The 288,358-nt window shown below is 41.6% G+C and overlaps 1 protein-coding gene and 4 long non-coding RNA genes across 16 annotated transcripts; 1 reads left to right on the top strand and 4 right to left on the bottom strand.

Annotated features, from left to right (window-relative positions):
* Nucleotides 1–61,053: 61,053 nt before the first annotated feature.
* LOC111771168 (uncharacterized) lies at nt 61,054–69,111 on the bottom strand. The gene is made up of 2 exons (XR_002804843.2): nt 68,950–69,111; nt 61,054–67,118 (listed from the first exon to the last, which is right to left on the bottom strand). It is a non-coding gene; the product is annotated as an uncharacterized lncRNA (long non-coding RNA).
* A 7,001-nt stretch (nt 69,112–76,112) lies between these two features.
* LOC138921463 (uncharacterized) lies at nt 76,113–104,595 on the bottom strand. Its single transcript, XR_011434053.1, has 2 exons — nt 104,488–104,595; nt 76,113–76,389 (listed from the first exon to the last, which is right to left on the bottom strand). It is a non-coding gene; the product is annotated as an uncharacterized lncRNA (long non-coding RNA).
* On the bottom strand, nt 93,498–95,215 carry LOC138921462 (uncharacterized). Its single transcript, XR_011434052.1, has 2 exons — nt 94,204–95,215; nt 93,498–94,088 (listed from the first exon to the last, which is right to left on the bottom strand). It is a non-coding gene; the product is annotated as an uncharacterized lncRNA (long non-coding RNA).
* Nucleotides 104,596–113,430: 8,835 nt separating the features above from the next.
* NRP1 (neuropilin 1) lies at nt 113,431–260,885 on the bottom strand. 12 transcript variants are annotated; one of them, XM_070255428.1, is made up of 18 exons: nt 260,451–260,885; nt 258,240–258,766; nt 254,778–254,952; nt 203,564–203,745; nt 196,736–196,963; nt 190,457–190,612; nt 188,483–188,649; nt 164,331–164,486; nt 160,987–161,131; nt 152,938–153,269; nt 138,857–139,001; nt 135,511–135,615; nt 130,941–131,000; nt 125,378–125,515; nt 121,149–121,423; nt 120,559–120,655; nt 118,397–118,447; nt 113,431–116,293 (listed from the first exon to the last, which is right to left on the bottom strand). In XM_070255428.1, the coding sequence occupies exons 2-18, from the start codon at nt 258,310–258,312 to the stop codon at nt 116,004–116,006; spliced, it is 2,775 nt and encodes a 924-aa protein (XP_070111529.1). In that variant the 5' UTR covers nt 258,313–258,766; nt 260,451–260,885; the 3' UTR covers nt 113,431–116,003. The 12 variants fall into 12 exon arrangements, with proteins under 12 accessions (XP_070111529.1, XP_070111532.1, XP_070111536.1 ...); XM_070255431.1 differs by having other exon boundaries at nt 121,149–121,420; XM_070255435.1 differs by having other exon boundaries at nt 121,149–121,420; nt 135,532–135,615.
* Nucleotides 258,921–265,732, top strand: LOC102149357 (uncharacterized). The gene is made up of 3 exons (XR_289718.4): nt 258,921–259,060; nt 262,863–262,927; nt 265,585–265,732. It is a non-coding gene; the product is annotated as an uncharacterized lncRNA (long non-coding RNA).
* The last annotated feature ends 22,626 nt before the right edge of the window (nt 265,733–288,358 follow it).

The following is a 288,358-nucleotide window of genomic DNA, read 5'->3' as shown; positions in this document are numbered from 1 at the left end:
TAAAATCCCAAATCTGTTCTTCTGTCCGTGACCATCATAAATGTAGAGGGGTGTTTGTTAAGCTGTGGAAACCTAGAGGGATCCCCTTCTCATCCTAGACCTTTGCATACCCTTTGTTGGACAAAGCAAAAGTGACCCTGTACGTTGGCTAATCAAGATAAGTAATTCATTCCTTTGAGTCCTTACCATGTGCCAGGCACTGTGGGAATCACAGGCACAGAAGCCAGCGTCGGTGGGGCAGGTCGTTTCAGCACAATGCACTTCCCGCTCTCCTCACACTTCATTACTGGCTGCTGATCCCACCTCCACACAAAATCGACCTGAGAAAAGGATTGCAGCCTTGGATCATTTCAGGCATTAAGAGAACTTGAACAGTCAGAAGACTCACTCCCATGATTCTTTGCTGTTTCCACATTCTCATCATGTTTCTGTAACTCTACGTAATTGACTGTGGAGTTTTAATTGTAGGATGGTGAATTTTTAATCAGGAGAAAATAATTATGCATAAAAGCAGGAGAAAGGGGGGCTGGCCCAGTGGTGCAGTGGTTAAGTTAGCATGCTCTGCTTCAGCAGCCCAGGGTTTGCAGGTTCAGATCCCAGGCGTGGACCTACACACCGCCCATCAAGCCATGCTGTGGTGGTGTCCCACATACAAAATAGAGGAAGATTGGCATAGATGTTAGCTAATCAACAATCTTCCTCAAGCAGAAAAAGGAAGATTGGCAACAGATGTTAGCTTAGGGCCAATCTTCCTCCCCCCACAAAAAGAAAGTAGACGAAGGAAGAGATTTATGAGGCTTTCAAGGAAACTTCCAGGAAAATCCCCTAAAAAGTCATCATTTGTTATTCTTAGTATTGACTTGCTAAAAGTGAATCTCATTACCTTTGTTTTATCTGGCATATTTATGGAATATGCTTATTTATTAATGAATTTTTCTAAAGCAAATGTAACAGAAACATAGCGGCATTCTCATAATCACTTAGCTATATGGCTGTGTATATTTATTACTGGTCTTCAGAGACTGTTCAGAAATGGACAGTTCCAGGAAAACAACCAAAAAGCATTCAATTCCTTAAAATGCATGTTTTCCATGAATCATTTATTCAAAAGAGTAAGAAGAAAGTATATTTCTGAGTTCGTCTGTGATCAAAAATAATCCTCCTCAGCATCCTTCCCAGAATTGTTTAGAAGAGTTTTCTTTTTCTTGAAATGGTCAGATGTAGCTAAGTGGCCATGGTACAAATAGGTAGGTGCGCCTGTCAGGGGTTTGCCACCAAAGTTGCTCTTCATAAGACGTGGTCCAGGGAGAATGTGGAGGAAGTCAATTCTCTTATCTCCATCCTTGGGCCTTTGTACCTCCGTTACTTCCACTTTTGCAGATGCTGGCGAGCCTCGCTGAAGTCCACAGGCAGCACCTGAGGGAACAGGCGGGAAGACCTGTGAGGCAGGTCGTGTAATCAGAGACTGCAGCCTTTCCATAATCAGCTCCCTTATTCTACAGATTTGGAAACTGCGGCCCAGAAAGGGTCAGTGATTTGTGCATGGGCACCTGATAGTTACCAGAAAAGTCGAGCTCAACCTGGGGCTTTTCACCATTCCACACTGAAGTGTGAGATTTCAGAGAGGGCATCTAATGTAAATGTCTCTTCTTAAGTCTACACATCTGCAAAAGCAGCAACCACACACCGGGCCTGAAGATCTGTGACTACGCCAGGCACCCAGAGGGGCGGGTCAGTCACACTGTGTCGTCAGAAATCCCGGGAAGTGAAGAATACGTGTTTGAATAAAATATCTCCATAAGCAGTAACAAGGATATGCACGTCAATTATGAAGAGAGTATGCTGCAGCCAGCTCGAAGCAGTGTTTCTGACCTTAACATTGCAGGTCGAGGACTTATGTAGAGTTCTGGTATCCGCGGTCATCCTTGGGCGACGCTTTGAAGCGAGGGCTGCATTTTCCCAGCACTCGGGTCGGATTGTAGGCCCAGTCTGCACCAAGCTGTGATGTTTCTGCTCTCATTTTTTTTTTTTTAGCATGGGGCCAACATGGATATCCTCATTAAGCTGTGTGTTTTACATGTGTGTGTGTTCCTGAAACTGCATTTGACTTCTTCCCTTTTTAAATTCTGATGATTGGGCAGTTCAAGTTTATTCTATTATCCACCTCTTCATGCCCTGGAAACCAAGGGAGGCTGAAGAGAAAACAGCAAAATGGGAGCCTTGGGCTGAATTTGACTGGCAGATAAATTTGATTGGCTAGAACACTATTTAAAATAATTGGAGACAATATCTAAAAACTGGAGGCCTCATATGAAAACTTGGGTTTTGGGTGTGTCTCTTTAAGTAAAAACTCAGAAAATCTGGCTACATTGGGCCCAAATTCCCTGTGGCAACATCGTCAGGGTCTGATGGGCCTCTGTGCCCTCTACCCCAGCCATGCGTTCTCTTACTGCGCCTCCTGGCACTGCGGGCATCCGGGTTTGCCACCCGTATTGAAGAGGAAATAATAAAGCCAGTAAGTCACATCCCCAACAGAATTCATTTATTCTTCTATTCAGCACTCACACACATTCACTGAGCCCAACTCTGTGCCAGGGTCTGTTCTGCTATCGGGGGATCCAGCATAGCGAGTCAGGTAGGATTTGCAGCCCAGTGAGGAGATGTGCATTTTACTCTAAGTTGGACACAAACCACGGCAGGATTTTATACAGGGGAGTAATGTGATCTGCTCCAAATAAGGTTTCTGCAGTGGAACTTAGAAGCTAGGAGTGGAAACCATGAAACACAGTCATGACACAGAAACAGAAGGCACTGAACTGTGCTGTGCAGAGAGTTAGAACAGGGCGAGGGGATGGCGACGTTAGACAGGGAACCCAGGCGGACTTCTCTGAGGAGCCGTGTCTGAGCTGAGATCTGAGTGTAAGGAAGGTTGGGAGAAGAGGGTTCCGGGCTGAGGACAGAGCGAGCGCAGCGGCTCTGCGGGTTGTTCAAGGATGGGAAAGAAGGCCCATGTCGCCAGAGTGTGGACAAGAGGAGGTGGGGAGAGGCTGGCGGAGCCACGTGGTGCTTTGAAGTCCAGTGAGGAGAAGCTGTGTTTTTTCTAAGTTGGATGCAAACCATAGGGGGATTTTATACAGGGGAGCAATGTTATCCACTTCAAATAACTACTGTGAACGTGTACATTTTCATTTCAGAACAGAGAAATTAAATCTTAGAAGTCTAAAAGAGGTAAACACTTCTCAGGAGGCTTCAGGTTTTTTTTTTTTTTTGAGGAAGACTAGCCCTGAGCTAACATCCACTGCCAATCCTCATCTTTTTGCTGAGGAAGATTGTTGCCGAGCTAACATCCATGCCCATCTTCCTCTATTTTATATGTGGCATGCCACCACAGCATGGCTTGAGCCGTGGTGCCTATGTCTGCACCGGGGATCTGAACCAGGGAACCCCAGGTTGCCAAAATGGAGCTTGCAAACTTTACCACTGGGCCACTGGGTCAGCCCCAAGATGCTTCAGTTTTATTAAAAGGAATGACTTATCCTGTGTAAACGTGTATTAGTCTCCTGGGGCCACCATAACAAATTACCACAAATTTGGTGGCTTTAAACAACAGAAATGAATTCTCTCACAGTTCTGGTGGCTGGAAGTTCAAGATCTACTTCATTGGGCTTAAGTCAAGGTGTCAGCCGGCAGGGCTGCGGTCCCTCCTGAGAGTCTGGGGGAGAGTCCCTTCCTTGCTTCTTCCAGCTTCCGGTGGCTGCAGGTGTGCCTTGACTTGTGGCCACAGAAGCAGACCCCAAGGCAAAGAACGGATGCAGGTAGTTTACTTGGAAGGTGATTCCAGAAAGCACTGGTAGGTGAGTGGGGAAGTGAGACATGGGAAGGAAGGCAGCAAAAATGTGTTGTTGAACCCAAGAGCCCTTCAACAGATGAATGGATAAAGAAGGTGTGGTGTACACACACACACACACACACACACACACACACACACACACACAGTGGAATACTACTTAGCCATAAAAAGGACAAAATTGTCCTGTTTGTGACAACATGGACGGACCTTGAGAGTATTATGTCAAGTGAAATAAGCCAGACAGAGAAAGACAAACACCAGATGATTTCACTCATATGTGGAAGATAAACAAACACGTGGACAAAGAGAACAGATTAGTGGTTACCAGAGGGGCAGGGGGTAGGGGGAGCGCAAAAAGGGTAAAGAGGCACATATGTATGGTGACACATAAAAACTAGACTATTGGTGGTGAACACGATGCAGTCTATACGGAAACTGATATATAATAATGTACACCTGAAATTACACAATGTAAAAAAAAAAAAGAAGTGTTGTTGAGCAGATTGCCGCTCTGGGCAACTGAGGCTTCATCCCACTGCGGAGCTTGGGGAGACCATGCAGAACATACCTTGGTGTTATCTCATCCGAGAGGTGAGAGGGCTTAGGTATTCATCCTAATTCCCATCAGTCACTGGCAGGGCTGCTCTGGGAGGTGTTAACTTCCTGGCACGTCTGCACTGCCCTGGGCCAGTCGGTGGCCAGAGAAGCCTTCAGCAAAGAGTGGAAACAGCTTGCAGTTGGGAGCCATGGGGTTGCACACACGGGAGTGGGCATTGATGTGCTGTGGGCAGGGCACTGACTTCTGCTGTAGTCCACAGCGTTTTTAAGAGTTCTCTTGTCTGTTTCATTTTCTATTTAAAACTAATGAATATATTCCTAAAAAGATTTCCTAAAAAGACGTGTGAGAAAGTTTATAAATATGCTACTAAATAAATGATTCCTTTTTTTTAATCCTTAGGATTTATTCCTGGAAATAGAATTATTCCACAAGAACAGTTGCCAGCCAAATACTTCATCTTTTTCCAAAATATTTTTTCACTTTTTTTTATTGCTGTAACATTGGATCATAACGTTATATAACTTTCAGGTGTACATTGTACTATACTTCTAATTCTGTGTAGATTACATCATGTTCACCACCCAAAGACTAATTACAATCCATCACCACACACATGTGCCTAGTCACCCCTTTCGCCCTGCTGCCTCCCCTCTTTCCCTCTGGTAACCACTAATCCAATCTCTGTTGCTATGTATTTGATTTTCATTGTTTTTATCTTCTACTTATGAGTGAGATCATACGGTATTTGACTTTCTACCTCTGACTTATTTCACTTAGCACGATACCCTCCAAGTCCAATTATGTTGTCACAAATGGCTGGATGTCATCGTTTCGCATGGTTGAGTAGTATTCCATTGTGTATATATACCACATCTTCTTTATCCATTCATCCCTTGATGGGCACCTAGGTTGCTTCCAAATCTTGGCTATTGTGAATAATGCTGCAGTGAACATAGAGGTGCATGTATCTTTATGCATTTGTGTTTTCAAGTTCTTTGGATAAATACCCAGCAGTGGAATAGCTGGATCATATGGTAGATCTATACTTAATTTTCAACTTAAGATCTATACTTAAATTTCTGAGAAAACTTCATACTGTTTTCCATAGTGACTATACCAGTTTGCACTCCCACCAGCAGGATATGAAAGTTCCCTTCTCTCCACATCCTCTCCAACACTTATTGTTTCTTGTCTTGTTAATTATAGCCATTCTGATGGGAGTGAGATAATATCTCATTGTAATTTTGATTTGCATTTCCTGATACTTAACGATGTTGAATATCTTTTTATGTGCCTGTTGGCCATCTGTAAGTCTTCTCTGGAGAAATGTCTGTTCAGATCTTTTGCCCATTTTTTAAGTGAGTTGTTAGTTTTTTTGTTGTTGAAAAGTATGAGTTCTTTGTATATTTTGAATATTAACCCCTTATCTGATACATGGTTTGCAAATATCTTCTTCCAATTGTTAGCTTGTATTTTCATTTTGTTGATGGTTTCCTTTGCCTTGCAGGAGCTTTTTAGTTTGATGTAGTCCCATTTGTTTATTTTTCCTGTTGTTTCCTTTGCCCGGTCAGACATGGTATTTGAAAAAACGCTGCTAAAACCAATGTTGAAGGGTGTACTGCCTGTTTTCTTCTAGAAGTTTCATGGTTTCAGATCTCACATTCAAGTCTTTTATCCATTTTGAGTTAACTTTTGTGTATGGTGTAAGATAATGGTCTACTTTCATTCTTTTGCATGTGGCTGTCCTGTTTGCCCAACACCATTTATTGAAGAGACTCTCCTTTCTCCGTTGTTTGTTCTTGACTCCCTCATCGAAAATTAGCTGTCCATAAACGTGTGGGTTTATTTCTGGGCTCTTGATTATCTTCCATTGATCTGTGTGACTGTTTTTGTGCCAGTACCATGTTGTTTTGGTTACTATAGCTTTGTAGTATATTTTGAAATCAGGGAGTGTGGTACCTCCAGCTTTGTTCTTTTTCCTCAGGATTCCTTTGGCTATTCGAGGTCTTTTGTTCTTCTATATAAATTTTATATTTGTTTTATATTTGCTCTATTTCTGTGAAAAGTGTTGTTGAAACTTTGATAGGGATTGCATTGAATCTATATATTGCTTCAGGAAGTATGTACATTTTAGCTATGTTAATTCTTCCAATCCAAGAGCACAGAGTATCTTTCCATTTCTTTGTGTCTTCTTCCATTTCTTTCAACAATGTTTTATAGTTTTCGGTGTATACATCTTTCACCTCTTTGGTTAAGTTTATTCCTAGGTATTTTATTCTTTTTGTTGTAATTATAAATGGGATTGTATTCTTAATTTCCCTTTCTGCTATTTTGTTTTTTTTTAAAGATTTTATTTTTCCTTTTTCTCCCAAAGCTCCCCAGTACATAGTTGTGTACCTTTAGTTGTGGGTCCTTCCAGCTGTGGCATGTGGGATGCCACCTCAGCATGGCCTGATGAGTGGTGCCATGTCTGCGCCCAGGATTTGAAGTAGCGAAACCCTGGGCAGCCAAAGCAGAGTGCATGAACTTAACCACTGGGCCATGGGGCTAGCCCCAGCTGTTTTGTTTTATTATATAGAAATGCAACTGATTTTTGTATGTTGATTTTGTATCCTGCAATTTGACTGTATTCATTTATTATTTCTGAAAGTTTTTTTAGTGGATTCTTTAGGATTTGCTATATATAAAATCATGTCATCTGCAAATAGTGACAGTTTGACTTCTTTCCAATTTGGATCCCTTTTATTTCTTTTTCTTGCCTGATTGCTCTGACTAAGCCTTTCAATACTGTGTTAAATAAGAGTGGTGAATGTGGGCATCCTTGTCTAGTTCCTGTTCTTAGAGGGATAACTTTCAGTTTTTCTCCATTGAGAATGATATTAGCTGCGGGTTTGTCACATACGGCCTTTATTATGTTGACGGTATTTTCCTTCTATACCCATTTTAGTTAGAGTTTTTATATAAATGGATGCTATATCTTGTCAAATGCTTTCTCTGCATCCATTGAGATGATCATGTGATTTTTATTCTTCATTTTGTTAATGTGGTGTCATGTTGATTGATTTGTGGATATTGAACTATCCCTGCACCCCTGGAATAAATCCTACTCTATTGCGGTCTATGATCTTTTTAATGTATTGTTGTATTTGATTTGCTAGTATTTTGTTGAGTATTTTTGCACTGATGTCCCTCAGTGATATTGGCCTGTAATTTTCTTTTTTTGTGTTATCATTGTCTGGTTTTGCTCTCAGGATAATGTCGCCTTCATAAAACAAGTTAGGAAGCTTCCCCTCCTCTTCAATTTTTTTGAAAAGTTTGAGAAGGATAGGTATTAAGTCTTCTTTGAATGTTTGGTAGAATTCATCAGGGAAGCCATCTCGTCCTGGACTTTTGTATTTTGGGAGGTTTTTGATTAGTGTTTCAGTCTCCTTTCTGATGACTGGTCTATTCAAATTCTCTACTTCTTCTTGATTCAATTTTGGAAGGTTTTATAATTATAAGAATTTATCTATTTCTTCTAGATTATCCCATTTGTTGGTGTATAGCTTTTCATAGTATGCTCTTACAATCTTTTTTATTTTTGAGGTGTCTGTTGTAATTTCTCCTCTTTCATTTCTGATTTTATTTATTTGAATCTTCTCTCTGTTTTTCTTGGTGAGTCTTGCTAAAGGTTTGTCAATTTTGTTTATCTTTTCGAAGAACCAGCTCTTGGTTTCACTGATTTTTTCTATTGTTTTTTCAGTCTCTATTTCATTTATTTCTGGTCTGATTTTTATTATTTCCTTCCTTCTGCTGATTTTGGGCTTTGTTTGTCTTCTTCTTTGTCTAATTCCTTTAGGTGAATTGTTAGATTGTTTATTTGGTATTTTTCTTGTTTGTTGAGGTAGGCCTGAATTGCTGTAAACTTCCCTCTTAGAATTGCTTTTGCTGTATCCCATAGATTTTAGCATGTTTATTTTCATTTTCATTTGTCTCTAGGTATTTTTTGATTTCTCCTTTGATTTCTTCATTAATCTAATAGTTGTTCAGTAGCATTTTGTTTAATCTCCACATATTTGTGGCTTTTCTGATTTTCTTCCTGTAGTTGATTTCTAGTTTCATACCTTTGTGGTCAGAAAAGATGCTTTGTATTATTTCAATTTTAAATTTATTGAGACTAGTTTTGTGGCCTAATGTGTGGTCAATCCTGGAGAATGTTCCACGTGCATTTGAAAAGAACGTGTATTCTGTGGTTTTTGGATGGAATGTTCTCTATGTATCTACTAAGTCCATCTGGTCTAACATGTTATTTAAGGCCAATGTTTCCCTATTGATCTTCTGTTTGGAAGATCTATCCGTTGGTGCAAGTGGAGTGTTAATATCCCCTACTATTATTGTGTTACTGTCTATTTCTCCTTTTATTTCTGTTAATAATTGCTTTATACATTTAGGTGCTCCTATGTTGGGTGCATAGATAATTATAAGTGTTATATCCTTTTGTTGCATTGTTCCCTTTATCACTGTGTAGTGCCCCTGTGTGTCTTTTGCTACAGTTTTTGTTTTAAAGTCTGTTTTCTCTGATATAAGTATTGCTACCCCTGCTTTCTTTTCTTTGCCATTTGCATGGAGTGTCTTTTTCTATCCTTCACTTTCAGTTTGTGAGTGTCTCGAGGTTTGAAGTGTGTCTCTTCTATGCAGCATATATATGGGTCTTTTTTTTTTTTTTTTCCAATTGGTCACCCTTGCCTTTTCATTGGAGCATTTAGTCCATTGAATTCAAAGTAGCTATTGATAAATATGTACTTATTGCTATTTTGTTGCTTTTTTCTGGGTGTTTTAGTAGTTCTTCTCTGTTTCTTTCTTCTTTTATTGCTCTCTTCCCTTGTGGTTTGATGGCTTTCTTTAGTCACATGTTTGATTTTCTTTCTCTCCATTATTTGTGTGTTTATCATAGGTTTCTGGTTTGTGATTACCATGAGATTCATATGTATTATTCTATGTATATAGCAATTTATATTGAGTTGATAGTCTCTTTAATTTGACCTCTTTCTAAAAGCACTAGTCTTTTACTCCCTTCCTCCCACATTTTATGTTTTTGAAATCATATCTAACCTCTTATTTTGTGTGTGTGTATACATTACTCTATTTTCATTGAAATTGGTAATTTTTGTACTTTTGTTCTTTAACCTTCATATTATCTTCATAGGTGGTTGATCTGCTAACTTTACTGTATTTTTTGCCTTTACCAGTGATTTTATGGCCTTTTTTTTGATAATTTTCATATTCCTATGTGTGGTCTTCTCTTTTCCACTTAAATAATTCCCTTAAGCCTTTCTTGTAAAGCTTGTTTCTTGGTGATAAACTTCTTTAGTTTTTGCTTGTCTTGGAAACTCTTTATCTCTCCTTCCATTCTGAATGAGAACCTTGCCAGATAGAGTATTCTTTTTTTTTTTTTTAAAGATTTTATTTTTTCCTTTTTCTCCCCAAAGCCCCCCAGTACATAGTTGTGTATTCTTCGTTGTGGGTTCTTCTAGTTGTGGCATGTGGGACGCTTCCTCAGCGTGGTCTGACGAGCAGTGCCATGTCCGCGCCCAGGATTCGAACTAACGAAACACTGGGCCGCCTGCAGCGGAGTGCGCGAACTTAACCACTCGGCTACGGGGCCAGCCCCCAGATAGAGTATTCTTGTCTGTACTTTTTTTCCTTTCAGCACTTTAAATGTGTCTTGCCACTCTCTTCTAGTCTGTAGAGTTTCAGCTGAGAAGTCAGCTGATGGCCTCAAGGGCTTTCCTTTGTATGTCACTTGTTGTCTTTCTCTTGCAGCTTTTAGGATTCTCTCTTTATCTTTAATTTTGGACATTTTAATTATAATGTGTCTTGGTCTGGGTGTCTTTGGATTCATCTTGTTTGATGCTCTCCGTGCTTCCTGTACTTGGATATCTATTTCCTTCCTTAGGTTAGGAAAGTTTTCAGCTATTATATCTTGAAATAGATTCTCTACCCTTTTGTTTCTCTCTTCTCCTTCTGGGACACCTGTAATATGATTGTTAGTGTGCTTGATATTGTCCCAGAGTTCCCTTAGATTGTTGTCATTCTCTCTAATTCTTTTTTCTTGTATCTCTTCAGCTTGGGTGATTTCCTCTAGTCTTTTGTCCACCTCACTGATCCATTCTTCTGTATCATCTGCTCTGCTATTGAGTCCCTCTAGTGAATTTTTCATTTCCGGTATTGTAGTCTTCATTTCTGATTGGTTCTTTTTTATATTTTCCAATTCTTTATTGATGTACTCACTGTGTTCATCCATTCTTCTCTCAAGGTCAGTGAACATCCTTATGAGTTTTTGTTTGAATTCTTTGTCAGGTAGATTGCTTATTTCTGTTTCATTTAGTTCTTTTTCTGGGGTTTTGTCCTGTTCCCTTGCTTGGAACATATTCCTTTGCCTCCTCATTATGCCTCTTTCTCTGTGCTTATATCTGTGAATTAGGTGAGTCAGCTGTGTGTCCTGATCTTGTAGAAGTGGTCTTATATAAGAGATGCCTTCTGAGGCCCAGCAGTGTGCTTCCCTCTCATCACCAGTCCAAATATTCCTGGAGTGACCCCCATGTGGGCTACGTTTGTCCTTCTGCTGCAGCAGGGTTGCTCTTACTGCAGGTAACCAGGGAGTCTAGGCTTTCCGTCCTCAGCTGGCTGTTTGTAAATCAGATCTGGGGAGCCCCAGCACTGCTGGCTGCAAGGTCTAATAGCACACTGCTGTTGCAGTTTTTCTGTTAAGTGAGCAGGCACCCAGTGTAGCTGGTTACTAGGCTCAGGGGCTTACAATTGCTGTAGGCCTCAGGCCTGCAAGGCTGTTGTCAGCTCTCTTAGGATTGCAGCTGAGTGGGACTGGCCCCAGGCATGATTGGGTAATTGTTCCAGGCTTTGGAAGGAGGGTCGGATCCCCTATGTGGCTGTTTGTGAAGCACAGGTCTTCCGCCACTGATAAGCCTCACCCCCCACAGCTTCACACACCACACTGGCAACACAGTCCTGGCTCATGCACATTTCCTGACCCCCTGGAACATACCCAGTTGCCCCACTGCAGAGGCCTCCATGATCTCCACCAATGTCCCCCACAGTTCACCTGCTCTTTGCACAGGCCCTGCCCCACAGAGGCAGATACTCTTGTGTACCTGTAGAGGATAGAGGCACCCAGTCTATGCAGGCTGACAAGTAGCCTGAGGGCTTGCTGTTGGGTGGGGCCAGTCCCTAGGGTGGGTTGCCTGTCTTGGCTGAACTGTACTAAATCCCTACTCTAGTTGGTGGGGCAGACCCCTGGGCTAACAGGCCAGGGGAAGAACTCCAATGGTATCTGCCAGTGTCTGTGTCAGCACACTTGTACTTGGTCATAACAATGGCTGCTGCCAATGTCTCAGTCTCTGGAGAGGTCTCACCTCTCACTGAGAAGCATCCAGAGCCCACCAGGTGAGTCTCTTTTCACCGAAGGGCTGTTCACCTTTCTTTCTAGTGATTTTAGGTTGCTCTCTGAGACAGGTGAATTTGTGCATGGGTCCTTTATGAGTCGGCTTTTTTCAGCTTACATCTGATAGCTTTTCTGGAGGTATTTCTGGTTGTAGTTAATAGCCAGTGAAGCTAGATATTATGAGCCTCGTCTCAGTTGTACTGAGTCTGAAGGATGCTTATAGCTATAATGTGCCCCTGCTCAGGTGCCCATATCTTCAGGGAATGCTATGTACCTTAGAGTGGCTCCTGCTCAGCTGTGAAGGTCCACGGCTTGCAAAGGTGGCTTTTCTTCTCTCCAGAAGGAATTTATGCCTCTTCCACCTCAGTCAGGACTGTCTCTTGTTGTGGGAGTTCCTTTTATCCAGTTTTCAATTCTCTCTCCAGGGTAATTTTTCCAAGAATAGTTGTAACCTTGTTATGTTCATGGGAGGAGGTGTGTCCAGAGCCTGCCTATGCTGCAATTTTGACGAGATCTCATAAATGATTTCTTTCAAATTTACACTTATCTGTGGGAACAGAACATTTAATTTAAAATCTATGAGTAGTTTGACTATTAGGTGCATGGGAGCATGCATCTAGTAGGTTCTTTCATATTAAGAGCATCTAAGCATGTACCTATTAGGTGTAGTGAGTATGTAAATTAGAACAAGATTTGGTCCCTTGCTCAAGAAGCTTAGAATCTAGTGGGCAACAAAGAGATGCAGAAATCATTTTCATGATAGTCGTCATAGTACAGGTTAATGAAATAGAACACTCATCCTTGCATTCATCAAATGTTCATGCGGAAGGGCTCTTCTAGGTACTGGTGATGCAGGTGTGAACAGAGCAGAAGAGATCTCCGCTTTCATGCAACTCACACTTTTGCACGGAATTCCTCAGCATGACATTTCAGTTCTCTCACCCTCTGTCTCAGCTGCTTCATTTCCTGCCTCTTCTTTCAAGGTTTTGATGCTTAAGCAGCATGTGCAATTCATGAATTATTTGGTCCAAGCTTACAGAGCTTGTGAATGGCAAAGCCAGGTCACGTGGAGCCTGTGTCATCTCTGCGCCCACGCTCTGCGCTTTCACCGCACAATCTCGGAGATTGACAAGATACCGGAGCCTCCATCAATGGAGGCTGAAAAGAAATGTTCTCAGTAGTTTGCTTATGACATTTCCTCTTTTGACATCATAGTAGGCTGAATAATGACCACTCCTCCCAAAGATGCCTATGATCGGATCCCTGGGCCCTGGGAATATGTTACCTTATATGGCAAAAGGAATTTTGCAAATATGACTAAATTAAAGGTTTTTAAATGGGAAGATTATCCTAGATTATGTGAGTAAGCCCCATATAATCACAAGAGTCCTTATGAGTGGGAGGCAGGAGGTCAGAGGGGAGAGAATATGCTGTGCTGTTGACTTTAAAGATGAAGGAGGCAGACAACAGCCAAAGAATGCAGGCAGCATTTAGAAGCTGGAAAGGGAAAGGGAAGGAATTCTCCCCTGGAACTTCTGGAAGGAACCCAGCCCTGTGGACCTATTTTAGACTTCTGATCTCCAGAACTGTAAGATAATAAAATTGTGTTGTTTTAAGTTGCTAAGTTTATGTGATTTGTTACAGCAGCAATAGGAAATTGATACAGATGGCAAAGCAGAAAGATGTCCTCATCTTTAAAGTGGGAGCTTTGGACCAGTTTACCCCCAAGGCCCTTTCTGGTCTGTGATCTCAGCCCACAGGGTGTGGGTCCTCAGCAGCAGGCAGACAGGACCAATCAAGGCCCCCAGTACCTATTGGGTATGTTTGGAGTTTCTGAGCCCTCTGTCCTAGGATCCCAGGAGTTAACTTAGGGAATGAAAGCTTTCAGTGATCAGTGTAAAACTCAAGCAGCATTTTACTGGCAGCCTCTTAAAAGCACATGACTCATTCAGAAATATAGCATTTGGTCGATGAATATGTCAGACTTTCAGGTAAATTTAATCAATGGACAACCACTATTTTATTTTTCTCCAAACCAGAATTTCATATTACATTTCATTCCATTAGCCTTGATATAAAGTGGCAGTTGATTGCAAGCCATATTGACAGGCCCTCCTGGGCATAATCTAGTAGTCACCTTAAATCACTTGTTCACTGCGTGATTCATGGCACACAGAGGAGCAGGTAGTCACTGAGTATTTCAATATAAAGCTAAAATCATAGAACACTCAGAATCTTTTCTTTCGGTTATTTAATCCACCTTAATTAATTAGAAGGCATTTGACTGCCCCTCAGCATCTCGAATCGTAACGCATGTAGTATTTGTTCTTACCACAATAAAGGGCAACAGGCAGGTGATTCCTGGGTGTGGAGGTGGATGGGGTGACGGTGTCTGAGTTTGGAAGTCACTGTCCCCAGAGGCAAGCCCCTGCAGTGGGTCCCCAGTTGGGACAGCTGTCTTCCTTTGGTGCAGGAGATGATGCAAATCATTTTAGATCCACAAATATTTCTTGATCACTTGGTAAATGTCAGGGTGGTCATTCGAGCTATAAAGATTCATAAGGCTCAGACCCTGCCCTGGAGGGGCCTGGTCTCAGAAGGAGGAGCAGAAGTTCTAACTCAGAGATTGTCTCTGATGTGTTTGAGTTATTTCCCACTCATGAGTTATATTGGTTTAGAAATATTGGTGATGAGAAAACTAATAGTGACTTAAGAAGCTGGTTTCTAGTGGTTCTTTCCTTATAGGAAGCTAACAAAATAGGTTTTGAGGTTGGAGAAGGAAGCAGTCCTGAAGGTTTTTCCTGGTCACTGGAAGGCACTGTGAGCAGAGTTGTAAAGGAGGCAGAACCCAGTCACCTGAGTCCAGGAGAATAGTTCTGGGTGGTCTTTGCCTGGTATTAGATTACTGTTGGGCACTATTTAGCTCATGGCAATGTGCAGTTTGAGAATCTTAGAAGGATTTAAATCAGAACAATAGAAAATCCAGCCATGAATGAAAAACTCCATGTGGGCACACACTGAGAGTGAAACATGAGTATGTCACAAAGGAAAACAAAGCAGACCTCTGTCAGCAACACAGTGAAGGGGGGGCAGGGTAGAGTTCCCCCAGGTTCTGCTTTACCAAAGCAGACAATACTGCAGCCATTTAACCCATACTTAATCTTACAGTATGTGAACTCTTTGCATTGGTCACATGAGTCTTCTTCCCATGAGACAGATGCCAGTATTTGTGAGAAGACCAAGATATGAAAAGATTAAACACCCCCATTGCCTCTCTTCCCCTGACAGAGTGTGTTAGAGCCACAGAGCAGAGGCCAGTCAACAACCTGCATCAGAGAGAGCAACGCTCCTCCTAAGCAGCGTTCTGTGTGTGCAGCGTAGGACCTGAAAGTGGGGGTTGACGAGGTATGAGGTAGGCTTTGCCGTGGAAGAGTTTACTGACCATTCAGGGAGACCGGCTATACCCGTATAAAGATAACCGTGTAAGAGTTAGAAAGCAAAATATCCGTCAAGACTACAGTCAGTCCTGCAAGAACTGAGGGCAAGGGATTTAGCCTTTCTGGAAGAGGTGGGCCTTGGGTTGGATTTTGAAAGGACAAATCATAAGTTTTTGGACTGATAGCTAGGAGAACCTGTACCCCTCTTTTTGCACGTGATTGTACACTGGCTGCTTAGTAGTGAGGTAGCACAGTATGTTCAAAGAGTCTGGAGTCTTGAAGTAAGATAGACCCAGATTCAAATCACAAGTCCCAGCTCTGATATTTCCCACCTTTGGGGGCATGACACTAAGTGTTTCTGAGCCTCCGTATCACTATTTATAAAACAATCAGAACAATACTTATCTCAAGATGTTTTTATAAAGATTAAATAAAAAATAGATAAGGTGCCTAACTCAGTCTGGAAATGAAGGTCTGTTAGGGTGATGGTTAAGTGGCTATAACAAAGACTTCCAAAGCTACACTGTCTAAAGAATAGAGACATTCATGTCTTTCTCATATTAATCAGGCCCCGGTCATGGTTCAAATTGGCGGGGTGGCTTACTCCAGGAAGCCCATTGGGGACCCATATTTCTTTCATCTTGTTCCTTTGTCCTCTCCTAGGGCAGGGATCTGCAAATTATGGCCCCCAGGCTGTCTTTGTAAATAAGTTTTATTGGAGCACAGCCGTGCCCATCTGTTAAAATACTGTCTATAGCTGCTTTCATGGGTAGAGTTGAGTAGCTGCAACAAAGACCAAATGGACCACCAAGATGAAAATATTTGCCATCTGGATCTTTAAGAAAGAATTTAGTTACCCCTGCTCTAGAGCACTGTCCTCATGGTTGGGTTGTGACCGTGCCTGTGTTTCAGCTCACTAAAAAAAAGAAGAAAAACAAATTTGATGGCTACAACTTCCTGTTAAGGTGGAAGTTGTGCACATCGCTTCAGCTTACACTCCAGCCAGGAGAACTTGGTCACATGATCATATCTAACTGCAAGGGTAGCTGGGATGCGCAGTGCTTAGTTGGGCAGTTATATGCCCAGCTTAAACCATATTACTTTGGAACAAGGGATGAATGAACTTTGGTGGAAAACCAACAGAATCTGTTGCACTATGAACTCCCTTTCCCTCTTTCCAGGTGTCAAAATACCTAAAAAATCCCCAGTTCTTGTTCCTCAACTACAATGTCTTTAGCTTCTACTTCTTGCTTTCCAGAGCTTCTCTACTTATTTCTTATCTCTAATGTCACCCAGTTCTCATATAACCTTAGAATATCTGGTTGACCTCTTCTAAAACTGTCCTATGTTTTCCTTCAGGGTTTCTCAAACTTGGTCCTTGAAATTTGGGAATGGATGGTTCCTCATTGTGAAGCTGTCCTGGACACAGTAGGATCTTAAGCAGCACCCTTGTCCTCTACCGAGTGGATGCCAGTAGCCCCTCCCATTGTGACAACCCAAAATGTCTCCAGATGTTGTCAAATATCCCTTGAGGGGAAAGTTTTCTCCAGTTGAGAACAGCTGATTTATAGGATGGTTTGGAAAAAGAAGCCAAGACATGTGGCTTAAGACCGAGGCTTCCACCATGTGCCTTGCATGTGTTTAATAGTCACCAATCTTTTGGCTCAATGAGGATTTCTCCTTTATAATGATGATCTTTTCTTGGTTTTACAACGCAATGTTATTTGACTAAATTTAACTTCTTATGTACCGAACACTTAAGTCTCTGTCTCTATGTGTGAAGCCTTTTAACTCTGAGGAGCTCTAGGTAATTATTCTACCCAAGTAATCTCATGAATGCTAGGATCTGTTCTAGAATATCTGACATGATCAGATCCAGGCCCTGGGTTAAGAGAGACTCTGAGGCAGAGAGAAGAGAAACCATTTAAGTTAGTCATCAAAAAGTAGGGCTGGGAGGAAGAGACACTCACTGAGAAACAGCCAAAGAGGACTTACTAACATTCTTGTACTTATGGTGAGGAAACATCTAACTATATTATTGTGGGCTACATATGTTCTAGACCTTGAACATCAGGATACATAAAAATCACCTGGGGAGCTTGTTTAAAATTCAGATTTGTGTACCTCAGGAGATTCTGATGCCAATGATCCACGGACCTCAATTTAAGAAGCACTGCCTTGGATTAACTTTTCAGAAAACTTTAAAATATTTCTATTTTCCTTTAAATAATAGCTGGCAATTGTGAGTGAAGGATTACACTTAGTGTTGACGGTCTATTTTGTCACTTAGTCCAGGTTCTAATGGATGTCATACATGCTGGAGGATCAAGGGCCAATGAGGAAAGAAGTATAACTTTGTTAACTGTGTGACAGCCCTCACACCCAAGCACAGACCTCTCGTAGAAGCTGGACTGGACAATGTGCTTTAGGCTGGAGCCAAACTCTAGCCTTTAATTTCTTTCTCTCTGAATTTCTGCCTATTTTATCTCTTGTTCTTCCCTGGAGAATAAACGAGAGGCAGGCCCCTGCTATGGCAATACGACGCGAAGGCTACTGGTTACACATACTAGTGTCCTAGGAAAGGGAGCAAGAAAGCAAGAGACCAATCTGTGTTGTAAAATTGTGACCAAAGGAAGCAAGTTTCAAACAGTTCCTGATGAGGAACCTTAGAATGATGAGAATGATGTTTTTTGCAAGCAAAATAAGTGACTGTAATGGCTTAACCTTAACATATGAGGCGTAATTTCATTTTTGAATAGTGTCAATGACCGAACTGATCAGTCTAGACCCCTTAGTTTTTGGTGAGGCCAGTAATTTGGGCCATGCAGTCTCCTCTGGACACCAGAGAGGACATAGTCAGTCCTCCAGTCCCAAGGCAGAGAATGATACTATTTCTCTTATTGCGCCAGCTGCCGGAATCCAGAAACGGCAAGAGAAGATAAAAGTCATGCTTTGCAAGTGGACTGATCTTTAACACAGCAGTCCTGGCCCATGAGTATCAGGCCTCTTCCAGAAAGAGAAAATGAGAGGATGGTCAAAGTGTCTAAAACGTGGATGAGAATTGGCTCCTCTGTAGACCAAATCTGAAATAAGATGCTGGGGATAAAACCAGTGACCTTCAACTCTTTGACCTTGCTTCCCTTCCTTCCCTTCATTTCTCCATCCTTTTCCTTCCTTCCTCCCTCCCTTCCTGTTACTTTCTCTTCAAAAATCAACACATATTCTTGAAGACCAACCTTAAGACAAGGTCAAGGAAGTTGCATTGTTCATATCTCTCCTTTTCCATATGTTCTGATACGACTGACTCCTTCTGACACTTGCTCGCTCTTTCTGTTACAGAAACTGGTACTGACCTAAACACACAGTAGGAGCTTCGTTAAGCCACAAGGTCAGATGGAGGGCTCAAACATGCTCTTCCCAGATGGGTAAAGGCTCTCCTAAGATGAAGAAGTTGTTGTCTGAGGGGACACTCAGCATGCCTTCCCTGCCTGATGCCTCCCCTTGCTTTGACCACAGACCTGCCCTCAGAGGGTTTCTTTCTTCTGACCTCTCTGGCTCTGGCGTTTGTTTAGGGTTACCATGTTCTGACCATAATTACAGCCGTAATTCCAAATCTGCCTCATTCTCCCTACAATGAGCCAGATTTTACCTCCCATCCCTAACCCCTTAGTGTCAGGATTTGGCTTGGTATTTGCATCTCTGTGCTGAGAGCTGATATGGTCTTCCCTGGCTACAAGATTGCAATGGGTCACTTCTGACTGACTGATGTGGGGGTGCTGTCTCTCCTTAAGGCCAAGGATAGTGTATTAGTTTGCTAGAGCTGTAACAAAGCACCACAGACTGGGTGGCTTAACCAGCAGGAATTTATCATCTCATGGCTCTGGAGACCAAATGTCTAAGATCCAGGTGTCAGCAGGTTGGTTCCTTCTCAGGACTACAAAGGAGACCCTCTTCCATACCTCGCTCCCAGCTTCTGGTGGTTTGCTGGTGATCTTTCTTACAGGTGAACCACCCGATCTCTGCCTTCATATTCACATGGTATTCTCCCTGTGTGTGGGTGTCTGTCTGAGTTTCCTCTTTGTTTTGTTTTTTTTGTGATGAATATTGGCCCTGAGCTAACATCTGTTACCAATCTTCCTCTATTTTGTATGTGGGACGCCACCATAGCATGGCTTGATGAGTGGCGTGTATGTCTGCACCCAGCATCTGAACTCACAAACCCCAGGCACCGAAGTGGAGCACATGAACCGAACCACCACACCCCCGGGCTGGCCTCAGGTTTCTCCTTTGTATAAGGACACCAGTCATATTAGATTAGGGGCCCACTCTACTCCAGTATGATCTCATCTTAGCTAATTACATCTGTAATGACTCTATTTCCACATAAGATCACATTCTGAGGTGCTAGGAGTTGCGTTGGGACTTCATCTTTTCTGGGGACACAATTCAACCCATAAGAGGTGGTGACTCTTCTGTTAATTGTATCTATTAGAGTGAAGCGAGCGAGATGCTTAGATGGAGCACTAAATTTAGGGGGGTATAAAATAGCTCAGCAATCAAGATAAATAATATTTTAATGACATAGTTTTAAAAAATCAAAATGAATGAACAAGTTGAAGGTGGACAAAATATCAAAATTTTAAATACAGGCAGCATCTGACCCCACACTCGCCTGCCCCTGACACTCGCTCAGTGCCATACTGCCCTCTGCATAGAGCCTGTGCCTCTCTTTACCCTTGAATATAATCTTGCTAGATTAAGAACACAACTGAAGACATGTTTTTAGATTTTGGAATTCAGAAGGCTCATTTAACACCAGGATTGAAATTTATTAATTTCCAACTCCAGTAATTCTCTGCCAAGTACTTAACACTTCTCTCAAACTATGTGTTTAATTAGAATCCCTTGATTTCTCAGACTCACTTACACACTCCCTGGAGGGGGTCTCTCTGCTTCAGTTTGATGTCGTGTGGCCCTGTCACTGTTCCTTAGTCTTTGGTGTTTTGTTTTGTTCCCTTTAAGTACCAAAAGCTGGTACACTTCATTGAGCCGGGCAGGTCCACGACTCTTTCGGAGCTGCGCTCCCTCCCTGGCCACCTCTGGGGTGGACTAGATCTCTCTAGATGTTTATTCCTCTTCACGCCTAGGGAAAGGGCAAATCTGGGGCAGGATGATGAAGCAGCAATTTCCCTGAGACTTGTCAAACTCACCCACACACATGCAAGTTGGCAACTAGAGAAACCGCCTCAATTCCAGAATGAGAAGATTAGCATTAAGCTTTTGTCAGGGGCAGACTGGGTTGAGCTGTTTTGCCCAAACAACAGAGAGAAAAAGGTAACAACAGCAGGTAGGTAAGTTTTATGCTAAGAGCAAGACAACTCTATTGCAGACTGCATCGTTTGTGGCTTACTTTCCCTACGGCGAATTGGGCAGATGAAGTGGGTTATGTGGGCCATTCATTATCTCTGTTCCTCGTCTCTTCCAGCCTCCTCTGGAACCCTGCTTTTCCTTCCATCTTCTGTCTGACCCTCAACTTCATTCTGACTTAGATTTTCATAACATACATTCCCAGCACACACATTTACATACCTGCACCAAGTTCACTTGCCAGCCCCTAATTCAGTAGCTGAGAATATTTCTTTATTTTTCCTGTGAACTGAAAATATTGACCGGGCTAGTCTCTGTGGTTATATAGAGGGGGAAGATGTTCTGTGCAGTGGGTTTCTTTTATCAGAGTTCTGATATTTTTTCTACGCCATTCACTAATACGCTGCATTTTATAGCTCCCAGGAGAATGATACCTCTCTCAGCTTGCATGGAGCAGCACAGTCGAACTGACTTGGGGGTTAAGAAGTCATACTTCTAAATTACATATCCATAAAGAAAGTCTAGGAATCATTTTGCTCAAAGTAAGGAAGTTTCACAGGGCCAACATTTGGGCAATGTGCTCTATTTCAATAGTAAGAAGACCAACATCCAGAAGGCCACGCAGAGCAGGGACAAAAGCCTTACACAGGGGTCAGAATTGCTAAGAGCTGATTACAGCTCTGCCGCCGGGTGACTAGTTAACAAGTAACTTAACTTCTCCAGGTCTCAGTTCCCTCATGTGTAAAATGAGAGGATTGGAACAAAAGGCGGCCGAGAACCCATCCCGCTCTAAGCCTGTGACCCTTTGATCGCTCATGTTCCTGGATGAAGGGACACACTGGGAGAAATTGCTTCCTCTGTAAGTCAGTGGATTGGAATGAAAGCCTGTGATTCTCCGTAAAGGTCGGTGCGGCCTACGGTCACAATTCTCGTGAACTCAATAAACTGGGCAATATTCTGGAAACAGCTGCCTCTCGGGAATGGTGTTTAAGTCATCCAATGGGGAAAACAGAGAGCAAGAAATAATCGTAAAATGCTTTCGGGGAGACATAAGATGACGGAAATAGAAGCCGTGCTCTTTATAGAATCATACGCTGTTGCACAACTATTTGTGCGAATTGAGCCTAAAATGAGTGTCTTTACTTTTGAGGCTCTGCTTTTTTTTTTTTCTTAAAGAGAAAGGGAAATAGGGAAGGAATAGATTTCTTCAGAAATCAAAGAGAAAGATGTGCTATTTGCAAGACAGGGAAAGACAAAGGAAAAAATTAAATGGAGATGGCGTCACGTCTGTGCCGTTCCCTTCAGCACCGCGCACACTGTGACCCAGTTTGCAAGCTCTCCCAGGTTTGTGAGGAAGACGCGCTGCTGTCTCTTCCCATTAGTTTCCTTGGAAGCAGGACTGGCTGGGAGAAATTGGCTCAGTAGTGCATCCGTGGTTATATTACACAACAGCTGTGGAAAATTATTAAACTAACGGAGAGACAAATGGCTTGGGAGCGAATAAAGTTGGCAACTCTGGAAACCTCAATAACACTTCATCATGTTGGTTCTTCTCCCTCAGTTAAGATCCCACTCCCTAAATGAGAATCCAAATTGAAGTAAATTTTGTACTTTACTCACCTCCCTGTTTTTAAACTCTTATTTTTATTTAGTCAGTTAGAGCTCATAGTACATTACCTCATCGTATTCCGTTTCTTTCTCTGTGCTTGAATCGTCCTGCCTTTTGTACCACCACCCCACAAACATGCACATTCACCCTTGTGTAGCCCTCACACACACAGACACACACCACACACTCATGTGCATTCCCTCACACGCACTCTCCACTTGTACGCACATTCCTCACACTCACGCACACACACTCATGGATGAACACACACACTCATGTATGCACACATTTACACACTCTTGCACACATTCATGAGACTCCCAGTTTGTTACCGTGCATGTCTGGGCTCTGGTGAGAAGGCGATTCTCTGAATTTCTTCCCACTTTTTGAGGTAAGTGGAACTGAGTATGTCCACTCCCGAAAGCAGCGAGTTCACAGTGTTTGTAAGTGTAGCTGGCTGATTAAGTGGCATGACTTTGGTGAGGAACACACATGAAGTGGTTTACTTTTTCTCCAAATATGACCTTCTAATCTGCTTTGTTGAATCTTTGTTTCCTTTTCTTCATAATGGATCCCTTAGCTTCTCAGTCATGGTCAGGTATCCACAAATGCAGTCCGGTCCAGATTAAAATGTGGTACAGTACATTCTCAGACTTAGGGCTCCTGCCAGTCCCTCCCCTTCCCCAACAGCATCCGGGCACTGAGTGTCTAGGGAGAGGAGGGCGGAGCGGTTGGCTTTTTCATTTCTTTCACCTTTTCCTTCTAGCCTCTGTGTAGTTGAGATGAAGGGGGAGGTGTGATTAGAGAAAAAGCACAAAAGCTTTCATCTAGCTGTTGCTGTTGGAGCTCCCCGCTGGCTGTCGATGGCCCCAGTGTGGAGGCAGCAGAGGGCTAAGTCTGGAAGGGGCAGGTGGGTGTTTGGAGGGCGATGGGCTGCCTCCTCTGGCACAGTGTCCGGACGCGGGATACTCATCCAGCCTGATGTCCTCTGACTGTAACCCGCAGCTCCCACTGCCCGCGGCACGCCCACAGCAAGCGGCCTCCTGGATGCTGTACTGGGAAGCCTGTTCAAAACTGACTGCATTCTGCAATGTTCCCGGGCAGCTGGCACATTCTGGCCATGCCAAACGGTGGGCCGCAAACCTCGCTATTGCTTCCCCCGGCAATCTTGCTGTCTCTCTGAAAGGCAGTAAGGGCAGATCAGCAAGTCTGCTGCACTCTGAGGAGTATCCTCCAGTGTCTTCTTGTGTTCAGTCTTAATCTTCACAAATGAGCCTTTTGGGGTATCCCTGTGCTTGGCTTCTTGGAGGGAGTATCTGTGTAGGGCAGTATTGCCAGACAGCCCCAAGAGCCCCGCCCCTGGTGTGTGCATTCTGCATCATCCCCGAGATTGTGAATATGATGGGTTTTACTCCATCATTGGGTTGCATCATAAGGCACAGCTAACTTTAAGAAAGGGAGATTATTGGGATGGGCCTAACCTAATCAGGAGAGCACTTAAAAGGGATGGTTCTTCCCAGAGAGAGACTCTAAGTGTGAGAGAGATTCGATGCGGGAGCTCTGTTTCTGGCTTTGACAATGGAGGAGGCATGTGGCAAGGAATGCGGCTGGCCTCTAAGAGCAGCCCCTCGCTGACGGTGAGGAAACAGGGACCCCAGTCCAACAGCTGCAAGGAACTGAGTTCTGCCATAACCAGGTGAACTGGAAGAGAACCCGGAGCGTGAGGCGAGAACACAGCCAGCCGACACCTGACAGCTGATTTCAGCCTGTGAGACCCTGAGCAGAGAACTCAGCTACACTCCGCCCGGTCTTCTGACCTACAGAACCGTGAGCTAATGCACTTATGTGGTTTTAAGCCACTAAGTTTGCGGTGATCTCTTACAGAGTGATAGACAGCTGAGATGCTGATGCTTCACCTGCCAGCAGAGAAGAGGGGAAAAGATTCCAGGACTCTTCATTTAAGTCAACAACCCCCAAATACAGGTTGGAGACAGGTGGTAGATCGGTGGTTGCAGGGTCAAATAGCCCTGGAGAATTGGCTGCCATTGGGCTCAGCGTTCTTTAGAACGTGGGGGCACCTAGTACTACTATTTGCAACTTCAGATTTTAGCTGCGATTCCCGGACAACGGAAAAAGTCCTGTTCAATAGCCTGCTACCTCAGGGAAGGGCAGTGGTCCCAGGAGCTTCATCCTTTTGTAACCATTATTGATGCAGGCTTGGCTAGCTGAGGAGTCGAAAGAAAGACTTCTCGGACTCTCAAGGTCTGGTAGTAGTGCTCCTTTATTCAGCTAGAATAGCATGGGGACAGGACTCATGGGCAGTGAAGAGCTACAGGCGTGGGGACAGGACCCATGGGCGGTGATGGGCTGCAATGTGTTGAGGGTTAGGGCTAAATTTCTAAGGCGTGGGTATGTGCCTTATTTTTATTAGACAAAGGAAAGATGATGTAAAAAGTCATTAAAATGGTCTCAGTGCAGGTGGGGTCTGGTTATCGGGTGGTTGTATAACTTTAGATATGAATCGGGTCATATAGATCGGCATGTAGGCCAGAAAGCCTTGGGCTTCTCTCCCTGGGGCAGCGTTGATCCACATCAATTATGGTGAGCAAGTCCCACTCCAGGGTGTAATTATTAAGCAAGTTGATTTTTGTTTCCCTGTGTTTTGTGGAGCTAATTAGTCTCTAGCTCCTCGATGACCATGACTTTTATGGTCACCTTCAGGTAATAAAAGGTCTTCTAATCAGTAATTAATACTTTTAATTCAGAGTAAGAACCAAAACTTTCAACTTCCTTCAAGGTTATAGCTGCACCGCTTTCCCGGCTGCTGTCGCCAGTTACGTGCAGTGGGAGGGAGGGGAGGAGCTGATTTCTTAGTTTTTCTCCAACTTATGCTTTCACCCATCAGTTCCTCTCCCCCACACTCTGATTTCTTACCTCTGTGAGGTTAGAGGAGAGAAGAGAGGAAAAGGAAAGGAATGTTCCAGGCTTGTCTTTTTATTTTTTTAAATTATTTTATTGATGTATATTATTATATATGAGTTTCTGTATAGACTGCATTATACTGACCTCCAATAATCTAGATTTTATCTGTCACCATACATGTGTGCCCCATTACCGCTTTCGCCCTCCACTCACCCCCTTTCTCTCTGGTAATCACAGTTCTGTTCTTATCCATGTGTTTGTTTATCTTCCACATACGAGTGAAAACATGGTGTTTATCTTTGTCTGGCTTATTTCACTTAGCATAATACCATCAAAGTCCATCCATGTTGTCACAAGTGGCATGATTTTGTCTTTTTCAATGGCTGAGTGGTATTCCATTCTATATATGTATACTAAATCTTCTTTATCCATACATCTGTTGATGGGCACTTGGGTTGCTTCCATGTCTCGGCTATTGTGAATAATGCTGCAATGAACATAGGAATGCATAAATGTCTTTGAATTGCTGATTTCATGTTCTTTGGATAAATACTCAGTAGTGGGATGGCTGGATCATATGGTATTTCTACTTTTACTTTTTTGAGAACTCTCCATACTGTTTTCCATAATGGCTGTACCAGTTTGCATTCCCACCAGCAGTGCATGAGGGTTCCCTTTTCTCTGCATTCCAACATTTGTTATTTTTTGTCTTGTTAATTATAGTCATTCTGATGGGTGTAAGGTGATATCTCATTGTCATTTTGTTTTGCATTTCCCTAATAATTAGTATGTTGAACATCTTTTCATGTGCCTATTGGCCATCTGTGTATCTTCTCTGGAAAAATGTCTTCTTCATATCCTCTGCCCATTTTTTGATCAGTTGTCTGTTTTTTTGTTGTTGAGTTGTTTGAGTTCTTTATATATTTTGGAGATTAACCCCTTGTCAGATATATGATTTGCAAATATTTTCTCCCGGTTAGTGGGTTGTCTTTTCATTTTGTTCATGGTTTCCTTTGCTTTGCAGAAAGTTTTAGTCTGATATAGTCCTAATTGTTTATTTTTTTCTTTTCTTTCCCTTGCCTGAGTAGACATGGTATTTGAAAAAAATACTGCTAAGACCAATGTCAGAGTGTACTGCCTATATTTTCCTCTAGGAGTTTTATGGTTTCAGGTCTTACATTCAAGTCCTTAATCCATTTTGAGTTAATTTTCATGTACGGTGTAAGATAATGGTCTACTTTCATTCTTTTGCACATGACTGTCCAGTTTTCCCAACACCCTTTATTGAAGAGTCTTTCCTTTCTCCATTGTATGGTCTTGGCTCCTTTGTCGAAGATTAGCTGTCCATAGATGTGTGGCTTTATTTCTGGGCTTTCAATTTTCAGCCTTGTCTTTACTGCAGATAAAAGATCTGTAGTATAAGAGGATGTCTCGAAAGAACCCACAAAGAATAAAGCACCCCCATAAGAGAATCTGCTGTAAACTCTGCCAACCCCAGAGAGCGAGAGGTCCGGCAAAGACTGACTTGGAACTTTCCTTTCCCTTCCTGCCTTGTCCTCCCTTTCTCTCTTTTACCCTGATTTCCCCAGCTTCCCCAGCTTCTCCACGCTCCTGTCCTACATGTTGCCTAATTTCTGCCTCCTCTTCCCCCTCAAGTGTGGGTGTTTCTTAACCTTGTGTCTTTGACCTTCTTCTCATGTTTTTCTGTACTCTGGCTATTGTTTTTCATGTGCTCCCGAGGCTTCAACTCTTACTGTGGATGGCTGCCAATCTGCATTCCCAGCCCTCTCCGTCCTCTGAGTCCTGGTTCTGAGTTCCTGCTGGGAATCTTGAACTGAAGGTCCATAGTCTTCTGAAGTTTCCCATGTCTCAAAGTCAAGTCATCCCTCCTTTGTCTCTCCTCCACCTTCCTCTCACTTCCCAGTTTTTCTTGCCTGCACCACTGTTCTCTCTCTATCCAGGCTGCCTATCACCGTCTGCTTCTCCTTCTTCCTGACTCTCTGCTTCAAATCCGCCACCAGCTCCTTACATTCTGCCTTTATAATAGCTTTTGAATACATCTCCTCCTCTGCGTCACAGCTGCTCCTCCCCTAGCACCGCCATTCAGAGGCAATAACTGTTAACATTTTGATGCGTATTTTTCCAGCTTTTTTTCCCTGTCGATATAAGTAAATAAGTAAATAAATAAATAAATAAATATTATACATGTACTTTTACAAACTATTATCATAGTGTTCACATTATTGTATAAACTCATTTTTTTCGCTTAATAATGTATTGTGAAACTCTTTCTAAATAATTTCATATTCGTCCACAATAATTTTCAAATATAGTGGCAGTTGAGGACTTGGGGTTTTGTCTTCTGTGTCTCAAACAGAGTCCTCATGGCCTTTTTCTCCTCTTCAGTTAATGGTGACCTAAACTCCCATGGAAGAAAGAGGAAAAGAAAATTATGCTTAACGTATGGCATATCCTGTCCCGGTGCACCGAACTTATTAGGAACTGGGTATGGCATGAGGTGGACCCAGACGTCAGACTTAGGATGAGTGTGTAACAGATGTGTGTTGAATAGGGGAAAGGTGACATAGGAGGTGGGACTCGAAGCAGAGTCTGGTCAGGTTGACAAAAGCCATCACCTGGCCTGGCCCTGGACAGGTCAGAGGGCCACTCCCCAAAGGGCTTGTGCAACATCGATGAAGACACCCCAGCAGACTTGTCTTCTTGCTTTCACAGTGGAGAGGCACTCGGTGATCAGGGACAAGCAGTCCCAGCCTGGGGTTTTCCTGGGGACTTTGAATGCTAAAATGAGACAGTCTGGGTAAACCAGGACAGTTGACCACCCTACTCAGTGAGTCCCACCCGAGGTTCAAATTCTCCTCGTAAAGGATGTGGGTTGATTCCAGAACCTTTGAAACCATCATCTCACCTCTACAGGAACCTTGAGTGTGGTGTCTGAGAGGAGAGTTATAGCTTCCAGCCAGAATCCTTTTATATGTGAGAGAAATAAATGTGAATCATTTTTATATCGCTGTTATTCTGGATTCTCTGTCACTAACAGTCAAACCAAATTCCTACTGATAAGACTGTATAAAAGTAATACTAATTAAATTCATTTACATAAGCCCACCAATTTCACTCTTAATTACTGTGATGCGCAATAATGAAGTACACACCCCAACATACCATTGTAAGTTTTATTTGATTTCAGCACTAAACTTAGTTTATAGATATGCTTGGCTTCTTTCAACAGTTTGTTGATTACATAGTATAATCATCCACTGACAACTTAAAAAACATGGGAGGAGACATATTTCTTCCAGTGTGTGAATGGAGGCCCAGGGCACCACGCCCCACTGTTGAATTGGAATAAATGGATCAATCCTTTTTGAACAGAGTCTGAGAGACAGCATTAACACACACCTCATGGCCAAAGTACATTTTATTCAGCCTTTGCCGCATGCAGTTGTTTTTGGGGACATGGTGTGACCCTTGGCATATCTGCATCTGTGAAATAATAAGCCATTCTTTAAATCAAGATTTTGCAGCATTACGAATGCTTGGAGAGGGTTTTCAAAATTATTATTCTAGTGCTAGTCTGCTTCCCTTCTTTCTCTTAAATAATCTGCATTAGGCATTCAAAAGGTCCACTCATCCCAGGACATGACTAGAGCTAATTTGCTGAGAGCCTCTGAGCACCGCCCAGCCCTGCTCAGGACATCTGCTGGGAACTTAAATCATTTTAAGTGGAGGAATTAGCCTCCTGTTTTCTGCTGGGAAAGAAACGTGACTCTGGGTATTCCGCACCAGGCTTTTAATGGTGGAAATGAACTATGCTGCAGATATACAAAAGAAAAATAAATCCATCTTCTTTTACTAGGAGCTTGACACTTTTATTTAGAAAATTTACATTTCTGAATGCTTCCTTCGTACATTACAGATGCATTTCAAATGTGACTCTGTTAGGTTAATAGTCTACGCCTTAAAAACAGATCAGGATGAAAGTGGGATTTGAGGCCACTTTGAAGGAAGAAAGAAAGAAGAGAGAGGATTTAGCTAATGATAAGATGAATCAAAGAGCATAACAAATTCTTTTCTTGCAAAAGCAGAGAAATTCTGATAAGCCTGAAAGACTCTGAATAGAGAAACATGCTCTTGTAAATTACTTTTGCATCAGCACTTACCTCCCCAAGACTTTAACATGGAAAATCTAAATGGGAATTCTATATAATGGACCATCATCCACAATATATCAGTTATGGATGTACATACTGTGTGTGTTTTTAATATGCTTTTCTATCTGTGGTTTCAGTGTTGAATGCTGTTTTCTCCGCACATAGAACAAACTGGTGAGTTGTGGTTATTTGCTGGAGGCAACGTGGGGATTCTAGCTAAGGGAATAAAAGGTAGCTGTAGGTAAATTCTGACTGGTTTTCAAATAAATGCTATAATGGGGCTCATGATGCTGAGAGAGATTGTTTAGGAACTAAGTAGGCAGAGTTATCCATCACCATTTACTTCTGGACCCTCATGAAATCCATGTTCTCCATACATAATCATGTGTGATTTTCCCAGGAAATATCTGGGGAACCCGGGAGCACTGTCCACCTCTGGCTCCAGACAGCCTACCTTGTTCTGAGGAATTAAAATGTCTTTGAACAAAACGAAACCTGTCCTTGCTAGTCTAATTGCCTTTGTTCTCTTCTATACAAGCCCTTGCTCTGAATCTCAGTCTCTGACATGGAATACCGTAAACTGAGACATTTAAGTAAAATATTCACAAAGTGTGTGTTCTCAAAGCTGCATGTTCTTTTTTTCCAGAAAGACAGCTTGGAATTGACTTCTGCACATTGCCACACCACTACGACAACGGGTGGGTGAGCGCTCCACTAGTTGCTCCTGGCTTTACTAGGCTGTAAGATCTGATTAACCTCCTAAATGTATGCGTGGCCAGGAGGCCAGGTCACGGATAAGACTCCAGTCCTGCTGTGTCAGACACTGGGACTGCTTAGGGTAACTGTGAGCTCATCTACAAAATAATGATTCAGAAAGATCATGAATCACTAGCTGAGTCCTTTGTCACTGTGAATAAGCATCATATTATCCCTCCATGCCAGGTAGCATTGTTATTTTTCTTAATGTCTAGCTGGAGAAGGATGGTGCCAAGAAAGTTTCAATCTTGTTCTCACAGAGGGCACCCCAGTGGGACCATGAGCTCATTCTTCCAGGGATGGCCTATCTTAGCATGTGTTTCTTGATCGTGATTCATGGTCCTGAATCCCTGTGACCCTGTAGTACTCCTTCTGGCTTCTGGATTTCTCTACTCAGCTAATCTAGAATGCAGAATTTCATCTTGAGACAAAATTCAACATTTATTGTCCTTTACTCACCCTCCTCAGGGTGACTGCAGTGGGCAGGCCAGCAGGCTTCAGTGCTTTGTTTGCATGACTACTATATTTATCCAAAGAAGAATATAAAATACGCAACATTCTCCAACCCACACACTCCCCCACCAAAGAGCTCTCAGAAAAAGTAAACTTCATATTACCCTTAGAAAGATCTTAAGCTGTTTTGTTTTGTTTGTGGTTTCTCATTTCCTGAGACTTTGAGAAAGTTTGACCTAGGTTTTTTTGCCTTTTTAATATATTTTATTGGAAAGAGAGAAGGTGGTACTCTTGTTGCTAAGCAACATGAATAGGGAAGAGCACCCCTGGTTGTTTGTTGTATAAACAGTGCAATAATAAAGATAAAGAACTAAAATCCTGACCTTTTTCTGTTCCTTCATAAACCAGCCCGAAATGTCAGCGCAGTGTCTGAACACGTTAATACAATGGGAGCGACACCATTCCCACCCGGAGCCCTGACCTTCACAAACAGAGGGGAGGAGCTGGTACACTAGTTGTTTTACGAGAGTGGCCAACATCCTTTTTATCAGTAGGTTGGAGGCACAATATTCATGTCATCTCTACTTCAGATATTTATTCCAGGGTTTTATTCTCTGGCTCAACTTCAAAGGCTACTTGACCAACTACTTTGTGCCTGTAATTTAAAATTTTGTCTGCTGTTGTTTTTCTGTATAGCAAGGCGCTTAAGAACTGAGTTATGTGGATCTGTTTTCTTATTTAACAGATGAAGAAAGAGAGAGATTAATTGGTTTGCTCAATGTCACCACATGGAACAAGCTCCAGGGCTGTCACTAGAATTTAGTTCTATTAACATGCAAAATTGGAGTGCCTAAATACCAATATTCCCACAGTAAAGTTTCTTCTCTAAAATGGATGGTAGACATGGACATAAGAGAAAGAAAAGGCCTTAATCTGATACTTATTCTATAAACTTTTATGGAGTGGTCTTCATATGCTATCTGGTAACTAGTAGAAATAAGATCTTTTGAGTTCTTAGCATGGTCTTTGGGGAGAGGATTTCCCTCCTTTGCATTAATGCATGTCATTTTCCTTCACCCATTCATTAAGTCAGTCATTCATTCACCCAAAAGACATTTATTGAGCACATACTATGTGCTAGGTACTGAGCTGGGACCTGAGAATACAAAGATTCTGAATAGGTTAGTCTCTGTGCAGGGAGCTCACAACAAAATGAGGGAGGGACAGATTGTTTCCATTTGATATGCAACATTAGAACAATGTGCAGGGTGTTCTGGAAGCACAAAACCCTGTGTTTCTAATGCATTCCCAGGGTGGGATGGTGATTTGGGAATACTTTCTGGGAGAGATGATCTGAGTTTGGTCTTAGCAGAAGGAGTTATCTATGTGGATATTGAAGGATGGAAGAGGAAAAGGCATTCCAGGCTGAGAGTTTGGTGTATACAAAGCCTGCCAAAGAAGCAATGGTATGCTGTGTGAATACGCAGCCCAGTGTCGGTGAGACAGAGGCAGAATAGCGTAGCTGTTGAAAGCATACCTTACGAGGACTCATACAGAGATCCTGGAGAAGAAGGCTCTGTCTCTCTATTTCAGTGATTGCCAAGGAGGGAAAGGGATAGTGGAGAATTGTACACTGGCTCTTAAATCTTCCACTTGAGAGTGATGATTGTTTTTGCTTATATCTTATTGGCCAAAGCAAGTCACATGGCCATGCGTAAATTCCAAGGGGACTGGGAAGTGCAATCCGATTCGCACAGAAGGAGGAGAAATAGGAGAGCTGCGATTATCACAGCAACTGAGCTACTAGCTATATACTACCAGGAAAACTCAAAATTTAAGCTATTGTATTTCATGGGTGTTGCCTACTTTTTATCTGGTCCATAAGAACTCCCCCACAAAAAGTAAGCCCATTTTGTTCCTTGGGTCATATTTTCAAGCAATTCATTTTGGAGGGCACACAGGGAGCAGTCCTGCTCAGAATGAATCATTCTTTTGATCTGACTAGTTTGCCTGAAGTGATCATCTGGTTCTACCTATTTTATAAACCGTGTTCATACTCCTTCACTAGAGTATTGAAATGGGAACCGTGATCTCCCATTTCTAGTACATCTACAAAAAGATATCAGTGAAACTCCCATCTCATCCATAATGGAGGATGGAAATACATTGATGACCACACATTTTCCAGGGAGTATTTATTACTGCCCAATATTTGTGCAAAACTCAGTGGATCAAAGTATGCCAAGCCCATCACTTTCCTCAAATATTTTCAAATTCACACCCTGGATCAAGCAGGATTAGTTGGAACCTGAAGGCTTGCCTTACACTGTAATGGTCTCCTAAAGATTGCTTCTTCTGAAGGATGTTGTGGTGTAATGCCATAAGCATGGCAGATGGGGGGTACTGGAAAAAGCAGGCTATTGTAAGATGTAGCCCATGTAACTTATTATGAGCCTGCTGTCAGAATGTTGTCCTACTTAGAAGGACCCCTCCCACTTCCTGGGGAGAAAATTTACTTCCCCTAAGCAGTGGTTTGTTTTTAATGTCATGGACACTGTGAGTTACCCTTTTGTTTTTAACTACTGGAGAACATAGCATCTAGATTGTAGCCCAACAGTTGTTAGTGAAGAATTCATTATAGAACGTACATTGTCATCATCCCTGGTTCCATTGATATTACTCTCTTTGTTTTCTTTTTTCTATTCTTCCCTCTTTTAATTTCTGTTACTTTGTATTTAATATTTTTTCTTTAAATACTTTCTGGAAAAAAGAGGACCATAAATATGTAACGGAGGGGAAACATCTTTATATTTCTTGTAATTAACCTCTTCTCTCTTGGTTCCCCCATTCTTGCTGATGGTGAAATAACTCAATTAAAGGTAACTCAGCGTCTTTTAGCTAAAAATAATCTTCCTCTGGTAGATATCTTGTATTTCAAAGTACAGATTAACTCTGAGGGATATTTCTCTCATCTCGAGTGATCTTTCTCTCTCCCATCTTTCCTCAAATGGTGTCTAGGAGCAAGGAGAAGCTGTGGGAGGTGGGTGGGAGAAATAGGTGTTTACCTTTGGTTTAATGCATGTGTCTATGTGTGTGTTGGGGGGTGGGTGGTGTGTAGACAATGAAATCAGATAGGGGTGTATTGAGTTGGACTTGCCTGTGAATTTATTGAGCACATACTATGTGCTAGGTACTGAGCTGGGACCTGAGAATACAAAGATGCTGAATAGGTTAGTCTCTGTGCAGGGAGCTCACAACAAAATGAGGGAGGGACAGATTGTCCTCCATCAGAAGGCAGATGGCTGTCTGAGCCTGAGGTTCAGCAAGTTCTCATGAGGCCTATTATCTTGGCTTGTCAACTAGTATGATTTTGATTATCTGGGGTTTGACTAGTGGAAGAAAGAGACAGCCATCTTTGAAGTCCTATACTTCATCTTGAAGAGTACCAGGGGTTCTCCAACTTCCAGATGGGCCCCCTGCTCTACCTGTGTAGCTTTCAGTTTCAGGTCACTGATTCATATCTCAAAGCTTTGGAAGAAACTTGCCTATGAAAGATGTTTTTAAAATAGAAATACTTGAGGTTAACACATATGAACAAGTCAGCACAGCAAGGTATTAATTCCTGGAGAAAACTGACCAAAGTTAATGACATTCAGTGTAGCTAGGGTTATAGTGGGGACATGAGTGTTTAGGGGGAGTTTAGACACAGGCTTTGTTGGTGAGGGGCTGTGGCAGGGGCTCCTCCACATCCAGAGGTCAGAATTACTTGGTTGGAAAGGGAGAGTTTGAGAAAAGGAGGAAGAATGTTGAAGGGAAAGGCAAGAGTTGCCAATTTTGTTGAGGCCCTGAGGATGGTGACTGACCCTATGGGTTGCTTTCTGGGTGAAACTGGAAGGCTTTTTGGCAAGAAGATGTATGCCCTCTGAGACAAAGAGAAGAGGGAATGTTATACCTGAGAGATGTATCACTGTGTGAATGTCAACTCTTGGAACATCCAAACTCCATCATTTTCTTGAAGGAACCATATCTGCTTTCACTTTCAGCTCCAATCTGAGTAAGATTCAGGAGTGAAATCGATGCAAGGAGCTCCATGGAAGTAGGATTGAATGCCTCTGGTCTTTTGGCAAGCTGTTTTCATCAAGTCATAGCAAGTATCACGTCTCAAGCCATCATATGACAAGACATTCTGTAAGGAGTTTACTCATTATTTAGTGAGCATGTCAAAGTGTTGGCTGCCTCCAGGGCTCTCAGGGGAGCACATATTTGCCAGAGTATTTCTGTGAGAAATACAAGCAAGAGATAAATTTGCCACTCCTTTTCAGGACTGCCACTAAGAACACATAGTCTGTTTGCTCCCTCTCCTGCAGAGGTTTCTGGGTACAGAGAAAATACCATTAAGAAATAGATGTAACATCAAGGTATCCTAGGCTGGGTGACTGCTATGAACTGTCCCCATACCCACAGTGTAAATATGATCTCTTTTCTTTTGTGTCTTTCAACTAATGACTTAAATTCCATGTACTGTATCAACAGGAAAGCTAATATCTTCTTCTTGAATTTTATGCCCCCTTAGCCTGAATTATGAAAAATCTCTGGAAGTTTTGTACAGATTATCTTTGATTTTCACTGCCACACAGAGTTGCTGTCAAAAGCTTGTTCTCTGGAGGATGACCAATGATGTTGGTCCATTTTGCAGTGATGTCTGGGTGGCCCAGATCCCTGTACAGGATGCTCTGGACTTTCCAGGACCATGATCCCCTTGCTGTCAAAGCTGGGCCAAGGCTACCCTGCGCTTCGGCTCTCCAGGTTGTAACTCTTTCTGTTTGGTTTATTTAGTCACCAACTTCCAGAGTGTCAGCTGCCCTAGGAGCATAGGTCAGGACTGAGTTGAGTATCTGCCCTTTGCACACATGAACCCATAGTCCTCTTTGCCTCTACTAGGAGTCACCCACAGGGCCTCCACTAAACAAGAAGCTCCAGGTTCTGAGGATGTAACAGTGCCTGAGGCAGACATATCGCTGCTTCTTGAGGCAATCTAGTGAGTAGACAGGATTACAGAGGAGAGAGGAGAAGAGAAATGGGTCAGCATGGAAGGGATGGGCAAAAGAAGTTGAACCTACAAATAAAACTGAAGTGAAGTGTAGGAGAAAATCTAAAAGGTAAGAGGAGATAGGAAAAAAATTAAGAGAATATGATCAATAAAAAGAGAATATTTCCCTTTAGAAAGAAGAGATGGGCAACATTTGATAAATACTGCAGAGGGCTTAAGCTAAGGACAGGTAAACACCTGTTGTATTTAGCAATAAGGAGGCCAAACCATAGTGAGAATGTTTTCAAGAAGCAGTGGAAGTGGCAGCTACTTGAGGAATAAGTGGGAGGTGAGGAAGTAGACACAATAAGTAATGATAATTCTTCAGGTTTTCTGTGGAAGGGAGAACAGAAATACAATGACAACGGAAGAGGATATAATGTTAAGAAGAGTTTTTGTTGGTTCTTTAGGAGCGTTGGCAGCATTTTCAACGCTGTTGGAAGAGACTCAGTCAAAGGTGAGTGATACAGACGCAGGAAGAGAATAATCAATAAAGAGGGTCCTAGACCCTGAGAAGGCAGATGTGATTGGGAATGGTGGGCAAGTTGGAGATTCATTTATGGAGGAGGAAGTAAGTCTTTCTTTGTAACAGGAATGAAGAAGAAGAACGTGGATGCTGATGCAGGTGCTGATGCAGGTGAGGCTGCGCATTTGGCATGTGAACGTTGAGGCGGTTTAAATACTTCAGCAAATAGGAGACAAAGTTACGTGCTGAGAATGAGGGGTGGGACCAGGCAGGGTAGTGGACTGGGCTTCATTTATGACACTAATGTGGTTAATTCAGGCCCAAACGCAGAAGCTCTGTTGGTGATCCTTGTCCATCGAGTTCAAGTCTCCTTGGAATGTGAGATGGTTTATTCTGGGACTTATCTTCGGATCCAAGAGACAAATTCCGAATCTCATGTTTGTTCTCTGACTATCCCATGTCATACACACACCTGACAAGAAATACTTTGGGCTTTTTACTTAGTAAATTCAGCTCAAAAGCTGTTTATAGGACATCTACAATAGGCCAGGATTTGAGGATATGAAAAGGAATAATTAATGTTTCTACCTTCAAGGATCTGTCCTTCAGTGACATAAAATGCAATTCGAAGAAGAGCTGACTTTTCAGAACTGACTTTTGGATTACCTGCTTTCTTTGAATATCCAGTCTATGATTCTTTTCAATAAATATAAATGTTAAGTAATAGCTTCTTTGGGAATACTGTGCTCTACTAAGATGAGCAAATTAGGACAAAATTTAATGAATGTGTATAATAATTAATAATGAAACGTCCCTGCTTTATGTAGTTTTTTAGCTTTCAAAAAGCTTTATATTTAATGTTGCTCTTTACATTATACAAGACTTTCAGATACGTTATTTTAATACTTTATACATCTTTTAATAACCACATTAATTCTTAAAGTTAAGTCTTAATACTTCCCTTTGGAAGACAAGGAAAATGTTAGAAAGCTAACATTTTGCACCCCTAATGTGCCAGGCATCTTACATATATTACTTTATTTGATCTGCTCAAAACTCCATGATGCTGATGTTATCCTTATTCCACAGACAGAAATGTAGAGGCTCAGATCTTGACTGAGGCCCTTTAGCTGGGAGATGTGTGGGATTGAGAGTCAGGTCTGCTGATGCTATAGCTCTTGTATTTTGCACTGTGCACTATTTTCTTAGGGTGGTAATAAGCTAATCTCCTACATCTTTGTAGCCACTCTTTGAAATGGGCAAAAACACTGAAAGGTTAACAGTCTCATCCTAGGCAGTGGGCAGGCAGGCTTCTAGCTTCCAGCTCAGTGCCCTTCCCACTACCCCTCACCCCCAGCCCCCACCCCACATTGTGACTCTGTGTTAAACCCAATGGTCATCCCACCTAACATTACCTAGTGACCTGCTAGAGTCTACAGCACTTCTGGGAAGTCATCGCCAGTCTGACCTTAGGGAACAAGTCAGTTCTTAGGAGAATCTAGCTCACTGGCTTGTTCTGTTTATAGCACCCGGATCTTGCTGCATTTCTGTGCTTGACAGGCACTAATATTCAAGCTTCCTTCTTTCTTACAAAACAGACAGGTGAGTCAAGGAAAAAAACAAATGAGAGGGGTTTGTTAAGGGCTGGGAAATATTGACAGATTTGTGGCAAATTTCAGGAAGAGGCACAGAAGTAATAAATGATCTGAAGAACAGATTCATGAGGGGAAAATGTAAAAACAACAACAATAATAGCAATAAACAAAAACAAGCCAAATCTTAATGACATATTTCTTGACCAGTACAGGGAGTGAAAATGGTCCCTTCTGAGGCAAAGTGCCAGCAGATTTGAAACACAGTTTAGAGGCCTAAGCGGTAAAACAAATAATCATAACAGAATATTTAGATTGAGCATTAAAAGAGGCTCATCTGAAACTCTCAGGGCATAGACTGATCTTCTAATGAATGGATCTTTAAATGCAAAATGGCTTATACCCCTCATATGTGGCTTTTCACTCTAGAGCAAATTATTACTAATTGGAGTTACACTACTTTAAAATGGGTAACAATTCTGACGTCAACTGACCTGCCCTGTGCTGGCCCTGGGCAAAATAGTGAAGGAGGTTGAGTTAGCTTTTTGCTTCTACCCACCTGAAGATCTTTCTTTTCCTCCCCCTTTCCTCTCCCATCTCTCCTCATGTGTCCAGGGTCTTTACTCTTTCCCCCTGGGGCCCCCAGGCTGGGACCGTCCCTTGGATATTTCTAGCATTCTTCTTTCAAACATGACTTCCTTCTGCCCCATTTCCTCTAACTTTCATAATGAACAGCAATCAAATTCCTTACCATTATAAGAATACATCAGTTATCCAGGAATATTTACTCCTCTCTACTTCCCCTCTCCTTTGCAAAGGAATCAAAACTGTAACCCAGAAAAATAGTTTGAAAGGGGAGACTAGCTTGATTTCTCTCACACTGTTTTTCTTAAAGAGAAATCCCAGCCTCTGAGGTTCTGTTTACTGAATTAGCATCACAAACAAAATAGGCTGTAGGATATTTATAATTTCCCAAGATACCAAACTTTCAAGATATTCTTAAAACCCTAAGAGTGGCTCGCTGTCAACAGGTAATTTATTTGTTAAACAGAGCTTATTTTTAATGTAATTTTTTTGCATCACGTTCCTCTAGGAACTGGAATAAGCTCATTCCAATCATTTTATGCATTTAAGAGGAATAATGCTGCATTTAGAAAAAAACACATAGCTCAGTATTTTTATTAGTTCAGATATTGTCCCACCTCTGAGTTATGATTTACTCTACATAGAATAAATGTTACTATGGAAACAAATGGTGCATTGGGACAAAACACAAATTTGAGAAAAGATGTATCTACAGTATGCTTTCAGGGCTTTTGATTTTATGTAAGAGAAACAAATTCTGCTTGACTTAAGCCAGAGTGAAATTGATTAGATGATGTTGGAGAGTTTTCACAATCCATGCAAAGACTCAGAAACTGAATGACTGATCACAACCAAGGCCACACCCCGGCAGAGCTGTGTAGGCTCCTAGATGCTATTGCTGCCCCAGCACTGCCATCCTGGACACTGGCACCACCCTGGAACCCCACCAGAACCATGCTGGTCGGCCCTGCGCCTGCGTGAGTTGGTGGTTCTGGGCTCCGCTCTGATCACTGACTTCAGTTTAAAAACCCCATTGGCTGAGCCCAGGCCACATGCTTGTATCCTGGCTAGGAGGTGGGAAGCAGAAAACTTGTCCCTTCCAGTTTCAATAGTGGGAGCTGGGCCCGCTTCCCACCAACACCTAACCGGGGAATTCCCCAAACACACAAAAGGGTCTTAATGCTGCATATCTAAAAATACACAGAAACTTAAATCTCACTCAAGCCACTCAGCACGCTTGAAACGGAAATTCTCAAGCAAGTGCAACCAAAAGTGAGCTTGTTTTAATAATTAACCCAGATTTCAGCTTCCTTTACTATTTGGAGATAAACTTGAATATCTCCACCTTATGTACCTTGGTGGCATTCTTGCTCTTTTCCCAAAGAAGGCAGTTCCACACTCTACAGGGCACATGTGCAATGGGATACATGGTAGGGAGAGAGCCAGCAGGCTTTCCTAAAGCCTAAGATCGAAGTCTTGCGTTTAAAATCTTTCCTCTGGGCCGGCCCCGAGGCCAAGTGGTTGAGTTCACACGCTCCGCTGTGGCGGCCCAGGGTGTCACTGGTTCGGATCCTGGGTGTGGACATGGCACCACTCATCAGGTCACGCTGAGGCGGCATCCCACGTGCCACAACTAGAAGGACCCACCTCTAAAATATACAACTATGTACTGGGGGGATTTGGGGAGAAAAAGCAGAAAGAAAAAACAATCTTTCCTCTGGAAAATTGGGAGAAACATCAAATAATGTTACACAAGGTGAAGTAAAGATTTGGACTGAAATATATGCACAGCACAATTCCTTTATGATAATAGGAATTTTTTCTGTTACATCGATAGAGAAGCACTTCGGAGCATATTTAGTTGGATTCGTGATGTTAACAAATCAATGAAATTCACTAAGGGTCTTTGCGATGGAGTTTTGCTCTTTAAACTAAATTATAGAAATAAATATCACACACATTCAAATCATAATTCAATTTATTCTATAGCATAATATATGTTACATATTAATATATAACACATAAATCATAACCCTCTGGAATATATAGCACATAATTAAATATTAAACATGACATACAATTACGTAATGTATATAACATAATATAGTACAGCATATAGTTTGTCTTATTTCTCCTGTTGCTTAATTTTTCTCTTTACCTCTTATTATTTGTTTGCCCATTTTGAAACTCAGTAAGTGACAGTCTAATAGAATATGTATTATTAATTGTTAAACAGGTGGTTAAGAGAGAGGGTTAAAGTAATATTTGTAATGATTTATTTCGAGTCTTTTTTTGTAATTAGTCTCTGTTTTTGCCAGCATAATAGGGAAATTGAAAGTTGGCTGGATATCATTTTAAGCTACTATTCATTCTCATTTCCCCATTTTATTTTTATGACTATTTATTGGCTAGTTCAAGATACTAGATACATTTAATTAAATCATCAATGAGCAGTCAGTGTAAGAAGAATATGAAGCAGAAGAGGAGAGTTGGAAAAGTTTTCAAAAAAGCAGAATATAGGAGAATGAGTAGGAAAATGAATGGGTGAATGAAACAGAAATGCCTCCATAAGGGACCTGATAAACAAAGCCAGGTGTTCCAGAAGTAAACCCGCTTCCTGTTTCTTCCCCTCCATCCAGCTGTGCTCCATGGGAGGCCACTCTTTCATCTGGGTGCCCTCCTTTTGATAGTTAAAATGGCTACTATGGATTTAGGAATAAACATGCACACAGTATTACTTTTTCACAAGAATGGCACCATTCTCTATTCTGTTAGCGGAGATGGTCTCCACCTACCTGTTTGTCTAGGGAGGGGATTTGAAGACCCACTTTATACCAGATCTACTCTACATGGGAGCACTTTGTAATAAGTTCTAGCCAGCATCACATTCCACAGAGCTTGGAAAAGCCAATGCAGTGGGGAATCCGGCCTCCTAAGGTGTGGATGCACCTACTTATGCATCCTCTCATGCATACATCACAGGAGAAGGCACTCTTATGCAATGCTCACAAGTAAGGGCTGTGGAGTCTGAGAAATGTGGTGAAAACCACAGCCCCACAACATGCCAGATATATGCCCGTGAGGAGATTACCTAACGTCACTAATCCCCGCTATGCGCATCCACAGTGTGGGCGAAATCACAAGACTTACCTCACAGGCTGTTGGAAAGAGTACATGAGGAAAAAGCTCTCAGGATGCTGCCTGGCACGCAGTAATTGTTATACTCAGAATATGGTTACTTACTTACATGCCTTATAGTTTTATAAAAAATTTCATGTTTTTTCCCATTTGACCTTACTACATACTATGTTGTAGACATTTTTAGTATTACTATTTTATATATTTTATAAAAATTCTTTAGGCTCACAGATGTTGAAATAATTGATTACAATCCTTCAGAACAGTAATTGTTGGGACTGGAGTTTTAACTCAGGCATTCATATTTTAGGACATTTTCCTGGACTGTTGTCAACTAATGATTTTGTCTTCTGCTCCATCATAATACTCCTTTCATCTAACTCATCCTTTAAATATAAATGGACTCAGGTATGCTTCCAGTTTTTGTGGTATAGTAGGTTAATGTCACTATTTTTTGATGTCTCAATTATGATTTCACATTTCATGTGGGTACACACTGGAATTTTGAATTAAAGTAGAAATTTAGATCTTGTTGTAATTTAATAGTGGAGACTTTGGAGATATGGTCATTTCTTTTTTAGAATGCTATCTTAATATACAATATAAGCACAACAAACTGTACGTGCATAAAGTGTCTAACTTGATGAATTTGGCATATGTGTACTCTCATGAATCCATCAGCACAGCCAAGATAAGGAACATTTTCATCACCCCCAAAAGTTTCCTGTTACCCCCAGTAACCCTCTGCTTTCTCGCCTCTCACCCCTTCCTCACCTTCAGGCAACCACTGATCTGCTTTATAGCCCTCTAGATAGGTTTGTAGTTTCTAGAATTTTATATAAGTGAATCATACAATATTACTCTTTTTTGTCTGGTTTGTTTCACTCAGCACGATTATTTCAAGATTCATCCATGTTGTCACATGAATTGATAGTCCATTCCTTCTTTTTGTTGCATAGTATACCACAGTAAGAATATACTACAATTGTTTATCCATTGATCTAGTGACGGACATTTGAAGTGTTTCTGTTTGGGATATTACAAAGAAAGCAACTCTGAACATTGGTCTACAAGTCTTTGGGTGGTTATATGATCACATCTCTCTACCCAGGAGTCGAATGGCTAGGTTATATGGTTGGGAAGGTGTATGTTTAACTATGTATGAAACTTCTGACTTGTTTTCCAAAGTGTTTTTACCATTTTACATTCCTACCAGCAGTGCATGACAATTTCAATTTCTCCACATTTTTGCCAACACTTTGTAGGTCAGTCTTTTTAATTTTAGCCATGCTACTGGGTAGTAGTAATATCTCCTTGTGGTTTTAAATTTTCCTTTCCCTGATGACTAGTGAGTATCCTTTCATGTACCTAAATGCCATCTGTATATCTTCCTTTTCAATTGGTCATTTGTCTTCTTCTTATCGAATTATAAGAATTTTTTCTATATCCAGATAGAAGTCTTTTACTGGATATGTTTTGCACATATTTTTCTCCCAGTCCACGGCTCACTTTTCATTTTCACGACAGTAAAGCAGAGGAATTTCCACCCTGAATATTTTCCCTCCCGGGACTTCCTCTTCTTTGTCTTGAATCTCGTTGTCAACTTCTTGTCCAGACATGGCTTGTTGCTGAGCCCCCGGCACACCAGCTCTGCTTCTTAGACGGGACCTTCTTGCTGTCCTTCACAGTGGTCATTCTTCCGATTCTATGTGTTTAGTCCCCTTGGTGCCCTGCATCCATCTGTAAGAAGAGAGACCCTGCCTGACTGGGTACTGAGGTAAGTGACACACCCTTGGAGTTTTAGCTCCCAGAATCACGGACTTCAGTGGAGTAACTGCATTTGTTAGAACCCTCACACACTCAAACAAAATGCAGCCATCTGGGACAAAACCAAATATTGACTAGTTAATGATGTTAATGAAGAATCTCATCATTTCTGCTTACTTATCAAACAGCCACTAAGTGTGAGGGCCTTCTCTATGAGTCTAATGGTCAAGAAAGAGGCTCCATACAGCTGACTACAGATTTCTGGAAGACTGACCCTGCATGTTAATTCCATGACATAGACAGAGGTTGCGTGAGTGTGGTTATAAAAGACATAAGTGATGCTCTAGATATGGAAGCCCTACTATTTCGTTCAGGAGACTTTCCAAGATGGATGAGCTATTTCTCACCAATCCGGGGCTTTTCGCTCCTCCACTGTGAATACATGTGAATTTCTTTCTATGACTTATACACCTTCCAGTGCTCTATTTCCTTCTGAATTCACACAATTATTAAAGGGAAATTGTTTGTAAAGGTTAAAGAATATCAACCTACTGATTATTTTGTGTCAAATTTTCAGGTGTCCTGATTATAGACATTGAATCCCCATTGATGAGAGTGTATCTCAGTTCTAGGTAAGTGTGACTGAAGATTCAGTTAGTACTTAGACCCATCCACTTTCCCCATGTTCAGGAATTTCTCAGAATTCACTTCTGAGGCTTGTCCCCTCACCCCTGGCCTTTCTGAAAGTTAATTCTAGAATGCTGCTTCTAAATGCAGCAATTGCCTCCTCAGCATGGATCCTTGGCCCATTTTCTCAGTGGTGGGAAAATTCGAAAAGAATAACTGAGAAGGATCAGCTCCCTTTTTGTTGCCCCTGCAGCCTGTCCTGTCAATCACCACTCTTGGAAGGCGCTTGGTGGGTCCTGATAAGGACAAGTTCCTCCTTGTTTCCCACATGGCCTCTAGCTGGGGACAGTCATCTACGGCCTTTCCTTGAGTCATGGGCTGACATGCTCACACTTGGCTGTCTTTTTGTACAGAGTTAAATAGTCAATTGTTCCTTGCCATCTGGACACTGCTCACTAGCAAATCATTGAAGAGACAAAATTTCTATTTTTAGTTTCTTATTTGGAAAAAAACCCCACATAAGACACCATTATAATCAAGTGTAGTTTCTTTTTTAAAACAGAAACTCTGTTCTTTTTGCTTTCAACTCTCCTTCATAGATGTCTATCCCATGATTGAGTCAAGGTGAACACTGTCATTTCATCCCATAGAAATTAGCTGGTTTTCGTCACAACTTCAACTGTGCATTTTATGGTGAATTCAGGTTTTAATACAGGTCTTTCTAAGAATTAAGTAACTGAATAGAGAGAAACTTAAAGAAAAAGCTAGTATTTGGCTTCCTGAAGGGAGAAAGCTTTAACTTGAGAGGGTGTGAATCACAGGAAAGGCTGGTAATAAAATGGGGCGTCTGCAGGAAGGAGTCTTGGAAGGTTTTGAAGGTAAATTCCAATTAGAAGATAAAAGAAAAAGAGACCAATTGCTAAAACAAGGTTGTGTGATGATATTTGCAGCTGGGAACATGATTAGAATGCAGAGGTGATAATAAAACCCAAGTGGGGAAGGGAAACTTTAAAGAACTAGATGAACAAAGAGGTAAGGTAAAATATTTTAAATCATGTTTAATGAGCTTGTGATAGAACAAGCCAAAAAGCAGAACTGAAATGTGCTGAAAAAAATGAAAAAGAACTTAAATACACCTCTGCCCTGTAATGAGGTGGGGGATGGAAAGAGACGGAGGATCCTTCTCACAAAGGGCTGCCCGGAGGGGAAGTCAAGGCACAAGCGTCCTGTGAGTGGAAGGTGGTGAGGAGTAGGAGTCCCCCTCCTCTTACCTTGCCTCCCCGCCCTGTTTTACCTGCTTTTCTGGGTTGATTATACACATCTAAATGCCTCGAGTCATTTTTAGCCACAGTCTCCTGGCATCCTGACTCATGTCATTGTGCACTGAGCTGTAGCTGGCAGACCAGTGTGCAGATTAACAACCTGACACACCATTGATTGATCACCTACTCATCCGGTACTTAATCATACACTGCAGCACATGCACTTCATTTTTAAGGTGAATGTGTTTTATCAGCCGGATTATAAGCACTGTGAGGACAAGGACTGTAGTCTATTTGTCTTTGCTTTTCTCATGGCACCCAATTGATTGCTGTTGGAAATAGAAAGCAGCCAAGAAATCCATGCAGGATGGAGAGCTCTGTCCCCTACCTGTTGGGTTTTCTAAAAGGTCTTCAGGAAAAAGACCATCTAGATGTGGGGGCCATCTCCAGCAATTCTGAAGTTCTCAGACGAATCCCGATGGTTTTATGTGTCCAGGAGCTGAAGAGCAGTCAACAGACTTCTGAGCTGCCGTCCTTGCTCCTAATCAGCAGTTGAGTTGTTGCTATTTCTCTTGGTGATAGAGGAACTGAGAGGCTATCTTGTTTATTTCCTTCTAATTGTGTATGGTCAGTTGTGCCTCAACATTAATGGATTCACATTGCAGAGGACCTGATAGAGGAAGGTGAGAATCAGTGTTTGATGGGGGTACAGTTGGACAGCTCACGTCTCTGCACCTGGACCCCTGTTAGATGAGTTTCACCATACTCAGTGTTTTGGATTCAACAGGGATTTTTCACTTAGCAATTTAGAAAACAAGTGTGCTAAGAAAAGCCAAACGTTTATCTGGTTAAACTATCTAGAAACATGTGGTTTATTACATATGTAACGTTCAGATATGTGTTCTTTTGTAACCAGAAATTCTTCTTCATTATGACTCTCTCCCATTGATCAACATCTTACTCCAGGTCTTCATCTTGGTCTTAGCCCTGAATATTTGTTCTCGGATTTTCGCTTTCCTAATTCTTGAGTCTCATTCAGCCTTTCCTGGTTTTTCATACGAGGGCCTCTCAGGCCCTTTATTAGCCCCAGGCCCCTTCAAAGTGGTGTTGGGCATGCTGCCATTGTTACATAAATGGCACTTGTTGATATAGATGTTACTGTTTCTCTTTATGTTATCGTATTCCCTGTCTTGATTCTTACTCTTTCAGTTGTCTCAATTCTGGAGTCCTCTGACCATAGCACAGCTCAAATGATTGCTGGGACAGTGGTAGGGATTGTCAGAGAGGAAGGAAGAAGGTTTGTCTTAATTTGGGCTGAATGTAAGAAGGATGAATCGGACTCAGATGGGTGGAAAGGAAGGGAACACAGAGGCACTTTTCCAGGGTTGCAAATGGCCCAGAGAGACTGTGTAGTGAAGAGATTGGAAAAGTGGCTGGGTTTGAGCTAAATGGTAGGCTGAGGAATCTGGCTGTTCTCCCATCACTGTGACAGCCTGATGAAGACATGAGCTGGGGCCTGGGGTGATAAGTGCTTTGTTCAGGAAGAAGATGAAAGTAAATTGGTGTAGAATTTGCCTCTTTAGATCCAACACTGCCCTGACAAAATGTCCACAAATTAGCCACTTTTTCAGGTGATTTTTCTGCCTCAAATTCTGAGCTGATTTGAAAAATTTGCCATGACAACCTTTGCTTGTTTTAATTCAATGTTTGAAACATAGAGTCTTAAAAGCTTCAATTGGTCATTCCCTCTAAGATATTTTTAAAAGATTTCCCCAAATTAATAAGTATTTGAACCGTGTATGCTCGTGTGTGTTCCTGAATGTCCACGGTGGTAGTCATTCTAGGATGGTCCTAAAGGATCTCTGTCTTGTGAATTCACATTTTTGTGTGATACCACCTGAGTGTGGGCTAGATATAGTAACTAAGTTCTAGTATATAGAATATGGTAAAAATCATGGTACATCATTTGCTAGATTTGGGTATAAAAAGACTGTGCCTTCCATTTGGGTGCCCTCTCTCACATTCTCTCTTTGGAGCTCTTGCTCTGGAAGCCAGTTACTAGATTGTGAGCAGCCTTATGGAGAGGCCCACATGGCAAGGAACTGATGTTTCCAGCCAAAAGTTAGTGAGGACTTGAAGCCTGTCAACAGCCACCTGAGTGAACCTGGAAGCATATTGTCCCGTTTGAGCCTTGAGATGACTGCAGCCCCAGCCCGGACTCAGACTGTAGTCTTGCCAGAGACCCTGAGCCCGAGGACCCAGCTAAGCTGTGCCTGGATTTCTGACCCACAGAAACTGTGAGATAATAAATGCTTGCTATTTTAAGCCACTAAGTTTTGGATAATTTATTATACAGCAATAGATAACTAACATATCAATTAATTGTGAACTTGTGGAATAAAGTTATGCTATGTCTATGTGATAAGATATAGTTGAGTCATTAAAATGATGAAGATTATTTAGTAATATGGGAAAATATTCACAGTATACTCTTATTTGTCAAAAGCAGATTATTATTAAACAACTTGTACTATGTGGTCCAAGATATATGTGAAAAATAATGGAATTATATTTTCCAACATATGTGTAAAATATGGATTATGGAATTTATGGCAGGTATATTTGTTATTTTACAAATTTCCTGCAGTGAATGTGCATACTTTTAGAACCAACTATGTTTTAAGAATGTACTCTTTAACATACTCTTAAACTCTTAAACTTAAAATACTCACAGGGTGGACCTGAAGCATGGTCCTAGTGGAAGTGTACTTGAAGGCACCGGGACATTTGGGAGTGGATTTCTAACAAACAAACTGATGGCTAACATTGTTGTAAGCTCAAGTTCAACATTACAAATGAGCAGTTTATTTAAAATAAACTTTCATTATTTATTAGGATCGAGGAATGCCTTCTTCCATAGGCAACATTCAGCACATCAGATATGTCCTTGATGCTTTGGTTGCACCAGTTATTGCCCCAAGATTCAGGCACCTACACTGGCACCCTGCTAGAAAGCTTATGTGGCTCAGGAGGAGGGCACTCAGACCACAGCTGGTCAGCGAACTAGAACCAGAGTTCTATGAAGATTAAGTGCTTAGGAGTTTGGGAATTGGTTTTGAGACTGCTTCTTGTAGTTGATAGAAACTTAACATTTTCTATACAATTCCTGTGCTAGCTTTCTCAAAGAAGAAAGACACTGGAACCCATCTGTTCTAGACGGAGATGAAACCTGTGCACCACAATTAAATATCTGCCATGGCAAAGGGAGATAATTTCTGTGGTTTGCTCATAATAATGGTTTTAAGTTCCTGTAGGACCCATTCAACTCTGGGGAAGACCTATTAGCTTTTGGAAGCAGACACAATGGTAATTTGGCTCAAACAGAAAAAACCTTCTTTCTGAGAATTCTAGAATTTTCTTCAGTTTTGCATCCGTTCTAATTAAATATAGGTGTAACTTAGAAGTGAAGTAATCTCATACTCATCCTTTGGAAAAAAAGCAACCAAAACAGTATTTTTTATGGTTTGTTTTAGTTTCTCTGAAACAACAATGCAGAGCCCACCCCAGCAGCAGTAATTGCTGGGGAGGATGGCAGAGGGAGTTCAGGCTTTGATATTAGATGCCCTGAGTTTGTTCTGCATCCTACTATTAGGTGCCTCTATGATCTTCCAGTCCTCAGTTTCCCTTATCTGCATCAAAAGTACTTATTTTATACGAATGTTAGGAGGATTAATTGAGATGACACTCTTAGAACCACGTCTGATATAAAGTATGTTTTCAATAAAAATACTAATTACTTTGGAGACCTATCAATAAATTCTTAGGAGAGCCCTTCCTGAAAAAGGACTTGGTTTTAATGAGCAATTTAATCAATGGGAAATATTTTGTAGAAATAGAGGATTTAACAGATTCTCAGATTATCAAAAAGTGTATAATAAATTGACGGAGCTGAACAGCAAAGTGCAGGGAGGGTAATGCAGCCTTGCTGGATATTTGGTAAAGCTCAAATTCCACAGTCCTTTGGAAATGGGAAGTAGGGCCATTAAAGCTCATTTCCATGGATCAGGGAGGTTTTTAAAATTCCCAGGAAGGTTCAGAGGAAGGAATGGATATTATTGTACCTGACCCCAGGCGACCCTGGCCCAGGAAGTTAACAACAGTCTTCCAGTTGTATCAGGTCAGAAGGTCATGTTTTTTTAGGAGAATAGAAAAGGCACTAATGTGGGAACCGGTTAGGAGAGGATGTGGTCATTGCCATTCTGAATTCTTCGGGAAAGAGCGAGCTGAACAATTGAATCACTTTAATCAGGGTTGCAAGTTTCAGAAGTTAAACCAGTTTCTGCATCTGGGAGCGCATGCAGAGGGCCCAGGAGGTAAGGAAAGAGGTCAGGAAGGTAGATGGGAAAATAGACTCACTGTTTGGGTATTCATGTAGTCTGTTATGTTAATGTTAGGATCTAGCCTTCCCTTTGTATGCTTGTGAGCCTTCTTTCCAATTTTCTTCTAGGAGTCTTCATATAAGTTTGAGATGTGGGGGATCAGAATTGGCCAGCCCAAAATGTGTCTCTTTGGCTTCATTATTTTTAAAGACAAAAGACTCTGGAAGAAACTTTGACCTTCCCCTCAACTGCCTAAAAGAATTTAAGATAGAAGGCCAGTCCCCAGACAGACCATCACCATAGATAACTCTGGGTTTGATAGACTGGGAGGATCCTTGCTAAACCCATTTTTATCAAAATTCTCTCTCTTGCGTTGCATTGCCTATAGATGGCCCAGCAAGCATTTGTTTACCAAGCATCTGCTTTGCCATCTCCATGTAAATTGTCTTCTTCCTCTCTGAAGTCTCAAACCTCTACCCCCGACATCCTCCTTTGTGCTTGGCTTAAAATGGTATTTAAGGTGGTGGCTTCTGCCATTTTGGTGTGTTACTCAGTTTTCCTGGGTTTCTCCCATGTATAAATATTATTAAACTTTGTTTGATTTTCTCCTGTTATTCTGTCTCATGACAATTTAATTCCTAGACCAGCCAGAAGGACCTAGAGGGTAGAATAATAGTTTTTCCTCTCTACAGAGGCTAGGGCATGTCCTTACCAATGAACCAAAAAACCAACAATAGTACCAGGTGCCGCTCTGCACCACGTGCCTCGTATATATCATCTCAATTGATCTTCACAGCAACCTTGTAAGGAATAGACTAGAACACTTATTTTTACAGATGAGGAATCTGAGGCTCAGAGATGGTGACAATTTGTTTAAAGTCAGACAGCTCAGACACGGGAGGTTGAAATTCAAACACAGAGTATGATGGCTAGACACTTTTCTCTACTTATTCCAGGGTCTCAGAGGAGAAAGGGGGAGCAATTTATGTCAGAGGAACTCATTTGTCCCAAAAGTGTCTAAGAATTTGTTTTAGTGCTCTCATTCCTAAAGCCTGGGCCGTTCTCAGATAGCTGGGTGCTATCTTCCTGCCTGACAGATAATTAGAGTAACTCTTCAAAACCACCTGAAATGTAAGGGACTTGTAGAGATGGAACCTTGAAATGGTTTGTGGTTACCAGTAAGTGTAATAAATAAAACAGTGAAGCTCATTAGTAGAGAGAAATGAGAGAGCTTCTAAAACACAACTTGTGAGAGTGAGAAAGGCCTAGAAAGGCAGTGTAACTAGTTCCTTAGAGATTTCATCAGTCCATTCTCAGCCACAACGTAGTCAGTTGTATTGATGGTTCAGATGTGTATGCCTGCACACTTTTGAAAAAGCTCAATTGATTTATTTGCGGAAAGGTCTCCCAATCTACAAATGTGCCAATTTCCATTTGGGGCTGAAACAGTTATATAGAAATTGCCTTCATTTACTCCATTTGCTACGTAGCCAGAGCCTGTCTATGTCAAATTTGGTGTTCAATTTTCTTCTCTATTTTTAGTTCTATATTTAGTTTATCCCCTTCCAAAGATGCATAACCAAAAGGAAAGAAAGATAGATAGGAAGAAAGAAAGGAAGAAAGAAAGTAAGAAAGAGAAACAGCAGAGAGAAATTTTGTCTTCTCTGTGTGCATTTTATCAACACAGCCTCAGCTTGAGATCCCTTGGGAGAAGCCTTTCAAGACAGGCAGAATGATGTCCTTCCTGCCACAACATAATTTTCCAGCTGCCAGGGGAAAACTACATATTGTGCCCCAAACAACAACCAAGAGAGGATAGATAATAATCCTTCCCTAAGGACGCTTGCTTCAGCTTCCCTTGGAAAGGGCTGTAGAAATGATCTGGAAGTTACTATTAACTGTATTTTAAAAGAGACAAAATGGATTCTTTTATTGGAATGGCTGTACTGCTTTTGGCAGGCAGGTCTCCATTTTTATTTAGCAAGCTATAGCACAACTGGTCTAAGGCATGGGAACAGCAAGAGTGGGCAGAGCACATCTGGGCTAAGATTAATTTTAATGGGGAAAAAAGTCTGCAGAGGGGTTCAAATTTCTTTCTTGGTCCTCCTCCCGAGATCTTCTTGTAAGCGCAAAAATCCTGTGATGTCACAGCAATATGTGTGAAAACCACATGTTTGATGCAATACAGCTCTACACAGACCTTATCCGGAAGCTTATAAGAAGCATGTGCAACTTTTTTAGAAGCCCCCGATTGAAAGCAAGTGTGGCCTGGGGAGGCTCCTCACTCAGAATGCTGTGGATCAGCAGTTACCAAAACGCTCAAGGTGCTGCCATGTGAAAACTCAGGTTTCCTTTTCAAGAACTGCACACACCAACGTCCTAAGGGTGTCTGCCAATGGTGCAGAGCGGCCCTGAGCTCTCAGGTCTCCTCTAATGAAAACATTTTCGGAGGACTCACCATTGAGCTGTTGCAGGCCCTGCCAAAGCCTTCCACCATCCCTGCCAGTGGGTTCTGCTATAAAACCAGAAGTGGTTAGCAGTACTTTTATCAAAAGCAAATAGCAAATAATAATTTCCTCAGGATATACATCCTCTCAGAAAAGAAAAAAAAATCTTGTTTTGACGGAAAAAGGAAATGTATAAACAGAGTCAATTGAGAGCCCTCCTCGTTTTCACATTATCTGCTTTCCTCCAACCATAGCAGTGGGGAGATTCTTATGCTTGAAAAAGGTCCCTTGAGGTGGTTCAGTTCTGTCCCTGTAGCTTCAATTCCAGCAGCTAAGAGTCTCTCTAATCTCTAAACCTGCCAAGAATGGAGATTGCCCACCCTCCCTCGGCACTTTGTTCCAGTGTGTAACAGTGCTCACTGTCAGGAAATGCTTCCTGGTGCCCAACACGTGCAGGTGGTGCAGTTTGCATCTGCTTTCTCCTCACATATCCTCCCACTATCGCCTGCGTGTCAACGTCCTTCACAAACTTGAAGACTCAGAGTCAATCACACCTCACTCTTCCCTTTTCCAGGCCAAACCCACAAAATTTCTTTCTTTACCTTTTCCTTTGGGGTCCTACTTTCGAACCCGTGTCTTTGGCTTGCCTCTGAAGCGTCCCTATCCCGAAGAGAGTTTGCCATAGTGGGAAGATCATCCCAAGGTCCCCCGGGCTGCAATGTTCAGATTTATATTTTGGGTCCAGAAATAGTTCAGTGAACTTAGGGTCACAGTGAAATTTTTTGACTTGTTCCTAAAAATAGTACTGGGAAAAAATGTTTCTCAATTTTGTGTACCTATGGGAAATTAACTAAAAAAATCCCCCATAGGATGTGCTAAAAACAAACAGAAGGCCTGAAGCATCTATATTCTGATCTAAATTATGGCTGGGTTTTCAAAGGTGAAAAACAGTTATGGTAGAATTAACATCAAATGAAAAAAATCATCAGTAGCTTCATATCTTGTTCTGGTGACATTAATATGAGAGACATAATTTATTATCCTGAAATAATTTGACATAAATGGGTCCCCACAAAGATTGATGAGTCAAGTCAAACAGAAGGAAAGAAACCAAACAGTTGCTGAAGAGTCTTGTGAAGTTCCACGGAACCGTTCGTGCTTTTCATTAGTCACCAGTTAAGGACCAGAGGTCAGCCACCAACAAGCTACGGTGGAGATGCGCCAGTCCTTCACCCAGCCCTGAAATACATTGGGGTGTTCCTGACTCAGGAGATTATATTCTATGAAATTTGGTCTTGCATGTGTTGAACAACTGCGTGGCATTAACTTTTCATACTTGAAATATAAATTACTGCCATGCAAAGAGACCCTTCAGGCATCAGGTCAGTTTGGGCTCTTGGCTGGATACTCCTACTCCAGAAGTGAACCAGCAAGACCATTCCAGATTTTTTAAGCATCTTAAATAAAGGAAATTCCAGCTCACCACATGAAATCCTTTGGCAGAGAGAAGGAAATATGGCCCAAGCTGCTGACTTATTCTGATAAATACTTGTAAATTCAGAAAAAAATCAGAAGGATCATGATTGTAAAGAAAAGTGGTAATTGACTCCCGAGTCATAGTGCACTCAAAATATTCTTTTGGGGGGTTTTACGTATATATGACAGCAAAATAGATTGTTTACATGTTGTTTTAAAAAATAAATATTAGTTACGTTTTTAGAAGATTTACTTCCATGGAATAAAAAATGTAAGATATCATCTAACTAGCTTTTATAAATGAGACCTAGTTGGGTCGGGGGGGGTTGGTCAGACAGGTTATCACCACTTACAAAGGGATGAAAGTGAAAGGAATTTGAGTCTCTCTCAGGTCACAAGTGGCTCAGGGGTGGGATGCTTAATTCACACCCACATGGGAGTAAGGAGACTAACATCCTATTCCTCTTCTGAAACATGCCGTCCAGGAGCCCTCCAACGGGATCAAAGTCTCATGAGGGATTTTTGATGTCTTTTGGTCCCTACTGTGAGGTGGTGAAGTTATTCATCCAAGACAAAATCACGGAATATAAGAATTCAGTGAATCTTGGAGATAGTTTAATCCAGCTTTCCTCTTTCTACAGATGAGGCAAACCAGGCCTCTGCAAGTTTATCCAAAATCAAGCATGCGTGCTTGACTCGAGACCACAGCACAAGTCTTTTGGCTCATGGAAGAGCCAGAACCAACTGAAAGCCACAGGGAACTCGATTTCGTTTATGGAGCAATAAAACAAATTCAAAGTCCATTTAGGCCAGAATGTTCTTTTCTTCGCATATTTGACACTTCAGTACCTATTCTGGGGCTTAGCATTATGTGCTCATAGACTATACATAAGGTACCATGTGTTTCTTCTGGTAAATCAAAAGTAGTTTTTATGTTATATTGGGAGGAAGGTTTCATCTACTAGCATAAAACATTATAATAAACTTCCAGTGCACCCTTCCCCCTGCAAAGGCATTCCATTCTGCATGTCATAGGCAACCGCTCGCAAGGAACACGCGCCATGTGAAAAAGCAATTACTGCCTTGCCTAAGGAATGAAGCTGATTCTATCAGCATGTCTAGGCTTTTGCAGATAAGAAGAGAGTGAAGCCATGGATTACTAAGACTACTGCAGTTTTTTACGTTTTGAAAATTCATTCTTTGCTAATGATTAGTGACGGAAAAAAGTAAGTTAAGTACTGCTTGACAGTTTGCTCAATAGGAGCTCTGTAATATCACCTCTCCTAGTCTTCTTTGGTATAGAACCAGCCATCCATATTGACAGCTTCTTTCCCTTTTTAATAAGTTGTAAATTGAGCAACATAATTCTTCCCGTGTCCAAGACTAGTCAGCCAAAGTACTCAGAAATTGGCTGGCTGTACATTCTAACTTGTCTGTCATCACTTTCTTTCATTACAGTCCTGTGGTTGGCTTTTGTACACTTTAAGAACCTATTCACTAGTGGTTCACTTAATTTGGGTATATGCTACATGTTATTCTGTGCTTGTGTTAGACCAAAATGCCACATGGCACAACTGTATCCAGATGATCACTGTGCAGATAAAAGGGTTGCTTTGGGGTTTGCCAAGCTTCCCTCTATAAGACTTCTCTTTTCACCATTGATAAAATTGATGAAGTCTATCAAATTTTGTCCATTGTGCTGTTATTTCACAGAAATGGCCTATTCGTGAGTCTCGTAATTCCCTCTCCTCTTACTTGTGAACATATCTGAAAGGAACACTGATAAGATATTAGGTCCCGTGAAAGAGAGGCCCTTCCTTTTGATTATCCTCTGGTAGAGCTCTTCAGAATGGAATGGACAAGCTTTTAAGGAGAAGGCTCTTTGTCAGGGGAAGTATTTATACAGAGAATGGGATCCTATGTGAACTGGAAGCTTGGGATGGATATTTTCTAACACTCCTTCTGGAGTTGAGATTTGTTGACATGGTCCTCAAACAGCTCAATGTAGGGGAGCCAAGGGAAGCTGAATAAATATAAATGGAAGGTTTTTGTTTTATTATTCTTAGTAGTTTTACTCGAAAAAGGAAAAACGTTCTTTATTGTTTCTTTGTTGTTGAAAGAGTCGTGGGGGATGAGGGTTTTGTTTCGCAACAAGAGAAGAGCAGTTGAGTGTGTTTGGAGTGTGGGAAATTATCCTAAACTGTGACGCACGTTGTAGATTCTTTTGCAGGAGCAGCCAGAGACTGGTTTCGCCTCTCCTTAAGGAAGGAGGTACCACTGTACAAGCTAAGGCAGAGGGAAGATGTGCTAGTTATACAGATCGTCTCCCCGCATATTTATGAGGCAACCTTTTTCTAAAGCCAGCGAAAGTAGGTAATCATTACATCTCCTGGGTGAGGTGGTAAACAACTCACGCTCCGACCGGCAGAGCATATCTGTGGGCTCACAGTTCAAGTCAACCGTGCAGGGAGGAGGGAACTAGAGGAAATGCAGTTTCGTTTCCCAGTAACTCCCCCCACCTGAATTAAGGTGGGAAAGGAGGAGAACATCTGTAAAAATAACAGCATGCAAACTTCAGAAGGACGGGACCATGCCCGCTTAACAGCAGTTTGAGTCCTACATGCTTAAAAAATCCGCAGGGATGAATCACCGTTCTAGAATTCTGGATAATCTCTGCATATGGCAAAGAACGACACCAGCTGAATAAAGCCAAGGGACATCTGCCTGCCTGGACACCAAAGACATTAGCAACTGGATGGAAAGAAAGAAATCCAAATGTTCATTCTCAGAGAATCATCGTTTCATTGACTTGATCACTGACAGACATCTTCAGCATGATTACAAGAGAATTTTGAACATATCAAAGACTCTCAGGTTACCGCTGAGATTTTCTTCTAAGCCTTTGTAAATATAGTGATTAATAAAGAAATTTCAAGGCCCCACAATCATGGGCTGTGATCACACGAATGTGAATTATTAACACCAAATAACCAAAATGATTTCTATCTGTCATGTGGTCACATAGAAAGTGGTGGGAGCACAGCTGAGCCACTAGGGAAGACCCAAGATTTCATTGTTTTCCTGTGAGTGTCTGAGTGTTAATGTGAATTCCGAGGATGCTTTTATGTGCAGCACTGTAGGCAGAGCTGCCACTTGCTGTCCTGTGAGTCCCAGAACTCCCCTGACTTGGCAGCCCACAGGGTGCCCCATGTCCACTGAGCCCTGCCAGCCCTGCGGTGAGCAGGCCTATCAAATACAGACATTGCCGGTTTCTGACTCTCAAGTGTCTTACAGAAAATAGAGCCAGGAGCTCCATCTGGCATTCTGTTTGCTAAATGTCCCATTGATGTCAAATACCAGGAAATGTGGCTGTTTAAAATCCCAGGGAAGAAGATTTCCACTCAGCAGCTTCCTAATGGACACACACACTCGGTGAAGCAGAAGCCCTCAGCTGTAGTCTAGTCACAGGCTCTTGCACACCAGCTCTCGGGGCCTCCACTGTGAGGTCGGAAGACACATGGCTGAGGGAAATGGACTCTTCAGCTTCGGCGGCTTATTCTATGCTAGAAGCCGATAGAGGGCAGTGTTGCAAAAGCCTGCAAAAGGCCACACTCCACAGCCTACCAGGACCACCACAGCGCTTACCTCCGGCCTTCTTCCACACTCCTGTACCAGTTTAATGATGAACAGGAGCAATTAAAGCAGCTATTCCACAAAACATACGGCTTCTGGTCAAAGCTTGTTATTGCTTCATCACCTCTTTGATATTACAAATGGCCTCATAATAATTTTTAATCATTATTCCTCACCAGTGCTTTTCTGCAGAAGGCCACATCCATTAGCCTCACTTTTCAGAAGACTGAGATCCAGAAAGGTGACCTGGATGGCTTGAGTTACGCAGTCCAGAACCAGAAAGGGCTAGAAAGAACACTCAGGGTTTCTGCACTATATGCTGGGGAGTTCTCAAAATATGCATACTTTGCTATCTTTGAGTGAAAACCATTAACAGCCTTCATTTGCTCCTGATTAATTAGGGATGGTTGTCTGGTTTGGCAGTTAATAGACAGGACCCCTGTCCCCACCGTCCCCTAATTGCCCTTTATCTCAGTTGAAGTTGATAACTAATGACCAAACCAGCTAATTAGGCCCATCTGCAGCCCAAGAAAGGCATTAGGGAGGGATGGGAAACCGACACATGAAATCAGGCCAAATAGTGAAACTGATCCACGCATTTAGGGGTATCCTTCAGTATTCCTCCCTCCTCTTAGATAACCGAGAACAGACTGTCCAGAGCCTGGGAGTTGTCAGATCCCTCTCTTGCACTCTACCGCCGTTGACCCCTGACTCCTACACGATCTCATTTTGCATCCCACATTCTGAAGGCATTGAATCATTTTTGGCTAAGCACGTATTGGCTTTGGTGTCACCTACATGCATAGCCTTGCTGCTTCATTTGAGGCCTGGTGACACATTCTATTATGTAATGTGCTGGCAGTTGAGTAAGATTCCAACCCTCCCTGTTATGTATGAAATGTCAACTCTAAAGTGGAGACTATTTCTTGCAAAATGGTGTTGATAAATTGATAAATGGAATCAACTGACAAACAGCCTGATAACAATGCAGTATCCTTTCATTGCCAATTTATCTCTAAAACACTGTTAGGCAAAAGAAGGATTTACGGCCTAAGTACGTGACATTGTATATTTCGGAATGACGGATTAAGATGACAAAGATTTGCAGTCAGACCTTGACAGTAAATGTGCACTTGTCACTTGTTGCAGTGCAGTCTGGCGGAGCATAAAGGTCAGGCCTGGTTGGGTGGCACATCAGGCAGCAGAAGCAACTGGTTTGGGGCTATGAAAAATTCATCTCTTTGGTGGCAGCTCTCTGTCTGGCACCTAGAAAAGACTGTTGGCCCCCAGATAGGCAACTGTGACTTTCGGTCTTAGTAAGCGCTGTGCCAATCTTGGGGCAGTCGGAAAGGGTGGAGGAAAGCATGGTGCTTTGATGGCTCTGGCCTGGCCTAAAGTGACACACCCAAGTCTAAAAGGTTTGTGCCCACATCCTCTCCGCTGCAGCTGGGTCGCTGGTGGCAATCACCTTGCAAGATCTGGCATATGCAGCGCCAATTAGAACTCGGTTGGATCTTGATATAAATGGGCCGTATGCTTATTCTTCTCAAATACATCTTAAATCAGTCTGGGGGATTCAGAGACCACTATAAAACCATTTGGCCTAAAGTTTGTGTAAGTTTCTCTGATCCAAAATGGCACCTTGTGTCCAGGCGCTTTGGGTGCAGCCAACTGTTTCATCTCAAGTCATTGTCAAATGTCAGGCATAAAAGAACTCTTAAGGCTAATGCGGTGCAACCTCTCACCCTGTGCACAAGGACACTGAGGCTCAGAGAAGTGTAAAGACTTGCCACTAGGTTGTGGCAAGGTGGAGAACAGAGTCTGCTTCTAAAGTCAGAAGGGTTCAAGTTTCACTCCTCCAGTCACTGTTCAACAGTCTTGCATGACTCTGTAACCTTTTGAATTGTTGAGATGACATGAATAAACGCACATATGCTAGTGTGCCTCAGAATTTCCTGGAATACTTGTTAAAAATGCAGATTCCAGACTCCCTCCCACCCTCCAGCAGAGATTCAGATTCAGGTTTGCGTGGGGCATTCTTTGTGGAATGCTGTAGAGAAAAGCGTGAGTCTTTGCTCTCTCATAGTGACACAGCCTCGGGTCGATGTCTCTTCACTCTGCTTTCTAGTCTCAGCCCAGCCATTGACAAGTATATCCTGAAAATGTAGCTTCACTTTGCTAAGTAGGAATAACTGTCAACCTTATTCACATTACAGTCTACCTTGAGCATGCCTCTCTTCTGGATCACCAACACTTCTCTCCTCCCTTGGCTTTGTTCAGAGCATACTCTTCCTGCCTGTGTGTCTTATTATGCCCACCAGAAGGCCTGACATTGAGAATAAATGTGAACACATGCCTATTTTATAGAGCACAGGCCATCATGTCTCAACCTGCTGTGTTCTATCACCAGCGTAGCACTAGGCAAAGCTGGGACTTTCATTCAAGTGGCTTGTTGATGATGTTACACGGTATCCATAAAATCCTGCTCACTTCTTCATGGTCTAATACTTACATTGTTCATGTAATAGAACACATTTGTAGTTTAAGTACAAATATATATACATTTTTTAGGCCAACCCAGTGGTACTCAATATATTTTTGTTTCTGACCACCACAAATTTTCTATTTTTCTAGAAGTAGAAAAATTAAAGTCAGTGACAGCAACAAGAAGATAATTCACTATGTAGTTTCTGTTGTACCTAAAATTGGAGTTCTGTTTAAAATTACATACTTCAAAATATTTCAACCATGTCCAAACACTTTATTAAAGACCTGGTATTTCTTTTTAAAAAATGTCCTGATTTTGCTTATTGAAAAGACAAGATTATAATCAAGGAAAATTGAAGAGAAAATAATTCGCTATTCAAACACATCAGCTGGTTTTAGTCTTTGCAGTTTTCTTTCTATCCTTGTCTATATACTTGTAATTCAAGGAGGTTTGTTTTCTAGTTTCAACTCGGCCATTAATAAGTATGATCTTGAGAAAGGAACTTAACTTTAATGAGTAGGAATAAATGTCCATCTCATTTATGCCACTGGGTCGTTAGGGAGGCGGGGAGTAGGGAGGTAATACAGGTGAAAATGGTCTGCATAACGTAAAATACCTTAAATGCCAGAACGTTGCTATTTTGATCTAAGGCTCTTGTTTCATGCTGATACTCTCCATCTCTCCAAAAGCTGTTGACATCTGTTTTTAGAGGGTGACAAATACAAAGTAAAATGAAGACAGATAAAAGGACCTGCAAAGATTTTAGAGTATTTGACCCAAGTTGAAAAAGCTGAAAACTACTTAATATCTTTAAGTTGTGAAGGCCTGTGATAAAGTGAGAGCGGGAACCAGCTGTTGCCCATCTCTTCAGAGGTCGCATAAAGAAGTTATGGGCTTCAGTTGAAGAGAGAATTTAAGTTTTTTTAAGATCAGCTTGCTGACTGTGGGAATTTTTACCAACTAGAAGGGGCTGGCATAGCACAGGCTCTCCTCTCTTGAATCTGAAGACTGTTATGTTTGTCTATTGTCACGTGCAAACCACCCCCAAACTTCATTGTGTAAAAGAAGCAAGCACTATTTTCTAATGCTCATGGATACCGTGGGTCAGGAATTCAGATAGGGCACAGCAAGAATGGCTTATCTCTGCTCCACAATGACTGGGGCTTCAGTTGGGAAGATGCAAAAGGCCGGGAGTAACTTACACGGTGGGGCCAAAATCATCCATAGGTTTCTTCACTCACATGTCAAATGCCTGGGGTCATGTTGGGCATCTCCCTCTGGGTAACATCAAGGCCTCTCCATGCCATCATTGCACGTGGCTTCTCCACCATGGCAGCCTCAGGACATGTTGCATGTGGCTCAGGGCTCCAGAAGCAAATGCAAAAGCTGTATGGCCTTTTATTGCTTAGCTTTGGAATCACATAGGTGTCATTTCTGCTCAACTAGGGTGGTGGGAGTAGTCAGAATCCCATCCAGATTTAAGGGAGGGGGATGCAGATGTTACCTTTCAACGGAAGAGCATCAAAGAATTTGCAGCCACGTTTGAAAACCACCAAAAAGAACTGAGAACAATTCATTTATTCATTCAACCAACCAGCATTTATGAAGCACAGATACTAGGCTCTCAGCTGGGAAAACTAAGAATAATTCAGCATGTCCCTGCCTGCCTTGAGGAGCTCACGGTCTGCTGGTGGTGGAGAAGGTAGCCCATTGTTAAGGTGATGAACTCGTTTTCTATCACTGAGACCCTCCTCTCTGGGACTGAACACTCTAGGGGAAAATTCCTAGTCCTTCTGAATCCAACTAAGTTAGCAACAAGTCATTTCTCAATTTGTTTTTATTTCCACCCTTTGGCCTGTGCTTTCTGGATTGTGGGCACTGGGATTCCTCAACTTTGGCAACGAGTCCCATTCTAAATGTAAACAGATGGAGAAAGTGCCAGCGTGGCCGAGTGTAACATCTTCTACTGCAACAACATGCTGACACCCGTTGGGCAAATGGAGCTGCATCAAGCAACTGTGTTTGCCCAACCCTTTCCAGGAGGGCCCAGGAGTTTCACATCAGGGACATCACAGCTAATGCCTCCTTGCAGGGTCCGCCCGGGAGGGGCTGGGCAGCACCGTTTAAGCACCAGCCCGTGTATGAGATTTCAGGAGAATGTACCAGGTTAGCCATAGTGACTGTTAATCATTTCTGTTATGTTCTCCAGTTTTTGCATGTTTTGCAGGGCAGACAGTATAATTAAGCCACCTCAAACCAACCTCCTGTTGCCACCACTTAAAATAACTTTGTGACTGAAATTGGCCCAGTTGCCAGGTTGAGTGCATTTGACTCTGAATCAGTTTTCTATTTGTTCTGTCTCTCCCCACCCTGCCTCCTTGACATAGAGAAGGGCTGAATGAGTTCAGTTCACCTTCCAGCCCAGTAGCAGGCTTTCCTTCCCTTTGCTTTCCTTGGTCAAGGAGGTAGCATTCCATTGCTGGCACTGAAGGAGTATCTGTCCAGAGAATGAATTGTTCATAACTCTCTCTCCCTTTGGCCTGCACAATGTATCCACCATTAATTTCCATTCTGATAGCCTTGTGGTGTGGACTCTGGAAGGTTCAGTGAAAGTCAACTGTCCTCTGGTTAAGTGTATTAACTCGTGAACGATAGTGGCCATATTAACCCACATTTATTTTAGTGCTTAGTATGAGCCAGGCACTTTGCTGATCTCTTTGCTTGCAATATCTAATAAAACCCCTAGTTTATGAGTGACAACTTTATGATCCTCATTTCATAAATAAGAAAACTGAGGCTTCTGGAGGTTAAATAGCTTGTCCCAGGTACCAAGTATCAGAGCTAGCATTTGAACCCAGTCTGTCTTACTCCCAAACTCTTGTTTTTAACCACTGTGCAGTGACATAGTTACACAGTTGGCAAAATGCTGGACTCTGGGAGTTTGGGCTCCCTGACAGTTATGTTCTGATGGTAGGCACTGAGGGGAGAGAGAGGATGGTGTTCTTCCTTATGCAAAACACTTGGGACACTAAGAAGATGCAAAAATAGGATGGAGAGGATGCTGACCATAAATCTAGACATTCAGGATCCATTGAACTCCCATGTATAGACGATGCTACTAGAGCCTGGGGGCATGGGGTCAGCCTAGTTAACCTACTGCTCAACATACTTTGCACGCTCCTCCCACTTGCTGGCTCTGGGCTGAAAGCAGGAAGTACACAGGGGCTTCCAGCTTGAGGCAGCAGTTGCCCCATTTTAGTTCTCTTTGCTCCCTGGCTTTCAGCCCACCACTGTGTCTCCCTGCCATCTGCCAGAGACATCTCCCTGTCGTCGATGGCTGGGCCTGCCATGGCCTTGTCAAATAACTCTGACAATGTTACAAGAATAACAGCTCCTGTTTACTGAGCACTTACTAAATACCAGGCATTGTTTTAAGCTCTTGACATCTATTATATATAACCCTCTTTAATCACTCAGGATGGAGATGACCACTATTATCCCCAGGAGTTGAGGCACAGAAAGGGTTGGTGATTATAGAACTCTATATCTTTTCCTTGGTCAGTTGGGATCAGTGTTCCCACCATTTCCAGCACTATTTTCTGCCCCTATGACAGTGAGTGAGCTTGGAGGAATTACTGGCACAGTGAAGTCAGGAGTATTGTTTGGGGACCGGCAGGGAGAGAGCAGGAGTCACTTTTGAGAGGCAACAGGAAAACCTCTGGTCAGCCTCAAGAATAGCAACATGGGTACTTTCTCCTCTGGAAGACCTACCCACCTCCCACGTCACTCAAACTGCTCAGAGTCCCAGTCCTCTGGGGATCTGCAGTGGGCCTCCCAGAGCAGCTGCGCCCCCAATTGCCCCGACTTAGCCTCTGAGTCACAGGAGACCCAAAGAGGCCAGTCCTGTTTGTGTGTAGCAGGAACCCCTAGGTGGAAGAAGACAAGAAGGAAAAGCAGGACCCCAGAGGCCCGGGGGCCAGTAATCTTTGGCAGAGTGGATTGGAAACCCACAAGAGCCCCCAATGTGAGCACCAGGAGGTTTGCTAGTGACCCAGTGGATGCGGAGCAGCTGGGCTCACTGAATGTTGTCATCCTGGGCTTTCCCTGATGGACGGGAAGTACTCTCCTTAAAGTGAGCACTTAGTGCTGACTGAGAGAATCGATGGGAGAGAAGGGGCTTGGAGGTGCCAGAGGAATCATAAATATTTCATGCTGTCGAATCAAATGGAAAAGGCAAAGCTATTTCTTTTTCAAATGGAAGTGGCAGAGACTTCATTGCATTCAAGATTAATAGGTGCACTGCCCAGTCATCAGAGCTTGGAGACAAAGCAAAAAAGAACAGCCAAGACTGTGAAGCTCAAAAGTGGAGTTAGGACATTCGTGGCTGGAGAGGGGTGTTTGGGCATGGACACCGTAGGCTGTGAGGAAGGCTGATCTGCAGATGCGTCTCACTTCATCCATTCCTGGAAAGTGTGTATAAGCTGGGTCATTATTTTCACAGCACCAGGAAGATTCAGGAAATGCTTATCAAGTTACTTACACGATATGAATAAGAATGCTCAGAGAGAGTATATGTTCTGGTGAGTTTGGCTGGAACAACAAAACCACAGCTTCCATGAACAATCCTACAGGTGGGGGAACCACGAGGGGTGCCCTCATTCTTCTCCTGCCCTCAGTCAGGGCCATCACACCTTGAATCATTCCAGAATGCTGAGTATTTAGACTATTTATAGAGATCGATGGGGGCAGACATCTCACCTCTTCCTTTGGGAATCTCCTTTCCTGTTTAATAGCCTCTGAAGGCAAATGGAAGGTGATTTTCCAAGCCATTCCCTTTACTTGACCTATTTCCAAAGACCGTGTCCCTGCATCCGCTTCCTGCTCGTTTCTGTGAATGTGAGAATGTGGTGGGGCTTCCTTTAGCCAATATGCTCTTTCTCCTTGCAAGGTCTGACGTATTCTTAGGAAGTCAGTTCAGAATTTACAGTCAGGGCAAGAGGAGGATCAGTTAGTCCTTTCTGAAAGGGAGGAGAGTAGGTGGCACTGACCATTCTGGGGTTTTCCCTGGGCAAGAGACAGGCTTCCAGGAAACATTGCCATCCTGCTCTCCTTTTCTTCGTGCAAAATCTCCACAAATCTGTGTTGGTCACATCCTGTGTGTCTGTCCTGCCCCAGGCCTCATGAGGAACTGAAGGTAAGCTCACATTTCCGGCCCGCCAGGGGTGTGCAGACTTTCCACTTCATCGCTTGCCCGCAGAGTTCTCACCGATGCCCAGATCGCTGCTCCGCTCTCATTCCTCCTGGAGGAGCTGGGCTCTCCGGGACTGCCTTTCGCAGCTCTGGAGAGGAGGAGCATCAGGCAGATGACTCTTGGTCTTAGGGAGAGCATAACCGACTTCGGGAGCCACAGAGGAAGAACAATTAGCCAGCAAAGCAAGACAGAACATTTCCTTTCTGGGTCCCTCCAGGCACCATGCCCGCCGTGGCAGGCGTCCGCTGACCCTCTCGCCCCTTGGCAGCCACCTTCAGCCAGGGGCACGAGGACTCTCCCTTTTTCATTTGTCCCCTTTTCTAACCACATTCCTACTCACCAGCGGGAGAAATGCCATTGCGACCCCGAGGGGTGGGGGGGCTGCCACGGGGGCAGCTGCGTGATGCCAAAGGCTCTGCTGCTTCTGTCCCCCATCTCACCTGCAGGTCCTGGGTGTCACTCCATCACCTCAGCTCCTTAAAAAGTGAGGCTGGCCGCGTGTGGCACAAGGCTTAGGACAGTGTCACTCTTTCCTTTAAGTTTAACAAGTCCAGAAAACCTTTACCATCCACCACTCAATTGAGAAACAGAACAATGTCCTTTCCTGCCAAAAACCTCACTCAATCCCAGGAAATAATGGACATTGAGAGCTAGGGTGTTGGAGAAGATAATGTTTCCTTCCTCCCAGCTGCCTTTTGTTTCGTTTTGTTTTTTAAACTATACGGAAGATTCTTGTTTAGGTCGCAAAGAGAGAGGAAGAATATTACCATGTTGACTAGGATTACCATTTCTTTTATTTTTCCCCCAGTGCCTTCACAGGCCTTCTCAGCTCTCCTGTGCCAGGAACCCAGTGGGTATTCATAATGTGGGGATAGGTGGGTGTGCACAGATGCAGAGAAGGGTGGGCCCATGGAGCAGGGCCCTGCCTCAGCAAACCCACGAGCGGCAGGAGCAGGTTACTCCTAAATGGGCAACAAGTTTTCTTGAATGAGGTCATGTGTGTACAGTGCCTGGGACAGGTGTGATGCTCCGTTTCTGGAGTTTCCATTCCTATAGGAGCAGTGGCCAAGGTGTATGCTTCCCTTGAATGTCTCCAGCCGCTTCCCACGGTGCGTGTCCCACAGGATGGTCAGTGAGGTCACATGCAGGCCACATGCAGGGTGGTGAGCAGGCTGTAGATCATGGTCAGGAACGCAAAAACGTCCTACACGTCCAACACTTTATTTTCTCCTTCTGTCCTTTTCTTCTCTTTCTCTCCCTTCTCCTGCTTGCTCAATTTTTCCTCCCTGCCCAGTTTTTTGGGACCAAGAGGTTTGGCTTGCTACTACTCCCCTCGTGACCTTAGGTGGGGCCCTTTACTCCCTTGGGACTCATTTTCCTCGTGTGTAGAAGCAGGAGGTTGGGTTACAGTTTAGGGAGATAAAATCGGGGCTGATTGCTTTGAAATGATGACTGAGGGCCTGGAGCCCTTTCCCAAATGCCCTTACTGGCCCCCCAAGGAGTGGGTGGGCAGGGGCTCCCAGGGCCTTCTGGGCTCCGAGTCACCAAGCCCAGAGTCACTGAGTCGGCTCTGAAAGTCTTCTTCTCTCCTGCCCCCATTTGGCACCCCCAGGGACAGAAGGAAGGCAGCTGCCAATCCCACACCAAACTGCCAACCACTGTTTTCTCTCGGCTGTCACAGGGTGTGTGCCATCCTCTTTGAGGCACACCTCTGCATTGGCAGGGGGCTGGCCTTGGCCCAGCACCCTCCTTTGCCACAGCATCTGAACCGAATCAAAAGGGAGATAGAAAGGGGCTACAGGGGCCAATGAAGTAATGTCTGAACATGCTTGCGAGATCTTTCGGTTTCCAAAGCATTTTTCTTTCTAATTCTAGAATGAGACTGTCCCTTTAAAAAAACAAGGCCATTTGTGGGGTGAATTTAAATATACCATGCACAGTAATCCCATTGTCACACTGTGGTTGAATCCACAATCCTAGGCAGGGCCAAGATGTAACCATTTAAATTATTCGTCAAATTTTTTTTTCTCATCCCCACATGAATGTTGAAATGATCTCTAACACAGTTTTAAAAATATGCTCTAAGTTCACGACCTCAGCTTCGGGGAATCAGGACGTCCTCATCAGTAGACAGCTTCAGTAATCGGTGAGCTCCGGAAAGCATGGTCGCTTCAAAAAGCCTGACTCAGCCGCCGCCTTCAGAGGAGTCTCCAGCGGGACACAAGTCTGGGTTCAAACTGAGTCTGTCCACACAGGCAGCTGTCTGCAAAGTGGGGCTGGGCCGATGGTGCTGCTCTTGTGGTTAATCTCTTCCACAAAAGACTGAGCAGGAGGTTAACGTGGATTCCTCAGAAGCTGCCAAGAAGAGCCTTAGTTTTAGTGAGAATTCCGGAGTCAAGACCTGTCAGGAGCATTTGCCATCAGGAACATGACCCAATCATATTGATTTTCTTTTACTGTCCACAAGGCCAGGAATCTGGGGAATGAGGGAGGTGACGCCAATGCATTTTCTAAACTGTCCATAAGCTTCGAACAGTGTGAGTTTGATCCAGTGGAAAGAGTGGGCTCCTTGGAATGTTACTCCTTCGGGAGCCGACGTGAAGATGCTGATAATAATCACCAGCCAAGCTTCTTCAGCGGCTGCAGGATCTAGAGAACTTGTTAGGGAGTCTTGGACTGAAGCCTCAGATCCAATAGGATTATTATATCGAACAACATGAGACTGTCAATATTCAACTGTTTTTTACCTATAAACATGGCAGTTTCATATAGTGCAGCCTAATGTGTGCACGTAAAACTTGACTGTGACCTTTTTATTTCATGGTGGCAGAAAGACCCCATGTGGAATTTAGAATGAAGACCTGAGTGGTCCAGTCTGATTCATAAGCATCCTTAGCCCATGTTACCTCAGGCTAGAGAAGCCCCCAAGATTTGCCACCACCCCAATCAGAACTAATCTGTCCCATCCTGGGGTTTTGCTGATAGTTGGATCACAGTACTTATGAAATATATACCTTTAATTATAGTTATTTGCAGTCATAAATGCCCTTTAAAAATGCCCTAAAAAATGTGTAATGGATGTGAGGATGTGGGCCATCATACACATCTTTGCTTCTTCTACATGCCTTTTTACATAGTAGGCACTATTAATTATTTATTGGTTGGCTACCTGAATCTTGACACTATTACTAATGTGGCAAAATTGATGACTACCAGTCAGCTCTTTCAGAATTTATAATGGGGCTATAGTTTTTGCTTCATGGAACAATAATTATTATAGTCTTCTATATTAGGATTAAAAAGATTATTGTCTTTTTAATCTCATGAGCTACATGGCATTTCCATGATGTGTACAAATGCATTCTCCTTTGTGATTCAGAGAATACTCATAGCTGACCAGTTTTCCCAGCCCTGGACCACACTTACCCAGTTCATCCTGTTGTGTCCCTACTGAGAGCAGGGATGAGGGGTCACATAGGGCAAAGAGGATTTTATAGCTACCGAAACACGTGCAACTAGACCACATGCGCTCATGCCGCATATGACCGGAAATTGAGGAGTCCAACATGTCTCAAACAGAACTCATGGTCACTTCATCCTCCCTTCCCGCCCCACTCCTGCTGACCTGCTCCCCTTCTTGTGTGCCTAGTGTTGATGAATGGCTCTGATGTTCTTCATGATGCCCAAGCTGGAAGCCTTGGAGACCAAGTGCACCCCTCACCCCTCACCAACCCCACATCTCACCAACCATTCCTCTGCTCTGTCTCCTGTCCTCGTGACAGCACTACTTAGATTCTCCATTTCTTTCCTGATTTCCCTCCTTACTGCCCTGCTTCCACTCCTGCCTCCTCTGCTCCTCCACCAGACTGAGCTTTACAAACTGCCCTTCTGATCACTTTGCTCCCCAGCCTAAAATCCTTCATGCAAGTCACACAAGCTCTTCTTGATCCACTCCTGCCATCCTCTGTAGTTCACCATGCTTCTCCTCTGCAGCATATTGAACTACCCGTTGCTCCTCTCTCCTGTGGGTTTTCATGTTTGTTGCTCCCTCTGAACAGTAAGCTCACAGCCTTTGCATGGCCGATTCCTATTGAACCTTGGCACTTGACTCAAGGATCGCCTCCATCATTCACTCTACCAGGCTGGTGGATGTCCCTCCCTGCTTCCCACAACACCCTAAGCTTACCTCTAGCAAAGCCATTAGAGCCTTCCGTCCAGCAGCAGCTCTCTTAGCTGGTGACAATGTGTTTTCTTTGCCACAGGCTACTTTTCTTTGCGTATGTGATGTTACATGATTCGCAGATCCTTGTTCTTAGTCTATTTAGTCACTTGCTTTCCTTGGACAGGAAGTGACTAATGATGAAGATCAAGCTCTAGTTCTTGACATTCTAATCCTAACCTTGAATATTTCTATACATGGCATGTTACAATGGGCATTAATTTATGAGAGACAGAGGTAGACATAGAGCTTTTTAGCTAATTAAATAAAAATGCACCACACCACCACTGTCCTGCCCCCTTGGAAATAAAATACAAAGGGAGGAGAAAGATGACACACTGGTCATTGAAGGTAAATCTCCTGAGGTTTCAGATTTGGGATCCAGTGACTGAGTAAGGAAAGGAATAAACTTTGACTGTCAGACAGGACTGAGTTCTGGCTGTGAGCAAGGAGCAAAGGCACCCCTAGACTTGCCAAATCTTTATCAAAGATGATGAGGCGGAGGAAAAATCTCGCTTTCCCCAGGAGGTAAAATTGGCATCCACCCTATGCTGTGCTCAACTTCATCACCTCCTTCCTAATGGAGGAAGCGGGGATGGGCAGCCCCTGGTCCCCCTTGAAGGAGGCCTGAACACACAAGATAATAAAAACCCCAACCTGGGCCCATGCCTGAAAGCTGGCAGTGCCTGTGACTCATCCTACTTGTGCAGGCTTAGTCATTTCAAGAGGAACTTGTGCCAGCTCAACACTCAGTAATATTTTCCAGTTACGATCATCAATAAACAGGAGATAACCAGTCATCTCTAGATTCTGCTTAGAATCTTAGCACTGAGTCTCAGCCAGCTCAAAGGGACTTGAGGTGGCAAAGCGGCCACCTTCACTTTCAGCTTCTATGCCAGCTTACACATACTCCACGGTATGTGTTGCGTCTATCGCCAGTGCAACCTCTTGGCACCGAGATGAAATTGGGGGCTTTTACATATTCAATGTGTTTCAGAGTTTAAAAAATATTATATAACTGAAATAACATTTTAAACAAACCACGTGACTTTGTTCTACTGGGTGAAGCTAAAATTAGAGGCCAGCATTTGGCTGTGATATAAGCTACGGAAACTATCAGAAGAGTATCTTACATTAAAGGTCGTTTACAGCAGAAATAGCTAGGCTCAGCCCAGACTGGCCAGTATTCTCAAAGGTTGTGTCCAGAGGTGGCAGCAGCCAGGCAAGGGCTTTGAAAGTCCTGGCTTAGAACTTGGCACGGCCACCGTGGAGACTGCTCGTGGTACAAATTCAGGCATTGATGCAGGAGCAGAACAGAAAGGCGGGGGTGGGGGTGGGGGTCTTGCTGCTAATTGGTTTAGTCTAAGCTCAAGTCAAGCCTCCCTTGGCAGACACGGCAGTTACTATTAAGAGAGACTGAAACTAATCAAAGCTATTTAGGTAGATGTGCCAAGCCGCAGAGAAAGATGCAATTCTGGGCACAAACTCATGTTGATGAGCGGTGTGTGGCAAACTCCCTGCACGAGAGGGGGTCATGTAGTAGCAAAATGGGAGTGTTTTGAAGAGAAAGCCTGTTAATGTAAAATGAAGGGCTGACTCAGATGCAACATGACAGGAGACAGGTGTGTGCTCCCTGTGCAGCCTCTCTCCATGGAAACTGCAGGGCAGGCCTGGCTGACTGAGCAATCTGCGGCTCACTCACAGAACTCCTCCCAACCCAAACGATGACTTCCTCCACCTTCCATTAAGGACTATGTTAGAATTTTAACACAAGAATGCATGTTTCGTCTACTTCCTTTTTGTTAGAAAATGCAGTGAAATGACCAAGGGGCTGTGTGTGTGTTTGTGCATGGCAGGGAGGGGAGGGGACAGGGGAGAGAAGGAATACACAGATTAATTAGCAACCATTAAGGGACACTTGCCTATGTTCTGATTTATTCTCTTTTTTTTGGTTAATGTTTACATTGAGCTTGATGTTTGTAAGTACATTCCAACAAAAACCCTGGAGATGGTTATTCCTAATATCCTCTTTTGCAGGTGAGAGACAACTGAGAGAAGCTAAGTGAGTCACTCTACATCACAAAGCTAGGAAGAGATGGAGACAGATCTCAAACCACAGTCCGAGGTCGCCAAACCCAATGCTCTTTCTTCTGAAACACACTATCTTCCTTTGGAAAATCAGATAGATCATAGGGACAAGACTTTTCTTTTCCAGGATTCTTTGGGGACCCCATGTGCATGCTACCATATTGTCTCGGGGTCTCTGGGGTATTCAGCCAGAATGTTAGATCCCCCACAATTTGAGGTCCCACTGTCTGGGATAAGCTGTGAAGGGGGCTTTAGGATTGATTGCTAGGCCTCTGGGGGTGAGGAGAAGACCCATCAACGTCAGGACCATAATGTTCACACAGCTGTCCTTGTAGGCATTTGCTACATGCCAGACACTTAGACATAAGCACTCATGAAACAGGGGTTGCAGCCAGGGGATGCTCACCCCTACAGACATAGTCCCTGTCCTCAGGGAAGCCCCAGTCTAGTCAACAAGACAATCTCAGAAACCTGGGCTTCTCCCACACCAGGCCCCCAGCTCACACCTTGCTGAGACTCTCGGGGGCTGGGACAGGGGATGCACATGTGTTTAGACACCACCGATCATCCTGATGTTCCCTTGGGGTCCAGAAGTCCTGGAAGTGCTCACAGAATGTGATGGGAGCATAAAGGAGGAGCAGCTTGCCCATCCAGAGGGAAGGAGAGAAGAGTGTGGAGACCCCGGGCGGTTAAGTAATGAAGTCATTCATTCATTTATTCATTCAGGAAATATTTATTGAGAGCTGATTATGTGCTAGCCACTCTTCTGTTTGCTGGGCCTATGGTGGAGCACAAAACAGCAAAAAATCCCTGTTCTCATGGAGATGGTAGGCCTTGACCTCCTGGAACAGGATGCAGCTTGGTGGAGAGGTGGGGGCGGGAAAGGGATCCTATTTCCAATGAGACATTGAGGAAAATGAGGCTTTGCCATTTACAGTGGCAGACCCAAGAGGCGAATACAGGCCTTCCCAACCCCACTATTTGCTGCTTACAAGGGGATCAGGTAAGAAACGGGTCACAGAGCCCTGGCCAAATTGCACAGACGCTGGCACCAAATGTTGTGATTGTCTGTTCTGTCCTTTAATTATTTTGTCCTTCCTAACAGGAGTTTCTGGGGAGACAAGTGTTACGAATGCATCTGCCTTTTGGTCAGGACTTCTAGCCCCAGCTTCCAGTCCTGTCAGGTAGAGATATTCATCCACACAAATGACATGACTCCCTTAAGGAATGCCAGACGTTTTAGAAATCACAATAAAATTTGTAAAATAAGGCAAAGCAAAGCAGAACAAAAAAACCAATAAAAAAGTTATATAACCATTTTCTGCTATGCAAAGCTATAATTAAGAACCAGAATACACAGAAAGAGCATAGACTTTATCAGTGTATTATTTTCAGGACAAACTGTAGGAGCAAACGTGTATTTCAGGGAGGTATGAGATCTCAAACCAAGACTGAAGTTCCTGTATTAGTGAAATTCACCATCCTCAGTTAGCTAGAGGGAGAGAGCATGTAATAAATTGGTACTTTCCAGCAATTTCTTTCTTTCAATTCTGTACTAGAAAGAAAACACTTTGTTAAGGAAATTCAGCAACAGCTTGGTTTTCAGAGGCAAACTGAGACCCACAGATACCTGCCCATGGTTACTTTCATTTGAAGAGAAAGAAAACAAACCCCAGATGCTTGAAGTGGTAACCACAGTTGGCTTTAGTTCACACCTGATAACAATGTGCCCTTTATGGCCAAATATGCACAAACAGGGCCGTGTGTTTCTTCCCTTTCAGTGCATGGGCAGGTCCCTGGACTTCCTTTCTCTGATGGCTGCTCCTACCACCCTGCCCAGCAATCGCTCACTCCCATGAGCTTTACTCCACGTCAGTGCAGCTTCCCATGGTCACTACCTGGATCTTGTCATCAGCTGCAATGCAAATTCTGTAGCCCCTCGTCTTAACCTCCCTGTCCGCTTGGTTTTTCCTGGTCTTCCTCTCAATATTCCTTCTCTGCATCTTTAGTAGAAGCTTCAGTCTCTAGACTCTTCTTTTGCCTTCCAATCTATTACTCTTCCCTCTGTCCCTGCTAAGTAGAGCTGTTCTTCATCTATCACTTAAGCCTCTCTCATCTTGCACTGCTCTTCTCCAGCTTTAGAATACCTTTTCCCTCTGCCACTTCTCCACCAAGCTGGACTCTATTCAAGGACATCAAGGCTCATCATCTTCATGAGAACAGGACCTTTTTTAAAATTGTTTTGTTCACTGCCATAGTCCTAGCACCCAGAAGAGTAGCTGGCACATAATCAGCTCTCGATAAATGTTTCTTGATATTTCTATGAGCGTGCACATCCCCTGGGTCCAGCACCTTTTTCATAAGTGCTAATTTGAGTGCACAAATGACTTCAAGGTGGCTTTGAACAAGACATATATTCCGGTGTGAGTGTCTGCATCTGGGAAATACACTGGAGGAATGCTCCTCCTTCGTTTCCCAAGTAAGTCTCTAACAGTTTGTACATATGAAGTGTGCTAGTCAGGATGTGGGGGGTCAGATCTGAAACCTGATTGTAACTTGAAGGCATAAAATAATCACACAGCTGTGTGCCTGGGCCCTGAGCGGCACTGGGCCTAAAGCATAATGTGCTTCATCTGATTTGCTGGAGAATCTGGATTTGTCGAGGCTCTTGGCTCATTTGCTTCAGGCAGATGCTCTTATTTGCACAGCAATCCAAGGGGTGGAAACAGAGCTGAGGTCTCTAGGAAGGGAGAGGGCAGCACAAGTTGGGGGGCCACCCAGGGAGAACTCACCCATCCCCACATACTTTTCATCAGAAGTGGGGTAATGGCTTTACCTGGACCTGGGGTTTTGTGGGGCTACCATTTACCCAAAAGCAGATCAGGCTAGCTCCATTACTAAGAAGAAGAAGAGAGTTGGCAACAGGGGCCTGGTCCTTTAGCCTGGAGATTCAAAGACAGGGATGAGTGAAAAGAGGTTTCATAGGTTGACAAAGCTTTTAAAACCCCCAAATCTGTTAGGATCTAGTGAAAGATGGAGGAGGCTGAACATGAGAAACTGGTTTTTGGTACCTCTGGATCTCCCCAGCTGACCACAGCCACCAAAAGCCTTGATCGATCCTCGAAGGTCAGTAGTGAGTGATGGAGCCAACAGGGAGGGAGCTGCTGTTGGAGAAGAAGGGGAGGGCGACGAGGGGAAGACAGGAAGGAGAAGGGAGGGGTGGGCAGAGACAGAAAAAACCCAGGCAAGTCTGCTCCCAGGGGCTGAGGCTCTGGAAAACAAATTTGGAAACATTATCCCACAAGATCTCCATTGAAGACGTTAAGCTCAGAGGCCCGAAGGGACCCATTGAAGAGAGGAGGCCAGAGCTCAGAATCTCAGCCGTTCCGGTGAAATCAAAACAGCATGAGCCCAACAGCTCATGAAGAGATAAGGGATTAGTCCCAGCTTGGAACCATGTAAAGATGGGGGAATTTCTAACATTCTTGAGGTCCCCATAGAAAAGGGGTTTGTTCAACTTAGGAATGAACTGTGAAAAGCTGAATTCCACTCTGGGGTCTCTGTTGAAGCATAAAAAACAAAAAATTCTCCCACAGACCATTTGGGGAAATGACACGTGATCTCATTTCATACCATTCCTGGGCTGGCAACACGGAACAAGGCCCATGGACTCCTGTCTGTGAACGCACCCCGAGCTGCCAGGCATTTGTGAGTTCAGGGGATTTGGAATTCACTGATGAAGTGAGTTCTTATCGGAATTCAAAAAGTAAACATGAACCAAGGGTGTTTTTATTGTACTTTTCCATTTAGTGGTAAAGCTTTTTCATCTTGGATTGGGTTCCAATTGTTCCCTGAGCAGCTGCCATTCAGTTTGGAAAAAAAGAAAAATTAAAAATTAAGCAGAGAAGGCCCTAGGCAGCTATAAGTAATAGAGGTGAGAGACACCATCAGGAAGGAAGCTGCGGGTGGATGGGGGGGCGGGTCCCTTGGTGCTGGGGGGTGCGCAGGTCAGGGATCAGGTCAGGGCCAATGATATTTTATGCTGAACATTCAAAAAGCCACTTCCTGGAACACCATGGTTCACACCAAGTTTCCCCATCCAGGGTATCAGGGATACTATCTGAGCTCCCCAGAAGAATTCCTCCAATTCTTCCAAATGAGTTTCAGGGTAGGAAGTGAATTTGAAGACTAGACAGAGGGCAAGGACTTTGGGTTCTCTCAGCATTCAGAAATGCCGAAAGAGAGCCACTGAAGCTCATCATCCACCTCCTGTAGCACCAACTCATGTTAATATTTAAAAATGAACAGTGAGATACCACCTCACACCTGTCAGGGGGCTGTTGTGAAAAAGACAAGAGATAACAAGTGTTAGCAAGGATGTGGAGAAAGGGGAACCCTAGTTCACTGTCAGTGGGAATGTAAACAGGTGCAGCCACTATGGAAAGTGGTGTGGAGGTTCCTCAAAGAATTACAAATGGAAATACCATATGATCCAATAATCCCATCTTTGGGTATTTATCCAAAAAAAAGAAAACACTAACTTGAAAACATATATGCATCCCTATGTTCATTGCAGCATTAGTTACAATAGCCAAGACATGGAAACAGTCTAAGTGTCTATCAATGGATGAATGGATAAAGATATTGTAGCACGCATGCACGCACGCGCGCGCGCACACACACACACACACACACACACACTGGAATACTACTTAGCCATAGAAAAGAATGAAATCTTGCTGTTTGCAAAAACGTGGACGGACCTCAAGGGCATTATGCTAAGTAAAATAAGTCAGAGACAAAGACAAATACTGCATGATCTCTCTTATATGTGGAATCAAAACCAAAAACAAGAACAAGCTCATAAATACAGAGAACAGATTGGTAGTTTCAAGAGGCAGGGAGTGGAGGTGGGAGAAATGTGTGAAGGGGATATAAATTTATTTTTTAAAAAACACCCATAGTGCCCTATGTCTCCCCCACCAAAAAATAGGGGGAGACAATATTTAAACACAAGGAGCAGTCTTGGCCACAATGTTGAATGATTTTCTCAAATGTGACATTTGTTTATTCATTCATTCATTCATTCATTTTTTTTCACCCTCTCCAAAGCCCCAGTACATAGTTGTATATTCTAGTTGTAAGTCCTTCTTGTTCTTCTATGTGAGCCACCACCACAGCATGGCTACTGACAGACGAGTGGTGTGGTTCCACACTCAGGAACCAAATCCAGGACGCCAAAGCAGAACGCACCAAACTTTAACTGCTAGGACATTAGGGCTAGCTCATTCTTCATTTTTGCGAGTGAGGCCCTTCAGCCTGTGTGAGGAAAGAAGAAAGGAAGTGGGAAATAGCAATAAAAATTCCCAAATATCTCACTCTTCTTCTGAAGGCACCTGGTTTACAATTTCTAAGACCTGCTCTGGGACCAGGTCACCACATTGACCACAGCATCAGGTGGTGTGGACATGGTACCAGCAGAGCAACAGCAGGTTCCCCACTTGGATGGTCTGCCCTGCTGCATGGTACTTGCTGGCCAAGGCTTGATAATATTAATTTAAAAATAAAATACCATTTCCATATCAAACAATGAGGTTATACTATGGAATCCTATATTCGAAAAACAGTAAGGAATATTATTTGATATGATGAATTATTTGCAAAATTGGTTTAAAAAAAACAAGCAAGTCTTCCCTGCTTTTGTGCTACCAAGTGTCAGGAAAGATGCTCTGGGGCATTGGTTATTATTTGGGAGCATTTGGTGGCTTATGGCCTTCAGAACCAGGGAAGTAGGAAGATTTTTGTCAATGGAGAGCTCAAGAAATGAGCACTGGACCCAGATCCCTGAGGCCCGTTGGGAAGGCACAAGACAAGACACTGTGGGTACAGATGCTGCCCTGACCCTCAAATTGTGTTAGCCCTCTATCTGGCACCAAAGCCCATGGAAGCCAAAGATCCATCTGCTCCCTCCAAACCGGTACTGTACTAGGGTAAGGCCATCAATATAGTCTACTGCTAAAGGTCCGTGTGGGGTGATTTCAGCTCCCCATACAAGGCTGCTCCTGGGACAGAGCTAGGAGATCCAGTCTGCTGACCCGTGTTGGTTTACTTCTATGGAGCATGCTGATTCCTTCCCTCTGGTGTCCTGGGACAGTACTGCCCTTATCATTGAGGTGTTGAAGAAGGATAAGAAGGGTGAGTTTCTGCCCTTCCTTTGCCCTCTGCCCTAACGTCACCCAGGAGATTCCAAGTTTGTAAGTATTGTCCTTCTGATAGTACACAAGGTTCATCTATCGGTGTGAGGATAATTGAATGGAAACCCAAGGGAAACAGTTAGTATTACCCAGACAACTGGGAAGCTAAAGGAGGGGAAGATACTGGTAAGAGGAGAAGATTTGGGACAGATTAGAAAAAATGAATTGAATTAGTTAGGGTAACTCTAGATGCTGTAAAAATATAACCTCTTTAATTTTAATGTCTTAACACAATAGAAATTTATTTCTATCTCCTGAACAGTTTGATGCAAGTATTCTTGAGTGATGGAAAAGTTACCACAGGGTGGCAGTCGAGATAGGTGGCTCATTCCACCTTGTGGTCTAGCTGCCCCTAGGGCCTTGGAGATAGAGAGCGTATGGAGAAGGCATCCCTTGTTCTCGAATGACTCGTGTTGGAAGCCACACACATCATTTCCACTCACGTTCCTGTTCCAGTTCTTTACTGATGCATAACAAATCACCCCAAACTTAGTGGCTTACAACAGTGACATTTGTTTTGCTCAAGAATTTGCAACTTGGACAGGGCTCGGTGGCGACAGCTTGTTTCTGTGCCGTTAGGTGTCTCCTGGGATGGCTTGAAGGCTGAGGGCTGGAGTCGTTGGCCAACTCACCTCCCGCTACCAAAGGCTGGTGTCTGCTGGAACATCACCTGTGGCTGTAGCCAGAACATCCATACTTGGACTTCCGTGTGGTTGCTGGGCTGCCTCACGTTATAAGGCCATGTGAAGTGGGACATATTGGCCTGGCTGACTTTAGGTATGAGATCTGCCACAATCCCATTGGTGAGAACGAGGTGAATGAGGCCATCCAGATGCAGGATGAGCTTAGAAAATATAGCCCTAGCTGGGCAGCCACTTTAAAGTGACAATGATGACAGGAAAGCCCTCATTTTGGTTGTAGCTAGCAACCTCTGCCGCTTGCAGTAAGGAGCTTTTCCATTTCACGAATGGGCCCATTGTCATGCTCCCTGGTCTAATGGAAACGTCTGCAAAGACACTTTGTAGGGTCTTGGCAGAGAAAGTAGCACCATGCTGTGAGTGCTCAAGGTTCTGCTTCACGGAGAGGGCAACCATGTGGTGCCCAGATGGCATTCTGACACTCAACCTTGAACGCATCCCAGTAGAACTCAACCAGGCGAGACAGACCTTAGGGTCAGCTTGCTGGCTGCAGAAAAGAGGCCAGGCAGACCACCTGGTCACAGGTTCTGCCCTTACCAGCTATTCTCGCTACATATCCTCTGGCCCCTTCATTCATAGAGCTTCTCTGACTTCCTGTGCAAGTAAAGCATTGCAGTGATGAAAGTAAGGCTCTAGAACATCCATTCATCCATTTATTTAACAAATTTAATGAGCACCTTCCGTGTGCCAGGCACTGTGAGAGCCCTGGAGAAACACTGTAAACCAGACTGACGCAGGTGTGGTGTCTGGTTTCAGCTGCAGTTCAGCATGAGCATGCTGCATTGCATAAAGACCAGGTGGGTGGGTGACAGAGTCTAGAGACTTCCATAGAATATTGGTGTCTTCATCAATTGACCTCATTAAACTGCCTAACTGGTAAACGACATGCTCCCCGTGTCAGATGTGTAAATCAATGATCGAAGATCAAACGATAGGGGTATCCTTACCATACATTTATCTGGGGGCAATTAATTATAACAGTCTGGGATGGCATTTGTGCCTTGGCGTACGGAGGCAGCTGAAGAAATTATGCATGTACTGCTGCAACTAATTTGCATTTAATTGTAATCGGCATTCATTTAGGGTCCCAGCAGCCGAGCTGCACTGTGTGTCAACCAGACACTTCAGCAGATCACGAAGTTACCCTGTAAACGTTTCAAGGACGCTGACTGCATTTGTAACAAGTGGCATTTTGGCATACAAGAAACGTCCTTCCTCAGAAAAGAGACAAACCATGAAAGAAATATCAAAATTGGGAATGGAGAAAATCGCTGGGTGCCTTTGGAAATGCTTCTCCCCACCCACTCCTGAAAAAAAAAAAACCCAGACCCTCTTTTATCCTCCCTTTCAGCTGTAGCAGTAGAACTAAGGCATGTTCTTCTAAATTGGCAGAGAATGAGTGGGATTTAACAAAGAACACATCAAACGTGGGACAACTTCATAGGAAGAACTTCACAGGACGAATAAAGAACACAGAGCCCGAGCCCCTGACGGTTTGATTCCTGTCAAGGGAAATGACTCCATTGGGCGGTGAGGGAGACAAATCCTTGTTTTTTAGGAAGTTGGAAGCCACTATCCAGGATGTGCCTCATTTGACTATATAAGATGTGGCCATAAAATCAAAAGACTTAAAAAATACTCATAAGCAGGGCTTCCGCATTCAATTGTGCGCTGTCCCTTTTGAAGTCCTTATCTTGGGTGGCTCCAGACTTAAGCTGACTATGTCAGTGTGTAAAACACGCTTGGAATTCCTCTTCAGAGTCTGAAGCATATTCTTTTAAGTATTTTAGCTCTAAAATAATTTAGAGCCAAATCTACAGAATAAGATAGACATGCAAGCTGAGTCTAATATAGATGTGTGAGTGTGCGTCTGTGTGTTTGTAATCAGAAAAGAGGTGCATCATAATGCAGTGAGAATGGCTTTCTCATGTGGATTTTAAGCTGGCCTTGAAGGCATTTCTTTTTGTTATTATTTATTTATTTATTATTGAGGTAACATTGGTCTACAACATTATGTAATTTCAGGTGTGTATCATTATATTTCGACTTCTATATAGACTATATTGTCTTCCCCACCAACAGTCTAGTTGCCATCCGTCACTGTACACATATGCCCCTTTACTCCTTTCGCCCCCAGCCCCAAGCTTCCCGTCTGGTAACCACCGATCTATTCTCTGAATCTATGTGTATTTTTTTTTTAAGATTTTATTTTTTTCCTTCTTCTCCCCAAAGCCCCCCAGTACATAGCCATATACTCTTCGTTGTGGGTCCCTCCAACCGTGGCACGCGGGACGCTGCCTCAGCGTGGCTCGATAAGCAGTGCCATGTCTGCGCCCAGGATTCGAACCAACGAAACACTGGGTCACCTGCAGTGGAGCACGTGAACTTAACCACTTGGCCACGGGGTCAGCCCCAATCTATGTGTATTTTTAAAAATTATTTTATTGAGGTCATAATGGTTTATAACAACGTGTAATTCCAAGTGTATATTATTATTTAGGTTTAGGGTTTCTGTATAGACTGAATCATGCTCACCACCAATAGGATAATTTTTATCCATCACCATATACATGTGCCCCTTTACCCCTTTGGCCCACCCCCAACCCTGTTCCCCTCTGGTAACCACTAATCTGTTCACTTTGTCCATGTGTTTGTTTATCTTCCACAAATGAGTGAAATCATGTGATGTTTGTCTTTCTCTGTTTGACTTTTTTCACTTAACACCCTAAAGGTCCATCCATGTTGTGGCACATGCGATGATTTTTTCTCTTTTTGCTGAGGAGGATTTGCCCTGAGCTGACAAGTGTTCCCAATCTTTCTCTTTTTATACGTGGGCTTCCACCACAGCATGGCTACTGACAGATGAGTGGTGTAACTTCACACCTAGGAACCAAATCCCGGCCACTAAAATGGAGCGTGCCAAACTTAACCACTGGGCAACTGGGGCTGGTCTGATTTAGTCATTTTTATGGGTGAGTAGTATTCCATTGTATATATATATATACCACATCTTCTTTATCCATTCATCAATTGATGGGCACTTGGGTTGCTTTCATGTCTTGGCTATTGTGAATAATGTTGCAATGAACATAGGGGTGCATAAGTCTCTTTGAATTGTTGATTTTAAGTTCTTTGGATAAATACCCAGTAGTTGGATAGCTGGATCATGTGGTATTTCTATTTTTAATTTTTTGAGAAATCTCCATACTGTTTTCCATAGAGGCTGCACAAGTTTGCATTCCCACCAGGAGTATATGAGGGTTCCCTTTTTCCCACATCCTCTCCAACATTTTTTATTTTTTGTCTTGGTGATTATAGACATTCTAACAGGTGTAAGGAGGTATGTCACTGTAACTTTGATTTGCATTTCCCTAATGATTAGCAAAGTTGAACATCTTTTCATGTGCCTGTTGGCAATGAGTGTATCTTCTTTGGAAAAATGTCTGTTCATATCCTCTGCCCATATTTTGATTGGATTGTCTGTTGTATTGTTGTTGAGTTCTTTGAGTTCTTTACATATTTTGGAGATTAACCCCTTGTCAAATATATGATTTGCAAATATTTCTCCCAGTTGGTGGGTTGTCTTTTCATTTTGTTCATGGTTTCCTTTGCCTTGCAGAAGCTTTTTAGTTTGATGTAGTCCCATTTGTTTACTTTTTCTTTTATTTCCCATACCTGGGTAGACACAGTATTTGAAAAGATTCTGCTAAGACCAATGTCAAACAGTGTACTGCCTATAGTTTCTTCTAAGAGTTTTATGGTTTCAGGCCTTACATTCAAGTCTTTAATCCACTTTGACTTAATTTTTGTCTATGGTGTAAGATAGTGGTCTACTTTCATTGTTTTGCCCATGAATGACCAGTTTTCCAAACACCATTTATTGAAGAGACTTCCCTTTCTGCATCGTATGTTCTTGGTTTGTTTGTCCAAGATTAGCTGTCCATATATGTGTGGGTTTGTCTCCCGGCTTTCAATTCTGTTACATTGAACTGTGTGTCTGTTTTAATTACTATAGCTTTGTAGCGTATTTTGAAGTCAGGGATTGTGATGCCTCCAGCTTTGTTGTTTTTTCTCAGGATTGTTTTTGTTATTCAGGGTTTTTTGTTGTTTGTATCAATTTTAGGATTCTTTGTTCTAGTTCTGAGAAGAATGTCATTGGGATTCTGATTGGGATTGCATTGAATCTGTAGATTGCTTTAGGTAATATAGACATTTTAACTATGTTTATCCTTCCAACCCATGTGCATGGAATATCTTTCCATTTCTTTATGTCATCTTCAATTTCTTTCAATAATGCCTTATAGTTTTCAATGTATAGGTCTTTCATATCTTTGGTTAAATTTACTCCTAGATATTTTATTGTTTTTGTTGTGATTGTAAATGGGATTATATTCTTGAGTTTTCTTTCTGCTAGTTTGTTATTGGAGTATATAAATGAAACTGATTTTTGTAAGTTGACTTTGCACCCTGCAACTTTGCTGTAGTTGTTGATTATTTCTAAAGGTTTCCCAATGGATTCTTTAGGATTTTCTGTATATAGGGTCATGTCATCTGCAAACAGTGAGAGTTCCACTTCTTCCTTTCCAATTTGGATTCCTTTTATTTCTTTTTCTTGCCTAATTGCTCTGGCTAAACCTTCCAGTACTATGTTCAGTAAGAGTGGTGAGAGTGGGCACCCTTGTCTTTGTTCCTGTTCTCAGAGGGATGGCTTTTAGTTTTTCACCACTGAGGATGAGGTTGGCTTTGGGTTTGTCATATAAAGCCTTTATTATGTTGAGGTTCTTTCCTTCTATATTCATTTTATTGAGAGTTTTTTTTTATCATACATGGATGTTGAATCTTGTCAAATGCTTTCTCTGCATCTGTTGAGATGATCATGTGATTTTTATTCCTCATTTTGTTAACATGGTGTATCACATTGATTGATTTGCAGATGTTGAACCATCCCTAGATCCCCGGTATAAATCCCACTTGATCATAGTGTATGATCCTTTTAATGTATTGCTGTATTCAGTTTGCCAATATTTTGTTGAGGATTTTTTCATCTAAGTTCATCAGCAATATTGGCCTGTAATTTTCCTTCTTTGTGTCGTCCTTGTCTGGTTTTGGTATCAGCGTGATGTTGGCCTCATAGAATGAGTTAGGGAGTGTTCCATCTTCTTCATTTTTTTGGAATAGTTTGAGAAGGATAGGTATTAAATATTTTTTAAATGTTTGGTAGAATTCTTCAGATAAGCCATCTGGTCCAGGACTTTGGTTTTTTATTATTGTTTCAATCTCTTTATTTGTGGTTGGTCTATCTACATTTTCTATTTCTTCTTGATTCAGTTTTGGGAGGTTGTATGAGTCTAAGAATTTATCCATTTCTTCTAGGTTATGCCATTTATTGGCATATAGTTTTTCATAATATTCTTTTATAATCCTTTGTATTTCTGTGGTGTCTGTTGTAATTTCTTCTCTTTCATTCCTAACTTTATTTATTTGAGCCTTCTCTCTTTTTTTCTTAGTGAGTCTGGCTAAGGGTTTGTCAATTTTGTTTATCTTCCCAAAGAACCAGCTCTTAGTTTCATTGATTCTTTCTACTGTTTTTTATGGTTTCTTTTTCATTTATTTCTGCTCTAATTTTTATTATTTCCCTCCTTTTGCTGACTTTCAGCTTTGTTTGTTCTTCTTTTTCTATTTTTGTTAGCTGTAGTTTAAGATTACTTATTTGAGATTTTTCTTATTTGTTGAGGTGGACCTGTATTGCTATGAATTTCCCCCTTAGAACTGCTTTTCCTGCATCACGAGAGTTGATATGACGTATTTTAATTTTCATTTGTCTCCAGATATTTTTTGATTTCTTCTTTGACTTCGTCAATCATCCAGTGGTTGTTCAGTAGCATGTTGTTTAGTCTCCACATATTTGTGAATTTCCCAGCTTTTTTCTTGTAGTTGATTTCTCGTTTCATAGCATTACAGTCAGAAAAGATGCTTGATATGATTTCAGTCTTTTTAAATTTATTGAAGCTTGCCGTGTTTCCCAACATATGGTCTATCTTTGAGGAGGTTCCATGTGCACTTGAGAAGAATGTGTATTCTGCTGTTTTTGTATGGAGTGTTTTATATATACACCTATTAAGTCCATCTGGTCTACTTTTTTGTTTAATTCCACTATTTCCTTATCAATTTTCTGTCTGGATGATCTACCCATTGACGTAAGTGGGCTGTTGAGGTCCCCTACTATCATTATATTGCTGTTAATTTCTCTCTTTATGTCTGATAATAGTTATTTTATGTACTTTAGCGCTCCTGTGTTAGGTGCATATATATTCATAAGTGTTGTGTCCTCTTGGCGGAATGTCCTTTTTTTCATTACATACTGTCCCTCTTTGCTTCTCATTGCCTTTTTTATCTTGAAGTTTGCTTTCTCTGATATAGGTTTCTTTTGTTTGCTATTTTCTTGGAGTATCATCTTTCATCCCTTCACTCTGACCTTTTGTTTGTCTTTAGAGCTGAGATGTGTTTCCTGGAGGCAGCACATTTTGGGGTCTTGTTTTTCAATCCATCCAGCAACAATGGAAAATTCAATCCATTTACATTTAGAGTGATTATTGATACATGAGTGCTTAATATTGCCATTTTATCTCTTGTTTTCTAATTGTTCTATATTTCCCTTGTTTCTCATCCCATGTATTACTGACTACCATTTCAGTTGGTGATTTTCTATGATGGTTTTCTCTTTATTTATCATTTGTATCTCTGTTCTGATTTTTTATTTAGTGGTTACCATGAGGTTTGCATAAAAGATCTTGTAGATGAGATAGTCCATTTTCTGATATCCTCTTATCTCCATTAGCGGGTTCCATCTCTTTTCTCTTCCACTTCTGAGTTATTGTTGTCACAAATTATTCCATTTTGTGTTGTGAGTTTGTTATTGAAATGAAGTGTTTATAGTTATTTTTGACTATGTATAGTTGTCTATATATAGTTGTCCTTCCTTTTATCTTTAATGTTGCAATTAAGTGTTTGCTGACCTGTTCTGATAGAGACTTGCAATTTTCTGATTTTGTCTGTCTATATCCTTGCTCAAGCCTTTGTAAACAAAGCCTTTTTGTTTCAGATATGAGAGTCTTCTTGATCATTTCTTGTGGAGGGATTCTTGTGGTGATGGACTCCCACAGCTTTTGTTTATCTCGGGAAGTTTTTATTTCTCCTTTGTATCTGAAGGATAATTTTGCTGAATAGAGTATTCTTGGCTGAAATTTGTTGTCTTTCAGTATTTTGAATATATCATTCCGCTCTCTCCTAGCCTGTAAGGTTTCTGCTGAGAAATTCACTGAAAGCCTGATAAGGATTCCTTTGTAGGTTCTTTTCTTGTGCCTTGCTGCCCTTAATATTTTCTCTTTGTCATTGACTTTTGCCAGTTTTACTATTATATGCCTTAGAGTAGGTCTTCTTTTGCACTGATGTAATTAGGAATTCTATTGGCTTCATTTACTTGTAATTCCAGTTACTTCCCCAGGTTTGGGAAGTTCTCAGCTATTATTTCTTTGAACAAGCTCTCTGGTCTTTTTTCCCTCTGGAAGACCCATAATCCTTATGTTGCATTTCCCAATTGAGTTGGATATTTCTTGGAGAATGTCTTCTTTTTTTAGTCTTACTTCTCTCTCCTCCTCCACCTGAAGCATTTCTATATTTCTGTCCTCTAAATTACTAATTCTGTTCTCCATGATGTCATCTTTGTTTTTTAAGGTTTCTGAATTGTTTTTATCTCATTTGTTGTGTTCTTCATCTCCAGCATTTCTGTTTGTTTTTTTCTTCTTTAGAGTTTCAATCTCTTTTGTGAAGAATTCCTTATGCTCATTAGTTTTATTCCTGAGTTCATTGAACTCTCTGTGTGATTTTCTTGTAACTCATTGAGTTTCTTATGAGAGCTATTTTGAATTCTCTGTCATTTACATTGTAAATATCTGTGACTTCAGGATTGGTTTCCAGAGACTTGTCATTTTCCTTCTGATCTGGAGTATTAATGTATTTCTTCATGATGTTGGATGAAGTGGACCTTTGCTGGAGCATAGTAGTAGTATCTGATTGCAGATTCCATCTGCCACCACTAGCAGGCCAGGAACTGTTTTTTCTTAACCCGTCATATCTGCTGGAAGTTGTGCTCATCCACTGAAAGTTTTGTTGATGAGGATCTCTGCATTTACCTGCTGACCACCACTGCTTGTGAGGTCACACATACAGGCCTAGTCACTCTGATGTGGATCTGCTGCCCTAGCTGACCAGTTGAGGTAGTGCACCAGGTTGGAGGGGAGGAGAGGGGTGCTTTCTTTCACTTGCAGAAGTCCACTCGACACTCACTGGCAGCCCACCTGTGCTGCTGGGCTTGGTGGGAACATCCACAAGGTGGCTGAGCCCCCTTGTTGTGGAGTGTTCCCATGGGCTGGGGTGCAACTCTGAAAGCAGAAGTGCTCCTGTGGAGGCCTGCCTGTTTCCCTGTCTTCTTTTAGTGTCACACACAGGCCACTGCATGAGGTCTTATGCCCTAGGTCACTGCCACTGGGGAGGAAGAGGAGACTTGCTCACCTCCTTCTACTGCTTCCTAGGGATCCAGTACCCCCACCTTCCAACATACGGCTTCATGGATCTCTCAGATGTCCTATTGTGCTGTGTGGATGTCCTCCCTTGTATCTTTTTGATCATATCTTAGTGGGGAAAGAGTAAGGGAACAGCTCACTACACCATGAGGCTGACATCCGGTATCTATGTGTTTGTTTGTTGTTGTTGTTTTTTTTTATCTTCAACATATGAGTAAAATACTATGACATTTGGCTTTCTCAATCTGACTTATTTCACTTAGCATAGTACCCCCAAGTTCCCTCCACATTGTCACAGATGTCAAGACTTCATCTTTTTTAATAGCTGAGTAGTATTCCATTGTAGATATATATCACATCTTCTTTATCCATTCATCCATTGATGGGAACTTAGGTTGTTTCCAAGTTGAAGGCATTTCTTGAAGAGTGCTGCTCAACTTGTTTGAAAGATATTGGCATTGCTGGAAGATGTCTATGGCCTACTGTCTTCCATGCTTATTTGGCCAAAGGATCCTCTCATTACATACCTTTATTAACAGCCCATGTAACCACTGTTCCTCCAGACATCGTCTGGGAAATGCTGAACTACAGCAATCACAAAGAAAAGGACATGTAGGAATACTCAGAAACAGTGAGGACTTTGGTAAGACAAGGTAAATTGACCACACATATCTCTTTTTCTTCTCCCAATGTGCCAGCAAAGGAATAAAAAAGATATAAACTCTCAAAGGCAGTAAAAGCCAACAGTGGGCAAAGGATTACAATGAATTCCCAGGAAAGGAGAAGTCCAGGGATGTGACAACGGCTTAGGAAAGTGGTGGGAGCTAAAGCCTAGATTCCTGAGAGAAGATACTGTGGGGAGGTGAGCTGATTTGCCCTTTGCACTCAGGGAGGCTCAGAACTGGGAGGCATAAGATATTGCTTTCAAACATAGTTGATTAGATGAGATACTGTTATGAATTGAATATTTATGTCTCCCCAAAATTCATATGTTGAAACCCTACCCCCCAATGTGATGGTACTAGGAAGTGGGGCCTTTGAGGAGCTAATTAGGATTAGATGAGGTCATGAGGATGGAGCTCTTATGAATGGGATTAGTGCCCTTATAAAAGTTTGGAGAGCTTTCTTTGTCTCTCGGCTCTCTGTCATGTGAGGATACAGCATGAAGTTAGCAGGTTGAAACCTGGAAGATAGCTCTCACCAGAACCCAATCATCCAGGTACCCTGATCTCAGACTTCCAGCCTCCAGAACTGTGAGAAGTAAATTTCTGTTGTTTATAAGCCACCCAGTCAATGGTGTTCTGTTTTAGCACTCTGAGCTGACTAATGTGCTATAATAGGGAAGTAGAAAGTCTACATGAAGAAAGGTTAGGTCCCTGGGCACACTCCCATCTCTCATGCCCTTCTCCTATCAAGAACGGAAGGGTCATTCTTTGGGGAAATTGAACTGGAGGGGCTCTGAATGCCAGGACATCAGACAAAGATGTAAAGGGTAGGGAATGGAGAAGAACACACTTGAAAACAAGGAGACTAAGTACACATGTTTATAATGTACGATGGCTTCCAATATCCCCTCCCCCACCCTGCTTCCAGAGTACTGGTAGCCAGGTTAATGTCTCCAGGGAGACATGCCTGCGTATATTGACATTTGGGGATTCTTCCCTTAAAAAGGCTGTACTGCCATTTTATTGTCTTAAAGTCCATTATTTTATTCTATCACCACTCATGCCCAGTGAATCCACATCAGGGTAAAATTACCTCACATTTATATCTGAATAACTGCTAAAACTTAGCAAGCATTTAACGAAAACCTCCATCAACAAAGACAAAAACAAAAACAGAAACAGAAAAACAGAAATAGTGACACTGAAGAAAACAGAGAAAATGCAGGAAACAGAAGAAAATGTAAACATCACACAAACAAACTTGCAATTTGTACACTTGCTATCACATCTATGAAAATAGATACATTACTATTAAGGAAATAAGACATACACCAAAAGCACAGGCAACAAAAGGGGGAAAAAAAGAGAAACTAGACTTTCTCAAAAGTGTTGTTCATCAACAAACACTATCAGAGAGTGAAAAAACAACCCACAGAATAGGAAAAAAATATTTGCAAATCATGTATCTGCTAAAGATTAATATCTGGAATATATAAAGAATTCTTAGAACTTAAAAACAACAAAAAATCAGATAATCCAGTTTAAAAATGGGTAAAGTACTTCAATAGGCATTTCCTCAAAGAAGATAAACAATTGGCCAATGAGCACATGCAAAGTTACCTAACATCACTGATGCGCATCAGGAAAATGCAAATCAAAACCACGTTGTGATAACATTTCACATCTGTTAGGATGGCTATTTATAAAAAAGAAAGAAAATAACAAGTTTTGGGGAGGCTATGGAGAAATCGGAACACTTGTCTATTTAGAAAAGTAAAATGGTACAGCCGCTGTGGAAAAAACTATAGCAATTCTCCCCCAAATTACACAGAATTACCATATAATCCAGCAATGCCACTTTATGGTAAATACTGCCCCCCCAACCCAAATTGAAAGCAGGGGTTTGAACATGTCTCTACACCAATGTTTACAGCAGCATTTGTGCAATAGCGAAAAGGTGGAAACCACCCCAAAGTCCACTGAAGATGAATGGACAGGCAAGGTGTGCTGTACACATACTAGGAATCCCTTAAAAAGGAATGAAATTCTGACACATGGATGAACCTTAAAAAAAATTATGCTAGGTGGTGTAAGCCAGGCGCAAAGGGATACTGTATGGCTCCACTTCTATGAGGCACCTAGAGCAGTCAAATTTATATAGAGAGAAAGTAGCAGGGTGGTTACCAGGAGCTGTTGGAGACAGCGTTGGGGGTAAATTGGGAGTTTTTTAATGGGTAGAGTTTTCGTAGGGAATGATGAAAAAGTTCTAGAAACAGATAGTGGTTGTGGTTGTACAACCTTGTGAATGTACTTAATGCAACTGAATTGCACTTTTAAAAATGGTTAAAATGGGGGCCAACATGGTGGTGAAGTGGTTAAGTTTGTGTGCTCCACTTTGGCAGCCTGGGGTTAGCAGCTTCAGATCTGGGCATGGACCTATACGCACCACTCATAAAGCCATGCTGTGGGGGCATCCCACATTCAAAATAGAGGAAGATGGGCACAGATGTTAGGTCAGGGACAATCTTTCTCAAGCAAAAAGAGAAAGATTGGCAACAGATGTTAGCTCAGGGCCAATCTTCCTCACCAAAAAACAAAAGAAAGTTAAAATGGAAAATGTTTATGTTACATGTATTTTGCCATAATTTTTAAAGAAGGTAATTATCAGAGAACAAGAAAGAAATCATGGAAATTAAAACTAGGATACCCCATCTTCCAATATTTTATAAGAAAAATTAGAATAGAAGATAAGGAAATATCTCAGGAAAGGATAAGGGACTGGCCCAGTGGTGCAGCAGTAAAGTTTGTTCCCTCCACTTCGCTGGCCCAGGGTTTGCCGGTTCAGATCCTGGGCATGGATCTACGCACCATTTATCAAGCCATGCTGTGGCAGCATCCCACATACAAAATGGAGGAAGATGGGCACAGATGTTAGCTTAGTGCCAATCTTCCTCAGTAAAAAGAGGAGGATTGGTGGGGGATGTTAGCTCAGGACTAATCTTCCTCAAGAAAAAGAAAAAAAAGGATAAAAAGACAAATGGAGAAAAAGAAATGAAGAACTAGAGAATTAAAGATCAAATCAGTAAGTTCAGTATTTGACTGACAGGAGTTCCAGAAACAGAAAATAGAGCAAATGGAATTCATAGAATTGTTAAATGGTTAATACAAGAAAATTTACCAGAACTAAAGGACAGGAGTATCGAGATTGAAAGGGCCTATGACGTGCTCAGAATAACACTGAGGCCTGAAGATAGGCCCACACAGATGCATCCTGGAACTTAGGATAGTGAAACGACGCTGAAAGATTACAGAAAACAGGTCCCAGCTGAAGGGTTGGGAATGAGAGCACTGCTGGATTTCTCAATGGCAGCATTGTGAGCCAGAAGACAGTGGATCAACGGCTTCAATACACCCAGGGAAAATGATTTCGTACCTAAGATTCTATGCCAGCCACACAAGCAGTAGGAGTATGCTGGTAACCTTGTTGCAGACTCCACTGAATTCTTGTAAGATTGTTTCCTATCGAGCAACTGCCTGCCCTGTAGGCCAGTCAGACTAAGAAAGAATCTTCACTAGCAAAAAATTTTAAAAGTGTTTTCAGTTCATCTGTTCTTTTTTTAATTTCAGTTTTATTGAGTATAATTGACATATTTCATTATAAGATATTTAAAGAGTCCGTGGTGGTGATTTGATGAATGTGCATGCTGTGGCATCTGCTCCTTAGGTCAGCATTAGACCATCCGGTAGAAGAGAAGCAATTCAGGGGAGTGACTCAGCTTCCTTTGGCCATTCCCTTGGTTGAGATTCCTGTGTCTTAGGCCTGTGACTCCCTATTTCTTGGTTTACTCCCTCATTTGGCAGGAGCACACCCTCCAACAGCTGCCAAGGGAAATGGAAAATCCGAGTCCGGACACATCAGCAAATGTCTTTATTCTCTACTTAAATTTACTGGACAGAATGTAATCTAAGAAGCAGAAGACCTGAAAGTAGAGGAGTCCAAGGATGACAGCTGCACAGTCGGGCAAGCTCAGAGGGACCCAGGCTACGTCCAAACAGGATGGAGAGCTGTGGATGGGGTGCATATTCATAAGTGTATGACAGAGGAAAATTTAGATTTACACCAGAATTATTGGAGTATCTGGCGAGAAACTGGGATACAAAGAAAACCAGGCAAATGAATTAAATGGAGTAACTGTTAACTCCAGGAAAAGAATTGTGTAGGAAGGAGAGTTGACCTGTGTGCTGATAGGCTCAGTAGTGAATGGTAGTTGCTTAATCATATGCACTGACTATTGACGGAGCCAAATTCTGCGGTCACCCGTGTCGGGAGGGTGGGGGAGGGCAACAGTGACATGGGAGCGAGGTAAGTTCTTATGGACCGTGATAGGATGTTAATGGTTAATGTCTAAAGTGGACAATCAGGAATTAGAAATATCAATATATTATTTAGAAATGTGACTGTAAATATTTGCAGGAACAGCCAAAAGAGCTAATTATAGTTAACTGTGGGGACCACGCCGAGATCATTGGGACTGAATGGGCAGAAGACTGCCTTTTAGAATGGTTTGATTTTTTTTTTTTTTTTGAGGAAGATTCGTCCTCAGCTAACTACTGCCAGTCCTCCTCTTTTTGCTGAGGAAGCCTGGCTCTGAGCTAACATCCGTGCCCATCTTCCTCTAGTTTATACGTGGGACGCCTACCACAGCATGGCTGCCAAGCAGTGCCATGTCCGCACCCGGGATCCGAACCAGTGAACCCCGGGCCGCCGAGAAGCAGAACGTGAGAACCTAACCGCTGCGCCACCGGGCCAGCCCCTAGAATGGTTTGATTTTTTTAAAAACCATGCATGATGCAAATATCTGTGTTTGATAAAAGCATGAATTAACCCAAGAGGGTATTCCCAATCTATTAAATTTTATGAAATAAAGAGTTCTTTGAAAGGTAAGGTTGTGGGTGATTTGCGTGTTAAAATCAGAGACACGAGTGTAGGATGAGCCTCCCAGCGGCTTCAGTGACTGCTGGTCGGGAGGGGACGCAGAGGGGCCCCGCGGTGCGCTGGTGACTCACAGCCTGGGAAAATGACAGTCCGCTCAGCAGTGCGTTTTGGGAATTTGACTGTTATAATATATAGTCTCTGTTATTCTCTATTCTCTCCCACTTTCACTCCTGATTTTGCGTGATCACAGGGGGCAGCTCTGACCGTTTTTTGGTGCCTGACTGTTGAGGGACCAAGCGCATTTCAAGGACGGCACCAGGTACCTCTTGAGGGCAGACACTTGGAATTATTGAATTAGATGCACGCTTATTGAATTCCTGCTATATTGAAGGCATGATCCTTGGGCTGGGGAAACAAATATGAGCCGGGCACCATCCCTGATGGCCAGGGAGAGAGGGACACACAGTTATAAACCATAGCCACAACATTATTAACCAAATGCCAAAGTTAGACATCTTAAATATTTTGATAGACAAATTGGAAAAAAATGAATTTTTAAAAACTGTGCTAGAGACACTGTCTCATCCTGGGTTCCTCAGAAAGCAGAGCCTGAGGCAGGGCTCACATGCATTCTTGCTCTCCTAGGGCAGCAATAAAGAAAAAGGGACAGGGACAGACATCTCCTGACAGACAGGTCCTGACAGACGGGTCTGTGAGTGTGTGGTGGGACAGCAAGATGTGTCCCTGATGGCTCTTGCCTCTCTTGTCCCTTATTTGTCAAGGTTTGCCCTCTGTGGGACACTACCCACTTCCACTAGCCTTTGAGCAAGGCTGTGAGATTCTACTCACTACAGGGAGCATGCTCAGAGTCTGGAGGTGTTGGAAGAAGCAGACCCTCCAGGGGGTCTGGTCAGGTGGGGCCAAGGAATGGGAGCTGCTGTTGGTCCTGCCTCAGCTCCCACCAGGGCCGGTGCAATGGAGCCCGGGAGAGGCCGAGGCATCTGGCAGTGGGAGGGGATGAGGCAATGGCCCTGGCGTCAGACTCTACACTGAGCTATCAGCTGGGGTTCAGGAGGTGGAGAGTGGACTAGACTAGAGGGGACAATAAGAACTGAGGCAGCACAATCAAGCATATTTCTCTTCCCACTCCCCAGCACCCCATCCTCTGAGAAGTAACCCCTGTAGACAACCGAGCCTGTAAATATCAGCAAATGTGACTGCTGGGCAGAAAGTGTGCTGCCACTTTTCTTCCTTTTGGTCTAAAAAAAGTGAAACAAAATCTCTCTCAGATCAGGGCAAATGGTCTTGACAGATGAGTTTACTGGAAAACTGTAAGCTCCCCGAGCCTTTTTCGCTGTAGTTACCTCTGTACCTGGCCCTCAGTAAATGTTGGCTGAATGGACCAGTGAATCAATACGTTCCCGTTGATTTATTAGATGAGCAGAACTTAGAAAAGAAAAAAAAATCACACCGTCTGGATTAGCTGTTCTCAAACCGTAGTGCGCACAAACATCACGCAGGGGAGTGTGTGAAAGATGAAGACCCTGGTTTCCAGGGAGAGAGGCTCCAATTCGGTTCATCTGGAGTGGAGACAGGAATTTGCATTTTTAAAATAGCATCTCAGGTGACCCTGGTCCAGGTGGTTTGCGGACCGAAATAAGAGAAACGTTGCTGAAAGTCTTTGTTAATTTGTGGCCCAATGGATTTGAACTAGAGAGAAAGATCAAGCTTTATGTTTACTAGCAACAAGGGCCACACCTAGAAGGTACAGCTGCAGATACCACACTTTCCTTCCTATCCACACGATGTTGGAGTGGCACCTTCTACAGAAAAAGGAACTTGGCCATGGTAACAAACAATCCGTAGAGGCGTGGAACAGAGACCTGTCAAAAAAGAGTGGCCTGAGAGGTGCCCAAAGTCCCATTTCACTGCCCCAAACCTTCCCCCCCACCCCATTCTACTGGATTTAATTCCACTAAGTATTTATTAGGCTCTTACTTTGTGCCAGGCTTATGCCCGGTTCTGGAGACGAAAGGTGTTTAAGACTTGGAGATCTTAAAAGCTTTCACTGTGTCTGTACTGCCTTTGGGTAAAAATGCAACTGCGTTCCCTGCGAATCCAGCGGGCAGACCACTCAACGTCTGGTGACGCAGGTGCGGGTTGGTAGAAGGAGTGAAGCTGGAACAACTGCTTTCGTTCACGGGCGTCAGTTACGGTGTCCTGGGAAACTGTGTTTCCTCACATCCCAGACTTGAGCAGCTCTGCTGTCTGGGTCCCTCAGTGGGAATGTGCAGCAGCTCTTGCCTGGAGGCGCCGAGGCCATGGGTCACTTTGACACAAGGAAGCAGCTTTGGTTTCCAAACCAGGCCCTAAGGGGTTTGGACACAGCATTCCACGCTTATCTTAACTTGGCAGCTTCCAAGGAAACAGGACCCCGAGTCCACTTCTTAGTATCGCTGGTGGCCAGAATGTGATGTTCCTACAGAAGCTAAAAACATAGTTTCTGATGAGACTTGGCCAAGGCTACATAAGCAGGGTGTCTCCCAAGGCAATACTGCCACATCTGCAGAGTGACGGGCAAACTCTCTCCTTTTGAGCGATGACCACTTTCCCACCGAATGACCTCTTTCCCAGGGGCCCCCTCAGCTGCACTGCATTCTTCCTCCTCCTGAACAAGGACTGCAGCACACCTCGTTTCTAAACTGCCTCTGCTTCATGGCAGCCTCCAATGCAGAGCCATTCCCCCTTCCCCAGTCGCTCTTAAAAATCATTCTCCACAAGCCCAAACCCTGTAATCAGCCACTCCCACTCCCTCTTAATGAGATGCCCCACAGGTCCTGTGGTGTTCCATCAGCCTTGCTGTAGCAAATTCATAAACCTTCATTTGTCTGGCTACAGATGTGTTCTTGGTGGTCTTTATCTGATGGTCTTTATCAAAGGTTAGGGGTAGGCAAAAATGGAATTCTTCCCCTCCGAGTGGCGCACTGGTAAATGTTTTACAACTAGATCTCTGAAAAGAAAGGAAAAGGAAAAAACCCTGATTTTATGCCAGTTTGTGTGGTGTAAATATGTCCACTCTGGTTGATTTCAAGTCATCGATAGGACTTGAGTGAGTCCGGAGTATTTCGGGAAGTCTGTACAACTGGGCCCCAGAACCCCACTGCCATCTCCTCACCCACTTCCTCAAGCAAGAAGAATTTTTCCTCCTTGGGTTTTCTGGAATTTGTTTCTCCATGGAGTAGCCTATGATCTTTTCTTTCCCTGAATTGTGTGAGGAATCTGCCACCTCACTGATGTATAAGTAAGTTCTAAGGAAAGTTATGACTGAAATAGAAACTCATTGACAGAGAACTTACAAATAGCAGGGCCGGCCCGGTGGCATAGTAGTTAGGTTCATGCACTCCACTTTGGTGTCCCGGGGTTCACTGGTTCAGGACCCAGGTCCAGACACACACACTGCTCACCAAGCCATGCAGTTGGTGGCATCCCACATACAAAATAGAGGAAGACTGGCACAGATGTTAGCTCAGTGATAATCTTCCTCAAGCAAAAAGAGGAAGATTGGCAACAGATGTTAGATCAGGGCCAATCTTCCTTACCAAAAAAAAAAAAAAAAATTGCAAATAGCAAGGAACCCAGAGTTTTAGAGACCAGTAAATACCTATCCATATAGTCACTGTCCATTGCTTCACTGAAGGTGGCTTCATGGCTAAGGCAGAGGCCAAATGATTTCATCCTGGAGAAGAGAAACACTCCCTCTTGGAAATCTACACCAGCTCATCTTGTTTTGGCCTGGACTTAATCTACAAAGCCTACAGTAAAACCTGCCATTTTTACCCTTCAAAGAAATTATCTTTGCGGAATACCCATGAAGTAATTATAGATAATATTCCACGATCTGGCAGCTACAAGTTCAGCCACTTGGCTGAGAAATGAATTCCCTATCTGCCACTACAAGACCTCATTATGTGCTGTACTGGTGAATTGATAATGAAAAGACTTAAAATGTGTCTGATAGCAAAGAAGCGCCTTTCTTAGCCTGACTGGCCTACAGAGTGGGGCCCTAGGGAACAGATGACTGAAGTCAATGCAAATTTCAAACAGGGTTGCTAGCGGCTTCTTATCATCTTCTTGGAACTCTGGGAATGTGGAAACTTGTAAAAAGCCAACAGACAAAGATGGAAATACCATAATTAAAGGAAACAAAGAGAACTTTTCAATTTGATGAAGAGAAAGAACATGGTTTAAGGCAAGGTGAGAAGGTTGATGTTATTACTTTTTTTTTTATTTTGAGGAACATTAGCTCTGAGCTAACATTCACTGCCAGTCTTCCCCTTTTTGCTGAGGAAGATTGGCCCTGAGCTAACATCTGTGCCCATCTTCCTCTATTCTATATGCAGGACGCCTGCCACGGCGTGGCTTGATAAGTGGTGTGTTGCTCCATGCCTGGGATCCGAACCAGCGAACCCCAGGTTGCCAAAGCAGAAGGTATGAACTTCATCGCTGTGTCCTGGGCTGGCCCTTAATATTATTTTGCTAAAAAGGCATAAGCCCTTTTGACAAGAGTACAAAGAAAGTAGATCTCACTTTAAGTCAATACTTTACTCAACAAATTTATGTAGTATCTTTCTTGTGCTGGGGATACCAAAATGAAGCTCACTGTCTACGAGGGAGAAAAGCATTTGAGCTAGTCCCTCACTTCTTTACTTGCAGTTCCAATCTTAGATCTTTTCCTGAAAGCTGCATGTCCTAGGTCCCCTTAGCAACTGGCCTTGAGCCACGTTTAAGGCACGGGAGCAGTGGCAGGAGATTGGAGGATGGGCGTCAGGGAAAGACCAGGATATCCGCCCCATCTCTCTCTGCTTTGGGTGGTGTCCCAGTGGTCACAGGTCCCATGGGCCAGATCTGGCCAGGTAGCCTTGGCTCCTGGGCTCTGATATCAGCTCCTTTAACCTTTGTTCCTTTAGCTCTAGCAGCCTAGTGAGCAGCTTCCTGGTGTAACTAAAATCTGATTGCCTTGTTGTCCCCTCTTTGGCTTATCAACTCTCTCAACACTTTTGTAACTAGTTTAATGCATTGAATTTGTCTTATTGAAGTACCTGGAATGAGGCTTTGTTTTATTTTCTGTAGGCTGATCAATACAGAAAGTAAACAAATAGAAAGTTAATGTGATACTGCTATAAAAAGTGTCTGTGCGAGGCACTATGGGGCCCTCTCTCACTTGTGGGGACCAGGAAGGCTTACACTGAAAGGGAAATTCAATTTGCAGCTCCAAAAATGAGTAGGAAGTTCCAAGGCAATCAAGTGAGGGGAGAAGCAGGAGGAGGGAGAGGGGGCAGATTGCAATCATTTGCAAAAAGCATGGCAATGTGGCAGAATATGAAGTTTTAGAGGACTGTCGAATAGTCAAAAACCACCGAAGGATGGGTCAGGGACAAAACGAGTAGCCTACTCGGAGGTTAACTATTCAGATTCTAGTTTCTGTGACTACACATGTCACTACTGCCTCAGAAGCCTTAAGTTCCCCAGGACTCAGACGCAGGGAGGACTCACCTGGAAATAGCTGAAAAGATTAGGACTGTGTCCTCCCACTCACTCTACCAACGCAAAGGACTATTTGCCTTGTCAGCAACCATTGAAACTGTGTACTCACATATGACACCTCTGCTACCTAAAGGCTCTAAACTGCAAGGCACTTTGTTGTTGCAAATCGGATGGTGGCCGTCTGGAGAATCCCCTTCTTGCTTGCCTCCATCCTGCTGGGAGGTGGAGCGGCAGGGAGACTTCCTAAGTCACTGATAAACGAACGGGAGGAACCCAGGGCTTCGAAATGGCCCAGAACATATCTTAATTTTTTGCTTTGCTTGTAACACAAATGTGTCTAGAATTTAATCATCACCCCCTCCTCAAAACATGCACATACACAAGACAACAGTGGCCTTTCTGCTGGGGGGTCGAAGCTTCCAGTTTGGGAAACAGGCATTGAAGACTGCCCCCCACACCATTCTGATTGAAGCAGAGGATTTGCTTGCCTTCAAGGAGGATATTAACCTTTCTATGCTGCAATGCATCTTTCTTTAGAAGCAGAGCATATTTCAAAGATGCTTCCTGTTCACTCATCACTCAATGCTCTCCCATGAAATGGAGAGAGTTCAGTTACTTGCCCAAGAGCCTCCCGTAGATTCTCATCAAGACCAGGGATGCAGGCAGGTCTCTTTATTTTCGGTAGGGACACTTTCTGCCATTCCACAGTCTGTCAGCATGGCCACTCTTGTAAGTTTACACACTATAATATTCCATTAAAAACACAAAAGCTGCCCAGGGTGGCCCTTGTTTCTCTCTTGGGCTAAGTTTAGGAGACAGTGTTCAGAGAGAGATGTTCAACCCAGGTTAACGCCTGCAGGGCTTTCCTTTCTCACCACCAACCACCTGACCTCAGAGAGAAATGCCCTCCTGACCCCTGCTGGCTATGATGGCATATACACCGAGTGTAGAGAACTATTTCAGAGCTGATGTCAGGACACTCTCCAAAACACTCTCCAACTGTGATTGGACAAGAAGATTAAACATAGGAAAGGTTGACTCAGTTCTGATTAAACAGGCTGGAAAGACAGAAACAAATAATCACCCTGCATGCAGCAATAATGGAGCAACAAAGTAAATATTAAGGGAGAGGGCTGCTATCAATATTTAACTAGCAGATTAATGTACAGAGGATGCACCTTGGAGAATACGAGGGGGACCAGAGAGGCAAAAATGGCTCAATTATGATGCATCGTCATAGTCAGGGAAGAGGAAAGGGTTGCCTGCATTGTTTAACCTGAGGTTAAGAACGCCCAACAGAGGCAATCAAGGGTGATTAACCAAAGAGATGACGATGAGGGATAATGCCAGGCTCATTAGCATAAATAATTTGTTGAAAGAAGAGAATAGGGAACAAGCTGTAAATTCTTGTCAAGAGTTCTTGCCTAAGATTCCTGTACATCTGTGTGCCCCTTACTGATCATGCTCTTAGGCTTTGTGGTCCTTTATTTGCTCAACTACGACAAAGGATCTTAAGGACCACTTCACATCTTGGGGCAACGTTTCCAACATAACATCCCTGGCTGTTCCTCTTTCGTTCATGCAACCACATACATGTCTTAGTCTGTTACTATCTAACCATTTCTCAGAATAGGGCTATTATCAAAGTGTTGCACACAAAACATTTTTCTGTGGGTCCATAAGTGTGGAGAATTATGAATTAAAGATGAAAGTGTATGTCAGCATATCAAAGCGGCTGTGACTCTTCAAGAAAGATGTCGTTGTATATAGCATTTCCCAAAAACATTAGTCCACAGAGTCCTTCTCTTCGAAGTATTTTAAATAACCAAGATCCCTTAGGAGACTTTTGGTGACAGGCTTTTCCCTCTCGTTTGCCTTCTTCATTCAGCCTACTAATTTCAGTTCCTGTGTTCCTTCTGCAACATTTTGTGCCTCCTTCCTTCTTGTTTGGAGTGAGATAGCCACAAGCTGGTTTTCTGAGAGTCTTCGTAGCAGGGAAGTGAAAATGCCCCGCAGCATCGTCTAGAGCTCCGGCCCTCCCGTGTGTGAGGTGACTGCATACTCCTGAGTCTGCCCTACAGCAGCGATACAAGAATGGACTTTGTCCTTACGAGTTCGAACAGCATGCAGACACCTTGACACCTAGTAAATGAAAATCATTGGTCCTCAACAGGAAATGACAAATTTTAATCCCATGGGGACTGCATCAGAATATGTTCTGATACAATTTCTCTAAGAGCCAATGAAATGTGGACCTCTAAGATTCCAGGAACTCCTGTGATCACCTGTCCATGATTTAATATTACAAGATCCCCAAATCTTCCTCCTGGTTCCCCCTGAAATCCTGTTCTCCACTCCATCCTGTGCCTCACTAACAACTCCTCCAGGAGCTGCGCAGAAACAGGCATGATTAGTCCTTGAGACGGTGTAGGGCAGAAGGCAACTGAAACAAATGGTGGTGAACTTCAGGGGTCAGGTTTCTCTAGAAGGGACTGTGGTTCATTCCCACCTTGGCCACTAGGTATCTGGATGAACTTGGTCAGCTGGTTGCGACCTTTGTGCTTTCTCTGTTAAAAAGGGATTATAGCATCCACATGAGGTTGTTAGGAAGTGAGTTTGAAAAGTAAACAAAAGCCACAGAAACGTTAAGCCCATAAAAGAATTGAAAAGTGATGGCCAAAGACAGGAGTAGGATTTTAAAAGTTTTTCTTATTTCAAGGTTAATATATTGATTCTTTCACTGATGGTGAAAGGCACTGGTGTAGGTAAAATCCTTTTATGATAACCCTAGAGTCTGGCACATTTTCAGGTGGAAATTAACGGAGGACGTGGCTGTGAGTTACTCTTAATCAAGTTGTCTATTTTCAGATGGAAATGGGTGACAGTCTGATTGCAGTTATGGGAAAGTGGACGCCAAGGCACCTTCACTGTTCCCTGTGTCTTTTTTTTAAATTGAGGTCACATTGATTTACAACATTGTATAATTTCAGATGTACATCATTATATTTCTCCTTCTGTATCAGTTGCATCGTGTTCACCACCAAAAGTCTAGCTTCCATCCGTCACATTACAAATGTCCCCCTTTACCCCTTTCTCCCTCCCCCCACCCCTTCCTCTCTGGTAGCCACCAATCTGCTCTCTGTATCTTTGTGTTTGTTTATCTTGCAGTTAGGAGTGAAATCACACAATAATTGTTTTTCTCCGTCAGACTTATTTCACTTAGCGTAATACCCTCAAGGTCCATCCATGTTTTTCCTGTGTCTGGTAGCTGTTTGCTGACCCTGGCTTTGGGACAGAGGCCAGGGGGCTTTGAGGAGGAGCCCCTCCTGCCCAGGGAGAGTGGGAATTAGGTAAAAACAGTTCACGCTGGGAGAGCACCAGGGAGAGGCCAATGATGGCTATCAGTCAGAGGCCTAAGACCGTGCCTGCCTTAGAAAATCCTTCAGTGCAGGGCTAGTACAAGACAAAGAAAGCTGACATTTCTGAGCATCAAAAAATGGGAGGAGTTTTCAGTTGGGGGCCTGAAATGTCAGCAAAACAGGGATTAAGGGTCTCTGCTTAGGGGAGGCATAGCTGGCTTGGGGCGGCCTACCACAGGACCCTGGAGTTGGACTGCTTATCTCTGAACTCTGCCTCCACATGCTCGCTGGGCCGTCTTTGTCATATTCCTTAAGCTCCTTGTGCCTCAGTTTCATACTTTGTAAATGAGGATGAGATGATAACAATGATATCTAACCCATAAAATTGTTGTAAGGATTAGATAATACATGCATTCGAAGTGCTTAAAATGCTCTTAAATATCAATAATAATATCAATACTAAATAGATATCAGTGATTATCAGGGTTCAAATAGGGAAGGAGCAAAGCATGGAAAATGCAAGGAGGACGAGAATATGTTCTCACATGCCTTGGTAGCCTTGGAGCAGCCTGGGGTGCTGTGCTAAGCAGCCAGGGCCTTTCTGAGAAGAGAAGCCCATTGGAAGTTCTCACTGTTGGACATCGCTTCTTAAGGACTTTCAAGAAACGTATCCTACACAATTCTGTTTTGAATCATTTGACCTGATGTGGCTTCTCTGCCAGCTGTCTACTACCCCATCCCCAGCACACACACACTTTACTCCGAAACCTTAAATAAAATTCTGCTATAAGTAGTAGCCTGTGTTCATGGTTACTTGGGGGAAGCAAAAAAGTGATGAAAGGTTTTGTGCTCCCTACTTAGGTGGGTGTTGTGTGACACGGAGAGAAGAGATTTTTCCTAACAGATATTCTAGTCTTTTTCTCTTAACTCTACACCCCCCATTAACCTACTGCTACCAAATTAATCTTTCTAATCGATCTAAGTAATTCTTCTGCCAAAATCTCAAATGTCTCTCCACCGGAACAGATGAAAGTGATTTTTAGCAGTGGAAGAGGTGTTCAAGATCATCGAATTTGTTCTGTCCTTGCACCGAAGGAGATTCTGGGATCTGGGGAGTTTACAGATTGCCCCAATGTTGCAACAGTGGCAGAGGCAGAATTCGTACCAGCTCCTCTGACTTCAAGTCTAGAATTTTTTAAAGAAAAGAAATTATTGCACAGTTTTCTGGATGTTTTAGACATATCCCCAATTTAGTCTTCACAACCAGTCTTTGAATCAAATACTATTATCTTCATTTTTATGAAGTAAAGTGTTTATGAGTAAATTTCATTTTGATGAGTAAACTGAGGCTCAGCAAAGTTAAGTAACTTGAATAAAGTTACACAATGAGTGAACAATTAAATTCATACTTTCCTCTAGGGCTGTTAAATTTCAAAGCCCGTGTCACATCTTCTCCATCATCCTATCATTCATATTTCCCTACACATCTACAAATCACTTGAGGACATAAACGAGATCTTATATATCTTTTTGTCACATGACACCTTGTGCAAGTAGGTGCTTAAAAAATACTATGGAGAAAGGAAGGAAGGAGGGAAAGAAGGAAGGGAAGAAGGAGAGAAGGAAGGAAGGGAGCAAAAGAGGATTTAGATAAATACTCAGGTCTCCTGAGGTCAAAGCCATTGTCCCTTCCACTATACTAAATGCTATCTTGAATATTATTGATCAGAATGTGAAGTACAAGCCTAGATTGAATTTTTTGATGTACTTCTGGTTTCCATCCTTCTTTTGCGTGAGAAAATATGACTATATTGATTTAAAATAATCTGTGTTGGTTTGCAAGTTAGCATGAGTTATGAAGAATTAATGCAAAGTTTAACAAAGAAATTTATTTCCACTGCTTAAATAGAAGTGTAAGAACTTAAAAATAAGATTTGTACAATGCAGATCATTCAAGATATCTATTGCTAACTAGGTGGGAGAATTGACTGACTTGATTGAAATGTCACTATATAAATATTAATATTTTGCATGGTTTTACTTTAACGATCACTTATTTATTTCAGAAGTGAAATGGAATCATCTGAATTTCTTTAAGATCTATAGCACTCTAGCTTATTTAAATAATAGATGGTTGTGTTTGTAGCTTTTTGCACTCATGGTTCCTGCCCAGCTTACTGCCGAAAATGGGTTAAAGGGGCTTAATGGCAGCGTTTGACACACGTACTCTCAAAATCTGCTCCCCAGAGCTTGGAGTAAAGTGACTACCACACAGTGTGACAGATTGGCTGTTCTGCATTAGGAGGTGCACTTTACCTTGTGGTTTCAGAATAAGAATACTTTGCACTTGCAGATGTCTGTCTGTGGATCTGTATTTTATGAACATCTGCTCCGTCTCCCTGCCCCCCTGGGACTGACGAATGGCTCCCAGGCTGAGCAGGCACATTATGTGTTGGCACAGCTCTGTGCTTGGGCTACTCCACAGAGAGATTTCACTGAATTCAAGAGGAATTCTGAGCGTGATGGGAAAATTGGACCTAGTAATAATATTTCCTTTTTAAAAGCTCCTTTTCTAAGGTGCTCAACTGTAAAGTGCTCTGCCTTTGTATTTTCCCATAAGCTAAAAAGTATAAATGCAGGAACTTAGAACCAGGCGTTCTCAGCTAGAGTGACTTTGTGGGGCAACGTCGCCAGGTGAAGGAACAAATGATGCCACTTTAAAGATGACCCTGAAAGCCCAAAATGCTGCAGGGCCTTCACAGTGGAGTGAGGTTGACTGGTGTTGTGCCCTCTTTTGACCTGTATGAGAGCCCCAAGTGTCTGTCAGCCACAGGCTCCCAAGCGCACTGGTGGAGAGCGGGTGCCATGTTTCTGGGCTCTCATGTAGAGAAACACAGCCCACTCCATTCCGACCCACTGACCAGAGCATCTCCTATCTAGAGTGAGTCCCTTCTAGGGTGGCTTCCAAAACAGACATGTCCCTGAGGCCTTTAGCATTTGGGTGTTTTATAAGCATTTGTCACTTTCTTGGGATTGACAAAGGTCAAATCATGTTTGTCCAAACATAACCATCTAGACTGCACCCCATGGTACCTGATAATCTCATGGATTACAGAAGTTTCCAGTTATTCACTTGCCCATGTGTTTCTCAACTCACTGAGCTCCTACTTTGCGCCAGGCTGTTCCTATTCTTTGACCCACCAGTTGATTCCTGACTGTGTGGACTGACAACCTACTGGTTTGAAAAAACTCATCTTCCCATTGGGACTTGTTTTAGAAATGAGTATACGGCAATTTGTTTTTGGTTTTCCTGCCTCCTCCCCCTTTGTGGAATCTTTTTTCCCTCCTTGATCTTTCTTCCATATCCAAGCTGGCTTACCTCAGGGCTGTTTCTTCTTCCTGGCTTGGACAGCTCACCATGTTCCTGGGCTCCTTCCTCTCCAGCATGTGTCCTTGGTCTGATCTGTCTTCTTAGAGGCATCTTTTCCTTCAGTGATAATGGGTAAAACAAGGGTAATGAGATAAACTAAATCCTACGAATGTGTGCACTAGCCAGTACATTATCTTGTAGAAATACAAATGACTTAGGAGGAAAACTGACACGTGGAATTTAATCTTACAGTAATGCTTTTAAAGACGTTACTTTTAAAATACAATTTATTTTTAATTTAAAAAATAACAAATATTAATTTGAATTTTGTTTTAAAATTCTCTTGTGTTCCCACCCTCAGGGGGTGAGAAATTTTAGGCAGCCTGGGAGGGTCTCACCTTGCTTCTTAGGTGCTGCCGTGGGGTGTACAGAGCCCAGAGACCTTTTTTCCATTTCCAATCTGAGCGAATTTCAATTCTATGAGTCCTTGCCCCCCAAATCTTTTCCCTCTCCTCACTCACTGTAAGGTACTTAATGCTAATTTTTCAATGGATTACTGTCTTTGTAAAGTTGCCTTCACTGCTGTCGTCTAGCAAAAATGCTGGAGGCAAGGAACTACAAAGCTGGCTGCCTCTCGAAATGAGGGGAAAACGAAAAAGAGGGTAAAACAAGCACATGTACTGTTCATTCAATTGCCCAGCACATCAGCTTTTTTCATCAGTCAGATACCAGTTTCTTTCTTTTCTTATTGTAGATTTTAAAAAATACAGAAAAATACAGCTTAAAGAAAATTAACTCTCATTTGGGGCTGCCTGGTGGTTAGTGGTTAAGTTCATGTGCTCTGCTTCGGCTGCCTGGGGCTTGCAGGTTGGGATCCCAGGCACAGACCTGGCACCGCTCATCAAGCCACATATAAAGCAGAGGAAGATGGGCACGGGTGTTAGCTCAGGGTCAGTCTTCCTAAAAAAAAATTAATAATAACACATTAATATTCCTACTATGAGAGCAATAAAGATATAATATAGATTGATAAATGCATGGAAAGATAGAATTATTTTTGTATAAATGGGATTATATTATAGATGCAATTTTAGTAAAAATATTGAATTTAATTTTACTTAAAGATAATAGGAAAAAATTAAAGGATATGTTGAACTTTGAAAAATGATTCTTTACTGTTAGCAATGTTAATTCTAAAAGATCACTTTATGTTCAACAAAGGAGTTTGGGGAAAATTTCCAGGAGTTAGAGTTGTTTAAAAAAACAAACAGTTGTTTTATTCTAAAACAACATAGAGTGAATCCCAGCTCTGAAAAGAGAGAGCATTAGCAATCTCTTCCTTTCTCTTGCGTCACTATTCCCACATTTTGATATATATTACTAATTTTACATTATTCAAAATATTATTAAATTTGCAATATTTTATTATTTCAGCTATCGATTTTACATTATTAATAGCTGTTATTAATATATTATTAATTTTATTATTACTTTTACACTATTCCAATTTACAGCATTCACATTCTGTCGCATGTCTTTGATCCCCATGTAGCTTTTACTTTTTACCATTTTCTTTGTTCTTGGCTTCCTTATTTTCAGTTCATCTCTGAATTATCTAAATTTGAGTGTCCAGTAGCTCTTTCAATAGTAGCTCATGGGTACAGTAGTTCCAGAGTTTTCTCGTTTTTAAGGATGTCTACCTGTTTCCTTTGGTTTTGAATAACACCCTGGATTGGTAGAGTTTTCTTGGCGTCCCATGTTCTCATTCTTTGGAGCTTTGCAGACTTTGCCCCACTGTTTTGAGGGGTGCTTTGTATGTTACTCTGGAAAAGACTGAAGCCAGACTGATTGTTTTCCTTTTTTCTTAGTAATTTCCCTTTATTGCTTGGACACCTGAAACATTCATAATAGTCCTGTAGTCCAACAGCCTAACTAGGATATAGCTCAGTGTTGAACAATCTGTATCACATTTTCTTGAAACACAGTATTCTTTTCAGTCAACAGATTTGGTATCTTCTTTATTTCAAGGAAATTTTCTTGTATTATATCTCTGAATACTTCTTCTTTTCCTTAGGTGGGTTCCCTCATTTAGTGACACAAAATATCTGTTTATGCTGCATTGTCTTTTATTTCCCCATTAATAATAGTGTTAATCAAATTGTTTTAGTATCTTTTTCATCTACAGTTATCGTAACTATCTCAAACTTTTCCTTTTATATCAGTAATTCTATTTTCAACAGTGTTTTGCTTTTTCCTAAGTTATTTATTAAACCTCTAATTATGCTATTTTGCTCCTCAATTAGCCTTAAGTCTGCAAGCCTTAATTTTGTCATATCCTGTTATTTTACTTTCCAATTATAGATTTTATTTTTTCCTCTTTCTCCCCAAAGCCCCCCAGTACATAGTTGTATATTCCTCGTTGTGGGTCCTTCCAGTTGTGGCATGTGGGATGCTGCCTCAGTGTGGTCTGATGAGCAGTGCCATGTCCGCGCCCAGGATTCGAACTAACGAAACACTGGGCCGCCTGCAGCGGAGCGCACGAACTTAACCACTTGGCCACGGAGCCAGCCCCTCCAATTATAGATTTTTATTTATTATATTTATGTTCTGTATATAATATCAAGTAATTGTGAGTAACTCCCTTTTGTTTCTTGATTTATGTTTTCTTCTACGTTATTTTAACTTGGTTTTCTCCATGGTGTCTTGTGTTTTCTGTTGCTTATTTGCTGGGTGCCGAGATGCCTGTTTTTTCTTGCTTATGCTTGGCTCATTCACCCTGGATTTTGTCTTTGCTGTGATGTAGAGGGAGTAATTCTTGACTGTCTTCCAACTATATCTGGCCTATATATAGCAGGAGAAAATGAAAAAGGAAGGAGGCAAGATCATCTTGGTTGGTGTGCAGTCTTTATTAGAACATCTAGACTCAGTTCTGTCATCTAAGATCTTGTCAAATGTTCTAAATTAGATATTTAATCAGATATTGGCTATGATACTGGTTTAGCTACAAAGGCCAAACCAGCAGTGATTTAATTTACATAGAAATTTATATTTCTCTTACATAGCTGTTTGAACGTAAGCAGTCCAGGTTGGCGGCACAGAAATGGTGGCAGCTCTGTGGTGTCAGGGATTCTGGATTCTTCTATCTGGTTATCTGTCAAGCTTTCTATGCATTAGAATGATACTCAGCTCTTACCAGCACATCCACATCCAGCCAGTGTGAAGGGAAAAAGGAAGAAGGAAAGGTCATGATCTCTTTTTAAAGACGTGAGCCTGAGGTTTCAAGCATCACTTCTCTCATGGAATTATGTTAAGTGAAATAAGCCAGCGAGAGAAGGATTATCTGTGTATGACTCCACTCATATGAGGAATTTAAAATTATGGACTAAGAACAGTTTAGTGGATACCAGGGGAAAGGTGGGGTGGGGGGTGGGCACAAAGGGTGAAGTGGTGCACCTACAACATGACTGACAAACATTAATGTACAACCGAAATTTCACAAGATTGTAACCTATCATTAACTCAATAAAAAAAAATTTTAAAGCTAAAAAAAAGAAAAGCATCACTTCTCTCATATAATTGTCTAGAACATAGTCACATGGCCACACTTAGCAGCAAGGGAGGCTGGGAAATGTAGTCTTTCTTGTGGGAAGTCATGGGTGCAGGTGAAATTTGGGGATTCTATTATCAAAGGGAGAAATTGGAGAACCTACTGGCTCTGCCCCACCGGGTTTCCCTCACCTAATGGTGGATGTAGCTTTCCCAGGGTGAAAGGTGGTACTATGGGCTTCATATCCCTTTCCCAATTCAGATAGCTTCAAAGCACCCTCCTTTCCCCATCCTGCCAGTTTTTCTTTTATTTTGGGAAATAAAATAATTTCCAGTAGTTTCCACTTCTCCTCAGTCAAAAAGGAAAAAGATGAGACCATCCTTTCAGTTTGCATAACTCAAGATTTGGCGCTGAGTGAGGGTCCTTGGGGTTTCTGTGACCCACCTGTACATGTCCTCCTGGGGGTAGAATCAGACGAGAAGCCAGGCTGTGCTGCCCGCCCTGCTGCCCCTGGCTGCTCTAGAGCTGTCTCTTTGTTTTGTTTTAGGTTTTGAAGTTTATTGAAGTAGGTTGTAGTCATTTCTGTTTTAGTTGCTTTTGGTGATTATTTTTGCTATTTTAATTTTATTTTCTGTTATCAGAAGAGGGAAAGTTTGTGACATAGAGTTTTTTTATTACTGTTTGTCTCTATTTTCTTTTTAATCATTTATAAACCTTCTCCCAGCATTCCCTATCTCCCTTTTTGCTTAATTTTCTCCATTGCACTTAGGTGATACTGCTAAAACTATTCATTATTTTAACTGAAAAGCTCCATAGTCTCTCTTACTCAGTTTCTGTCTTCCTGTGCTTCCTCAGCTTTTCCATTCTGCTGCTGCACTTGTTTTTCTAGTTATATTACAATTTTCTTATTTTGAAAGTATCATGTTTGTATATAAAATGAAATCTTAGGAGAAGGGCAAACACTGGTTTATGCTTAATCTACTTTTTTAAATCAGAAGCAGAGTCAAAGCTAGGTTCTCGAGGCCTTTCAGTAATCCTCAGGCAGTGCCACTCGGGAAGACGTCTGCCTTGTTAACGGACCCTGTGGGTAGCCCAGTCACGTCCCCCAAATTGATCTCTAGTTTGGCATCTCACAGAGCTAAACTTATATGCCATTTTCATCCAGCTATCTAGAAAGTTCACCTTCCCACAGGTGCTGGAAGACGGGCTTCTATGAGACCACAGATGATTTCTCACTTAATAAATCCTATATGGGAGGATGTTGTCATTGGGTAGAGATAAGAAAAAGAGACATTTAGGAGGAGGATTGCTTGTCTCTAGGCAAGAGATAAGTATTAGAGGAGGTGTCATTCTGTTATAGAGAAATTCCCTAACCAGCAGGTTGCGAAAGAAATTTCTTTTAAGAAAAAGATCCTGAAACACTAACTCTCCAAATTCCTGCTCCAGAAGAGGATTCTCCTTCTTAGGGTGGGTTAAACCCCCTCCTAACTTTGTCTCCTCATCTCCCCTTTCCACTGAGGATCTCCTATTCCAGCTGCTTACTGTGGCTCCTTTATTCATCAAACATTTGTTAGCACCTACCACGTGCCGGGAACAATGCTGTGTGCCGTGGATACCATGGTGAACGAAACGGATGAAAATCACTGCCATTTTGGAATCTGCAGTCTATTAATGTAGTTGGATAATAAAATAAATAACTGAAACATATAGTATACTAAAATATGATAAATTCTATGCAAACAAATAAAATACGCAGTGGAGATGGGATCTGCTGTGGAGAGGGATCAGGCTCTGGATGCTGTTTAAGTTCCTGTGTTATGTTTTGGCCACATATGGACACAGACCTTTCCCTTGTCTCCCATTTGGATAGCTGAGATGCATGGGGACTTTAAAAATTACTAAATAGTCCTAAAATGACTACATATCAGGGGAAATTCAAATGGAAATAGGCAGAACATTTGAGAAGCTTAAAAGTTTGCTCCCAGAAGTCACAGAGCCTGTCGCCTTTCACATACTGCCTCCTAAGATCCCTATTCTCTGGGTGCAAAGGGCTGATATGATTTCGTAGGCCCTTAGCCCAGGTTCCTCGCTTCTTCTCCCCTGATCTATATCCACCTCCTTGCAATCCAATATTTGGGAGTCTCATCTTCAACATGAGACATCTTATCTCATTTGACTGCTCGCCCTAAGTTATTTCTCTCCCTAAGTTACGATTGGTTTCCAGTCTGACAGACATCTTCCTTCCCTACGTGGCAGGCATAGCGGATGACCTCATCTACCTTCTACAGCAGGAAGGTGGTTTGTTTTTTCCAGTTGTGGCCGGGATACCCACGGTTTATTGCATATACATGTGCTCCCCCAATTTTTGCAGAGCTCTTAAGTTTGGTAAGGCCCTATGTCAATCCCAGGCTGCAGTATTTAAGAGACAGTGAGCAACTTTCTGGTCCTCTGTTGCACAGAGACTAGAAGCCACACGTTCTGGTTGGTATTGTCCACATCACCTCTCTGCAAGATGATGGTGGGGCCTGGAAGAAAGGTGTGGAATTAGCTCATGTCAAAAATGATGGGAGGGGGGAGATGTCCACATCACTAAAAGGAGCATCACAAAGGACCAGGACCTGCTCTCCATCCTGGCAGGTTGTCTCATTCAAGCTTCACCAGGGTGAGGCTCAGTTGTGCCATCCTGGGATGGCATGTCCACGTCCAGCCTTACATTCTGCCAGAGCAAGCAACTGTCCAACTCCATTAACAGGGCAGTGATAAAATTAGGCAGTGGCTATGAATGCTACACATTTATTGAACTCCTACATCATAATAGGTACTAGTCCACTTAGATGTGGAGATGAGACAATCTCTCTGTGTAGAAAAACCCTTTCTCAAGAGTCACTATTTGACAACAAAACGCTATTATCGGATAGTTTCTCATTTGTAACAAGGAACTTAAGGAACAAGATTCGAAATCACCAAAGAAAGATTACATAGGGTTCCATCTAGTTTTGTCATTCAGGATCTTAACATCTTTGAAGAGCAGCAAATTGGGTGATGAAGAAGGAACTTCTGTTGGGTAGGAGGATTTGGCTTTTGGCGAACTGGTCTTCCCCTTTCTCAACACTGACCACACTGTGATGAGTCATAGAGTATTTGCTATGCTTCTTTAGCACTTTCAAATTTTCATCCAGCAAAATATTTCATCAGTACTATCCCTTCCCTCTCAGAAAAGCCCATGTTTAGGCCCCTTAAGGGCAACTAGGTAGAATGGCCACAGGGTGCTTCTGAGTGGGATTTCCAATTTACTCATTTTACTGTCTGTTTTCCAGGTTGCGCTGTGCTAGACTCTTCTGGAAAGTGCTTGTGAGACCTGCAGGGATGTTTCCCCTGTCTGTGAGCATCCCGAAACCACCACTGGAAGCAAGGCAAACCGTCGCCCACCTGGCTCCGTGTAACTGCAGACTGTGCTGGTGCTTCTCAAGCCCAAGTGGATGGGATTTTGTTAAAATGACTCAGCAGGTCTGGGGGATGGCCTGAGATTCCATATTTCTACCAGGCATCCAGGTGATGCTGCTGCTGCTGCTGGTTCTTGAGAAACAAGGCCCTGTGTGAGCACCTTGCAAGATAATGCAGGGCTCTGGAGCGGCGGGAGTAATGGAGGGGGAGAGGAGGCCGGATACATGCTGACTCCTCACTCAACCTGTCTGAACTGTGGATTCCTCATTTAAAACGTGGAATAATTACAAACCTTACCCCACAGAGCCGCTATGAAAATAGCTAATGCTCTCAGATTCAAGAAGGACAAAGCCATCACCACAGAAGATTCCCATGACGTGGCGTTTACTCTGCTCTCCGAAAATGAAGGATTGGTTCATAGGACCCTTACTGCTGGCTAAGAAATGACATGCATGTGACAACGTGATGCTCTTATCTGTATCATCTTGCAATGTTTCTTTGGAACATTAAAAACAAAGTCAGTTATCATCCTGGTCTCACACGCTCCTGAGTGCTCAGTTCTACTGCATTTGAGGCTCCCTTCACTCAGGCTTCTCAACCCCCAAGTTGAAAAGCAGCTAAAGATCCCTTGATGGATATAGTTTAGGGAAATAGAAGTAATTCTTGGCACAACTGCTTTTTAATGCAACACAAGAACTGTAATTGCCACTGGAAAGCAGAAACATTATGGAATGTTACAAGATCCATTTGATTTGGGAAAAAATATAGTACAATTCAGCCCAAGTGGTGACTAGTAAGTTAGCAGGGAAGACAGGAGATGGAGCAATAAATAATTTTCAGTTTTTAAGTTAAATGTTTCAATCCTCATGATATATTTAATTCCTAACTTTGGGAAGTATTGTACAGTGAATTAGCTCATTAAATCCAGTAAGAAAAGCCTAGCTTAGCAGCTAACTGGGGATAAGAAGAGGGTGAAAGCATCTATGTTTAAGGTCTTCTCAAACAATGAAACAGAGATAATATTAATCCATAGCCCTTAGCATTTTTCAGAAAGTATCTCTGGATTAATTCTGATAGACTCTTGCAAGTTATCACACTTTCTGGAAACATTCATGAATGTAGACAGAATTTAACTTCAGTAAGGTGATTACCTGGCTCTGTCTCTATTTCAGACTTTTTTCTCTAAGCAGAATGCACTCAACAGGGAAAATATCCTATTCTCGGTTAAATCTTGGAAGATGCAAAATGCATAAGTGTCCAGAGAAAAATAGGACTATTGTTACTCTGCACAGCCCACTCCTCAAGGCGTTCCCATGCTTTTAGAATCGAGTTTGTCTACAGTCAGAGGGAGGTAAAGAAAGAATTGTTGGTCTGTGGGTAGTGAGGATTAGGATAGGCCAGTTTTGTTTTAACAAGCCTTCCACAGGGTCCTACTCAGCATGCTTTGGCTCAACACTTCTGTCATCTTTGTTGTTGCTGTCATTACTATTATTACTATTATTTTGGTCCCAGATGGAATAGAAATTTTCCCAGAATTACTAAATAGCCAGTTGTAACGCCATGTTCAACTATGTCCTCTATCTAAATTTAGCACAGGTGCATGCGTAACCACTGTCAGATTTATTACCCATTTTCTACAAGAACAAATCATACTACCAGATATTTGTGAATTTCATTAAAAAAAAAAAGTCTACCAAATGGAATACAGAACATCTGACACAAGATCTGGGGTTGAAAAATTTTCCACTTATAAGGCCACATTCTGCATTCCTTCTCTTGACAGGTATCCAATTTGGGTTGAAATTCTACATTCAGGAAATGTCTTCTTAGTCTTCTCTCCTTATTAGGATGTTATTTTTAAAAGAGAACTTAAAAAATCTTGAGAGGTATTTGATGCTGGAATAATACCAATTTCTTTAACAATAACAAAGCTAATATAATAAAAGCCATCAGGTTTGGGATATTTTATGAAAATGTTTAATTCAACTGTTTCTTTGGAATGTAGTAGTCATAGTTGGGAATTTAAGTTACAGTTCAGTTCTGTGTGGTTTTTATGCTACTCAGTGTCTGAGAATACAAATGTCATTTAAAGTTAAGGCTTCGCTGTTCATTTTGAAACAAGAATTTACAAGTGTCATATTGTCATAGAAAATAAAAATTTCTGTAAAAAAAATTTGCACAAAATTTTATGATGGTACAAAACATGAAGCAATAATATACCAGTAAAATGAAAACATTTTACTACAGAAAGTTTCATAGATTTCAATAAAGAAAAAATATGTTATTTTACACCTTTAAAATTTACGAAACAATCTAAAACAATATAAACTGAACATTTTGTAACACTGCCTTTACAAATTAATAACTTTATAAACATATAATTTTTAAATATATTTATCAGTGCAAGATACTTTAAAATTTAAAGTTTCAGTATCATTTTTCCTTGGCTGAGGACAACTTTAAGTCTGTTGCCCTAAAGAAAAAATCAAATCTTACTTGGTGCTTTCGTCCTGGTGTGATTATAACAGCTGAATGAATGCCTCTGGAGACAAAACTACTCTTCCTTCATAGTGATCAATACTTTCCTGGAAACAAAAGGCGTTCTCAATCCAATTAAACCAAGATGGATGGACTGTCTCGTCCATGATGCAAATGTGACTCCCGCAAGTGCATCTGAGTGAGACCTATAACAATGCAGGAAGGCAGGAAGAGCTAAGAATTCTTGCGGACAACATGGCACGACATCATAGACTGGAACCAAGCAGAGCTTCTTTGGGTTAATTCACATACTGTCTGATGAAATGTTCACTTCTCTGAGCTGTTAGAAGCTTGGTCTTGCCAGCCCCAGGGCAGGTTTTTTCTTTGTTAGCCGTTGGAAGTTTCTAGAAGCATTCATTCAAGTCTCTGTTTCTACAGGATTGCTGCTGAATGGATTTTTTAAACATTTGTTTGGACTTTGGTCGTTTCCCTCCCACCCCTTATTCGAAAATACTTGACCCCCAGGCACCAGGATTTATAGCCGCTTTCTTAAATTAACTCTTCTTTCTTCCACTTCCCTTGTCTGACTCAATACCAAAACAAAAATGTTCTCATGGGCCATTTTTGCATATTTGGATGTAAAAATCTCATGTTTTGGATATTTGGAGAATTTTATTCAGTCTTTCCTTGGAGTCTCACTTAAAAGCCAATTAGCATTATTTCTTCCCTCAACTTATCAATATTTCTGTTAAATGCAAACATTTCTATCAAAGATCATTTTGATTGGAATAGACAGACAAATGGCTTAAGGAAAAAAGATACTGTCACTTTAACCAGTTAACAAGAAGACCAAAGTTAGACTTTGGAGGACAAAGTTAGGAATTTCCCTTATTTATCTATCTTTAAACATAAGGTCTAGTAAAATTGTTTGCCATTACCAGCAGGTTAAAGCTGCAAGTTTCTTTTCTGGACAATGGCAAATGCTTAAATTCTAAGAGAGAAAAAAGTCAGAGAGAGAAGAGAGAAAGAGTTTACATTTGAAAATACATTCCATTATGAAAGAACAATAAGAGAGAATATTGCAGCTTTATACAAAAGGGTCAAGAGACATGAAATTGAACTACTACAGAAAAAAGCAGAACAATTAAGCCACGTTGCCAAATCGGAGCCCTTGCCTTCCCGGGGGCTGACGTCACACTAAAATATACTTTCCTCTTAGTCAGCGGGCCACCCGGGTTTGATTAGAGTAGGGCTGTCACCAGCGAGAAACAGAGTGGGTTGTGAATGTAACACAATGAGAACCAGTACAAATAAAAAGGCACTTGAGAGGACATAGACTAGCCAGTGCCAAGGATTTTTCGTTGCGGTTGTCGGCAGCACACTCAGTTGCCAGCAGTGTTTGGTGATGGCACAGTTTTCTGTATGGAGTTCACAAGCACGAGGTTGAGTACAACACTGGAAAACATCAAGAAGATTTGACGGTATTGCTTCGTAAACAGAGCTGACACACTAGACTGGTACTGAGGCTACAGTACTTTAAAATAAAACATCCTAATCTTTCTTTACCTATGCACGATGCGGGCAATTATACACAAGTACAGCTTCAGGAGTCCACCGAAATGCAGGTGTTCTCATATACTCTGGGCACTGGGCTACAGGTAGCATGTCCATCAAAAGGGCCCCACCGAATACACTTGGTGCCAGCATCTTGGATTTTGCAGTTTCCAAAGAGAATTCATAAAAGGAAGAGGAGAGAGAAGGAGAAGGGGAGTTGAAATGAATTATTAAGTCAATCATACTTGGTCTCAACACCAGCATTTGATTATTCAAATTAAACCAACAGAAAAAAGCTGACTGTACATGATTCCGATTGTTAACACAGCTAACTTGTTCATGTCTGTCGGCCATACTCATTGAAGCTCCTGAGAAAAGCCTGGCTCAGCGTCATCAGCGCACTTCCCAGCCTGTACAGTGAAAGACTGACAGTTCCTCAGCACGCTCAAGTTACGTCCTTCCACTTCAATTCTCCGACTCGTCTTTTCATCTCTGTCTGCCTTCATGCCTCCGAATAAGAACTCTGTGTATTCAATTTGTCTTTTTTCAACTTGACTCCATCCACAAGTTCAAAGTTATAGTTCTCCAGGGCAGATAAGTTTCTTTCTGACATCCCGTTGTGCCAGCAGGCACAGTACAGCACGACCCCACAGACAGCACCCAAGAGGACACCGAGGGCGCTCATGGCTATGATGGTAATGAGGATGGGGTCCAAGGTCTTCAACACATTGCCCGGCTTCCTGGAGATGTTCTCGTCACCTCCTCCTGTGCCTTCATATCCTGGTGTGCTCCCTAGGGAGAAAAACAAAATTGGCTCCATGAGCACTGCCAACACACCAGATGGAAGTAGACAGCAAAATAGAGAAAAAGGAAAGAAAAAGGAATAAATCACATGCTGCAATTTTGTCTGTCATCTCCCATAAGCCTCTGGGGGATGTTTGAAGTGGAGTTTGATTCCCCATCACTAGGCAACACCAAGGTTTGTGCTTGACTCATTGTTGGGAGTCGAGGTGTGGGAGGCAAGGGTGTTGGGGAGTTGGTGCTGTGATTGCGACAGAGCTTAGCACATGGCAACGACTGATTCTGGGTAAACAGTGAGGGTTACCTTCTAACCTAATTCAGATTTCATGCAGCCTGCCATTACAATCCTGTGCTAGATTGTAATCTGTGTTTATAGTCCTTGGCCAGATATGTGGTCATTAAGCTTTGCAAAATGCTTAGTCACACATTGTCTAGCAGGTGTATTTAACCATTCCCTGTGCATTTGCCTGGTCCCCAAATCAGGCCCGAGGAAACCTGCCAGGCTGCCCTTTCCAGTGTCAGGGTGAGGTTTACACATGTTTGTTCTTCCACATGGAAAATCTTCAAGTCAAACAAGCTTTCCCCCAAGTCTACAGTGGTTTCACTCAAGAAGGAGCGATCTTTCAGAACAAAGGGATGCATCCTGCTCACATTTCAAATGGCCTGTGGCTCAAATCTAGAAACCGTGTCTGCATTGTGCTGAATAGAACGCATTCAATAATCAGCATCTTTGCAGCCCTGGTGGTTTCACTGGAGACGGTTACACTGCTCTGCAGTTCAGTCACTGGGGAAATGTATTCTTGAGAGTGGAACATGAGAAATTATTAACATGGGAGCTTTGAGCCTAATTACCTGGTACTAGAAATGAGACTAAAATGTTAATGCGCAACAAGCATGGTGTTTACTTAATGGTGTTCTGATCAACAAAGATTCCAATCAAAGAAAACTAAAAATATGAGATGCAAGTCCCTAAACAGGGGAAAACAAGCCATGGGGCATATTAATATTCTCTCCCTTGATGAAACCTTGTTTTGAAACAACCTCTAATAAAGTTTACATCTCGGTGTGGGCTACGTAACTAAGCTAAATGAGCTGTGTGACAGTATCACTAACAGCCTAGTATGGTGCCATATTTACTTGTCTCTTTCAAGCCCACGTCTAGCTACAGTAAGTCCATCTATCTAAGAGGTGCTGATGCTGATGGGCATGGTATGTGAAGCCAGGCAACTGTCCAATGACCCACAATTGCTGGCAGGGAGGTGCGGAAACTTCTGGGAATAAAATAACATTAGGCAAGGCCCAACTCTGATCACGTCTTGTATTTGATCATCAAGGAGTATTCAATGAAAAAACACATTTCCCAGCTATTTCCGAGTTAATCAGTATAAATCCGAGGCTACCACCTAATTAGCTATGTTTCTTAAGGCAAGTCACTGCTCTGAGTTTCACTCTTCTCACCTATAGAATGGGGATAAACACACCTGAGAGTGGCGGTGAGGATTAAAAAAGATAACGTACGTAAAGTGCTTGGAATATACTAGCTCCTTATCATCATCATCATTATCAAATCATCATTATCACAAATCTGGGGTTCCAGTAGAAGATGATGGTAACAGAGGGATCAAAACAACAGATTATCACCAAATTGGGCTCCAGTCCTTTAAAGATCCTATCTGGGTATTAACCAGACAAGAATTTGGGTTAGGGTTAGTTTCAAATTGCTGTATGAAAATCATTGTAGGTCCTTGGGTCAGTCAGTCTTCACTAGTTTCCTGTTTCCGTGGTGGTAAAATGAGAGATGATCCTCTAAGTCCTCTTGCAGAAAAGAAGGGCCAGGGTGAGCAGATCTCCCAGGGTTCAACCACTTACATCAGCGAGCCTGTCACAGCGGCTCCCCGAGTCTTCAGTGCAGCGTCAGAGAGGGCCCTCTGTGACAAGAGTGCAATCCACAGTCCCACCCCAGGGCCATGGGCACGATGCTTATTTTATCTGAACTGCTTTGATATATCAGTGTGTTAGAATTCCAGAAAGTATCTTCATAAATGAAAGCCACAGTAAATTAAAAACAAAAATTGGTCAGCAAGACAAATTTACCTGTTTCATCAATTTTGCTTTCTGGGTTCTTTTTATCCAGGTCGGCTGGTTCTGACAAGTCAAACAAAATTGAAAGAGATATTTGAACTGCCAACAAAATACAATATAAACAAACTATATAAACCCTCCACACACACACACACACACACACACACACGGCTCTGCTGGGTTTCCTTTGGAGTTTTTAGTACACTCCAAACTGCAGGGCAACAGAGAGGCGAGGTTAAAGGACTGTGAGATGGGGGTCACGTCTGAGTCCAGGTAGCATGGCTGTCCGCAGACTGTGTGTCTGAGGAGAAGAGAAGGGTGGAGAGAAATGGTTTCGGCATCTGGAGTGTGGGGCAATCTGGGGAAAACAGAAAATGGAAGTGGGGTTGTACATAGGGCTGCCATCCCGTGCTTGTGCAGACAACTGCTTCCCAAGCTTGAGGGGTGTTAGTTTGGTTTCCCAAATAGTATGTCAGCTCATTGAGGCAAGAGATTGTGGCCTATGTCTCACCAAAAAAAAAAAAAAAAGCCTGAAAGAAGTGGAGTCCTGGTGTTCCTTATGGTTCTGGGCAGAGGACAGAGATGTTGCTCACTGCTGTACCTCCAGCATTTAGAACAATGTCCAGAACATAATAGGTGTCTCAATAAATATTCTTTTGTATGAATGCGTGAATAATGAATAAATAGTTGATAATCTCATAGCATCCATGGCTAAATATTTGAGAAGACATATTTGATGATCAATGATTCAGTTATCTTAGGCATCTTTTTATGGGTACAGCAACATGAAGTGTTTTACTGGTGCTTTGGTAGTGACTTTCCAAGTACAATGCCTAGTGACAACTACAGTAAGTAGAGCAGTCACGTGAAAGCACAAGGCTCAGAGAACCTCCTGAGCCATCCCTGTCTTCACCGGAGCACGCGGCCACTGATTTGTGTAGAGTCTGTGGTCAGGTACAACTTGCCGAATGGAAGTTTATTTCTTTGTTTAGTTTGTGCAGTTTGTCTCATGCTCCAAAACCATCACCATCACTCTCACCTGGGAAGAGGAAAGCACTGACACGCCTGCGCAACCACAGAAAACATATACTTTAACAGCGGTGTGGACTTGCATGTGGGCAATGTGAAAGTAGCTGCAACCGAAATATCAAGCCTTATCATTTCCTGTGAAGATTTGCCAATTAGCGTGGCATTAAATAGAGCTCCCTACATAGTGCGAAGCAGCAGACCTGTATTCACTGCTCCTGGTTTTCCCTCCAATTTCCTCCATCGACCCTATCAAATTATGGCCACTTTAGGAATTATGGATATTCAATATATTGTATAATAAAAGCTTTGTAAGTTGCTGAAATGACCAAAACCCCATTATAGCTAACAGGCCTCCTTTGTCTTAAATTTGCCCAATAGACTTATTCCATTTTGTTGTAATTAACATCCTATTATATAATGACATATAACAAAAGTTTAAGTGTAGCAAATTGAGCTTAAGACTGATTACTGTGCTATTACATTGCCATTAGTGATGCTATTTATAATTATATATCAAGAACTAGGGAATATGAATTGGTTTTCTGTGTCAGACTATAATCCATATACACCAGACCAATAAAAACTACAAACTCTGGAATACTAGGCAAAGTCTGTAAGTTTCATTGATTCTTTTGAATCTGTTCAACTATTTTTAGAGTCAGAAACATCTACTTATTTGTAATAAAGCAAAGAATTATGGCTTCTATGATTCATTAACAATGTAATCTTAATTACATTCACTGCGATCAAAATTCTCAAAGGCCGGCTGCTTTGTTTATACACCCCAGTACTTGGAATTGCCCAGATGTCTGAGTCTTCCACTTTTATCAAAATGTTTTGGCATGGTGTATACAGCCTGTAATCTGTGAGTTTCTTCTTTGCTATGATCTTTGGATTTCACACGATTTATGTAGTTTTGTAGGCGTCAGCCAGACATTCTAAATGGACTAGGTCAAGTAACAGAGTAGCCAAAGGCAAAGTGATCTGATTTTATGCCCTGTTGCACCAGTATATGCATTTCCTATCATGTGTTTATAGCCCATACTGAAATTCTAGGTCTAAACGAGCAAGACAAAGACCATCACACGGCAAGAACTGAGCCCTGGGCAAGCGCTTCCCTGGTCTCTGCAGCCACTCATACTTACTTGCACAGTCCTCTTGTGAAATGTGGTTGTTAATACTAATGTCATCCACCGCAATCCCGCCAAGGTTTCCTTTTCCGATTTCGCCCTCAAAAATCACCTAATGAAATGAGATCATTTTCACAGAATTTAAATGTTCAGTCTCAAATAGTGGTGTTTACAAATGCTTGTTCAGCTCAAGCTATGGCACATAAATTAAATTCATGAGATTTCACATAAGCACACATTCTGCTCATCAATATATATTAACTGCCTGGTGAGGGCATACAACTTCTCCTCACCCTCTCTTCTTATAATACAACACTTAAAACTGGAAAAAGCAGCCAATAAAAGGAATGTTGCATTGTGAGAGTGCAGAAATAGATTATAAAGTAGCATTTTCCCTTCCTTCTCACCAAATTGGTTCTATTCCTGTAATCTAGGAGACCGTGAAATATACCACCGAGATTATGGTCCTTGCAGCATTAATCTCACGTTTGAGAAGTCCCTGAAATAATTTTTGGAATAATCCCATATCTCATTTGTATAACCTTCAAAACATTACCCCAGTGTCCTTGAAGCAGCTGCCCTCCCCCCCTGGGGAAGGGGCATACCTGATAGAGTTTCAGAGACTTGTGGAGCCAGACACGCCCCTCCTTCCAGTGGTCTCCTTGGTGTCCAATGGCCATCCAGACCAACTGATCATAGTCCTCGGGCTTCTGGTAGTGCAGTTTGACCCTCAATGTGCCCACGTGTGAACCAGACATGTGATACCAGAAGGTCATGCAGTGGGCGGAGTTCTGGGAATAAACCACCGGGCTCACCAGACGAGCCACTTTGCCCTTCTGATTTTCGTCAGCTTGAGAGTAGATGAAGTTGCCATCTCCTGCTGTGACAAAAAAATTGTGTTAAGGAGAGTGGCCAAATTTATGGCTCCTTCGTCTCTTTTCTTTCAAGTTCTGTTACTCAAATCTTCTCTCCTGGGCTGAGCACAAGAACGAAAACACACCGTGTTTGGAGCGTGTGCACTTGTTGGGAGATGTCCTTGGCACCTACGGCACCACTGTAGCTTCTGCGAAGGGACATCTGCTTGGGGTAAGGTGGTCAAGCAGCACGAGGTCAGGTACCACTTACTTGGAATGCACTGTCATTTAGACAAGCGCTATGACTCGAGTCAGCCCGCACACCATTGCAAACAGATTGAACGTCGGGGCAGACCTACTTTCATGCAACTTTAGATTGCTCCGGCAGCACCCATGTGAACACAGACATTAAATGGAACGATCTCGCTGTACTCTGACTCATGAGTCAGGCAGCAGGATTTCCAGTTGATGACACTTTGGTCACTGTAAACTCATTGCTTGATAATAATAAAGCTGTAGTTTTTCCAAATAATCTTTTTCTTTTTCCAAATTCAGATTATTTTTCTCTAGTTAATCTTAATGGCTTATAAATTCCTTAAATACACCTGAGAGCTTGACTCTCAACTGTGAGCCCTGCTCCTGTTTCGTGTGGGCTTCTGGCTCAAGGAGAGGCAAGGCTGTATTTTTGAGGCTCATTAGAACATGGCGCTTTGGCGACGTACACACTTGCGGAGGAGTAAGACACTGGCTCCTGGCTTTGCTTTTAATTACCCCCGGTGGGAACATCTCCTCCTGCCACCACCTGGTCTAAACACACAACTGGTGCTTCACTGTTTGCTCTGCAAATAGAAATCCCCTAATCTAACAGCTCACCTGATGGAAGTGTGAATCTGACGCTCCGGCCTCAGTGGGAGCGGAGTGTTTTCTTTGCTGCCCAAGAGGCTCGTGTATTTGTGAGATGCTTTTTCACTGTGCAAATGTGAGCACATCCTCGTTATCTGCTCACCTCTGTCAGGGTCCAGGTGGAAGTGGATGTGTCAGCAGGCAGCTTTCTTCCCTCACCTGGCTGCTTATATGCAATAGCCCCAAAGCATTCTTAATAAAACCGATTGGCGGAATAATACAAGGGGGCTGGAAATCAAAATCACAGCTCTAGCAGGATGTTGGACGCTCTGTGTGTTTGTGGAGTGTCCCCTGTGACCAAGCAGACTCAGTCACTCCTGGCATTTGTTCTACCCCACTAATTTACCAGGAGGTGGTCGCCTGTCTGTGTGACAGCATCGTTTCACTGAGATGGGTAGTGTATCAGTCCACCAAGATGGACAGGAAAAAACGTGCCCCTCTTGCCTCTAACCCCCTTTCACCCCAATCTTATGGAAAAAGACCGAAGTTGGAGATGCTGAGAGAGGAAACACGTTTACTGAGCCCACAAGGTTGAGTTGGTCTGGCGGTGGAGAAAGGTGGTAGAAAGAAAGGGAGCCCTGGATGTGGGTGGAGGGAGGAAGTCTGCCGAAAAGTCTGTCCTCCTCCGCCCTGCTGCCCTGTGGTCTTTGGAAAGTCTGCTCATGCCTCTCCTCCGCTTAAAACTCCTCAGTGGCTCCTCACGCACTGCCTTCAGCCTGTCCACACTTCTTCACACAGAACCCAAGGCTGCACGTCCCCCGTCACGGATCCAACTGCCTCACAGAGGGAATCTGTCCAAACCACGCCCCTGGCAATCCGTTACCACCGAGCGCTCCCTCCTCCATGCCTCTGTGCTTGCTGCTCCCCGGGTAAGTCCAACTCCGACTGTCTCTGAGAGAGCACTGCTTCCCTGCCCTCTCGCATGTGATCTGCGACCATCATGCTCGCCTCTGCCACGGGGCACCCTCACCCCAAAGCACTGTCATTGTTTTCCACCCACAACCAGACTGTGTGAGCTCCTCAAGGCTGGGGCCCCCTCCTTCACACCTCCATCTCCAGTGCCCAAGGCGGCATCTGCCACGTGATGGGGGTCCTCAAATAACATTTGTTCAATGGACCAGGGGAAGACTCAGGGTTTCAGGAGTCCTCTGTAAGGAGGTACGTAGCTTCATTCTGAGAGATTAAATGCAGAAACCCAATTGGGATTCCTTTAAATAAACTCAAAATATCTAGGATATTTTACCTAGATTGCGTAAATTTTTAAAAATCTCAGTGATTGACTTGCAAAGTGCTGCATACTGTCTAACGTCTGTCTGTCTGCACCCGTACTGTGTGGAGGGTGCTTTTCACCCAGGTTTTTTCATATTAACAAGTCCCCCCCTTTCAGACGTCGGGCCCACGCACTCTCTCAGCAAATGACTGTTTCTGGGGCTGCCGGGGCTCTTTCTAGGCAGGGCAGGCGTGGCTCTACGCCACGTTCAGTCCGAGCGTCTGGGAGAACAAAAGAGACAAATCCTTCGGAAGGAATGGCACTTCTCAGCTGCTAATCTAAGACAAGCCCTCCTCTTCTGATCCTCCAACACAGAAAGCGCTGATATTGTTCCTTTCAGGGTTTTTTATCAGAGTTCTGGGTCGGGAACTCTGCCTTCATTTTCTCAATTAGCACTTCACTTCTGCGAGCCTTTTAGCCTCTGTCTCTGGCTAACACAGCTTTTAACCTCCTTTGAATGTCAGATCCTGCTGAGCCATTTTGCTTCTCTTTGCATCAATTTTTCCACCATTACTGCCTTCATTTCAGCTAATTGCATTTGGTTAATTTGATGCCATTTATATGTACAGTGCCATTTACAGTCAAAGTATTTTAAGTTTCCTAAAACTGCTTGTCTTAAGATTCAATTGAAAGTGTCTCAGAATTGAAGGAGTCCAATTTTATCCAATTTCCTTGTCATTCTCATTAGGCAAAGAGGTAGCTGCGGTGGAAGGAAGCCGACTCAGCCCACTTAATCGTTACATTCACTGGGAAAAAAGGGAACAACAAAATAGAAAAGGCATGAAGTACCCTCTGCCCATCCATCGGCCCACTGACCCACTCATCCGCAGCAGCAGCATTGGCTGAACTTTGCTTAATGAGATTTCTCAGCACAGCAAATGCCACTCTGGGGTATCTTTTGGGCAGCCACTACTTCAGTAAGCATTCCTGTCAGTATCGCTGAGTGGGGTAGAAGTTTGTGTGTTGGGTGCTTGTTATGAGCATGTTTGAGTGTATGCATGTGTGTTTTTTGCAGGATGCTGCTGGTTCTTTATACCAGAACTCAGGTTGGGTGATGGAATCACTGGGAAGAAACGGAATGGAGGTGGATGAAAGAGTTCACTAGAGTGGGTGTCAGCTCCCTGTGTCCTCCAACCTACCCCTCCCCCACTAATTAATCTCAGAAGGAAAGTAAGACAGGAGGTGGGGTGGGTTGTGAGCTGGGGTGTGGTAAGCTTTCTATCTGCACAGAAGATTTCAAATGTTTCTCAAAAGAACAAGAATCCTGCCCCACCTTGTTGCACTTCCACCTCAAGAATCTAGAGGAGAGCAAGCATCAGGCTCATTTATTGTTTCTTTAGCTGTAAAATAGATGGCATGACAGCATATATGTCTGGACTTGCTTCCAAATAATCCAGGTCAGGGATGATAAGATAAAATAGGATTCCTAAGATTTGATAATTACTGAAGTTGGGTTATGGACATGTAGGGTTCATTTTACTATTTCTTTTCTACTTTTGAATATGTTTGAAATTTTCCATTAAAAAGTTCAGCAAAGTATAAAACAGGTACTAATTCACATATCTTTGCCCAGTTTGCTATTCTTCAGGGAGGCCAATCTGTTGCCAAATTTAATCATCATTTTCTGCTACTCAGCCTAAGTGTATCTCTACTAGGGAAGGAGATCTTGTTACTTACAGAAAATAAAGGCATGAGTAAATGTTCTGTAGTATTTTCTAAACCCTTTAAATTCAGAGACCCCAGAAACCCTCCACAGGAACTCCCTTGCTAATTCAGAGAAAGGAGGCCGCAGTGAGCTCTCCGTTACCTGTGTGATCCTGAATCGGTCCGGTTTTGCTGGTCAGCACACTCCACTTGAGCTGCACGTGATTGTCATGTTCCCAGTGACAGAACGTCTTGTGAGAACCCCAGCCAAATTCACAGTTAAAACCATATGTTGGAAACTCTTCAGTGAGTGGAAAGGAAGCATAGAGACAAACAGAGAAAGACAAATTTAATCATTTAGGTCAGAAAGGCCCTTAATTTATTCATGGAAAGTGCGATTTATATAAGTTAAGGTCTGTCCGAAAATTCTGGCAAAGCCACAAAATCCAGGATTACCAGAAAACTCAAAACATGCATGGAGATGTCAAAATGTTTGCAAAATCACGTTTAGTAATTTTTTTTTATCCAGCTTTAAAAAGATTATGGACTGCCTGTCAAATTGGTTTTACATAAAATTTCCAGGAAGGTTACTTTCCAAAGCATGTATATTACATCTGGAGCATTCTCCCCATTTCCACAGTACTTAATATGAAAGATACTCTGTTCTTAAGAGTGAATCATATAAATTGATATCCACCAATGAAAAGAATCTTAATAGAGATTGACCTGTCAACCTCAAAAGTCGAGAGACGTGACTTGGCTGAACGCTCATCTCAGAGGCTGTCTGTATTCTCGCCACACCAGCTGATGCTTCATGCAGTCAGATCTCTGAAGCATTTCTTAAGATTATTTTTCACTTCTGAGCTTTATATCAGGTCAATTAATTTTAAATGCAAGTTTCAGCTTTTTTAGTGAATTTTAAAATTTGCATATAAATTGTTCACCCCACTAAAAACTTTAGTGCAATGTCATGTAAGGCCAAAGCATATTTGAATAAGCTACTCGCTTTTATTTTTTTTTAACGTTCAAAATGTTTCTTTGGAATCTGAAAAGAAACTATGGATGGGTCCTCAGGAAGGATTTGTCTTGGGTGTTCTACGAGGGGCAATTTGACTATGGTGTTTTTTAAACCTCTATAGGCTTAGTTTTCACTCAATTCTTTTTTTGAAAGTAGCTTAACTTTTTAAGTATGGGGAAAATAAAGTCATTGATCCTTGGAATTTTTTTTTTTGGTAAACTTACGCTAACAAGAAAAATAATCCTAAAGGTAAAATTCTCATGCTCCCGCCGGTGCCACTCCTCTTCCCTATATAAAATGAAACACGTCAAAGCAGCTGTTTTCTTTAGTGAAGGAGGGTCATTGCTTCCCATGGAGTTCAGGCAGTCCACAAGATGGCAGCATTGAAACGGGGAGACAGGTGCTGAGGGCAGTTTGCCAACTGAACTGAAAAACAAGTCTCAAGACAGTCCCTATGTACAAAAAGGGAAGCGTGGCATTATATGCTGTGTCAGGGTCAAGCTGAGAGCATATCTCATTTTGATCTTTGCTTTAACTTTGCCCAAGTGTTTAACACAAAATATCTTGCCTGGGGGGCACAGTGGTCAAGTTTGCACACTGTGCTTCAGCGGCCCTGGTTCCCCATTTGGATCCTGGGCGCAGACCTAGCACCACTTATCAAGCCATGCTGTGGTGGCATCCCACATATAAAATGGAGGAAGATGGGCATGGATGTTAGCTCAGGGCCTCTCTTCCTCAGCAAAAAGAGGACTGGCGGCAGATGTTAGCTCAGGGCTAATCTTCCTAAAAAAAAAAAAAAAAAAACTTGCCTGGGTTCCACTGTTGCTCCCCCACTTTAACAATGGCAGGAGGAATTTTAATGGAAAAATTTATTGAACAGATAAAGATGATTTACTTTGCATTTTGAGATGATTTACTTTGAATTTTTAGTTTCCAGGAAAGTCTTTTCAAATACTAACGTAAAATTTTGGAAGGAATGCACCATATGAATTGTCAAACCTGAGCAGGACAGATTCTCCCTTCCAATGACAATGTGACTTCCCAAAGGGTGCACAGGGCCAGTTCGAAAAAGTAAACTAGTAAGCCATATGCTGTGTATCATCTGAGCACTTTCAGTTAGTGCAAAAGGGCTATATTTCACAGCTAGGGTGTCACTGGAGAGAGATATTTCATGTCTAGTCTATCATAACCGTGAAATAGGACTTCTTAAAGCATGAGAAAGCCTCTCCCAAATTTACCACACTTTTGTGCAGCAAGATCGAATTATGCAGATGAAGTACCGTCAACTGAGCAGCGACTGAACGACTGAGCTACTTTGGAGGTCAACACCCACGACCCAGGAACGCATGGCTGCATAATCTCATGTTAGAAAACATTAATATTGGAAAATGGTAATGTGTGTGTGGTTTGGGGTTTTCTCCTTAAATGTAGTTTATAAGACATGCAAATACAGGATGGCAGTTAGTTATTAGAACACACACATTTCTGGTTAAACTTGCCTTGTTAATACATTAAATTTATTGTATTGTACAGAAAACCACATCATCCATTATTTTGGCTATTAATATTCTGGTGATATCATAAAATATATGACCTTGGATATTTCTGTAAAGACCAGGACTGGGGCAGCAGTGCCTGAAAGGATGGTTTAGGCGTTTCCCCTGCTGCAGTGAAAGCCACTTCACTCTTTTCTTCCAAAGTTCTTTCCAATTCTACAGATTTAGCAAGGCAAATTGCTCTTTTTTGTATTTTAATACTCTTTTATTTTCTTGTCCCCATTTGATAACTTATTTTTGGTAATCGTGCTTATTTAAAAGAAAATTTTTAAAAAATCCATGCATTTTGTGGGGGAGGGGTAAGGAGTGAGAGTAGATCAATGTTAAAAATTCAAGCCTGGCTAGAAAGGCTAGTAAGCACAGAAAATACACATAAACGTTTATAGAAAGGAAAAAGAAAAAAAAATAGAAACAGAGAGAAGGACAGAAGAAGAGAAGAGAGGGTTGAGAAAGAAAGAAAAAGGAAAATGGACAAATGAAGTAAGTATATAGGACTATTGACCTTTAAATCTTCAAAATATTACCCTGGTCCTGTAGCTGCACAATTCTCATTAAATTCATTGGGAATAATCTAGCTAAATCCCTTCTTGACTCTTAAAAATAGCAGGAAACAATATTCTGAACTTAAAACAAATTTATGGCCGCTGTGAGCAAGCACCAGCTGCTCTCGTTGACCTCTCTTGCCTGCAGTTGAATCATTAGCACCATGTACGCACAAGGATTTAATTTTTAAATCTGATTTTCCAAAATTCTATTGAACGTTAACTCGCTTACTCATACACTACTGGCCTTTCAGTCCAAACAAGTGGAGGTGCTGAGATCCACGCACTCATAGGTTACAGATATCCTCCGGGCTGCTGTAGGAACCTTTGAGGGTCCCCAGAGGGTAGGAGGCTTCACCAGGGGGAGCTGGATTTAAAATGCAGGATTCTCATCAGTTCCTGGCAGAGCATTAATAGGCTTTTACGCATCTGATTACAACCCAGACAGTATATAACTATATACGCCCACTGAGTTTATTATATTGATAAGAATCCTCAAAATGAAATCTTGAGACTTGCTGAGCCTATCATGGCTTCAGCAAAATCGAATTATGTTGAAAGTTTAGGGGTCTGATTTTCTGCTGCTTATAAAGACGCCTAAAGAATCTGAAGCCTGCAGAACAGGTAGATCAAAGCATCAGTCAGATGGATCCCACCACTGGGGGAACAGCTCAGAGTCAGACCTGGCCTCTGGCTCAATGTGCTCTCAGGTCCTTGGAAAGCGTTCTGAGCACTGGCTTAGCCAGAGGGTGACAATGAACAGAACTCCTCAAAGAAGGTCAGACAGTCCATTATCCACAAACAAAGACTTGGAGCCAGATTTATGACTCAGACAATGGGAAACAGGAAACCATGGTGATTTGTAAGGACTCAGGGCTGAGCGTGGAATTCAAAACTGGACCCTATCAGTAAGCCCTGTGGTTTGACATGCACTTGTTCAGATGGTGGTAGCTATGGGTCTTACTGGTTGGTGATTTGTACATCTGCCCTCGCACCACAGCAGACCCTATGAGATGACTGTCTGGCCCCGAGCGCCTCTGTGAAGCTGCCACACCAATGGCCTTGAGCTCATAGTCAGGGAGAATTATCCTATTTTGGAGTCTGATATACCTTTCCATTTTCTCCACAGCTGTTGTTCACTTCTATTTTTTTAATGATCCCTAGCTCTTTTGATAGGCAAGAAGAGAGATGAGATGAAACAAGTTAGCTGGCAACTTCATAGTGGTTTTAATTAACTCTCTGGCAAGAGAAAAATCTAAAACAACAGTTAAAATGCTTGTTACATTGTAAGAACTTCATTTTTCCACCTCACCCCTCTTCCCTATTACAGAAGGTCCTAGAGAACCCGCTGGTGGTGGCTCCACAGAAAACCCACCGAGGGGGCTGAGAACTCTCAGGAAAGGTGAGAAGCCAGTGAGAGGCAGGCTGCCCTCCTCCAGGGAGCTTCAGCCACTGAGGTGGCTGCACAACCCTGAAGGCCACGTTTTATAGCTCAAAAAGATGTGGGTTGGACTACAGCGTTTCCGGAATTTAGGGGATTATTCTTGGTACATCTTTTAGCATCTGGGGGGTATCGAGCTGCTTGGTAGCAGGAGTTTTGTCATTCTGAACACACCGTGGGGAAACTAGGGGTTAAGTTCAACCGAACAGAAGTTTGTTCTGTAGTTTAATCAGGTCAACAGTGACAGCGTCCTTTAAAGAAGCATACTAATTAGAGCAGTCCTTTCTACTTTCTGCCTGGCTGGGGAGTGTCATACTGTTGAGGAAACATTGACATACACCACACGCCCCATTAATAAATGACTGCAGAGGCCAAGGCTGAGTGAGCTTCAATAAAGGAAATGGGAGAAGCTGGAAAACTGACCTGTTCACCTTACTCTAATGATTAACTTTAAAGTATTTAAAACCTCTGATTGCTTATACTGGCTGTTTCCCTTCGTGTGTGTCTGTGGGGAAGAATTTTACAGAATACGAACAAAATACAAAAGAGAGTGGGAGGGAGCCCACCATTTATCTGTGGCTGGCCTCCAATAAACAGCCAACCAAGGGCTTTAAAAGTCATTGCGCTTTTCTATTCATAAAAGGATGCGGAGGTGCGATCCTGAGGGTCCCCCCTCCCCACGCACAATTATAGCCGTGGTTTCCTGCTCCCCGTTTCGTGGCATGCCCACTGGAAACGCTGCTGTAAAGCTGCCAACTCTGTGGCAGGCAGAACTGACAAAGTTTGCCTGTCTCGGTTTTGCAGAATTGTGATGAAAATAAATAGGCTGCTGCCTGCGAGATCTCCTTCTCCTATAGTTTGCAAACATAGTCCATGTCCTAGATGTGCTGCGTTTAAACAAAGTATGTTACTCAGTTCCTTCAGTGGGGAGCTGGGATTGTCACCATTTGGCAATTACTGATGGAGAAGGAAATCGTACTCCTTGCTGCACGTACATGTGGATGAAAGGAAAGCAATATTTATGGCTCATGCTTGGAGACCAGATGCTGCATGGCATCTCCCTTCTAGGACTTTGAGGGAAACTGAAACTGAGAAGCCCAGCAATGCACTATTTTGGGGGGAGGAGAGGCATGTGTGAAATCTACTGCATTTTCTGTGTTATTTGATACCTGATTGTATTGTGCTGTCTAGTACCGTTGGCTTTTCTGTGGTCAGCACAGTGGTACCACCTGAAAAACAAGAATAGTAACATATTAAAATGAGAAAAGGAAACATTGTAGGTAACATGCTATAGAGAAAAGTATGCTTACATACGTCTATTAGAGAAAAACATTTTCCATAGAAAATCCTTCCTTTAATTCCAGCTACAGCAATTGCTTTAGTTAAATTTTGTTCACCACAAAATAAAATTCAAACAAAGCACTATTTTTTACCTAACACATATATTTATAAAGCATCCGGGCGGTGGGGAGGGTTTGAGGCTTCGTTCCAAGGGTGTTCCCTGATCCCCAGACTCCGAGTGGCACGCTATTGCAGCAGAGAAAAGCACGGGGTTCCAAATGCCCTCAGTGACTTGGGTATTAAACACGACCTAGACCTCTAAGCTTCAAATAGTGTCCCCAGGTTTCCGATGTGTGCCATCGGGGGAGTTGACAGGCTGGTCCGCACAGTCTATTGTAAAAACTAAAGGTTTGAAGTGGATGGCAGTGGTTCCTCCCTTCTTTTGCTGCTCTCATTGTTTATTTTTCCCAAGGACAAATATTCTGCCCCATGGGTGGTTTGGAGAAGCTGCAGGAAAAGGGGAAGGGAGAGACATTTCTTCACAGACCCAAGGAACTGGAAGATGGAACAAATAACATCCCGAATATTGTGAGCTTTCAATCGTTTGGGTCGACCTTGGAATTCCCAGTTAGGGGACCATGTGGAAACTTAGCTTTACCCTCTCTTCTTCTGTATCTTAGCTCTTCCATTTTCCAGTTTTCATCATCGTAACTTTTGTTTTAAAGTCATGTTCTTAACTTGACCAACCACAAGCATCACCTGAATGCTTGTTGAAATTGAAGTTTCTGGGGCCGGCCCAGTGGCCGAGTGGTTAAGTTTGCGCTCTCTGCTTCGGCGGCCCAGAGTTTTGCCGGTTCCGATCCTGGGTGTGGACATGGCACTGCTCATCAGGCCATGCTGAGGTGGCATCCCACATGCCGCAACTACAAGGACCCAAAACTAAAAAAAAATAGACAACTAGACACTGGGGCGGTTTGGGGAGAAAAAGCAGAAAAACAAAAAAGAAGATTGGCAACAGTTGTTAGCTCAGGTGCCAATCTTAAAAAAAAAAAAAAAATTGCAGTTTCCAATCCACTTTACCTCCTCAGACCTCACTGAGAACCAGAATTTCTAGGGATAAGCCCTTGAAATCTGTATTTTTGAAAGCTTCTCAGGTAAGTCTTATAATCCACTAAGCTTGGGAAACACTGGTTTGCTGTTTATTACTTAGGTGCTTGAGAAAGCCATTTCTCCTTCTGTGTGTCTGCATTGCTCATCATGGTCACAGATAATCCGTTATTCCAGGAGATGAACTCCTGGGCAGACTCAGGGAAAGGGTATGGGGTGGGCTCATGACTATCACAGAAAGTTCTGGAGGTGGTTATAAGGTGTCATTGTACATTTTCCAATAGTATCATTTAATAAAGGCTGTGATCATCTCTATTCTGGCCAAGCCCTGGTCCTATCCTGCAGCTCCCACAGATCAGAAATCATCCGGATCATGCATCAGAGAGCCATAAAATAGTGCTCTTGGAATGGTCTGAAGATTTCTGAGCTAATCGACTGTAGCACCAAGCCATGTTACCCCTGCTCTCCCAGTAAAGATGCTGGATGAGTGGTCACACGTGCATGGCCTCAATGAGGCAGGCACGAGGAAGAAGGAATTATATATATTATGGGTTAAGAAGGTGACTCTATAATAGCAGAATTGGAGGGAGGCCAGAATACATTAGCATTCTGTTCCCAGTGGTCTTATAGGAGAAAGACTCAAGGTGAAAATTCACTTTTTAAAACTGATATGCATTATCAGTTTTGTTACAGGTTGGGAGCCAAATTCCACTGTTGGGTACACACGGAGCCAATGTGAAATTTGGCCTCCTGGTGCCTTTGAAGCCAATTGTATTATCTAATGACTTCAAAGGCATTTGCAAATGAGTAACTTCAGGGGTGAATTTTCACCTTGGCCAGCAAGTATGGGAGAGCAAAATCTCTCCGCATTTCCATGCATTTGGTACAGTTCACCCTGGAATTCAGTGTTGTTTGTAAGAAATGAGCATTTTGCTAGAATACTTCTCTCTTACTATTTTCAGGTAGATCACCCCAGGAGGAGAAATTAAAGTGACACCATTTGCATTCAGGAACCAAACACCGTTAAAGGCAGCAGTGATCCCAATTTCCATGTTCCCACTTATCAGAGTTAAAGTGGGTGAGCTTTCAGTGTGGTTTCATTACACGGAACATTCAAAGTTTGCAGCTCTGACAGTAAAGCCCGTGACAGAATGAGCAGAGAGAGGGCAGAGTTGCGTGTGAGCCTAGGGGGTGGGTTGTTCACATGTGAAAAGATACCTGGGTTAGGTGAGGGTTTTGCTCCTTGCAAACATTTACAAATGAACACACCTTTTTTCAGAAAAGGATAGCAGCTTCATAAAGCAAAATAAGTTTTAAAAAAGGACAAATTGGCCGTAATGCAACAAATGAATATGAAGCATGAGAATGCCTTCTAAAATCACCTCTTATTGATGAGGGCACGGAGTGGGCACCATCAACACCTCCAGAATTTCTTAATATATGCATGTATTTATAGAATTACTGAGACAAATGCACTGGCCTGAGAAAATCACTTTTTTTTGGCCATGGTAATACGTAAAAAAAATTAGAATGAACTTTTTTTCTATCTGCAAAATAAATGATTTTAAATGCTGTAGCTCAACTATAACCTCGTACTTTTAAAGGATTGTCAGTGTTTCCACTACAAATGCCCCATTTTCTGTGGTTTGTAACTCATTGCCATACACAATCTGCTCCAGGCTAACATACTTGCCCTATTTCATTCAAAGGCTTTAGTTTCAATTGATTCAGTCATGAACTGATGCAAAAATGAGAAGGCTGGTTTTTCTGATATAAGAAGTAAATCTGAGGCTTTGTTTTGAATCAATATTCACTGACCACTTTGGGGTTTATAAAGAAAAGAACCCTCTCCACAAGAGGGTAATTGAAAATGGTATACTGTGATGACTGCGGCCATTCCTTTTTATGAGGAATTTCACTACAGATGTGTGACAGGGTCCAAAAAAGCCTGAGGTTTGTGGCAGAGTTTACAGGCAGGCCTGGGAAGGTTCCATAGGACCTGGTTCATAGAACAGTGCTCTGTTTTTAACATCAGCTGTAGAGCTTTTCAGCTTGAACTTAACATCTTACAAAGAAAATGCCTCTGTATTAATTAGGGTAATTTTTGTGGCTTGTGGCTACTTATATATAAAATATGTGTTCAAAAGCCCATAGCAATGCGACATTTATTGGCCATATGACCGTAAGCGATTATCCTGGAAATTTGGAGCGAGACAGTCTTAGGAGGTGGGATTTAAACGTAGACCCAGGTCACAGCACTAAATGTCGGAGCCCGATTTTACCCCTTCCTCCATCTCAGGGTGCAGTCTCCCGTACCTTCAGAGGAGAGCTTTGGAAGTAATTGGAAATGGACTGTGGGGCATTTCCTCCCAGATTTTACATTAAACGCATTAGCCAATAACATGGCACTATTGTGAAGTTACATTGTAACGTCTTCAGTTTCGCCCATGGAAATTAATTTTGTGGACTCTCGGAGTCCCTTCTGGGTAAAAATACAAACCTGCATCCAAAGGCTCATGTTTAATCTGAAATGAGAGTCAGATGCTATATGAAACTGCCTTTCGACTTGGGTAGCAGTGAAGGTCTCACAGTACCTTTTGCAACAATAGGGTGACAATTCTAGTGCCCTGGCCAATTTCCAGTGCTGCAATTCCATTTCTCCACTTGCTTAATAGTTCCTCTGCCATTCCAAGTGGAAGAGAAGGTCACTTGCTAGCTTCAGGGTTTTAGATTATTATGGAGTAACACTCTAAATTAACCAGTGAGGTATTTGGCACACCCCATCCCTGATATATTTGCTGGTCGGTGGTGATGTGAAATTACAATTAATGCTGCCTTTGTAAATTTTAAAGTGAAATGATTTACAAAATCCTAACTTAAAAGTTACATTTCAAAATTAAGCCTAATTTCATTAATTAGTTGGATAAAGGATCTGCTCAAAAAATTTTAGCCTTGTTAGAAAATGAAAATAAACATTCTAAAGAGTGCAGTTACGTGTGGTGGCGCACATGTTACGGTGGAGGGTTGAAGATGAGGATCGGTTTAGCACTTTTAGCCATGGCGAGTTCCCTGTTCAGTTAAGATAATCCTAGCCTTTGGCTCTGAAAATGGCTAAAATTATGGTTTTGAATGGCTGTGGCTATTCAGCACAATCTGTTTACATGGATGACATGACGAAATGAAGATGCACGTGTTCTGGCAAAGCTGCCTCTATTGCTGGGGCAGCTCTCCCACCACCCTGCACCCGCTGTCATGAGGTGTTACGCAAATGCAGACAGACATTAATTAGCTGGTCTCCACTACAACATGAACTGAAATGGCACAGCAATGGGATGAAGATGGTTTCTGCACCTGTGAGCTGGAAGTCATCACCTGTTCCGCTGTGGCAGTTGGCCTGGTCATCATCACATTCATCCACCAGGTTCCCATTGGGAGTGGTTGGTCCAGCTGTAGGTGCTGAAACAAGATCCAAGGATTATTATCTCACACCTCTGAAATGGATTCTCAAGCCTTTGGCTGTTGAATCTGCTAACGCTTTTGCAGAAAACTCTAATGTGTAGTAAGAAGGCCAGGAGCATGGTTTGCCTGTCTTTCAGGAGCTAAACATACTTGGATTTTGCAGAATGCATTGCAGATTGCTTTGTTTTGGTATTTGATCCATACCTGCTGAGTAGAGTTGGCTGCCTTAGCATTTTATACATTGTTATCTACTTAAACATCCTTCTTCTGAAAAGTTCTTGAATTCTCACTGGTTATTTATTAGTGACCCTGGAGTTGAGAACTTTGATGATAAAGATGTTGCTTAAACTGTTTTTCCTTTCATCTTCCAGGTGCTAGAGAACTCACTTGTCATGAATTCTTTTATATTCTGAGTATTTACCAAATTTGCCAAGTTTATATTATAATTTGTTCCCCAAAAGGAGTTCCAACATTCACTTTTAGTACAATATTGTTCTCTCTCTTTTTTTTTTTTAAAAGGAGTGACTCCATTTCCCTTTAAGTAAGTTTCTCAACGTGTGGTCCCTCTCCACAGCAGGTGTCTGGGAGGAGCTGTCTTAGATGTCCTGGGGTCATTTTACCTTAACTCCCAGAGGACTGCATTCCACTGTTGGCAGGTCTTCCCATATCTTTGACTTTCTAGTTGAAAGGTAGCCAACATTAATCAAAGATTGCTTTTGAAGTTCTTTAAATTTAGTTGGGTCTCTTTTTTTTCAGCCTGTTACTCATTTTTGCAATCTGTTTAATATTTTACAGTTTCCAGCATTACATTTCACTCTACAGGACTTGAGATAATGTACGGTTCTCTTGATGTTTGAGAACCAGACAAGATTCTGGGAGTGGGGGCCTCCTCTCTCATAGCTTCTGGCCAGTATGAATGTGCTGGTACCTGCTGCTTTCTCAATAAAAAATTGACACTATTTTTTATTGTTCATAAGTACCGAGCAGAGTTATGACAAATGTAGGAACATAGCTAGCTTCACTTCCTCAACGGCCCCCAAACATACAACAATAACTAGGAAATCAACATGTACAGATAATGTACACACCATTCAGCCATACAATCTGGACTTTGCAAAATGCATACACACATATTCTGGGCTCTATTTATTCCTGTCACTGAATCACCAGAATCCTCTCTGGCAATCCAGATTCTTGTCTTCACTAAGCTGTCCTTGCTCTTGATAATGTGCCATTTTTAAGTATTGTAAACTCTCTATACATCTTGCTGTTTTTTTTGCATTTCTTATGGTATTTATAAAGGAGGAGTACCACATTGGAAGTGGCCCAAGGTAGTACCTGGATTAAATTGGAAAAAGTAGAAAGTGAATAATTTTTATGCCCCAATTTTACTACTTGAAAATATTTTATCTTCGTGGTTCTCTAATTGTTTCTTAAATATAAGTACTAGCCCAAAGCAGGATGGACACCCATGGAAGGCTGAGTGGTACCTCACTTTATTTCTGTATTCCTTTAGGTATCTCCTGTAGAACAAAACACAAAGTAGATATTTAATAAGGGCCTGTTAATCATTCTAAGGAAGAAGATAAATACTCCCTTTGATATTACTTTCCCCGGATGTTGGTTTCTCATATGGCTCTGGGTAACTTCCTCATTTTGTGAGCGCTTGGGAACATCTGTAGCAAATCCCTTCACCAATAATTCCTACCTCACTACAGAGTTGACACTGGCAAACTGCCACCAGGCTCAGTCTTTTCAACCATCCATTCATTCCACCTCCTAAATCAGTGTTGTTTCCAGAATTCAGGCTGAAGACCTGCATCAGACTCCCTTTTCCAGATGACCACATTTCTCAGTAAATTGAACGAATGTGCCTGCAGTTGGTTCAATCTGCCCACCCCTTCTTTTTCTTGGCGTCTTTGCTGAAGTCCTGGCACATGGTCATTCTTGGTCTGTGTTGATAGTGACCGCATAATTCAGAGGTCTGGGACATGACTACACATATGGAAACAACCACACAATAAAGAATAGGAGACAATGGCCTATTTTTAAATAAACACATAGAAAAGTAGCTATGAATTATTCACTAGTGTGGTGATTTATAGCTTAAGATTCTTTAGTGCATAAGAAAAGCTTTATGATATTTAATGCGCTCAGGGATTTAATTATATTTGGGTAGTTTAAAACACAAATAATTTTGAAACCACAAGAAGGTGATATTAAAAAGCATTCTTCAAAACAACTATGAGCATATGCTCAATTGATTAACATCTGGGTACTAACAATAGCCATTCTTTGAGCAATGTGGAGAAAGACCTTTATGGGATGGAAAAGTTCGTATAAGGTTACTCATTTATGCCCAAATCTAAGGCAGATGGGAATTCTAATGCACAAAAGCATGAAATGGTACAATAAGCAACCAACACATAGATTTTGCAAACATTCGTCTCATTTATTCTGTGATTAAACAATGCAAAGGTGAGTGCAGTTCTGAGGTCAGTGTGTGAACTGAATTTGTCCTTGATATGCCCTGCACGTGATAACCTAACTTTATGCGGTAACATCCTTAAACAGACCTCACAGTACATTCATATTCATTATTTCACGTAAAGTTTTGTTTCTCTGAAGCAGCCTAAGAAATTCATCCAAGATAACGTCTTGATATTTCAGTCTGTCAAATATTACTTCCTGCTAGTATGTGATGGTAGTCAACACTGCAGACAGAAACTCGGATCAGACAGAGACCTCGAAATAACACTAAAAGTGGAAGGAATTGGCGGTTCCCAGGGGTTGGGGATGGGGGAAGTAAAGGAGGGTGCTTAATGCATGGGAAGTTTTACTTTGGAGTGCTGGAAATGTTTTGGACTAGATAGAGGTGGTGGTTGCATAAATAATTGTGAATGTACTAAATGCCACTGAGAATTTTACTTTAAAATGGTGAATTTTATGTTATGTGAATTTCATCTCAGTAAATTATTTTTAGAAAAATCCAAGGACATGACCCCGCAGAATCTGAGGAGACCTATGCAAACAGCCAGGACAGAAGCAGGATTCAGAAGGCACTGTTCCGTGGCGCGTGCTAGAATATTGAGCCTCATGGGCTGGTAGGCACAGAGAGATGCAGGATCACTCAGGGGGAAAAGGTGGCAATTTGTAACAGCACCATCAAGGGCAGAAATGCATGAAAAAGGAAATAAAAAAACCAGGAAACCAGAAGGGGCTCTGGAAACTTAATTACCTTCCACTTCACAGCCCAGCAGCTCCATTCTTAGCCCGAGTCCGCCATGAGTGGCTCTCTCAGGGTAGATCCTGATGAATCGCGTGGAAAGCGGTGGAAAAGTCCGTAGCTCAGGTGTATCATAGTTGTTGTTGCCTTCAAAAGACTGTGAAGTATGAAAAAACACCAGTTATTAATAAAACCTCCCTTTGGCAGAAAAGTTTCTCGTTTAGCACTCTTAACAGGGCAAAGAAATAAGGCTCATGCTACCACTTCGTAAATGGCTGACACGCTGTTCATAAATGAGAAAGGAAAAAATAATTAAACTTTCTCTAAGAAGTGACAGATGTCACTTCTCAGAAACTTCAGAGGATACACTGAGGCTATACCAGAAGATGAGGATTTAATGAGACATGTTTTTAATAATATACTGATGTGCCTGGAAGAAATGACACTTTTATCGCTTCCTTGAGGTGGAGGAAGATAACTAAGGAAGAGTAGTCAACGTTTTTCAGAGCTTATAATAGACACCACATTTCCAATAGCTACTCCTGTTACATTCTCTTCAATGAGGGGGTCCTAGTTTTGCTAAAACTTGGTCCTCTACAAGAGGGAGGAATTAAATTCCTGAAGCAAGAGAGAGTAAATTTAATGTAGTGCAAGTGCTGTTTAGTCAAGAACTTGGTTATTCCAATCCACTGAAATTGCTGTTTACTTAAGCAGTACCACCAGTTGGTGGCATTTGTAGATAAAATACATTCTGATCTCAGGAAAGTAAGAAGGGCTCTGTTAAGTGATGTTCTGATGCCTGGCTGAACTGCTGTATGAGTTGGCACTTCTTTTTGAAGCTCATTCTTAACTTGAAGTCACTGTGACATTCTTCATGAGGTAGGCTGCCTCTATGACTTGATGGATCATTTCGTGCCCATTTTTACATTGACAGGAAGGTCAAAATCCTTGAGTGGAATCATAAGAAAATGGAGAAATGATTAGTCCTGTTTTCTTTTTCAAGAAAGTGGTCAGCCTCCATATATCTTCCTCTTCTAACATCATTCTTAATCCTGTCCAGAATGGGAGGCGGGCTGGGAGGTTAGAAAAATCAAATTGCTTTATCATTTGGAGTGTCCTTTTATATATCAAACATCATATGATGTTTACTGGTGCAAGGCATTGTTCTATGTGCTTAAAATATATTAGCTCATTTAATCCTTGAGACAACTCCATGACGTAGGTTCTACTATTACCCTTATACCCTCATTTTATAGATGAGGCACAGAGATATCAAGAAATTTGCCTATGGCCACACATATAGTAAGTGGCAGAGCCAAGATTCTAACCTAGGCAGTCTTGACCGTGCCCTTCACCACACTGCTGTGATGCCTCTGTCCTCAGAAACAATCTAGTCTAATCTCCTCAGTTTAATAGATGGAAACACTCAAGTCCAGGAAACTGAGGCCTATGACCAAGGCCACACATTTAGTTTCATTAATTTTTCTTTAAATGTATTGCAGTTTGGACCACCAAACCTGGTAGATCAGACTGAGTGAATGGCCAGCCCCAGGCTGTGTCAGTCAGGAGTGGCACTCACGTCCAATAACTGGGCCAAGACATCATAAACCAGCCAAAGATGCCATCTTTCAGTGGTGGAAATATCATGGCCAAACAGGGGATACATGGAAGAGAAGATAGACAGATCGGGTAGGTTGTGACATAACCAGGGTTTTCTGAGTTCTAGACGTAAACTAATTGGCCTTTTCCAACTCAGAAAAGCCCCCGGAAATCTAAAAGTACATGGCTAACATAGAACTGCTTCTCCCAATTAAAGTTTCCTTTTATTATTTTCAAGAGTAAATTCACTATTGACATTCAACACTCTTGATAGAGCTGCAGTTGCTGCAAGTAATTGAGAATCTGACATAAATTATTGTTAGGCCCAGTTAAGTGTTGTCGCTAAGATACTACTTTATAGTGAAAATAGCATTACTACACATGCAAGTTCTGCCTGTGTTGACATATCTCCAACAACTGTAGGACAAAATCACTTACATCTATGGAATCCCAGGCTCTTCTCCTAATTTTAACTTAAGAATCAGCACAATGTAAATACATTATAAAAGCTGCCAGGATGAGCTGGGAAGAATATTAGCAATGAAGAGCCACATGGAAGTAGGCTAACTTTGCTAACGATAAGATTGTTTATGAAATAATTTTGTGTCCTTTCACTAATCATGTTTTAGAAGAAGAAGGCTTTGAGTACGTAGATCTTTATCTGCTACTTAAAAGTCTATTTAATTCAAAAACTCCAACATACCTTGTCCATTATGCACTATTTGAGGCTAGGAAGTGAGGAAAGGGCATAGAGGATTTTAAATCCATCAAAGTCCTGTTTTATTTCACAAAACAGAATACTCATATTTTTGTTTGCTGTTAGTGCCGTGGATTCTGGCTCCTAGCGCCCTGTGGACAGCAGAGCGGAACCTGCCCCATCCTTCTGCGCCATCCTCTCACCTTCTGGCCTGTATCAGACATGCTCCACTGCTATTCACATGGCATTCATGGCCAATGCTTTCGGAAGTGGGTGGCCAGGTCCTTCTTCCTGGTCTGTCTAGTCTGGAAGCTCCACTGAAACCTGTCCACCATGGGTGACCCTGCTGGGATTTGAAATCCCAGTGGCACAGCTTTCAGCATCCCAGCAACATGCAGCCGCTACAGTGTGACAACCACAGATGACAGACAGGTAGTATGGTTCTCTGACTGGGAAATGAACCGGGGCCATGGCGGTAAGAGCGCTGACTCTTTTTTTTTTTTTTTTCTAGAAAGATGACTTTTATTATTGCTATTTTCATAAGCAGGAAGATTTAGGCTCTAACAATGAAGCAAATTTTTCTAGATGACTTTACAGGTCAGTGACAATGAAATACCAGTATTCAGATGCTATTTACTTTACAGAAAAAGAGCTTAATTTATACAATATTATTAGATAAAATATAAATCCTTTAAAAATACCTACTAGACATTACTGCCCTGTAAAGACAACCGTTTATGTTCAATAGTCCAAAGAAATGAGCCTAAAATAGGCACCAGATATGGCATTTATTTCCATTTCTATGATCCACTTTTATCAAAGCATGCAACTGCTTGTGGTTAGCTCTCAAGACTATAAAAGAAGACTAACGAGAAGTTGAGAAGTTTGGCCTAGCATTCACCCACAATCACCTCCGGACATCCTTCCCCCGTGTTGTGAAACAGCTGTCGTGGGTTTGGCCAATCTGGAGGGCATCCATCCTGGCCGGCTGCCTGCAGGCAGATAGGTTGGTGTGGATTCCCGGAGCAGCCAGAGAATAGGCAGTGCTCTTGTGGACTAATCCACTAAGACCAGAGAAAGACAAAATAACTGTCAAGTCTAAATTTGTTAGAAAGCCATTGAGCGCTCCAACACTATCAGCTTCAAGCTTCATTGTGGCAACATTTCATTCTCTGTGGCAGAAGAGGCAGGTTTGAGATGGGGACCATTGGTCACTGATGACGTTAAACTCTTTAGGATTATTTTGTTGGGCGAATGTATTCCAACGCCAAAATTTTCCAAGGATCTTAAAACGCAACAGTTACAAGGCTTCCCAGGAGAATTCGTGTCTATTGGTGTATATGTAAAATTCCCCCTCCCATAGAGCTAACACTTGTCTTAACACCAGTGAAAATGATAGGCTGGCAGGAAAAGAGAGAATATGAGGTCCATGTCTCCTGGCTACTCTAGTTTTTGTTTTGGTCTTAAGTTAGGTAGTGTCCTGTATTTCCAGCTGTTAGTTTTTAATTCTCATATTCCTACCAATCCACTCTGAAGGGCAAAGGGTGTTAGAGTGTAGAAACTCCATCTGTGTTTTTCATTCAGTATGTAGAGACTTACAGCTTTTAATTTTTCTGTTTTTTTAAGAAATTTTTTTTTAAGATTTTATTTTTCCTTTTTCTCCCCAAAGCCCCTGGTACATAGTTGTATATTTTTAGTTGTGAGCCCTTCTAGTTGTGGCATGTGGGATGCCGCCTCAGCATGGCCTGACGAGCGGTGCCATGTCCGTGCCCAAGATCCGAACTGGCGAAACCCTGGGCCACGAAAGTAGAGCGCGTGAACTTAACCAGTCAGCCATGGGGCCCGCCTGACTTAATTTCTTTATTTGGTTTTAGGCTAAGTGATAGAATGTACTTAAGAATAAAATTATCCTTCTTTATATGCCACTTAGAGAGCCGTGATTAGCAGAAGCACACCTCTGCAAGAGAAGGGCTTGACAGGCACACTGGATAAAGGCCATGTTTTCAAATTTCATACATTCCTCTTTCAGAGAAAAATTAATTTGTTTTCAACATGACGAACATCTTCTGCAATCACTCCACATCAAATACATATTCTTCAAGATAAAGTACAAAAAGTACAAAACAGTGTGCATTTTCCAATCTTGTACTTCAAGGAAAAAGATAAGTATATTAACATTCTATAAAAATGAAAATACTTGAAGGTTTTATCTACAAATTTAGATACCAGTGAGTAAAAATCTTCCAGTATGAAACTCTGGTTTAGTTTTGTGTGAGGACAGACCCTGTGTGGCCTTCTATAAGAACACACAGACATTGGCAAGCTCCTCTCCTCAAGGATCTCCTCTAAGCAGGTGACACAGGGTGTCAAATTTATTTAGTTTACCTTGCAATATATTTCCAATAATAATAACAATGATAAAGTTTTATTGAGCACTCACCATGTGTCAGGGAATATGTAAGTCACTTTCCGCGAATCTTTTTATTTATTTATTTATTTTTTAATTTTTATTTTTTTCGGATGTACATCATATTTCAAATTCTGTATACATTATATCATGTTCACCACCCGAACACTAATTATAGTGCATCCCCTCACATGTGACCCTAATCACCCCTTTTGCCCTCCCCCCTCTCCCCTTCCCCAATGGTAACCACCAGTCCAATCTCCAATGCTATGTGTTTTTTTTTGTCATTTTTATCTTCTGCTTATGAGTGAGATCATATGGTATTTGACTGTCTCCCTCTGACTTATTTCACTCAGCATAATACCCTCAAAGTCCATCCATGTTGTCACAAATGGCCGGATTTCATCATTTCTTATGGCTGAGTAGTAGTCCATCGTGTATAAATACCACATCTTTATCCATTCGTCCCTTCATGGGCACCTAGGTTGCTTCCAAGTCTTGGCTATTGTGTATAATGCTGCAATGAACATAGGTGTGCAAGTATCTTTATGCCTTTGTGTTTCAAGTTCTTTGGATAAATACCCAGCAGTGAAATAGCTGGATCATATGGTAGATCTATCCTTAATTTTCTGAGGATACTCCAAACTGCTTTCCATAGTGGCTGCACCAGTTTGCGCTGCCACCAGCAGTGAACGAGGGTTCCCTTCTCTCCACACCCTCTCCAACATTTGTTGTTTCCTGTCTTGTTAATTATAGCCCTTCTGACCGGAGTGAGGTGATACCTCATTGTAGTTTTGATTTGCATTTCCCTGATAGCTAATGATGTTGAGCATCTTTTCACATGCCTTTTGGCCATCTGTATATCTTCTTTGGAGAAATCTCTGTTCAGATCTTTTGCCCATTTTCTAATTGGATTATTGGTTTTTTTGTTGTTGAGTTGCATGAGTTCTTTGTATATTTTGGATATTAACCCCTTATCTGATATGTGGTTTGCAAATATCTTCTCCCAAATGTTAGGTTGTCTTTTCATTTTGTTGATGGTTTCCTTTGCTGTGCAGAAACTTTTTAGTTTGATGTAGTCCCATTTGTTCATTTTTTCTTTTGTTTCCCTTGCCCAGTCAGACATGGGACTTGAAAATATGCTGCTCAGACCAATGTCATAAAGCGTACTGCCTATGTTTTCTTTTAGAAGTCTCATGGTTTTGGGTCTTACATTCAAGTCTTTAATCCATTTTGAGTTGATTTTTGTGCATGGTGTAAGGGAATGGTCTACTTTCATTCTTTTGCATGTGGCTGTGCAGTTTTCCCAACACCATTTATTGAAGAGACTCTCCTTTCTCCATCGTATGCTCTTGGCTCCCTTGTCGAATATTAGCTGTCTATAAATGTGTGGGTTTACTTCTGGGCTCTCAATTTTGTTCCATTGATCTGTGTGTCTGTTTTTGTGCCAGTACCATGCTGTTTTGGTTACTATGGCTTTGTAGTATAATTTGAAATTGGGGAGTGTGATACCTCCGGCTTTGTTCTTTTTTCTCAGGAATCCTTTGGCTATTCGGGGTCTTTTGTTGTTCCATATAAATTTTAGGATTCTTTGTTCTAGTTCTGTAAAAAATGTTGTTGGAACTTTGATAGGGATTGCTTTGAATCTATAGATTGCTTTAGGAAGTATGGACATTTTAACAATGTTAAGTCTTCCAATCCAAGAGCACAGAATATCTTTCCATTTCTTTGTGTCTTCTTCGATTTCTTTCAACAATGTTTTATAGTTTTCGGTGTACAGATCTTTCACCTCTTTCGTTAAGTTTATTCCTAGGTATTTTACTCTTTTTGTTGCAATTGTAAATGGGATTGTATTCTTAATTTCTCTTTCTGCTACTTCGTTGTTAGTGTATAGAAACGCAACGGATTTTTGTACATTGATTTTTGTATCCCGCAACTTGACTGTATTCCTTTATTATTTCTAAAAGTTTTTTAGTGGTTTTCTAGTTTAGTTTTTAGGGTTTTCTAGATATAAAATCATGTCGTCTGCAAAGAGTGACAGTTTCACTTCTTCTTTTCCAATGTGGATCCCTTTTATTTCTTTTTCTTGCCTGATTGCTCTGGCTAGGACTTCCAATACTATGTTAAATAAGAGTGGTGTCTGGTTCCTGTTCTTAGAGGGATAGCTTTCAGTTTTTCTCCATTGAGAATGATATTTGCTGTGGGTTTCTCATATATGGCCTTTATTATGTTGAGGTATTTTCCTTCTATACCCATTTTATTTAGAGTTTTTATCATAAATGGATGCTGTATCTTGTCAAATGCTTTCTCTGCATCTATTGAGATGATCATGTGATTTTTATTCTTTATTTTGTTAATGTGGTGTATCATGTTGATAGATTTGTGGATGTTGAACCATCCCTGCATCCCTGGAATGAAACCCACTTGATCATGATGTATGATCTTTTTAATGTATTGTTGTATTCGATTTGCTAGAATTTTGTTGAGGATTTTTGCATCGATGTTCATCAGTGATATTGGCCTGTAATTTTCTTTTTTTGTGTTGTCCTTGTCTGGTTTTGGTATCAGGATAATGTTTGCTTCGTAGAAGGAGTTAGAAGCCTCCCCTCCTCTTCAATTTTTTGGAAGAGTTTGAGAAGGATAGGTATGAAGTCTTTTTTGAATGTTTGGTAGAATTCACCTGGGAAGCCATCTGGTCCTGGACTTTTATTTTTTGGGAGGTTTTTAATTGCTGTTTTGATCTCCTTACTGGTGATCGGTCTATTCAAATTTTCTATATCTTCTTGGTCCAGTTTTGGAAGGTTGTATGTTTCTAAGAATTTATCCATTTCTTCTAGATTATCCAATTTGTTGGTGTATAGCTTTTCATAGTACTCACTTACTATCTTTTGTATTTCTGAGGTGTCCATTGTAATCTCTCCTCTTTCATTTCTGATTTTATTTATTTGAGCCTTCTCCCTTTTTTTCTTGGTGAGTGTAGCGAAGGGTTTGTCAATTTTGTTTATCTTTTCGAAGAACCAGCTCTTGGTTTCATTAATTTTTTCTCTTGTTTTTTCAGTCTCTATTTTCTTTATTTCTGCTCTGATTTTTATTATTTCCTTCCTTCTGCTGATTTTGGGCTTTGTTTGTTGTTCTTTTTCCAGTACCTTTAGGTGCACTTTTAGATTGTCTATTTGGGATTTTTCTTCTTTGTTGAGGTAGGCCTGAATTGCTATAAACTTCCCTCGTAGAACCGCTTTTGCTGTATCCCACAGATTTTTGGCATGTCATGTTTTCATTTTCATTTGTCTCCAGGAATTTTTTTATTTCTTCTTTGATTTCTTCATTGACCCAATCATTGTTCAGTAGCATTTTGTTCAATCTCCACATTTTTGTGGCTTTTCTGGTTTTCTTTCTGTAGTTGATTTCCAGTTTCACACCTTTCTGGTCAGAAAAGATGCCTGGTATTATTTCGATCTTCTTAAATTTATTGAGACTTGTTTTGTGGCCTAATACGTGATCAATCCTTGAGGATGTTCCATGGGCATTTGAAAAGAATGTGTATTCTGTGGTTTTTGGATGGAATGTTCTGTATATATCTACTAAGTCCATCTGGTCTAATGTGTCCTTTAAGGTGAGTGTTTCCTTATTGATCTTCTGTTTGGATGATCTATCCATTGGTGTAAGTGGAGTGTTAAAGTCCCCTACTATTATTGTGTTACCATCTATTTCTCCTCTTATGTCTGTTAATAATTGCTTTATGTATTTAGGTGCTCCTATCTTGGGTGTGTAGATATTTACAAGTGTTATATTTTCGTGTTGGATTGTTCCCTTTATCATTATGTAGTGCCCGTCTTTGTATCTTATTACAGTTTTTGATTTAAAGTCTATTTTGTCTGATATAAGTATTGCTACCCCTGCTTTCTTTTCTTTGCCATTTGCATGGAATATCTTTTTCCATCCTTTCACTTTCAGTTTGCGAGTGTCTGTAGGTCTGAAGTGTGTCTCTTGTATGCAGCATATACATGGATCTTGTTTTTTTATCCAGTTGGCCACCCTATGGCATTTGATTGGAGCATTTAGTCCATTGACATTTAAAGAAGCTATTGATAAATATGTATTTATTGCCATTTTGTCACTTTTCCTTTTTCTTTTTGGGTGTTTTAGTAGTTCTTCTCAGTTCCTTTCTTTTTCTCTTGCTCTCTTCCCTTGTGGTTTGATGGCTATCTTTAGTAATATGTTTGATTTCTTTCATCTTACATTTTTTCCTGCTTGTTCTAGGTTTCTGGTTTGTGGTTACCATGAGGATCCTATTTAATATACTATGCATATAACAGTATATATTTGGTAGATAGACTTTTTAGCTTGACCTCTTTCTAAAAGCTCTACTTTTTCACTTCCCTCCTCCCACATTCTATGTTTTTCACATCATATATAGTCTTTTGTTTAGTGTGTGTCTATCCATTACCCTCTTATCATTGAAATAGGTAATTTGAGTACATTTGTCTTTTAACCTTCATATTATCTTCACAGGTAGTTGATCTGCTGCCTTTACTATACTTTTACCTTACAAGTGATTTTATTGCCTGTTTTTTCTTGTTGTTGCTTTGGGATTTTTGATAATTTTTTTCTTTTATCGCTATTTGTGGTCATTGCTTTCCCACTTAAATAAGTCCCTTCAGAATTTCTTGTAGAACTGGTTTCTTGGTGATAAACTCCTTTAATTTTTGCTTGTCTGGGAAGCTCTTTATCTCTCCTTCCATTCTGAATGACAGCCTTGATGGAGAGAGTATTCCCGGTTGTAGGTTTTTTCCTTTTAGCACTTCAAATATGTCGTGCTATTCTCTTCTCACCTGTAGGGCCTTGACTGAGAAGTCCGCTGACAGCCTGATGGGCTTCCCTTTATATGTCACTTGTGGCCTTTCTCTTGCTGCTTTTAGGATTCTCTCTGTCTTTAATTTTAGACATTTTGATTATAATATGTCTTGTTGTGGACCTCTTTGGGCTTCTCTTGTTTGGAGCTCTCTGTGCTTCCTGAACTTGGATGTCTGTTTCCTTCCTCAGGTGAGGAAAATTTTCCTCTATTATTTTGACAAATAAATTTTCTGCCCCTTTGTCTCTCTCTTCTCCTTCTGGGACCCCTATAATCCGAATGTTAGCATGCTTGATATTGTCCCAGAGTTCCCTTACACTGTTCTCATTCTGTCTAATTCTTTTTTCTCTTTTCTGTTCTGCTTGGGTGTTTTCCTCTAGTCTTTCATCTAGCTCGCTGATCTGTTCTTCTGCTTCCTCTACTCTGCTATTGAGTCCCTCTAGTGAATTTCTCATTTCGAGTATTGTATTCTTCATTTCTGATTGGTTCTTTTTTATATCTTCCAGTTCTTTGCTGATGTGCTCACTGTGTTCATCCATTCTTCTCCGCATATCTGTGAGCATCCTCATTATATTTTGTTTGAATTCTTTGTCAAGGAGGTCGCTAGTTTCTGTTTCACTTAGTTATTTTTCTGGTGTTTTGTAGTGTTCCCTTGCTTGGGAAGTATTCCTTTGCCTCCTCATTATGCCTCTTTCTCTGTGCTATTTTCTTTGTACTAGGTGAGTCAGCTATGTCTCCTGATCTTGGAGAAGTGGTCTTATGTATGAGATGCCTTATGAGGCCCAGCAGTGTGCTTCCTTCCTGTCACCAGACCATAAGCACCAGGAGTGACCCCTTTGTGGGCTACTTGTGTTCTTCTGCTGTGGCAGGGTTGCTCCCACTGCAGGTACCCAGGGAGTCTGATCTTTCCTTCCCTGGCCAGCTATTTGTAAATCTGGTTTGGAGGGGCCTCAGCACTGTTGGCTACAAAGTCTATTAGCACACTCTTATTGCAATTGTCCTCTTAACTGGGTTGGTACCCAGTGTAGCTGGTTGCTAGGCTCAGGGGCTACAGTTGTGATAGGGCTGAGGCCAACAAGGCTGTTGTCAGTTCTCTTAGGAGTGCACTGAGTGGGGCTAGCCCTTGGCATGGAGGCACTCAGTTCTTTCAGGCTTTGGAAGGTGGGGCTGATCCTTTTTATGGCTGTTTGTGAAGCACAAGTCTTCTGCTGCTGATAAGCCTCACCCCCCACTGGACCACATACACTGTCAACACAGTCCTGGTCCATGCACACTTCTCAACCCCCTGGAGCGTACCCCAACACCACACTGCAGAGGCCCCCACCCCTGCCCCAATGACCCCCACAGTTCACCTGGTCCTCACACAAGCCCTGCCCCACAGAGGCAGACACCCTTGCCTGCCAGTAGAGGATCAAGACACTCAGTCAGTGCAGGCTGAAAAGTAGCCTGAGGGCTTGCTGTTAGGTGGGGCCAGTCCCGAGGGCGGGTTGCCTGCCCTGGCTGAACTGGATTAAATCTGTGCTCTAGTGGGTGTGGCAGACCCCTGGGCTAACAGCCCAAGGGATGCACCTCAATGGCCCCCACCATGTCCGCATCAGCAAGCCTGGACCAGCTCAGAACAACGGCCCCCACCAATGTCTCAGTCTCCGGAGAGGATCCTCCTCTCACCAAGATGCCCCCAGAGCCCACCAGGTGAGTCTTGTTTCACCAAAGGACTGTCAGCCTTCTCTCTGGTGATTTTAGGTTGCTGCAATGAGTGAGTTTGTGGGTGGGCCCTTTAAGACCCGGATCTTTTCGGCTTTCGGCCGATAGCTTTTCTGGGGTGTCCTCGCTGCAGTTAATAGCCAGCAAAGCCAGACAGTAACACCCTCTCGGTTGGGCTGAGTCCGAAGCATGGTTATAGCCATATTGCCCCCGCTCCAGCCCTCACTCCTCCAGGGAGGGCTCGTACCTTAGGGTGGCTCCTGCCTGGCCAGGTGAGAAGCTCTGCTGCTCCCAAAGGCGGCTTTTTTCCTCTCCTGCCAGAGTTACTGCCTCTTCTGCTTTGGTCAGGACTGTCCCTTGTCGTGGGGGTTCTTTTTATCCAGTTTTCAGTTTTCAATCCAGGGTGATTCTTCCCAAAATTGTTGTAACCTGGTTGTGTTCGTGGGAGGAGGCGAGTTCAACATCTGTTCACAGTGCCATCTTGACGAGCTCTCCAAAGCGCTGACTCTTAACCACTAGACCACCAGGGCTGGCCACATTCATTTCACTGTCACATAAAAGGTACTTGGCATTCTATGCAGGTAACCTTCATTTGTAAGTTTAAATATAGTATGTGTTAAACATCTTTATATAATTTATAAATACATGCTGCTCCTAAATTGAAGGTTTTACCAGTTTCCTTTTTCATCATAAGGATTGTATTTCTGGGGAAGGACAAGTTAGAAATCACAGATTGGGCTTTATACGAACATTTTAGAAGCTTTATGGTTTCAAATGTCATAGGAAGAATGATAATGATTGATAGAATCATATTTTAGGAATAAAATCTAACACATTCTGCCAATCTTGAACAGAGTTTTTTGTTAAAATTGGAAACCATGTGCTGGTTTCTTCTGGACTTCCATACGCAACGACTACAATAGAGAGAGCTTCAGACTGGACTGCAGAAACGCGGACTCCATAACAAAGAGTGCGACGCATCCGATGCCTCCTATCCAAAGCATATGGTGATTTGTTTCCCTTCTCTCTGAGAACCCTCGTGATGAAGAACATGTCACAACAGCACACACTGCCATGTGACAGCAGCTCCAGGAAGCTGTTGATTTGCAGCATATTCACACTCGGTGATAAAGTCACAAGGCTCCCTACTCCTCAGAAAGATTAGCTCTTAGGGGAACTCCTGTTTCTGATGTTTATTTTTACTTTTTCTTTCACCAAAACAAGAGGGGCGGGCATAACAGGGGAAAATGAAATGAACACAAGAAAGAATGTAGCTGCACATAGATTAAAAAAAACACTGGAAAATCTGCAGAAACCACAAATTAACTCGGGGTGAGATGGGAGAGAAATTCCTACCTTTCCGACCACATCAGCCCTGTCGGTGGCCCACTGCACCAGTGCTGACGTGCAGCGGGTGGGGGACCGGGCCGGCTCTGCAGAGCCCCACATCTGGACAGAGTGGGAGCTCACGGCTCCACCGGCTTTTGTTTCCTGCCTGCAACGCCTTTGGCCTGAGGCACTATATTAAGCCTCATTCCCACACTCACTCAGAGTGGGGGCGAGGATAACATTCCCTCCAATGAACTAAAATCTTTTCACAAAAGGAGTAGGTCTTGAACAAAGCAGAGATGGAGAGGCTGGGACCGAAACGCCAACTGTGTTGGAGTGAGAAGCATCATCAGCTGATTGTCTGTGGTTGTGATTTATTTTAATCTCAAACCAGCTGCCAGGCCACCCAGCATACTCCTGGGCCCCCTTTCCTAGTTAGTGTTGTGTGTTCCGGGAATGCAAATGAATTTAACCATCAGCCTAAGTAAAACATAATCACTAAAGAATATCTGTTTGGCTAAAAAAAATTATATCACATGTTTTGGTGAATGTTGGAATATTTCTCTTTTCACTGGATCATCAAGAACCAACTGCATTTTAAAAGGTTCCAGTGCATAAAAAATAGCCTTAAGCATTATTTACAATAGCCAAAAGGCAGAAGTGATGAAAGCATCCATAATGGATGAATGGATACACAAAATGTGCCACGTACATACAATAGAATATCATTCAGCCTTAAAAAGGAATGAGATACTGACACATGCTACAACATGGATGAATCTTGAGGACATTACGCTAAGTGAAATAAGCTGTCATGAAAGGACAAATACTGTATGATTCCACTTGTAGGAGGCTCCTAGAGATGTCGAATTCGTGAAGATAGAAAGTAGAATGCTGGTTGCTGGGGGAGGGGGAGGTGGAGGGGGAGGTGGGTGTTACTGCTTAATGGGTGCAGAGTCTCAGTTGTGCAAGACGAGAAAGTTCTGGAGATTGATTGCCCAACAATGTGCATGTACTTAGAACTACTGAACTGTACACCTAAAAAAGTTAAGACAGTACATTTTCTGTAATGTGTGTTTCACTACAATTAAAATTAAAAAAAAAATACACTTAAAGGAGAGATGGGTGAGAGAAGGGGAAAAGGGTGAGGGGCCTGATAAATTGGAATCTGCAGAGAACTGAGCTCGTCCTGGGCTGTGCTGTCAGCCCGCTGGCCCCACCCTCAGGGCTGCCCTGTGCTATCTGTGTTCCCCACGAGGAGGGAAAGGTGACAGCAGCGCGGGGTTCTTTTCCAGGTTTATCTCAGACATCATTTCAGCTCCCCATTCCCATCTTCCCTAGAATGGCATCTTACTGACAGCACCGCACACCTCCACCGCTCTCATGGCTGAAAGGAAATAAGAAGTTATGCTTCCTCAGGAAAACGCTGGAGGTCCTTGATTTAAGTCAAGGACATGCCAAAGGACTTCCTCACTGGGCAGGCGCTCCCTGTCCCTGGACCTCACCTTAGCCTTGCGCTTGCTGTCGTCCATGATCATCTTCCAGTCTGAACCGTTGTTGCTGTATCCGATCTTGAATTTCCTCATGAACACCTTGTTCTCCCGGTGCTTTCCCCCCTGAATGATGACGCCCCTCACAATCTTCTCCTCCCCCAGGTCCACTTGGAGCCACTCGTTTATGTATGGGTGAGGTGCCGGTGGTAGTGCCCAGCCGGAGCGACTGGTTACTAGGCGAATATTTTCAGGCATCCAGTTTCGGTCCCCTTGGTTTGAGGCTGTAATCTGGGAGTCAGAAATAAGTCCAGACACCATACCCAACATTCCAGAGCAAGGATAATCTAGAGTGGAATGAAATAGATAATGTGAAATAGTTTTCCAGAACTCTCCACGCTTAGAAAGAGAATACAACATATCAAATAAAAACATTGTATCCATTCATATACATTTTTAAATCTCTGGATTATTTGACATTACTAGAGCCTTTCCTCCCTCAAAACTTTCTTCCACTCCTTCAGAACTTCCCTCCCTGCACTCACATTCCAATAAAGGAAATCTTCAATAAGAACACACATTTCCCCCGTCTTGAGTTCTTTCAAGTTGAATGTCAAACTCTTGACGTTCCAGCCCCTTTGGTGTTGAAACATTATCACTACATGAAGTGTAGGCCCCGCTCAATAGGGTTCAGATTATGATAACTGGATATAGATAAATCAAGAATTCCAACAGCAAGACAGTTGCTAAAACAAAGGTAAAAAGAAGGGGACGAGGAAGTGCATAGAATGAAAACGCTTGACTCAGCCTGAAGGAGTAAGATGGGCTTCTCGGGGGGGCGGAGGGCCTTGGGACTGAGTGTTGAAGGAGAGTGCCCATCGTCCCCGACAGGTGCCCGCCCCATCCCCACTTCTAACTACATTAGAAACTTTCCACACGAATATCCCATTGTCCTCTCAAATGTACCATGTCCAAACTGAAACAGTCTTTTCCCCTGGGCACCGAATTCCTTACTGAGTTCTGTATTTTAGTTGGTGGCATTACTAATCAGCTAGTTCCTGCCTTGTCATCTTGTCTTTCCCTATTTTAGGTTTCCATTCCTGTTCCGCTACCAAATCCTGGCATGTTTTCATAAAAAAAAAAAAAGATATCTTGGACCTGGCTTGTGGTCTCTACTTCCTTTGGCATCATCCTGATCTGAGTACTCATGGCTGGGGTGCTAAATGGTCTCCTGGTTGGCCTCCCAGACCCCACTTTTGAATCTACAGTACACATAACTGCCGTATAACTTATCATAAGATTTTGTTTTTGCAATGTCATTCTGCGGCACAAAAATCTTCCATTGCTAAATAAAATAAGCCAGAGGTGAAAGGACAAATACTGTGTAATTTGCTGATATGAGGGACCTAGAGCAGTCAGACTCATAGAAACAGGAAGTAGAATGGTGGTGGCCTGGGGCTGGAGGGAGGGGGAAGGGGGAGTTAGTGTTTAATGGGTACAGAGCTTCAGTTTGGGAAGATGAAAAATTCTGGAAATGGATAGTGGTGATGGTTGCACAATAAAGTGATTGTACTTAGTGCAACTTAAGTTTGTACTTAAAAATGGTAAAAGTGGTCAACTTTAGGTTATGGATATTTTACCACAATGATAAAAGAGAGAGATCTTTAAAAAATTTCCTGGAGCCGGCCCCATGGCCCAGTGGTTAAGTTCGCGCGCTCCGCTTCGGCGGCCCAGGGTTTGGATCCTGGGCGCGGACATGGCACCGCTCATTAGGCCGTGTTGAGGTGGCGTCCCACATGCCACAACTAGAAGGACCCACAACTAAAAATATACAACTATGTACTGGGGGCATTTGGAGAGAAAAAAAAAGGAGGGGGGAAAAAAAAGAAGATAGGCAACAGATGTTAGCTCAGGTGCCAATCTTTAAAAAACAAAATTTTCCTTGGCTCTCTGTTATTTATAGGATGATATAAAAAATCTCTCTCTGGCTTTTAAGACCCTCATTTTGATTTCTTCCTTTTATCTAATCTTATTTTCTATTACTGTCAGTATATTCCAGTTAATCCATTTTCTTCTTATATATCATAGATATAATTCTCATCATTGCCTTTGCTTAGAATGTTCCTGCTGCCCCCTCATCCTCCTGTTAACAGAGGTAACTTCTGCCCAAACTTTAAAACCCAGCTTAAGACTCTTCACGAAAACTTCTCAAACGACTCTAACCTTTATCTGAGCTCTCCCTTCTCAGAAATAGGATTACATGAACAGGGCATAACACAGAGTTTAGCACTGAACGGTTCTCTCCATGTTTTAAGATTGGTAGTCTTGTATCCACAGCTAGATTATAAATTCTTTGAAGGCAATGAATACCATCGTAGATCTTTTCATATCTTCTACAGCCCAAGTAGCTTTTGAACCCAAGGAGACTGTCAATAATTGATTACTTGATTGGTGGCTTAATAAAAAATGTTCAACACCTCAATTATTCTCCTTTCAAAATTGTACACCTCAATCAAGGACATGCATAGGAATGATAACCAATTTTTCTTTGAAGCAACTCAATTCTGCACAATATAATCAGAATTTTGCCTAAAAATATAATCACCCTGAGAGGCATGTATCTAATGCAAATAAACTATGTCCATGTTATCAGCTGAACCTCATGAATTAATCACTCAGATCCTTTCCACATGAGTTGTACAGTTCAGAGCACGTCGTTTCTTTCCTCAAACATTCCTTGCCTGCTTGCCTAGGAATTATGCATGTACTTTCAACCAAGCAGGCCAGGCCTTCTGTATCATGTCCTTGCAAGGCCTCTCATTTACCCCTTTTGCTGGAGGCAACTGAAATGAAGAACTTTCTCGCCTAGGTGTGGGGCCTATGGGTTGAAGGAGTTGGAGGGTGGGAGGTAGGAGAGGCCTTCTCTCATTCTGTTCCCTATACTAGGAATTCCCCATCATCTTGCCTTTCCCACTATCTGTACCACTTAAAATCTTGACCCATTTTCGAATGTTACGTCATTTATTCAGTTTTCCTGATCTCTCCAACCAAAGGTGGTTTTCCTTTTCTGGGAGTCTTCCTGGAGCTTTATCTGCACTTCTCATCTTTTGGGGATCATATTCAGTTCCTTGGGTTGCTGCTTTATGCCTCCCCAGATTTTAAGTTCTTTCAGGGCATGAACTATGTCATATTTAAAAATTTTCTGTGACTCCTTATGCCCTGCTTTATACATAGTGTTTGCTCAACAAGTATTTGTTGAATGAATCAACTTATCGACACAAGGAAAGGCAGCTGTCATTTTTCCCAAGCACCCTTTCCTGTAATGCAGCCACAGTAGTTGCTCCAGGCTGGGATCTGGAAACCAAGAATAAATTCAATGGGGATTAAAAAAAATTTACAAAAACTCTTCTACTGAGGGACTCTGAAATTATAGTGTCAAAAATAGAAGTCACAGTTTTGGTCACTGTGGTCACACCTGCCTGATTCAAAACCAGTTTTTATAAAGAAAATGTTTAGCTGGTAATGAGGACCAGATGTTACCATTTGGAGAAAAACACAATTACCTTGAATACTGTAAGGAGCACAGAACCTTTACCAGATTGATGTCCTTTCTCTGACGCAGAGCCAGCTGGGGCACAGCTTACGTATCGGCAAACATAGTGATGCCCAGCCCCACTCAGCCGACACATCCATAGTGCTCCAGTGAGACTGTCATTCTTTTTGTGTGTCTGCCTCATCCAAAAAGAACAATGAGGATTTGCCTTTGACTGAAAACTATGTGACTCTTTTACAGTGATTGGGAGAAAGACTATATTAACAACCCAAGGTTTGAATGAGATGCTAGGATCTAACTCTGTTCTTCCATAGCAGGCTGGCTCAGATGCCCTTTAGCCTGACTTCATGTCAAACCCTTTGGAAAGAGTGCTGCCAGATTTAGCAAATAAACAATCAAACAAAAACAGCAGAACAAGAAACAGGATGCTCAACTAAATTAGAGTTTCAAATAAATAAGGAATAATTTTTTAGTATAAATATGTCCCATACAGTATTGCTGGGGACATACTTATACTAAAAAATTATTCCTTATTTATTTGCATAAAATTTAACTGGACATTCTGTATTTTACCTGGCAACCCTGTTTGCAAAGCTTAAAACCAACCCTTGATGGGAGGGAGAGATGAGTTCTGTGATGGGGGATTGAGGCGTTTATTTTCATTGATACTATTTTACAACAAAATCTTTGTATTCAGCTTTAACAGGAAAACAGAGATACACTGGCAAATCAAACACTCAGTTAATTAATTTTCAAAGAATGAGAAAGTAACAACTGCATTTGATGGGAGAACCTGAATGAGCATAATTTAATCTTCCCCTGATGACTCAGAAAGTACCTCTGGATGTTGTGGTGCCTGAGATCATCCCTGAGAACTTTGATTAACACAGGAACACACTGACGTGTGCAGAAGCACCAGTTAACAGACTTCCTGCTAACAAAGCAAGTTAACAGAGTTTATAGTGTGTCCTCATACATCACACAGTCACCTTCCAAGATTATTTTCATCAATTTCCATCTTTACCAAAATGATGAAGACTGGTTTGTCAAAATAATGAAAATGTTCCTTTGTCAATCACCTATAAAGCAGAATTCTTTGCTCCAATCTTGTTTTCTTTATATCTCTATGTGGTGACACACCATTGTATTCTCTGGATTTCCCAGGATTATATATTTCTAAAAAAATACTTTCTGAATATAAGAACTAGGTTAAAACTGGAGACTTTGGAAGTCAAGTGCTGTACTCACATGGTAACTTTTAATTCTATAGCTTTTTAAGAACCCAGATTGAGTTAGGATATGCCTACTCAAGAGGAGAGGGTGAATTTTTTGAGATCCATCACTTGTTTGTCAGAAGGCCTGGATAAAACCGCAATTCATTCATTCATTCAAAAATAAGCTCATGGAGCACTTACTATGCTCCAGGTATACAGGGCACAATAGAAAATAAGGCAAACATGGCCTCTCCTCTTGAGTAGGCATATCCTAACTCAATCTGGGTTCTTAAAAAGCTATAGAATTAAAAGTTACCATGTGAGTACAGCACTTGACTTCCAAAGTCTCCAGTTTTAACCTAGTTCTTATATTCAGAAAGTATTTTTTTAGAAATATATAATCCTGGGAAATCCAGAGAATACAATGGTGTGTCACCACATAGAGATATAAAGAAAACAAGATCTCACGGATCTTCCAGTCCAGCAGAGATTCTTGTTCTTTTATTAATTTTCACTCTCAGAGGACCATGGCCTCTAAAAGAAGAAAATCATCTGTGTCTAGTACCAAGAAGAAAACACTGATATCCTTGTCTCGTTAGAGTCTCTGCTTGCTAGGTATTATTCTAGGTTGAACTGATTGAGTACTATGTACTGTTCACTTGGTACCATTCGATGATCACTTATTCTAAGCCACGGATGTTACAAATATTCTTTCATTTAATCCTCATTACAGCTGAATATCTTACTGACCAGGAAATAGAGATCAGAGGGACTAAATATCTTGCTCATGGTCACACTAACCAAGTGGACAGTCCAGAGCAGAGCCTGGATGGATCTGTACCCCTTCCATCTGTGTGACCATCATCGTAACATGCTGGCCTCCCCAAGAGCTGCCTTGACCAATCATTTGTAGCTATCTCACCAGAAAGAAAGTGTCTAAAATATATTAGGGGTCATGGTTAAGAGACTAGCACTGTGAGCCTAAAAGCAGTATCTTATTTGAAAAAAAAAATAGCTACTTAAAATAATTGTAAAAGAGAATATGTGCGAAAATATCGGAATATGCTATTTTAGACATCTATGTTTAATAACTAGGTCATTTAACTATTTTCAATAATCTGATAAACTATTTGCCTTTGTTGTGTGTGAAGACACACTCCCAGAATTAACTTTCAGGGAAATTTTTGTGAAAATGAAAAAGAGCAGTTCAGATTTAAATAAGCATTTTATTTAACTAAAAGGAGAGCCTGGAAATTCAGATTTCGGACTAACACGTTTGGAATCTTTATGAAGTTTACCTCATTTTTCCCTTTTTTCTTTTGGTACAGTGACATTGAATTAGGTTGGAGGAAAGGGCCAGAAATTTTCACTCTGACCTCAAATGGCCTCGTTTCTTTGAATTTATGGGTAGTTTCTCAAATTTGTAATGCTCTGAACATGACTTAGATCTTCCTTTTATGTAATTGCTGATCAAAACTAAAGCCAAGGTTGCATCTAACTTTTCAATGTCCTTTCTTCCTCCAAACCCCTCTCTACCCAATTCCTGCTTCCAAGGCCTTGAACATCCTAAGTCTTAGATCCCAAAACAACAAACAAGTCTGTCTCTAGGATGGAAATAAATAAATAAGTAAATTTTGCTAAGAAATCAGATATCAGTTTTTACTTTCCAAAGTGCACTCTACTGTAAACTCTACTTAGCTCTTCTCCAAATTGTTTGTAATTTCATGGAAAATTACCCAGGTGATTTTTTTTTTTTCCCTCCAGAAGTCAGTATCTTCCTTCTCTTAAAATATTTATACCAAAGAGGATAAAAATAAAAACAATAGTGTTGGATTCATGGAGTGAAAATTCAATGCCCTGAATATGTATAATAACATAAGAGTAAAAGAGAGTTCACACACTTTTAAAAGTTGTTCGCTTTTAATTACCTTTTGATTAATCAGTTGCTGATTCTGTTTGTGAACTTTTAAGCTTACTCTGAAGTTTACCTTGTACTGCCTTTTTTTACAAATGAAAACTTTGCAATGTATTTAGGTAAACGGAAAGGAATTCTAATGTGACTGCCATTCACTTCAGAATACAGAGCAGCTGTGTAGGAAGATTGGGGGCAAGTCCCAGCAGTGCTGACAGCCATAGAAACACAGTGAGAATAACAGCCAAGACCGTTCTTCTACTTCCAGCTCTTTCCCAACCTGGCCCTAATCTCTTAGCATCACACATGGCTAATCTCTCAAATGGGTACAATCCATCTACTCAAAGAAAATTTAACAGAGACTTTTAAAGCCCTATTAATGTCAGAAGAAACAAACTAAAAAACTACAAACATTGATAAACTGATTTCTAATATTAGTACAGTGGGCCCTCTATATCAGTGGGTTCCGTGTCCATAGATTCAACCAAACACCGATGGAAAGGCTTATGATGACTGTGTTTATACCAAACACATATAGACTTTTTTCCTTGTATTATTCCATAAACAACAGAATATAACAACTATTTACGTAGGACTTACATTGTATTAGGTATTATAAGTCATCTAGAGATGACAAAGTGTACGAGAGGTTGTATGTAAGTTATATGCAAATAGCCATTTTGTGTAAGGGGCTTGAGCATCCAAGGATTTTGGTATGTGTTTGCAGGGATCCTGGAACCAATCTTCTGCGGTTACCGAGGGACAACTGTATATTCATTCAACAAAAGGTAGGTATATATTGAGACAAAACCTAAGAGAAAGTTGTCAGGGTAGACAGTGAATAAAAGGAGAAATTCTCTTAAGTTTAACCCCTCCTTAACTGTAGCTGAAACGGCCACCTCTAGACTTCAAAATTAAAAGACAAAGCAGGTGGGGAACGTTTCATACAACAGTTACTTATTGTAAATCTACCAAATACCAGTCAGTGTGCTGAGCTCCCAGGAAACAAGGATGGAAGGCAGATGCCTGTCTTCATGGAGCTTACCATCTAGTGGAAAGGCACCACTTCAATACCTACCACACGCCAGGCTGTGCCAAGTGCTTCATATCCACAGGCTAACCCATCATGACAGCAACCCTGCCTGGTGTACACCATTATGACTGTTTTCCAGGTGAGATAACTAAGGTTTTGAAAGGTAGTAGATTACCCAAAGAAATAAGCTAGTGAGAAAGTGCAAGTTGGACTTAAAACTCAGATTTGTCTAAATCCAAAGCGAGTGCTCTTAACTACTAAATGAAAATGACAGCATTTATACAAAATTACTCTCCCTATATTTAAAAGTTTAGACAAATCAAAACTAGGCAATCTTCAGGCCAGAGCTCACCTGTCATCTTGCAGCCATATACTTCAAATCTCAATGATATGCCAGTCTCCCAAGTCAAAGGTTTGATTCGGACGAATCGAGTTATCAGTGGTTTGGGGAAAACTCCAAACACAACATCTGTGGGGTTGGTGTTTCCTTGAAAAATCTACAGGGAAAAAGAAAGGGCCTTTTAATAACAGGCTTTTGGGATTTAAAACAAATCCAAAAATATGTTTTCATAATCACTTGTAAAAATTATTTACAATTTCAGTGTTGCCTATCAAAGTTGAGCTGTGTTAATAACTTATGTTATTTTTCCAGATGATGGCTATCAGAAAGGATCGTGTCTAATATAGAATGTTGTCCTCATCGTTTATTCAATTTTCTGAGTGACTAGAGCCTCCAAAAACACCATTACATGGACAACATTTGTTAAAGAATATGTGCTATTATTTTTTAAAGTGGGAAATTATTACTTTATCATAAGGACCTACAGAATACCATAGACATTTCGTGGGAACTCTCACTATTTTACTTTCCCAGAACCCCCGGAAAGAGGGCTTTCTGAGTTCAGCGTAGGGTCTGGCTTTTTGAAAATTCTAGGTTATGTTCCAGCTATGGCACTAGGTCAAGTAGCTTCCTCCCTTTTAGCCCATTTCTTGACGGAAGATCTCATCCCTGACATTAATTAATGACTTTAATCTTTTTTGGTTATTAGTAAAATTATGTTTTAGTGGTCAAAATGAAAACTGAGTTATAAATTAATGGAAAATCAGCTTTTCCAGGGCTTCTGCTTCTAGTTTTAAAAATGAGTCATCTTATTCTAAGAAAAATGAAGCAAAAGTAATGAGCACCAGTCACGAACCAGTTTCCCGCAAGCATCTGTCGGGGCCACTCTGCCAGGGCCTGGTGCCACAGCAGCTCTCTAGCAAGATCTCCAAGGAGTGGAGCCTGTGTGCCGTGGTGGACCACTGGCACTAGACCTGCCTCAGGTGGAACCGAAAGTCTTCACTTTCCTGGTTCTTACTTCTGCCCTGGGTTGGGGACAGCCCACGGAACATGCCTCAGTGGAAAGTGCTTGTACCCAGCACTGTCATAGAGCCGGTCTCCTCTGTCCTCTGTCCAGGCTGTGTAACTAGAGCATTACTGGTCCATCAGGGGCTTGGGGAGTCCTCCCCACCTTTCCCGGTAAGCTCATGGAAGAGGACCTCAGTTGTCTAATGCTTGCTCTTCCGCTGGGAGAAAGGGCTTCTAAAAGTTGGGAGAGTATTTTTACTTCATTTAGCTTAAGTGGCCTCCACGGTGGAAGGTAGTCAAATACTTCACAAAGTCAGCCGCTGGCCTGATCCCTCTCTGGAGACGATTTAATATCATAATTTATCCTAGCCTGTGATGGCTTCTGGATTTCTGTCTTACTTCAGCAAATCTCTCTGGGAAACAATCTGTGTGGGAGCATTTTTTGTGTGACAAGGAATAATGAGTAGCTGCCAGAAGGAGCAGAGTCCCAAACCATAGTGCATAAAGGGTCAGTAAGCCTACTTCGGGGAGAGACCAGCAGTCTGTCAAGATGGCTGCATGCTCCAACGTAGGTTGGAGGGGTGCACATTTGGCTCATTCTGAGGGAATTTTATGTTTGCTGAAAACCATGGAAGGACATACATTCCACTCCACAAAGAGAAGACTGCCAGAGTTGTAATTGGGGAGGTACGGCCAGCTCTCCAGAGGAAAGTGGGGCAGAGGGAAGAGCGCAGTGGTTGAAAGTCCTCACAGTACAGAGAAAAGCAGGGTGGGCAACAATAACCAGTCTCCAGGTGGACATCTGAATTTCATTTAGGTCAATGAAAGCACTCAGACAGATGCTAGCTCTAATCTCTGCTGAATCCTTCTTTATTCCTTCTGCCTCTTACTCTGGAAGCCCTTCTGTGTGCAGGGTGTTCCTGACAGTGGACCCAGGGCAAGCTGTGCACCATCAGACTCCCCCTCAGAACTGTGTGTGCTCTCTGACACCCCCTTCTGGGCCATGGAAACAGTCCATGGACAATGGCTGAAGAGGACATCTTGAAGAAGCAGCAGGCATTTTTTTAAAGAAACGGGCTGAAGGTCTAGGGTCAGTTCCTCCTACTCTCTCTGCGTTCTTTTGATTGTTCTTATGTGCTTGGCTTTAGTGAAGTTTTTTGATTGTTTCTTTGAAACTAAAGCATGTCTTCGAAAAACTACTCCAAAATAAGAATAAGCCATGAAACTCAGGGCCAAAATTTACTCGCTTAACCTCCACAAATGTTGACTGTGAGGCGTTTTCTTTCCCTGATGGAGGATTGGTTTCATGTCCTCCAGTGCTAGACTATGGCCTTGAACTTGCCTGTCCACAGAACTTCTCTTTCACAGAAGAGGAATATATCTGCTTCCATCTTGCCTGACCTAAATGAGTGGGGATTCGCAGCTAATGAAAGGGAATTAATAGTTCTCTCAGTTCACACCCAGGAGGCGTTTCTCAGATCCAGATCCAGAAGGAGAAAATCAAGACCATGAATGTTCGGAAAAGAGACAAGGACAGGTTAATTGGCCTCTTCCCAAACCCAGGATTTCCAGGTATCTGGATCTTTCCTACTATCTTCATCAATTCCATGCGTTTTACTCAGCCTCCAGGGCAAGCTTTTAATTTTTGGGAAACAGCGAGTATGAGTTCTCAGAAATCTTTTGATTAGTAAATCAGAACAAGCATAACTTCAAATAAACAGGCAGGCTGAGAAAAGCCTCTCAGTTTCAAACGATTTAGGGCAGAGTACCAGGGGGCATGGCATGGTCGCACGGCCTCCTGGCTGAAAACAGTGAGCAGGTAGCATGTCATTTGTGAGATCTGAGGGAACACGACAAACTACCTTCAGTTCTATTCATTCTCACAGAAGCAGCCAAACACGCTTGTAAATTAGCTTGTGAGCCACAGAGAGTAGAGGAAAAGGAGTTTTCTAAAACCAGCCCATTACAGAGAGGAGGAAAGAATGAATCCATGAAAGAGAATGAAGAAACACAGGGAAATAAGAAAACAGATCCTAAGGGTCTAAGAGGATGCTGTTTATCCTATGCACAGGCCACGTCCTGGTGGGAGGTTTAAAGTGGTTCTTGAGTCTGACACTTAATTTGGCTGGTATTGACTTTTCTTGGAAACATCTGTATGATTTCCTTTTGGCTTCTGGATCTGGTAACACGAGACCCCTTGGTCAGATTTTAAACCTCTAATTGCACTCTTCATTTAAAATCAATTCAAAAATAAACCAGGCCAGACAGAAAGCTCCCAAACAAACAAGTAAAAGTTAATCATCCATTTCAAAGACTGAATTGGTTGAGGAGATCGCAGCCAAACTTACAACAGGTTTACTTCCTTCTTTGATGGTGATCCAGTCTTCCCCATTGGAACTAATGTCTATTCTGTAAGTCTTGACGTAGTATTTCTTCTTGGTTTCTTTGGAAATGGCTCCCTGTGTCCCGACAGCAGTGACAAAGCGCAGAAGGCCCAAGTCTACCTGCAAGACAAGACAAGCGTGGTCATTCGCTCATCCCTGCACCACCATGACCTGGAGCATCTTTTCCTGTGGGCTCCACAGTGTGGTTTTCATACACCTGGCATAAATAGACCTAATTCCATCCGGCATCAACAAACCCTAATTCTCCATTTCCATTCCTTCTAAAGAAAGGCACAGACATGATAAGACAGCAATTGCCTTAGGTTGGCAAGCGCCGGGAAGAGACCTTTCTCATTGCTGCAACCAAGACTGCTTGATCCCTGGTACAAAAGAGAAAACTGGGTTCAATATCATGTAGGTGTATCTTCTAAGAGATTAAAAGTACTTTCCAAACAGCACATTAATATATGTCATTTTACAAAGAGAAAATCAAGACAAACTCACATATTAGATGCTAGAGAAGCCTGGACTAGAACTACAGTCTAACATGGACCTATTTCCCATCACCCTTCAGCATCCTGCCTCCTTCCAAATAGAATGAGACTGAAACAATACTGATTTTGAGAGCACTACAATTGTTGTGGTTTGGGAAGTGGGCTACAGAGTTGTAATATGGAATGGAGTGAAGAGGAGGAGGGAAGAGTAAGGATTTTGTTTCATCTACATTTCTCCCTTTTCTGTATCTTCCTGTGGCCTCTCCTCTTGCAGTTCAGCTTGAGAGGCAGGTGGACTCTGAGGCATCATCTGGGAAGGACTGATGCCTCCATGTGACAACTGCTAGGGCTTGCAAGCTTCTACCGCTAAGTGTCTAATGGAGAAGCTCCTCAACACAGCAGCCCTGCCTTCACTCTCACTAGCCTATCTCATACCCTGAAGGTGAGACACTTGCGGGGCACCATAGTAGTGATGATCAGAGGATGATCAAAGCCTCAAGGTCCGTGATTTCATCCCAGAGGTCTGCAGTGGCTGACTTGCTCCCATGGCCCTGTGATGTGAGAGGGAAGGACAAGGATCTCAGCATCGGGTGCTCAAGGTTCTAGTACTGGCTCTGCCACTAGCTGGCCATTGGGCCTTGAGCGAATCATTTCATCTTCAGGCTTCCAGTTCTTCATTTGTAAAATGAAGCTAGAAGGCCCCTTTCACTCTGATTTCCCATGATTCCATGTTTTCATAAAGTAAAATAGCTTTTTTCTTTACTCTTATTTCCATCATTAATAATCAAGAATAATCTTAAAACAAAACCATTACTAATTTCTATATATTAGAAGTGTTTTCTTTTATGGATACATTTGATTATTCCTATAAAATTATTTCCCTGTATTTATTATACCCTCTATCTACTGCATTTCTGTATAATACAGAAACTTTAAAGAAATGAAACGCATATAAATGGCAAATATTTTGTAAAGGACATAGAAAGAAATTGCACATTATGACTGATTAACAATAACAAGATATTTCAACAGTACATTCATTATTAAGAGGCAAGAGAATGCCATTTTCCCTTAAAATGGAAACAAAAGCCAAAAAAAACCCGCAAAAAAACCCCAACACCACCCCCACCACAACGTTTGAATCATGCTCTCCAGTTACTATATGACAATGCAATTTTCAGAAAACAATATTTCAATTAACGTTCTAGTGCCTCTAGGCCATGAACACCTAAAGAATATCTATTTTATGCACAGCCTGCCTCATGAAGAATAACTATTGTCTTTATGAATTGCTTTTTCCTGAGCGCCCTTGAAGTAGTTAAATCAACATGTTGCCCATTCCTTCAAAACTAAATCAGGAGGTACATACAGGAAAAACAGCAATATCCTTGGCACATGGAAGCCAACTTGAAGTTAGACAATTCAACAATAGGAGATTCTATCTAGAAAGGAAGGGGGTACCATTCAATGTAAAACAAATTTTATTTCATTTACTTGATTTCTGATGTAAATGCAATGCTCTGACTGCTTTTACCAGATTTAAGAGAAAAAGGAGCAAGACTTTAATAGAAATTAATATTTTAGGATAATAATGGTGGATGTTTTAAATTTTAATTTAACAAATAAATATTTACCCAACACATTTCTATCAAGTGTCTATACTTAACTGAAATTTGCATTTTTTCAAAAGTGAACCATAATGCTTTGTACAAGTTTGTGTACAAATTTCAAAAATGGGAGGCAATCTACATTTGCCAGATTTAGCAAATAAAAATACAGGATGTTCAGTTAAATTTGAATTTCAGATAAACTACAAATAGTTTTAGTATGAGTACTTCCCGGCAATATTTGAGACATACTAACAACTGGTACATTGCTTGTTTGAAATTAAATTTAACTGGGTGCTCTATATGTTATCTGCCACCCCTAAAACTAACTCTATTCCAGACAAATAATCAGGTGATTTTAAGTTGCTGCAAAAACTCTCTGATTTCCTAAGGCTGCAATCTGAAAGTTAATGGTACTCTGGACATGGCTGCACTGAGCAATTTCCACTGTTTTCAAATGCTCTCAGAACCCTTAGTGCTTTACTGACTATCCACTGAATCAAGCCCAATGCCATGCCCACTTTCAAGCTGAAGGGCCCTTAAAATCTTGATGTCCAAGGAAGCATGAAGCAGAGCTATTTAAATAAACTCTTCCTGTCAAACTTACAAATGGCTCTTCAGTCTGGAAATGATTAAATTCCCAAGAGTGCATATTCAGCTTAGGATGATTTGAAAGAACTCTAGAACTTCATTCTCCTTTTCCTATTTTTAAAATTTTGTTTGTAGGGTAAGATTTAGCTACTAGGTAGGAAAGAAGTTAACTGGTGGTCAACTGGAAGAATTCTAGGCACTAGAAAGAGCTGACTTTAAGGAAGGAGCAACTGACTAGAATTAACTGGGACCCAACAGAGGAAACATCCAAAGTCCCAGAGAGAAAGGCCCGAAAGCAAATGCATGAATCACTCCTAGAAAAAAAGATATTTTGTTTTCTCCACAGCAATGAAATGCATTAGCCACCTCCCCTGGTAAATGCGTAAAGCTTCCTGCTGTGCTTTACAACTGCAGATTCTCTTATCTATCACACTGGGATACTTGAAATTTCAATTCATTTTTCTTCCTAACATTGCTGCCACTGGGTTTTAGCAAGGATGAATGACAACCCCATAAAATGATTGGGCTGGGACCTGACCCAGTGCAGTTAAAATCGGATGGTATCCAGAGCTCTAACAAGACACAGCCTCCCCAGCGCTGTGGGAACTCCAACCGGCAACACTGGAAGTTCTTTTAAGTTCTTTCTTCTTAGGTTCCTTTGGGGAATGTCCTACTGCGACCCTCATATGCCTGAGAGTTTGAGAGGAGATACGTAACCTTCAGCCTCAGAAGCACCCCTGCTCATACTGCTGGTGTCTATGTTAGGAGACCCGGAAGGACTCAATGCCTGCGAGTTTACACCTCTCTCATCGGTAAGCCATTTCTGCTAATCATGATATTGGCCCCAATCTACTTTTCGGTCTCACCTGCTACACCTATTCCCCTCCAGCCATATCTTCCAGCCATATTAAACTATTTGTTATTCCTAACACAAGATAAGCCTTTTTTGTCTACATGCCTTGACATGTAATAACTTGACTTAAAATAACCTTTTCCTCTCTTTTGACTAGAAATGACTTTTTCCTCTTTCTGATCTGGTAGGCGGAGTAAGTCACTTCTCACCCCAGGATGTTTAGTGCATAGCTCATGTCTCCATCACTGAATTCACCATGTGTTTTTGCTTTACCTCCATCCAGGCTTTTAAGATTTCTTTTAAGGAATATGTACTTTTCTATACAGAAAAGTAATAGATGCCTATTGAAAATTCATAAGATGCAGAAAAGATTAAAGAAGAAAATAAAATCTCCATAAAACCACCATTAGGAAGTAGCCACCAATAATAGCCTTCTGGAGTTTTTTCTTCTATGCAAAATATATGTGAATATTAGCGTGAATGTTTTTTATTTGAAAATTGAGGTCATATTTCTTCTATGTTTGATAACCTGATTTTTTTTGTTTGCTTTTATGGATATACTTCCATGCCAAAAATATTTTTCTACATCATCATTTTCAATGGCTTCATGGTATCCCACGGTATGGTTGTAGCACAATCTGTTTAATCAGTCTGCTACCTGAGAACATTTTTACTCAACTTGATTGACATTCATTCAGTGGACACTTACTACTACTTATCTGCTAATTTCTGTAAGTGGTGAGGCTCTAAAGAGCAGTAAAGTGTGAGAAACTCAAACATATGATTACAGAATGGGGCAATGTACACAAAATGAGATGCAGCACAGAGGAAAGAGTAAACACTTTACAAGAGAATTGGAGTAGGGGCGTTGGAGACATTTCACACAGCTGACTTTGATGTCTAAGATAGATATTGAAGGACACACAGTAGGAGTCTGCAAGTGGACACAAAGGGAAAGAACATTCCAGAGAGAATGAGGAGCAAGAAATGCAGAGGCAAGAAGGAGGAAATGGATGAATGAAATAACATACACTAAACAATCTACCATGTTTCCCTCACCGTTATAGACATTATTTCTCAAGAAACATAGTGATCTCTAAAGAGCATTGTGCTCTGGTCATTTTGAAGCTAAAATAATCAGTTGTCATGAAAACCATTCAAAATCAGCCACTGGCCATCTTCTTAGTGGTTTAGCTTTTTGAATTGTGATGAGGTCTCAACAACCTCTCATTCTAATGGACAAGACTGGAGACCCAGACGTACAGCTGGAAAGACAAGGCTACAACCCTAGAGAAGTTCTACATAATGTCAGCCCTCTGTGTTTTAGCGGGTCCATCATCCTCAACAATACTTCCTTACTTTCCATAAACATTCAGACACACAGTAACCATAATTAAGTAACCTGCTTTTCCTAAATCCAATCAGCTGTGCTCCAATCACTATTTTCTTATTTTGAAAGAATATCATCATTTCACAGCTGCTTTATTTTTAATTGGAAGATGGATGTGATTTCACATCTGAGTTTGATATACTTCTGCTTAACATTAAGGGTGATGGTGAGGGGGTGTGATAATGGGAGGGGGTACGCACAGAACTGAACATCAAATGCATTCACTAAAATTGTTGAACGTTTCACTCCGTGTGTGTGACAAACACAAACATCTGGTACTTATCTGATGGTATGTAGACTATTTTACAGAAGTTTATCAAACTCCTTTTGAGTTCCAGTGGCCACTCTATGAGTTATTTTACAGCACCATCCACAGAAGTCCCCCAACGTGATATCCTGTTTCCAATATAAATATAAAATTTGAATACTGCTGGTGGAAAGTCTACTCCGTCTTACTTTAATTGTGCTCCGCACACAAAGAGAAGACACTGCTAGGCAGCAGCTACGGAAGAAGAAAGCTCAACTTTCATTTTGAGTGGGGAGAGCCACACTACTAGACAAAAATAGCTGTTCTCATCCACCTCTGGGGAAGGGGACAGTGTCCTCGCAGCTCCTGTGGGGTGAGGGCCCCTATGACATGGGTCCTGACCACGCTCTTGACTCCCTCTTTGTTGTAAAACGTCTACAGGTATAATCCACATGCATTTTATGGCCATGGCATTGTCTTAGTAATGACAGGAAACACATTCCCCAGATAAAGAGAAGCCAGGAGAGCAGGCATTTTCCTGGGAATCACTTGACAAAGCGCACGTTTTAGCATTGTGTAGTAAATCATGAATCAAACCTTCGCAAACTGCTGGTTAAACACCAGCATGCAGCCTCTCAGCCATGAAATGAATATCGTGGCTTTCTGTAATAATCCATAACCAGCTATTGGTAATGTCATAATGTGGAAAGCCTCATTTCTAAGATGAAAATCTGTCTTGCTCAATAAAATACTGCCCATTGAGCTAGCGTTGGCAAGGGAGCGTTTACCAGCTTTTAACATTCCCAAGGCAGGTCAATAAAAGAGCCTGAAAAAATAAAGGACAAAGAACTGACGTCTGATTAAAAACAGGAAAAATATTTTTCTGGGGGGAGTGTGTCGGAATTCTTTTTAGAGCATCTCTGATGACTCAAAGAGCTGTTTAATTCATTGCTAGACACTACAAGCTAAAGAAAATATTTTTAAGCAATTGTCTCATTTCCTTAGATAACACACATGTTTTCTGATAGAGCCTGAGCATGTGAACATCAATGCTGTTCTAGGATCTGTGGGCTTAATTTACAGCACCTTCCGTTCCTTAACTTAGGATCTTGGACTTTTTATAGTTACCAATCGGGAGACAACCATTTTATAGTCAGTGACATAACTCTCCATCTCTTTATACATTTTTTCACTATTACTATATTATATAGAAAAATTACGGATGGCTAAAATTACTGTTATTAGTAGAAAATTCATGGGGCAACACCTACATGTCAGACATTTTCTTAGGGGCTAAATCTACACACATTCGATCTTTCAATTCTCACAAGAATCATACAAGGAAGGTTTTATGGACAAACCAACTGCTTTGTGTACCTTGTCCAGTCATGTAACTTACCAGTGTATTGAGCCAGGAATTAACCCAGATCAGATCTGTGGCCCACGTACAAACCACGAGACCAGTGCCGTTCCCCAATTCGTATTGTAAAAACCATAATTAACAAAAGGTAATTTAGAATTTCTTTGTAAACAATAATTAAATCCTATATTCTTTTTGGAAATGAAATATTTTGCATAATTATAGAGAATATGAAACCATTTATAATTGCTTTGACTATCAGTTTAAAATTTACACTGGCTACTGGAAAGCAAAACTTTGCAAATGATTCAGAAAGGCTGTTGAAAAACAAGACGATGGTGATGGATCACTTTTAGCAAAAGATAATGAGGAAATGTTTTAAAATTCTGGTAAAGAATAAAAATATCCAAGTATAAGAAAAGTACAGTGCAGAAAGAACCTCACCAATTTCCATTCTGGTCTTAATTGCTTGAATGAATGTTTTTTTTCCCCACAGTTAATTAAAGTAAGCATTTTCCTGGGTAGAAACAAATTATCGGTGCAACAAAACCTGTGCTGATAGTAAGACAATCCCAAGTGAATGAGCAGATGCATTTTCCTATCTGAAGACGCGAGCTGGCCAGCCAGAAAAACATTAGATAAGGCTGTAACGGCACGGATGCAGGGGGGAGGCTGGCCTCCCTCACTGCCTCTGCACTCACAGCAGAAAAACAGCAAGAAAAGGGGCAAGAAGAACAGGTCCCCAAACAAGGGCTGCCCTTTGTCTTTTCTGGCCCATAGAAAGAGAATGCTCACATGGGCTCTGCTGCGTCTGGATTCACAGCACATTCTCTCACTCTTGTGTTAATTTATCTTTTTGCATAAATCAGAAGCAACTAATTAAAAAGAAATATTTAATTCTGATATGTTCTTTAAACTAGAGTTCCATCTGGTTCTGTTTGAATAGTAAAATCTGCTGTAGTTGTTAAAATTGGCAAGCAGCATTGGCTAAAAGAAACAAAAGGGACTCCGTTTTGTTGATACTCTAGCATTTCAGCTAGAGACATTTCCAGGATCCAGCTACTCAAATCACTCCAATATGGAAACCATAAAGACCGAACGTGGAGGAAAAGAATGCTGCTCTAGGATGGAGATACCACCACCACTCCGTATCCTCGCTTAGATGGACACAGCATTAAGCTTTGAAGGACCTTTGTTTGAAAGCAGTGCACACGACCATGACACGCCTTAATTTACGAAACATAGTTAAGAAAAATAGAGGAGGAATATTTCACATATTCTATGCAAAATCTAGGGGGTTTTTTTCCTTTCATATTTTCATATATAATTGTGTTGAGAAAAATCAGACAAATATTCCATTTTAATTGCTCTCTTACTTGATAAACCTGTAAAATCTGGATATCAGGACACAATATATTATGATAACAAAGGAGAGGGAAATGAAATAGTATTGGGGTTCCTGTAGACTCGAAGATACAGGTAATCAGCATCTAAGACAACTTAAAACTCCCAGGTAGAGTTAAGGAGAAAGGTTGAATAATCTCTGTGCTTTAGAAAAGATTGCTTACATTTTTAAGACATACATAGACTTGTTAACTCTTTTCTTCTTTAAAATGAAGTCTTTTGCTTCAATACCATGTGAACTCACAGATAGGTACCTCAGAAACCCTTGATAGTCAGTCAAGAAGAGGACATTTAAATGGTCCCTTCTTCCAACTGAGACACTCAGGCACTCTTGCTGGGCAGTAAAAGCCTCAGGGACTGAATATTTTTAATTAACACTTTTTGAATGCTTATTTGTAAGTTACATTAAATTGAAAACCTGAACATAATCCTTTGATCTGGAAAGAGGACAAGTACGCAGAACAGACCAAACGTAATCTCTAGAAACTTGGTTAAGAATTTAACTTCACAAGTCTACAATAAAATTACTTAATTGGAATTTCTTAAGAGAAAAAAATAAGTATTCTACAGTTTTTAAAAAAATGTGACCAGCTTCCAATATATATAAACACGCTGGAGATCTCCAAGTTATATGCCTCATAGGAGAATCGTAGCATGTGCTCTTGAGAGGCGTTTACTTGGCAAAGATCTATTACATGTAGCGAGCATCTACTACTTGGAGGGTACTGGCTGGCACAGGCTCTCCTGCTATAACTCCTAGTTCCATCTGTTAATTGTTTATGTGCAATATCAAAGAAAACTAGCAAAGACCTAAAGAGTAGGAATTGCATGGTGTAGGTAGGTGTGAGCAAGATGGCAGGTCAAGTGGTACTGATCTAGTTGGCCACAGTGATGGGACTCTAGATATCCCGTAAGATCAAGAAGATTGTGTATATAGATCTCTGGCTCCTGACATTGTTTCTGCCAAAACAATGAGGGCATGGCAATGAAAGAATGGGTGAAGGATGGTCTGGATGACATGAACACGAAAACGTAATAGCAGAACTTATTATCTCTGCACAGAATTTCAGTAGGACTGTATTATGTAGATAAAGCACTTATCATTATTGTTGTTGTTATTAAAAACATTTCGGGGCAAACTATCAACTAATAAATGGAGCCAGGATACATGCTCACCCAGACATGTCTTAAAGCTCACTTATGGCGCTTCACACATCATAGAAATTAAAGTAAACTGAAGGATGCCAAGTGTCTGGATAAAAACTTTTAATCCATTAAATTCAACACACATTTACTGTATGCCAGGCTCTGGAAGCAAGTAGGCCTATGCAGAAATAATGATGACGTTAGACTGAAAGTCAGAACTGGCTCCACGTCGAGAGATGAGGCATTATGGGATTCAGAAGAAGGAAACGTTACTTGCAGAAGAGGAAAGAATGGGCTTTATGGAAAAGAGGTCATTTGAATCATTCAAACTGGGCCTCATAGGATAGGATAAGACTTTGGCTGGGGAAGGAGCCAAGGTTGGTGAGCTAAAGGCAGAAGGAACAGGAAAAAAATCCCACTCAACTGCCCACATTTCATAATATCTGACATGATGAATATTTTCCTTCTAATGTCTCCCTGCGAAATTCCTTTAGAGAGCAAGGATAAGTGCCCCCGACCCTGCCCTCCACGCATCACCCTCTGTGTGGGCCTTCATGCAGGCCACAGTCTGGGCCAGGAGGCGTTTGGGTAGTGACAAAGAGACAAGGAAATCTTATTTGTAATTAAACTCGAAGCTCATGACCATGCACTGCACTGCTGAGGTAATTCTCCTAAAATGTACGCTTTCACTGCCTCTGGGAATCCAAGCATTCCTGGGAAAGAGAGCTAAACCTCCATCTGCATGAGTCAGAGACGTCTCTCTTGAGCCTAATGGCACACTCTCCAGTCCTACGCCAGGTTTATATCTACATTTAAAATAAAACATTTCAATGAAATGGCATTTAAACTGCGTGATGCTTTCTTCAGGAATTCACACTGCTGTCAAAATCATACTGTTTGCTCCTCAAACATTTAAGGAGAGGGCAATGAGTTGAGAACTTATAATATTGAGCTTATAATGGTGGGTATTTTTGTTTCTAATATCCATCGCACTGCGGAGGGGACTTAGTGACCAGCAATTATTCATTTATAACCCAAATAAGTGCTAGATACTTGGGTGAAAGAGAGGGAAGCTTACCAGATTCCTGCCCTCTAGTCAGTGAGCGAAAAAGTCAAGTAAACAATAAATCTCAATACAGAGTAAATAGACTGGAGTAAAAATATTCAATGAATTTTAGGACTAGAGGGAAACAATTGGGGCAATGCAGGCAGCATGTGGTGGCCAAAAAGCATAGGTACCAGGAGGACCTCAGTAGCTTTGACATTTTAGAATGACCTGGACAATGTAAAGGAAATTAATTAAGCCTTAGTCTCCTTCTCTCTCCAACAAAAATCCCAATGCTTAGCCCATTTAGTTGCTTCTCATGGTTATTATGAGGAGCATAATGATGCTGTTGTACACACATTAACCATCATAATGTGACCCTAATATTTTTTTCCCTTAGTCATTTGGGTAATTGGAGTGTGTGTGTGTAGATTTGCCTATAGTACCTAGATGACAACTCCTTTGAAAGAGGGAGAGTCTTCCTTAACTTTAAATTCACCTAGCCCCACATGCAGTGTCTAATCCACAGCAGATGCTCAATACGTTTGTTGAATTTAAATTCAACACAGTTTAAGTCGAGCATTGCTGACAAGATCTGAAACTCTTCTTCCAAACAAAAGCCAACTGCCCGTCATTAAAGCCAATATTAAAGCGTTTGGGCAACTAACTTGTAATCTTAAGCTAGGAATGTGATTATTCTTATCTTGGTATTTATAACTGCAAATATTGTAAATACTCATAAAATTTCCAGTCCTTTGAAAAGTCCACTACTTAAAGCTAGAGTCTGCTGAATGATGAGTTTCATTGGCTAGGTCCATGCTGTGTAAAGTATTCCTTTTCACTGATTTATCAAATGACCTCTCGTTAACTTAATAAGTATCCCTCTTCCAAGAAGTTACTACAGAGGGCAGCGGGGCTTAAATCATCTTTAGATTTTATCTACCATGTTCTCAAATACCTCACTCAAACCTCTTCTCCACCTTTTGATTTTAGAGCTAAGTTATTGCAAGCATGATGTCCACAGGATGTTTAGACATGAGATGTTTATGTATATGGCATCTTAGACTTTCCCCATACCCTTCCTGTATTTTTGAAAAAGTAACAACGTCAAAATGTCACGGTGTAACTATAGGTTTCCATGGTTTCATCTAATTAACATGCGATTTTCATAAGATGTTGGAATTCTAGTTTTGTGTGGTTAGGGAATGAATGCACATTTCAGGTCTTTTGTGATCTTTGTGTTTCTCTATCTCACGGCCTCTGAGAAGCAGCCTCACGAGCAAGCCTCCTGGAGAAGCAGTGGAGACAGCTCTGCACTGAGGCAGGCTGGCAAAACGCCCTTCCAAGGCCCGCTGACCTCAGTTAAGACACACGTCTTTCTAGTTTATCAGCAGCTGAAAGAGATTTTCAAACCTAAAAGACCAAGAAAGATTAAATGGCATGTACAGGTAAGGTATAGTTCTGTTTCAAAAGCTGTTGTTCTAGTCCCCGCATAAAGTTTTATCTGCACAATTGGGGAGATTCCTAAATGACTCAAGATAAACACACATTTGTACTCAAACAGCATCTGTCTGTTCCAGCACAAACAAAATGACTTGTTTATTATTAGTTTTGCAGTAAGTCACGCCTTTAATTTTTCTCCCTCCTCCTAAAAGCTTGGTTTCAAAAACAAACACAAGGGTGAATTTCTGGAAACTAAAGACTTGCAGATGGGGGTGATGGTCTGAATCAGTCTCCTGGCCCATAAACGTTGACAGCGTCCTTTTACACCGATTTTCCATGTATTTCTCAGTGCTCTAGGTGGGCCTCTCATGCTAATGAGAGTTTCATGTGCTGATGGAGAATCTGGATGTGCAGGTGGCCAAGAAAACTCTACTTGGCATTAAAAATCCTGCAAGGAGCTGATGGGATTACTGAGATTAAAGTTGGTCACCCGCCTAAGGTTATAACGAATGCTGCTCCAGAGACAAGAGAGAAGAGGAAAAACAGGCTCTAGGTACAGCTGGTTGTCAGAAAGCGTGTGTAAACAGTTAGTCTCTGAAGGGACGCCAATCATTCCTCATAACAGATGAAACGAACTTTGAGATTTAATATTTGGTCAACTGCGTTTTCCCTGTTGGAAGCTTACCATTCAGCTAGGAAGTATATACTGATTCTTTTTTGAAGATCCCTTCTAAAGGGAGTGGGGAAAGCCTTGAAAGCATGCATTTTCAAAGAATTACTCTCTAAGAGAATCACTTGTAATTACAATTTGCAATCGATGTCCTATAGTTTTGGACTGAGCAAAGGCCAGCCTACGGAAAGAGAAAGGCAATTAAGTTGGAGACTCTGTGGATGGAGGTGGAGAATGAAAAGAAGGAAGAGAGAAATGTTATACAATATCAGTGATTTCCATGCTCCTCCTAGAAGAAAGGAACAAGGTGCGACATCATTCTGTGCTCTGAAGACATGCAGCTTTGCCATCCAAATGCACTCAGTGGTCAGAACTGCAAATTCTTTTCATGTTCTGAAAAAAAAACTATCTATGTTGCGGTCGGCCCAGTGGTGCAGCAGTTAAGTTCACATGTTCTGCTTCAGTGGCTCGGGGTTCGCCGGTTCGGATCCCTCGTATGGACCTACACACCACTTGTCAAGCCATGCTGTGGCAGGTGTCCCACATATAGAGTAGAGGAAGATGGGCATGGCTGTTAGCTCAGGGCCAGTCTTCCTCAGCAAAAAAGAGGAGGATTGGCAGCAGATGTCAGCTCAGGGCTAATCTTCCTCAAAAAAAAAAAAATCTATCTCTGTTAATTTCATGCATTTCAGCCTGGGTCACACAATGGGAAAAACGCACGACTGCTTTCAAACCACAGGAGAACAAGCGCAGCTGCTACACTAAACACACCATGTGATTCCTCCCCAGCACCACGCAAAGTCCTTAACCTCATGGAAGCTAGGACTTGCTCGTACCCACTGGAACCAGTCTGAACACATGGTTGGACACATCTATTTCAACCACATATTTGGAGGTGACAAGAGGTGAAATTTTTTTTGGTGAACATGGCCACACTGTTGTGTGTGTGGTGAGGGGAAAGGGACAGGGCTTCTCAACCGAAAAAACAGAGCTAAGGCACGTGTTTGAAACTGCTGAAAAAAAGCATTCCTTCCATATAATCTTGCAGGTTTTCAGAGCAGCAAGAATCCTGCATGTTGTCACTATACTTTTAGATGCAAAATTAAGGATGAGAATGTATCACTTTGCATGGTTTTAATAAAACTGCCAGTGTTTGAAAAGAAATAGAATGAAATGGTTCTTCATCCATTTGAATTACTTTTGACAAAAAGATTTTAATTGAGATGAATTTTATATGAGACACATGAATATTCTAAATCTAGACACTTTAAAGAAAGATAAGTAGATAAACAGCTGTTCACATAAACTCTTCTGGAAAACAGCAAAGTTCTTAGACTAAGGGAACTGAATTATCATATTTCAGAAGGTGATAATCAGAGTTGAATTTCAGCATATACAAGCTGAACCTCAAATTACCTATTCCTGCCTCCTTTTCCTTTTTGTCCTGCTCCTCAGAAGACTCAAGAATGTCAGATGGAGGTCATGCAAGATGCTTTGATATTTATCTTAATAAATGAGATCCATTTATTTAGTAGTGGTTGATTTAGATGAAATATAGTGCTAAATGAACAAATGTATTGACTGATGTTTCTTTACAAGGTAAATAATTGTTAAATAAATGAATTTTTACCACCTTGGTGTGGGAACTTTCTAAATAAATAACAACATCCTAATAAATGAGTGAAATATTTGAAAGATAAGATAAAACTACAGAAATAATATAATGTATGTGCTTTAACACGTTGTTGATTGAGGATAGCAATGTCTAGTCTGGATTTTTAAAATAATGTTTAAAAAACTGAGCCAGGAAAATTCTGCCTACTCTATCTTTACTTTTTAAGACTGGGAAATTAAAAAAAAGCTCGTTTCTCCCCATGAGCTTTGTGTACCTCCTGAAATATCAATTTTTTTTTTTAAATATTGGCACCTGGGCTAACGACTGTTGCCAATCTTCCTTTCTTTTCCAAAGATTGGCACCTGGGCTAACAACTGTTGCCAATTTTTTTTTTTCTGCTTTAATTCCCCCCCTCCGTACACAGTTGTATATCTTAGTTGCACGCCCACTGCAAATTTTACATTTAATTTCCAGATCTTCAAACTTAAGGCTCTGTCCAGCGTCCTTCATCTGTAGCCATTAGCCTGTGCATCTCCCTGGGCTCGGTCTCTCTCTCTTCTGAGATGGAGTCTACCCGCATCCGCTGTAGCCCTACGTGAACATATCAAGTCTTAGACGCATAAGACAACTGCAATGACTTTCTTCATACAGCTGGATCCCTGGGGCTGCTTTTATCCCTTCACTTTTCTGGGTTATTATCATGGCCTGTAACATGCTCAGAATTGCACGTGATGTTTGTCTTCTTAAGGAAAGAAAAAAGACCAAGTGTTGGCAGGCCTTTAAGGTGTGAACAGTCTGGAATGGTGGGTAAGCCTATGCCTTACAGATATTTCCTTCAAAGGCTGGAGAGACATGAAAGATGGACTGGCTAGGCTTCGTCTTATCTCCCTTAGTGGGCTGCACTTTCCTGTGGGCTAGCACAAAGGAACCAAGGAAAACAGGCCCCACCAGTGAAGCTTCTATGTGAAATCCTCAGATAAGCCTCATGGTGAAGCCAACCTAAACTATTACTTGACCTAATGAAAAAAATCTTTTCAATTAAAAAAAAATTTGCTATGTGCTGCCTCACATGATTATCAGTAATATTTAAAACGAATTCCAGCGATGCTTCATATATTTATATTTTCATTTACGCAAGCCCAGGGCACCAGCTGATAGAGTAAATTTATTTTTAATAGAATCACAGAATCTTAAATGCTTGAAAGGACTTCAGAAGCTCTCTGGTCCAATCACCCATCCCCTGAAGGATTCCATCTATAGCCCTCTCAGGCTTGCTAAAAGAATAAAGGGGCTTATTTATTTTTCTGCTACATCCAGAAAATGTAGTTAGAAGTTCAAAGCATTAGAATTGCAAGAAAAATAAAACTTTGGTAAAATTAAGACCTCATTCTTCTGAAGGAAATTCTTTAGAAAAATGCCATAAACGCATTTTTGACCCCTTGAGGCAAAGAGAGCTGAAAAAAAATGCACGTCACTTTCACAAGCACATATGTGATTATTCTGAGTCCTAACACGTGCAATTAGTCTCAAATACTTAGCCTGCTCAAGAGTTGGAAATATAAAAAGCATAATGCATTTTATTACTATTGGGAGTTAGAGAGCATTTTGAATTTAATCTACTTTCCTCTCTTTATTTGAACATAGAATTGAATGAAATTCAGAAGGCTGAGGGGCGAGATGGAGAAAGGAAATAAGTGTGTATGTGAGTGTGTGTGTGTGTGACTGTTTGTTTCAGGTCAGTATCCCAAATTGCCATTTTGATGTGGAGCTTTCAAATGATGCATTAAATGAGAACTGTTTGAGGGCATGGAATACCCATCCACATCCCGGATTTGGAATTTCCAGGGTGATCTTTTTCACCTTTGGAGAAGGTTGCTGTGGTTGTGGTAGAAAAGTTTCAAACTGTGGGTTCTGCCAATTCTGAAGAACACACATTTTTTGCTCTGAGGCTTTCAAATTACAATATGAAAGTTATTTGAAGCTTAGGAGTTCATGTGTTACATTACACGCTGCATAAACGTAGCCATTGCTCCTAAATGTGAACATTAATGCACTCTGTAAAAGGTACAATTATTACCGCCGGGACAGAAATCAACAAACCCCACCAAAGGAATTTCTTAAAACTGCCATCATAAAATCTGTGCATGTTATGGATTTCATTAACATTTTACTCCCTGAGGATTCCCAATTGTATAATAACAAAAGTTCTTTAAATTTTAAATACCACAGACAGGAACAGCCTTTCACCCAAAACAGATGTGAAACCATCAACCTTGCCTTCTTATTGGTCCACAGATATGAAACTGGTTGGTAATTGATAGCTCTTAATGTGTTGTTGTTTAGGTTACTGAATTGGAAACTTAATAGTATTTTTCCCATGAAAAGATAAGTTCATAAGCAATAGACAGGCTTTTCAAACACAGTTCCTTACTCTTAATTACATTTGAAGTTAAAAAAAAAAAACGATAAAAAACCTTTGATTTACATACCGCAAAAAAACTAAAATAAGGAGGCAAAGGTCAGTGACACACAACATCCAGGTGTGAAGGAGCTCATTTCAGGCTGATTTTTCCTAAATCTCGTCAAGGATGATTTGTGATTGTTACCCTTGTGCTTCCTTTTCTTAATCCCATCCTTATCAGTGCCTTTTGAGACCCAAGCATGCAGTATTCTACAACAACATCTGTATTTATTTAGCTAAAAACAGTTCACTTTTGAAAGCTAAAAATAGTAAGCTTAAGATAAATAAGCAAAGAGGTTTATGATGCTATTTTCCTGTATAAGGTAAACAAATGCGTCTGTATTTTGGGAAAACAAAAGAACTACAGTTCCAGTCAAATAATATCTACGATAAGAGGTTGAAAAGTGACAGAAATCAACCAAGCAACCAGTTACTTTTTCTTCCAAAATGCTGACCAGTCTGAATATTTTAAAAAGTGACTTGATTAGGATTTGGATATCTTCTACACCAGTGGTTTTCAATATCGGGGCTGATTCTGCCCCCAGTAGGACACTTGGCTATGTCTGGAGACATTTTTGGTTGTCGTGATTGATGGGGGTGAGTGTGTGTGCCTGGCTTCCAGTGGATGGAGGCCAAAGATGTTGCTAAACATTCTACTATGCACCAGATGACCCCCACAAGAAAGAATCATCCACTCCACAATGTCAGTGTTGTCCAGAGAGATAAATCCTGTTCTAGCCATGATCCAAGCATTTGGTTAAGTTAAAACTTCTGCAGTTAACCGTTCAATTTAATAGATGTCATTTGTCAATCAACAACTAAACAGGGATATGCTGGGACTTCAACGTGTTTGCTTGGTCTTCAGGACACCACCTTCAAAAAGGGACCCAAGTCCGTTTTCACACACTATCACAGTTGAGTTGTAACAAAGAAGTAGGAGCAAGGAATCTAAGATTCTAGTCCAGGTTCTGTCACTAACCAGCTATGCCATCTTGCAAATCACTTAATCTCTGAGCATATGCAAAATAAGGAAGAGATAAAATGATGTTTGCATCTGCTTTTAGCCTTACACTTAAAGTTGAGATATCCTAGAAGGAAAAAAACTTCTCCTCTAGAATATAACTATGAATGTTGGTTCCTAATAGACACTGGCCTGAAACAACAAGAAACTAAAACTGTAAGCATAATGGAATGTGTGTGCTATATTAACTAATTAATTTTTAAGTGTAATTCTACCTAAACAGTTGTGGTTCTTTCAATATTGTCTTTCCAATGATGCTTCATCATAAAAATCTAAGAGGTTTCTTTAAATGTCATACATTTCCTTTAAGGTGAGTTGACATGAAATACTAATTACTGAAATCAATTGACTGATTTTTAAAACTGAATTAAGTGGTCAACTTGACCAAAATGGTTAAAATTCTCTTGGTATTTTCTGTATGACAAAACAATCAGTTAAAAATGTCTAAATAATTATGTCACATGTGTGTTCTGTTTTCCTCAAATTATATCCTCCTTAAAAAACAACAAAAAGCTCTGAATTTAACTGTTCCTATATACATTTCCTATATATAGCTCCTTCAAATGACTTCCTATAATGTGAAGAAACCAAGGTACCAGAGAAAGCATTAGGAAAAATTCCTTAGGAGACAGTAACTTTTGGAACATGGATTTCCTTCGTGGAAACCTAGTCACAGATAACAGACCTATGATGCATGAACGGTAGGATGGAAAGCATTTATTTTATGCAGATAGTAGAAGTCAACAGAGAATCAGAATAAGATAGCCAAAGGCTCACCTTGGGGACTTTTTCTTAAAGCAACTCATCTCCTTTCCAGATCAATGTTTTAGCTAAAATAGCATGGCAATATTAGCTGCAATAAATACACACACACAGCACAACTGAGGAACAAAAATTCACTTAAACAGCTGTATTTTCCCTAAATTTGCCAACATTATATTTTTACATGCATCATTCCACATTTGGGTAACCCAGTGGGCTATTTTTGTCAGTTCTCTAGTGACACATTTATAAAGTATCATTTTATTGCAATTTACTAACAATGTGAATGAGATGACACACCCCCTAAAGGGTCTGGTTTATAAGCAGAGTGTTTATAAACCTGGCTATTCAATATAAGTTCTGGATTAGTCAATTTAGCAGACGGAACCGATTTTGAACACAGCATTAAAGATTATAAACCTGCCAGAAAGTAGCAATGGTATGAAAAATCAAAAACTATTTCATAGGAGATACCTGTTCCATACTCAATACATAATATAAAAGAATGGAAGATTAGTTCAGAAAGTTTAGAAGGGAAGGAAATTATATATGAAACTTGTTAAAATAAATGACATTCTAAAGCTTTAAGATAAATGACTTCAGTTTCTACTTTCAATTTTGGGAGGCCCTAATATTAAAGATAAAAACAAGGTTTTCCAAATAACAAATTCTCCTAATCAAAGAAGCAGCACTTACTTCTCCCCTGTAAAATTTGATAAAAACATGTAATAATACTATTTGTCAGAGAAAACATTTACAACAATTAGTGAGTTATTTCATTCCATTTGGCACGTAAAGGACATCCAGCTAGCCCCTTCTTAGCCCCTGAAATCAAGTCCACGCCTTTAAATTATTTTTCGTCTCCACTCACAGCAAGTTGTAACTGAAAATTCAAGTTCTGAATCACGACACAGCCACTCTGGAAGCTGCTATGGCAACCACTCACGGCCCCGGATGGATGCTGGGAAAGCCTATGGGTAGGCAATCTCGAAGGACCTCCTGAGCTAAAGGACAGACTCTGGGGTGGGGGTTGGGAAGCTGGCTATTGGCATGAGTCTCCTCTGGGACCCGTGAGGTTTTCAGAACTCACCAGGCTTTGTCGTTTTTCTGTGTATAGTTGGCCTGGTCCAGTTTACCTCATTTGAAAGAGCATGAGGTGGAAAAACACACAATTAGAATGGCCAAAGAGCTATGCAAACGTCAGCTGCACCCTGGGCCTGTGTCAGATCTGACTGCAAGTGGTGAGTCACCAGCTGCTGTCTGCCATCCAGATCTCTCAGTGCCTACTGACTCGCTTCCCAAGTCTGAGGAAGGAAGGCCACTCCAACTGTGTAAGACTGATCTTTCCCACAAGTTGCATATTTTCTCCAAGTTGGGATATGGTGAACCACTTCACCTCTTCAAGCCTGGGTTTTCTCACATGAAGGTGGGGACGTAAATCTCTGGTCTGCCTAATGCACATTCTAAGACGAGAATGGGATGTGTATGAAAAGGTGCTTTTAAAGGAAAAGTGCTAGAGACATAAGGTTTTGTTCTTAGAACATCTTACAATTAACTTTAAAAATCCACAAAGCAACCTAAAGGCCTCTTGGATCTGACCAGTTTTACATGTTAAACTTTAGCAAGGGCCCCTACTTTTTTCGACACTCTACTTGTGAGCGAGTGAACATGATTGAGTGTGTGTGCATGTGTTGCTGTGGGTGGGTTTTGATTCGGTTCAGCCCACCCCCTTACTACACTAAGGCCTTTTGTCACTGGTATCTGCTTTCAAAGTTCCTTCAGTTAGAAAATGTGGAATATTATCCAAGAGAAAAATATAAGGCAAAAGGAAAACACAGAAACAAGCTTTCTCAGAAGGTTAGCACCAGCTCCTTTTTTCTGGAACTTTCCCTCTCCTGGTACCTCAGGATAAACATCTGTACTAGGAAATGTAGCGGGGTGGGAAGGAGCTTTCGCCTCAGGGGCTTGATGTATTCCTACAGCTACAGTATCTTCTTTGAGGTTTCCTCCTCCTGTGTGATTAATCCATTCTAGGGCTGATTTACCAAACCAAACAGGATGTGGTTTAGAAGCCAACTGCTTTCTGCTCCACTGGAATAAGTGAAGGCATAAATAATCTAGTACCGAAATTTTTCTCACAGAAGACAACGCCACCAAATTTGGAGAAGAGCAGAGTTTCAGCCTGAGTTGGCTTGCCACGTAATTCTATTTCTAGAGTCACTGGAGGGTGTGTTAATCGATTAGTCCCTGGTGCCATTTTTATTTCTTTGGATGAACAAAGTTCATATCCCATCCAGGCATTATGTCTCTGTCTTTTTTTTTTTTTCTCATCTCCTGGCATTTTAATCAGGGAGAAGTCACAGTTGTTTTGAGGAAAGCACTCCCAAGAGGTTTAATTAAAGCTAGAAGGATAAATCTGTTTACAGTGTGGTGAACACTATCATTAATAAAACACTGAAATAATTAACGAATTCAATTCTGCTCTGTGTGTGAACGGTCACACTTCGGATCTATGAGAACGTGTCTCCTGAACAGACACATACGCTAAGCACTTGGTTTGCAGAAAGGAATAGGGAACACCTGAGAGGCGTTTCTCCGGGATTCACGGTGTCACAGACTGCCGGAGCTTCCATGCAGGAGGCTCAGCACCTTATTTTACAGGAAAAGAAACTCAGTTCCAGGGAGGTTATGCCCTGGGCTCTAATGATGTGCTTGAAAATTAAGAATTTTTGTAGCACACTGATATACTCAGTCCTTTTTTGAATTCTTGATTGTCTAGCCAGAAACAAAAGGAAGAAGAAGATTAAATTAATAATAAGATAAACAGTTCTAGGACACAGAATAGAATGGAATACTCTGAAAAAAACGGGCCGATTTCGAAGTATGATTAACTCGGCCATTGACGATTAAGAAGGTTTAGGCACTCAGGATATGAAGTGGCCTTTTGAGCAGGATGTGACTGTGTGCAAACTTCCAAGTCGGGACTTCCTTTCGTGCTCCTTCTCACTAAAGTCCCTCTTGACTTGTTTTTAAGCTTTCTGGCAGACAACTGATCTTACAGGAAGCACCGATGTGGACGTTCCTATCGATGGTTAATGATGCATTGTTTTTTTATGTCACTCAGTAATTTCCTAGAGAAAACAATGGGAACTAAAGACTGTTCCTGTCTTGAAGGAAAGTCAGCTTCCAATATTGCCTTATTAACTTAACACATGCAAGTGTTTGTCCTTGTTGCTACAGCAACATATTTTGTGGAGTAGATTTCATGCAAAATGTGAAAAGCTGAAAAAGAAAACAAACGTCATCTACATACTGACGTGCATATAAATAGAAATGCACGTGCGCTCACGATCCTGTGATTAGAGGTACTGCCTCTGCTCACAGGCTCAATTACACTGCACTTGTTGGTTAATTTATAAAATATCTATCCAATGACAACAACAAGCCAACCACTTTTAAGGAGTTTCAGAAAAGCTGGAAACACATGAAATTATTCATAATTAGGTGATGGGTGTATGATAAGCGCTCCCACCGTGTACACAGACACAACAAGCATGTAAATGAGCCCACCAAGCTCCCAAAGGAGAAAAAGATAATTTTACTCAAGGTGAACTGATGCTAAGCTTCTCTGATAATCACCTTCCAGAGGGATGGAGGAGCAAGGGCCCTGAATTCTAGATTTAGAAACAGTAGGCACCCAACTCATCTCGGTGCAAGCCTTCTCAGCATGAGGAAAAGTACAAAGGGAGGTGACTGATGCTTCATAAGATATACCTGAGTTTCTATGAATGGTAATGAAGGATAAAGACAAAGCATACTGAAGCAGGAAGAAGCAGGTGTTGGAGGCTGACAGACCTTGTTTTCAAGTCCGTCACTAACTGTGACGCTGGGCATTTATCTAATCTCTCCAAACCTCAGTGTCCTCATTTTTAAAATGAGGATAATTGTACCCCCTTCACAGGATTGTTGTGAGGATTAAATAAAAATATGTCAAGTACTCAGCAGAGGTTGGGCCACATAGTAAGCACTCAATAAATGGTAACTATTCTATGAATGGCACAATTGTCATTCATGCTGTTCACCAGATATTTCTAGCTCTCCTCCAGCACATATCAAATTGCACCTCCCTGCCGCTTCTCAGAAGTTAAGGGTGGCCGTGGGATGTGCTCTGACAGTGAATGTGGGTGGAAGTGCTCCTTGAGGGAACCCAACAGCAGCACGATTGGCCACACTCTCTTTCTCCCTCTGCCTTGATGACAGGCAACATTTCAGATGACGGCTGCCCCCTCTGTGAGGGCCCTGGTGTGAGAAGATGTGGAGCAGACCCCCAGCTGACCGCAGACGGAGGATAGTATGAGCAAGTAGGAAACCTTACTTGCGGGGTTTTGGTGACCTAGCTTCTCCTGACTATGCTCTGATAGAAAGAGTAGGACCTTTGAGATGTGGTCTTCTGGAGCAATCTCAAATTGTGTCTAACTCCTGAGAATGATGTAAATCCCGTCCTGTTGACAAACGCCTTGTGAGAGCCCATTTTGTCTCTCTGTTTCTACTGACATGGAATTGCCTGGCGCAGAAGAATTGCTACAGTTGCAACTTCAAAACTCTTGCAAGACTACTGGCCCTAAATTATTGAGCGCTCTCCACATCACCAAGAATAGGACTACATTACCATGTAAACATGCTTAGCACTGCAAAATGTGAGCTTTCCTGTAGAGGCTCATCTGTCAATCATTCTGAACTCTTGTTGCTTTGGGGATGTGGAAAAACAAGTTACCAAGAGCTATTTTGACACAGGCAAATTCATTTCATTTCTGACTTCATCTACACCTGGATTCAGCAATCCCAAGGTAAAAGTCTCATCTTTTCTCACCCTCTACACATTTCTCAGTGTTATCATTTAGAGGTTAGCATGAGTTCAGTCTCCTGTAATAGGCCATTTCACTTTAAGTGTATGTTAAACTAATATTGACCTTTCCAAAGTAAACCAAAATCTGGTGTTTGTGCTCAAAGGACTAACGCAGCAATAGATGTGGAAAGTAGGAGATTAATCATCTTGGTTTTTTTCTTGCTGAGAAACTCTCTCTGGGAATTAGTCATTTTTATATATCTAGCAACGAATGTAAGACAGGCTCTGCCTTCTCTCCTGAAAAGGAAGCCTGGATCCTTCAGCAAATAACTTTGTATAATTTACCCACAGTTTAATCCACAGAGCCAGATATGGATGTTTCATTTGACAATGAGTGAAATCATCAGGAACGTGAGCATCAGGCCTTGGGTGGGAGTATCCAGACATCAATGTTGGGCAAGGTCAGGCATTGGGAGTGGTGCCAGGGATGAGTTAGGAGATGAGGGGGGAGAGGGTAGTGGTGCAGAGGAGGAGAGAGTCGGAAATGCAAGGGTGATGGCAGGGAAGAGTGCCGGAGCAAAAGGAGGAAAGCAGAAGCAACATTACTCATCAGTGAGGATATAAGCATGCGCATTTCATATACAGTGCTCTCCATTACACATCTTCTTGGGCATGTGCTATAGTGACCCATATGGAAAAGTAAACCTCAACTTCTTTCTTCCCTTCTTCTACCCTGAGCAAACAAACAAACAAAAACCCCTAAACTTGGAAACAGTTGTTTCACGCAAGTCTACAGGTAGAGTTAATGTATTTCATCAAAGAAATAAAAATCTGTTGAAGTAGGAAGCATCTCAACACAAAATGCGTAGTTGGGAAGAATCAGATCTTTCAGTTCTTACCAACATGAGACATCTGTGCCAAAATCCCAATAAGAGTCGTATACAAGTATCTGAGAAGATAAACGGATGTTCAGGGATGTCATCTGGGCATGCTTTTCTCTGATATTGTGGTGACATGATGATCCTACAGAGCGATTACACTCGGTGCCATTGTCCTTCTCGCTCCATATGAAGACGTTTGGCATGGCACTTTTTTCAACAACCTTTCCAGGTGACCAAAAGCTTCTTCAGCCCTAAATGTGCCAGGTCTTATGCTACATACCTGTATCCACTCTCTGTAGGAATCTTCGCCAGGTGTCCACCCGTTCTCAGGGTAGTTCAGGCGGGAGCGTTCTGCAGACCAGTTGGTGCTGTACTGGGAAGAAGCTGTGATCTGGTCAGAATGAATCTCTCCTGACTCCATGCCCAGAGCTTCCATACATCTGAAATCTGAAAGGAAAAAAATGGCCCAAAGTCTTCAAGACATAGGGGACCTAAGATGCATATCTCTTTTTGTCATCTGGCAGACTAAAAAGTTCCTTTTGATATTCAAACAAAGTCTTACAAAAGATGGCAGCAAGGAACTTATTAGAACATAGCACTGATACATGTATTTCCATGACAATAATTTTCAAAAGCAAAGCTGTGAAGATCTCATAGTGACTAATTATTTTCCCAGCTGGACATAGGTTGACAGAGATACTATTAGAAATTTATTAGGACATGATGGAAATTCTAATTTATTTTCAAAGTTGCATGTATGTAGATAATGTCATATGGGTACACACCAAAAGTTATATTTAAATAAAATTTTACTTTTGAATTATTTCTTCCAATATCTAATAAAAGGGGAAGATACATGTGTCCATTTACAATCCATATTTGGTGGACAGTCAGTACACCTTAACTCTCTGTTTCTCAGATTCCTTGCAATTGGCACCCAGGCCACCTCTCCCTGACTCTGTTTGTTCTCATGTCCTCCGCCGCCGGCCTGGTCATGATTATTATCATTAATTTATTTTATTAAAATGCAAAAGTATCTATCAAGGGTAAACTGCAGTATCACGTGGTGCCCAAACGACCACAGCTTTCTAGCATAAAATAATAATGCTCACAGTGATGACCACATATTCCATGAGGCCTAGGAGATTCAGTGAAACAGTGAAATATGATATTGGGAAATGAAGAATCAATTTTAGGAAAATGTAAATCCAAAGTAACAAAGTGAAAAAAATCTTTAGAGAATAAATAGAAGATTCTCAACCATCCAGAAAATCTCAATTAACCGAATTTTCACATTTTATGAATTTTCTCTCAAAACAGATAAAGTTTGATGGCATAAAAGGTTTTCTTTCCCTGGTTTCATACTTTTAAGCTCAGGTTTGTTATTTGCAATACAAAAAATATAGGTACAAAAGTATATAACTTAATTAACCAAATAAATTAGGTACAAATAAGATTTTGAAATTTAATTGGCCTTTTTATTTTCCAGTAAGATCTGGTAGAAAAGATACTAGCATGTCTGTAGGACAGGTCTCCGAACACCCCTGTTCTCTCCCTGTTTACTTTACAACCTGGCAGCTAGAACTGATGAAATACATAATCTGTTCACAGTTCTTTCAGGTTTTTTTCTCGAGCCCTTAAAAGAGCTGGAGACCACATAAACTTTGAGGAAGGGTTGACTGAGTTGAGTTAACAGGATACAAAAATACACTACTTTTTGTTTTCTTTTATGGAAAGGTAAAACAGGAATTAAAACATGCTTCTTTTACATGAATATCCACTTTGCTTCATGTACAAAAGAAAAACAAAATGGCTTCCTCCGGGGTCTTCCACAAACCAAACCACCACACACCATCCATTCTATATGACTGCCCTGTCAATGAACTACTGCAGATTTGTTCCTTTCACCTGAGATCAATGTCTGTCCTTTTATGATTCTCAGTCCACATATACATTTGAGGTGCCAGGTGGGTGGTCTGGCCATATTTCATTGTTTCAAGGCATTGTTTGGCCATTTCCCACTTTCTCCCATAATTTCAGAGGCTTACAAGCAGCCTTCTCATCCACAATTTTATTAAGAAAGCACATCAAATAGTCCTACCTATTGATATTCATAAAATCATTTAAGAGGGAAAGACAAACACTTGGCACACCAATTCACAAAACATTTCTTGCTTCATGTGGCCGCAGGTGTGTGAGGAGAAATAACGGGGAGTATTTACCACAGGGCTTTGCAAGATGAATAAATACTGACCTTCTGAGACACCGCTCTGCAAGATGCTGTAGTTTGCTGAGAAGCCTTCTTTTGCGATTGCACTGTCAGTATAAAAAACCATGGACAGAATGCCTGATGAGGAACGGATTCGACCTGGTGTTTTCTGGCCACAGTAACGCCCAATGTGAGGGCCAACTGGAAACAGAGAAATGCAGAGAACGTTAAAATATTTTTTCTTCTACAGCAGATGCAAGAATAACCATTTGCAAACATGGGTCCCAGCGGAACCCCAAAGTGTTTTCTTATCCAAAGCAAGCCTTCCCTGCTTAATTGATTTGCAGTGAACATATTGGATCAGGTTTGCCGAGAGGATTTTAAAGTGTGCTCAGAAGGGCAATAACAGACATAACCACATTCCCCAATGAGCAGGATTGTTTTCAGGAACAGAATCGAAAAGCTTGCTTCACTTGCAAAGAATGAGATTTGGGCTGTCAAGTGGCACCTTGGCATTCATCTCCAGGACCAAGCTGCACGTGCAGTCCAGCCCATAAAGACTCCAGCTAGGCTGTTATCACCGAGGGCTCTGGGAGTTGCCTGTCTTCATTCCTCCTGCCCTTGTTTTCAAGGAGGAGATCTGGGAATGGGTCCTGGAACCACAGCAGGACCGAGTGTCTGATCCTGCGCTGGATAACCCTGATTTCCTTCCTCATCCCATCTTCTTGTCCTGGAGCCTTGTTATGAGAAACATCATAGACTTGGACAAAGGACAATGATCATGTCCTACTCAGGACTTTATCTGAAGACTAATTAACAATTGTAACAATTTAAAAATTTATAAACTACAGATACCAAAAATTTACACATAATAGCAAGTTGTAATCAGAATGAAAGGAAAATGCATCTTTCTGACTTCTGTCCCAGTTTTTTCTCTCCCAAACCCAAGAGAAATGACCGCATTGCACTTGGTCCAGTGGCCAAGAGATGGCCCAAAGTAGCCATCTGACACCAGGAAAACAGTAGTACCTGAGGCCGTGAAAGACTGGGAACTCCGAACTCATTTGTGAAAAAGTGAAATTGCTGTTTGGCTTAAACTGGCTACCCCTTGTTGAGGTGCTTTTAGACAAGCTGCGGCAATTAGTAATTGTAAGTTGTCTTACAGACAGTGTTGAGGCCCTCTGGGCTTGGAGAAGCTTTCTCTGTCCCTGCCAGGTCAGCAGCAAAACTAAAAAAGTCCCTTTTCTCTAGGTTTTTTCATTGCACATATGGTAAAAACATACCAGATGGTTTGGGCTTAGAAGGACAATCTGGTGTGGACCATTTTCCCCTCCAAGAAACCCATGGTTCTGTGCATTTCAACGAAGAGGTATCACTTTGTTCAAGAAAGCACAGAAATGGACCTTCCCCTGGAGGAATGGGTCTTCAACAGAGTCCTGGTGCTCCAAGGCCTGTGCGTGCAGCTTCGAGGCAGAAGACAGCTGCTGAAGGCTAGGAGAAGCTTCAAGTGTCACTGGAAAAGTGAAGCCCACAAAAACTGATCTCCCTGGAGCCCCATGTACCCGCTGAGCTCCCAGCAGGCGGCGAGTCTGAACACTCTGCTTTTTAGAGCGCCCAGATCCTTGGCTGACAAGCTTTCAGCTCTTGGCCAATCCTCTTGAAGAAAAAAACTAACCCAAAGTGATTTACATATTTGAGTATTTGAGTTAGTGCAAAATGGTTACTTGGAATATCTGATAACTTCTCCATGCATTCAAAGTAACTCATGACTGAATTCAGAGTTTTCTCTCTACTGTAACCCCTCACTCTCCAGCAACCGAACATTATGTATGTGCAGATTGCTTTATTATGAAGAACCCAAGGAGGCTGACCCGTGTACGGGAATTGATACAGGTCATCTAGGGCATCGTGTGGTCATGGACAGTGGCTCTGCATTATGGGTGGAAAATTTTGCGCACTAGGCTTCCCAGTTAGCAGAAGAAAGCATCTCAGAAGATGAAACATTTGCTATGTTTTGTTTGTCTTCAGTCTTAATCCTGGCCTCAGATTCTTTCACAACAAGTGCTAGCTCTTTACCAGATTTTCTTCATCCTGAATGTGGCCCTATCACCAATTCAACACTTTTTTCTTCCCTACAGAGCACAAAGTTGCCCATAACATATGCATGAAAATATTTTGCTGGAACCATGAACTCAGATCTTTCCTTTCCTCAAAAAGAATCTGGTCTGCAATCTTGCTGGGAAGTTCAGAGTCCATTCATACTCCCTCACTCTTTTCCCTCATTTAAATTCCATTATTGTGGTTTCATAACTTTCTTTTTCTTTAGTTTGTGGGCAAACTTTTACAGCCTTAATCCTTGGGGTCGTCTCTGATCACCACAGCCACTGACCTTACCAAGAATATAAGCATACAAGGAAGCTGCAGTTACCCCAAGCTCTGCCTGCTGGTCCTCCGCCCCCAACTCTCACCCAGCCCCTCTGGGGAGGCTGGGAGGGGGAGACTCTTTGAAAGAGCAAACAGAAGAGAACTTGTCTAACGCAGACTCATAATTTAGAGAGTCTCCATGACTCACTGGCTTATAATGTTTAAGACATGCTGGGTAAATCTGCCTTCTGTCCTTTAGAACATTGCCCCCGGACAGCAGCATGCCACTCTCTTTAGGAGCCTTCAACATAGGAGAGAAAAAGGCTTTTTCGACTATACTACAAAGAAGTATTGAATTTTCCTGAACAACAGCGAGACCTCAGCCTAGCAAGCTAATGCAATATTGATCTGAGCGGGAGTGGATGAAGCACTCTTACGTGTGTGTGCTCATTTGTGTATTTACATGAACACAGCTATTGGATTTCCTGCTTCCGTTATGTGGGCCCAAAGGCCAGGGAGATGAATGGTAACTGTCACAGAAAGAGAAGCATAATTCAAAAATTGAATTATTGAAGAATGTAAGCAAGTGACACGCACTATGCTGTCTCTTGGGGGGCGGGTAGCCTGTAGGGCTCACATCTTCTCAGGTGTGAAGGTGATACAGCATTTGTGCTGTTTAAAAGATTTCCCCGCAACTAGGAATGGCAACACCACATTCTTTGTATTTTCCCGTTAATCTTTCTCAATAATTACAACGCTATCTCAGAGTCACACAGTTTGGCTTTCTGCCACCTTTTACGTGACAAAAAAGACAATGATCTACTACAAAGAGGTACTTTTGAAATGAAATATTTTGAATAAATAAAAAAGAGAATCATTTCCAAAAGGTACAAGATAGGCCACATATACTTTTCTTACAATAATGAATCTTTTGCTGGAGAACATCCGCACTTTGCAACTTTTCCCCAGGAAAAAATATTGCACATTTATATCATTTATATTTTGGAATATTTGTATTTTATATGTGTAGTGTTTATATTTTATATTTATATTTTAAAAGGTTAATTTTAATATAAAGATAAATTAAAAACAAACAGATCTCAATCTAGCTTTTATGAAACTTATTCCTAAAATTGGTGATAATTTTTGGAATGCAGGTGACAACTGTGGTTTCAGCCCCTTCCCCAGCCTAGCTGGAGACCTGACTTCATCTGCACCCATGTGGTCTGAGCTCAGCACGTGTGTTTGGCTCCACAATTCAGCACAAGTGTTTGCAGCATCAACCGGGGCAGCATGCTTAGCTCATGGCTCTCAAACCATGTAAACTTCCAACAATTTCTTCGCAGTAGCTCCTTGTGAGTCCACCGAGCTCCACAGAGAGTGGGAGGTGCCTGTGTGAGTCACAACACTCAGGCCTCGGATTTTGAGTTTGGGAGTAAATTGCTTTTCTTCAAAGTCAATCTGAATCAAGGGGTAGCTTTCAATTACTTAGTCATCTAATTCAATGTTTATGATAAAATGCAACATAAAATCACTTGATGGTTAAAAGCTTTCAGCGCCTTCTGGTTGTTGTTTTTGGAAAGGATATCAAAGACTAAAAGCAATTTGGCTGGCAGAGGAACTGTATGTGTTGAACTACTTATGACAAAAATGTTTCTAGTGCCACTGACAAAAGCCCAGGAGGATGCAGTCCCTCATTTTGCCTAAACAAGAGAGAGCCATTATGCTGGCATAGGCTGGATGAGGCCAGGTATGTATTAACAAATATAAAAACACATTTTTCATATTCCAAAGCCAGTTTGCTCTGGAAATAAGTCAAACGCACCATAGTTTAAAACATGGAATTGCAAGGCTGATCACTTTTATTGTTAATTGTTCCTCGCTTCAACTCAGCGATTTTCTAGAGCCAGAAAATTACTACTTTGAAAAACCCTTGACACTAATAACAATGTGCTTCTTTCTGAAAGTATTCTAAATAAGTTGGTTGATTGGACCTCCTTTTCAGATGTCAATTTAAATGTAAGTTCTAGAAAGGAAGGCTGCAAATTTGGGGTGTGAACAAATAAACCTGTTATTAAATGTTCCAACTATTATTACAATACTATTATAATATTGTTTTCCTAATTATTGGATTGAATGCTTGGAAATCAATCAGCACTCTGTTTGGGTAAATCTCATTACTTAATGAAGGAGTTTCGAAAAGATCATCATAAGCCTATTTATATGGTAAAAGAGCAAAGAAGAAAGTAAACTAAGGATAACTCACCCATTTACTCCAACGACAACATAAGCTTTCTCTAAACTCAGTTTTTCTCTAGTGCTGTTTACTGTTGAGGAACATATCTAAATTGAATTACATTGATAATTTTAATTTTAATAACCTTGATAACTTGTCATTTCAAAGACAAAGGCAATCCCCTTCATGTTATACTTGCTCTTCATTTACTATTTATTTAAGTATTCTCTCCTCCAACTTGATAATAATATGACTCTATTTTATAGATGGTCATACATCTCTAACTGCATGATTTATAAGAACTTCCAAGCCACCCTTTCTGAACTGTATAGAGTGTGTTCTCTAGAGAAATCTTACTATTAAACCAGACTAAACACAAGACAAGCAATGCAGCTGCAACAAATTATTTGATATTATCTCCCTCTGTTCAGAATTTGGATGTATATTTTTGCCATTCACCTTCCAATTCATGAGGATTGAAATTGAAACCTTTCATTTAGCTGTCCACATGGCTGCCTCCCCCACCTCTTTCAAATCTTTGCTCAAATGTCACTTTCTTAATAGGGCCTAACCTGACCACCCTATTTACCATTTCAACCCTCGGATCCTTCTCCCCTAACCCTAGCACTCCTCAGGCATGGGCTCTGCTCTACTTTTTCTCTCTTTCTCTTTTTTTTTGTTTATAAAACTTCTCACCTTCTAACATTCCATACACATAATTCACTTATTTGTACAGTCACGCACTGCATAATGATGTTTCAGTCAACGACAAACCACACATACGACGGAGGTCCCATAAGATTAGTAGCATATAGCCTAGGTGTGTAGTAAGCTACACACCCAGGTTTGTGTAAATGCACTCTATGATATTCACATAACCATGAAATCACCTAAGGATGCGTTTCTCAGAAAGCATTCCCACTGTTAAGTGTCACATGACAGTCACGTGCATTGTTTATTGTCTCAATCCCCCTGGCAGATCTAAACTCCACAAGGGCAGCCATCTTTGATTGTCTGGTTTACCAAGTGGCTAGAACAGTGCCTGGTACATGGCAGGTGGTCAATAAATATTTTTCAAATGTATGATGAATTTAGATGATAGGAACAATGAATATAAAGGATATATTGAGGCGATTCAATGGCCAAAGGTAAAAATTCCCTAGAGGGCTGACAAGGAATCTGTCTAAATTAGGAATGTTCAAATATTCTCATTTCTCTTCAGAATTTCTAAATTTTTTGATAGCATAATGGATGCACATTTCACCCTTAAAATTTTATCAGGTACTTAACTTCTCTGGTCCTTAGTCTGTGTATTTGTGAACTGAACGGTTTGATTAACTGACCTCTTAAGATCTCATCCTCTGACAGTCTATGAATTAGTGCCTAGTAGGCAGGTCAATAAAATGAACAAAATACTTTAGTCAGGAAAACTATGCGTTGGTTCCAATTCTATCACAAAAATAGCTATGAAACCTTGCATAATCTTTCATGGGCTCAATTTCCTCATCTATAAAATGAAGAACTTGGACTAGATAATTACTAAAGTCTTTCTGAGCTGGACTATTTCATTAGCACTCTGCATAAAGAGAATTACTGTTTTGCTGTTTTCCCTCCTCCTTTTGAGCTATTTTTTAAAATGATGCAGGTATCCTGACACTTGTCAAAGGATCCCAGTGCCCTTCCCCCAGATTCTTCCCTTTTAGGATGCTTCCTGCCCTTCTTACCATCGGGGAATCCATCCCAGATTTCTAGCCGGTCGTAGCGACAGAACATCCCCCCTGGAGGATTTGAGTCAGGCTCCAGGTCAAAGCTTTCAAATTCCAGGATAATCTCTGACATCTTTGGTGCAAAGATAATATAAGTGCATTCAAGGCTGTTGGGATATTTTTCAGGGAATCCAGGGGACTTTATCACTCCACTAGGTGTTGTGTAGTTCTGGGAACATTCAGGACCTATGAGTGAAAGAGAAGAAGCAGCAAAGTGAAAAATCCCATTTAAACGACTTCACCAAGAAATAACCTGGGCAAAGACCGCATATCTTTTTAACAAAAGCCCACGATGATAATCACTGTCCCGATCACTCCTTACTCAGCCTTTTCACGGTAGCGATAGGTATGGAAAGTCAAGTTCAGATTTACTGTGTTCACGTGAGTTTTCCATTTGTGTGGAGCAATTTAAAAACTTCTGCTGTTGCAGAGAAAAAAAAAATGACAAATAGAAAATCATGTGGGAACAATGAATGAGTAAGCTACAGAAATCTCGACAGAGCCCTAGAGAAATAATTATAGCCCCTGCAAGCTTAAATCTTTAAATCTTGAGGCTGACAGCCCTTTATTGGTGAAATAGAACATTTACAAAGGCAAGGGAGAGAATTCAGAAGAGGGAGTTTGGGTTTCAGATTCCTACACCAGTGACTCAGTAACTCTGCCAGATGTGACCTATGCCTCTTTGACAAACTAAATGTGAAAGGTAATTCGTACACGTACCCAGGGTGAGTGACTCATTCTGAATGGTGTTGACACAGGTGTGCTGGTAAAGTGTGGCTGTTAGTGAGGGCACGATAAACTGTGATTACAGGCCGTGTTGCGAGAAGGCACTTGATATCAATGTTGACATCCTAACCTTCTCCAAAGTCCCAGATACAGTACACTATGCCATTCTAAAATGATTTGTTAATATGTATGTGTGTGTGTGTGTGTGTGTGTAATGTATGTATCTATAATGTGTAACTTTAATGACTGCTCAGGGTTATCAAGACTTTACAGATTATGTTGATTTGTAATTTAAATTGGTCAAGCACATACATACATATATTGCAAGTTGACCTTATGACGATGAATGACCACAATTTCAATTCATGGTCTTCAGTGTTGACTAGCGTGATATTCACCACGCCCTCAAGAATCTGCCCATCTGCATGCAGGTGAGCCTATAAGTAAGTTCTCCTCCTCACCATCATCACCGCTGTCATGATTTGCAAAGAGCTCTTAAGGCTCTCTGGGAATCGGAGATGACTTGACCCTTTTGAAGCTCGGGATCCACCCTGGGGATGTTCAATTCAACAATTCTTTTCCTGGGCCATTGTCTTACTGATGGTCACCCTGTGACAGCATGCAAGGATTCCACTCTAAATAAGGAGGTTTATTGAGGTTGTTCTTAACTAAATATTCTCCCAAAGTGCCAAGTAATGTATTAGGTATCAATACAGATTAAATTTAGCTAGCAAATTTCTATTTTTAGTGGCTAGGGTTAGTAAGCTGAATCTCTATGCCAGTGTATCTGGCAGCCTATTGAGAAAACAAATCAATTGCTTTCTCTCCATTCACATATTAAATATCCAAGGCACTGGAGATGCCGAGGAATAATACTTGTTAGAAGGGCACAATAAACTGGTCTGTAGAGGTCTGACTTATTTAAAATACCTCCCAATACCTTCTCAGGTGTGGCTCACCCTTCACCATGATGGCTTCAAATGCTTATCTAACTGATTCTGGGTAAAAAATTATTAACATGTAGTGTTTTGCCATGTCAATTCCAGGTAAAGAGATTATGGAATGTGTTGTATAGTTTATAATCTGTTTCTTAGTTTTTGGTAGCTTCTGAGATGACAGCGGCTATGCCAATTTAAGTCATTAATTCACAAAGAATATATATATAGACACACATATATACACACACATATACAAATACACACATACACACATATAACATACACATATACACACACACATATACACACACATACAAAAACACATATAACACACATATATACTCACACATATATATACACACACATACACACATATACAAATACATATATACATACACACATATATACATTCACATATACACACATACACACCCATAATATATACAAACACACACATATACACACACACATATATATACTCACACATATATATACACACACACACACACACATATATGCTTTTCATTAGTGCCATCGAGTGGACTCATCCTCCAGCGACCCTCTGTGTACAGCAGGGCAGAACCCTGCCTGGCCCTTCTTCCTAGTCTGTCTCAGTCTGGAAGCTCCGCTGAAACCTGTCCATCATGGGTGACCCTGTTGGTATTTGAAATACCAGAGATGAGGTAGCTTTCAGCATCACAGCAACATGCAGCCGCCACAGTGTGACAACCAACAGACGGGTGTAGTTGTTCCCTGACCAGGAAACAAACCTGGGCCGTGCTGGTGGGAGCGCTGAATCTTAACCAGTATATACATGTATACGATATTGGGAACCCTTTAGAATTTTATTTCCAAAATGTAGGAACAGTGACCCTGGAGACCTCCAACCTCCTCCCTGGGGCAAAAAATACTTGGCTAGGTCCTTGTAAGGCAAAGCAAGCAGCAGGATTTAATGCAGGTATTAATATTTTCTTCTTCTTAAAAATGATAAAATTGAGGCCAGCCGGGTGGTGCAGTGGTTAAGGTCACACTTCGGCAGCCCTGGGGTTTGCTGGTTCGGATCCTGGATGTAGACCTACGCACTGTTGGTCAAGCCATGCTGTGGAAGGCATCCCACATATAAAGTAGAGGAAGATGGGCATGGATGTTAGCTCAGGGCCAGTCTTCCTCAGCAAAAAGAGGAGGAGTGGTGGCAGATGTTAGCTCAGGGCTAATCTTCATCAAAAAAAAAAAAAAAATGATAAAATTGTTCAGGTAAGATTCAGATTTAATGACAGAAAAAAAAATGACAGGAATTAAGGACATACATTCAAAATCAAATAAATTTTCATTGCTTTCCTTGTGCCCTTGTTATGTCAGATACCTTTAGACGCTAGTCCAGGTTTTCTAAGGTATTTTGACAAGACCTGGGGAAAGATCATGGGGTAATGGAAGAGAACTGGATCAAGCACGAGGAGATCTGAGTCCCAGTCCTGCCTTTACCACTCACCTGCCGCGTGGCTTTGGGTGGCCTCTTAACTTTTCTGGGCCTCAGACTCTGTGCATAACAAATGGGAGGTAGGCTTTAGGATTTGAGAAAAAAAAAATCACTTCTAATTTAAAGACTCTGTAATTTCCTACTTCCTCCATTATACATGAAAATTTCTTTTAATATTTTCCTCATTCACTGTTGCCTAAGTTTGCCACACTTGAGCAATCACTTCCCCAGAAAGGACCTTGGCCAGAATGGGCTAAAGAATTTTGTGGTGAGTCCACAAGCAAAAAACAGGAGGGAGGGCAAGCAGCTCCATGTGCCAAGGAGTGAATGAGCTGCTGGTGTGAGTGATGCACACACAGCATCAGGAGCCAGTGAACACAGGCTTTCGACATCATTTGCAAGACTGAGAGTACCTTGTGTAGCTCTGAGTGCCACACATCACTGTTCATGACAATAAGGATGGAGAATGACAAGAGCTAAGATACTCTCTTTAGAATTATGATGAAATATACCGACTCAGTCAAATAACATACTAAGTGACCAATCCTGTTCTCAATAAATGCCACCCCTCCCCCACACTGGGGCCCACACAGAAAACCTCTACAGCTTCTTCTGGCATTTGGGCCTGGATGACCCAGATCAAAGGAAGGACAGGGAAAAGGGGTTGGGGGGGCGGGGGTGAATTTCCTAGAGAAATTTCTCTAGGTGAATAGGAATAATTTTGGGGCTGATGGCTCAAGGTTTCAGCAGCTGGGAAGAGAAAAGTAGAAAGGGAAAGTGGGGTGCCTGGGGAGAGAATTAGGGTGTCCACGATGGCTCCAGGAAGCGTAGAAGAGGTGGGAACCAGGCTTGCTGACTGTCAGGCAAAGGTGGGCCTCTAGAAATGCAGCCCTTGGGATGCAGGGATGGCCTAAATCTTCCTCAGAAGTGTAATCTATTGACAGGAAACTTCTAAGTCAATGGATGAAGGATTAATTTATTGATTCAGCTATGATTATTTAATTTAGTGTTAAGAAAAACTGAAACTGCTGCATCCTAGAAGAAGTGCCATGGTTTGAAAAGAAGAAAGATTCACAGTTTCTGTAATATCATTAAATGGCTTTTCAGGAAGGAATGTCCATGAACTTAGATATGTACACACGAATGTATATTATATAAATGTATATGCATATACAATGTATATAAAGGTATATTATATTAGTTAATAATTTTTTATGGAGTACTGTAAGGACTATAGTATGTGCAGTGAGGGGAAAAAAAGATGTTTACTTTGCACATTTCAGGGGGTACCAATCTAGTCGGGAAATGAAACATGTATACAATGAAGAAATGTGAAAATACTAAGGAGAAACATAGTGCTAAGTGAAATATACTTCGTGTGTGTATGAATACAATATGCATATGTGTATACGTGTGTGTGTATACATATAGGGGACAAATTGGATATATGTGTAAGGAAATAAAAATAGACAAATTAGGAAGTGCTTCCTGAGAAGAATCCGTTTAAAGCCAGGTTTCCATGGAAGTTAAGGGCCATAAACCAGAGGAGAGCAAGGGTTATGAATACTGAAGGCATCAGCTTCATCCATAATCACCATAACAGCTAGTGTTTATTGAACACACCTTTGGTGACAGGCACTGGCTACACGTTTTCATTCCAACTGATCTTCATAACAAGGCTGTGCTAGATACTATTACCCATTTTTCAGATGAGCCTCTGTACACTCACCCAGACAGTCAGTAGCAGAATTAAAATTCACCTTTAGGTGTGTGGAATGTACCCAGTGTGCCAGCCTGAGGCAGGAAGCCAGGTTGTGCACTTGTGAGAGCTGAAGCTGGAGAAGATCTGGAGTGGTTCATGTCAAGCCTTGCCCTTGACCCAATGGGATACTGAGGATTGACCATCGATGATGGAGACCTGTGATACGCATTTTGGGGACAGTGGCTTGATGACTGTTTGAGAAGCTGTGTGTTGGATAAGAGCACGGGGAGAATCCCAAATCGGCCCTCTTCGGTTAAAGGCAGTGAACATGGAAAAGAAGCTGCAACTCTCTGAGACCTTTGGATGAAAATTCAAAAGAACTAGAAGGCATATCAGATGTAGGGAGGCAAGCAGAGAAAGAACGAAAAAAGGCTTCAAGTATCAAGGATGGCGTTGGACAGCTGGACAGGGAAATTACATCTGAGACTAACAGAAATGTAGGGAACTGAGTTCATTTGGAAGGAAGAGGAGGAATTCTTAATGACTTAGTGACAGATCTCTCTCTCTCTCGTCTCTTTCAACCATCTTCAGATCTTTGAGAAACAGTGAAAATAAAAGGCTATTCTTACCCCCTTTTTTGACACCTTTTTTCTTTGATGGTGCCACATGCAGGTAAGCAAGCAAATGTAGATATGTGTGTGTGTATACGCATATGTACATGTACAATATGATTTATATAACAAGTCAAACAGCTTTCATCACAAGAAATATGTACATATGTAATCATCTGTACATACTAATGACGTGTGCACACTATTATTTATACTAAAGGTTTTCTAAGTATGTACTTAGATAAATTTCTGAAGAAAGTTCTCTCTACCTACCCATATTTATATGGGGCAGTGTCAGATTTCTTTGAAATTTAAAGAAGTTGTACCAACGTTCCCAGAAACTCCTAATGACTCTCCTTTTCATTATTCTCAGTTGCCAGTGAACCAGAAGACCTCAGGCTTTTGTAATTTCTGTGGCTAGATTTTTTCTATTAAAAAAGCTCTTTCTCCTATATTCCAGGACAATACATTCAAGTCTTGAGCCTCTCTTCCTGGATCATCCCCCACACATTGATGTCAACTTAAAAGGGTAGGCTGTTTTTAACACATAAAGGGAATCTACAGACTTGGAAAAAACAGTGACATTCACATAAAGATACATTGTTTATCAATTGACATATATGTGTGTTTAATTCCTCAAGGCTGGGAGACTATGAACTGTCAGATTCCATCCCATTCCAGTACACGCCGTTATAACAGAAGATCAGTAAGTGACCGTCTTGCAGGAGCAGCTGATGCTCCTAAAGGGAACGCCATGCCGAGCATCACCACTTTGTCTCCTCCAAGAAGCCCCTTCCCCACCCCGCCCTCCATGAGCAGAAAGCCTCTTCTTCCCCCGATACCTTTAGAAATTCCAAGCCTAGTGGATTGCTTTGCTTTTTCTGGAAACTACCAGTTTTGAATTTTGCAATAAAATAAAAGGAACTAGATGTATGTGGCTTTAAGATAAGAGGGACTCACGCATTTTTAACAAAAGAACTCAAAGTTCAAGAGTTGATCAAACTTATTTTTGAGGAAGAAAGATACGAATAAATGCTCTTAAAAGAGTTTTACTGAGTATATACCTTATAAACACTGGGTAACACATTAGAATGATGTAATTTTGACTCCTGAAATACTACTTTCTAAAAAATTTTAAACACACTGTCTCCATACATTGGGTAATTTTTCTTTGTTTAAAGTATTTTCCAATATTTTTGAAGTGGGAATGTACGATATTTTTACAAAAGGATAAAGGCATAACCTCTTGTCTTTCTTTCCTCTTTGGCTTTCATGAAATCAAACAATGTTAATGAACGTTTAAACATACTTGTTCTACTGTAAGTTACTCACCTCTTTTGAAAATTTCATAACGAATGGAAAACCCTGCACCGTGTGTCTCATAGTCAGAGACAAATTTGATAAAAAGAAATGGCCCTGAAGACACTATAGGAGAAGGGGCAATCTTTCCACAGAACTTTCCCCATAAACGTCCGTTTTCATTTTCTCCATCGATGACTTCCACGTAGTCATACCTAACACATAAATATGGAATAAAACATTAGGTCAGCAAGAAATGCCCTTTTAATCTCAGTACTTTAGAAACCAGCATTGTTTATCACTGCCTGTTGGGGGGAAATACTGCTGTTTGCATTCGCCACTGTATTACACGGAGGGGGAAAAAATCTAGCAAAATGAAATAATTAAAATGGACTACATCATGTCTGTATACATCATCTGGCAACACAGAACTATTAAGAATAATGGTGTCCATTATACTTGCAGACAATGTCAGTTAAAGTAACCAATTAACAAGAACAAGAAAAATCTTATGAGCATAATTCTCTATTATTAAATTGTGTTCCTTTGTCTGTGGGACTGGGGTGTCAATATATAATGCTGTGCATTCTTTTCAAACTGTGAAGTTCTTTTATGAATTCAAAATGTCTCCTTGGCTGGAGCTCCTCCATGAACAATACTTTGATTTCTGTGAGCTACCCTCTAAACATATGGCCACAGAATAATAAACAGATTCTTTACTATTTAAGTCCATTCCACCAACTCCAGGCTTCTTAGAAAAAACTCTCTCAGTATCCACCGTGGTTAAAACACAGATCATCTTCCCCCAAAAACTACACTTGAATTGCAGACCCTAATCTCTCCAAAGAAAAAAGTTTATTTAAAAATGGAGAGTAACTTTGTTTATCCCTACCAGCCCGAATCTTTAAAGGAATATTGTTGTTTGCAAAGGAAATATGACACAGCTGAAATCACTAAAGTGATGTGATTTAAAATATTCAGGCTTAATAATAATACACTAAGGAGACAAATGATAAAGGAAGTGACAATAAAATATTACTCCAAAGACTGCACTGAGATAACAGATATGCCAGGACCTTCTTTATCTCTAAAAAGTGGAAAACCATCTCCAATAAACTAGCATCCCCCAGGAAAATAGGAGGATTTTTGTTTGTTTGGCATTATATATTTCTTAGTGTCTTGTTCTGCTCTTTATTTTTATTTACCAACTCACCCAGGAAGCAGATAATCTGATTTGTCTTCCATTTTTCTTCTAGAACCGACATGAAAACATTACAATCCATTCATTTCAAACCTTTATTTTATTTCTGTGTTTAACTGGTTCAAAAGTTCTGGGATGTATTAATTTCAGGAATGGTTAAAATATGGCAGCAACATAAACTGCATCTGGCAATTTAAAAGAGATCAAAGCAGGGGAAATCTTCGTGATGACCAATGTCATCTTTAACAGCCCTTTTTCCAACTGTCCAGGATGCATGACTTAGGTTTACATAAAGTCTCATGAGACAACTGCAAAGATGATCTCACTAGTTAAAGTGGACAGCTAAGGCTCTCTAAATTAAAAATGACATTACCTCATCAGTTAAAATCGTGTGCCAGCTTTGTGTATATCAAGAAGAAAATAAAGCTGACGTTGATGGAACTGAGTATTAACATATGTGCATTATTGTATTAACCGTACTTCCTTAGCTGCATCTGATGTTTCCAGTAGTAATCACTGGCCTGCTGGCCTCGCTGTCCCTTTGCAAGACTATGGAAATACACACAGGAATCCTTCCTCTCTCCATCTTTGGGAGATGCTTTGTATGTTAAAAGACAAAGGAAGAAGAGGAGGAGGATGAAGAAAGCATTATGTTCAAAATCCTCATTAGCCTTTACAGTCAGCGGGGGGCAATGGAGAGAACACCATCTCTGTATTCATTAAGCTTCCCCAGTTGGCATTTAGGTAGTAACTCCTTTTATCTGTACTGCTTCACTGACTAGACAGGTCTGAATGTTTTGCTCCACGCTTCTTATAATTTAACTTGTGATTTGAACTGTTGACTGTGTCTGGTCTGGCAACTATGCGTCCAGCTCTGCAATATAGGCTTTTTACTGGAATCCTGACATGGTCTGAATACTAAGTGGCCATATCCTAGTGCGTTTGCCTTCCAGGCACAAATAAGAGAGGTGGGCCAGGCTGTCCCGAGAACTAAGGGCACTTCTTTCTCCCTGGTAGGAGAGACCTCAGCTAATAGAGTGCCAGCCAATTGCAACAGAGAAAGAAGCCAGTTTTTAATTCATATACCTTCTAATGGTAAATACTAGGCCCTCCTCTTGGCACCAGTAAAAGCTATCTTTAAAAGGGAGAGAGGGATTAGAATCTCTTCCCAGCAAGAGATAAGTCCTTGCATCGTTAAGTGCCAATTTTAGGAAATTGAATTATTCAGGGATACAATAGTTACAATTCCAAACAGGAATGCTGCTATCGTCTTAGAACTTCCATTCAAAGTACCACCCAACAGGGTCCTGAAGAGTGTCGCAAATAGCAGTTCATGTAAATATTCAGGAGGGGGTATGCGCACAAGTTGCAAGGGGTGGTATTGCCAGAGAAGTTAAGAAAGCAGCTTGCATCTCCCTCTGGAGTTGATACCAGTTCCACTCCATAAGTTTCTCGCTGGCAAATGTGATGCCAGGAATGCAGCTGGTGTGCCAGCATCCCTCCCTAGAGACTAAATGTGTCACCACAGCAACGCACCCAGCCTGCATTGGCCCAAGGCCCAGGATACTGAGTTTGCAAATTTTGATCCCCTAGTCGGCTGCACATTGCTCTGTTACTGCTGCCAGTGTGGCAAACACTGCATTTCTTGGAATGTCAAGATCCCCAGTCTCCGCAGCAGAGACCCACCGAGGTGACAATGGAGGCTCCTGTTTGACTCTCATTCTAAACCGACACGCTCCAGCTGCTAGAGGGACTGGCAATTGTGTCTCTGGAATCTAATTCGTAAAAGCCAGAGGAGGGCTCAGAAGGCCCACTCTTCTGTCCATTTGGAGCCTGCTGTGGCAGAAGAGTGCTCCAGGTGACAAGGAGGCCGCCATGTCTGGCTCCAAAGTGCCCCAGCCTTCTGCGCAGGCACCTGGCAGCGGGGCGCCTCCTCGCCCTGCTCCGAGCGCAGACATGGGGCCCAGCTAAGGAAAGTCCTTCCTCAGACCGCACTCTCCCCGCTAATCATCACAGGAATGAAAAATGTCACCTGGACTTTCAAAATATTCAGAAGACAACCAACCATCCTCCCATTTCTTTTCTTAAATCTTCCTTAAAGCTTTCCCTTTCGGCACTGATTGAGCATCATTAGTGACGATTAGTATGGTAATCATGATGATGGTAAAGCCGCCTGCATTTCCTGGGAGGTAATAGATCTCTGCACCTAGCCCTTTCACAATTCACACTTTCCCAAGGCGGCAGTTTTAGGATGTGACACACTGGGTGGCTCTTCTCACGAGTGCCCCGGCCTCAGAGCTCAAGTTTCTTAAGCTAAAGGCCTTTGGGCTTACGTCCCCCTACGCTCACCCACCTTGGTATATACAGGTGGTGAAAACATTTTGAATCCTAATAGTAATCACGAGTTAGGTTTCCCATAAGAGTGATAAAAGAATAAGGATTTCCTTCTAAGAATTCTTGAAAGGATTACCCAGGGATTATTTTTTCTTTTGGAAAGTTTGAATTATGGTTTTAGGAAAATGGCCAAGGAAGGGGAAAAGTGCTGGGAAATGAGAAATGTGTTCATTCAGTGGCGAGCGGTTTCAGGGCTTTGCAGGTACACAGTGCTGAATAGACGAACGGTGAGCGTTACCTAAGTCGGGTTTTCTCCCGCAAGGACAAACGACCCCTGACGCTCTCTGGTGGAGCCCGTTAATGGAAAGGAAGCTGATCCCCTGCAGGGTGTTGTCTGTGTGGGGAGCTACTGTACCAGCCCCCTCACAGCTTCTGGACTTTCTCGCCTTGAGAAGGGGGATTTTAGGTAGTGGTGTCTTTTTAATCTCCTTCCAAGAGGATCTACCCCCATGTGAATATGCATATTAATAATGGAGAAATTTGATACCTGACATCATAAACCAGAGTGAGAAATGATGCTGGCTCACATAATTTTCACCTGCAAAAATGTGTTTCTTTGGATCTTTGGTTTATTTTGCACAAGGCATTAATGGCGGTCCCAACTGAACAACCTGTAAACGATAAATGTGCTGCTGTCCAAGAATTGCCTTACGGACACCCAGAAGAGAACAGATTTTCTCGCAGAGTATTAGAAAGAGGATTTGGAAATAAAAATATACAATGATGGAACTAGGAGGAGCCAATTAGTCTGCATCTGTGTTTCTGAGCGATTTTACACGAGATTCATCCCGTAACAGTTCTGGCTTGCTTGCAGTGTTCTAATCAAGAGACATGAAAAACCTTACAAGGTTCATAGCATCCTATCTAGTGAAAGCATTTTTTAGAAATCTGTTCTAAAGAAATGATTTGGAATAATGTCAAATATTTATGCAAAAGAGCATTGCCTGAAGCTTTATTTATAATAATGGGGAGAAATGGAAATAAGGCAGACAGGAAGGAAACAAAAAGGAATTTACATACATTCATATCATGAGATATTATTCAGCCATTAAAAAGCATGTTCAACAAAAGATCTTTTTCTAACATATGAAAATGCTTATGATATAAGAAGCAAAAAATCAGAACATAAACCCCTATATATAGTATATTCTCAATTTTTATTCCTACATAGTAAAAGAACTGAGAGGACATATGGGGAGCTGTTAATAAGTGGTCATCTCTGGGTAGTGAGATTATGCTCCTTACAGTCATTTCTGTATTTTTCAAAAGTTTTACAATAGACAAATGTTCCTTTGCAATCAGATAAAAGTTATTTTTAAAAAGCATTAACTACCTGTAACTAAAGTAGCAAATCAATACTTTATTGCCTAGCTAACAATTTTATATTTCTTGGTTAGATAATACTATCTTTTATGATATTTTATTTGGAAGTAAATCGAATGCTTTGCCCTTTTTTTTTTAAACAGCTGAATCAATGAGGTGCTCTGTGACTTTTTTTTTTGGTACTAGAAAGTTCAAGTGAATTGGATTTGATCTCATACTGTCTGAAATGCTGGCAATAACACTTGCCATTTGCACGTAATTTCCATGTTACAAAGTGCTCTCAGATGTGTTATCTCACATAGTCTCCACAGCGATCCCAGGAAGGCAGTTACCAGGTGGTACCATCCCCGGAGCCCAGAGCTGGGAGGCACTGGGTAAGAGACATGCAGGAAGTAGTTTGTATCCTTTCAACACTGCCTACTTTGGGGCAAATTTGGTTCCAATATCTGCTCTTGTTACTCCTTTTCATACATATTTTGGGGGTGTGGGGAATAGGTATGGGCTCTTATTTTAGAATTATTCATTATAAACTCGTAATTCAATTTTTCAACTGGTCATTCTTGCTAGAAAAATGCCATATCAAATAATACTTTACTGATTTTCTTAATGGTGTGCTTAGAGCTATATAAACAGACATCTTGGTGTGTGCAAAGGTATACGTGCATGTGTGTGTGTGAGAGAAAGAGAGACAGAGACCGAGACAGAGAGAGCTCTTGGCCTTCAGGGAGTCACATGAATTGAACGTTTCAGTGGGACTGATGGTGGCCATTGATGGGCTTCCTCCCAGAGCTGTCCTGGTCCTCCTGCTCAGGATGGATGTTCAGGGACCACACGACTGGAACCAAAGCCCAGCCTGGGCAATAGAGATGAAACAGAAGTGGAGGCTGGATTGGTACTGAATGGGAGCTGTGATTTTGTTTTCTTCCTAGCGCCAGCACCCTGGGCCTGAACACAGAGAGGTCCAGTAAAGATGGGACAGGGCAGCGCCTGGGTCATGCAGGTCCATCCACCCCCCATGATGAGTAAGTGGGAGGGGCAGGGCCCTCTGACCACCACCAGGGCTGGAGCCCGCCTGGTGCCCTCCCCCAGGATGGAGTCGGCAACGCCCTAGATTCAGAGCAGGGAGAGGGCAAGGGCCTGAGCCTAAGGCCCTGCCAGAGAATCCCTTGGCATTTTCAGAGGAACAGAGAGGCTGGGCTATGACCTGGCTCTTGTCCTCGCAGCTCATAGCCTATAGTCAAATGCCAATTTCTATGAAAGCCATTCTAAATCTGTATAAAATTTTAATTTTTATCAACGGAATATTGCTTTGTTTGTTATATTGTCATATTCTCCTTTGACGTTTGTTTCTAATTGGGTAATTTTCCTTCCTTAAAATAATGTCAAATATTTTTCCTAAAGATATATTTTTTCATATACATATTTTTCTCTTTCCCATATTCACTCTGTGAATTACAAGCAGGACTGTAGGACATTAGCCTTTGATCTGGGGCCCATTTTCACCTTTTATGACACTTTCTAAAATTCAGTTTTCCTTTCTTGTAGTAATCCTTTAGATACACAGCCTCCCAAGTCTAACTTCTAATTACTACTTCTATACTTGTTATGTGTTTATACATATTTGCACCAAGTACTATGCCATTGACACTGTCTGCATTTTTTTTCAGTTGGGGTATCCTATGACATATGGTTCCCCATTCATTTGAGGAGTAGAGTAGCATTTTAGCAGCATTTTCATCTTCCCATCGAGTTCCTTCACTCATCTTATCATCTAAACTTGGGTTCCATCTATGAGTAGACTGAGGGTCCAAGGGTTTTGCTGTCTGTTTAAGCTTCCAAATGAGTACAAGTTCCAGAGCCCACGTGTAACCGCCTGCTGGTTGGGCCCACGCCACAGTGTGGGAAGAGCACAGAGCTGAAGAGACCAGGCGGCTTTGCTCATCAGCTGCTGGACATACTGAAGCCAAACCATCTCTCCTGCCTCCTACTCCATGATCATCAATGGGACGCCAGACCTCTCACCTCTCTTGTAACAAAAAATTGCTGCAGATGCTTTTGTCTTTTGTTATGTCATCATCCTCTTGAAAGGCCTACACACTGTTACTCTTGTACTTGTCCACAGGCTTCTAGGTAATTCTCCTCCAGGAAATTCCAACACCATATCGTCCCCCTAAGCCAGCGCTGGTGGTCTAGTGTTAAGGTTAGGTGCTCTCACCACCACAACCCAGGTTCGTTTCCCAGTCAGGGACCCACACCAACCATCTGTTGGTTTTCACACTGTGGCAGCTGTACATTGCTGTGACGCTGAAAGCTATGCCATCAGTATTTCCAATACCAGCAGGGTCACCCATGGTGGAGAGGTTTCAGTGGAGCTTCCAGACTGAAACAGACCAGGAAGGACCTGGCCACCCATTTCTGAAAACATTGGCCATGAAAACCCTGTGAAAAGGAGTGGGGCACGTCTGATAGAGCACCAAAAGGTGAGAGGATGGCGCAAAAAGTCGGGGCAGGGTTCCGCTCTGCTCTCCACAGGGCGCTAGGAGTCGGAATCCTAACAACAAATAGTCCACCTACCATCTGTCCCGTGATGTGGCCCCTCTGATTAAGCTTAGTAAGGGCTTCTATATGCATCATAGTCAGACAACCTGTTCTCAAACAATCAGAGTACAGTAAAACTCATAAAGCTAATCTCACACGTTAAAATTTTTATCTTTAAGCTTTTGTAACGCCTCAGGGCCATAATAATAAATATTGATAATTTTATTGTAGCTATAAAAAACTGATGATTAATAGGTTAGATAATAACACAATAATATGTATGAGAGTTAACAGTCCCAGGAAATACAGTATTACAAAAGTGAAGAAAGAAAATATTAAAGAAAAAAGATTTACTGGAGTAAAATTAAAAGAGATACTAAATGGATTTCACTGTGGTAATGCAAGGGGGTTACAATTGACTGTGTGAGAAAATATGAGGGCTGCAATGAGCCATGGCTGGTCAAGACCAACTCGGAACGAGAGAAACTGAGATAAAAAAGGTGTAGCAGGTAACAGGTGAGTTTCTGATGCTGCAGCGCAAACTGCCACAAACCTGGGAGCTTAAAACAACGCACATCTATTAGCTCACAGCTCACAGGGCAGAAGCCTGGCATGGCGTGGCCGGGCTCTCTGGCCAGGGCACCACAAGACCAAGATCAAGGTCTTGGAAGGGCTGTGTTCTCATCCTTAGTGCTGTGTCCTCGTCAAAGCTCACACTGTTGTGGCAGATTCAGTCTCTTGCCGTTTGTAGGAATGTGGTCTCCATTTCCTCGCTGGCTGTGAGCTGAGGACTGCTCTCAGATCCCAAAGCCAGCAACAGAGACTCTCCCTCACACTGAATTCTTCTCACGCTTCAGAACGCTTCAAGAGAAACCGAGTCCCTTTTAAGGGTTCACCTGCTTAGGTTAGGCTCACCCAGGATAATCTCCCTTTCTTGAGGTCAACTGATTTGGTAACTTAATTAAATCTGAAAAATCCCTTTGCTCCAGCACCTAGGTTAATGATTGACTGAGTAACTGAGAGAAGGTGTGTGTACACCAGGGACTGAGGATCTTGGGAAGCTTCTTAGCATTCTCCCTACCACAGGCACCAAGTTCTGGTAGGACACACGGAGCTCGGAAGCTGCTGTGGAAACCAAAGGCAGGAGGGACCGTCCACTTACATCACCTAAAAGATCAAAGACCCGTAGGATGCAGGGTAAGACTAAGGGCAGGATTGGGAGACTGAGCAATGGTGGAAACTTTCTCACTGTTCTCATGTCATATTGGCTGTTGGTTCAGCAGCCCTGAGCCCACAGTCATTGCTTGCAGTGAAAAGGAAAGAAGGTGCTGGAGTGAGCCATTTTCTCCTGCTCTAACAAAAACAGAAACTCCAAGACTGTCAAACACATATGTTTAAAGACAGAAAAGGGATAATAACTTAATTCAGAAATAAATATGTAAAACAATTCAAGACGTGTAAAAGAATGGTTAAAATATATAATTTTAATGGCAAATGTTTGGAATTTGAATTTCTCATTTCTAAAGAAATTCACTTCATAATTAAGATTTATTGGCACGGAAGAGAAAAATCCTTCACATGCGAAAACATTTCTTTGATTTTAGTCAGATTACAAATCCAAAGATGCATTTTAAATGGAAGAGAAGGAATGCCTCCCTTAAAACAACTCTGCTCCAGAAGTGATGGAGTCTTCCAGTGTCAAACTTGCAAAGTCCGTATTTATAGAAAAATTCACATGCCTTTAATTACAATAAATTCAATTCCCAAGTAAAACCGTGACATCTGGAAGATATTAACATCATTTACAACTTGTTCACCTCCCTATTTCATAGAAAATTTTTACTTCTTGCCAACTTTCCACTATTCTCAGGAAAAAAAAGAATTACTTTCATGGATTGTCTCAAGATGGGTTTATCTAGCAAGTTGAGCCATCAAGAAGTGACAGAGGGGGTGTTTTGGACATGTTTACTTTCTTCTTATTTACTTTAAATCCTTATATCTTTATTTCAAAGTTTGCTTGTTTTTTAATAAAGAATATTCTCTTTCTTTCTGCTCCTCTCCTCTCAGACTTCCGAAGGGACTTTTTTTCCAAGTTAACTGAGTCTCTTTTAACATGGTTCAGTGGAGAGAAAGCAGGGGCAGTAAGAACTGGGTCCTGGTCCCAGCTCTGAGCCTCGGGAGCCACTCCTGCACCTTTGCTCTATCAGGAAGTGTCACCATCTTTGACCTCCCACAAGGTGCCAAAGGGAACAGTGAGGCAAGCATGTGCCACCTGCCTGAGCATCAGGCAGTCAAATTAGCCAAAATGGACCAACTCTGATTCGAGTCCTCACACTCTGCCACTGACTAGCTGAGTGCTTTGGGCAGGTCACTAACTAGCCTGTGTGAGCCTCAGTTGCTCACCTGTAAAATGGACAAAATGATAATTCACTTGCAGGATGACAGGGAGGACTAAGTGAAATAATCGACATAACAGCCTTCGCAGGGGATGACGACCCTTTCCAAGCGCGGTTGGAAGGCAGGAGAAGGAAATAGGCAAATACATAGAAGGCTAAATGGAGCACTGCTCTGTTCTCCAAAAGATAAATGACCCAGGTCCAAACAGACCATAGCTTAGGTAGTGCAGGAAACTGAGAGGTGCTATTAGCTATTGTTATCTCCCAGGGGCACCTCTCAGTCAGAAGACAACTAGCTCTCAGAATATGACCAGAACCCAATATTCTGAAAAATACTCTTTGCAATGACAGTAGGTCTTACCCCAGTACTACCACCAAAAATCTGATTTAACCGATTTAAAAATTTAACTGATTAGTTAAAGCCTTGTCAGTAATGGAGTTAAAGAAACCAATTTATATACAAGATAAGTCTTTTTTTAAAAAAAAATCACTAAACTGTTAAGCACTTCCATTGATATACCCAGCTGACTCGACGGCCTGCAGCTGGACCTAGCGCCGTGGGTGCTCAGGCCCCTAACTGGTACGGGGGAAGCAAGAGGCACAACTGCCAGTTCTGGAAAGGCAGTGACTCTGGCTTACAGCACCACGAAATCGTAATCCTTAAGTTTTTTTATAATTCTTTGGAAAAAGAAATAAAGCAATAATTCTGTTTTAGATTATAGGACCTAATGTGCTAACTTTAAGACTTAAAAAAAAAAATCCTGATTCATTAGTAATTATTCGGTGGGGATCTAGGTAGTTTGCTAATCAGAGCTGCAGGAACTCAAGTTGGCAAATACTCGTATTTTAAAGATTTCTGTTTTTTCTTTGCAGTAATTACAGTAGACTCTTTTCAGTGTCAGGCAGGTGAGATTTTCATTCTGGAATGGGGAAGACCCCTACCCCTGAAATGACCACCCATCTTTTCTGAAAAAGTGGAAAGAAAAACGCGCTGGAAAAAGATGGGTCTAGTGACACAGAATAGATGTCTCTTCCTTTGAGTATCACTAGCAGTGAAAAAGTTTGAGCCGAATTTTAGGGCGGGCCATGGGCACTGACCCAAGCAGAAACTGTGCTATTCTGGTCAGTAAACCCCTAAAGTTTACCTGAAGTAGAGACCTCTGAGCTAACCACAAGCAAGAAACATGAATCTTTTAGACGTGGGCCTAATGCATTTATGATAGTCGAATGCAACGCACGTGAGAAAAACAGATCACGTCATAGAGGGATCTTCCTCTGCCTTGATCCCGGATGATCACTGAAAGCAGCACACTGTCTGCTGCAACTCATCTTTAGAGTCCAGCGCGCCCATGCGTAGAGTACTTGTTCTTTTTCATTATTTAAAATTCTATTAAGTCAAAAGGCAGATGTACCAGCCACAGAAAACTGGGCCACTCGTAGTCCTACTAACCTAGCATATATTCTGTAACCCAAATCAGTTTGTAATATAGGGAATAACTTATAGAATGAGAAATGTTGGACATCAAATACGTCAAAGGTCACCTAGGGTTTTCTCTATATTACAACATGCAAATTGGTTAAAAAACAAAATATTCAGAGAATTATTGGTTATCGGCCTAACCATTCATTTACATGTTTTTTTCTTATCGCTGACTTGCCTTACAGACTGAGTAATTAACTTGTATGGAGCAAGCCTTTAACTATCTCTGTGCTGGGAACAAGCTCACGGACAGAAGAAAGGATTTACTGATCTCGGTGGCCTCATGATTTATATGGACTGTAAGGAGTAATTGTGTGTTTAGAAGAAAGGAAAGCAGTGGCCAAAAACATGACCCGTAGTCCAAGAGCAGGAGCGCCATATGATCACATAGCGGGTCAGCCACCGAAATGGCTCTGCGCTTGGAGCCTGGATTCAACTCAACCACAAGATCACTTAATCCCCATCCTACCATCTAGAGTACTCCCCAACCCCAAGATATCTTTATGGCAAGCTTAATAGAAAGGAAAAGGGAATATGGTCAAGTTAGCTACAACAAAATGTCGCCTAAAGGGAGCATTCCCAAATGCACTCTTCTTCTAAGCACAACATAAGCTAGAGAAAGGTGTGAAAAGTTCCCCTTGATAATACTAAAGCCTCAGCTGCAAAAACAAGACAGGTGGGCAGAGCAGCGAGGAGGCTGTGCTTCCCTTCCTTACCCTGACTCGTTATTCCATAAGGGAAGGCGACTATTTTTCACTAAAACCCAGAATACATAAAATGATTTAAACTTTCACTACATTTAAACAGCCTAATTTCTTTAAACACTCCTAATGTAGAGGGCTAAAGTTTATTGCACTTTATGTATGAATAAATGTTTATTAAGAGAATTGATAGTGTAAAGGAACAGAGAGAGACAGAAACAGGGCAGTTTTTTGGCATTTTAGTTCTTGAATTATTTTGGGGCAAATAAATGCTCACCTACAAATGTACAATAAAACAGCCCTTTGAGAATCCTTTCTGGGGGAACTTATTTAAAACATTGCAGGTTCTTGCAACTGTCATATTGATTTTAAAATACTCCATATTTCAGATATTTCATTCATTCTGATGGCTTTTTCCTCTAGTAATGGCACGTTATCTAGATTATATTACTATTGTTTTCATCACTTTCCAATCTGTTGTGTTTGCTCCTTTTTCTTAGTAGGAAGCAGTCAGAGTAGAAAAGTGATCTGAAAATGTGTTCCCCAGAAAACTAACCTTATGATATGCTTCAAGGAAAAAGATGGTTTTTTCCAAAATCATTTGGGAATGCTGCCTACAATGTTCCCTTTGTGAATACTTCAATTTATGTCAGTATATTAAAGGTTCTGAGAGGGCTCACAGGTATGAAACTTCATTTAACTTGGTTTAACCCAACATATGCCAATCTCATTGATCATAAGATCTTTTATTACATAATACCTGTGGAACTAGTGTTTGTCACCAAGTATTTTCCATGTGCTATTTTGAAAAGTCACTTACTTTGCACTAGCCACAGGTCAGAAATCAACAAGAAACTGAGGGAGGGAACCAACTTTGTAAATGATGACAATTTGAGAAGATGCAGATGAATTTAGCCACATAATTCCTTTTCCTATTCTGACTTAAACATTAGGAATTTAACTTGAATCAGTGCTTTGAAAAACTATTTTAGCAACTGTTTCTGGCTCAATCAGTATGAGGCTGATACCTAAGACTGTGCCTATACTTGGTAATAAAGGCTCACCAGGCTGACAAATGCACTTGGCATGGTTGACTTTAGTTTGTCTCTCTGAGGCAGGAGTCAGGAATGCCCTGTTTTTACTACCTAATTAATGTTAAGTGACCACCATGAATAGAACTAGCAAAATTTTGCTGTGGGAAGAGATCTAAGGGATAAAGACCAATATGGCATTTTACAGAAGAGAAAACTGAAGCTAAGGACACTTAAGGGACTGGAACTAAATTTTAAATCCAGTTAGTAGAAGAACCAGAACTTTCTCCTGTATTATGATGAAAGTATTATTTTTATTATGATGAATGTATTATTTTTTAGGATATGATGAAAAAAGTGTTTATGGTCATCAGAGTCTACTTCTCATCTGAGATTCCCACAGAGGGATTGCTCAGCCTTGCTCAAAAACCTATAGGAAAAGGAACTGCGGGCCAGCCTGGTGGCGTAGTGGTGAAGTTTGAGCACTCCACTTTGGTGGCCGGGGTTCACTGGTTTGGATCCTGGGCATAGACCGGCACACCGCTCATTAAGCCACGCTGTGACAGTACCCCACATGGAAGAACTAGAAGGACTTACAACTAGGATATACAACTAAGTACTGGGGCTTTGAAGAGCAAAAAAAGGAGGAAGATTGGCAACAGATATTAGCTCAGGGCCAATCTTCCTCACCAAAAAGCATACATTGAAAAAAAAAAAAAAAAGGAAGCACACTGGTCCGGACAGGGAGCACATCCTGCCTCTGACGCCCTGGTGATTAACTCAAGTCTCCCTTTGCCTTGGATCTGTTCCCTCAAAAATGTTTCTTCAGTATTTAATGCAGCTTCTACCCATTGACCCTAAGACCACATTTAATCCCTCTTCCACTTGAGAGCCCTTCAGTCATGAGGATAATCATCATGTCCCTAAAGTCTCTAACTTTTTTGGTATTGTAAGAAGAGAAGAATTTAAGGAATCCATTTATTAGACTGACACTTTAAAAAAAACAGGAGAAACACAGATAAGTAATGAGACCACTTCTGTAATTGCTCCAAGGTTGTTGAGACATCATTATTTTAGCAATACAGGGATGGTGAGCACTTTGAAAAGAATGCATGTATTTCAAGGACTCTGTAACAGTGTTTTGGGGACCTGGGGTAGAGTCTGTGCCACAAAGGGCAGGGTGGATGCTAGACTTCTGTTCTCCTCTCTGTTCCAAAACCTTCTGTGCTTCCTTCTCCCTCCATTCCGACACTTTCCACCTCTGCCCTTCTTATTGATTTGGGAGGTGAGGTCTTGTCTGGGAACAAAAACTGGCTGCGGAGCATGGATCCAGGAAATGGAGAGAGGTGCAGAGCAGAGGAGGGCTGACCCAGGTCTCGCTGTGGGCAGACCAGGAGCCGGAGGGACAAAGAAATGCTCTCCTGACAATTTAACAAAAGCATTTTCCACATCTACTTTGAGGGTTGGCTTTCTGATGCCCAAGAAAGAATTTAACTTATTCCACTGATTTTTCTTTTACAAACTAAGCATGCCAAACAAGAACTCCAAATTCTGGACAGAGAACATTCCTATTTTTGTAACTGTTACATTTCTATGTTGAATTTTCTCTTACTCCCTCTCTCCTCACAATACTATGTAATCTCATGTCAACCTATAGTCCTTTTAACATTTGTGTGTGTGTGTAATTGAGTAGGATTATCGCTGCCCTGTAAAAATGCCATTGATTCAGGATACTTTTCTTAATGACTCAGGTTGTAATAATTCTCCTTCCCAGACATACACAAAATACCCATTTTCACTAATTAAACACACACATAGACTTCATCATTTTTTTAACCTTAAAATAGGCTTTTGTAAATTTAGAAGTCAAATAGCCCTTATATCAATTACTTACTACTGAATTCCTCACAATTATTCACTGACGAATATTCACTCAGAAACAGAGGTTAACAGTTCAAATACTAACGAAGCGGCAGAAATGTTAGATTTGGCTGTCATTAAAAATAATAACTTCAACTTGATGTTTTTCTAATTTTTCTTCTTCAAAATCCAACGTCTTCAAAAGTACTTTCCCCTTAATGTGTGACAGGCATATTAAACACAGGCTGTGTAAATGTTTGAACAGTAATAATATTGATCTCTTCAATGGAAATTTTCAGTACAAATGGTAGAAGACCATTAGCAAAAGCTTTGATTTTTAGTCCCATTATGCTTTGCAATTAGGAGGAAAGTATTCTTAGCATGTGTGATATATATAATTTTTGGTGAAAAAAGTAGTCATAGCTTATATTTATGTAACACTCTTTTCTGAAAGGCTGACACGCCTGTTTTATGCCTGTTATTGTTTTACAGGCTTGAAAAGAGAGAGTGAACAGGTAGGACCCCGTGACACGACAATGTCTTCACTGCAGCTTTGTCCACATCGCTACTAGAACAGCCAGTCAATTTCGTCAAGCCACTGGTTTCACAGGCAGTTCTTTACTGAATTGACTAGTGAATCGACTGAATTCACTCCAGAATTGTTCACCCAGAGTTGCAGAGAAGTGCCTGCAATGGAATCAAGAGTATGAACGATGCCGTTCATACTGTAGACAGAGCCGGCTCTTCATCCTTGGGTCTGGACCTCGCTGTCAGTGACTGGGAAGTGAACCAATAGCATGGGTGCTAGAGAGAAGGCAAAAGAAATAGAAGTTGTGCCAGCAGAAGATAATTCAAGGACATTTCTATAGCAGGATGTTTTCAATGGCCTCCCGGACATGCTCTGCTCATTCTCCACTTCAGAGTTGTCTCAAGGTTGAGTCAAGCTTTTCTGGGGCAGCAAACCACACGGTGAATTTCCTTCTTGTTCTAACTCAGACTTTTTAAAACCAGTGTTTAATGTGGTTAAAATGAATTTTGATGATGGCCTTAAAAAAGGGAAAACATAAAATATAAATCCTAGTGGATAAATGGCAGCGTAAAAGGAAATTAGAAAGGGTGATCTGGAAGTCAAATGCATGTCCAGCTATTAGCTGCAGGGTTTTCATTTTAAGGCACAAACTGGAAGAGCCATCCCCCGGCTATTCCTTGGGGTCTCTGCTCCACACCTCTGCCCACTTACCACCCCTGGACAGTATTAGCTTTCCCAAAGGTCAGGGACAACTGCCCTGATGTCCCTCATCTGAGGATAATTGCACAGAATTGTGTTGGCATCACTTTCCTAGAAGTTTCTCTTTTCTTACTTCTGCTGATCCAAATTCATTCTTTTAAAGCGCAACTCCAGGTTCATTCATCCTCTGAAGCTTTTCTTATACTCAGTCACCTGTAAATGTTTCCTCCACCTGGATTCACAGGGCCCTCAGTTAGCTAGGACTGACCAAGTGATGACGAGTTTGCCCAGTGTTGCACTGGAATTATTTTTTAGGTGGTACCATGCCTTATTTATTTCCCTGATATGATTATACTTCCTGTAGGTAGAAAATATGTCTCTCTATTTATCTTGGATTTTTCTGAGAATCAGAAACAAAACTGTTTCCCTGGAAATAAGTTCATACTTGTTGAGAAAAAAGAATAAATAAGAAAAACTAGAACAAACATTGCATAACCTAGGTAGTCCAATTATTTTATATTCTAATTTTAACAGCATTTAAACTGAACCTTCTAAATTGTTTGCTAAACAGTTCTGGAAGAAAATATCTTACACTTTCAGAAATTTTTGCTACAGATGACATAAATCACTTTTGGGAAATCTGAAGGCACTGGGTGTTCTGCTTGTGTTCCAATTACATTAAACCTTATTAAAATAGCCATCATGACAACAACATCTCTTCAGAAGAGCACACCAAATACTTTGGGGCATAGCCTCATCTAGACGATCTGGGATTTAGGTACCTAACTCCTATTAGTGATAATAAGTATTACGTCTATAAATCCCCAGACACTTATGTCAATCCTGTCTGTTTCAGTTTCCACAGGTGGAATGGTAGTTCTAATGAGGTCCATGTCTTTGAGATTTCTATTTAGAAAATAAAGTGTTTAGATCTCAACCTTGCTGCGCTCTCTGGTAGTGTTACGGATAAGGGTGACATTTATGCATTTCACAGTGTTTGTTGAGGAGCTGTAATTCATTATCGTTTAAAGAAAGTTCTTCCACATAAAGTCTCAATCCAGCTGACGTTAGTGTGTTGTAGCAGCACATACAAATCGTAAGTTTTGCCTAATGAAGCTGTTAATTATTTTCTCCCCCTTAGTTCCCTCTCTGCATATCTCTCTCCTCTGCTTCCTTCAATTGGGGGCAAAGCATCAAAAGGCTTCATAGGCTTTACTTTATCACTAATCTTCTGAGGGCACTACACACAATCCTTCTCTTTTCTTCAGTGCATGAACATAAAAATTCACCGCCATTTGTACTTAAGGTCAGTATCTGTGGAAACCAGCATTTTAGACTATTTTTTTCATCACCTGAATTTCAAATTCTTATCCTCAAATGCTTTTTCCCCGCCTTAAATCCAGAGCCTCAGCAGAATAGTGCACTGTGTCTCATAATCCTGTTCTGTTATACGGCTTACAGATGGAAATTACAGGTTTTGTTCTTTTATTTCTCCTTTTTAGTATCTAACTTGCATTAAAATGGAATATAAGTCCAGCAGATACCTTGCAAGTGAGGATGTATATCATGTCTGTATGGGATATATTTATACGTACATATATTCACATAAACATGAGCATAAACACAATCTTATCTGTTTAAGGAAGATATTTACAAAATAAAAAGATTCTGGATCTATGCTGGTTTACACAAAATGTTGCCATTTGGAGCCAATTTTGCCTGCCTCTGCCACCAAGAGGTTTTCTCAGCCATAGGAGCCACCGAGGCAGGAGGGGATGACCGACCCCAATTAATCCAAACCACAGGACTGACAAGTGATTAACTCCAGTCGTCACATGATTAGACCTCGTCGGCAGGTCACAACCTCGCCTGTCAGTAACTTGCATCCAAACTCCTTCAGGAAAGGGAAGGAAATTTGAACACGGCACTTGTTAAGCCAAACTCAGTGCAATTGCAACAGAGCCTGTCCTCTGTGCACGCCTTCTCAGAGGAGGCCGATTTCCAGTTTTTGTTAAATTAGTTTCATATCAGTCAATACTTGTTTAAAAACAAGTCATAAGTCTCTGTGGCCTGTGCACGCTTCAATTACCTCTGATTATTACATCAAGATTCACAAACGAGATACCGGAGTGACTCTTACATACTACAAAATGCTATTGAGACAAACTAAAATTCAATTTCAGAACAGATTGCAATAACCCAGCAAAACGGAGCGGGGGGAGAGGAAGTTGGGCGTCGAGGTGTGCCGGGCATTGTTAAACGCAAGACGGCATCTCACCTAATAATTTAAACATGGTCTTGGGGCCTGACATTTTTAATGCTTTCTTGGTCTCTTTGTTCTGGCTCTGTGTGTTCTTGCCACTGTAGGGTGCCGTGCATAACGGGTTATGGATTAAATACCAAGCCTCTACAGCCAACAGCACTTTCTGCAGGGGAAAATGATCGGGTACATTTATAAATGGTCACTCCATAGGTGTCCACAGAAAGCAACCTTTATTCAGGGCTTTTAAAAGCTGCCTGCATTTTAGATACAAACCAATCTATAAAGCTGCCAAGTTCAAATTTTCAGCTATTATCTGGGTGAGACGTCTCAGGCACCTTGGTAGGCTGATTTGACATTTTCGTTGGCACAAATTAAGATCCCAAGCTTAACCGATGCAATCTGGTTCTAAAAATTAATTGAACTTACACAATCCCCCTGATATGCAGCCTATGGCTGGCGTTTACTTTGTGATTCATCGCATTTGGATTAATCTAGAGGGTTAAGAATTTTACGCTTGAGGCAGCTCTGACTCTGAAGAACAGAAACATACACATATTTCTCCTATCATTTGTTGCTTCAGGGCAAGAAAAAAAAGAAAGCCACTGCAATTTGGAGACAAGACTTTTCCAGACAACTGTGAACAAGAGCTGCCATAGTGCACTGCTAAACAGAACTGTGTTGTAGAAATCTAGAATGCAGTAAGAAATTAGTGGGAGCACACAAAGTGGATACAAATGTACAATTTTCAAAAGAGATAGTGTTGGCATGAATTCTAGAAAAAACTCAAGCTTGCAAACTCATTTATAATAAACAGTTAAAACACAGGTTATAAAAGTGTTTCTTGGAAGCAGAGAATCAATTAAATGGGGACAAAATTTAGAAGAGTTATATATTAGAAATATATATGTATGTGTATATATAATATCATAGAGAGAGAGAGAGAATTATGTATATCAATTTTCAAGGTGAAGTGAACTTGAAAATTGTCTGGTTCAATCTCCTTATTTTTATTTATTTATTTTTTTATTTCTTTTGAGAAAGATCAGCTCTGAGCTAACTGCTGCCAATGCTCCTCTTTTTGCTGAGGAAGATTGGCCCTGAGCTAACATCCGTGCCCATCTTCCTCCACTTTATATGTGGGATGCCTACCACAGCACGGCATGCCAAGCGGTGCCATGTCCGCACCGGGGATCCGAACCAGCGAACCCCAGGCCGCCGAAGCGGAATGTGCGAACGTAACTGCTGAGCCACCGGGCCGGCCTTCCTTATTTTTAAATATAGAAACTGATACCGAGAAGTTTAGTTGCCCCAGATCACAGAGTTAGTTTTAGCACCAAAGAACCCAAGGCTTCTGACTCCCTATCTAGAACTTTCCACAGCCTTACCAAATATGTTTCCCACTTGTATCAGTTAAGAATGCAAACCTTCTCTACACATTTTCTTCTTTCCTGATTATTCTTAAAGAACAGAATTCTACAGCTGTGGACCCTATTATATTTCTAGCAAATTTTTGGACACTAAGCAAAGTAATTTAAAAAATCTTCACTCAAAAAATATAGATCTTCAAGCGCTCTGCTGGGCTTGGTTAATGCTTAATTACAAGTAAAGGTAGAGAAGAAAGTAAGATTTCTCCGTGTCTGCCACATGCTGACTTTGACACTGAACTTCAGTAGGTGAGAGAAAAAAAGCATCTGAGTATCTAGTGGGAATCAGGATTGCAAAGGGCTTGGACAGGCTCCTTGAGTCATTTGTGCAACCCCCTCCAGTTCAGGCAGATGAGCAGATTTGTGTCTGTCCTGCCTTTGTTTTTTTTAAAGATTGGCACCTGAGCATACATCTGTTTCAAATCTTCTTTTTTTTTCTTCTTATCCCCAAAGACCCCCAGTACGTAGCTGCATATTCTAGTTGTGAGTGTCTCTGGTTGTGCTATGTGGGATGCCGCCTCAACATGGCCTGACCAGCCGTGCCATGTCCGCACCAGGGATCCGAACCAGCGAAACCCTGGGCTGCCGAAGTGGAGCTCATGAACTTAACCACTCGGCTACAGGGCCAACCCCCTGTCCTGCTTTTAAAACCCGGCAAAGAAACCTTCTCTAGCAACTTATACCTGTATTCCATAACCCCTCCTTTGAAGAAAATTGTAGAAGACAGTTCTAGTCTGTCTTGTTCCAGATTCAGACCATGTTTTCTCCTTTTTAAAATTTATTTAAATGTACATATGCACATATACTTAAAGACACAATCTGTTTTTATCCCAGAATACTTAGATTCCCTATGTCTTTTTCAGATGAGATAAGAAATGTTTATAAAATATCAACTTTAATACAGTAATCCGGACAAGGAGTTTTCCTAGGCTTTTCCTTCCCTGGAATATTTTTGGCTCAGTAAACTTTAACTCTAACATCCTTAGTAGATATCTTGGCATCCAGTGCAGAGGAAAACAGAAACAGTGCTTCCTTAGAATTTTAAAACCTGTTTGGACTATTACATCTTTATAATGGTGATAGTATATTCCATCACAAACAATTAATTTCGTTGTGCTAGAAACAAGGAAAACTAACACGAACTGGAATTACAAAAGAGAATTTGGAAGGCATCTTCTCTGATTGCTAAATGTTAATGGATAAGGAACCAGAGCCACTTGTAAGTGATATGGACTGCTACAGGTCACACAACTGACAGTCTGCAGCAGCGCTGGCTCTGGACTCTGGATTCCCTCCTCCGAATCCAGCACTTCTTCCATTAAAACACGCTCACTCAGTGTTCAGCAAAGGCGAGAAAACAGAAAACATATTCACCATCTTTGAAGGAAGAATGTTTGATATCTGCTTACAGCACACATACCCATACACACACACACTCAAAATCCACAAAAATCCCTTAAAACATAATAGAAATGTGGCACTATTACCAGACTGTAGACTTATCAATTTTTCATACCCAGGTGAATGAATAAATTTCTCTCATCCATACACAATGTATATTCCTTTATCCATCACGGTTGCAGTGCGGATAATATCCTTTTTTCAGACAACCCAAAGAAGTCACTAATACCAGTTAATATATTCTTTATTTCATGTTACCGTTGAATAAGACCATGAGTGAGCAAATTCAACTAAGTAGGACTTATATAATATCAGAGTGAGTTCGCAGCCTCAAGTTAAAATCAGAGTATTTCTTTCAATATAAGATGTTGACCGCTTACTGACTTTTAGATACGCGTGTGGTTCATGTGGTGGTGAGATTCCTGCATATCTCAGATGCCTCAGTGAGTGCTGGATTTGGAGCAAAGCTCCAGAGTGCGAGAATGTAGCATAAATCTAACGTGGTACCTGACTTCCCACTGATGTGTGTGTCACTCTTTCCGGGGTTTGATCTTTTTTACAGAGTAATGTTTCAGCAAAAGCTATTTCTAGTAACTGTGCTGAGAGATACAAGGGGCCAGAAAAGCAAGTATTTGAAAGTTAATGAGGAAGAAAAGAAGAAATATGCCCTTCTTGTGAAATCCTGGAGGGTTCACCCTGTAAGTGAGCCTGTGAGAGACCCAATTTCCATTTTTTATCTGAGCAATAAAAATAACATTACAAGGGTCACATTTCCGCAGTGCCACAGCTGCCAACCCGCTAAGCTGCTGGAGTTAGCTGCGTAGCTGAAGCAGGGAGCTGTGATGGGGACAGCCTTGGCCAAGAAATCAGGAGGGCAGAGTTCTAAATCAGATGCTGGTCACTTTACCTCTCTGGGTCTTTGTCTCCTCATCTGCAATCTAAGGGGATTGCCCTAGAAGATCTCTAAGTCCTTTTCCATTTACAACACACCTCGATTCAAAAACAGTCATGTTGTGCTCTGTTTCATCACAGCCCCTGATCAGAGTCCAGAGCCTCTGACTTGCCCTGATACTATTTCTAATATGTGGGCAATGGATCTCAACCTGGTCATTCTTCAAGCATCAAACAGTATAAAAGAATTTTAAAATTTTACATTCTCATTTTGATAATTATCTTTTAAAAACTGCAATGCAAACATATTCTAGATCATCCAGACAGCTGCCATATAAGGAAACCGCCGTGTTTTTTTGTAGCCATTATGATGAAATGTGTGTCAAGTGCAGACCACAGGAAAGCCTGCCTCCCTGTGTGGACAAAGGTTTCTCAGTCATTCAAACAGACACAAGTGGTGGGAGAGGCGAGTCATTCCTTGGGAACACAGGAGTAACGTGGAACTGAACTCTAAAGAGCTGGTATCCTGGCCATCGGCACCATGGTCTAGCCATCAGGAAACTAAGCAGCAGTTCACAACTTATGAGTAGCAGCTCTAGACATAACAAGATAGTGAAGAACTTTTCGTTGAATGGTTTTTTTCAACATAAGATTTTGGGGTACACCATTAAATTAATCCACCATAAATTTAAGCCACCATCAGTACCAATTAAATTAAAAAAATTTAAAGACCATGATGATGGCTAATAGAGTTGTTCATCATGCTGAAACTCAAAGGAAATTCAGTTAATAACAAGTAAAGCATAAAATTGCAAACACTCACTATTATCATGTTACCCAATAACAGGGATTTTGTTTCTACCAAATGCCATCGTTCATCACATCAAATTGATGTTGTTTTCTGAGTGTTTGGTTTTGTAGTTAGCTTGAGATTAATGTGTAAACTTGCATTGCTTTATTTATTCTATGGGAACACCAAGTATAAATAGGGTATGGATAACATTTTGTATATCTATAATAAGTAAGTTAATAATAAAAGTAATTTCCAACACTAAAGATCCATGGGAATGCTTTTCTTTAAAAGGAGGGCAGCATATTCCTCAAGTTTAAGAAACATTTTCTGTTCCTTCACATTTCCGCGGGCCTTTCAGGCAGGGCAGGAACCCACAGCCAGACAGGAAGGTCTGTTTGAAAGCAGGCTGCCTCCTGGCCCACTGACCTCTGTAGTAAGTTTGATTGTTCTGGAACTCTCCAGTCTCCTTTTCCCTTGAGTTACTTTAAGTGGACTTATGAAAAAGGACTCTTTTCATCTTAATCCTGCTCCTTACACCCAAGCCAGCCTGGAGCCATCTGGAAATCTCAGAAGCAGCTTGTTTGTTCTTTGACGAGGAGAAGGACAAAATGTTTCTGGACCCTCAGGGTAGGCCTGGATGCTGACAAGAGAGCTGGGGAGGGTTGATTCCAGCAATAACTGCCCCAGGGGCAGGTCAAGGGGCCGCTCCCTACTCTAGAAGACGAAGGATGGGATGGCAACAGGCAATTGGCAGCTGCTACTCCAAGGCTACACACCACGGATGGTTGAGGCGAGTCAGCCAGCTCCCTGGAAAGCACCCGGCCGCCAGAGCCCAGACAGGATTAGCATTTTAGTCCTAATAATCCAATCTAAACAAAGCAAACTCTTTCCTTCAGCACAACTTCAAATACTCTACAAATTGATTATAAATCATAAGTTGGAAGTCCACGCAATCTGCTGTGCAAACCAAACAGTAAACACTACCGTCTGTAGTGATGTCACACAATTCGTGGAAAACTCAGGGATGGCCATAGGCTTTGTGTCTTATTCTAAGCAGCAGCACACTTTTCAGGGGTAAATATTTCATTTGTAACCCATGAGTTAACAGTTTTCTCCAAGGATGTTCCTAGAAGCCATTTGCTATGAATTTCTTAGTTTCTTTAGATTTAGATTGAATATAAACAAGGATTCTGGAATATTTTTGGGCCCTCTGCAGTTTTCACTTCCTACCTGATGTCTCATTTAGGCAAAGTGCATTCCAAGGAGCCTACTTCTCCTTCAAACACTTTGGGGCTTCAAGGTAGGATTAAGTGTCCTAAATTATGCAGCCCTGCAGGGCGCAGGGAGGGGAGGGAAAAACAGAGGCTCACACTTTGGTGATTTACTGGGACCCTATAGTCAGATGGGGTATGGCCTCACGGCCCTAGAAAATCAGACTCTTGGTTGCTGCTTTAAGAAAAAATTCCTAGGAATTATATTAACCTCTGAAAACGGCTACCACATTTTCCTGTTAATACACTTATCAACTTCAGTTTACAGATAAAATTCAGTTATCCTATCAATCTTGCTCATTTTGGCAGGCATTAAAATATACGTTTTTCTGGAGCCAAGTAGGTCCCTAAGATCTTGGGATCCCCTGGAAATATTTTTTCAATTGGTGAAAGAGAACTTGCAAGAGAGTCTATTTTCAGCATTTGTCCCAGGAGCAGCATGTGAAAGTCACCTTAAACTTATTTCCTCACTAGGTGACCAGGGACTCCCCTGCTGGGCCATCAGAGATGCAGGTGGGCCCCCTGCAGGCTCTGCTTCACAGGTGCATATTGTCCAGGCTGATGAGAGTCTGGTGGGTCTGAAAGAGCTGACTGCACAGAGCCAGCTCCCTCCCTCCTACGTAGCCTCTGGTCCATTCTCCATAGCCATTCTTTACTCTGAGAAATGCCTCATGAATTTCCAACCTTGAAGTCGAGAGGCCCATTTAATGTCTAACCATATGTAGGGCCTGAATCCCCAAGATCCAAGTGCTCTTCACTTACTGCCCAGGAAATATCCACAAGAGTAGCAGTTCTACAGATGGGGACTCCGAGATCTCCATTTCACTGGTAGGGGAACACGAAGTCCCACAGTTGAGTATCTGGCTGAGCATCATCCAGACCATGTGGTGGTTTTGGCATCAGAAGGACCTGGCTTCAAACCCTCCTTCTGCCCCTTTAAGTTCTATCTTCTTAGGCAGATCTTTTAACCTTTTTATACTTAGTTTCCTCTTTTGTAAAATGAGGACGATAATATCTTGCAGTGTGCTTGTGAGGATTAAAGATTATGTACACACACCACTGGGCCACAGAAGACACCATGTGACTTGTAGCTGTTATTACTACAGGCCTAGGCTGGAATGTGGCCAGAATATAAACTCCATATTCATCCTCCTAATCAAAATACTCCCACCACTACAACTACTATTACTATTATCACTACTACTGTTACTGCTATTACTGTTACTACTACTACTGTTACTGCGATTACTGTTACTACTACTGCTGTTACTGCTATTAGTGTTACTACTACTACTGTTACTGCTATTACTGTTACTACTACTACTGTTACTGTATTGTTAGTACTACTACTGTTGCTGCTGTTACTGTTACCATTACTATTACTGTTACTACCATTGCTACTGTTGCTATTGCTACTGTTACACTACTACTGTTACTACTACTGCTGTTACTACTACCACTGTTAATACTACTATTACTGATACCACTACTACCTGTGATTCATGAGCATTTCCTTGTTCCAGGAACTCTGCTTGGCATTTTCCCTGCATAATCTCATTTACACTCCAATAACTCCACAAGGTACTACCTTTAGGTCCACTTTGTAGTGGAGAGAAATGAGGCTTAATGAGGTTACATTGCCCAAGGTCACAGAGTAAGTGGCTGACCCTGGGTCTGTTTGACCCCAAGTTAGGGCTCTGAAAACCATGTGATACTCTTCCTAAAGAATGAGCCAGACCTGCACTCCTCCCCCACCACCACAGAAGCTGTGCCCCCTCTCCCTCAGGACCACCTTCTTCCTACCCGCTAGGTGTCCCAAGCAGGGGGCCATCAGCCCTGCAGGCTGGGCACAGCACACCAGCCTGGGGGCAGAGGCCTGGATGCTGACCACGGGGATCTCAGTCTACTCTGCTCACCAGAATTATCTCTGGTCTTTGCCTGAGTGCCTCCCCAGGATCTTAGTTCAGGATATCCGAGGCAGAGCCCCGTTTTAGGTATTTTTTAAAAATTGCTGCAGGCACTTGAGTGTGAGGACTGTGCTTGGTTGAGAATCAGAAGCAGATCCTGGCTGCCCCGACAACAGCTGGAGAGCTTTAGGGCAATCACTGGGCCTCCCTGTTTTCCCATCTGAACTCTCAGTTACTGAAAGCTCTCTACTTACCTCGGAGAATCTCTGGAAAGGAAACAAATCATCTGTGTGACTCGGAAAAGTCGCTTGAAAAAACTCATGCTCGGAGCCCTCTGGCTGCCTCCTATTCCTACCAAATCAAGATTAAAAACTCTGCCCGACTTTCAGGACATCTAGACTCTCCATGGTCCTCCGGGTTCTGGCACAACCTGCTCCCTCTCTTTTCTTCCCTGTCACGGGGACCCTCATGTGTGTTCATTTTGGCCTGGATTTCCCTTCAAATCGAAATGTTCCCAATGACCAAATAATGTCACTCCTTTAGATTAGCTTTGAAAGGACAGGAAAATACCTTCCCCCCTCTTTTCGTTGACCTTGTAACAGCGTTAACATCTCTGCACACTTCCAGTGTCCACCTAGAAGGAGGATCATGAGGTCAAGGATGTAAATGTCCAGATCAGAGTGCATTTGTGTGGGGAAGAACTATGCTCAGGGATGAATCTGTCACCGCTTCAGATGAGATCACTGATGCTCCGCCTGGATGGCAGCAGGAAAGGACTTCAGAAGAGCTCCTACTGCGGGCCTGGGCCAACTCAGGCAGGAGCATCCGACAGGAGCATCTGCAGGTGACTTTTGGGTATGTGCCCACAGCTTGACCTTTCGTGCTGACTATTCTCCTTTCCAGGGGTTACTGCCCTGTTCTCCCCTCCACATGAATGAATGTAGTCCAAAGCAGGCGGACGTTTCCACACAAAAGAACACGAATGTGTATCATTCGAATAGGAGAGAGATGCTGCCCCACTTGGGCGACACCCGCAGTCGGGACGAGCAGCGTATCAGGGACCTGTGTGCGGGGAGCACTACGTTTAGAGGGTTTGAGAGTCTGTTTGGCTCCTCCATTCTGAGATTACATTCAGGATTTTTCCTTCAGCCTGAAGTTAGGGAGGTAGGCAGAACAAGGCTGACCTTTGGAGTGGGATTTTCATAAAATAAATAAACTAGATGACAGCATATAAAAGTTAAAAACCTCTTCAGAATGCCATATGTGAGCAACTTGTAAACAGTCCATAAACATCACCTGCTGGGTGCAAGTCAAGCAGGCCGATGTGGAATTCTGTACCAGCACAGTTTCGGCAACGAGGAGCCATCTGGTAATGACAATTTATTCTCTAGTTGGCACAGGACTATGATTATAAAACATGTCACTAGTGACTTGTGTCTGCAAACAGATGAGCATGGCTCACCCTGTCGCGAGGCTGTAGCGCGGGTGGGTGTGGCTCGGCGGTAACATACGTGCTGGTGGTGCCAGGAGAGGGATTAAAAAATTAGTAGGGCGTTGGGTGGAGATCCCCATTCCACAAGTGGGATTGAAACAACCACCACCACACCCAAAACAGTTTTTGAAGGAGGAAAAATTGTTCCTTTCATAGTAAATGCCTAATTTTTGAGCCTTTTTTTTAAAGGGTCACAAAATCTGTGTCATTCTTGGAGAAGAGAGTTAGAAAAAGCAGAGCGAACAGCAACTTCACCCTTTACACACTTCTCTTTTCAACCTCCTAACTACTAATTCTAGAATAATTTATTTTATAAAGGATAATAAGGTCTTCCCTAGATTCTATTTTTCATAAAGAATGATAATAATAAAAGAAAGAAGTTTGATTGTCTTTTCTCCCAGATAGACTTAGTACAGTGTCTCCATGTGGAAAAACTACTTCGGATTTCTCGGACAAAGAAAATATAACTGGAGAAAGTTGGACTGATGGCTTGAGTATTACAGACAAGTACAATAACCAGATATATTTTAATGCCATTACCCCCCACCCATCCAACACAAACCTTTCCAATTATACTTTTAATCAAGAATTCCTTCTTATGTTGTTACTTCCTGCCCTTCTGGGTTCCTATGATATGCAGTTTCCATCCTGGTCTCATCCTGTTTGGCCCCTTTGCATAAAAGCTAAGGAGCCTGGCCCACAGCCTGCCAGGGCTTTTCAAAGCCCAAGAAGTCTGTAAACAGGAAAGATTTCCTCTGAGGCAGAGGGCCCCTCCTTGATCAAAAGATGGCTTTTGGATAAGACTTCCCCCCAATTTTCAGCCATTAGCACTTTCCAGATCAGATGCTCTCTTGGAGGGCACATTACTAGCCATCCATGGCAGAGCTGCTGGGCATCTTGCCAGGAGTCCAAGGGCCACACAGAAATTGCAAGAAGAATAAGTTGCAGCTGCTCTGTCTGTTAATGAGGAGGTGGGGCCTGGAGAAACACAAAGATTTCCTCTGAGCAATGGCCCAGGCTGGGAGCCCCCTCCCAGTTAACAGCCAGGGAGGGCAAGCTGATCAGACTTCAGTTCAGGCTAGGAAAGGGGCTCAGGAGAGCTGTGTGAGGTGCCTCTGGCAGCTTTGGGGACCCCAAAGTTTGGAAATAAGAATAATGACTCTAAACACAAAGGTTGGTTTTATCCCTGTGATTAGTAAGTGGCCTGAGGCCACCTCAAAACCATTTTTGAGAAATAAGAGCATAGTCGATGACTTATTGGTGGGAGACATCATTCCATGTAAAAGTTTGGGTTATGTTTGTTTTTAGAATCAACTTTATTACTTGATAGTCTCAGCTCATGTTTTCAAAGTCAAGTACATTTTTGTCAAAGGCAGTTAATTCTGCCTCTGTAATTTCATTTTAATCTATCAAATTCAGACAAAATCTGTCCCCCAACAGTCACAATATTTTGCATTCCTTTTTAGTGAATCATTCCTGTCTATGAACCTCAATATGTAAGAACGGAGTGAGAGGGAGAGCAATCAATGCTGTTATCTTCTTTCTAAATTGGGCAAATAGATCAAAGTGTCCCCAAACAAACAAACAAACATTTTTAAAAGACCTTCTCTCCTGTCTTGGTCTGATCTATAGAGCTCATCCTTCCTGTTAATTACCTGACAGGAGAAAGGGCACTTTGACTCCTGAACACACGCTCCTCTGGAGCACTCAGCTGGCACTCACAACCTCCTTTGTTTCATTTGCTGTCTAATTATTTGGATAAACTCCATCTTCTGAAATAGATTATACACTTTTAAATCCCAGGGGATTATAGCATAATTCTTGGTCTCTCCCTTCCATGCTCCATAGGTACCAACAGATCAGTAACACTTTCACGTTTAAACTCTGTCTTATTTCATTTCCAATTGACAATGATCAGGGCCTTATTTCATTATCACAGAGAAATGAAGTGATGAGGCCGAAATCTGTCAGTGTGAATGGCTGTTTAGTCTCAATGTGTCTAAGTCAGAGGTTGGTAGTTAACAAGAAGACAGTAAATGTTAAATGTGATGGAGGTGGAAGGAGGAAAGTGAAGTTTCACTCACACAACCAAACTGAGTAACCACTTAGAAAACAGCTTATTTCTACTTCAGTTACAGCATTCGCCGTCTCAGAGTGTAAGATATCTGTTCACGAGTCCTGTCTGCCTCATGGACTACAACTCCTTCAAGGACAGTAAGCAAAGCGTTATTCATCTTTCTGTACCCAGTACCCACTGTGGTATTGGTATATGATATAGACTCCTGAATTTTTTTACTGAATAAGATCAAATAATATTGGCATGGTGATGAGAAAGAACAATTGAAGATTCTGACTTTTCAAATTTTGAGAATCTGATTTTCCCTCAAGATATAAATGAGGGATTCAACCAAATCACATGAGAGAACAAGTATTTCCTGTGTGGTGCTTAGCTGTTCTCGGGAAAGAACTAAATGTAATTTGGGTAACACATCAACAAAGGCCAAACAGTTGAAAATGACTGAAACACATTTTAATAATTAGTTTAGGAGTTGACCCAAGACACGTCTTCACTGAAATACTTTGTATTTTTGGCCTCCACTCCCTTTTCTTTCACTGATTTACTTTTCTTTGTTTGAATGGAACCCCCTCCCCACCAGAAGGACTATATCTTCACTGCTAAAAACTGAGAAAACAAAGAAGAGAATGGGGGAAGAAAACAAACACCACCACAAGAGAACCTTGGCAGCAATTTTCTCTTCTATCGGTTTCTCCATCGGCCACCTCTGTCTTGCTCTACAAGACCTCTCCTGGATGGAATGCCTTGAATCCATTATTGCCTCCCTGGTCCCTTTGCTCTTCAGCACCCAGAGGTACCAGAACTCTAGTACATGATTGTTCCCTAGCAGCCATCCTGATGTCATTATCCAATTCAAATTGACCTTTCAGATAAGCTGTGTCTTTCACTCCGTGCTCTGAGGAATGAAATGGCCATAGCGTGGGCACTCAATCTACTCATCTCCTTTTATTTGTGGCCCCAATTCAGTCTAGGTCTGAATCTTTACAGAAATGGATGGCACTCCTCACAGATGGCATCCGGCCACTGCTTGAAAGCTTCTAGGGGTAGAGGAGCTTACTGCCTTATGAGATAGTCCATCACTAGGGTGGAAATGGAGTAGCAAGCCATGTACCTTGAGTCTAAGTGATGAAACCCAAAAAGCAAAAGCATCCATATAACTAGATTGTTTTAAAGTAATGTAAACAATCAAATCAATTCTTTGTAACTGAAGAATGATCTTCTATAGAACAATGTGCACCATGATGGTGTGTTCTGCCAGGCTACAAATGAGCACCTCGTAACATGACAGTGGCCCAACCAAAACACACAGGGAGAGCAGTGGGGATCAATGGTTTAGGGAGATCTCACTGGTAACTCTGTTCTGAAGATTTGCTGTCATATATTTAGGTGGATAAAAACCAGTATAATGTGCTGAATTGCATTTGTACAAACAGATATAATGTACTAAAACCATTTTTTTAAATGTATGAACATTTCAAGTTAAAATAACTCAAGGCTGAATCTGGACATCCTAGGTAAATCATATTTTATGGAAGTTAGGTTTGTCATGGTATAGTAGGACGGTAATGTCTACCCATTGGTCCCTGGTATACCCTTCGAGATGAAACCAAGGAAGTTCTAAACCCTCGGAAGTAGCCCTTCAAAAGTAGTTGCCAAAGGGGTACATGCATCCCAAAGCACTACACTGTGAATATGCACCACCTGGAACAAACAATGAATAGGAAAAGCAACATGGCTGAAGAGGAAGAGATCATTGTCCTGGGAATCAGCAGAACCGAGTTTGCACCATAGACTCACTCACTGGGTAAGTCACTCACTGTTGAAACTCCAGTTTCTTCATCCATCAAACAGTGGGATTAAAATATAAATCTGAGGTTATCATCTCAACTAGCTGCCAAGCAGTATGTGTGTGTTTATAACATTCTACACATTTTTAAAAATGTGAATTATGCCTAAAAGTTTATGATGGGAACACAATTCTGGGTCTTTTAGTAAAAAAATTTTAACTCCAGCTATTATACATGTAAGGAGGGGTGGTGGGTGCAGGAAAGTTACTGTTTATATTAACTCGCTAAGGTCAAATCCATTTTTTTTTTCCCAACTCTTTGTTACTTGCTTGGGCTGGCCTGCAAACACATTTCTATTATTGGCAAAGAGCTGTCTACATCTAGCGCACATTGTTTCTCAGCATAAATAAGAGAGACAGGAACAGTGAGCATAAAACCACTGCCGGGCTCAGATGTGGTGTTTACCAAGGCAGCTGCTTTTGCATTCTCGGGGTCAGTAGGGTGTGTGTGATTGTGTGTGTATGTGTGTGTATTTATGTAAGATCCAACAGTCTCTGAAAACAACTTCATCCTCTTTTTTGCCATAAAGATTCTGAATTCAAAGCAACTTCAAAAATGATAAGGGAACAAGGAGGTAGGCGACCACTAAAACAATATGATAAAACATATTCTATCCCCATGCTGGTCAGTTTACAAGTTTCTTTGACAGATAATAGCTAATTATCAATGACATAGTAGCTGACATAGTAGCATTATTTAGCAGATTGCACTTAGTTTATTTCCTTAGTGTTTCACACCTTTGCTAAAGGTAGTCAAGGATAACTTAGCTGCCCTATAAAGGGTCACCTAAGGAAAAGCAATTGTATGCTTAACATCTGGGAAAAATATTCCCTGTAGGGCAGGTTTCAAGAGAACAACGTTATTTCTCAGAAGACTTTTTCCTTCCAGCTTCAGGATTTGTTTTTCTAGGAATTGTTTAGTAATTCTGGAATTAATGAGTGACAGAACTTTTGATTGAATCAATATTGACTGAAATTAGTTTGTATACATAGATGTGACTACTTTTGTGGGAGTTGGAGTGACTTTTTCGTTTTTTTTTTTAAGATTGGCACCTGAGCTAACAACTGTTGCCAATCTTCTTTCTTTCTTTTTTTTCCTTCTTTTTTCTCCCTGAATCCCCCCAGTACATAGTTGTATATTTTAGCTGTGGGTCCTTATAGTTGTAGCATGTGGGACGCCACCTCAACGTGGCCCGACGAGCAGTGCCATGTCCACGCCTGGGATGTGAACCAGAGAAACCCGGGCCGCCAAGGGCGGAAGCAGAGTGCGCGAACTTAACCACTGGGCCACGGGGCCGGCCCTGGAGTGAATTTCTTAAGAAAGCACACCAAGAAGAGATGCAGGGCACAGCTACAGCTGCCTGACAGAGGCAAACAGAAGCCTAACTTTATGGACTTCTCCATGCTCTACATATGTTGAAACAACAGGCTGATCCATAGCTTCCTTGCTTAGTTTCCAAATGACCTTGCGACAAAAGCAGATTTACTCCCTTCCCTAGACTATAGCTGGCATTCACCATCCCACAAGCTCCAATCTTCATAAAGGGAACACTGGAAAACTTAGCTCCCAATTCTTGACAGCTGCAAATTCAGATGTTTTCACAGAAAGCAGAATTTCCAGTTAAGACGGGTTGGCAAACTGTGGCCTGCAGACCAGATCTGTCTGACTGCCTGTTTTTGTAAATAAAGTTTTATTGGCTCACAGCCACGCTCATTCACGTGCCTGTCGTCTATGGCTTCTTTCACACCATAGTGAGAGAGTCGAGCAGTAGAGACTGCGATTGTCTTGATAGCAAAGCCTAAAGCATTTACTATCTGGTCCTTTTCAGAAAGTGTGCCAACTCCTAATTTAAAGTATCAATTTATATCATAAAAATTATCAATTTCTTTGAAAATGTAGATGTGGTTTTAAAGTAAATGTCACTAATCTCCCCTACCCCTGAGAATGACCCTCTAAAGCAAGTTGGATAATTTGTATCAAGAATCTTCATACTATCCTTATTGTGCAGTTCAGGAACCATACTTCCAGAAATCTCTTCTTCTAAAGAAATTCTCAAAGATACATAAAGACTTACACAAACAGATGTCCATCTCCACATTATTCAAAATGATTTATAACTGTGAGCAATTGAAAACAATCGAAATATCCTAAGCAGTTTGAATAAAAATTGTTATTTTTGAAAAGATAATGTGATTTTTAAAATGCATGTTTTAAAAACTATTTAAGGGCTTAATATAATGCTTAAAATGTAATTTTAAGAGAAAATGATATGATAAAAGTGTCCACGGAGCATGATCATCTCAATTTTTTTTAACATGCATATTTCTAAATGTGAAGGAAAAAGACTGAAAAAAGATATATGAAAATATAGATAGCATTATCTTTGAGTAGTAGGATTATGAGTGACTTTGTTATGCTTTTCTAATATTTATTTCAAGGAAAAATATGCAGCATGGTTCCATCATACATATGCAACTTCAGTGTGCATACATATATCCACAAAAACCTATTGTACAAAACAGAATGTGGGATTTGCCCAACCACAGAGAAAATTTTTATTTAGAATTATAAAAAGGAAAACAATTTTTTAAAAAAGAATCTGCAGACCTTGAGTTTTAAAAAAGTGATTCTACTGACTACATATATTAGACATTATTCAAAACAAAGAAATTAATCCAAAAATTGTTGTTGGGCTTATATAACAATTAGATTTTAAAGTTTATTTTCAATAACTCTGTGCTCAAGAAAAAGAAATATGTATGCCTTTTTACTTAATTAACAAAACGTTTGTTCCAAATAAAACTCTTCTCCACCATTCTGTGGTTAGCCTATTTCCAGAAAAGCCTGCTTCCACGTGTGGACTAAAGCTGGCAGATTTGTAACACCTGTGCAATCACTTTTTCCTCAAGCCCATGGCAGACCCTGCAGTCTATGATCCACCCCCTTCCAAGAAGTTTCCTCAAGAAAGGCCACTACTAATTTATCAGAAGTATCACGTGACATCAGACATACTTGCCATCCTTGACACAGCTACATAACAGGTTTGGCATGTTAATTCTAATTTCCCAACTTCCCTTAAGACTAAATGGTCAAACCCATTTTTATCAGCATTGATCTTGATCATCTTACTTCAAAAGCAATAGAATGTTGTGTATATATTTCAAAAGCACCTCAAAATGTCTGCAATGGACCTACCGTCTCGCTTTTTACTATTTATGTTACCGATACCATGGTTACTTCAGACCCTAAGATGGAGACATCCGTATAATCATTAACATTTCCATCTCCCCTCAACTCCTCCCACTGGTCAAGTTCTGCCATGTCTCCTTGAGGATGTCTCTTTCTTTCTATTTCTACCGTCACTAGTTCCCTTCAGGAAGTGGATGGGGACCTTTAGTGGGAAGAGATGAAGATGGAATGGTAAGATAAAGCATTCTACTCCTTTATTTAGTCATTAACGTTTTTATTGAACAAGTATTATTTTTGTACCCTGGCTAGGGATATGAGGTAGAAAAGTTTCCTACAGTTTCTTTCTATCCTTTCTGTTTAATTTGTGCCACCTGAAGAACCAGTAAAATGGCTGCCAGGACTTATAAACCAACTCCTGATTGTGTTCAGTCCCCCACTGAAAGATTCCCATATATGAACCACCCAGAGGCCATGTCTCCATCAGCCCTGCAGTGCTGGCTTCTGGCAAACATATACCTTAAAGCAATCCCAAACCATCCTGGGAAGCTTTGGAAGGCACACGGTCACTCTGTTCGTGTCTACTGCTTCCTGAGGGCTGTCACTCGGGACCTGCAGGAGAGTGAAAGGGGACTGAATGGGGCCTATAATTAAAGGCAAAGATGACAAGACCGGAAGTCAGAACTAGCCAGTGAGCGCCAGGTGTGGAGACTAGGCACACGCTGGGCAAGTATGTAGGGTTGGAGATTGAGTAAACCTGGGAAACAAGAGCAGCTCAGAGGAGGGCTGAATCCTAGAAGGTCTGGAACCCCTCAGAGGGCTACAAGTAGAGAGCACAGAGCAACCAGGAACTAACCTGATGCTCAGCCAAGATTTGCCTCAGCCAGACGTTTTTCATATGCATCTTGTTTGAAGCGAGAGCCAGGTCCCAAGTGAAACCTGCAGATAATGAGGATCAGCAGGCTGGAAGGGCATGGAGAGAGCACAAAGGACAGCTCCTGAGGTGGCAGACATCTTGTTTATCACAGTCTTTCTAGAATATAAGTACCAATGAGGGCAGGGAATGATGTCTCTTTTGTTCACTGTTCTATCTCTAAACAGTAACTGGCACATTTCTAGGTGGTCAACAAATACTTGTTGAATGAATGAGCGAATGAGGTGACAGGCAACAGTTGAGGTGCTCAGAGGAAGAATTCTGCTGTCCAAATAAACAATGTTTTGGAAAAGTGTCTGAATTTACCCCAACTTCCAAGTTTCTGAGTTATGAATTTATTACCACGCGTACTTTTTTCTTAGTAGTTATTGTGATGAATGTGTAACAGTGAACTCAGGTTTGCCATCGGTCTCAGGGCCTGTCAATCAACATATAAACCAAACTCTAAAACAACATCGATAAGAAACACGAAGAGTTTACATTTCAATGTCAGTCCCAGGAAAGATGTAATGACAAAAATAATGGGGGTTGACAGTTCTGGTTCTTTTTTATATCGTGGTGTTTAGAAATACTAGACATTTTCCAATTAATGCTTGGAATTAGCTAAAAACCCTAGACGTTAGTCCGCTGTTGATCGTTTGCTTTAACAAAAATAGGACTCAAGAGGACCAAACAGAAGAGAAAAGTATAATTAATGTGTTCATTCATTTCAGGTCCTGTTTACATTTGAATCTTGAATGACTTAGATTTATTTTTTTAAATCAAGTTTCCTGCCTATAATAGAATCATTAACAGAGCTCTCTAATCTTTATTGGTAACACATCTACGCTTAAAGTGTTCGGAAGTGCCCAGTCCAATGTGCCAAGGAAAGGACACGTGCAGAAGGGCAGCAAGTTTTAATCACATTTCTGCCCCTGTTTAGCCTTTGGCAAGTTGCTATATCTTTATATATTTTAGAGATTTCCTTTTAAAATGGGTCTAGTACAAATAAACAATTTCCCAAGGATGTGTGAATTAACCAGTGGTTATAAAGAGCTTTGCAGTGATGGTGTGCTATCAATGCTAAGTCAAATTACAAAATTGCACCTTTGCAAAAATGCTATTGTGAGAATAAACGAATCTGATCATTGTATTTACAGTGTGATTTGCTTCTGGAATAGAATATTCATAATGGGCCTCAGCAGGCAACAATAAGTGCCATCTTATCTCCTGTTGATAGACCACAATTTCAGAAAATTATTTTTACAATGGCGTCTGAATAAGCTCCTTAATTCGAAACTGTTTTACAAATAGATACATAGCTTATTACATAGCTTATGCTGCCTTTGAGACATAAAGAATGAGGTAGGCTTCGTTAACAAAATTGCTGTTGTCACTCCTTCGTATTTTTTCCAATGTAATTTCTATTCTTTACAATCTAATTTTGAAAGACTGTGGGGAAGAAAACGACAGGTGAAAGCTGCTTCTGTGTTAGTGATCAAATCCAAGTTCAGGTTAACATTCAGGTTCTCACTGCAGTCAAATTATACCTCGAACCCGGCTTGTGGCTCATCTAGTTTCAAGAGCAAACAACCCATTCCTGACACAGAATTTCCACTGCCTGCAAATGTTATGTTCAACACCAGCAGAGCCATAAATGCGTATTTCTGAGGGCCACATTCCCAGCTCTTCTAAATAACTGATTAGATAAAACATACCTGTTAATGGGTAGGACAAAGGTCTAGGTAAAAAAGTGGACAATGCCTTGGCATACATATTGTCAAAAGAGAGTCTAAAATATCTGATACAATTTAGGGGTGGGAAACTGACAGAAAATATGTGACTCGGAGAAAAAAAGAGTAGGAAGAGGGGTGGGGTTTTTTGGTAAAAGGCAGGGAGGATCTGGGCTGAGCTGGGGTAGCTCAGATGTGGGAGAGAAGAAAGAAAAGCAGGCGGACTTTCTTGTCAAAGTCCAAAGAAAGGCCCAGGGGTTGGGGCCAGGCTAACTGGTCAGAAAAGACATCTCTGGAATTTGCTCTGCTGGCAACAGGATTCCCCTGCATGGATAGAATCCTGCTATATTGGAGGCAAAAGGGCTTAAAGAGCAGAGCCCACCCCTCTCATTTCACAGACGAGGAAACACAGACCCAGAAAGATTAACCACTTGAGCCCACAGTGACTTAGAGGCCGCATCACTTCTAGAAGCCAGGATCATGATGATTCCTACGGGCTCACACGTGAAGGCCACTCTGTCACTTAAGCAGGTCTCCCGAGGAAACTACGGACGTGGTCAACACAGGACTAGCATGGAGTAGAGTAAGTTGAGGGCATCATCAGGTAGCGCTTCTGCCTCAGCCCCAGCTAATCAGTTACCCCACAGAAACACAAGAGTTTATCATCTAAGTCATTCTGTTCTCTGGATGCAGACAAACCAGAGGTGTGAGAATGAGGGCAGGGTCTGGATTTCTAGACTAGATAGATAACAGAAATATTTGGAAATGGCCCAGAAAACTCAGTGTAAGTAAGGAAATGACACTGGGGAGCTCTTAAGAAATAAGAAACCCAGCTATGGTGGCTGAGAGTCCTTTCTGTCATGGGAGCAGCTGTGCATCTGCCACTTCTGTGTCTCTTCCTCTTGGGTTGATGCTAGCCCGCTGTGACACACAGCTTCAAGAAATGCTTAGGAAACACTGCTCTAGTGAGAGAGGGGTGAGCCGGGGGAACAGCCAAAACCCCTCATTGTCCATTTCAGAAATGCCCCCCCATAGTTCCCCCTCCAGGGCAGCATCTTCATGGAGTTGCACTACGACACAGGACTTGGTGTTGATCTGGGCAGGGGAGTCATCGTGTGTTAACTTCTCTAATGGAGAAGCTCATTTTATACATCTTCCCCAGCAAGCCTGCTATGAGGCTCACACGTGCACTTATTGGGGTTACCAGCTGGAACGGAAGAAGGCTCTAAATTATTTGTGTTGAATTTATATAAAGGTGATTTGGACGTGAGCCCGGATATGAATACACAATAGACAAAGTTTACAGAGTTGTGACACAAAGTCCCAAGAGTTGTGGGCACGTCAGAAAATACTTAGCAATCAGGACATATTAATACACATGTTAATGCATTTTATGCCTCTAACTCCAAAACAGATTATGGAGATGAGTGTGAAACAGAAAGAAAAGCTCCCAGTCAAGCACTACCTCTGCCTATTTTTTGAGATTTAGCTAAAGCTATCCACAAGTAGAAATCTAGGCTTTTAAAAATAGAAGTTAGAGGTTTTCAGAAGAAAAAAATTTGTTTGACTCCACTCCCCAGGAAAATGAAGGGTTTACCACGTAAACGACAAGTGTAAATGTGCATTTTTATCATCTGATTAAGTTAGAGCTTTTCCTAAAGAGCTGACGTGGTTCTTCTGTGCTAGATGAACACAGTGGAGAAGACTCACGGATGTCAGTCGGTCAATTCAATTCAGCTATATAAATTGAGCACCAACTATATACAAAGCACTATGGTGGGCTCTGCAAGTGGGAGAATACAGTGTCAGTCTTGTTCTTGAGTTCCTCGTGAACTAGCTGGGTGGGTAGCAGCAGAATACTAACGATTATGACATGATGCAGACTATTGCAAGGAACGTGAATGATGCATAAGCACAGTTCTTGGGGGCGTCAGAGGACAGAGTAGGGAGAGATCACGTTTGATTGGTAGTTGGTTCTCAGGAATGGCTTTAGGAAGGAAGCATAATTTCAGATGGAACTGGGATGATGTGCAACACTTTGACAGAGGGACACAGGTCCGTGAAGGGCATTTACCTACCCTCCCCACATCTCTGAAGGAAACACCCTATGAGTAAGCGTAGGGAGGAAAGCAGGGGTGAGTTTGAAGAACTCCAAGGAGATCATTTTGGCCAGAAGATACGAGGGAAGCACAGGAGACAAGACAGAGAGGCAGGTGGGGGCAACATGGTGGGAGGCTGAGAAGAAAGGAAGAAATGGTGTTTCTAAGCAGAGGGGAAGAACAAAGAAAGCCCCTTAGCAGACTAATGCAATTGTGCCAGGGGTAGGTTAAAAAATGTTAGAATTTGAGTGGTAACAGTAGAAACATGAGAGAAAAGGTAGATATGAGGGACATTGCAGATACATAATTTAGAAGCTTTTAAACTGACCAGATTTGAGGGATAAATAAGAATCAGAAGACATTCCAGAGTTTTCAGTTTAGATACATAGGGAAGAAAGGAACCAATAAGAGAAAGAAAGGGCAGCAGAGAAGTCATTTGTAGGGAAAGGTGCAAAATTTGATTTCTCATGGTGGCAACAGTCAATCATCCAGACAGTCAACATAACCCAGAAAGAATTCAGAAGTTTGAGTGCAGTGCTTAGGTCAAATCTAGAGCTGGACAGAAATGTGAGTATTATCTGACCTGAGACGCTAAGATCAAAATGGAAATCCAGGGAGAAGACGTTCGGGGCATTCTTGGCAAATGCTCCTTTTTAGTGTTGGAGGAGAAAGAGAAATAGGCCAAAAAGAGATGTGGTCAGAGACCTGGAGAGGAAACCAAGAAGATGTAGTGTCATGAGATGCAGCAAAGAAGAAAGCTCCAATGCATAGAGAGTAGTCAATTGTGTATAATGTTGTACAAAGGTTGAAGAAATTAAGGCCAATGGGTTCGGGTTTTAGAAGAGTAATTGAAGTATACCATTTGTGCAAGCAGTTTCAGTGAACTGGAGGGGACAGAAATTATGCTGAGAAGAGAAAGTTTAGTTCTGGAGTATAGATACCACTTTCAATACCCTTGGCCGTAATAGGAGAGAGAAAAAGAGATGAAACATTTGTCGAGGGGTAACAAGGTCCAAAGAGTTTTTTTTTACTTATGAGTGGGAAAGTCCTACACAATCTATTTGACCCATGGAGGCCCAGAATGGGCCCACAAGAAGGAAAGCAAACCCTTTCTGCCTGAGTTCCCAGCCACACACACCCTAGTCATTCAAACAAAAGCAGAGCTGAGAGTACTGTTGAGCGGCTGCAGATACAATTTTATCATATTAGGTCATTCATGAGGGTGAGGTGGGCAGAAGGGACTAAAAGGGTAACCTCTTCTCTGCCACAATCCTACGGGCCTTCCTGCGCACATGCTCTTCATCTCAGCCACTGAGAACCCCGGGTACTATTGGGACTTCTGCCATAACCAGACATGGAAAGGAGATGGCAACGTTAAAGGACCTGGGGCCACTAGAAAAGGAGGGAAAGGGATGAGAATGGGAGGGACCATCAATTTAAAACCTATAATTTTCCCAGCTGCTTTTCTCTATGAATTTATACCACAAAATCCACGTAGTTTCCTCTCTCTCAGACATGAATATAATGGCACTATTTGGATTAACTGATTGGGAAGGACTGACATCCCAGCTGTACCTACCATGATGTTGGCTCCCACCTTCCTATTTAAGTATGGGCTGGTTTACAGTCTGAATGTCCTGAATATACTTATAAGTCCTTAGGCACACTTGGGAAAATAATGATTTTTTTAAGCCATTAATGCTATTACCATGTTTGTCACATTGAGATAGCATCTTCCGTAAGACTTTTCCAGAAACTTCATCCGTGTAAATTTTCAGAAGACTTCAACAATTATAACAGGCTTAACTAGCCAACTTATGATAAGAACATTCAGAAATTCTTGTTGGCTGAATACATGCTGAGCATGAGACGCTATCTCTGTCGGCGTGCTTTTGAAATATTTATAAGTGCCTCCTCCTAAGGATGCAGATGTTATTGTTTACAGTCTGAACTTACTTTAAGGAACAAAACCTGCGGATGCACTTCCTGTTGTAAATACCTAGGCTTTATTTAACATACTTCTCTTGTATTCATACGACACTTCCACCTACATTATCTCATCAACACTGTGTGATTGAGATAGGTGGAGGAAGGAAAGCATTTTTTCTTCAGAAAGAAAAGGGAAAAAGATGAATTGAAGCTGTGTCTGGGTCATGTTGCTGATGTGGTTACATCTTCTGAGCCACACTGGTTAACATTGTCAAAGCCACAGTATTAACGGTGCCATAATCAAGCCATTCACAGACTATGACCTGCCTCTACGACCTGCGTCTTGTGTCACAGATGGGAATGAATGGCAGAGGTGCAATTATAACTGATGTCCTTAATTCTCACCAGAACACTTTTCACAGGGAGCTGCTAACATGGTCCCCTGATAATCAAAACTCCCTGGCTCGAGTTAATGAACTCACACACACATCAGGTACGAGGCCAGAACAGGTGAAGAGGGAAATGAAGATGTGTCTAGAAGGACTGAACCAATATATTCTAACAGTTACTCAGTCATGTCCTCAGCCAGGAACAAAGAAATTGGCACTGGAATAAAGAATAAGGGAAATGCAAAACTCTCCTTGAAAAAAAAAGGAAAAATTTCAATCAGTGCTAAAAAACTCATCCTTCCCTCAGCCTAGTGTCAACGCTGTCGCTGAGAAATAAAATTATGAGCCAGCCTTTGTAAAGTGAAGAAGCTGCTAGGGCAGTTTGGGCGATGTTTTGGCTCAGATGGAGCCGAGGCTGAGATCCATTCCAAACAGAAAAGGGTCAGGCAACGTGCGTGGAAGAGGCAGCCCCCTCTGCTCTGTCACTCTCCAGGCAATCTGTAGTCTTGGCTTGTGCTGCTGGGAACCAGGGGCTCCAACATGCAAGTTCGGATGCCTCCAACCAGGTGGGGGGGGAGGGGGCAACCTAGCCAGACTCCCTGAACGTGGAAATGCAGCTACCACCTCCACGTTTGGGCTGCCTTTCCGAAAGGTGGCCACCCAGACTGACCACTCACTACAGTGGTTATCCAAGTGCCCCTTTCACTGTCCCTTCACTGAATTTCCCTGGTCTCTTCACCAGATTACCTACTGTGGCCCATAGACTCTATTCAGGCTAACCCTGTGTTTCTCTCCCTCTATTCTTCATGTACCAGATTTCAATTGCAATAAAACTGTCAACTGTTCAGTTCAGTTAAACTAGTGCCTATTATGTGCAGAGCATGCTGTGGGATTGTGGATGGCAGAAACACAAGGCGTGGTTTCCACCTTCCTACAGTTCACCACCCACCAGGAGACAAACCCTTACCTGTACACTTACAACAAAGAACCTAAACAGGTGGGTGTTAGAGCAGAGGTGCCAATAGAGTCAGACTGTCAAATTAATGGAGATTTGTCATTTTTATTGGTTGCCATTTGTTCAAAAGAGTGGATTGATCCAGAAATTAAAATTTTAATAGATTTTAATCATCTTTCTGGTGACCAAATTTGTTGACAAATAAATGTCCACTGTCTTAAGTTAGTCAAGAATGGACAGACAGGAAAGAACCAAGATAAAAGGTAGAACAGCAGTCTGGTTTAGCCAGGTGTTCCCACCTCTAAAAAACAACGTGATCCCAAACCACATGAAGTCATCCTCAGAGCCACCAAGTTTGTGGGGGTTTGTGTCCTTTATTTTTTTGAGTCAAGAGTGTGTTCTTTTTTTCTTTAAATTTGGGAAATTACTGGTCTTAATTTTTTAAAAATTATTTATCTAGGACTAATACTTTGACCACATGTTAATTTTTTCATGCCATTTCACTGATTGCCTTTATCTTACACAACAGCTGACCTGCGATAGCTCTCATTGGTTGGAGAGTCAGACAAGGAGTTGGAATCGTGACTCTGTTAACTGGCCTTTGCCACCTCTGACTGTTCTAATGAAATGTAAGAACTGAAATAAGGAGACATCTAGCATCCTCTTTCAGCCTGGGACCGGCCCCTCTCTGTGACAAGCCAGTCTATCACAGAAGCAACAAGCCATCACCTCCAACATGGCTGACTGATTATACAAGTATCTGACCAGATAAAAACAAAATACTCTGGGGCATCTGTTTCTTCTCAAAAGACACTCTTCTATTTCTCACAGGACCCCCGGGCCTGAGCAACCACGCTCTCTTATCCCTGACAGAGTCACCATGGCAAATACACGTATTGAAATTTTACAAATATGGGAGCTGTGGGAGAGCAAAACTTTTCTGCTCTTTGCCTGAGATTCAGTAAATGAGCAGTGCTTAGGAGAAAACACAGCCTGCTGACTTCTGGGCTGGGAGAAAGCACGGGTTGCAGCTGGTATCTCATGTGTCCTTGAACCAATCGTGTAAATGGAACCCTTGTGCTGCCTGCTTATCAGTCTTCAAATAAATATTGTATTTACATGTGCTTTGTGCCTTCAAATTCCATCAACCAAAGGGACCAGAATTTAGGTATTTTCCCCCAGGATTTCATTCCTAAGTTAAGGCAAGTTTTGACGAAGTGGAAAATCACCAATTACTTGGAAGTTTCTATGCACAGTTTTTACCAGTGCTTACTTCATATGAACTAAGAGTTCAAAAATTAAGTCCTTCCTCAGAATTAATTGGTTTGTACTTAAAGTTTTGTGTGAGGTATTTCATGGAAGAAAATGGCTGCTTGAATAAAAAATAAGCTGGCAGCATTTTGTAAGAATTTTCTCATTCAAAAGTCACATCCCAAGCCCCAGTGCTCACAAAGGTGGAAAGACACTTGGTGCAACAGCTGAGCCTTTGGGCTCAGTTAACTTAGCTTCTCGAAACCTCAGTGCTGCCATCTGTAAAATGGGGCTGACAGGGAGAGATTAAGTAAGATCACATGCACAGAGGGCTTGGCAGGTGCAGGGTGGGCTCATAGCGAGGAGCTGACAGTAAGAACCAGCCTCAATGGCTCCTTTCTAAACACTCAATTGACTATTTAAATTAAAGGAGAAAAACATGTTGACCAAATAAGATACAAGATATGTGCAACAGAGACCTAGGCTTGATGAGGAGAAAAAAAGGTTATAAGGCAACTGAATGGACACATGCCAAAAGTTTTCTTTTTCTCCTGCTCTTTTGCAGAATTTAGGAGAGTTCTGAATGAATGCAGTTCACTTTCTAAGCTATCTGTAAAGACTAAGTGATTTCAACCATAACCCAGCGTAATGTGTTTGGTGTGCTTCACAGTCAGTCTGAGTTATACTGACCTCATAGCATCCCTAAATGACCTAGAGACGGGACACAGTTCAACCCATCAGAGATAGCAGGGGAAATCTCCCTTTGAGGTGCTATGTTCTGCCAAGTCAGTGACTCCTACATTCAGGGTTGATGACAAACACTCAATTACAAGGCACTTGGAACCTTATCTGAATGCTAATCTTGTCTCTTGTTCTTCTGTAGGCTTAATGACCAGTGTTGACGAATACTACAATGGCAATTAGCTAAGTTTATTTTGTAGCCTTCTTTACAAGCTCACACACACATGCACATATGTGTTTGTGTGTGTACATCTGCCGAAGTATGTCAGCATGCATGCAAGGATCAAGTTTTATGCTGGAAAGGAGCTGAAAATGTGCATGCCCGCTGAAGGCATATGTCTCACTTGGATTGGTTTTTAAGTGCCTGCTCCCCAAAGTGAAATCTGGTTGGAAATGCCATGCACATGTTGATTCAATTCGATAAGATTTCAACTAACCTTCTCTTTTAGCTTCTCATAAAGTTTGCTTCTTTCAAATTGCAGAAATGCCTAACACACAACCACCTTGTAATACTCAAACTTCATTAAGATCAAATGTGATTGCTTAGAGTAAGAAATAATAAAGAAAATTAATTTTATTAAACACATGGGGTTCTGTTCAAATAAATCAGTGCTAATGGGGAAAAAAATCAAAAGGGAGAGAGTAGATAATTATCTGCCTGAGTGGTGACCGCAGATGCTGCAGGCGGTGGCAACAACATTGGCCAGCAGCTGTGAGAAGCGTTCACCTTACCAGCTCGACAGTCTTGGAACTGAACTGAGCTTGGTGTGGCGCCTCTCACAGTGCCCATGTTGGGAAGTTACTTGAGATCAAAACCAGCAATGAAAAGATGAGGAAAAATAAAGCAAAGGAAGATTTTTCTGAATATGCCTTGCATGTCAAGCAGGCTCCAGACTGAAAACTTGGTGTTTATTTTAACATAACCATAATATATGCAACAAATACAAGATATTTCTACAGTAGTCACTGAAAAGAATTATAACGTCTCAGTACACCTGTTTTTCTGATTAGAAAGGGGATACTACGCCTTTTTCTATCTCCATTCCAAAGAGTTTCACTCTATGCAAAGGAGAGCATACACAGACTTCTAAGACTGTAGTTTAGTTTTGTCTGATTTTGAAATTTATAAAAATGGAATCACACAAGTCAAGACAGCAGTTGCCCTTGAAGCCAAAGGTCAGCGACTGAAAGTGGACATCAGCGGCTTCTGCCTAGGAAGCTGGAAATGTTTATTATGGATTGATTATATGGATGTGCTCGCCTTGTAAAGTTTTATCAAACTTTACACTTCATGTATTTTTCTAGATATGGATTGTACTTTAGTTAACGGTACATTTACTTCTATATTTCATATAGAAAATGGAGAAGTATTTTGGCATAAAATATCCACTGTTTTCCATAAAATAAAGTGTTTGTCTTGGTCTCAGTGATGATCTAAAACACAAGACGAGGACTAGAGCGAGGCACTTGCCTCGAATACAAAAAGCGAAAAACTCACTAATCAACATAAATCACACTTTAAAGAAAAATTCTAAAAAATTAATGCAAAAATCCATGCTGAACAAAGTAAATAAAGAAAAGATCAAAACAGAAAATATTACTTAGGGAAACCAAAAATGGAACTTGTATTCCCGAAATTGCCAATAAACGACTAAGTGACCATTGTATAATTAAATTTGCAGGAATAATCAGATTTGAGAAACTATGGTCAGATTAATTTTCATTCAGTGAGTTTATATTCTACGAAAATAAATGAAATGAATATGTTTCAAACTTTGTAAACTTAGGTAATTTTAAAAGTAGCATTAAAGAAACAATGCATGATTTATTCCAACAAAATTCCAAACCTCGAGTATCATCTCTAACTATAATTTTATTATAATTAAACTTCTCATGAAGTTGCAAGAGTGAAATCTTCCTCTGATTGCATTGAATTAGGAAAAAGACAGCTATTATTGGTTACACAAAGAAGAGATTACAAATCTAAATTATAGGCAGAAAGGCAGCTATGCTCTGTGAGCCTGTGTCCTGGTGGAACCCTACAGAACAGCGCTGATGAGTCAGGCATTGGAGTCAGGAGCTTGTCAGCAGGACGACCATGACCACACTGTCCCCCAACACTACCACCGTTTTAGACTCTCTTTCTGGAGATTCGAGTTCATTTTCTCAATGTTTTTAACCCAATGTCTGTGAAATTTTTATTGGTCCCCAGATGACGACATCTGATCTGAATGTAACCACAAACCTCTTTGCTCAGCAGTATTTGTCACAAACCATTATAAATTATCATGCTGATAGTTTGCATTGCTGGGAAACCGGAAAAGTTCCATAAATTCTAACTACTGTATCAATGACATTCTTGTTTACTATGCAGATATAAAGTTTTATGAGATTCAAGATGTCCACCTCACCACTGAAGAAAACTTTCACGGAGTAAAATTGAACTAGCTCAGTGTAAATACTGAGAACCATTTACAACGAACAACGAACACTGCTTTCTGAGAAACACTCAGCAGGTTGCTTTTTTCTTGCTTTTCTGCTTTTAACTGTGCTTTGACATTCACAAGCATGGAGGATTTTGCAAAAAAGAGAAACCGTCACTCCTCTCACTCCCTCAGCACCTTCTCCTCTCAGAGCATTCTCTAGCTACCTTCCTTATGCCAACACGACAATAAAGCCAGGCAGTACATCTTGCTAGAAATCCTGGCACCATGGTAGCCCTGCAGACAGATGCTCTCCTGCTCCACTGACTGAATGGTCAATACCACGCCTTGTTCATTGAAAGAATTCAAGGAGTTAGAATATTATGTTTTTGATATTTATTTGTAATGAAACCTGATTCACTGGTGGCATAAACATAGATTGTTGTACTTTAAAACTCGCAGGCACAACTTGCACATTCATGTTCCCTGAAGAAACCTCCCCCCTTGATATCTACTGAAGAAGACTTTTTGGAAGGTTAGGTCTATCCTTTACTTAGGTACCAGGTCAGCCTTGGTGCTGTTCACATGAAAAGTTGTGAATGTATACATTTTCCTATATTGTTAAAATTATGAAATGGTTTTTTATTTAATTATAAATAAAACAGTAAAAATTTAAATAAAAAACATTTTTTCCTACCAGAACTTGTCTAATTACTTATCCATCCCTACACCCTACCAAAAAAACTGCTTACTTAGGTTTCAAGGATGTTTCTCAATAAGCACATGTGCTAAGAAATCAATTTCTTGAACTTTCACATGGCGAAAGTTGACTGTGCAAATACTCAGAGTTTTAAGAGAAAATGCAGGGTGTATTATAATGTGGATCATCCCATTACTGGATCAATATATTTAGTTTGACATACGCATAGTTTCGTATTTCCAAATATTCTAACAATCACCAAGTTGGTAAAGAAATAATAATAGTGATAACTTCTTGGGAGAGGAGCTTTTAATTTTTCAAAGGGCTTTCATATCCACACTCCATTTCATCTTATCAGTAACCTTATGACACTGCTACAGCAAGTACTTTTTATTGCCATTAGACGTGTAATACAGCTGAAAAAGGGACAGATATTAAATATCTCCAATAAGACAAACAGCTTGTTCTTAACAGAAATGATAACCAAAAGCTTACCAGCTCTCTGAATGCGGTTTACTGTATCTAATTTTGTATCATCTCAAATATATTTTTGGAAGTAGACTAACAGCCTAACATAAATTACCAAACCAAACCAAACAAAACAAAACAAAAACACCAAAAACCAAAACACTATGCTTTTGTGCATCCAACTTAAACTTTCGAAGGCTATGAATTTGTTCTTCTAAGAGTTTCTGGTGTTTCTCATTTTTGTACAGAATTCTAACTTTAAATTAACACTGCAGATTCTTCTCACAGCCTTTACAAAGTTGGTAAGAATTGCACCACATTTGTAGAATCTCCACCGCAACCTTCAACAAAGACCAGGGGTCACGCGTACCAGCCTGGGAAGAGAGTGATGGCAATGTCTTAAGTGCGTCTTCCTGGATTATTTTTGGAATTTTCATTGATAAAATGATCAGGCAGCAACACTTCAAAATATGCCACAAGGATATTTTCTATGCCGTACTCTCCATTGACTTCATCAGGCTAAATATATCAGCCTTTTAAGGCTGGCCAGGAGGTGGCACCTTCACAGAGAACAAACCCTCAGTTGCTGCAATTAAGAAAACACCTAACTGTGGAGCATTAAAAAAAAGTCTCACCAGCATAATTACAGAAACAATCTTCTTGGCCATGTCAGTTTCTTGAATATCTTGCTGATATCACTAAAACTGTCTTTCTATAAATTATAATTATCCTCTTTCTTATCTTTAAAAAAGAAAACTAAAAAGGTGCTCCACCAATCCCATTAGACTCCACCTCACATCATGATATGGCAAATAATTATTTAAGGTTTACTATGTGCCAGACACTATTGTAAGCACTTTATATATATTAACTCACTCAGCTGGCTTCACATTCTTATACTTGTCTGCCAGCTGTGTGCTGGAGCTGGCTTGCACCAGCTCACAACAACCAATTATGCACATCTCTTTGCAAGTCTGTGCACACTGACATCACATGGGTAGTTTGCAATTGGCCATAGTGGGAATATTTACACTACAGAAATCGGTATATATTACAAATAAAGACTTGACTCACCCCCTCCCAAGACCCAGTTGTTGAACATTTACCAGCATACCACCGTTAATAACTACTGATTATTCTGAATTCTTTAACTATTATATTACACACAAACATGGTCATGATTTTCAGATAAGGAATGAGTTTATTGAAATCTAATAGCACCTTATTTTTGGGAATAAGGTTATTACTTGAGTATGTTTCACCACAGTTTCTTAAAAATATCTTCTATAGCAGTTTAGGTATTGTCAAAAAGCAAAAAATAAAATAAAACAAAACAAAATGAAATGAAATAGCAAGTCTTCAGGTTGTCTAGGTGACTGCCATTGTAAAAACAGGATATTGGCAAAAAGATATATATATATATATATATATCCAATGAACTCCCTGTTTCCTAGCAGTCACTGGAACACGCTATTAATGGCAACTTTCCCACAAGATTAAAACGTCAATATAATGCCCTGAAGCACTTCTGAATCATAGAACAAAGATCAAATTGGAACTAGCATAATTTTATTGCGCTGTAGTATATGCTGATTATTTGGAAATTGATCAACAGTATATAAATATATGCTAATTCTCTAGGCACCAGAATGTTGGATTAACTAGATGATCTAATTTCCCTTCCTGTGAAAAACTAGTTTACCCTACCAACTCAACAGGTTGTTGAGGACTTCTTACAGGTGGAAACATTTTTATATCATTCTTTTCTTCCCTAAAAAGGTTATATGTTTGGAAGTAGAATATTTCTAATAATGAATGTGCCTGGAATGTTTATATCCAATGGAAGTAGTAGCCTACAAGCATTTTATACAATTATATCAAACTGACCCATTTTAAAACTTGGGGAAACATATCAGTTCCTGAGAAATTTTTAGGAATTGAGATTTAAATAGATTATTTTCCTTTCTCAAAATTATTTGTATAGCTAAACTTCATTAAAGATCAATATTCAGCTTCAAGTCTCTGGAGAAGACAGCGTGTGCAGTGTGGCAGAACGGGATGACGTGGACAAGGCAGAGGCAGGTGTTCCGCTGGCCGACCAGAGACAAGAGAACACCTGGATCGGACAGGACTGCTGCCTGCAGGGTTAAAGCATATTTTCCACACTGTGGAAGGCAAAACCTACACACCAGTGCTTTCACATAAAGTGAGGAAATACAGTTCAGACTCTGTCTATGGTGAGAATGTTTTCATAATAACAAAATCTAGCATAAGTTGACGCTTAGTAACTTAACAACAGGAGAGAGCAAGACTAAAGCAGATGAAACAATGACTCGTTATTTGAGTCCCATTGTATTCATTGTGCATTAACAATTATTTTCTAGCATTTTCCATAAGAGACTTGTAATCTACTACAAAAACCCCTCATCCAACTTATCCTATATGCCTTATTTTTGTTCAATGACAATTTGTTTTTGTCACGTCAAACTCAATAAGATAAATACAGTTCTTAAATCACAAAATGTGTCAAAGATTTGCCAGAAAATATCCAACCTCACCATCTGTCAATGCAGTATATGTTAGTGAACCACGATATTTAATAAAGACTCAAGCAAGAGTTTAGGTTTCCAGTTCTTCCCCTTTCCCAGGGAAAAAAAACCAACACATGTATATACATTTCTTAAAAATGAGTTCCAAGACCAAACTGTTAACAGGAAAAAGAATAAAGACTACACATTTAAATATAATCTTCCTAGTTTGGGGAACTCAGAAATCGCTTAACATAATTTAATTTCCATGCCGCTGACATATGATCTGGCCTAGATTGGAGTCCCTCCTGGATTCATTCATATTCCGTATCAGACGGACAGACATTTCCCCCTTAGCCACCCATGACCACTAGATGGTGCTGTGGCGCCCTGTTCAAAGGCGGTCTCACTTACTTGCAGTCTCTATCCTCCAAATCGAAGTGGGGGTTGAAGTTGATCATAATTCTCTGGTATGGGTCGGGAGCCTGAATCAGCCATTCACATTTTTCACTTGGGTGATAAGAATGAGGATAACCGGGAGATGTAAGATAGCCGGGGCTTTCAATCTTTATAGTATCGCCACATTTGTCTGCAATAAAAATAACATTTTAGTAGATCTTTCCCTGACAACCGGTTAGATATTCCAACTCTCTATATAAATTACCAGTCATTGAACATTCCATAACTTCTTATAGGGAATGCCAAGAGGTCCCCGCAGGTCCTTCAGGTGGCGCTGATAGCAGCAGCCCACCAAGAACGCTCTTTGATCCCAGGAATGTTGGCTCAGGAGGAAAGAGGACTGAGAACTGACAGGGCTCCACCCCCCGCCCCCACAAAGTTCCGTCCCAAGAAAAAGGTCTTCTAGCATTCAAAACATTAAATCCCCTCAATGGATGTTAACATGGTCCCTAGGGAGCTTCTGCTAGACTTAATTATCCCCCAAGAAGTGTAATCGCATTAAGTAGCAAGTTCTAAGTGGAAGGTGACTAAAAGATGCTATCTGACCCCTGGTGTAGCTTTTTGATGATAAGCCTGGTCTGTGTCATTGATCAGTGGGGATTGTCTTCCAAGACAAACCTTTTTTGTTGTTGTTTTATCTGCCCATAAATCTAAGTGATTTTAAGTTATCTCTACTCTTGAGATCCAGAGCAAGAGAGAACAAAGTGTATTTGGTGAAGCAGAAAGAATTCTGCTCTACTGCTCCAAGCAAAGTTGCTCAGGTCTGGAGACTAGATCAAAGCAATAGGACAGAAAGAAAAATAAATAGCCACACAGCATTAATTCTAATTACCTATATGTTGAACAAAACCCAGCCACCCTGAGGGCTGGGCATCCCATAGGGTAAGCCCCATTCTCACATTCTGGGAAAGGGGAGCTAACTAGTTTTGAGCCTGCTTTTCAAAAACCCCCAGTGCTGAAGTGACTCACTGAAAGCCAAATAAACCAGTCTCTGAGCTGCTTTATTGTTCGGCATAGATTCTCATTGTCACTTTTTATGATGGATTTCATACTGGAGAGCCTCAGACTGAAATGCTGCCACATTTATTGATGTTTAATTCTGAGCAATAAAAATTCGGTGCATAAACTATGTAAGAGGAACAGGTACGAAAGCAGTGAAATATACAAGCCTATCAATCACAAATTTTCAGTAATGGTATATATAGATTTTAATATTGCATCTAATAGATTCCCTGTGGAAAGAGAATGGCATTCTTTGCTCTCAGCATGAATTTATAAATCTACAGAATTTTATTACAGGAAAACCAGGTCAAATAGAAATGAAAGATGAAGTGCACATCAAAAATACATAAAGCTACATGCTTTACAGAAATCATTTCCCGTAAATTAAAAAGAAGACAATAGAAATTATATTGTTTTTCTCAATTGCTAGATGTTTCCGACTATGTTTCTTAGACTGAGGTTAGCCTTATACTGGTTTCCTTTGCCTTGGCTTTTAAAAGCTTAAGGTTTGCCAAGAAGAAATGATGCTGCAACCGGAGTTCAGAATCTCACTAATGATCATATTGGACTCTGAGATTCTACTGAGGCCCTTCCATTATTTTAAATGTGCAGAAAACTTGGAAAGTGACCCCATCTCATTACGTCTCCTCCAGCTCTGTGCAAACATCATGGCAGGGTCTGGCGTCTGTTAGAGGAGTGAAATTAAACAGCACTGCTTCAAGTCACTCGACAGAGTCACTTCAGAAGACATTTAGGTGGACTGAGTACCACACCAGAGCTTTTTAATCTGTGACTTCTGAGAAAGTGACAGTGTAATAAGATAATGTGGACTGGTGCACTCCCTGGCTCTGGTAAATCTCTCTAACAGTTGATTAAGAAAGAGCAGTTTCTAATGACTCTGGACCATTAGTCCTAAATAAGGTTAATGAATTAATTCAGCAGACACTGGTACTGGGAGGAGGTGGACATGGCTTCAAGAGGTCTGCTGAGCTACAGAGGCAATCACCGGCTCTGGGCACTGCAAACACAGCAGCACGGCTTACCCAGGCAAGCTCACCGACCTGAGCTCAGGTTCTCCCATTCCCCAGATTCCTGTTAAATTATATATATACACATTCAAACACATACACATATACCTGTGCGTACATGGCGTTTAAAACCTAAAGTCTGAAAGCTATTTGAATGGCTTCAAATCCATCGTGTGAACATCTCCATCACTGAATTAATGTCGCAGTTGTGGAGGGCAGAGTTACTATAATTTCTAAAGTCCAACCACTTGAGCTCTTTCAGTTGGAGGAGAATGTTATTTGATCCCCTGCCAGATTATAGAAAGATGCCACTAACTCAGGTTCATTAATAAATTGAACTCCACATTCACAATTTTGTGTGTGTGTGTTGCTTCCAAGAGTATCTTTTAGAACATTGCTTGGTAGCTGTTGGGGAAATCTATTGCTTCAATCACAAAACCTCCAAAAAGCATATTAGAGAGATTAACTTCCATCATAATATGTGATTGAAATTCTTCTTCGTGTGAACCCCTCCACTTGTGGTCTCTTATTAAAACAATATAACACGGTAAGTAGCGGATGTTCTTTTCTTCTAATTACTCTGATTGAAATCTAAGCCAGACAAAAGTAAATATTTGATAATTAGTTAATAATAATTGCTAAAGACGTACTGTAAAGAGAATTTCATATCCTTGCCTTCGATTACTTTACAGTGTAAGTCAAACACGTTATTTAGGTTACAGCATAGTCTTTCATTTACTTAAGAGTGAGTGGTTTAAAGATGAGTGGAAGCTGCAACTAGGTTAGGGATTTTCAGATATCCTGGTGCCTTTCCCTGTGTACATCAGATTCCTTTATTGACACTACGTAACTTTCATTCATGCTCCAGACGGCTTAGGGACGATTTACAAAGGCGCAGGGAGTTCCATCAGCCAACAAGCCGCTATCTCCTGCAGGCACCCACCACAGGAAACGGTTCAGGGGAGCTGCAAGAGAGCCAGCAAGTTCTCCTGGTAAAGTGTTCATTAACTTTCAACAGCCATCAGATTTTTGAAAGGGAGTCTCATCTAATTGCCTTTGGGAGGAAACATTATTAAGATAATTGGTGTGCTGATCTGGGAAGGTAGGCAGCTCTGCCTTGTAACAGAGGTAGGAAAACCCCCGCAGCCAAACAACCAACTTCAGCAAGGAGCCGGAAGACTTGAAATCTTCCTGCCCTAAACCGAATGATCGTATTTCTCCGCCTGGATAAAAGTTCCCTTCGCCCGGGAGGTGGCTGCTCCAGGTTCATCCTGGCAGCTCTGCGTGAGTCCCGTGGCTGGGGCGGGAAGCCCAACCCCGGCCGGACACGGGCAGCCGGGGAGCCCCGGGCGCCGCGCTGTCACACGCGCCTCCGCCTGTCACTTACCGTTGCGAAAAGCGCCGGCCAGGGCGAGGGCGAGGGCGAGCGCGGCGCAGAGCAGCGGCAGCCCCCTCTCCATTCTCCCTTCGCCGGATCCCCAGGCAGACGCGGGAGAACGAGAACGTGCGGGGTGAAAACGAGCAAAGGGGTAATCTCAACAATCCGAAGCGCTTCCACTCCGCCCAGAGCTGTAAAATCCTCAGTCCGTCCCGGAGAAAGGGAAGCCGCGAGGCGATGCCTGGATCCGAGAGAAACGCTCCTCTTTTTGTGTCTCAAGTCGCCTGCATCCTGTCATTTAGCTCCGGTTTCCTCTCTCTTTTCCCACACTTGTTCCTCTTCCAGGAGCCACTGCCCGGGCCATGTCTCAAAAAAAAAAAAAAAAAAAAAAAAAGGGAGGGGGGCTGGGAGGGGGCGGAGGGAGGTAGGGAAACACACACCAAAGCCAATTTCCAGAAACAAAAAAATAAAAAATCCAGCTTGCTTCTGGACCCGTTGGAGCCGAGGAGCTGGCGCCCAGGGGAGGTCCGGGGTGTCTGCGTGAAGGAGAGGAGCAAGCAATGAAAAGATGAGCGGGAGACCGAGGAGTTTCACCAACTGCACCCCGCCTCCCCCTCCGCCGTCCTCCCCTCCCCTGCTAGAGCCCTCCGCTCGCTTCCTCCCTCCCCTCTCCCCGCACGGGCTCGCCAGTAATTGCCTGACAGGAGACCGGGAGGAACAAGTTTCCCTCCGTGTGCTTTTCCCGTCCGTCTGTCCGTCTCTCCCGGAGGCCCTGCAGGGATCTCCACGGGAAGGGAGGCGCCGGCGGTCTTCGTCCAGGGCGTGAGGGGGTGTGTGTTTGGGGAGGGGGCATCGAGGTCGCTGGCAGCGACAGGGCCGGGCTAGCCCACCTCGGCGTGCTCGCTCAGGACCCCCGGGGGGAGAGCGAGGAGCTCGCGGAGGATCTCCAGGATCCAGCCGCCGAGGAGTGCCGAGCGCCCGGGAGGTGGCCGTTGCTTGTCACAACTCCGATCCCCGGCCGGCGCCCCGGCGGCGAGGAGCGCGGGGCCGGCGCCCCGCCACTCCCCACAGGGCCAGCCGGAGACCTGGGACAGAGGGCAGCAGGGTGCCCCCGGACGCTCCGGGCCAGGGCTAGAGGGAGGGGCGGAAAGCTGGGCTGGAGTGGGAGACGCACCGTAGAGCCGGGCGAGGATCGCAGCCGCGTAAAGCCGGGTCAGCCCACTCGGGCGAGGGAGCCTGGGCTGCAGCCCCACATGGCCCTGCCCCGTATCAGGGTGCGCTGCTGGGCGCCCATCGCGCCCGGGCGCCCGCGGCGCGCCGCGGGCTCCATTGTTAAGCGCGATTTGGTGCCATCTCCTCTGGGGCAGAGGGAACGCCGGAGGGTGGGAGGTGATGCGCCTTCCAGCTAGGGGGCAGCCGTCGCCCGACCCCTCCCAGCCTCAGATCTCGGAGCCCAGGTGTGTGGGGATTTGGAAATTAGGCGTCCAGTGGTCCCTGTTTCTGTGCATCCCGGAAGAGGGAGAACAGTGGCGGCGGAGGGGAGGGGTGCTCTTGGCAGTGTTCTCACGGTGCCCGCTCCTGGCCACAGGCAACTGTCACGCCGGCCCTCTAGCTTCTACCTACCCCCACCTCCCCCGGCGGCGCGTCCTCACTATGGGCTGGATGTCCCCCAGTTCCATCCTCGAGGGCTTTCTGGGAATTGCTGCAGAAGGCCTCTGCGGATATGAATAGCAAGGACATTTCAGGGAACAAACAGGTTTCGGCCACTGATCAAGCCCTTGGGAGGCGTAAAGGCCCGCGGACCCCCTCCGAAGGAGTTCGTGGGGAAGGTGAAAAGGTCACTACACCTTCTGGAATTGACTTTTATGTACACACCCAGAAGGCAGAGCCTTATTCCTACCTGGCGCAAAGAGCTGGCAAAGGACATTTAGGAATGTTGGCAAGGAGACCCTGGTCAAAGGTTTTGGCGGAAGAACTAGGGGCGGGACCAGAGAAAGACAGCCCAAGGCGCGCGCTGGGAGCGGTGACGCGCGCCCCTAGGGGTGCAGGCAGGCCCCTAGCCGCGCGACAAGCCCCCGCGGCGCCCGCACTCCCCGCGCGCTCTCTCCGGGTCGAGCTTTCCTCCTCCCGCGTCCGCGCCTGGGGAGCCCCCGCCTCCAAGCTGGAGACCCAGCCCCCCGGGCGCCGTGAGCCCTGCCCGCGAGCGCCCCGTTCCCTCACCAGTCTCCTCTTTCTCGGCGGGGTGGGAAGGTGGCACTATGAGGTCGGGTGTCAAATGCCTGGGTCGAGCAGAAGGGCTCGTGGCGGGGCAGTGGCGAGGCCGCGGGCAGGCGGGAGGCGAGGCGGGGGCGCCAGCCGCGCCCAGGCGGACCCCGGGGAGCAGGCGCTGCGGAGGAAAGCCCGGGCGCTTGGCTACGACGGGCGCGCGTGGCCGCCTCCGCGTCGTCCTCTCTGCCCCGGGCGCCCCCCCGCCAGTCCCAGTCGCCGGCTGCGCCGGGGAGCGGCATCATCAGATTTGGGGTGACCCCGAGCGACCTCGGTCCAAAGCTCGGAGGGAGAGGCGCCTCTCAGAGCCTGGCCGGTTGACAGAGAAGGGGAACCGGGCGGGTGCCGCGGCCGGGCCGTCCTGGAGTAACAGACACCCGCCTTCTTCCTAGTGGGAACTGGGCGGCCGCGCTCGCTCCAGGGAGCTCGTTTTGACCCGTCTGTGCCTCGGCGGGGTGAGCGAGGGGACACACGCAGGAGACTTGAGCTGTGTTGTTTTTAGAAAACTGCTGCCAATCTCTCTTCCCCTTTCCCTGCTGAGTGTGCATTTCCCAGCTTGGACCCACCGGGCCAACAAATAAAGCCACCAGATCGTGCACTCAGAGAAGGACTGCCCCCACTCTGCAACCCCGCCTCCCCGGCTCCCTCCCGCCTTTCCCCGGGAAGGGCTCCTCCAGCGGGTCAACGCGCGGCAAACGCCTGTCTCCTTCCTTGCTCACCAGCTGAGCGTTTTTGCCAGCCTTCCTCCAAGCAACTTAGAAGACATGCTCTATGTACTCTGGGGGAAATATCATATTTAAGTTCTGCCTCTGATTTCTCTGGTCTTAGGCGGTCTGAGGCTTTTCTAGACTCCTTCGTTCCCACATAGTACTGGGTAAATGGAGCCCTAGCACGCTGATTGATAATTGCCCACTAGTGGGTTGGGCCAGAGCAAATTGTCCTTGCTAACAACCTCTTTCCTCTGCTGTTGGATTCCACTAAGTGCTGAAAAGGGTCAGTTTTAGATTTCTGCAATTCCCCAACAAAGGAGACAGACCGACCTTTACATGAAAATAAGTGATAGACAGAGGAAGAATTTGGCAGCCTTCCTAGGTTGATTTTATTTTGGTCTCATGAACACATCACTCTTCCTGACATCACAAATCCCCAGACTAGATAGGACCCAGTTCCACTGAAGAGAAGATTCATCAACCCAAAATGCGGGCAGAGGCCCTGGTGGGCAGTACCCGGCCCCATGGCTCCCACGCAGGGGCTGCTGCGGGAATGAGACGCTGGCTTCCCCCTCCTGAGCTGGGCGGGAGCTGGCCCGTCATTAAGAACAGACTGGGTGGTAAATGTTTGATTCCTTTCATCAAGCTCTCATCAATTTGTCAGAAATAAGATGAGACCCATTGCTCCCAGGAGGCTACTTGAGCCACTAACTTCCTCAAAGTATTTCAGATTGATGCAATATGGAGATTCAGGTTGGTATTTCAAGACTGGATCATCTAGTCAAGTTTTTTAAAGCATCAAACCCACATATTTCAGAAAAGCGATAAAACAACAGATTTTTAGTAGGAGCTAACCTATATTTGAAATGTAAAAATGGAAGAAATGAAACTGGGGAAAGATTAAAAATTGGAATTTAAATTAATTTACTATTTTTAAAATAATTCTATTAAAAATGGCACTTCTGTCAAATGACTACCATTCAAGAAGTGTCTTTTGGACCTCGTGTATAGCTATTGTCTTAATTTGGCAGAGGAAGGAAGAAAATAAACAAATGAACCTTTTCTTTCTGATCCTTCATTTTTGGCCTTTTAAAAGTTACCTTGAAAATTCTTCAAATAGTGGAGAAAGGACGACAATCTAAAGTTTTAAAACAAAGTTACAATGCAAATTTTTTGTAATATAGCATGTGCAATGACAAGATGCTATAAGACAAAGCTAAATTTTGAATCATGTTAGTAGATTCAAAACATTTGTTGGTGCTGAAGGTTAAGGGCTAGAATTTGAAAACTGCATATTATTTGTCTGAAAGAATAATCTTTGAGCATTCTGCCTTCATTGAATTACTTAATTAAGAAAATTAAAATAATAATAACCAATAGAAACACTCATCAAACCAATAAAAACATCATGAGAGAGCATACTCAAAATTTCAAAAGGACTATTTTTAAGAAGGGTGATCTGTAAAATATTGTGTGAGCAATCAAATAGGGAAGTGGCTGTCTCTTAAAATTTAATCATAATTTCATATAGAGAACTAAAATTTTTACAAAACATCATTAAAATACAATTTAAAAAATATCAGAGGCCAAAAAAAAATAGTCAAGAAATGTTGAATTTATTCTAACAGAACTTAATTTTATTTTGTATTTTTATTAGATGACTCCGGCGATTACATGAAAAATGGATTACAAGTGGATCAAGAGAAGAAGTAAAGAGACCAGGTAGGTCTAGAGTAGAATCTAAATAAGAGTGGTGTGAACAAGGATCACAGAAGTGGAGACTGGAAGAGGATGTATTCCTGGTGTATTTAGAAGGTATCGACAGGACAGATGAAGAGATGGATATGCCAGTGAACGGGAGGGTGTTGTCAAGGATGACCCTTAAGATTCCTTCCAGGGGGGTGGCCCCATGGCCCAATGGTTAAGTTCTCGCACTCTGCTTCAGCAGCCTGGGGTTCACTGGTTAGGATCCTGGGGGCAGACCTATGCACCGCTCATCAAGCCATGCTGTGGCAGCAACCCGCATAGAAGAACTGGAATGACTTAGAGCTACGATATACAACCGTGTACTGGGGCTTTGGGGAGGAAAAAGAAAAGAAAGATTCCAGCTTCCACAACTGGATGGGTGGTGGTGATAGATAACATTTGCATAGGCACGGAACACTTGAAGACTAGTGTGAGAGGAAGATCCTGAGTTCGATTTGGTCTAGGTTCAGTTTTTAGTCTCTGAGAAAATCAAATGAGTTAGGAATATGGAGGAGTGGTTTGGATTGGAGATATAAATTTGTGAGTCACTGATATGTAGTAATATATCATAATATAATAATATAGTAATTATAATAACTATAGTCAAAGTGGAAGGAATGGATGGAATTGCTGAGAGAATTGGAAAAGGAGACCAAGACAGAACATTGAGGAACATTTAAAGGTTGGGTTGTCAGGATGAGCCAACAAAAGACTGAGAATCAGCAGCTAGAGAGGTAGGAGGAGAACCAGGAGTGTATATTGTTATAAAAGTCAAGTAGAAGGGGGATTTCTGAAGGGAAATGCTAGACAAAGGAGTTGAATAGCATTGAAAGTTCTAGTTGGATGAAGACACACGCAGTTGGAGATACTGGTGTGGTGGTGACTGAGAGTTGGCTGTAACAAGAGCCATTTCAGTGCAGTAATGGAGGGACAGGGCTGGAGGCCAGATTGGAGTGGGCTAGGGAGTGAATGGAAGGTAAAGAGATAGGGACAATGAGTACAGCTAATTCTGTCTGAAAGTTTCTACTGAAGGGGAGGAGACAGACAATAGCTCTGGAAGGAAGAAGTCTAGTGTGGAGGGAGGTAGATTTTTTTCTTTTTGGTCTGCTTTGAAGGTGGGGTATTCTCAAATATTCGAAAATGCTGGGAGGTAGAATCTAGTATTGGGGGAGATGCTCAAAATAAGGTACAAAAAAGATAGTCAGGATGTAAATTGCCTGAGAAGGCAGGAGAGGATCCAGTCCAGAGCCCAGAAGGTCAGACTTGCTCGAGACTGAAAGAGGGATGGCTCCTCTGTTATCTCTGTAGGCAAAGTGTGGAAAGTGTGGAATGAGTGGAATTACAAGCAGGGTTGTTGTTCTGAGGGGGCAGCTTCTTGCTACTCTCCTCCATTTTCTCCTGTCTCATATGGTGAGAGAGAGAGAGAGTGGTCCTGAACAGTCTCTGGAGAGCAGTGAAATTGGAGTGGAGACCAGGCTGACCAGAGAAGCTCTCGTTGTTGTCATTGCTGTTGTTTTGATAATTTTGTAGATTGAAAATGAGCTAGGGACACATTTTTCTAGAAAAATTGTCTAGTCTTTTATGAAACTCACAAAAATCTGCTTAACTCCTACTGAAGTAGTAACAGAATATTAATGGTATTATTTCAGCTTTAGTGACTTGAAGCAGGTGCTCAATAAATAATTTTTAAAAAGAGAATTTTTCTAATCATTATTTATAACACATTAATGAGTTGGTGTACAGGAAAGCATCACTCCAAACAACTCTGCAATAACGTCTTCTCTGACTCACGTTCTCTGCTTTGTCCTGCACCCTCCTAGAGAGGGCCAAAGAAGAATTTAAAATTTTCTTTTACACCTAATACCAGACATCCACAGACTGGCTTATTTGGGTAATTCATGTGAAATACAACCAAAACACTCCGTCAGTTTTATAAAGTCAAGAATCTATATCAATATTGCACACGTTTGTCACAGAGATTTATGTGATTTTTTTGTTTGCCTTGAATTGTTACACAATTTCCTGCCTTGGTAGTTCAGTCAAACATATAGGGTAGACTATTTGTCAGTGGGCGTTATTTTCAACAAAGCCTTCTCCCTTCAATTTATTATGTTAAACCGTCAGATTGTCTAAGTACCTTGCCTCCTCTGTAGGAAGTGATAAATTAATACTTGCTGGTTGATTTTCAGCCACAAAATTTGCTGCCTAGATGGACTTAGCCTGAGGCCACAGAAAAGTTTGTAGGACGTGAGGGAGTCATGCAGAACAACACAGGCTTTGGGGGAAGGTTTATATTTTAAAAAGACTTCCACCTGTTGGTACAACAGGTTACCTTTCGCAGGCACGTTTTCCTCCTGCTGAAGTACTATAAACACCCCAGGAAGAACGATAAACAGCAGTGTAGAGGGAAAGAAAAAATATTGGGTGAGAGACACTCCTGCACTTTCTCTTCTTGATTTTTTTCAGTATGAGTTTTAGTTGTAGAAAGTAGAAATTATAGAAACGTAAAAGCCGAGACAGCAAAATTGTAAAGCGACAGGCCATAAAACGAAATATATAGGTTTGAATTTTGAAATGTAAGGTAGAAAAGCCAGCACACATTGGACATTTCTAAGTAAATTTTGCATTCACAGAGTTCAGGATGGACCTGAGTATAACCAGCCTCGAAAGGCACCGCTTTTCCCTCTGGCGCCGCACGTGGAAGAACTGAGATCCCCGGCGAGTTCCAATCTGGCAAGGTTGTGCAGCAGTTCTGTGACAGAATAAAATATGGGAAATTGATGTTTTGAATTTAGGTTTGTCTTAAAGAAGATGGAACGAAAGCGTCATAATAAAATAAGGTTAGCTAATACAATTGGTTTATTCTTTTGAAAATTCACAGTAATATCCTTTAGCTTGTGTTTTATGAGGTCAAATGGTTTCTTAAATTCATACTGGGCTATTGTTTCTAGTCTGTTATGCAAAGGCACATTTCTCCACTGTGGTTCTTTTGCTGGATTTTTAAACTGCTTTGTGATTTCACAGACCTTGGAATTATGTTGAGGCAGAGAATGGATGTAGTCAAACATCCTCAATTCAACTCGTATTCTAATTTACACGTACTGAAATTTAATCTTGTCTGCCAAAGCAAATTCCTGTCTCATTGATTTTTAAAATTCTTTGGCCCTTGGTTTGAAAGTATCTGCCTTGGGTTTTTAAACAGTTATCTGTCTTAGACAGATAAACTCTGATATCTCTGTAGTTAATATTAGACCTGATCCTGTCAAGTGAATACTTTTATTATGTAGCTATAAGATAGCCACTTTCGTGTGGATGAGGGCACGTCATAAACAGAGTGCAGAGAGACAATCTCCAAGAGAAAAAGAGGGTCTCTGGGTTCTGTGAAGAAAAAAGGAATGCCAGGTGATCAGAAGCCACAGGTGTCCACTGTTCGGCAGACGTTGCTCTTGTCATTGTTCAGCTGTTTTCAACTGAGAGTGATATGAAATGTCCAGTTCTTCGTTTTTATCAGGGTTGGTGTTAGTGTGTTGTGTTTGTTTTGTTTTGCTTTGTTTTTAATTTTTTTATCTAAATATCCAACTGTGGCAGATAGCATGAATCCATAGTTTTTGTTTCAAAATCTGAGGCTAGTACTTCATTCAGGGTTCACTGTCAATAAAATTAGAAAGCAGGTGACGGAGTTCATTTTTAACTCCATCTTCTTTTTGGTGAGGGTCCTGCATTTTATTTTCTTCTCCCTGCTCCCTCACAAAGACCTTTAAAGAAATTTATCACTGCAAGAGCACAATACTTAACCTAGAGAATGGCGAGATTTCAGGGGCCATGTTATCCAAGTGGGGAAGGTTTTGGAGGCAAAGAACCTTCTAGGCTACCCTTGTAAGGATGCTAAATAAGGAAGAACCTATGCATATTGGTGTAGGAGTATACCACTGGAGTTCAGAAATTTTCAGCTGCTTTTGAGGGGGAAATGAGGACATATTGACTTTGGGAAGATTACATGAAGACATGGCCTAATGATTACCGTTGAGAAATTTTCTTCAACAAATGAAAAGTTTTTAGGCTGACAGGATCAGTGGACTCCAGGTATGAAGTTTGCAATAAACAGCAATCACGTCAGAAGTGGAAGGGCTTGGAACAGTATGTTCTTCTGCAAATCTTGTGCAGTATGTTTCCTTGACATATATTAAGCCTCGTGGAACAGAAGAATCACTTGGCTATACTGAGATACATGTGGAACAGGCCCCACACACATCTGTAGTGCTAATTTTTTTTTTTTTACAAAATGTTACCCTTTAAAAAAATTTTTAAAATACATGCTTGAAGGGGGATGAGAACAATGGCAGGGAGAGTCTCCCCCATGAAAGCATACAAGAGAAAGCACAACTTAATTTCAGAGCACTGTGCTGGGAGTCCAGTCCCAATTCTGCCACAATTCTGTGCAATGCTGAACACATTGCTTCATCCTGCTGGGCCGACAGTATTCTCATCCGTAAAAGACAGGCGTTGAATTAAGTAATCTTTCAGGACCTTATCAGTTGCAAAACTCAATGATTCTACTGTTGTGTGAGCCGTTTTTTAAAAACATTAATTTGGACGTGTCATCATCCTTTGTTAGGTGAGGCCTTGATTGTGTGGAGCGCTGTACCAGGATGTCTCATGGAATAGCTCACACTGACACTGGCTCCTTTGCACATCTGATAATTGAAACCTTCATAATATATTTTCTTTCTGAATTGTTTGTGTTCCTAACATGGACCATGACGCTCTGAAATGGACATGGAGACTGTGTCCTATGTCTCTCTGTACATGCTGTCAGCTCTGAATAAGAAATATGATAATAGAATAACGTACTATCAGAGGAAAGGCAGGGAATGATCAAAACCACAAGAGAAAGCAAAACAAAGAAACCACAAAACACACAGACACAGACACCCCTCACCAAAACTCTTCTCTGCCTGATTTCTCTGAAGTAGAGGGCAAGTCAGTACTCCTGTTCAGCTGGGAACAGGAGTACTTATTTCATGAAGGATATTTGCGAGTCAACTAAACTAAAAATTTAAGGAAAAGATTTATTGAGAAAATATGGGTTAAAGCATGGCTGTTCCTCTTTACATTCCTCTGATCACATGCCGTTGGGTTACTGGACACAGTCTGTTTTTCTAGACACCCTGGTCAATGGAAACAGAATGTGCACCAAACTGGGTTTCTGCTCCTTCGTTCCCACTTCCAATCAGGCGAGCAGTAATGGAGCATCACTGGTGCTAGGTCAAGTCGTAGACAAATAATAACACATTGTAGTTGTGGCTCTCCTTTTATGTTGTTTCTGGCTCTATACCAGGGGTATATTACTTTTTAGAGTAGTTTTTAGGCCAATCTTGAGCTTAATTGCAGACTTGCTCATGAGGTTGGAAGCCCTACCTACTGAGTACCACACTTTTGACAGACAGGATTTCTGGGGTAATTTTCAGTTCTCCATAGAGATATTGGATGGGCTCATACTGATTAAGCTGTGGCTGGCTGCAGCAAACATTCTCCCATTGTGAAGTCTAGGAGATAGGTTTTGTTGCTAACATAAAAATATTCCCCAGTGACATGCTGGCCCAAAGCATGAGTGGGTCAGAGAGGAGCTCCTTCATCCGTCTAACAAAGTGTCCCTTTGCTGTGATTTTGACACCCATGTCCCTTAGTAAAAGTTGTCCTTGGAAAACATTGTAAATAAAATAAAGTTTTATAAAGGCTCCAAAAACATTCCACCTTTCCCCCTGAGGCTACAGTGACTATCCTGATTTTAAAATCCCTCTTCTTGTTCCTTCTGAGTTTTCCCATTTCGTGCTCCCTGGGAGTTTCTCTGTAAAATGAGCCTGTGGAAAATGGGTAATGAGGAAATCATTGCCTTAATTGAAGGTCACTTCTACAAAGATCCAGGTAGGTATACTTTGGCTGATGGAAAAATCCCCCAGAGTGATATCCTGCTGCCCTAAAAGGGAGGCTGGGTTGTAATTTGTCAGAACCATGGTGGCCCCTGGTTGGCGTCCAGAGCATTGTCTTTCTTAATCTCACAACCAGGTAATTTCCATTACTGATGACTCCCCACATTGGAAGGGGAAAAGGAAGAGCCCCCAAGGGCTTCCATAATTAAGCACAAACGCTTTTACAGTATTAAGTCAAAGCTGAATGACTTCCCAATCCTCTTGGTGTTGAGTTCACGCACCCTACCCAACTGTGACCTTTCCATGCCCTTTCAATTCTGACTAGATTAGTAATGTGGCCTTGTTATTTTTCTGTTTCTTCTAGTGCTTTCCTTTTAAAAGAAGAACAAAGGGAGTGATTTTTTTTGTTTCTTTGCTTTCTTTTCTTTTTGGTTATTGTTAACATCTAGTGTTGACACACTTTTTAGCCTAAAGCAGAGAGGACATTCTAAACACAAAAGACACTGTATTTTCAATAACTGATTTCCTAAACTACGGGAGGATTCTGGGATTGATTAGACTGCAATGTAAGCGTTTTATAGGGGTTCCCATGACAGCATTATTAGCTCGTAGTTTCACCTAAAAAGCCTTCTTAATTTACATTTTTTTGGCCAATTTACTTTCTCTCTCTATCGCTACAACTATTAAATATACATTCTCAATATCTTAGTTCCTCTTCTTTCCCTGGTGGAATATTTTCAATTCTGTAATTTCAGCTCCTGCTGCTTATTTTGGGTGATTATTATTATGTGTGGTTCCTAGCCTAGGAATAGGTTTTGCTCTAGATGTCTGTTTCAAAATTGGATTGGTTAGAATTCTTCAAGATTCCCCAGAGAAACAATGTCCTAAAAGATAGGCCACAGGCCAGTCCACAAAGACATTTTAAACTCAAACATAGCTGAACTTTCCTTCTGGGTAGCTCTGAGCTGTGAGGTCTATGATGAACTTAGCCCTAGTTATTTTTAAAAGGGACAAGGAAGCTAAGTCAATAGGGTACTAATAGGGATAGGCTAGCAAAAGCCAGATTGCAAGGGGAATTTCCTAGGCAGTGGGACTCCAAAGTGGTGGCTTGATTGGGGTCCTAACAGACTTCATTGCTCCTAGAAGGAGGGGCCCTAACAACTGAGGACATCAATTTGAAGAAAAGGGTCAGAGGAAACAGGTTTTATCATTGGGGCCAGGGATGGCTTCGTGGTCAAGAGGGGAGCAGCAGGTAAGCAGAAATTGCTTCTAATTTGTAAATGGCTTATTTGGAAGTTAAGGGCTGTCTTAGTCAATGTAGGTATAATTTTAAGATCAATCATATTTCACTCTCATAGGATCATTTGATACTTTCAAAGACTAAAGGTACTCTCATCACTCTTCTCTTAAAACAAGGACATCTAGTTCTCTTACCTCAAATCATGTCTTTATGTTTTTGCTATTGAATGAAAATGATTATGTAGAATGTACTATTTTTAAATTTCCAAGAGTAGATTTGGAGGGTTATTATCAGTATCCTATACTCTTCCTTTTGTGACCGAATAATATTTTTTGCACTTTTGCTTAGCTTTTAAAAAAGAAAATAATGTATTCAAGTATAACGTCATTTGCAAAGTGACCTCGGTAGCTTTTGCTCAAAAATTACTATATTGTCCTATTTGTAATATCAAATTGCCATTGTTTGGAGGCAAAATGATCATTTCGAAATGATTTCAACAATCTAGAGAGACATTTAAGCAATATTACCCCCAATCCTGCCATAATTTTTTAGATGTGTTCTCCTTGCTGACAATTGCCTTGTAAAATCTTTATGATTGCTCCTCTTGTCTTTGAATGTTGTAGTCTAGAAATATTTAGACAGCTTGCTGTTGTGTGTGACATATTCTTGAGGCCATCAGAAAGACTAACTCCTTTTCCCAACTCCAATTTGGTATTTCTTACATTTCCAGGGTGGAGTTTAGAAGACCTGGGTGATATGATCAGTAAGCCGTTTTGAGAATTGCTCAGAACTCCATTTTATCTTTTTTAAAAAACAACCTTTAAAATCAGAAACCTTGGCATAGCACTCTCCAACTGTGCCACAGAAGGACATGCGATGTTGGTACTTTTTCCTGTCTATTTTTGTCTCCTACCAAATCATAGCCCTGGAAGGGAGCTTTAGAAGTCATCAATCTGTTCTGTTGCCTTCATGCTAAACATCACAGAGAAGAGATAATCGACCCTGTTCTAAAAGGCTAGTCAGTGGAAAGTATCTCAAAATTAACCAACAAGTATTTGTGCTTACTGTGTATATACAACATATGTATGGAGAGAAGAACATGACAAAGTATAAGACATTATCCATACCCACAAGAATTTTACATTTCCTTTGGAGAGGATAGATACATAAACACACATAAAACCACCATTAGAGACTCTTGGATTTGGAGTAGATCTTGAAGGTCTAACATCTTGACCACTGCAAATACGGTAGTCCCCACTTATCCACACTGGGATACGTTCCAACACCCCCCATGGATGCCTGAAACCTCAGATAGTACCGAACCCTATATGTACTATCTTTTTTCCTGTACATACATATCTACAGTAAAGTTTCATTTATAAATGAGGTACAGTGAGAGATAACAACAATAATTAATAATAAAGTTGGCTTTGGGGACTTTATTAAGTTTAAGGGTTATTTGAACACAAGCACTGAGATACTGCACCCCTGGATCTGGTAACCCAGAGGGCTACTAAGTGACTAACCAGCAAGTAGAGTATACGGCATGAATACACTGGACAAAGGGATGAGTCACAACCCGGGCAGGACAGAGCACGGCTGTGTGAGATTTCATCACACTACTCACAATGGCACCATGTGTACTCTGGAAGTTTCCATTTAATATTTTCAGACTGCAGTTGACTGCAGGCAACAGAAACCCTGAAAGTGGAACTGCCAATAAGGGGAGACTACTGTATGTCCTCTTGACATTTCTGCCATTTGATCTTGTTCGTTCATCACTGGGAAATTCCAATTGCTAATAAAGTTTACCCATTTCTAAATTCTAAAACCTTCAATGTGTGATAATTAGGTCTATATTAATTAAAGGCTATTCCAGATATAGTCAACCTGGATACAAATTTTGGCTTTACCAGTTATTGACAATATGGCCTTAGGAATATTACTTAACATTTTTGCCTTTCCATTTCACATTTGTAAAATGGGGGGAAAATTCCTACCTCAGAGGATTGGGAGAGTTACCTGTTTAATTTGCAGACTATTGTCTGATAGAGGGTAAATGCCCATCATTTTAAGTGGCATTTGTACAACAGTCATTCAAATATTTGACTATACTTTTAATGTCTCATTTCCTCTACTTCCTGCTGCCTGTTCTTTTCCAAGTGAAACATCCTCTTTGTGTAATTAATGATATAACTATTCAACTGTTGATCACAGAAGTCAATTTTATAACCGACTCAGTCCTCCTTGTTGATTATTAATGTCATTCTTCCTCCAAATATGGTATGAATAGGAAAGAGAGGGTTACTTACTATTCTGTAAGTACTATGCTTGGAATATTGCAACCCAAGTTTGCAAAGCATCTTGGCAAAAAAGGTGAACAAAACATAATCCTTTCCTCAAAGATCTACTGTCCAGTAAGAAAGGCAGACACATAAACAACTTTCTTATTCGCTCATTCTTAAGTCTGAAGGGCCAACCATGGGTCACCACACAGTTGAGAAAAGCCTGCAGCATGAAAGTGAAACACCAGAAAGGAAACTGACTCCAAAGGAAAGACAGATAATTCAGGGAGGAAAAAAGATCTTAAAAAATACACAGAAACTATGGTTCATACACTCAGAGGGACTTGAGAAGACTGAATGGCGCCATCGAGGTCATCTCAGAATGAGGAAAACTAATATTCTCTTCATAAAAACATGCTGATGAAATGCTCACATGAGCATTTCACCTTGCTTTTTAAATGGTTATAAAGGAATATATATACTTTTTAACCTCTAAATATGTTTTGACCTTTTTCTGCTTAAAGCGCAGTTGGTCTTTTCCTCGAATCCATTGTGGTCTTTCTACTGAACTTCAAACATATTTTCATCTGGATGGGCCACAGCCAGTTCAAATCCAAGTCATCTCAAATAATTTCATCTCACTCCTCAATCCCCTTTCCCCAACTTTTCTTCTTCTTGGCCTCCTTATCTTGGTTACAATTTCCATCAAGATACCAAAGCTGAGAACTTGAAGGTCTCTGTTGATCTTGGAGGTATCTCTGCTCCAGTGTTCCAATCCATCATGCTGTACCACTGTCTAAAATATCAGATCTGCCTGAACACCTTTATGGTTTCTCCTTGGGTATAGGATAAAATACATGCTCATAGTAGGATAAATATATTCCTTAATAATCTGGTCTTGTATTCCTTCTGGAATCCCATTGTGCCCCTGTTCACCTTCCTGCTTTAGGAACTTCCCCTTCTGTGCCTCTGCGATTTGCTCACACATTTACCTCCTCATTTTGGGAAGCCCAGCTGCAATATCAGCTTTCCTATGAAGGGTTCACAGACCCACTGGCTAGAATTAGTTCCCACTCTCTCTGCTCGCAGTATTTTGTTAATTCTCCTTCTTGCTTGGTGTTCTGGTTACTAATGTGGTTTCTGCCTCCTTTACTAGGCTACAGAATCCTTGAGAAAAGGGCTCTTATTTTATTCATCTTTTTGTCCTAGGGCCAGCAAGCTGCCATATAAAGGTCTGTCAAATTGAATAAAGAAATAATGAAAAGGTTTATGTGGGGGATATTTTCTTTCTGATGTTATCCTTCTAATTATTAGAAGACATGGAAGGCCTTGGAGGAGAACTGACTTATAATGAGCATCTACTTTGTGCCATATCCTACACAATGTGGTTTACATATTCTCTCATTTGATCCTCATAGGGACTTTATAAAATTAGTATTATTATCCCCACTTACATGTAAGTAAAATGAAGTTCAGAAAGTTTGAGTCACTGGCAGACTAATTTATAGATTCCAGGTCTTGGAAGTCAGTAAAAACTAGGACAAGGGCTCAAATTAACTTGATGTTACCCTAAAGCCATAGACATATTAAATGACTCAGAAGAATGTGAAGTGGTTTGAGCTCTGCGGAAAAAGCTATGTAAATATGATAATGCCATTTTCCTATTCAAAAACCTTTCAACTGCACTATCTTTGCCAACAAACTAACTAAATTCCAGTTCTTCAGGCTAGCACTTAAGAGCCTCAAAACTGGGTGGTGACATTCATTTCTGCTCTGCACTCGCAGTGATCCTACCTGCATGCTCTGTCCTGCTGGAATGAACTCCCTGCACATACACATCTTTCTACTTTTCCACTTTTGCTCACTCTTTCTTCCACCTGGAATGGACTTTTTCAGGAATATACTTACAATGTTAATTAGCTTAGTTAGCCCTATCATAAATATATGGTTTTCTTAAGCTTTTGGAAAAATGAAATTCTTAATGAACCAACATTGCAAATTCTGTGGTATTTCAGGAATGTCAGGCAAGAAAAATTATCCTAAGGGAAAACAGATTCACCCCAATAAATTACAAACAACAAAGATGGTTATTACTGTCGTCAACAAGATTAAACATTGCTAAAGGTTGGAATAGAAACATTGCTTGAAACATGGAAAGGTAACTGAAACTTAAAGATATAGAAAATTGTGCTTTTTTTTTTTTCAAACGATCCATCCTAAGAGATCATTCTGAACAAACTTGCCACATTCATCAACTTTCTAATCTAAACTTTCACTGGACTGCTTCTTCCTCTTACCCCATGCCCAGCTCGGTTATCTATAGCCCCGGCCTTGGCAAAATATCAGGATTGTTTCATTCGTCTGCCTGCTGGATTTGGTCCAGGATTAACCACAACTTTGTTTAATTCTCCAGTTTTCAGTCAATCTCTTGTCCAGCATGTATAGCACAGTAATTACACAGTTACACAATGGAGCGTAATGTATATTTCCCAGCACATTCAACTCTGTGCTTTTTGATTACAATTCACTAACTTAGGACATGGTGGGAGACAGCATCTCTAAAGACGAGTGAGGCACAGCTGTGGGGCGGATCCTCCCCACAAATGCAAACCCAAGGATGGGGGCTGACCACAGAGCGACTCCAGAGCCGGCACACTCTGGTGTAATTTCCCCCACCCCTCCCCATCTCCACAGAAGCGAGTTTACTTTTATCACATATTTTTATAGGAGGTTAAGTTTTTCATGAGTTGTGCTTAAAACTTTATTCCTCTAGATGAGCTTTGGTAAACATGTGTGACATTCAGAGAAAGAGCACGTTCACGTTATGCCTATTGTTTGAGCATTATGGCTGTCTTCCTCAGGGAGTGTGGGAAGTCTCTTGGAGAAAACGAGAAAAGAAGAGGAAATAAGAAATCTCATGACTTGGGACACAGAGGGTTGTTGTATTCACAATCTCTAATCAGAAATCCGCAAATCAAAAGGCTCTGCCACCTTTGTTTATTTATTTATTTATTGGCTACTCATTTGGAGGCCAAACCTGACAAGATCTGGCAAATCAGTTGGCAGGATGACCTGATCTGACTTGTTCCCAGGCTATTAACAGTCTTTATTTATTCCTGACTTCATGTGACAATTCATGGTTTTGCTACAGAAATATTAATGGGTTTGATAAGAGGTGCCACCTGTATCCCATTGGCATATGACATGTATACCATATTTGTTTTGTGAAATTTGAAAGATTCTGAATCGTGAATACATCTGGCAAAAGGGACTTTGGATAACTGATTATGGCCTCTAATGCAAGAGAAACTGTCTTGATTTTAAACCTCCCTCTCTGAGACACCACAACCTATCCCTGTAACTCACGTGCTCTAGAACGTCGCACAGTGATTCTTACATGTCATCAAGATGTCAAATCCATTGATCGCCATTCCTTCCCTCCTCACCCACCCTAAGCTCCATAGCCCATCACTACAATCACTTCTTTCATTTTTCTGCCCCTCTCTCCCTTCATTGCACTTGCTGGAGTACCTCCATCCTTGTTTCAACCAATTATCCATCTACTCCATGCCTTCACCAAAAAAGCTGAACATTATTGGAAGAATATTACATAATTACACTGACTGGCCTCACTTAAATTCATAAGCACAATTTCTGCTGGACACTGTTGTACAGCCCAACTTCATTCCCATGGTAGTTTCTCTTTTCTGCTTATTTATATGACTATGTCACACTTTCTTCTCTCCTTTTAAAATATCTATTTTCAGTTACCCACCCTGTTCAGCTGATGACCTCAACTCATACTTCGTTGAGAAAGTATAAGAAGAAAATGGAAACAAATTAATTCCTCTTCCCTCCACCATATCTACCTACCTAACAGCTATCTACACTGGTCTCACCTATCTGGTCCAACCTACCTACGCATGCCCATGTAGTATTCTTTCCCTACTATTTTTTTTTTTTAGGAAGATTAGCTCTGAGCTAACATCTGCTGCCAATCCTCCTGTTTTTTGCTGAGGAAGGTTGGCCGTGAACTAACATCCGTGCCCATCTTCCTCTGCTTTATATGTGGGATGCCTGCCACAGCATGGCTTGCCAAGCAGTGCCGTGTCCGCACCTGGGATCCGAACCAGTGAACCCCGCGCCACCGAAGCGGTATGTGCACACTTAACTGCTGCACCACCGGACTGGCCCCTCCCTCCTATTTTAATAGATGAACTATCCCTGTTTATATCTAAAGCCATCTCCTCTACTTCCATCACCTCCTCTGGCCTTCTCAAGTGCTTTGGTCCTGTAGTTTCTCTCTCTCTCTCCCCCTTTCTTTGCCCCCAGCAGCATCAATTCATTCACTGACTCTTTCTCACTTGCACCCAAATATGTCATAGTGTTTCCCATATCCCCTCCAGCTATCATGTCACTCCTCTGGTTTTCATCACAATACAATTTAGGACAGAAGTTATCAGCATCACTCCCTCTGTTTTCTCTCTTCACTGCAATTCCATGAGACTATTGCCGCCACCATACCAGTGATGTCACTCTTGTCAAGGTCACATTGACCCTCAGGTAGCCATATGCAATGGTCCCTTCTCTCACCTCACCCTAATCTTTCAGTTGTCCCACATTTGAGCTTTCTCATCTAGAATGACTTTCTTCTCTTGGCTTCTGTGACAACATAGTCTCTTCATTTTTCTCCTGACGTTCTGGTTATTTCTTGTCACACCTTTTGCTGCCTGTCCAAACTCTACAAGTTGGGGTATCCCAGAGCTCAGTATTGTGCCCCTTTCTCTTCTCTGTTTCACTCAATGATCTCATCCAAATCTATGGCTTTAGATAAGACTCCAAATTTCCACCCCTAGAAGCGCTGGTCTTGAGCTCTGGATCCACATACTTAATTGTCGGTGTAACTCCCCACTGGAGAGTCTAGTGGGCAAGTTAAACAACACATCAGACACAGAATTCGTGATACGTCCCCACCTGAGCAGTTCTCCCCTGTACTCCCCATATTAGTAAGTAGCAAATATCACCATCCGTCGATTGTTCAAGCCAAAATCTGACTCCCTCGTTCTCTTAACTACCAAATACAATCCATCAGCAAATCCCACTATATTCACATCTAAACACTCTGAGTCCATTCCCTTCTCTCCATTTCCCTAGTTTAAGCCACTAGTCTCTCTCACCTGAACTATTCTTGCAAGTCTCGCTATGTATACTCCTGTTTCTCTATAATCAATTCCCTACATAGCAGTTAAAACAGTTTTTTAAACATGTACCTGTATGCCTCTGTCCTGTCTAAAACTCCCCTGTGGCTCCCATTTCACTTAGAATGATTCTGAACTCTTAGCCTTGGCTTGCCAGGCTGTGATGATCTGAGGAGCCCTGTCTCCTAGTCTCCTTTCTTGCTCTCCTCCACATTCTCCCTCCCTCTGGCCCCCCAGCCACACAGTCCTCTTCCTCTTCACACATATCAAGCTCATTCCCACATCAGGGTTTGGAACTTGTTCTTACCTCTGCCTGCAATTTCCCTGCCTAGGTCTCCACACTTATAATTCTTCCTTCTCACTCAGGTTGCAATTTAAAATTCATCCTCCAGCCACACTCTGTCACATCCCTCTGCATGACAGAAATCGGAGTCCTTCTTGGCACATCTCCCTCAGCCCTCAAATTCAGTTCATCAATGACTGTTGTTTTCTGTCTTCAATCTTGCTAAAGTCCATTCATTTCTCTCTTTCCATTGCCAACACTCTCATATAAGCCACCTAGACTATAACGGTAGCCTACCAGCCATCGCTCAGATTTGTACTTGTTCCCTTCCAATCTGTGCACATCCAATCACTAAAGCTGCCTTCTGTAGATGACTTGAGTGGCTTCCCATTGCTATTAGGGTGAATTTCAGAATCCCTAGCAGGATCTCTAAGTCTCTGAATGGTCTGGCCCCAACATTTCTCTTCAGCTGTAGCTTTTCATACACTAGCATTCTTTCAGTTCCTTACCCATTTCACATGCCTTTTCAACTAAGCATGTGCCTTTTCATTGACTTGTAACACCATTTCACCTTCTCTCTTTCGCTTTCTTAATCCTGCTCATCCTTCAAGTCTTGGCTTAAAATTCATTTTCTCAAGAAACCCTTTCCTGACTATCCCCCAAGACTGGATTTTCCCCTCCCATCATGTGGTTTCATAGCATCCTGTACTTCTCATTCATGGTATATAATAGGATGGTATTTAATTCATTAATCTTTACCACGCACCTCACTTGCTGGACTCTGTTTCATCAGCCAGAGTATCATGAACACTGGGGCCAGATTGCCTGGGCTATAAATCCTGGTTCATTTTCTTCCAAGCTGTGTGAACTTGAGCAGATTACTTATATTTTCTCACAGTAAAATTAAGCTAATTATAGTACCTATCGTATAGACTTCTTTTGAGGTTTAAATGAGCTAATAAATACAAAACATTTAGTATAGTGTCTGGCAGGTAATAAATATTAATAAATCATCCTAGTTGTCGTTATTATTATGAGGACTGGGATTAGGTCTGCCTCATTCATCACGGAACATCCAATAAGTATTTGTTGAATAAGTAAATAATATTTTTCATGAGTCAATTAAAATTAGAAGTAACTTTATTAAATGCCTAAGTGTTCACTAGGCTCTTTAGGGGATATAGAGATTAATAAGACATACTTTTCACAATTAAGGAATTTTCAACTCAGCAAATGAGAAAGAGATACACAAATGGTATCTCCTCAAAGCGAAGATCTGCGGCTTACACATCTTGTGTCCTGGGCGTTTTCCTTGGAGCCTAGTCCATAGTTTGTGCTCACTGTATTCTTGTTGAGCAAGCATTCTCCTAGCTGTCTCCCAGAGGAGAACAAGGAGAGCTCTGGGGAGAATAGGAGAAGGCTGGCTAGAGAAAATGGCAGTGAACTTGGCCTTGAAGGACAGGTAGGGTTTCAACAAGCAGAACTCAGGGGATGGGGTGGGGAGAGACAGAGATGAGGAGGCATTCCAGGAAGGAGAAGAGTGAAGGCATGGAGCTGGGAAAGCAAATAGAGGACACAAATAGTCTGGAATGATGGAGCAGTGGTTCTCCTAGTGTGGTCCTGGAACCAGTAGCATCAGTATCATGCGCAAACTTGTTAGAGATGCAAACTGTTGGGCCTCCCCGCATGTACTGAACCAGAAAATTCTCGGGGTAAGGCTCAGCAATCTGTGTTTTAACAATTCCTCCAGCTGATTCTGATGCTCACTAAAGTTTGACAACTTTAAATATCGAGACCAATGAGTCTAGAGCAATGTGTTCTAACTGGTGATCTGTGAACACCCAGAGATTCATAAAGGTGTTCCAGGGGATTCATGTGGTAGCAATGACAGCACAATTCAAGAGCCCCCAAACACACCCAAAAGGCAAACATGGCGGTTAGTAGAGATTAGAATAAGCATGGTTGTGACTTGGCTGAACACCACTGGTTTCAATCATCACATAGTTTTTAATTGATTTTTTTAACCACATATTGGGGCTGAAAAAGACTTTCATTTAAGGTATAAAGTAAGGAGTGTTAATATTAGAGTATAAATTATTGAGAAGCACATGATAATGTTTCTGCAAATTTGCCTCAAGATGATCTTCACCAGATCCCCAAGTCAGATATCAATATTCTTATAAAGCTCATCGAGGTGTCTCAAATGCTTGTCAAATAAACGAAAAGAGAGAAAATATATAGCAGTTATCATATCTAGTTTGGCTTTTCATCTGATAAAAATGTGTTATTTGGAAAGTGCTTGCAAATAGCAGCCTGAAAACTCCTTTCATATCATCATTAGAATTTAACAATTATAAAAATGAACCAGTTGATTTTTAAACTGAAAAATGCGAGAATTCTAAACGTTAGCTACTAAAGTACTCAAATCCTGATGATGTAACACATAATTAAATTTTAATCAGTCCCCAGATTGCATACAGTATCATTTTCAAATTTGTTACTGAACCATCTCTTTTTCTAACATAATTAAAGTAAATCTAACAGTATGTGTCACATAACAAATAAGGAAAAGCTGAAAATCTTTATACACAGAATTAATGTTAGAGAAGACTATATTAAATGAGTTTTGCAATATAATTTTTAATAATACACTGATCTAAAATTAAAATTTTTTTAACTTAAAATTACTTTATTTTATACCATGAAAACATTTTAAGGGAGATTCTTTGCAAGATTATTATGAAAAGGCTTCGTGAGTGACAAGAGGCTGGACAATCTGAGAGGAGGGCACAGGGCACTGGGTCTGGCTGCTGGTGGAGAGAGAGCTCAAGGACAGGCATGGCCAGGAAGGGAACGAAGTGGACAAGGCCAAGAGGTCTTCAGGTCGTGCAAAGTTTTGAAATCCTAAGCAGAAGTGGAAGGCTTAGTTTTGGAAGAGGGGTCATTTCTTCTTCTGAGATAAAGGGTATGACTTTGCAATGTTTTTAAAAATACTGTACCTACCCAAAGTGAGAAGGCTCATTAGGCTCTCTAATCCTGTCTAAAAGATTCCAGAACGATAGCTCTATTCAATGAAAGTCACCTGTGTTCTGTGATCTGTGTTCTGTGTTCTGGATTCCATCACCTCTAGTCTCTGGGACCTTGTTCAATTCACTACTGCTCCTCTCCTCCATCTTCCATCTTTTCTTTTCCATTTGCCTTCCATAGCATATGAATGGAAACGCGTTTTAAGCCTGTATTAGTCTACACGGATGGTCATAACAGAATACCACAGGCTGGGTGGCTTAAACAATGGGAATCTATTTCCTCACAGTTCTGGAGGCTAGAAGTCCAAGATCAAGGTGCTGTCGGTTTCTGGTGAAGCCTCTCATCTGGTTTGCAGATGGCCACCTTCTCACTGTGTCCTCACATGGCCTTTCCTCTGTGCACTCGCCCAGAGAGAGAGAGATCTCTGGTGCCACTTCCTCTTCTTGTGAGCACATCATCACTACTGGAATTGCACCCCAAGCATATGACCTCATTTAACCTTAATTCCCTCCCGAAAGGTCCTATCTCCAAATATAGTCACTCTGGGAGTTAGGGCTTCAACATAGGAATTTGGGGCATGGGGGGGGGGGTGGAGCCAGAATTCAATCTATAACAAAATCCTGTCATCTGCATACATTTTCACTTTCTGTTTTTCCTTCATATCCCTGCCATGGCCACATGTTTTTTAAAGAGTAGTTAATGCATATTATACCAGCTGATGCTTTCATTTCTATTTCTTTGGTAGAAAGCTCCTGTTGTACACATGTGACACTGGTCCCCCCATTCTTCTTATGCCATGTGAGGACTGGAAATCAAGAGAAGACTTGACTTAAGAGAGAATCCTGATAAATCCATGCTTTTCTTGTTCTATATTCCATAGATGAAACTCTCACACTGCTATTGAGAGTAAATTATGTCTCAAGTACATCCAGCTTTTAGCAACTAAAGAATGTTGAGTTTGATCATTTGTAGATGACCTCATTCTGTTTCCCGCCTTTATTCTTTTGTCAATTTCCTCATGGGATTGGAAGCTCAGACAGTCCACATGTTCACGTTGATGTGAAGGTGGACTCGTTGCTTCATATACGGTCAGAAAGGGGGCCACAACCTGGGCTGCCCGTCTCCAGTCCTCGTCTTTGTCTTGAGGACTCAGATGCCAAATAATATAACTTTTCACATTATAGAAATACAAATATGCTGGGTTGAATTTCTTTTTCTGTATGCATTTTGATGATTGAAACACCTGGGTACGAGTCAGTGCACAGAAAGGAAACATTACTAAATTGTACTCTGTGGAAAGAAACATCTTTCAGGGCTTTCAAAGATTCCTGATAAGGGAAACTTTAAATACAAAATGTTTTACTTCACTGACCATTAAGATTTGTGCAAAAAAATTCATATATGTATATATATTACATCATATAGTTTATATTATATATTAATGTTGTATATAATATATACTTAAACCCTTTCATATTCTTTTTCATATGGAATACTCATTTACTATTTAAACTTCTTTTTTCATTTTTCACATAAATCTAAACTATCCTGATAGAATTAAAGTGGAAATTTGTTTTTAACTTTATAGGTGTCTATCTTGTTGAATTATTTTAATAATAAGATGCATGGCTTTCATAAAGAAAGCAGGAAAAAGAGTGAAGAAAAGAGAGCTAACAGTGTCAGTATATCTGTATATTTCCTATTTTGATTTAACAAAGTATGCTGATTATAGAATTTCTTAAAAGGTCATTTGGTAAAGTGAAATAAATGACTTGGAAAAAATACTCCTAAGGGAAAATTGTTTTGAACAATTAAATCATCATAATGATAATTTAAACCACTTTGTAATTAGTCTTTTTATGAATGTCTACAACTCCAAAATGATTTTTACAAAAATGAATGTTGGCAACCAATTAATGCTTGGTCTGGTCTAATTTATTTTATTTTCTTGAGGGCAGAGAAAGCGGAAGAAGTGTCCTAGAAATAATAGCCATTTAAAATATTCATACACAATAATATTTTTTGAAAAGCATATTACACGAATATTTATTACAAATTAGAATATTGTACCTTCTTTCTTCTCATCTTAAGACACTGCAATAACTTTGAAGCAACCTGCATTCTTACACTCCAGGTAAACTTGCATGATGCAGGCACATTCTACACACATTGAGGCTTATCATTTGCATTTATTAAAAAGAACCTAATAAATCATTTTCAGTTTCAATTATTTGTTACTTTATTTAGAAAAGAAATATCACCATCTGCATTCTGATGCTTATCTTTATAATAAACTCGTTGTTACATTAATTGCAAATGCATCCTCTTATTAAATGTATACTTAAATTTATTTTTGAAAGTAAAGTAATAGGATCCAAGTTGCAACAATACTGGCTATTAGTGATATTTGCTAAGCCAAATCTGTGTGTGTGTGTGTGTGTGTGTGTGTGTGTGACTAAAGCTAAGAAACAGATTTCATGTGTAGCTTATGGAATGTGATTACGTGGAAATATGCTTCTGCGAGCTGATACAAATATATGTGCTATTTTATGTTTTATGTTCACTTTTTATGAAATATCTTACACATAAAATACCTTTTATATTCTCTGATATGGATCTTTTTATGATTCATCAAAAATAAGGCAAAAAATTTAAAATAAAATGTGCACCCTGGTTATTTATTTCACCCAATACTTTTGAGAAAGGTGACTGGATTGATGAGAAAGGAGATTAAAAACAGAAATTAGTGGGGAGCATCAATACATAATTAAAAAACTCAACAATTGCCATTTATTTCTCAAATGGTACTTGTGATCAAGAGCCTAATAATAGAGTTTTATGGATATGATATGTCCCCACAGGAAGCAGGGTACCAAATAGTCGAATTTGCATTGGCCGTGTCTCAAGGGCTTGTGATTAGAAACAAAAACAAAACAAACTAAAAAATCCTACAGCTACATTTGCCAACTATGGAAAACTGAAACGTTTATTGATTTTTATGTCTCTCTTCATCATCTTCTCATTTCTTTTGTGGGAAGGTAGAGGGAGAAGAAAAGTGGGAGAATCAAAGAAGAAGGAGGAGTGAGAAAAGAAAAGGGAAATAAGAGGAAGAAGGCAAAGCGAAAATAGACAAAGGGCTTGTTTTAGCTGGCATTCCACATGCTCTTTGGAAAAAGACACAGCCATCCTCATTTTGCTCGTTGCCTTTGTCTCCCGTCCGCTTGCCCACCCTCCTGTGCCATCCTGCCACCACTAGCATCTGCCTGTGGAGGCTGGGGCGGAGTAGAAGGGTGGCAGACAGGGTCTTCCCATACTTTCTATGAAGCCCAAGGAAAGATCCTCCAAATGTTTGTGATCTTGGGGAAGCACATTAACTTCTCTGAGCCTCTGTTTTCTCTTTTCTTTCTTTCTTTTTTTTTTTTTGAGGAAGATTAGCCCTGAGCTAACTACTGCCAATCCTCCTATTTTGCTGAGGAAGCCTGGCCCTGAGCTAACATCCATGCCCATCTTCCTCTACTTTATACATGGGATGCCTACCACAGCATGGTGTGCCAAGCGGTGCCATGTCCACACCAAGGATCCAAACCGGTGAACCCCGAGCCGCAGAGAAGTGGAATGTGTGAACTTAACCACTGCATCACTGGGCCGGCCCCCTGTTTTCTCCTTTCTAAAATGGGAAAACTGCTCTGTTACAAAGTGGTTTGGAGGAACAACAAAAATAAGACATGCACATGCACACATAGGTACTCACATCGTGTTCCTTTCCCTAAACCTAAATAGACATGACACTGCAGATTCTACAAAAATAAACAGATAATAAATAAATAATTTAAAAAACCCCAGTCATGTATTTTTCTGATTACCGAAGTAAAGATGGACACTCTGTAAAAAGAAATTGAAATAATATGTAACTCAAAATAGTTACTTAATGGTTTTTGGTATATTCTTCTTCTTCTTCTTTTTTTTGCTGAGGAAAATTCTCCCTGAGCTAGCATCTGTTGCCAATCTTTCTCATTTTGCTGAAGAAGATTCACCCCGAGCTAACATCCATGCCAATCTTCCTCTATTTTGTGTGTGAGTCGCCACCACAGCATGACCACTGACAAGTGGTGTATGTCTGCACTTGGGAACCGAACCCAGGCTGCTGAAGCAGAGTGTGCTGAACTTAACTACAAGGCCACGGAGCTGGCCTGGTATATTCTCTTAGAGTTTTTCTTCAATGAATATGCACACGTATATTTTTATTTCCAAACACAGTTGTGTATATCATTCTGCAACTTGCTTCTTGAATGTGACAGTACAATTTAGACATCTTTTCATGTCAACACATATAGATCAATCCTGCAATTTTTAACCATTGTCACTTATGGGCTATATTGTTATTTATTATAGTTCATCCTCTTGATGAACATTTAGGTAGTTTTCCTTTTTTGATGAATGCAAGCAATGCTGCAGTGAATCTCTTTGCTTAAACATATTGTGTCAGTTTTCTGTACGATAAATTCCTACAGTAGAATGTTTGTGTGAAAGATATGCTTCATTTGAAGTTTTGATAGATAATACCAAGTTGACCTCTAAAAAGATTGTATCTTATTGCCAATATTTTTAATTTCAGTTTTCCAAGTTAGAAACCTCAGGGTCATCACCAAACATCTCCCTTTCATTTCCTAGCCTCCTTCTAAACTGTCACCATTCTGTGATTATACCTCAGAAATGTCTCCGAATTCCATGCCCCCATCTTTATCCTCTTTGCTGCTTTCTTGGCTCCTGTCTTGAGCAGAAACTTCCAACAGTTCTCCAAAATCCATTCTCTTGGTCTTCCTGGGCTCTTCAAGTAGTACGTGCATGGTTTTCCCAGTCTCCATGCCTGGCCAGTCCAATGAAAAGGGAACAGAAATAACACGTGCCCTTCCAGGCTTGGTCACTGAGCACCTGCCACACATGGTCTTCCATCATCTGCTGGCTGAATGCCGCTGCTGCTGAGGCCCTGGGGGGCGGTGGAGCCGCAGATAGCAGAGCCTGGGCTCTGTGACTGTGGGGTGGAACTACCCCCAGTGCTGACCCGCTGCCCTGAGCAGTGCCTCCTGTGTTGAGCTGGGGCACACTTGGGTCTCTGTTACAACAGTTAGCCCGCACAGCAGATGAAGACAGGTCTCCTTGTCACTCACTCACACTATCGTAGCAGGCTTCTTGCTGGCTCATGCCACCTGCTTCCTCTCCTTCCAGTAGCCCTGACACCAGAATGATCCTCCTTTGAACCTGGCTGCCCTGCTGACTGGTAACTCCCTACTTTCTAGCCTTCGGGGCCTCAAGATCCTTTTTAACGTGGCCACAGCCTTCCACAGGACTTGTCTTCTGGGCCCCTCACCTAGCCCCTACGCTTGCACAGGTTCTAACATGCAGCAGTGTTCAGTACATACATGAAAATGAATCAATTCGTGATGTTTGCTTTAGAGGTAAACATAACACAACATCCAGGAAACAGTTTCGTAAAAACGATTTGCTTTGCAGGAGTATTAATTTGTGCTTAACAATTGGTAAACTTAGTGATCTTGTGGTTCCGCTCTGCAGCGGGGGTAAAGCGGCATGTGTCCCATAGGCCCATAACATTCTAAGCATAAAAGGGCCCTAGAGCTCATCTAGTACAATTTCCTCAGCTTGCAGATAAGAAAACTGCGGCCCGGACAGCTGAATGGACTTGCTCCAGGCCTGTAGGATAGACTCAAAAGCACCTTGCAAGCAAGCCAACCCCAAGTCCATAGATTCATTTTTTTCTGACACCAGACTGTCCCCAAGGGTAGCGGCCATAGACACCAGGGACATCTGCTGTCTACTGTGTGCTCAGATTCAGCTCACTTCCGTGCTCAATTTAGGGCTCTATTTAAAGCTTCTGTGCTTGCTCCTCTGGTTCGTCCCCCCAGTCTTGGCCCACCAGCCCACCAGCCCACTGTGCAGACACAGGGCTCTGGTCTGGCCTCTCAATCTGCATTCTCATCACTACGAGAACTGACCGAACTCTTACATGAACGTGCCCTTCTTCACTCATCAGGGTGAATAGTAGGGGATATTTTTCTAATGTCGTGGGAGGAATGGCAGGTTTATAACTATAATTATACTCTATAGAAAATAACTGTTACTTAAAAGGTGTAGTGTTCTTGGTTTGTGGGTCCAGAAGCTCAGCGATGGGTATGTTTAGAAATCAATAGTGCAGTGAGCCAAGCATTTGGCTCACACGTCACAAGCTCAAGGGGATTCTGGTTTAGCAGGAAGACAGACTGGGCACCCTAGCAGTTTTGGTCATGGGCACTGATGGTGTGAACGAACAGAGACGTTGTGAAACATTTCTGATTGGCCCACACTCATTCTGGCTGAGCTCAGATACCTGCCCTGTCCTCACCGGCACTTCTCCGTCACAGCTTTCTCCATCACCAAGTCCCTACAGATACATGGAGTGTGCATTCCAATGGGAACATGACAGTAAGGAAAAATAATATGCCACTGAGGCAGTATTGGTTATATTTTGGCGAATAGAAGACCACCCCAAATGGAATGGCTTAAAACAACAATGGTTTATTTATCTATGTTATTTTTGGTGAGGAAGAGTGTCCCTGAGCTAACAGCTGCTGTCAGTCTTTCTCTATTTTGTATGTGGGACACCGCCACAGTGTGGCCTGAGTGCAGTGTATTGATCTTCACCTGGGATCTGAACCCATGAACCCTGGGCTGCCAAAGTGGAGAGTGTGAACTTAACCACTACGCCACCGGGATGACCCCCAACAGTGGTTTATTATTTCCCACAATTCTGTGAGAGAGCTGCAGGTTCTTCTGATGGTTTCACCTGGGGTGACTCATGTGACTTCTTTGAAGTAGGTCAGCTGGTGGCTAGGCTCAGCTGGCCATGTGGTTCTTTTGTCCCTGGGTGGTCTTAGGGTTCCTTGGGAACAAGCATCAAAATGCAAGCATTTGTTGAGTGAACATATTTGTTCATGTCCCTTGGGCTCAGAGCCAGTGTGGGAGGGAGATACATATAGGCATTGGTATAAGGAACCATGATTCATTGTGGACTGCTATGGAAACAATCTAATACCTTGGTTAAATAAGAGGTACTACAAAAAACAAAGCATGGGGGAGAGGATCCATGGAGAGTGATAGGGCAGTCACTGTAGATACAGAGGTCAGCACGAGTCTCTCTGAGGAGGTGACATTGGAACAGAGGCCTGAGCAGTAGGGTAGCGGGCCGTGTGGATGTGCAGAGTGTTTCAGCCAGAGGGGCAGCATGTGCAAAGGGCTTGAATGGAAACAATAATGGGTTCCATGCAGCTGGAGGGCAGGATGCAGAGGGAGAGCATGGACGTGGTTGGTGAGATAGCCAGGACTAAACTGCGGGGGCCTTTCCAGGTCATAGTGAGGACTGCACGAGTATTCTGAGATTGAAGGGAAA

This window comes from Equus caballus, chromosome 29, assembly GCF_041296265.1.
Source record: "Equus caballus isolate H_3958 breed thoroughbred chromosome 29, TB-T2T, whole genome shotgun sequence".
NCBI classification, from domain to species: Eukaryota; Metazoa; Chordata; class Mammalia; order Perissodactyla; family Equidae; genus Equus; species Equus caballus.
This window is presented reverse-complemented; position numbering and strand designations above follow the sequence as displayed.

What these genes read in the sequence shown, in the direction of transcription:
- NRP1 (XM_070255428.1), bottom strand. Translation starts at nt 258,312, where the DNA reads ATGGAGAGGGGGCTGCCGCTGCTCTGCGCCGCGCTCGCCCTCGCCCTC. An exon ending in TTATGAAATTTTCAAAAGAG is followed by an intron (nt 196,964 to 203,563) that starts GTGAGTAACTTA and finishes TTTCACTCATAG; the next exon opens with GTCCTGAATGTTCCCAGAAC. An exon ending in GCTGGGCTGTGAAGTGGAAG is followed by an intron (nt 135,616 to 138,856) that starts GTAATTAAGTTT and finishes ATCTTGTTTCAG; the next exon opens with CACCTACAGCTGGACCAACC.